The 234,612-nt window shown below is 42.2% G+C and overlaps 21 protein-coding genes and 1 long non-coding RNA gene across 39 annotated transcripts; 11 read left to right on the top strand and 11 right to left on the bottom strand.

Annotated features, from left to right (window-relative positions):
* Positions 1 to 253: 253 nt before the first annotated feature.
* Positions 254 to 6,046, top strand: radx (RPA1 related single stranded DNA binding protein). The gene is made up of 15 exons (XM_056407243.1): positions 254 to 1,435; positions 2,077 to 2,219; positions 2,333 to 2,525; positions 2,620 to 2,728; positions 2,861 to 2,961; positions 3,076 to 3,195; positions 3,284 to 3,379; positions 3,468 to 3,635; positions 4,131 to 4,282; positions 4,364 to 4,515; positions 4,655 to 4,702; positions 4,778 to 4,890; positions 4,959 to 5,192; positions 5,299 to 5,481; positions 5,586 to 6,046. The coding sequence occupies exons 1-15, from the start codon at positions 850 to 852 to the stop codon at positions 5,720 to 5,722; spliced, it is 2,535 nt and encodes an 844-aa protein (XP_056263218.1). The 5' UTR covers positions 254 to 849; the 3' UTR covers positions 5,723 to 6,046.
* Positions 6,047 to 6,333: 287 nt separating this feature from the next.
* Positions 6,334 to 45,287, bottom strand: npas2 (neuronal PAS domain protein 2). 10 transcript variants are annotated; one of them, XM_056444061.1, is made up of 25 exons: positions 45,005 to 45,287; positions 32,372 to 32,480; positions 31,237 to 31,430; positions 30,862 to 31,146; positions 23,322 to 23,502; positions 22,021 to 22,077; positions 21,122 to 21,276; positions 20,906 to 20,997; positions 20,530 to 20,619; positions 20,088 to 20,208; positions 18,719 to 18,832; positions 18,019 to 18,134; positions 16,909 to 16,991; positions 16,713 to 16,819; positions 16,460 to 16,607; positions 16,210 to 16,294; positions 15,991 to 16,117; positions 13,768 to 13,865; positions 13,591 to 13,677; positions 13,076 to 13,276; positions 12,551 to 12,739; positions 11,941 to 12,128; positions 11,551 to 11,643; positions 11,239 to 11,449; positions 6,334 to 10,010 (listed from the first exon to the last, which is right to left on the bottom strand). In XM_056444061.1, the coding sequence occupies exons 5-25, from the start codon at positions 23,375 to 23,377 to the stop codon at positions 9,819 to 9,821; spliced, it is 2,610 nt and encodes an 869-aa protein (XP_056300036.1). In that variant the 5' UTR covers positions 23,378 to 23,502; positions 30,862 to 31,146; positions 31,237 to 31,430; positions 32,372 to 32,480; positions 45,005 to 45,287; the 3' UTR covers positions 6,334 to 9,818. The 10 variants fall into 10 exon arrangements, with proteins under 10 accessions (XP_056300036.1, XP_056300077.1, XP_056300086.1 ...); XM_056444102.1 differs by having other exon boundaries at positions 11,941 to 12,125; XM_056444111.1 differs by having other exon boundaries at positions 12,551 to 12,700.
* Positions 45,288 to 47,795: 2,508 nt separating this feature from the next.
* On the top strand, positions 47,796 to 66,156 carry brwd3 (bromodomain and WD repeat domain containing 3). Of its 2 annotated transcripts, none has more exons than XM_056408354.1 (40): positions 47,796 to 49,725; positions 49,907 to 49,965; positions 50,070 to 50,099; positions 50,280 to 50,339; positions 51,455 to 51,605; positions 51,736 to 51,834; positions 51,962 to 52,122; positions 53,127 to 53,348; positions 53,471 to 53,571; positions 53,701 to 53,771; positions 54,304 to 54,404; positions 54,513 to 54,553; positions 54,638 to 54,742; positions 54,838 to 54,988; positions 55,084 to 55,218; positions 55,300 to 55,428; positions 55,675 to 55,900; positions 56,017 to 56,157; positions 56,260 to 56,437; positions 56,554 to 56,647; positions 56,794 to 56,973; positions 57,087 to 57,160; positions 57,249 to 57,453; positions 57,553 to 57,663; positions 57,747 to 57,854; positions 58,406 to 58,530; positions 58,621 to 58,703; positions 59,186 to 59,297; positions 59,460 to 59,521; positions 60,736 to 60,891; positions 61,001 to 61,121; positions 61,232 to 61,357; positions 61,461 to 61,533; positions 61,643 to 61,693; positions 61,783 to 61,926; positions 62,041 to 62,193; positions 62,307 to 62,476; positions 62,733 to 62,821; positions 62,935 to 63,069; positions 63,163 to 66,156. In XM_056408354.1, the coding sequence occupies exons 1-40, from the start codon at positions 49,692 to 49,694 to the stop codon at positions 64,083 to 64,085; spliced, it is 5,490 nt and encodes a 1,829-aa protein (XP_056264329.1). In that variant the 5' UTR covers positions 47,796 to 49,691; the 3' UTR covers positions 64,086 to 66,156. The 2 variants fall into 2 exon arrangements, with proteins under 2 accessions (XP_056264329.1, XP_056264323.1); XM_056408348.1 differs by having other exon boundaries at positions 56,257 to 56,437.
* Positions 66,157 to 67,090: 934 nt separating this feature from the next.
* Positions 67,091 to 71,189, bottom strand: LOC130191695 (terminal nucleotidyltransferase 5C-like). The gene is made up of 2 exons (XM_056411356.1): positions 70,256 to 71,189; positions 67,091 to 69,887 (listed from the first exon to the last, which is right to left on the bottom strand). The coding sequence occupies exons 1-2, from the start codon at positions 71,187 to 71,189 to the stop codon at positions 68,965 to 68,967; spliced, it is 1,857 nt and encodes a 618-aa protein (XP_056267331.1). The 3' UTR covers positions 67,091 to 68,964.
* Positions 71,190 to 74,542: 3,353 nt separating this feature from the next.
* chmp1b (charged multivesicular body protein 1B) lies at positions 74,543 to 78,039 on the top strand. The gene is made up of 8 exons (XM_056410621.1): positions 74,543 to 74,708; positions 75,352 to 75,449; positions 75,543 to 75,689; positions 76,337 to 76,405; positions 76,543 to 76,650; positions 76,742 to 76,785; positions 76,965 to 77,037; positions 77,289 to 78,039. Exons 1-8 carry the CDS (start codon positions 74,693 to 74,695, stop codon positions 77,331 to 77,333), a joined length of 600 nt encoding a protein of 199 aa, XP_056266596.1. The 5' UTR covers positions 74,543 to 74,692; the 3' UTR covers positions 77,334 to 78,039.
* Positions 78,040 to 80,659: 2,620 nt separating this feature from the next.
* On the top strand, positions 80,660 to 84,911 carry rraga (Ras-related GTP binding A). The gene is made up of 10 exons (XM_056443488.1): positions 80,660 to 80,800; positions 81,118 to 81,221; positions 82,134 to 82,233; positions 82,330 to 82,396; positions 82,483 to 82,705; positions 83,445 to 83,540; positions 83,618 to 83,740; positions 83,842 to 83,933; positions 84,030 to 84,145; positions 84,241 to 84,911. The coding sequence occupies exons 2-10, from the start codon at positions 81,195 to 81,197 to the stop codon at positions 84,342 to 84,344; spliced, it is 948 nt and encodes a 315-aa protein (XP_056299463.1). The 5' UTR covers positions 80,660 to 80,800; positions 81,118 to 81,194; the 3' UTR covers positions 84,345 to 84,911.
* Positions 84,912 to 89,294: 4,383 nt separating this feature from the next.
* On the bottom strand, positions 89,295 to 94,379 carry cnga2b (cyclic nucleotide gated channel subunit alpha 2b). Its single transcript, XM_056443489.1, has 6 exons — positions 93,524 to 94,379; positions 93,310 to 93,420; positions 91,943 to 92,116; positions 91,499 to 91,606; positions 91,299 to 91,405; positions 89,295 to 90,788 (listed from the first exon to the last, which is right to left on the bottom strand). The coding sequence occupies exons 1-6, from the start codon at positions 93,619 to 93,621 to the stop codon at positions 89,353 to 89,355; spliced, it is 2,034 nt and encodes a 677-aa protein (XP_056299464.1). The 5' UTR covers positions 93,622 to 94,379; the 3' UTR covers positions 89,295 to 89,352.
* LOC130212407 (uncharacterized) lies at positions 93,522 to 101,033 on the top strand. Its single transcript, XR_008835365.1, has 3 exons — positions 93,522 to 93,635; positions 95,512 to 95,736; positions 100,956 to 101,033. It is a non-coding gene; the product is annotated as an uncharacterized LOC130212407 (long non-coding RNA).
* pls3 (plastin 3 (T isoform)) lies at positions 98,323 to 111,610 on the bottom strand. The gene is made up of 16 exons (XM_056443487.1): positions 111,520 to 111,610; positions 106,542 to 106,649; positions 106,274 to 106,425; positions 103,649 to 103,778; positions 103,340 to 103,472; positions 102,576 to 102,657; positions 102,326 to 102,491; positions 102,085 to 102,227; positions 101,323 to 101,418; positions 101,036 to 101,231; positions 100,259 to 100,337; positions 100,031 to 100,148; positions 99,818 to 99,948; positions 99,101 to 99,224; positions 98,808 to 98,932; positions 98,323 to 98,699 (listed from the first exon to the last, which is right to left on the bottom strand). The coding sequence occupies exons 2-16, from the start codon at positions 106,600 to 106,602 to the stop codon at positions 98,567 to 98,569; spliced, it is 1,869 nt and encodes a 622-aa protein (XP_056299462.1). The 5' UTR covers positions 106,603 to 106,649; positions 111,520 to 111,610; the 3' UTR covers positions 98,323 to 98,566.
* Positions 111,611 to 116,197: 4,587 nt separating this feature from the next.
* Positions 116,198 to 138,951, top strand: LOC130191694 (transcriptional regulator ATRX-like; the record flags this gene model as incomplete). Its single annotated transcript, XM_056411355.1, has 34 exons — positions 116,198 to 116,345; positions 116,442 to 116,497; positions 117,716 to 117,744; positions 117,964 to 118,085; positions 118,227 to 118,343; positions 118,998 to 119,107; positions 119,946 to 120,013; positions 120,099 to 121,861; positions 122,263 to 122,338; positions 127,056 to 127,189; positions 127,357 to 127,527; positions 127,607 to 127,709; positions 127,924 to 128,023; positions 128,947 to 129,132; positions 129,314 to 129,458; positions 130,451 to 130,560; positions 130,764 to 130,907; positions 131,007 to 131,184; positions 131,295 to 131,432; positions 132,254 to 132,429; positions 132,526 to 132,643; positions 133,210 to 133,340; positions 133,435 to 133,505; positions 133,736 to 133,797; positions 133,882 to 134,035; positions 134,114 to 134,205; positions 134,309 to 134,414; positions 134,548 to 134,725; positions 135,057 to 135,248; positions 135,362 to 135,505; positions 135,638 to 135,703; positions 135,780 to 135,872; positions 138,461 to 138,586; positions 138,677 to 138,951. Coding segments are annotated over 34 exons (5,661 nt in total), but the record flags the coding sequence as incomplete, so codon positions are not given.
* A 331-nt stretch (positions 138,952 to 139,282) lies between these two features.
* Positions 139,283 to 144,632, bottom strand: ccdc61 (coiled-coil domain containing 61). The gene is made up of 13 exons (XM_056444623.1): positions 144,549 to 144,632; positions 143,364 to 143,521; positions 143,206 to 143,288; positions 142,567 to 142,727; positions 142,265 to 142,417; positions 141,972 to 142,179; positions 141,784 to 141,866; positions 141,445 to 141,665; positions 141,279 to 141,357; positions 140,978 to 141,175; positions 140,856 to 140,889; positions 140,454 to 140,517; positions 139,283 to 140,345 (listed from the first exon to the last, which is right to left on the bottom strand). The coding sequence occupies exons 2-13, from the start codon at positions 143,509 to 143,511 to the stop codon at positions 140,251 to 140,253; spliced, it is 1,527 nt and encodes a 508-aa protein (XP_056300598.1). The 5' UTR covers positions 143,512 to 143,521; positions 144,549 to 144,632; the 3' UTR covers positions 139,283 to 140,250.
* Positions 143,656 to 149,371, top strand: itpkca (inositol-trisphosphate 3-kinase Ca). Of its 3 annotated transcripts, none has more exons than XM_056444659.1 (7): positions 143,656 to 144,130; positions 145,790 to 145,889; positions 146,012 to 146,225; positions 146,851 to 147,055; positions 147,161 to 147,262; positions 147,357 to 147,428; positions 147,620 to 149,371. In XM_056444659.1, exons 2-7 carry the CDS (start codon positions 145,841 to 145,843, stop codon positions 147,824 to 147,826), a joined length of 849 nt encoding a protein of 282 aa, XP_056300634.1. In that variant the 5' UTR covers positions 143,656 to 144,130; positions 145,790 to 145,840; the 3' UTR covers positions 147,827 to 149,371. The 3 variants fall into 3 exon arrangements, with proteins under 3 accessions (XP_056300634.1, XP_056300650.1, XP_056300642.1); XM_056444675.1 differs by lacking the exon at positions 143,656 to 144,130 and adding an exon at positions 144,140 to 144,507; XM_056444667.1 differs by lacking the exon at positions 143,656 to 144,130 and adding an exon at positions 144,956 to 145,037.
* A 1,925-nt stretch (positions 149,372 to 151,296) lies between these two features.
* kcnk12l (potassium channel, subfamily K, member 12 like) lies at positions 151,297 to 152,736 on the top strand. 2 transcript variants are annotated; one of them, XM_056444649.1, is made up of 3 exons: positions 151,297 to 151,594; positions 151,729 to 152,289; positions 152,375 to 152,736. In XM_056444649.1, the coding sequence occupies exons 1-3, from the start codon at positions 151,297 to 151,299 to the stop codon at positions 152,734 to 152,736; spliced, it is 1,221 nt and encodes a 406-aa protein (XP_056300624.1). The 2 variants fall into 2 exon arrangements, with proteins under 2 accessions (XP_056300624.1, XP_056300618.1); XM_056444643.1 differs by having other exon boundaries at positions 151,729 to 152,317; positions 152,388 to 152,736.
* A 1,083-nt stretch (positions 152,737 to 153,819) lies between these two features.
* Positions 153,820 to 161,336, bottom strand: ppm1nb (protein phosphatase, Mg2+/Mn2+ dependent, 1Nb (putative)). The gene is made up of 6 exons (XM_056444634.1): positions 160,644 to 161,336; positions 158,632 to 159,203; positions 156,662 to 156,779; positions 155,343 to 155,457; positions 155,176 to 155,239; positions 153,820 to 155,070 (listed from the first exon to the last, which is right to left on the bottom strand). Exons 1-6 carry the CDS (start codon positions 161,047 to 161,049, stop codon positions 155,053 to 155,055), a joined length of 1,293 nt encoding a protein of 430 aa, XP_056300609.1. The 5' UTR covers positions 161,050 to 161,336; the 3' UTR covers positions 153,820 to 155,052.
* A 1,637-nt stretch (positions 161,337 to 162,973) lies between these two features.
* rtn2b (reticulon 2b) lies at positions 162,974 to 166,154 on the top strand. Its single transcript, XM_056411436.1, has 7 exons — positions 162,974 to 163,138; positions 164,423 to 164,630; positions 164,766 to 164,904; positions 165,020 to 165,089; positions 165,407 to 165,453; positions 165,639 to 165,697; positions 165,791 to 166,154. Exons 1-7 carry the CDS (start codon positions 163,126 to 163,128, stop codon positions 165,885 to 165,887), a joined length of 633 nt encoding a protein of 210 aa, XP_056267411.1. The 5' UTR covers positions 162,974 to 163,125; the 3' UTR covers positions 165,888 to 166,154.
* Positions 166,155 to 168,871: 2,717 nt separating this feature from the next.
* On the bottom strand, positions 168,872 to 191,976 carry nectin3b (nectin cell adhesion molecule 3b). Of its 3 annotated transcripts, none has more exons than XM_056411434.1 (8): positions 191,894 to 191,976; positions 186,678 to 187,025; positions 186,147 to 186,446; positions 184,710 to 184,827; positions 184,287 to 184,438; positions 173,449 to 173,593; positions 171,673 to 171,775; positions 168,872 to 171,287 (listed from the first exon to the last, which is right to left on the bottom strand). In XM_056411434.1, exons 1-8 carry the CDS (start codon positions 191,970 to 191,972, stop codon positions 171,114 to 171,116), a joined length of 1,419 nt encoding a protein of 472 aa, XP_056267409.1. In that variant the 5' UTR covers positions 191,973 to 191,976; the 3' UTR covers positions 168,872 to 171,113. The 3 variants fall into 3 exon arrangements, with proteins under 3 accessions (XP_056267409.1, XP_056267410.1, XP_056267408.1); XM_056411435.1 differs by lacking the exon at positions 168,872 to 171,287 and adding an exon at positions 171,294 to 171,388; XM_056411433.1 differs by lacking the exons at positions 168,872 to 171,287; positions 171,673 to 171,775; positions 173,449 to 173,593 and adding an exon at positions 179,848 to 181,039.
* A 5,725-nt stretch (positions 191,977 to 197,701) lies between these two features.
* LOC130191691 (odorant receptor 131-2-like) lies at positions 197,702 to 198,628 on the bottom strand. The gene has a single exon (XM_056411352.1). The coding sequence runs from the start codon at positions 198,626 to 198,628 to the stop codon at positions 197,702 to 197,704; it is 927 nt and encodes a 308-aa protein (XP_056267327.1).
* A 2,663-nt stretch (positions 198,629 to 201,291) lies between these two features.
* On the bottom strand, positions 201,292 to 208,464 carry ppme1 (protein phosphatase methylesterase 1). Of its 2 annotated transcripts, none has more exons than XM_056411685.1 (14): positions 208,216 to 208,464; positions 205,504 to 205,635; positions 205,199 to 205,283; positions 204,634 to 204,691; positions 204,144 to 204,195; positions 203,614 to 203,768; positions 203,335 to 203,425; positions 202,977 to 203,042; positions 202,746 to 202,878; positions 202,529 to 202,658; positions 202,308 to 202,352; positions 202,117 to 202,181; positions 201,866 to 201,933; positions 201,292 to 201,680 (listed from the first exon to the last, which is right to left on the bottom strand). In XM_056411685.1, exons 1-14 carry the CDS (start codon positions 208,299 to 208,301, stop codon positions 201,677 to 201,679), a joined length of 1,170 nt encoding a protein of 389 aa, XP_056267660.1. In that variant the 5' UTR covers positions 208,302 to 208,464; the 3' UTR covers positions 201,292 to 201,676. The 2 variants fall into 2 exon arrangements, with proteins under 2 accessions (XP_056267660.1, XP_056267661.1); XM_056411686.1 differs by having other exon boundaries at positions 205,199 to 205,291; positions 205,542 to 205,635; positions 208,216 to 208,462.
* A 3,828-nt stretch (positions 208,465 to 212,292) lies between these two features.
* On the top strand, positions 212,293 to 215,265 carry LOC130191873 (dicarboxylate carrier SLC25A8-like). The gene is made up of 7 exons (XM_056411593.1): positions 212,293 to 212,371; positions 212,865 to 213,040; positions 213,151 to 213,358; positions 213,451 to 213,648; positions 214,015 to 214,116; positions 214,226 to 214,406; positions 214,501 to 215,265. The coding sequence occupies exons 2-7, from the start codon at positions 212,915 to 212,917 to the stop codon at positions 214,613 to 214,615; spliced, it is 930 nt and encodes a 309-aa protein (XP_056267568.1). The 5' UTR covers positions 212,293 to 212,371; positions 212,865 to 212,914; the 3' UTR covers positions 214,616 to 215,265.
* A 90-nt stretch (positions 215,266 to 215,355) lies between these two features.
* Positions 215,356 to 218,130, top strand: LOC130191690 (mitochondrial uncoupling protein 2-like). Its single transcript, XM_056411351.1, has 4 exons — positions 215,356 to 217,181; positions 217,336 to 217,445; positions 217,547 to 217,727; positions 217,899 to 218,130. The coding sequence occupies exons 1-4, from the start codon at positions 217,021 to 217,023 to the stop codon at positions 218,011 to 218,013; spliced, it is 567 nt and encodes a 188-aa protein (XP_056267326.1). The 5' UTR covers positions 215,356 to 217,020; the 3' UTR covers positions 218,014 to 218,130.
* Positions 218,131 to 218,208: 78 nt separating this feature from the next.
* dnajb13 (DnaJ heat shock protein family (Hsp40) member B13) lies at positions 218,209 to 221,154 on the bottom strand. Its single transcript, XM_056411592.1, has 8 exons — positions 220,927 to 221,154; positions 220,728 to 220,831; positions 220,454 to 220,615; positions 220,224 to 220,372; positions 220,015 to 220,128; positions 218,754 to 218,867; positions 218,594 to 218,670; positions 218,209 to 218,365 (listed from the first exon to the last, which is right to left on the bottom strand). Exons 1-8 carry the CDS (start codon positions 220,992 to 220,994, stop codon positions 218,209 to 218,211), a joined length of 945 nt encoding a protein of 314 aa, XP_056267567.1. The 5' UTR covers positions 220,995 to 221,154.
* A 3,653-nt stretch (positions 221,155 to 224,807) lies between these two features.
* LOC130190552 (ras-related protein Rab-6A) lies at positions 224,808 to 232,475 on the bottom strand. 2 transcript variants are annotated; one of them, XM_056410021.1, is made up of 8 exons: positions 232,145 to 232,475; positions 229,790 to 229,848; positions 229,616 to 229,669; positions 228,857 to 228,962; positions 228,486 to 228,597; positions 227,446 to 227,539; positions 226,492 to 226,558; positions 224,808 to 226,208 (listed from the first exon to the last, which is right to left on the bottom strand). In XM_056410021.1, exons 1-8 carry the CDS (start codon positions 232,212 to 232,214, stop codon positions 226,144 to 226,146), a joined length of 627 nt encoding a protein of 208 aa, XP_056265996.1. In that variant the 5' UTR covers positions 232,215 to 232,475; the 3' UTR covers positions 224,808 to 226,143. The 2 variants fall into 2 exon arrangements, with proteins under 2 accessions (XP_056265996.1, XP_056265988.1); XM_056410013.1 differs by lacking the exon at positions 227,446 to 227,539 and adding an exon at positions 227,982 to 228,075 and having other exon boundaries at positions 232,145 to 232,469.
* Between the last annotated feature and the right edge of the window lie 2,137 nt (positions 232,476 to 234,612).

The raw sequence follows: 234,612 nt of genomic DNA, 5'->3' as shown, positions 1-234,612 counted from the left end.
TTTGCATCTAGACATATATTTATTATAATCATAGTATTCATCATTCAACTACAATGGATACTGAACACTAAATGAATCAGTAGTTAACAGTTAGAGGAAATTGTATCAAACTGTAAAAATACAATACAAATCATTGCATTAAAAGCTGTGTAGTTAAAAGCAATTTACAGTCGGTCCTTCAGTTTGCTCTTGTTACTCTGAGCTTTTGTTAAACATCAATATACCGTATGACCTTTACGATATGCAAGTTTTGTACAAATGCTGAAGGATTGAATGTGTTTGTTTTATCTTAAGATAAATAATACACTATTTAATAAAATACTGACAGAAGCCGTTTTTAGCAGAATGAGAACTTGTACTTTTAAGTATTTTTTCGGATAATACTCGCTCACGGTAATTTAAGCTTTTAATGTAAACGGTGTATAACTTTTATATTGTAAACAAATACCAATCCACTAAACTCCCTCGTCGCACTGATGACGTCAGCTACTGCTCAGCGCGGAATTTAAAACTATCGTGAGCTACTTCCTGTTTACATGAGCCAGCTAGTTTTTTAAGCTCAGACTGAAACACTCGGCATGTCACCTTTTATCCATATAAATACATTATTTTAACGTGGGGCCTCATTTCTTTCATTCCGCGCTTTTCTGCTGCAAATAGTGACGCAATCAAACAGCACCCGCGTAGTTTGTACAGTTACCCGGCGGTAACGGTTAATCCCTGAGCAGAACCGACGGATAGTGATCATTGTTTGGTAACGTGACGCGTTTATTCGACAGTCACTCTTGTATTCAAGTTCAGTCGCTCTCTGGTCGCTGACTTGATGACCTGACTAGCTTTCTGTCCATCATGGAGGACAGCTCTGCTTGTTCTTCGACGGTCGCCGCGCTTCCTCGCGCCTCTTTCCTCCAGCGGACGTTGGAGCGGTTGTCCTCCGCGCAGTGCCTCAGGGTGACCGCCGAGGGGGCGGCGGCGGCTCCCGTCGGCGTCGTGGCGCTCCAGCGGTACTTATCCGAGAAACCCGAGGGACTCGACAGCTACAGCTACGACATCACGGTCACCGACGGAGTCTGGCGGGCCAAGTGCCTCCTGCACCCGAGTTTAAATGGCCTGGTGCACTCGAACACCCTGCGGACCGGGGGCGACGTGGACATCACGCAGTGCTCCTACGTTTACGACGAGCGGGTCCTGGGACACGGTTACATCTGCGTGGAGGAGCTCCGGTGTGGCGCGGGGAGGTCTGCGCTCCTGTCCCGCGTGAAGGACGCGGGTTCGCTGCCCATGCTGGTGCGGCGGGGCGTGGAGGGTAGTGTGGCGCTGCGACGCGACGCTCCTCTTCAGGTGAGCCGCAAACATTACCTGTCTCTGTGGAACAACGACGACCCGGAGGGGGACATCTGGACCTCAGGGTGCTCATCTGACACGGTGCTGGACGGTGAGATACTCTGGCGGTCCTCCTGCGGCACACTGGCCTCTTTACATTTACACCACTGAGGCGGAAGTTGCTCCGAAACAGATTCATTATCACAACACGTGAGAGCAACGTGTCATATTGTGGCAATATTTTGAGGATCTAAAGTCGCAGTAATATGTTAATGCGAGACAATTGTGTGAATTTAAGAAGTGATGCATGGCTGCAACTAACAATTATTGTCATACATTTCTTGTTAATGTATGTATATGTGTCTCCTGGTAGCACAACAAATGAGTGAAAATGCTCATCACAGTTACCCAGAGCACAAAGTGATGCTTGTTTTGTCTGACCAACAGTAAAAACACATACATAATATATTTATGATAGGCACAACATCCCCAAATGTGAATGAAGAAACTTGAGAATGTTGGGCCTTTTTTATTTTTTTTACAGTGCCCACTATCCTAGTCTTACAATATGTAGTCTTACCATAAAAACAACATATATGTTGCCAAGAAAATGTCCACAAGAGCTGGCAAATGAGTTGCTCTATTGCTTCTGCTTACAAAATGTATGTACGATATGTTTTGCATGAAATTCGGCCACTAAATTGCAGAGAAAATCCTCAAGATGTGTTGTCTGCAATGTCTTCTTTCCAACAGTGTCCAAGGTTACTCTGCTGTGTAGTCTGGAGTCGTGCTTTAGAAAGACATGTACGCCTCTCCCTCTCCTGGTGAAGATATTACACAAGGCTAAATTACGGTATTATGGAAAGTTTGGGCTCAAGATCGATTATCCTTACCAGGTGAGTTTGAATTTGGAGCCGCAGTAATGAGATGTGATCAGGATCTCACGCCCGTATGTTCTGACGGAGCGCCGTCCAGCTTGTTTCTCACCTCCTCCGTTGCCATATTCCAGGCTTACTTTGAAGTGGCTGACCAGAGCGGGACAATGTCCCTTGTGCTTTGGAATGACCGTTGCCCAGAGTTTTACCAGAGTCTGAGCGTCGGCACCGTGTTGTACATCCAGAATTACACCTTGAAGCAGAGTTACTCCAACCGAACACGCCCGCAAATGGACCACCACAGAATGAAGAGTTTTAACTCTGTAGGTGTGTACAGGTGTATTGTTGGTTGTCTGAAAGGGCTGAACCACAGTATCCACCGCAGGCCTGAATGTCATATCTCCATTTGTGTTTTTTCAAGAGATCTGCCTGAACCCTCGGAACCTTGTTTCTCTCCTCACGGTGGTCTCCCCAAAGAGGGTACTGCCTCAGTGGAGGTTGCCCGAGGTTCGCTACCAATTCGTCACCAGGTAATGAATTGGCATCAAACTAAAGTTTAACGTTTGTCTATCATTATCTAACACCGTGCTGTTTGTTACGGTTTATGCACAAAAGACACTGATGACAGTCTTGGTCACACTCGTGCTTCATGTATCTCGCAGGTCAGAGTTGGAAAACGTATCGCACAATTCTGCATGCGATGTCATCGGTTTGGTGACATTTGTTGGCCGTGTTGAAAGAGTGAAGAATAAAAGCAACACGGGTAAAACATTTTCACATGTTATCCATCAACTTGAAATAATTTCTTTGAAGTAAAGTTGCCGATCTCCCTTTTTTTACATGTTGTTTACGTTCATTTACGTTCACCTTCTTTTAGGTCCAGAAAAACACTGGACGTATCGCTGGATCCACGCGGTGGACGGAACGTCTGCCCTTCCTTTTGTCCTGGAGGTTTTCTCCTCTTCCCAGCCAGAAGTCTTCAGCCGCATATGCCCGAGTAAGTCAACGGTGTCGGCTCAGATCCGACCGCTCTGCCGTACGCATTTTCATGAAGTCCGTTGCCTCCGCCGTCCTCTCTGCCTCAGTGACCTACCTGGTGTGCACTCAGATGAGAGTTCGCCATGTGGAAGGCTCGTTGCCCTACCTCACCAGCAGCTGCGAGACGGAGACGTTCATCACAGGTGAGCACAGCTGGAACAATAAGTAGCCGATAGTGCCGCATGTATGCGGTGACGGTATCGGCCACTGTGTCCTCTGTCTCCACAACAGGCCGCCACAAAGGTCAGCCGTATGTGAGCGACCCCGGAGTGAAACGCTTCATCCAGTGGACCAAAACTCTCGAGGACAACGTGGTCCTCCAGAAGACGGCCGTCGGCGGTCATTATTGCTACCCTCGGCCCCCTCGGGAATTCAGCCAGTCACTCGAAGATGCCGAGAGTGAGGAAAATAAACAAAGAATTGTTATTTTACTTTTTTTTTTAATACTAATTGTTTTTTTGTTATTAGAATAGACTAATTATCCCCATAATTATGTTTTTTTTTGTTAGAAAAATAAATCTAATTTCAGGGCATGAAAAGATAAACTCCCCCTCTGCAGTACTGAAGCATAATGTGATTCACTCTGTTCTCTTGTGGGAGGCAGGAGTAAAATAGAAACTGGGTCAGCATTTTCCTGCAGTTCTGCCAGCTCACTGTACAGTCCAAATAAATCATTTGCACTTGTGCACCTGCGCTCTGTATCTTAATGCGCGGTTGCCGGGAGCAATTCTTTCTCCATCTTTATTTGAGATTGTAAAAGCTCTATTCAAGCTGCCCGTGAGAAGACTGTTAATGAATAGATTACCTACTGATAGCCATGGGTTTGTCCTGTAAGGGTGATTATGGTATTCCGTACCATCTTTTGTTATGTTCAAACATCTGCCCCGTCTTCAGCTCAAGCTCCTCTGGTGGCTGCGTCGGACTTGAAGAAGGAGTTAGATACTCTGCACTATAGGGAACATAAAAAAGTTGCAATTCAAGGACACATCACAGCGGTGCGGTACATGAAGAGCTCACAAACCTCTCGAGGAACAGAAGAGAAAGAGGTAACAGACATTTCCCCCCAAGAGCAGGGCCTTTCTTCAAACTGGAAAAAAAAAGAATAACTAAGTCAAGATTTTCTGCAGGTGCGAGATGTTTCTACCGACGCGCGTGAACATGCGGTACCGGACACACACACGCGTCCCTCAGCAGCTGAGCAGACGCCGACGGCCAGTTCAACATCTGCCTCTCCTGAGAGAATCTCAGCCAATGGAAGGAAAAGAAGCAATCCAACGAGGTACGATCTGTCCTGACCGACCGATTTGTGAGCTTGATAGTGAATCAGTAATTGTGCTTTCGTGGCTAGACGGAGCACATCGAGAAGAGTTTTAATCCATTCATGAAATGTAAAATATCAACATGTTTTTGTTTTAAAGAAAAGACACCAAGTCCTCTTTGAATCGGGTCAACGCGGCGGCAAAAAGGTACCGACGGTCCTGCCGGTGTTCCTCAGCGATCCAGTTGAAGCCTCCTGAGCTCATTTGTTTCTGCGCCTACAGGAGACATAAAGATTCAGAGGAAGGACAGAAGCAAGAAGAAGAAGAAGAAGAGAGGGACTCTGCGTCCGAGGAGGCTCGGGCGGTGGAATGTCGCCAACAGATGCCAAATCCAGGTGTGTTACGGGAGCTGCAGCTCCACCGCGGAGGAGCAACGGGTTCTGATGCCGTTTGTTTCCACCAGACTCCGACGTCATGTCTTGGGAGAGCAGCAGTTGGCCGAAGCAACGACAAGAAGTGTCTGAACATCTGGTTCGAGGCGGTCTGTGCCGGGACAGCGTGTCTCGGAGGTTCACGTTTGAGGAAAAGAATGTCCTCCTGCAGCAGAGTAGCCTTCAACCGGCGCGCTGGACAGCCGAGCGAGACGCAGACATTCCTCCTGTGCTTTGTCCGGGATACTACCGAGTAACAATACTAGGTACCGTTTCATCGTGAGAATTCCTCTGATCACAAAAACATCCTTAGAAAACGACTTGTTTTCATGTTACGTAATGCCAATCTGCTTTGTTTGAACTCGTTGCCAGGCATCAACAAGCAGATGGCCGTCGACGCTGCTTATGTGCCCGTCCTGAGCTCCGACGAGCCCGGGGCCGTCGGCCTTCCTCAGGATCCCCACGGCAACACCATGCTGTCCTGCCTCTCGTCGGGCTTCCTCTGTCCGCTCCGCGACACCGCCAGCAACTGCGAGTCAACGCTTCCCGAGCCAGGTACGGCTCGCACTGGCGGGACGGGGAGGACCCGAGCGGCCTTCTCTTCCGTCGCTGACGCAGCGCCGCCAGAGCCAATGACAGCCCAGATGTTTGTCTTGCAGAGGAGCTCTTGGCGACGGCCGCTGAGCTGGAGGACACGCACGTCGTGTGCGTCTTGGACCTTTGCCATCTGGGTGGAGACGAGATGGAGGTCCTGATCAGCAAGGTGTACAGAGTGACGGAGGTTTCTCTCGATTAAAATCGGCAGCGGACATTAATCACGTCATTAAAACGTCTCTTTGGATAGAAAGGGCAAATATTTTAGACCGGATCTTAACTTGATACTGCACTAAATTCTGATTCCCCGTTCCATATGTACAGTACATGTTTCATCGTTTTTATAATCCTGCTTTTTAAGAGCGGAGGAAGGTAATGCTATCAATTAAAGAGTGAAATACATGAAACTGTTTATTTTACATCAGAAGTCCACTATGTATCAACTGCGGCTGACGGATTGCTTTGGCTACCAAATGGATGTCAGATTACGCTTCAAGTTCTAACTCCAACCAGCAAACCGTCCCTGTAGACTTTAAAAATACATATTTTGGAGAAGCTAATGGTGTGTTTGGATGGCTGACATCAGATGAATCGGTGTGAAAATGAATCCGCGGGAAGGTGTGACCGCGGCTCACATGCGCTGCCCTCTGCTGTGAGGAGTGTTGAAACCTTGTTGCACAATACTGTGGATCAGAGCTGCCGCCAAACCTTTACTACACTAAAGATGGCTTTTAGCAAGAAGAACAAAGTTGAGAAACATTCCCGCACATAAATAACTTTTTTTGTAAACATTTTGCGCAGAATACCAACACGTATGTTTAAAAATATTTATTTGCAAATATTTCACAATATCCACGTTGATTTATAAATAATTCTATGTATATCATAATATTTTAGAATGTAAACTTAATCTGTTAATTTCTTTTAAAACAATAACGATATTGTTGATGAATACAGAAAGAAAACACGCCGTACAAGTGACTGTGCAACACCAACTTGAAACGGGGGGGGGGGGGGGGGAAGCCTCAGCTCCTAATAAGACACTTCATTATCTGTTACAAAATTACTTTAATTTTAAAATCATTTCACATCCATAATCTTAGACATATAAAATAAACTATATATATATAGTCTCAATATTTTTTTACATTCTATGATACAATATATTCAATGTTTGTTTCTGCACTGAAGCTGCGCCGGGTTCTTTTTGTTCGCGTCCTGGCAAATGTCGAACAGAATTTGGACTCCACGCTTCCATTTAAGGTATCAGTCGCTATTTTACAAAACCAGAAAAGGACGAGTTAAATGTAAATCACATGCCGTCAAAAACAATGACAACGAAAAGCCCCATGAAGGAGGAACGCACTGTGAAATTGGATTTAAAAAGTAAACAGAAAAAAAGTGCGGCAAATACCGTTAGGGACTACAAGACGAACGGTTCCGGCAGAGCAGAGATTATTTACAATAACGTCTGAAGCAGTCCACGCTGGAAAAACCATCGTGCCTCCAAACATGTGGCGGTCACTGGGTGACTTGTCCACAGCAAAACAAATTCGGGCTTACTCCACATCTGGAGCAGAATGCATGAAGCATCTCAACATGAGTTTAATAATCCGTCTTTCCCGGGACCTCCTGTGCAAGGCAGCCGTACGGTGACCGCTGGAGACAAACCTGGACTGAACTGACTGATGAAATGAAACGACCTCAAGGGGAAGTGTTACTGCAACTGAAAGGTTGAAAACGGTAGTTTCCCAAAATTATCTTTAGGTGCATTTCAGTGATTGAACATAAATGGAGAAAAGAGGGAGAGTAAAAAAATGTAGTCGTTTATGGCACCTCTGAGTTGCTGGCTGAGCTGAACTTCACTCGCTAATCCACACGTGGCTGTATAGAAATAAAAATACACTTGACTGAGACGTCCCTCAACCGTCTGAAACGGATCTTGATGATGAACAATTGCACTTTTTCTTAAACGCTAAACCGCTAAAACCCTTTTAACTTAAAAAAAAGAAGATAAAATCCCCCTTTAGAGACCTTTTACTTGCCGTAAGGTTTCAGTCTTCGTTTAATCTTTTTTCATGAATAATTTCTCTGCACCACATTACCGCTGGACACACAGGGACAGTGCCGATAAACAGTTGGAGGAATGTTAGAACACTTTCATTAAAAAAATACTTTCATATAATTTACATGGTACAATGGCTTATTATACACCTCTATATATACACACATCGTACATCAGTCGTGAAACATTTTAAACATTATAAATTAACATTATTCTTTTTCAAATTGACATTGCACAAAGTGTGAAACGACGCTGCGCGTACATGTCGAGTGCTTGTCGTCCACGATGAACAGCACCGGCCCTGATGGGGTGAACCCGGACCCAGCGGTTCCGCTGAGCATCAGCACAAGTTCTGTAGTGAGACGTTCAGGACACACACCGGGTCACGATAAACAGAGTTGTGGGATCCAGGTACAAATTTCCAAGATTGATTTTGAAATGAGAATAATGAAGTCAGACTTTGTCGTCAGGTTGTAACTGATGAGAGATGCGAGCGCGCTGCTCGTGTTGGTCCAGCCTCACCATCAGTGCAGCGCTGCAATGGAACTGAAGTGTATATTTAAAATGACCGTTTTGCAGTTACAAGAAGCTTCATAGGAGAATCTCTCAACATTGAGCCGTTTTTGTTCCGATATTTCAATCAATAATACATGAGAGGCCTCTGTATTTTCAGGGGGAATAAAAACTTGCATTATTTTAGTTTTTACGACCATATTACACTGGAAGTGATGTGTTGTATTCTGGTAAATGAGCTCATTTAGTTACGATTAGAGCGTTGATTTCTCAGATGGTGGAATGGTAAATAAATAAATAAAGAATGACGAAAGGAAACAGGAATGGAGAATAAAACAGGGTAATACTGTTCAGATATCCAGGTAGCGGTCAGAATATCTCCTAAATCATTCCTCCAGGATATTTAAATGACCAAGATGAGCACTGTTGTGTTAATAAACTATTAACTCACGAAGATGTGACCGTTGAACAAATCAATTCAAATCTTTGAGTACAAAACTAGTTTCTTAATCCCATATATTGTTTCAAATATATACTGTACGAAATAAATAAACATGAAGTGATTTGGGGTTTCTGTAAATAGTTATAAACTACCATCAATATATAAAGGGTTCAAAAAGAGTTTGGAAAGGTTGCGAAAAAGCATCCGATATATATATTTGTAATTCATCCGTTACAAATCTAGACGTCATTTGTTTAATTTTGATGCGGAAAACAAAATGATGACCTATGAAAATATAACTTTGTTTTCCAAATAGACCTGAGCTGGATTTTTAAAGCCGTAATCGGGCACAGCGATCGAACCGCAGCGTGGGCGCACCGCACCGCGGTGAAAGGCACATTCCTCCCCCTCTGGCAGCTGCTTTAAGGACTCGTGCTGCACAGCTCATCCGGACCTCAGAGCTTTGCTGTCCTTTGTCAGTGAAAAGTGGTGCGACAGTCGTAGCGGCATCCCTCCTGCAGTCCCAGATTGAGGCTTTAAAAATCTAGATAGAACTTTCTAACAGTTGGAGCATATCCCCCCCCCCCCCCCCCCAGTGTAGAGTCGCGTTCCATTTCGGTCACCTCGCCGCCGCCTGTTCCACAATGAAGCCCCTCTCCAGCCACGTGCCGCGAATGTAGCTGCACGTAAAGGATTGTTTGGAGGTCAGAATGGGAGCGACGTTGGATGTCTGTCCGCTGAAATAAACATTGAAGTTGATCAAAAATCATCTTTGTTGAGATGAGCCGTTTATACTGGAGCAGGAGGGGGGGGGGGGTGATTGTCCCTGGGGAGGCGTGTTATCAGGGAGGAAAGTAGAACATTAATTCAGGGGCAAAAGTAAATATTCTACCTTGTTGTAGGGGGCGGGACAAAAGTGCAAACACTAAAAGGAAACTTTCAGATGAACCACTTCCACGTGACCGCGGTGTCTTATTGAGAGCTTTGATAATCCACTTCTTCCAGCAGTTTCACCGCTTGACGACTGATGGAGGCCGAGCCCCTCAGACTCTCCTCGGGTCCCGCAGATGACGTTCGGTCAGTGCAGCCTCTGCTTGTGGTTTTCCCTCCGGTGGCGTACTGGACCCGCTTCCTCTGAACGGGCAGCCAGACAGCGACTGAGGTCACTTTCAGGCATCTCCAGGGTAGAACTTGGCGTCGGGTTTCGCTTCCAAATGCCACAACGCACTGCCGACGACACGGCGGGAGATCTCGGCGCTCTAACACGGTACCGACGCGCTACCGAGTCAGCAGATTTCGGAAGTCTGTAACACTGCCAGTCTGGTTTTGGGAATGTTGGTATTGCCTTTGTTGCTGCTGCGCCTGCGGCAGCTGCTGCTGCTGGATGTATCCCACAGTGCTTTGCTGTGGGACGTTAGTGGTGTGTAGGAAGGCTGGAGTAGATCCACCGTGTAGAAGTCCTTGAGCCATCTGGAGACACAAAAGAAAACATGAGTCTTCCCTGAACTGTTCCCGTTTATGATAATAAGCAGTGTATGCACAACGGGAAGTTAAACATGTGAGTGGAGCACATTGGCCTAAACCTTCATCAGTATGACTTTACTTTGTTTCTAATACAAAAAATACAGCCCTTCATTTTGTAATTATTTTGAGCTTATAAAGTAAAATCACACATGAAGAGGGTAATTAGCAAAAAACTAAATGATTAAAACAAAAACAATGTCCAGATTTCAAAGAGGACACCAGGCAGGTTGAATTGAACAACAAGCACAGCTTTAATGTACCAACGCCAGCTCCAGAGAACAAGCCAGACAGAACCGGATGGGAAGAAGCCGGTTAAATAAACCCGGGGGAAAATAAATACAAACAAACTCGGGGGAATGGACCGAGGACCAGCAGTAACACGGACCGCCTGACATTGAACGAGGGAGCTCACACCGGGACAGCTCGTTAACGAGACACAGGTGGAACAAATCAGGGATAATCGCAAAGACGGGAAGGAAACCCAGAGTTGACGCGCGAGACTGAACTTGTGTTCAATTCAACAGGAACCGGTCGAAGCACGAAGCCAGGCCCACGACACCAACTGCGTGTCCTCCAAGAGTTAAGGAACGAACAGTTACAGCAGCGCAGTCGTATTTTCCTTTCACACATCAGCAGAGCAGGTTGTGCTGACGTGTGACTGGCTGCAGTTGTTATAATGCAGAATGAAGTGAAGGCAACTGCGAGGGGGGAAATAGGGCGCTCTTTAGAGGGAGAGCGAATCAAAGCCCCGATGCAGAGACGTGGTGTTGTCCTCAGGACACGGCAACATGCTCCTCGACGACCCATGACCGCACACAGAAGGAATATATCACATTTAATTCTCACAAGAAAGGTATGGAACATGGACTTGTGACTTGTGTGTGACAAAATAGTCTGGAGAAAATTATTAAGTGGCCTAATGGATTTTAGATTATATCAGAGCTTTTCTGCAAAGCCAAGGTTTTAGTGTGATTGAAAATAACACGGATCTCTGACGCAATTACGCAGTAGCTTGTTGCTGTGGTAACCAATAATTTAGGTGCAGTGCAATGCCTGAAATGATCACGAATCAGTTAAAATAGAGCCGTTGGTTATTAAACTGAGCTGCATTATGTAACTAGCCATCACATATGTAATTGTAGTAAAAAGTCTCGAAGTCAAAGGACAGTCGTACCTGAAAGAACTGCTGGGGCTGCTGGAGCTGCAGGGAGTGCTGAGAGGCCTGAGGCTGAGTCTGGTAGGCCGCCGGGGACTGGTTTGCGATGAAACTGTTGTGTGGGATCATTATGGGGGACGTGAAGACCGGGGAGGGGACGAGGACGGCGTTGCAGTTGACCTGTTGCATGGAGAATGACGGGGCGATGATCTGCTGCTCCAAGGTGTATCTGTTTGGAGGGCACAACGACGAATTTAGGCACATTACGAAATAGCACCGTGCAAACAGAAAGGTGTGTGTGTATGTGCGGTGTAATTAAACAGTTCTCACATGGTTTGGGAGATGCCCGTGGTGCACTGGGAAGGCTGCGAGGTGACACTGTTAGCGGGAACCAGCGCCTGCATCGGCTGGTTGAGGAGCATGCTGCAGGTATAAAAATCGGTCACTGAAAGAACTCAATCTGCATTGTGAAAATAACCCTTAAAGCAAGGTTTCAGAGAGCATTTTCCTCTTATCCAGAATATTATGGTAGTCCCACTTACAAAAACAAGGTGGTAACCAGTTGAATGAGGATGGTTTCCCTGCCAACGGCATCCGCTATTCATAAAGCTGACGGCATATCGATAATTTCCCCTTAATGTGTGCCGTACTGCCAACGTTATCTGTGGTTTTAAATGGCCGGATTTCACATGTCATAATGTGAAACACATCGTCTCTCACCGTAGTTGTCCATCTTGGTTGAACTCGCCGTCTGTGCGTCTTTGGTTCACATCCTGCAGAGACCTGGTGTTGGTCTGAGAGAACATCATGGGGTTGCTGTAGAACGGCATCGTGACGTTCGTGTTCGCCTGCACGGGCACGCTCACCGACTGAGCCGGCCCGCTCCGTGCAATCCTCTGCTGGACCTGCTGAAACAAAGGAAACACCCACACCGCATGGACAAACTAAAGATTAAGCAAATATCTGATGTGCAGATACTGCATGAAAATAAAAGAAAACGGGTGTATTTTTGATGTGATTATTACATTGCATCACCTGAAACATCAGGTTTCTGTGTCTTTGTTCTACAGTGCAAACAAACTCCAACTGCAAGCAGCATATGGCTGGCAAACTGAACACCCCCCGTTGTTGTTGTGATATTTATATCTTTAAATAACAGACTGACATTAACAGGCTGAATCCATAACCTCTCTCCTGTGGAGTCTGTCGTGAGCACTGAAGTCGGCTACCAGTCGTCAGCTACGACTAAAAGGTCCTTCAATTCAATATTTCTCTTCTTAACATTACAGGACAGATTGTTTTAGACGTCTATGTTTCTGTTGCTCTGTACCTGTGTTGAGGGTGAGCTGTTCGCTCTCAGGACTAAGTGAGGGGATGAATTGTGGGCCCCGCAGGACGATGGTTTAGAGTGGCCTGAGTGCTGCCTGGTCAACCCTCCCTGGTTCTGCTGGGAGGGTTGCTGCTGCTGCTGCTGCTGGGCCTGGCCAAAGTCATTTTGGATAGGCGGCTGTAACAACATCTTACACACACATAAACAGAAATATTATTCTATCCTTCATTTCCGTAAAAAAAATAAAAAAAAGTTTAATTTGAATTATAATTGGAAGTTTGATTCCAGAGGGATGTTTCTAGATTTTTTTTGGTTTATTATTAAAAGACAAATCCTATTTAGTTATTTTATTCGGTGTTTAAAATCACAGCAGTGTGTCTATTGCCGTAGCTGCATTTAGGTGAGATTACACTGGCAAACAATAATCTGTCACACGTAAATGTACGCTTGTGTCTTTTTCTTTAAGTCTAGATTAAAGTCTGCAGCTATCTTTATTTGTCTTGGATAGTTCTTCAGGACCGTTACCTGGAGATTAGCAAGTTGAAGCTTCTCCTTAATGTCGTGCAGCTCCTGCTGCTGCGTCTTAATGTCAGCTTGCAGAATGCGCGTCCTCTCCTCCAGCTGCTCCTTCAGCTGGTTCATTACACAGAGCTGGGGCTGCTGCAGCTCATCCATGGGCTGCTGCTGCTGCTGTTGTTGTTGCTGTTGCTGTTGTTGTTGCTGCTGCTGCAAAGACAGGATCCAAAAAAGCAACAGCCATAAGAAAAGTTCTCTTCTGTACTTCACTTTCCTCAGTCAACATAGCATATGAGCATGTCAGTTAGCACACGTCATATAAAGGCTTATTCGTGTGATTCTTCCCAACTGAAATTGGTTTTACAAGTCCAAAAGTGGCTGTCTTTCTCTTGTTATAACACATATGGCTTCAAAGGCACAGGCAACAGATGCAATGAACACAAAGCAGCACCAGTCAACAATAAGACATTGTAAGCAGAGAGGAGAGGAAGGCAACAGGCAGGAGAAGAAGGCGAAGCACCAACCATTGTGGAGTGCTTGCTGCAGGTGGGAGAAAGGGGGAGGCTCAGTTGGGGAACGAGGTCAAAGGAATTTTGTCTTTGTGCCAAATTCTACAGGGAAAATGACAACGTTTTACAATAAATCTTTGCAATTTGTGACATGATGTTGTGTCAACTTGTCTCTAAACCTTGTGAGCTGACCTTTGAACTGCTGGGTTGTAGTCTGGCAGAGGTCTTCTCTGTCCCAATGGAAGCAGACTGCCATGATGGCGTGCAGGCTTCTGTGTAGGAGTTAGGTGCTGCAAGACAGACAGGTCATCTCTAACCACACTTAGATCACAGTGGACTGAGGAGGTGTTCAGTTAGGTCCGTGGTTCTCAAAATGTGAGGCGTGGCCCTCTAGTGGGGCGCAGTGGTATTAGAGGTGGGGCTCAGGAGGGAATGCAGAAACACCTTTTATTGAGAACTTCACATACAAGTTCAAAGCACACAGACATAAAACTAAGTCATTAATGAATACATGTTGAAATGCCTGTACCTTCGTGGACATGTTTACGTTACGCCGTTAAAAGGTTACGCTTGCGCGATGACCAAGATTATTGGCGACTCGCTGATTATTGGCGTTTTGCCACAAGTCAATCTGTGAGATTGGCTTTTTTGCTGTTGCCCTTCAAAACAAAAGCTCAACATTGAGCATTAATTGAGAGTGGCCGTATCAAGCCTGCAACCCGGTTTAAAAAAGACTTGTAGTGTAAAGCAGGCGCATTGCAGCCACACATACTAATACAACTTGACACGCTTATCTGCACTCATTTTGTTTTGCCCAAGTTGCATGTTGTTGTTTTGAAAATGTATGCAGTTTGTCAAATAACAGCTACAGAATAACTGCAAACAAAGGCACGATACACCTAAAGTCTGTTGTGGGTTGTGAGTGGGATACAGTGCTTATCCAGGAAAGTTTGCTTGAATCCAGTAATATTCGTTTAAAGATTGGGCATAGATTGGACTCTTTGCTGTGAAGATGTACCAAAAAGCATGTGGTCTCTATTGAGGAAAACCAAACAATAGCCCCAGATTGCCCCGTCACTCTGTCTCTGACTCAAACCCACAAACTGGGATGCATTCAGTGGATGCTTTTTCATCCGAGCCTACGCAAAATAAATAAGCTGAGAGAAACCATCCACCAGCTCTTTTTCTGACAGACACAGTTATGAATTTGTCTTTGGAAATGGTGGAAGTGTTTTTCTATGTGTGGGAAGACGGCAGCAGCAGCAGCGATGTTAATGAAAAGCAACTGTAATGTGTCTGTTGCTGCCGCAGGAGGAGTGTGTTATTGGGGAGGGCTCTGTGATGGGGAGGAGTGTGTTATTGGGGAGGAGTCTGTTATTAGGGAGGAGTGTGTTATTGGGGAGGAGTCTGTGATGGGGAGGAGTGTGTTATTGGGGAGGGCTCTGTGATGGGGAGGAGTCTGTTATTGGGGAGGAGTGTGTTATTGGGGAGGAGTCTGTTATTGGGGAGGAGTGTGTGATGGGGAGGAGTGTGTTATTTGGGGAGGGGTCTGTGATGGGGAGGAGTGTGTGATGGGGGAGGAGTGTGTTATTGGGGAGGAGTCTGTATTTAGGGAGGAGTGTGTGATGGGGGAGGAGTGTGTTATTTGGAGAGGGGTCTGTGATGGGGAGGTGTGTTATTTATTGGGTAGGAGTCTGTTATTGGGAAGGGGTCTGTGAAGGGGGAGGAGTGTGTTATTGGGGAGGAGTCTGTTATTAGGGAGCAGTGTGTGATAGGGGAGCAGTCTGTTATTGGGGAGGGGTGTGTTATTGGGGAGGAGTGTGTTATTGGGGAGGAGTCTGTGATGGGGGGAGAGTCTGTTAAGGAGGAGTGTGTTCTGTGTGTTGGTCATAAACATGCAGATGGAAGTGAAATGTTTTCGACGGTGGGCAGAAGAGCAGCTGAAGTCAGAGGGAATGGAGGCTCAAAGGAACGGGCCATGCTAAAGGAAGCCTTGGAAACATTTCATCATCGGCGCAGCGTCACCCACATAAACACGAGGAGGATTTCTGCTGCTTAGTTACAGAACATTTGACCTCCAGAACAAAGTCCGCTCAGAACAACTGTCGGATTTGTCATTCTAAAATATATTCGAAAGATTATAAATTTGAAAAAGGATGATCTGTTATTACTCTTGACCCATTGACAGTCTGAGTGTTGTTTCTGATGCTGCAGTGATTCACAACAGAAGTCATTTCCTTTGCTGCCTGAGAAAATCTCCCTGTGTGCAATTTCTCCAAAGAAGAGAATCCCGTTCTTTCCGTTAAATTTAAATCACACCGCCGTTCCTTCAGCAATTCATGGGAGCAGGAGTTCAGTACATGTTGACCTGCTGTTGAGTGAGTTAGCCCTTTTAGAGAGAAGAGGATGACTCACATGCAGAGTCCGACATGGCCGTGTGGGAGGACTTCCGGGAGCTGTGGGACGATACCGAACGTGCGCCGCTGTTTCTATCCTGCGGAGGGTCCAGTGTGGAGCAGATGTCCAAGTACAGCTCCTGAGCCTGGAACACAGATGTTCAACACAGAGGGTCAGACCTGAAGATGAAATGAATAAACGCCACACACTGGACGTAAAAGGGAACATAACGCTCACCTTCACGGACGAGGGAGCGATCTCGGGTGGAGACGGCTCCTCCAAGCCAAACGCTCTCCTCCTCTCAGCTCGCACCTCAGCATAACTGACAAAACAGCACATGGAGAGAGTATGTGTGAGTGTATATCGAATTCAACATGAATCCAAACGGTATTTTAAGACGACCAATGCCTTGCACACGTCCCTAATCTCAGGACGCTGACACCATGTCTCCCTCTGCAGACGTACGAGGAGCAAAGACCAGGCTTACCTGACAACGCTGTGAGTGCAGACGATGAACTCGGGCTTGGAGTTCCACTGGTGGTAAGTGATGTAATAGTGAGTCTGCAACCAAATCCACTGCTGCCCTTTGGTCAGGAAGCGATAGTAGCAGGATTTACCCTTTCCAAATTGCATTACTGAGGAGAAAGAAAACTGAATGTAAACCTGGTGCACATATTTTCTGAGATGGGTTGGTGGATTTGGGGAAGGCGGTTGAAAACAGAGAAGCGACAGTTACTCACGCTGCTTATGACACTGAGCTATAAGCTCCAAGTCATCCACGTGATAGTAATCATAGCCAGAAGTTCCAAGAACTTCGAACGGTAAATATCCAATGATCGGTGACGCTCTGAAACACGAAAAGGAGACGATGAACATGCAAGAAAGACAAACTTTTGCGGAAAAAAGTGACGCTGCCAATTCATACAAATCGCTGACCTGTGATCTAAAAACAGGAACTTCCATTCAAGGCTGTGTCTGGATGTGAACTCATCACAGGGATCTTCCACATTACACAAATCCTAAACGAAAATAACAGTGTGTCACGATTGGGATTTTTCAGCAATGCAAGGAATTAGCAGTCTTATAATAATTTATTTTTGCCTAGGTCACTGAGATATTCTGATCCAGCTACTGGATCCAGCTCCTCTAATGTGAAGCAGGTAGAAGTCATTCATCACGTCTTGTCTTCAAATGGTCCACTTATCTGGTATGTTCATACATACCAGATAAGCACATGTTCACAAATACAATGTAGTCCATTTAAATAAAGAGGCGATCTAACCATTTTTTAAGGAGGAATGTAATTCCTACTGCTATGTTAGTATAATGTTTGTACTCAAAATGCACCTTATGTTGCTGCACCAAGGTCAAGCACTTGGCTTTAGTGCTGGACAATTGTTTACATTCAATCATGTTTGTTTAAAAGTAGTCTGTGGGAGTAAAATAACAATAAAAAAGATATCACGTGAAGAGTTAAAGAAACTGCAGATTAAAACCAGTATTTGCAGAAGATTTTTTTGAGGGAAAAATGTATTTATGAGTCGTATGGTGCAGACTACATGGTTACAGTCACTCCATCTGGCATCAGTTTTTTAAACATTTTGGAATAAGTAGAGGGGGAGAGTTGAACGCTGTCGCAAAGATCTTGTTCTTCTGGCGCTTTCTTTTCATGGAAGGCAGAAAAATGCACGAGTAAAAAAAGTAACAATAAAAACACCTGCCAGACTTGCATTTTTGGGGTTTGGAAGTTTAGAGCGGGTCGAGGTAAATGTTTAACTGTTACTGGGATATGTGACATTACCACAATCTCAGAACGGTTACAGGACTTTCATTTTCTTTAATAACTTGCGTCCAGATTTCAGCTCAGAGAGCCCCTCTGGCATCAGATGTATCCTAATGATGTCATCAGTTGGAAGGCACACATTGTGCAACAATAAATCTCCAGATAGTGAGAGTTTGCATGGACTAAAATGAATGATCCTTCACACAAAATCCCACCACCACTGACAGAAAGACACAAGTTTTGAATGTCCGGGCTGGTCTTACCTTTACAAACTGTGGCGTGACTAATCGTACAGTAGCAATGAGGCACACCTGCTCCTCTAGAGATGACTGAAGGCTTCTTGGTAACGCCAAATCCAGCCCGTTACAAGATGTAGGCACTATGTGAAAGAAGACGAGATACATGGAGAAAACAGTCGGCTGTGACATCTCAATTCCATCCCATGAAAAATGGCTTTTAAATTGCTTTTATATCTTTTCCCATTCAGTTGCTCTAAGCTACGACAAGGAACTTTAACTTTGCGTTTTAGGTGGTCCCTGTGGACAAAAGCGCTAGTGGTTCCAAGCACTGGGGTCCATTTAAGAGAAGGAGGAGGAGGAGGAGGAGGAGGAGACGCTGACGCTGCTGGGCGGGCAGCTCTTCACCTCCCGCCACAGCACCGGCTGCAGCTCGGTTTCTGGTGCACCTGCGTGACTTTACTTTGAATCGGACCAGGAGGCTCCGGTTACAAGCATAAAGAATAACTTATAGGAATAGCCAATCTTCTCACCGATGGTCTCATTTACTTATGCAGGTCATACATATAGGAGGCATCAGTCATCAGTATTAAGTCAAGACCGTTTCCCAACTAGTTAAAAGTTCTTCACAGTAACTTTCAGCAAAAGCAGATTAAGAAAATTGAGCTCAACTGCAATAAGTTACAGATTTGACTGAATCGGAAGTCTTGAAAATAAAAATCCTTACCATTGTTATGAAACTTGAAATCTCCCACAAACTTGACGTACTCATACACAGGCGGTTCCTTTGGGTCAATGTTACCTCTGGCCAGATGACAGCAAAATTCAATATGTGCCTCGCCTGAAAAACAGCAGATTTCATTTTCAAGGTTAACAATCTTTTCAGAATGCAGCATCTATATAACAAAGGGTCTCCCAATAGCTTCTTGATCATGTCTGTGCAATTAATGTGTAACCTTGTATTCAAAATACTTCAACAAATCTCATAATACATCATTTACGCTCTCAAATATTAAAACAACAAAGGGTTATGGCATATTGCTATGAGTTAAAGAAGCAGATTTATAGTTTGAACAAATGACAAATTAACTTTAGGTTTCAGTCGCTCTCCAATGTGAGCTCTCTGAAGAGGAATCAAAGGGTTGACCTCGACTTTATTCACCATGAAAGTGCAGAATTTGCGAGCAGCTACAGACGGGGCATTATTCCACAGAGGTTAAAAAATCCAAATAGTTTTCAGTGGAAAGGCCAATTGACCACTTGATGCCTTTTTTGTGTGTTATAAAAATATTCTTTTGACAAGATGTTAAAATCACATCGAAGCAGAAATGTGGCGATCATTTTGATGCAGGAAGGACAAAGGACGGACGTCTCTTTTGAGAAGGAGATGGCTCTAGACATGGCTCTGGGACAGTTTGCTGTATAGGCCGAGACACTCGCGACGCAGCATCTCTCTTTCTCAGAAAAGCCCAATAGTAAGACAGGATTAAGGTCAGGGTCTTGAGCCCCATATACTACACTGCTTTGGATTACCGTGCTAACATAACAGTGATTTAAAGTCTTAACTATGATACACATTACATCTATTGCATCTGTCCATCCTGGAGAGGGATCCTCCTCTGTTGCTCTCCTGAAGGTTTCTTCCCTTTTTTTCCCCCTGAAGGGTTATTTGGGAGTTTTTCCTGGTCCGATGTGAGGTTTTGGGGCAGGGATGTCTATGTGTACAGATTGTAAAGCACTCCGAGACAAATTTGTAATTTGTGAAATTGGGCTATACAAATAAACTGAATTGAATTGAATACTAAGCTCGCTCCTATTATTAGCGAAAGGGCTAATCATAGATCCTCACTAATCATCAATCCAATAAACTTTGGACCCCAATTCGGCAACCTGCTCTAAATTGAAAGAGTTTGAACTCTGAAAAGAGCTCGTCAGGAGTCGGGTATAGTTTAGACATAAGCCTTCGGACACAGATCTTTGACTATATATTTCGGTGAGAAACTGAACTTTTAACCTCCTGATATGAGAGACGACCAGACACAACGTGGTGTTAAGAGCCAGACGCGGGCGGAGAGGCCGTCCGGTAGGACACTCACTGTCAAGGAAGTCAGCAGCAGTGGGGTCAGTCATCAGCATGTGGGATGATAGCCGCTTATACACCTCCCCGTGTTCCCGCTCCGGAAGGAAATTCAAGATATTTTGGTCCACCATATCTGACTGGTGCAAAAGGACAGATGAACTTTAAGCATTTTAAAGTAGTTCCAGATACACTTAAAGCTTATGGCAGCTTTAACCCAGTACATGCAGTAATTTATGTTATTCATTTTCATTCATTTATTACCGTAAAGAAGTTGAAAGCCACAAACTAAAATCTCGACGTGGTTGTAAACGTGTTTTAGGAACGTCGAGGCAAATATAAAATGTCTACTTCCAACATGTCCTGGATCAGATCAGATGAATTGCAGATATACATTTATCAGAGCAGGTCTGTTTTGGGAAGAGAATAGAAGAGTCACTTATTTCAGCCTCTTCACTTACCGGTAAATGGCCAATGAGTGAAGACACGCTGTCAGATACGTATATGATGTTGCCATCTGTCGTTAGTGCCACCAGGAAACCATCGAGGGCCTGGAGGAAGAGGGAGAAAATTGGGCACTTTGATGATGAGGTCATAAGGTGCGAATGCATAAATGGAACATTGCGTCTTCCATTGTGACATATATTATCTGTGGTAGTTACATGCATTAATTACAACATGTGTTTTGTTCCCTATTTGCCTCTAAGTGCCTCCTCTACGACCACCACCACACTTTGAAGGGAGAGGGTTTCCCCTTTTGTTTTATTGACATCGTTCATCAACGTCAGAGCTTAATCGACTCGGACTGTTCCGCAAACACGTCCTCCTGAGCTTTACCTCCAGCATTAGCTGAGTGAACTCCTCATTACTAAGGAATGAGGGCTTCCAGTCCTGCCTCACATCGCACGTTTCGTTCTGCGCAGTGATGTCTGAAAAAGACAAGGCCGAGGGTTGAGTGCAGCAAACTGCCTGAGAAGAAGCGTATTATCGAGTAATTATGAAAGTGAATCAAGGCGTGTGGAATATAAATGGGAGTACATGCTATTTCCCTACCTTTCTGTTTCTGCAAGAAGTCAATAGTTCTCTGCAGTATGGTGGACTTGTCCATCTTGCGCGGATGGCCTTGACCCTGCAGCATGGTGCATAGCTCCTTGATGAGCACATTGAATTGGTCTCTTCTTTTCTTTTCCGATTTGTTCCGAGAAGCCCTACAGCGGCCAACACAAGAGAACAATTATGAATCAGTGACATCGCAGGTGGAAGCTCGGCCAATCAAGCACCTGCAGTTCGTGCTTTTTGTTTCCCGTTTAGACCGAGCGTTGCTTTTCCAAACAAAAGCTCGCCAAGACCGCAGGGACACGCTCCGTTCCAGACAGATGTCAAACGGGGAGAGAGAGCAACACAGAACTATGCGGTTCAATTTACACTGAACATTTTCATCTTGATTCCCTCTTTATTAGCTGTTGCTTTCAACCTGGTTGGAGCCAACATCAATATGTCAGTGTATTGTGAAGGCGGTCTCTTTTTAACCAACTCTGCAGCTGTCAAGCCTCTTTTCGCTGCCGGTTTCAGATTTATTAAAATCTCTCATTGATATCATTTTCGGCAGCGGGCAGCTGTTTACAGCAAACGCTCAAACAAAACCCACTGTGCGTTACCTTCTACACATTAGACAGCAGAACAACTGAGTTAGCAAGCTGAAGCATATTTTCCAAAGGAGTTGGAGGAATATCGGATATCCAACAGGTGGCCAAAAGCTTTCAAATGAGTGCTAATGCTAATGCTGCGCCATGAATCGGTTTACCTACGCAGCTTTAATAAGAGAAAATGTTAATCTCGTGAAATGAGGTGACTCTTTGAATACCGATCAATCTGGAGTTACAAATACTTTAGAACATTCTGGGAGATTCAAGGTTCATGGAATCAAGAATGTATTTCTTCGAGAAACATACCTTTTTGCTCTGTCTTTATCATCGTCATCCATTAAATCGTCCACGCCGCTGTTGGTGCTGAAAAACACAGGCGTGCAGGGTGAATGTAGATTGTTTGATGATTTCACATTGTCCTCAGATAATAGCTCGGCATATTTATTATACGTTGTTGAATCTTCCATAATAGGCCTTTTTCACAGCGGACGATTTGACTCGTCACAGTTGGAAAATGACATGTTACACTGACAGTGCCTCAGTCAGCCATGACAGTGTGACAGGGAACCAGCGTGCACCACACCAAAACCCCGAAACCGAAGCAGCTAAATGGAATTCAGCCATCGTTTCCTACCCGCACCTTTTGTGACAAAAAGTGACATGTCAAAATGCCTTCTGCGAAAACAGGCACATTCAGGAGGTTCATTGTGATCCCATATCTGCTCTTTGCTAACACATGACTCGAATAACCTGGTAACCCAGTTGGAGTGCCTTGTTTTTCTGCCGCATTTAACAGGTCACTGTGGCACGTAAACGTCCTCCTCTATATTTGGCCTGTGCACACTCAGGCTCACAGCCGTTGATACCGACGTGAAATATGGCAGCAATGTTTAACACGTGGAATCACATCTTGTGTTTTAGAGGACACCTGTTCTGTCAAAGAGCAGAGGGAGGGCTTTATCAGCAGCCCGTGTTATCTTTTTTACACATTCCTGCCCGTGAATATTTACTATCCGAGGCCAGAACTGCACGTGTGGACTTTAATATACTGTAACAAGTTAATCAATGGGAACAGACGCAACCATAAAGTCATAAAGCATTGAGCTATACGTATGTAAACAGTTTCCTCCAAGAAAAGACTTTAACCGGCCAGTATGTAAGTTGCCACAGATAAGCAGTTTCAAGGTGCGCCTCCAGGCTTCTGCTCCCGAACATGATTCTCTTTGTCGGGTTCAACACGGGTTCAAATTTGAGCTGTTGGAGCAAAGCTCCAGGCTGGATTATTTTAATCTAAATTAATGGGTGCTGTATGAATAATAAAGCTTCACCAAGGAAATGAATGTTGTATTTTAGAAGCTGTTAATAATTAACCAATAGTTAGACATGTACCAATTAATTCTGACAATCCATAAAGAAAACCGTTTAAAATGTTAGCTCAGGTTTATTTCCCCCTTCATGCGGCCTACCAATGCAACATCTTCATTGGGAATCGTTGAAAGGCGGAAGAACTATTTGCACAATATGTAATATGTACATGTAAAGGACTGTGTATGGAGCAGAAGAACAATAAAGAGGATAAAGTGAAGGTCATCTGTTGTAATACTCACTCCCATTCCCTGCGGGTGGATGGACAGGGACCCCCGAAGTCAGAAAGGTTGTCCATACTCACTCCCGTTCCCAGCCAGGCCCTTTCTGGAGTCTGCGAAATCCCATCCGCGCTGACCTCGTCTGAACACTCTTTTGGAAAAACCTAGCGCGGACCAGTTGCCCACCACCTCCTCGGGTCCACTAAAGAAACGCCAAAGACAGAGCCATTTTGTTAAAGATGAAAACTGTGTTTCATAAATTCGTACTGCAAGCAGAGATGAAAATACAGGAAGATCCACTATTCATCTGTAAAAGACAAATAATACAAAGGCCTGTCTTTTTCTTTTTACTATAAGTACTTATATTAATGTGTTCTTCAAAGTGACTGTTAAGAAAACAATGTAACGCTTCTACTTGGGTACAATGCTGCATCACTAGAGAAGTTTTCTTGCACAGAAGGAGCTCCCCTGACCTAGAAAAATGTCTGAGGCAGAAACCTCTTTTGATAACCCGGCATAAAACGAGAGTGCAGAACAGCCTTCACGTCCTCTGAACAAAGCTTAAACAACATGGAGCAGAGACTTCTATTATAAACCAAATAAGAACTCACACACCGGAGCCTCGGTCAGCTGCAATGACACAACACACGGCTGTGTTACAGATATTAATACAGTGTCTGCATATAGTCTTTATCTGGGTGAAGAACACACGACATCTCAGTCACCAAATATCCACCATCTGAACTCAGCCCAGAACTCCTTTCTACTTTTAACAGTCGTCTTTCCTGGAGGAAAACTAAACAATACTTTATTTGAGCCTGAATTAAACTACTCGTTCAATTAGTTTGTGGTCTGGCAATATTTTACATTATACAAGAATTCTGTCCAGGTTATTATGACAGCTGGTGGGTAATGTGAATTCAGGCAGTTGTCAGTGTTTTTGCTGGTTTGATTTTCTATGATTTCAAAACAAATGGAGACCCATTTACCTGAATAATTACTCCGAAAACACAAGTCTCAGTCTAAAAAACAAAGAGTACCCCCTTCCTGCACTTTATCCAACCGAGCCTGAGCTTACAGAGTCTGTTGGTAAAGACGTATATTATGATACCGACAAGATTAAAGACCTTCATCTTTATTTTCGGACACGGTTTAGACGAAGGTCTCAATATTCTTCTCTACTCCAACAGCATGAATGAACATACAACTGTGAATGTGGTGAACGATGATGGTGAATGCTCTTGCGTTTAGGTTACTCCTTTCTAGTCTCTCGACCACTCGAAGCGCCGTGCACGTCAACTTCCCCCCCGCAACCCTCTCAAAGATAAGCAGCTAATGGACGAGAGGATGTCCAGGTTTTATTGAGAGAGATAAAAAAACATTGCAGCTCAATACATTTCTTAAGTGGTGCAACACGGCAGACGAGGCAAGCCAGTGACCGCCAGCTGATGTGCAAATATTGGCCACTGTGAAGCTAAATGACCCAACGCTTCATCATGTCAAATCTCAAACCAGTTTACAGGTTTGTTCTGCTCACATGTTCACACCTACTACAGGGTCAGAGGAGGACTTTCTCCAGACGTCTCCTCACGCTCCGCTGCCACAAGGACAGATACAGGAGAACATTCCTGCCGACGGCTATGAGGCTCTATAACAGATCACCTCTTGCCAGATCATAGTGCAATAACTACAATAATAACTTAATATTTACACTATGTTGATCTGCACTTCACACATTCATTTGCACTGCACACATACACACACTTTGCATTTTGCACACTGTCTATATTTAATATTTTTGTATTTGATTTGTCATTGGTGTTGTGTATGCATGTGTGTTGTATATGTACATATATATATTTTGTTTTGTATTTTACTTTGTATACTTCTATATCTCTCATCCCTGTTTTTTATATTTTGTGTTTTGTTTTTTATTCTTGTGTGTTTGGTTTATTGGTGCTGCTACTGTTTTGACAAATTTCCCCTTGGGGATTAATAAAGTAGATATCTATCTATCTATGTTCCTGTTCATAAAGGAAGGAGCGCCACTGTTTCTGATCTGCTCGCAAACTCTCTCCTCTCCACTGCTTCATAGATAAAAATCCTTTATTTAGCAACATTATTTATAATTGGTTTGTTACACTGTCGTTCAAGCGCATCTGTCGATTAACATCTTCTTTGTTACAAATCAAATCAAATGGGTCGGATACAGCTATGGGTCTAAATAAATCAAACAGAAGGCACAAAGCCAGGAGGATTTCTTCAATAAATGATGTTCATATACAGCTTGCAATAGACATTTACTTTTGATTGACAGCATTTGTTTTTCCAATGCAGCAAGGGGCGTGAGTCTTAAACACAGGAGGCCCGGTTTCATATCCCGTCTCCTAGGTCAAGTCAGCAATCGAATCATTTTAAAGTGTCTTATATTGACTGGCCTTAACCATGCTGTTATTGTTCTAGAGTTGTCATGTCCCCAATCTTTACTCTTGTTGCCGAAACATATTGTTTTCAGGGGGGAAAGTTTTTATCTAGTTAAAGTTTTGTTTTTGTTTTGAGGATCAATGCAAATGTGTTAAATCCTAAAATTTAGATTGAGCTCTCCATGTCCTCGTTTCAGGGTGCCCCGCCTTCAGGCTCAGCTGGTTCAAAGGCGGCACAAACCAGTTCAATTGGAACACACCTTTCCATTAGAGTCTTAATTACTATAAACAAAGCAACATCTCCTCCTCTGCTTCTCTGTCCACACAAACACACGCACAAACCCATTAGACGAGAAAGCAGCAGGGAGAGACTCTGCACTCCAGGATGCTGAGCTGCCGACAAATACAGCTTTCAGTTAACGGGGCCCTTGAGATTGTAATGTTTCCCAAATTGATCGTGACATTTGTTTCATGATCAGCAAGAAAGAACATTTGTTACTGCTGAAGTAAACACAAAAACACCGCTGGCTGCGTGTGCTGTTCTCTCTCTCACTTAGGACCAAACTCCTGTTAAGAGATTACAGCGTCACAGCTTGAGCCGGAAACCTTCTGACTCCAATAAAGTCCCTGAAGTGTTGATACAGGAACTAGGTGTCAAACATTTGTCTGAGATGCATGTTGACGAAAGTAAAAAGCCAACTTAAAACAAATAAATGAATGACGACAATTCAATTGAATCTATTGTGAAAGTATTTGCCATTTTTGTGACATCATACGTGCCTTTATGCAGCTTTCACTCATCCATCTTCACACTCCAGCGCTGTGTATAATCAATCCTCACGTATCAGCCTGCATTCTTTTAATGTATTGAGGGCAAACCACACCTTACAAGGTTAACAGCGAAGGAACACCAGAGTCTAGTTACACTTGTGCCCTCGGGTATTTAAAGCCTCTAACCAGCAACCTCAACTCATGATACACGTCTGTCCACTGAGGTTCAAGTTTATTGCTCCGCTCTGTACATAAACAGGCTGTAAAAGGGATGGGGACTATTACTCTGACAATAAATGACTATTATTGCACATTACCAAAAAGGAAACGCAAAGTAAGACTGGAAGTGTTTCTACTTCTTCTTGAGAGGGTGTAGGTTTCATTTGAAAGTTTAATGGATGTAAAAGGTCCCCGCTGCCCTGAGCCTCACACCTCCCCTTACAGCTGTCATGATGTGTCACGGATGTCGCAGAGAGAGAGGACCCAAATGCCGACATATTCTGCAAAAACCAATATTTAATCTCAAACAACTAACAGGACGACAAACACGCAGACCAAACAGAACGAAGCCACACAGTGAATGAGACGAACAGGGTTTACATACACAGGCAGGCGGAGGTGATTGGACAACGGGGAACGAGACACAGGTGAACACAATGAGGGCGGGGCCAGCAATCACACAGAAGGAAACAATCAGGGCCAGGGCAGCCAATCACAGGGAGACAGACGACACAAGGACTTCAAAACAAGACACAAAACGAGACACAAACTCCAGATCATGACAACAGCTTGTTGTGGGGTACAATGTTCTCCCCGAGTTCATCTAGTTTAACTCTACCTACACGGTTTCCTGAGGCAAACAGCACTAGCACGCTGCAGATTAAAAAAAGTATCTGCCAGATTGTTCAGCGCTGTGCCGCCATCAGACACCGGACCTGCTCGCTGCTGAAGATCAAATCTGAAAAGCCCTTGTTCCCTCTTCAATTTGACTTATTTCCCATCGCATCCGTGTCCTGGTGCTGGTCTTTGAACAGAGCAGTTTCTCATCTTGTCATCAAGTCTTGTCACGCTGTCTGTCAGATCCTCATTGACAGAGCTCAGGTTATGATCATGATGGAGGTAATGGTGGATTGGCTATGGAGCACACTGGTTGTTTTTGATACCATCGGTAGCTTTACGGTGATGAAGGCTTGCCGAAGGGGCAGATGATGGATCTTGACAGAAGATATCGCCCTCAAACTGTCACAGACAAAACACCTGTTTGACATCAGTGATTGGGGAGTGGTCAGCAAGCTTATCAGCTTCAGCCCAAAAGTCGAGCAGCTGTAACATTACATGAGCATTACGTTCACATCTGACACGCAGATGCTCCTCGTAACACTTAGAATTGTTTTGGCGTAGATGATGTTTACTGGGCAATACATACAACAGTGCAGTTTATTTTTAACATATAATGCCCAACCTAAGAAAACCTACTTTACATATAATGATAATCGACAACTTACAAATTGGAAATAAGACTTGCACAATTACCTCCTATCTAGAAAGCTTGTTTATACAATATCTCTCATAATAATAAGCCTTTTCAGGCAATGTGGAAAATCAAGGAGCAGGATCGGTGCATGGCCATGCTGGATTTTTGCAAAAATTAGATGAAGCCCAATATTTTTTTTAAAACAGGCCTGTCCAGTTTATCAATTGGTTTTCTAGAAACCTTGTCACAATATATCAATATGGAAACCATATCAATATCATCCTCCCCTCAATGTTTAATCCCCAAACAAAAATGGTCATGATAGATGACTAACACAAGTGATATGTCACACGTTCAAACCCAGACAATATCACCAGCTCCAACATTTGCAGCTGTATCTAATGTATGGATATTTCAGAAGAGAAACTTTAAATGCCACAGGCCAGTTCTGATTATCAACACCGTAAAAAATGCAAAGCAGCACTTCAGACCAAGCAAATACGAATAAACAGTCCTGCTTTCAAAAGAGGCAAACTGTGTAAGTTGCAAATAATTGCTCCATTACCAAAACAATGATACACACTTATACACAATATACACATTCTGTACAAACACCAATCAAGTGCTCGACCCAACATGAGCATACTGGGGGAAAATGGGACTTCTATCCTCACTAATATTTTATTTGTGTTGACTGTATTTGGCCCTGTCCCTTCATGATGAATTCAAGAGCAACAATTCATAAAGCCATTAGTTGTTACTTCGGAAGTGATGGCAAAAAGTTTTCTCTTTGTAATACTACAATAAAGGACTTTTTCTAGGGCTGCCGGCAAAGATTTGTTTTATGCTCAATACTCATTTCCACCACCTCACACCCCAACTCAACACGAGGTGTAAAGTGGCGCTTTTGTGAGATTCTTTGAGGCTAAACTCAGTTTTACAGATTTGTAAATTAGACTATTCGATTCTTCGACAAAATCATACGTGTGTTTTTCGGAGGACAGCCCTAACTTCACGGGGTTTATAATGGTAATATTTCACCTGCTCACACACACATACACAGGACAATGGATCAGGTAAGAGCCTGCTGATGAGGGCCGGCTACCTGCAAGCGTTCTGAGAGCAAACCACAACTCCAGCTGGGGAGCTCACAGTGTTGTTGCTGCTCTTGTGCTGACAGATTAATTTAGGTTACTTGTTCATCCAGGGAGTAGTGACTGCGACAGTCTGGTCAGGGGGGAGTTGAAATTGCCTGACCACCTGCACCTGCATCTGGTTTCAAGCTGACAGCTCAAGCTGACAGGTAAACATTAACTGGGCCTGGACAAGCTTAGTGCAGTCACACCGGAAAAGTTGTTTTTTTGGCATGTATCAAGGTCTAATTTATCTTACATCTCATCAAATCTGTAGTCATATTTGTGTAGAATTAACTAATTTGCTCAATTTCCTCATGTTTTTTATGTTAAGATATTAAAATACATAACAGGTTATCTAAAAACTGATGTCCTCCCCCTCCAACATATATGTTATCACAAATATATCTGCTCGTCCTTCGAATACGTCAACATATTATAATTTTTTTTAGTTTTAATAATCATTTTGTGTTCTGTTGGGATTAATGGTGTCAAGTGATAAGGAAACAGGAAATAGTTCTCTTGGTTACACACGAAAGGAAAAACAGCAGGGAGGCCAATGAGTGCACCCGATGACCCTTTATCTCAGGACACATGGTCAATAAGTAATTCTGCCTCACTTCATCCCCAGGTCTTTATCAGAAAATCATGTTGACTGCAAAAGAGAAGCCCAAAGTGCCTCGAGAGCAAGAAAAGAGAGGGTTAGTCCGAGAAACGTGAACTCCAGTAGATGTAGAGCTGCCAGGTTGGGTAACATTAGCCTGAACTGCTGAGAAATTATTTAAGGATTTATTTCCCTGTGACATTCAACATTTTGCTATCTTACGTCTTACAACTAAGAACATGCATGTTCTGCATGAAGGTCCACCGGGGAGAGAAAAAAGGTTATTTCACCTTATAAGCAGGCACTTGATGCCAGTGAGCTGAGAACATGGAAGCGGCGTTCAAGAGCGCCGGATATTTGTAACGTTGCGAATTCAGACTCCTGCGTTTGACTGAGTACATCTTCAGCCTACGCAGTCTGGCTCTCGCAGACCATCTTTAAAAAGGGTGCAAATCATGCTGTCGACGCTTTCTGCCGCCTCTCCCTTCATGTGAAAAGAAGCCACTCGTGAACTTTGATTGTCACACAGACAGTGGGAGCGGGTGGAAGAGAAATATGACAACCTCTGTTTCTGCGCTCGCGCCGCAAAGCTGAACGCTTTAAATGAAATGTCACGTACCTTGAACGGGGGTCTCCAGCAGAAATAAAGCTCCACGCGCAACTTTGAGAAATCTGCTCATTGTATTTCAAACTAAAGCATCGCGACTGAGCGCAAACTTACGTCACCAGCGTCTGGCTGGCCGGGCGCGAGCGCTGAGCGCGTTAAATTGCATAACGCCTAAGTTAATAACGTGCTGTTATTATTTAGCCGGCTGAGGTGTCGGTGGCTTCGGCTGTCCTCGGTTATCAACAACGCACGAAAGAGAGAGGAACAACAACAACAACAACAGAAAGTCGTGGTGTTTGCTCGTTGCGGACTGAGTCCGTCTATTTGCTCCAGGCACTGTACTCCACATCCTCCGCTGGCAGCGACTTGTAAACAGGACCGAGTGGCTGAGAGCAGAGAAAGTAGGTCAGCTGGTAGCTCAATACTCGGCTAACGGCGGCAGCGGCATAAGCAGGCGGCTGTGCAACGCCACCGAAAAAGACCTGTAGTGACCAGGAGATGGGGGGGGGGTAATCTTTAACACGCGCTAAATGCATAATAGCTCCCCACCGCATGTCGTGCTGCAGTACGTGTTGCCTGTGATGCCACTTTGCCGTGGACGCATGACAAGAAGCCTGATCCATTAAAGGTCCTCATTCATCCGGATGGACCAGCCCGTTGTGAACTCGTGAAAGTAGAGGGACTAGTATGAAGGCAAATCACATGTGGAGGAGGAGGTGAGGCGGTGAGGAGCTATGGGGGAATGGTGTCTCCTCTCCTCCATGCCAGCAAGACGCAGAAGATTAGCCCGCCTGCCTGACCCTGTCCGTACAATTAGAAACCGTACATTTCAACCTGGAAGAGAAGAGAAACAATGTGTATACTGTATATATGACCATCAAATTCATAAGCAAAACAAGAAGCGGTGTGCTTTTTTGTTTTTACCCTCAATTACTTCCCACTTCCTATGGATGTTTCTGTTTTATAACTTCCTGGTTGCCTTTTCCCTCAGCTGAAGTCTCAAATGTGGGTCAGCAGGCTGCATGACTAATTTCATGGGCTCACGATGGACCGGCTCCAACGGTTTTGCTCCTCTCAAGTGATCAAATGGCCACAGATGCACAGCCGCCTGTTGACAACTTTTGAAACAACCACAAGTTTACAGTTAAGACAACCTGTCGACTGCATTTTGAGATAATAACTTTAAACAAACAACCCTGCCATAATTGATTGTCATAATCAATCAGTATATTAATTACATTACACAGTTAATATGTGCAATCTCCACAGTGTGTCAACAATTACCAGTCATTTATTGGATTAACAAGGCAGCGATTTACTACTGATTTTCAAAAGGGAGATGTCAATTACGCTTTTGTTAAATTAGATTGTGTGTTTTTACTGATAGAAGAAAAAAACCTGAACAGAAGCTATTTACAAGCCCAGTTGCTTCGCATGTGACCCTTTTTGCAGTTTGAAGTTTGGAAATCTACAGAAAAAAAGGGAATTTTTAATGAGGTGACTGCTGTGTAATTACTTTGACTTTTTCTTCTCCTTTTTTTACGCTAATGCCAGCATGAAAACATGACAACATTTACATTGGTGACAGGTTCAAGTGTTTAGAAGGTATAATGTTTTGCATACTCTCTCCTAGTTAAGAATTTCTGCATGATAACATTGGCTAATTAGCAATAAACATAACGTAGCCGACTACAGAGGCTAATGGGAGCGTTATTCCCCATGAAGGCATTTAGTCAGAAAATCACCAACGTCACTACAGATCATGCTGAGGAGAACACAAATGCCTATTCCAAACTTTAGGACTCATTAGGACTCGTTCACTGGGGACCAAATTGTCCGTCATCATGGCAATCTTATACATTAGTGGTCGCTGAGATATTTCAGTCTGGAAAAAAGCGGTGGACCGACTGACATTGACATTCATGGAACCACACATCTCTGTTATCGTAAGGATCCACCAGGACACTAGCTATTACGCTGTTTGTACATAATGATAATCTCACTTTCCCCCCCTCTGGCCTGTATTGACCTTACAAGACAAAGTTGTTGTAGCTCTTACTTTTACACTGCCCTCTTGAAGATAAGCTCACAGGGTGCTGTCCTTGACGTTTCATTTGCATCGGAGAGTTTCCCTATTCATAGATGGTCTTGGGATAAAAGCCCGTTGTCTGTGAATGACAAGATAATAGAAATCAGACATCAGAAAAACGCATGTTCCCAATTAGACAAATGGAGCTTCACATAATGGAGAGGGTGAGTTTTGGGTCATGGGTGGATGAGCTGCCACTTTGCACATTTTCTGCAAATAGTTTAATGATTAAAAATATGTCTCCTCTTCGAGCACATGCAATACAATATTAACTAGAATGGGCACTCGGTAGAGCGCATACCTTCGCATATCACAAGATTGGGCATTGAATTATGAACAATTTGGCATTAGTTGCATGCCAATTCGACAAAAATGTATCGTGCTATGGTAAAAAAAAAGATTTTGACCTTTCCATGACCTTGACCTTGACCTTTGACCCGATTGATCCCAAAATCTAATCAAATGGTCCCCGGATAATGACCAATCATCCCACCAAATTTCATGCCATTCAAGAAGATTTGACCTGTTCATGACCTTTGACCCGATTGATCCCAAAATCTAATCAACTGGTCCCCGGATAATAAACAATCATCCCACCAAATTCCATGCGATTCGGTTCAATACTTTTTGAGTTCTGCGAATAACACGCATACAAATAAATACATAAATGGCGATCAAAACATAACCTTCCGTATTTTCAATGCGAAGGTAATAACAAGCTGTGCAATGTAATATACAGAGAAGGTAATTACTGTGTGCACAGACACAAACATCTTTATCTCATGTTCCATATTTTTAGGTCACTGTGAATGTGTTTCACGGCTTTTAGCAACATTACTTTTAAACCAGAACAGTCTGTGGGTCTGGGATTTCGACATCAAAGCCTCTGCCAGTCCTCATTATTTGACATTCTAGGAATATAGTCTCTCCAGATGTCCTTGGACTTGAGACAAGAGCAATAGCAACGGTTCATTTGCAGACAACTTGCCTCAGTGGCCATCTTTGTGTCATGAGTCACACTTTCCCACAGTTGATTCAGACTGCAGCTGTTGTCGTAGTCCAGGTTTGTGATGACTAATCTGGCTTCTGATGTGGTACCAGTATGATGCCAGTTCGACCAGCTTGTGAGACATGGAGCCCCAGCAGCACAAGCCAGTCTGCCAATTATTGGTACGGCATCTTTTATTGAGGTGAGAGCACTTGACTCCCGGTGCTAACTCACTTCGGGAGCATGTTTCCACCGTCTCACCACTCCTCACCGTGGCAGCTCCCCAGCAGACACAGAGTTTGAGGACTCTCTTGGACACAGCCTATGACAACTGGTGCACTTAGTCCTGCACTTATAATATCATACATTAAAGTGATGGCTGATCAAGGAGGCTGTCTGCTGAACTCCTAACCAAGCAACCAAAATAATGATTCTTATGTGAAAGTAAAAGTAGACTGAAGCCAATATGTGTTCATCACATGGACATAACATCCTTATTCCACTGCGGCGTATGTGTTTGTGTTTAAACATGAAGCATGCGACAGTTCAGCCAGAGCGAACACAGCGAGGCCAACAGGCAACACCAAGCCCCCCCCCCCCCCATTCATTTCCTAACGCCCACCCTTTCTGTGTGGAGCTCCCACTGTGGGATCCCACTGGCTGTCCCAATTTCTCTCACGTCTGAAAGACGGGAAAGTCAGGTGGATGGCAATTTCCTCCCAAATGAGGAAATCAATTACATGTTGTGACTCATAGCAGACAAAGGCGCGATAGAAACTACTCTGTCAGCCAGTGCAGAAAACTAAAATATTCAATTCATTCATCAGCAGTGGTGCTGTCCTAGTGAATACACAGAGCGTGTGACTCCCCATGTGTTAGTAAGACTGCAACTAGTGTCAACGGTGTTACTATTAACACTTTATCTACTGGCAGCAGAAACTGTGTGTGTGTGGGGGGGGGGGGGGGGGGCGTGTCCTGGTTTGTGGCCTCATATAATAGCCATGCTTGCAGAGTTAAATGCTGCTGATGATAACTAAATAATAGCCATTATTAATATTTAAGGCAAGTTTGAATATTTTCCAGGGCTTTGTGTAGCAGAGGTCTCAGTTGTTGTTTGTGGTATTCTACTGGACCTCTACCAACATTTAGACAGATTTGAAACATACACTGTTTTAATAATGGTAAGCCCTGTTTACAGAGTTAACTGTTAATTAAGATTGATTTAGTCAATTATGTAAACATATTCTATGTGGACTATAATGGACCTCAATGGTTTATTGTTATCAAACATAGCAACGTATTTGTACATGAGCAGAACAGGAGAGACAGGAAGTACAATAATCAGGAAGAAGTCGCTCTCATAAAGAGATCCTTTGACGATACATTGACACACAATGCACATTTTAAAGTGTGTTAAGTTTCATCTAAAAAATAAAAAAATAAGTAGGACTTAAATATTCTCGAACTCTCGAAGAAAGTAAACTCGAGAGACGCAGTGGTTCTATTGGGTAATGGAAGGTAAGTCTGACCTTTAACACACAGAAATCATGCAACACAATGTCAATAAACTGTACGCCGCATACTTGTATTTCCCAACCTGTCTAGTCTGGGGTTGTTTTTCACCAAAGAATACCAAAATGACACAAGAAAAGGAAAACAACATACATCTTACACTTGAGGATTTTTTTACCCGTAGTAATTGTGCCACATTTGCATCTCCTCATCGTTTTTCGTTCCCTGTCAATTTTTTATCCTGCAAGCTCAGATAATGCAGACATAATGCTTGGCCTGCATGGAGGAAAATAATGTCCAATGTGTCCAGTACTTTCATAATAACCAAATAAATTAGTGACCTTTTGTGCTAATTAGCTAGTATGAGCACACTAACACACTAAAGATAGTACTTCTTTACACAAATGGCTTCATAGGTGTAAAAAATATATTTAATTTGGAAATCTGAAATGGTTAATTGATTACATTCTAAATTAACAAATTGTTTATAATTTAACCACTTGTGTGTATCGGGGGGGGGGCTATATTCTTTATGTCGTTGTTAGGGGGTCCTTCAGGGAACCAACCGCTTTAAAGTGATCTTTGCATAACTTAAAAATACATATTAATGCAGGGACAGCTGCCATTTGTTATATAACGTGACAAAGTCACCTAATTAAGGCTGTTTAATGAAATGACGTACACAACACTCGAGATCTGTATCATCTACTCAGTCATATGGTAGCTTACACACTGCATACACAAACCAATGAGGAGAAACGGTGCCAGCGCGATTATATAGAATAATTCTGAACTAAATATGCCAGCGACCAACACGTGTGAGACGTCGAAGATTCATAAAGATCTCCCACATTTTGCTGCATTATTCACCATCCGCCTACATGGAGATTAGTTCTTCTCTTTTATGTAGGTCATGCTATTGGATGATGAGATGACATTTCGTACTCATAAACATAAGCAGGCTCCACTACATAATACATGCTCAGTGTTTGGTGCTTTACCCCTGTGCCTCAGTCAAGACTGCTTCTGCCTTTACATCAGTGGAAAACTGGATTATTGTGATAATCACTCAGACACTAAGCCAAATTGCCTCGAGCTACATCTGTGATACTGGTATTGATGATGTCATCATGGCCCTCTGCTGAAGCACTGACTGTCATTAATTAGACTGTGGCACTGCTGTTCTCTCTCTGTTCCCATGGTAACAATGTGTGGTGTCTACTTTCCCCCAGCCAAGGCAGTTATGTCCAGTCATTTTCTTCAGGTCCAAGCGATTTTTTTAATGCACACCTCAGAAGCACATTTATTAGCCTGATTAATATTAATTAAGTAGCAGGCAACCTTTCTCGCTGTTTGCATTGATTCCTCATTATAACAACCTAAACCTTCTTAACATCTTGTACACAGCAGCGATACGCGGTTTACTGCTACCCAGTCGCCAGATAAAATGTTGGCATGTTTTGCGTTTCTGCAAGCCGGTGTTATGTCATATTGCCGCATTTCTGAATTCCAAAATGTTTCATACCAACATTTCTACATACGTGTATTTTAAAGTTAAAGTTATAACCGCTTGTGGGGCTTTTGATTAGTATGTTTAAGCAACAAAAGGACTGGGTTAAGTTTACTCGAAGAAAAGAGGTAAAGAAGAACATACTGTAATTCACAGTGTATCCTCATGTGTAGATGAGGTAAGATTAAAGTGTCAATAATAAGTACATAATAAAATCTATAACTGGGAAGACTAGTATTTCTAATGATAAATTACTTCTGTCTTCTCCCAGAGATATAAGAGCATCACGCCAACAGTACATGTTCTTCATGCAGCAACTAAAAGAAATCACTTTATAACTGGAGATGTCCCACATTTTCGACATAACCTTTCAGTTCAGTCTCTTCTCACTGCTGGCTGGTTTGGTGTTCTACAATGTTCAGGTCAAGAGCAGAGCAGGGGGGAAAAGAAATATCACCGAAGACTAGAGAATGTTTGGTATATCCTCCACTATAAAACAGCCAATGGAAAATGGCAAGCACTGGTCAGTGAAGACACCACAGCCCATCATGCTCCCCCTCAGCGCTGCACTGTCCATCTCCACCACACAGCAGCTCACACTAATGCTCCCCTGGGCCACAGCTGAACCCTCGCGCTCCAGGAGCTTTACCGACTGGACAACCTGCTGTGCACGAAGGGAAAAACAGATGCCCTTTTCCTCCTGCACTTAAGTAAACAACCTGAATCGTGGACTTGTATTTTCCGTGCTGAAATTCTAAGTCAAATAATCAATTTGTCAATCAAATAGTCAGAAATGTCATTTGGTGGCTATATAAGTATTTTTTCCATTTCACTATGGTTATCTGAAGACATCATTTTAGGTCTCTTTTTAAAATGTGATGGATATGATTGAAGACATTTAATAGACAACATTAGATTAGTGCAAGTGAATAATAACTTTATGTTAGTACATTATATTCATGTTTCCTATCCTTTTACTGGGTAATGCACCTTTTTATGTCTTTCACTGATTCTGTGATTACTTTCCATGTTTACCCAACAACGTTTGTCAGTGATTTTGCTGATACTTTACCCAAAGTGCCTCGAGGTTACACATTCACTGCACAGCACAGCCTCACTGTTGGTGGCCACATCCTTTCAATGAGAAAGCAGACCTTTAAAATAGATGTCCTTTTACCAGGCAGATTTAATTCTCAAATGTTCCCATAATTATATTCTTTCAACATTTCTAAATGAATCACCAAATTATTCCTGGCCTGTTATTGTATGCGGCCGCTCAGAAAAAAAGATGCAATTACCTCAGGCAGTGTGTGAGCAAATATGTGGATCACAATTCTAAGGCACAGGTGGAAAGGGCAATGCCGCCTTTCTTTGTACCGCTGTCTCGAACTCAGATCGTAGGTTACATCTTTTATTAAATTCCTGGCTCTGGAAGGGTGCTGATTCCTTTTATAATGCCTCAGAAAAACATTTAGATCTGATAACCAGAATGATATTATTCTTATGAATCCATCAGTGAGGGAGTGTTCCTAAAACTGCAACCAGCCAGTCAGAGTCCGTGTTTAACACAGACTCCAAAATAAACTCAAACAGCCTTCTGCAAGCAGTCCATGGAAAAAATTACCTTCAGTCTTTTCTATTTCTATTTCATTTTCCCTGTTATGAAATGTTGCCGTCCGTATTTCCAAAGCTCCCTCCTGAAGGCACAGAGACCGCTCACATTAAATTCTGGTTTATTTTTAAAGAAGAAAGCAGCTTGTAATAAGTGCATAATGCAAATGTTCGTCTCTTTGAAGAAAGGGTAGACAAAAAGCTGAATATTAAAGTACACTGTGACCAAATGTCCATTCTTTCTCATTGTATTCCACTGAAACCAAAGCACAGGACTGTAGATCTTTTTCATTCCCAGATTCAAACAGCTATACATTAATCTTTAATATATTTGTGAGGTAATTAACATTTTAATTGAACTGTAGGACACAATATCAAGCTGCGAATGGCCTCTTTTTGTTGAAGAAATTAGTTGATATTTAATCACAATGCCTGAATAAGAAAGTGGGTTAATAACGTCTGCATTTTTAATGACAAAAGACTGGATCATTAGTCGCTAGTTTTCCCATTTGCTGAGTAATGACACACTCAGTTAAAATGCTTCATGCCTGATTAAAGTTGCAAATTATAGCTAATTTGGATGTTTTATAAGACCTCACAATAACAGGGAAGCAGATTGGTGTAGTGAGTGTAGAAACTGTGCTTCACTGTGATAATGACTCACGATTCATTCAACCTGCTGAAGTGTCCTTGAGAAATCTCTTAAATCACTTCCAGCTCGACGAGTCCGTGTCCTCTGACCTCTCTGTGGATGCTGATCCAGGATTTCCCGACAGATTCCCGACACAAATTCCACTTTCTAGTCCTCTTATACGATACATATGTCAACAAAATGTTAAAAATATTAATGCTGCACAAGATGAGACGAGAGCATCCAGGTTGTAGTATCAGTATGCAGTGTTGAGGATAAAGTAGGAGCATGTAAATGTCAATTTAATCAGATGCAGTTATGCAATTAAATAACCAATCAAGATGGTGGTGATTAAAGGGGTTACAGATGATTATATTCTTTTTGTTTCAAATCTATGCCTATAGGTATATTAAATAAATAAATATATATGATCTCTGTTTCAATCTTAACTCAAGTAATATTGAAGAGGAATTTTTTTAATAAAAATAATCAGTGTTGAGTACTGTTGTGAGGTTTATTTTCAGCTTTATTGCCCAGTTTGTTAGAAAAGCAATCAAATGTAAGAAGCATTACTTTGCATTACCTGTAGTAGTCACATTACTACAGGGTGACCTATGACTTTTCTAAAGTAATCTTCCCACTGCTGTCTGTATGTCTTCACTAAATGTAATCATGTGGTGTGTGAGCCCAGTTTCACGAGCTATGGGCAGGTTTTGCTCCCTGCCATCACAGATTACAGATACTGAACATCGAGGAATGAGGAACTCCGCCAGGCAGTGCTCTTTCCATTTCAGCGTCAGGCCCGCCATGCTCGGTCGGTATGGTCATCTGCTGCGTCGTCTCCGCAAAGACAAACCGCATCGTAATGCCCATGCAGCCAACGCCCTGAGCTACATATCTGAATCACATCTAGGTCACCCACACATGTTGTGAAACCCTTTATTTTGTTCATCTGAAATACAAAGTGTGTCCACTCCCGACTTATGAAAGCGACCTTTTGCCAGGAGGGACAGATTCAAGCTCATGGGAATCAGCTATATCAAATAAACAGGGTCTCCCAAATAAAAGACTGTGCAGCAGACAGTGTAGCACTCAATTAGTAGCCGAATTAATTTCACATAATATTTCACGAACCTCATCTTTACTCCTTTTAATGTGGATCGCTACCTCAAAAGCCACCAGGAAAAATGTCGGCCACCTTTGTGAACTACTGCGGCACCTCTGAAAAGGTTTCACACATTACATTCAACTGTTTTTCTTTTTAGAAAGTCCCTCGTTTTCCACGACTAATATTAAAAAAAGGAAGCAAATTCACATCATGTGAAAAGTCTTGGGGCCTGTAGAAGGCATGTAAAAAAGAAAAGAGAAATAAAGCAGCTAAATGTCTTAATCATGCCCCGGTGGATCGGAGCCTGAAGCTACTGAGGACAATGACTGTGTGCTTTGGAGCAAGAGTTCAGCGACAGCAGCAAGGATGATGACGTCTGTGGAGGCAGTTATATAACTGGAGCTGAACATTTTGTCTGTCATAGTTACAAGGTTAAAGAGGGAGACATGAATACCAGCCACAGTCTCAAGAGTCATGTGCAACGCAGTTCCACCGGCCGAGTTCATCGAGGCTGACATCAGTCAGTGCAGCAGTATGAAGCAAAAGGAACGTCCATGTTTGATGTTATTCATCAGCATGTCGGCCTCTTCAGACACATGGCTCCTCTCAGGGCTTCAGCGCTCCTTACTGGTGATTCACCAACTATTTAATATTTAAAAAATGTATCACAAGGCATGTGAATCTTATCCATTATGAATCCTTCATTTTAACTTTAAGACGACAGGGCGACAGAGATGTTATCGACTTGAACAATTGCACAGGTTTGCTTCAACAACAGTGTTCTTAACCACAAAGTGTGGCATGTCCTTTAAAAATGCCCTGGCTTCAGAGGTTTAACCATTTGGATACAAAACAAAATACATTTTCAGAAACTTTGTCGAACATTGGACCAATTAGAGTATTGTTAAAAGGACCTTTGGACTTTACCTCCCACATGAAACCCACCACTGCTCATTAGCTATGCAGAAAGTGTATCAGCGAGTTCTTCAAAGCACAACAAGTAGCAGATGTACAGCAACAACATAAGAACAAATCATCCTCACAAGAAAAAGACAAATATCTCAACATAGAAAGACCGAAAGAGAAATGAGTCAGCAAATCAATAAGTCCCCGTTAACAGGAGTGTGTAGGCACTCAACATATTAATCATACATTCTGCTAATCTCACATCGGTGGTACACATTGCTGAATCAGACCAAGACTATCCACAACTATTTTGACAATCAATTAATCATGTAGGTAAATGATTAATAGGTAAGATGTGATGCTTTGTTTTTGTTTTTAAACACTTTCTTAAAATTAGGGAGATATCATTATTGAGAATTGGCTCGAAAAAAAGCAAAAGCGGACTGCGACTGTTGGAAGAGAACAACGCACAAACCATGGTGCCAGTTAGTGAGAAGTTAGTAACTCCAGTCAAAATAAATGAACTAAATGTTCCCTTACAATTGTGCAAAAGTATTCTCACACTTCAATTCCTTGGAAAACTCTGAAGTATCTTTAAGTGTTGGACAGAGGGCTTACCAAACAAACATCTTTGTGTTACAGGTTGTTAAGGTGCAATCTAAGAATCTAGGGAATCAATCTAGTCAAGATCAAGTCTGTTACAGTCAACTGTAAAAACTCGCCCACATATGCTCTAAGTACCAAACAGGAAGCAAGTACAAAGGCATCCACGTACAAGTAACGTGAGAGCTCCAATACAATACTGAACAAACTATTGCACTATTATGGAGGACAGAAAATGACTTAAGTATAAATAAATAAATAAATAAATGCATTAATAAATAAATAAATGCTTCAATAAATGTATAAATAAATATAGGAATAAATAAATAAATAAATACAGGAATAAATAAATAAATGCTTAAATAAATACAGAATATAAATTATACCTAAACAGTACATCATTAAATAAATATATTACTACATTTCTGTATTTCTTCATTTATTTATGTGTGTAATTATGTGCTTATATGCAAATGAGCTGGGATGGTCCAAACCTCTGTCTAAAGCATGATTGGTCACAGGAGTGTGATGCACCTGGTATGTTATGCTCTACTACTTCTGCCTTGCACATGTTGTTAGAGTTGGCACGCTCAGCTAACCGTTCGCAGAAGTTAGTCTAGACAGCTTTTTTTTACTTTTATCAATTCCAAGTACTCTGAGTAGCGACTTGTGTTCTTTTGGAGTTTGGAATTGGGAGTTTGGTCTTGGGAGTCCAGACTCCGGAGGACGGCCTTCTGCAATTGTCACCAGCTGTTCTTGCTCATGAGTTTAAATATTCACTGTAACGTAGTTTTATAGTCAAACAAAAAGGAAATGTTTCATTATCCTTTAAATACAATTATTGTGTATATATATATACACACAATTCAAAATAAAATAATCATTCATAGAATTGTATATATATTGAGTAAAAAATAAAAACATATGTATATATAGTGTTTATCTATATATTGTTTATAAATATATAGTTTATATATAAATATGTAGTGTATATAATAAATATGTCATATATACATACATATGTGTGTATATATATATATATATTTGTGTATGTATATACAGTATATAGAAATTTGTATATATATAGTGATATTACACATGTAATTACAAACAATTTGGTCAAAAGTAAAAAGACACCGCTATAGTTCAACGTTAAAGTTTAAATAAAATATTAAGTTCTAAATCTTAACCCTGTCAAACTGATTTAACGTTACCTGTGAATAAATAATAAAATATTTGTGCTCGTTAGATCTTCCAAAACCGAATATATCTCATGTTTAACTGCTACGAAGACATCAGAGCATTTTAAAATGTAAATTACATTACATTTTTATTTATCCTGTAGTCATTTTCTGTCCTCCATACACAATGACTCAACAGGTTTGAAACATATTTACATTACCAAAATCCAAGAGACATTTCTCTGACTTCCCCGCAGAAAATAGAGCAATAAGATACAATTCTCACAGAAAAAGGTATGACTGATGTTTAGGTACGGCTAAGTAATTTGCAACCTGTGATGTTAGTCAACCTGTTTCACTCCATTTCATGTGTGTTTGAGATGAATCGACGGGGTTGAACATTCAACGTTCATTCTATGTGGAGCGCCTCTGTTTTCTTAAAGAGACAGATGGCAGAAATTATCTCTTCGCTATTGCACAGACCTACACCATTTGTGCATGCCCAGTCACACTAAGCAGCTCCAGCAATATTCAGACTAGCCTTCAGTTTAAGCTTGCAGGACATGGCCCAGTAACCTACTTTCCCCACAACATGCTCTGTAACATCAGAGATGGGGTTGTGTGTCATTAGTTAACACAGTAGAGGAGACACCCAAATATATCGGGACAAGAATAAATGAAATGGCACCAAGAGGAAAGAATAAAGGGAGAAAGTGTCCGAAGAGATTGTGATACTATGGGATGAGCTAATTGTGAAGTGCTAAGCAAGTCATGGAGTTATTAATTATAACTACAAGGTAATAAGATTTAAATAATGACAAGCTGTCTCTTGAAAGATATAGATGGGATGTGTTGTATAACAATAATAATATTGTTTCCCCCCCCCCCACACACACACACTCCTCCCTCTGGGTCCATCCCATTATAATCCGTGTATCAGATGAACAGCACTTTAAACTGTATAACCCGACAACCTGATACCTTCAAACTATTGTTCTGAGTTTCTATGTTCACACAAACCACGAACACCCAAAGTGACACATCGTAACATCTAGTGCTGTGTTGCTGAGCCACTGACACAGTTGGTGTATTTTCACTCAACAAATCTAACAACTATGGTGATAAAAATATGACCATTGACCACTTAGAGATTGTGGACTTCTGCACTGTGTGCTGATTGATTGAATGTCTGTTTGTTTTTTGAAGAATTGGGTGTTGTATGTATCCTCAGTTTATGTATATGTGATGAAGACAACTTGAGCAAATGAGTACATTTGGATTGGTAAGAGAGAAATGATGTCTGCAGTTCAATGAATTTGCTTTATTGTCAAGCCTTTATTATTTTCACAAGTGAGCAATTCAGTGAGTGAAACATCTGTGTGCAGCCATAGCACCTAAAGGACGAAGACTGTCGTTGACTCCTGGTCTCTGTTTCTGCAGGGGCAGACTGTGTGCCGAAATGTAATACGCTCATTTATCTCACCCGCAGGGGGAATTAGAGTTGCTGTATTTTGTGAAGGGACCAGAAATTAGCTGAGACTGAGAGGACGGTAGAGCATTAGTCATGAGGCCCCAATGTTGAGGAGCATATGATGCGGTGAACTCCCCAGTTCAGTCAGTCATGGAACAGAGCATCTTGTCCCGCTCAGCTGTCAGCACACATCCTCATCACTACTCATGTCTGCTGGGCCGAGCTCGGCACTGACGCAGCAAGCCGGCAAAATGGCTCAAGCCTCAATGTGAGTATACTTGGATGAAGATGAGGAACACAAATTTGGACACTGACATTATTTGCACAAAGGGTTTTTTCAAATTCCTTTGGGGGGGGGGGGGGGGGTCAGGTCCCTCAACAAAGTGGCACAGTTGCCATCGACTTGGCATCAGTCTTTTCGTGGTAGATGTGAGCCTTGCCTTATCAAACTCTTTTCCAATCGCACAATGCAACATGTCCCACTTCTCTGCGTCCAAATAGCTTTTAAATATCTCTTCATACACAAATAAACCCTCAAATATGCCACTGACTCACAATTCTCTCTCCTCTGATCAATGTGTATGTCAGATGTAATAGTCATAGTGTGCCAGTGTCAGCCCCAAACCAACAGCTGGTCATCACATACAACATAACTTCATATTGGTTACAGTCTAACAGCACGTCATTCATAGGGTGCCTTCACACTGCTTCGGACTTTAGTACAAGAGAAACTGTCAATGTCTTCAAACGCACCACGACAGTGTCCCCTATGTAACACGTGTAAAACAGCCGTGTAGGTTCAGTCTTGGAGCTCAAACGTGAAAACGCACTGCCTCCATTTATCAGCTCGTGTTAAACGGACTGGATGTCGACCCGCTGATAGGAGGAATAAGTTTGAAGCGATGTTAAGCGAAATAAGATGAAAGACTCGGAGACAGACTCACGTAAAAAAAGACTTTCTTCACCCGTGTCACGTTCGCTGCCATTGAGTTGGCGTTAGATGTGTAACAGCCGTGACGTTGACAAGTAATTAAGAAACGGACCCGGTGGACGTAACGACGCACAGCTGCAAATTAACTTACCTTAATGACGAGGTAAAAGGGGCTCAGATGCAACCCAGCGGAAGCGTGCGCGGTGGGAAACGGGCACAAAAACAAAACAAAAAAACGACGTTTTATATTCCCCAAGGAAATGTGCCCAGAGATGAAGCTGCACCGGCGGTGTATTTGGGGACGCAGTCCGCGGAGGAGGAGATCCGGACCCAGCGCGCACACACCTCGACCTTTCTCGGACACAGCGCTGGTCCGAGCGAGCCCCGTCCACACGCGCCGATGAAAGCTGAATGGAGAGATGTTCCTGCAGCCACAGTCCGTCCACTCAGAGTCCCGCCCTCTGGACTATATACTGTAGTAAATAAAGTTTGTGTGTGTGTCTGCTGGTGGTGGGTGGGCTTTAGATAGAGATAGATAGATAGATATATACTTTATTAATCCCCAAGGGGAAATTTGTCGAGTCAGTAGCAGCAACACACAGACACCCTTTACAGTGAACAGATAGAATATGAATGCGATTGAATGCAGTCCAAAGAAACACATTTGGATTCTGAATGCCTGTTTATGCAAATCATCAACAGGTTATTAAAAGCTCTGCATACCGGAATTCCATATTTGTACAGTAAACCGTTGTGAGTCATGCCTTCTGCTCTCTGACTGAGTCATGTTTTCGAAAGCTATTATATAGCCGAAATTCACATATTGGTCGACATGGGTTGAGGCTGATTGAAGCAATATTGAACATGTCGGGTGAAAGCTGTTGTGAGATGAATTAGTCCTCTCGGGTCCACATAATGTGGAATATGCCTATATGAACTATTCATACACTGTCATATTCATTGAATGTATTTTAACTCTAATCTGTCCTTCTGTACACATTACATCTATTGCACCTGTCCATCCTGGAGAGGGATCCTCCTCTGTTGCTCTCCTGAAGGTTTCTTCCCTTTTTTCCCCCCCCTGAAGGGTTATTTGGGAGTTTTTCCTGATCCGATGCAAGGTTTTGGGGCAGGGATGTCTATGTGTACAGATTGTAAAGCACTCGAGACTAATTTGTGAAATTGGGCTATACAAATAAACTGAATTGAAATGAATAATAAGTCGGCAAACACTGGAGCGCCCGCCTTCTGTCGACCCGTGGAAATCAGCGCTGGGAGTACAGAGCCTTCTGAGGCCCGAGGCATGACTGTCTGTCAGAAGCTGCACTCAGGGAACCTGTTGGTGTCATGTATCAGATAGGCTTCTTACGTATCTTCAAATGGGTCCTCTGATCTTAAGATATGTTTATTAATATGGGATATAGTTGGGCACCCACAAGTGTCCTCTTTACAGATATGCACCCTTTATGATTATCCCACGCAGTTTCAATACCAAATACCAGCATAATGTGGTATTTTGAAATGGTATTAACCCCAAGAATTGCTTCAATCATACATGAACAAATAAATGACATACAACTTGACACTCATCACTGACCTGCTCTACTTAATATTCCGGTCTGCAGCTTCAGGATCATGTACATCATGTGGCATATATACTGTTGACCCGCTATCTCCCTCTAAAGTTCCCCATTCCCCCCTAAAAAAGACAAACATGGGACTTTGTGGGTTTCTTATGGTTAATAACTCAAGTTGCAATACCCAAACGTAAGTGTCTTACTTTTTCAGAAGATGTATAAGCAAAATGTAGGATAGACCGATGTAGACATATGGCTCTTATTGAACGTTATATGACATATCACATTACATATTATATAGCACATTAGTGCTGTAACTGGTCGAGGTCATAGAGCTAATTTTTACTTTATAAATTGGGTATATTGAGTGGTTTAATCCATATTGATGCCTTATAATTGATAAATTAATGTATTATGTTGTAGATACAAATATTAATCTGCAAAGTAACCACACTGTGACTGTGACATACATGTAGGGAAGTACAAACTAACACATTTCCCTTTCCCTCTGAAATGTAGTGTATGAAGTAGCATATAATGGTAATGTTCAAGTGCCCAAAACATGTAATAAACTAGAACGGGCACTCGGTAGAGCGCATACCTTCGCATATCACAAGATTGGCCATTGAATTATGAACATTTTGGCATTAGTTGCATGCCAATTGGACAAAAATGTATCTTGCTATGGTAAAAAAAAGATGTTGACCTTTCCATGACCTTGGACCCGATTGATCCCAAAATCTAATCAAATGGTCCCCGGATAATAACCAATCATCCCACCAAATCTCATGCGATTCGGTTCAATACTTTTTGAGTTTTGCGAATAACACGCATACAAATAAATAAATAAATACACGGCGATCAAAACATAACCTTCCGCATTTTCAATGCGAAGGTAATCACAGTAGTTGGTTGTAAATGTCAGCTTTCAGCATGTGAGCTTCCTCATGCCATTAACCTGAACTTTTTGTTTACATCCACCAACTGAAAAAGCTCACATCTCTCAGGATAAACACTTGACCACCATGAATATATCCCATTACAGGGAGGCTCACGCCTTGTTTCTTTGATTCCTCCATTGCTGCCACAAGGTGCAGTCAGTGGTGACCGACTTTGGTTCGTTGACATCCTACAAATACTTAATGGAATATCAAATGTGACGCCTGAATGGCAACTCCGACATGCTGTAATTTAGTAGACAGGTTAAATGCATTTGTTGTGTGTCAAGGCTTCAAAATAGCTGCACAGCTTTAAGGAACATGTATTGTCAATATGCAAAACAGGGATGTGAAACATAATACTGCATAACAAACGAAATACAAACAATAGTACTTTGGGATAGCAGCAGGAGGAATGTAAACAGCAGCAACAATGATCTGATTGATCTTGTATTTTGAGTTTTGTTTTATTATAGATATGTGCAGTCAAACTGTCCATCAACATTTCAAGCTTATAGACACAACACTAGAGGCTCAGTGTTTTTTTTCTGCAGGAAAACACTTTTGTTATCATTATACATTAAGAGACACAAAACGGTAAGTATCACACCATGCAAAAGTGTCTTGGAAATTAATACTAACCGTAGATTACCGAGATACAGATTTAATCACTCTCCGAGAATTAATTTCATGAAGAATGTTCTATCACGGTGGAAAGAATTCAAATTCAAAATTGATTGAGCAGAGGGCAAGATATTCAGACTTTTTGGTGTGCATCAATCTCCAAAAGTAATGGATCCTATACCCATGATGCAACTTCAGTGTTTTTAGCAAGACCCTGAGCAAGATTCTTTCACTACACAACTGTTTGCACAGGCTCAGTGATCCTGAAAATTGAGTGCCCTTTTACGATCAAAAGATATATCAATCTTTCACTGTTCAAAGAAGCAATTCGTTACATCTTAGCTTAAAAGTTCATGTACAGGTAACGGTTGTATGGCACGACTGAGACCTTCATCACAAAACATGTGAAACTTGCAAACTCAGACACGTAACAACAACACATCCAAGCTTGAACTACATAGATCCTATTTCGTATGACAAGCATAATCATCAAATCACACACACATAAAGTTCATATTGGGACAAAGTAAACATGTACTGCCCATGGTGAATGTGTATACAACAACAACAACTCACAAAATCAATAACAATCAATCTGCCCTGCAGTTGTAATGCCAGGAGGTGATGGACTTCACGTCCATCATGCGCTTCTTTTGTTGGCCAGTGGTAGAAATAGAGAAGATGATGCCTTTTTCAGTTTTTTCTTTGGGTGTCAGACAGAAAAGCATAAATCATGGGACATTTACCTTCAGCTTTCCAAATAACAAGTGACATTTTGTTGAGACTCAGACATGTTCTCATGATTTCTATGTTTTTATTTCAGCAAATCAATGCCTGTGAAAAAAAGTCAGTGTCAAAGTAGTTAATTTGATTGTTTTTAGTTGTTCTGTAGCATTACGTACATCAACATGACTAATTTGTTTTGAACTTTTCAAGTATAGAAAATAATAAGCATGGTTTCTGTTATAAATCTGTTTTGTCAAAACTACATCTGAAACTTTGACAATGAGCAAAAACACTAAAATGTTATTAGAATCATGAATGCACTGCACCATTTTCTTAGAATGCCAATTTTATCTAATCTAGAACATCCATAATTCCCCATTCATAATAATAAAGGCCCACTCTCCAAAATAAATCTACTGGAAATGTTGCAGCCCTCGTGTTGGTCAATTTGGACATTTATGATTCACAACTTTAGAATATACCTTTGCTTTGGTACTATTCAGGTCAAGGAGGCCTCTTCCAAAATTAAACCTAGATGTTATTTCTAGAGAGGTGGTATCTAAATACGTCCCTATTATCTGTTAAAAAATATCATCAAAATGTTTATTAGAAATATGGAAACCTATTTTACCTCACCTAAAAAAACATAAAGCATTCAAAATATAAAATATATTTCTGGCCATTAAATAAAGAAAGGCTGTTCTTAATTTCTTTTTCCTTAAATTGTTGGACAGAGAGTTGTGCATTAAAGCATATATTAATTTTGGATTAAAAAAAGAACTAACCAATATCACCCATTTTCACTGGAGGGCGCTAACACAAAGCACCAGGTGGTCAGGGAACAACTCGAGAAAGGAGGAGGCCATTCACAAGCCTGTTTTAGCTACACACACCTAGCTACTGTTAGCTAGCCGGCGGCTAACGAGCGAGCTAAAACACCAGTTCGTCTTCATGTCGCCCGTCTCATCAAGCGATGGCAAGAGAACGGTGTTCACGAACCGAAGCTGGTGAGTGCCGGGCGTCCATCTGGGTCGATACGAAACATATTGCATCCCCACAGTTTGCAGTTGTGCGCCTGCTAACGCGCTAAGTGACCAAAATGCAACCCGGAGCTAGCTAATGTTAGCCTTAGCTCGGCTCAGTAGCAACACAAGCTAATCCAGCTAACGCACTTCTGTTCCTTTTCAGAACTGTATTACCTCATCGCCAGGTTTCTACAGTCCGGGCCCTGTAAGAAGGCATCGCAGGTAACGATACACAATAAGACGTTGACTCGAATCGTTGGAAGAGAGTGGCCGTTGAATAAGTAGCCATTGGTCGCCGCTAACGCGCGCCGTGTGTCTGTTGTTAGGTTCTGATCGAGGAGCTGCAGGAGTATGAGGTAGGTTCAGCTGGACCTTTCTCTATTTATTGACATGGGTGGTTTCCGTATTGCTCATATCTTCCCGCTTTTCGGGCAACTATTCAATATATTCTTTTCTGGTGTCGGTTAAAGAAGCGTGTTGCCGAGCCGTGAACGGACTGCCAGTTTTGTCGCTAACCGCTTATCTTTTAACTTTAGTTGGTCCCTCAACGATGTAGTTGGGACGGAAAGAAATACAAACGGACCTTCCAAGACTGGGTGAGTTTGAATTGTCGTAATTAACCATTTAATCAAATGAAGCGCATAACCTTTACGTTAATCGACAATTATCTCTGAAGTGATGTTATTATTTTTCATTAAATTAACCACCCTGAAAAGACGCGGATGTTATATGTTTATGTTTATTTGAACACATTTAAACATTTACATTAGTACAGGCCCGTTGGTAAATAACTATATATAGGCTATGGTTTTGTGTGGGCTAGTAGGAGGGGAATAGAGACGAGGGAAGCGCGTGATTGGCTGAGCCAGATCCAGAGAGCCGCCAGTCGTCCGTCGGAGCCAATGAAATCACAGTTGTAATATTCGTCAGAGACGCTTGTTATTCGCTGTGAGCGTCTCTGCACCTCCTCCTTCTTTCCCTCTCCCTCCTTCGTCAATGTTTTTCAACTTCCTGCATTACAAAACCATGCGACAATTATGGGCAGGAAGAGAATACAATAAGTAAGGTAATTTTTGAGGAAGTTGATAGATTTATGTGTTTGATTTGCGTCATCGAATTTTCGAAACTTTGTGTTGCATAAAGCATGTCCGCTTATAGCGTGATTAACTAGAATTACAAGAAGTCTAAACGGTCTCGCATTGTGTATTTGAGGATGTTGGGTTCCAGTCTCATAAGTAATATAATTATAGGAAATAATTAACAATTTATTAACAAGAATCATTTGGGTTTGAACACCAAGAGAGTCGACATATAAGTGTTACATGTGAACCAACCAGAGGCTTAGTGAAGTGTAAAAACATTTTTTTAATTAAATGATGTTTAGCAGTCATGTACACAATTATAATTTATTTAAGGGAACTCAATGTGAGTTTTAAATGGAGCTAAACACATGAGTTGGTTTGGTCAACATATTTTACCATATTATCTCATTGATGATATTTTGGTGTAGATTTACATGTCCGCCGATGTGTACAAAGGGTAACAGATCTTTAAATTGGTCCTTGAAGACAAACAAAGTGTTTGTTGTAGCACTTTAAAAAAAGGAACAGATGATAATATTTTAGTGTTTGTTAATAAATGTGACTGATATATTGTATGTATCATTGTATTACTTGTTATTGTTATTAATTGCAGTCTGTGACTTCTGCAGGTGATTTTGAACCAGCACATTCCTGCAGACTATCTGCTCCGTGTTTGTCAGCGTGTCGGCCCGCTCATCGAGAAGGAGATCCCACCGAGTGTTCCTGGAGTTCAAACACTTCTGGGGCTTGGGAGACAGTCCTTGCTTCGTACTACCAAAAGTAAGCACTTCCCTCCTATCCACCATAGTTACTTAAGTTGTTTTTGTGTTGTTTGTTGGTTATAGAGCTGTATTAGTGATCATTCACTTTCCCCAAGATGCTTTTTTAATTCATTACCTGTGTACTTTAGGTTGTAGCCATAAAGTATGCAGTGGCTCAGCTGTTGCTGCACTTCACCGAGGCCGCCCACCAGAACCTCCAGTCATCAATGGAGATCCTCCCAGTGTTGGTGTGTGACACTTTTAATATATATATATATATATATATACACATAACATAAGCCCATAGACCAATGCCATTAAATCTGCTTTATTCTGTTGCTTCCACTCATCGTTGTCGTCTGTCTTCTTATCAAGTGGCCATCTTGGGTGCTCGCCAGGCCACAGGCACAGCTCGGTTCAACCAGGCCCTGCCGTCTTCCTCCTACCAACATATGAAGATACACAAACGTATCCTTGGCCACCTTTCTTCAGTCTACTGTGTAGCCTTTGACCGCACCGGCCGTAGGATTTTTACGGTGAGTGATGATTTATGCTTCAGATGATTATTCCAACAGAACTCTATTTGTAGATTTTCACCAGTTGTTGTGCTTCCATCTGCTGAGTCACTCTTTGGCAAACTATTTGCAGGATTGAAGTACGTAGGTAGAAAATTCTAGATCTTAAGTTCATATTTATCAGAAAACGCATTAATGGGACACATTCGTTTTTAGAATCGTTTTTCAGAAATACATTTCAGGTGGTTCTTCAGATTTGTGCATCGCTAGACAGGTGACACGGTTAGCCAACTAAAGGATGTTTGCGAACACAACATCTTTTCTTTTGTCTTTTACCCATTTACTATTTAAAGCACAACACCTCGGGGCTGCTGCTGTGTCCTTCTGCAATCTGAGGGGCTTAGCTGCGGTTAAGAACAGGCTCAGAGGAATAGAATATACACTTTTATTAATCCCCAAGGGGAAATTAGTTCTCTGCATTTAACCCATCCTTAGTTATTAAGGAGCAGTGGGCTGCAGTGATGCGCCCGGGAAGCAACTGGGGGTTCAGTGCCTTGCTCAAGGACACTTCGACTTGCAACTAATGGGGAGAGCGGGGATCGAACCCACAACCCTGCGGTTGCAGGACGGCCCTCTTACCCCACTGAGCTAAAGCCGCCCCGAACCAGAACTTGCTGGGGTTTAAAAAACGTGGCAGCATTATAATTTGGATCTGATAACTGTCAAAATGAGCACAGGTTCAGCCGAATTGTAGGCAGACCAGATTTATGATGATGTTTCCACATAAGGACCAACACACCGGGGAGATTTAGAGAAGCAATCTCTCATGGAAAGAATAAATATATCCCACTGGAATAGTTTGCAGTGTATGTTTTGTCAGATATAAACTAGTTTCACGATTCACTTTATTAAAACCATAACTCCTGCATGTAAACCGTTTAAGTGACGACGGATGCTCTTCAGATGGAGCAAGTTCCCGATGAAACAGTCTAAATTACTTATCCCCAATGTCCTATGTGATTTAGGGTTCTGATGACTGCCTGGTGAAAATCTGGGCCACAGATGACGGCCGTCTCCTGGCAACACTCCGCGGCCACTCAGCGGAGATCTGCGACATGGCCGTCAACCATGAGAACACCCTCATTGCCTCGGCAAGCTGCGACAAATCCATCAGAGTGTGGTGCCTGCGTACCTGTGCACCCATCACTGTTCTGCAGGCCCACGGGGCCTCCATCACATCCATGCAGGTGAGATTGGTGCATTTTAAATCAATAATGCAAACAAATCTGGGATTAAACTATGAGGTTTCCACTTCAGAAAAACTCCTTGCTTTTGACCAGCCAACACTCACTTTCTGTCCCTCTTTTAGTTTTGTCCTGCCATCAAAGGGACAACAAGGTACCTGGCCTCCACCGGGGCAGACGGCATGGTGTGTTTCTGGAAGTGGCACTCGCTCAGCATGAAATTCCAGTGAGTGATTTAAAGAGTTTTTAAAGCATTATTTTGTGTTGTTGTAGCTCTACCATTTCTAGCTCTATCAGATGTCAGTTTCAATAGAAACAAAATTCTAGCGGTTGTGTTTCTATTCTCTTTTCTCAGTGATCAACCCGTCAAGTTTGTTGAGCGGTCGCGTCCAGGAGTACAAGTCTCCACTTCCTCCTTTAGCAGTGGTAAGTTTTCCTGTCCGCTGGTAACTAAAGAATTAGTGCGTATTTTAATCTTTTTATTTGTAATCCTTTTTTTACCTTTGCATTGAAAATGCGTAAGGTTATGTTTTGATCGCCGTGTATTTATTTATTTATTTGTATGCGTGTTCCTCGCATGACAAAAAAAGTTTTTAACCGAATCGCATGAAATTTGGTGGGATGATTGGTTTATTATCCGGGGACCATTTGATTAGATTTTGGGATCAATCGGGTCAAAATCTTCTTTTTACCATAGCACGGTCAATTTGTATCCAATTGGCATGTAAATAATGCCAACATGTTCATAATTCAATGCCCAATCTTGTGATATGCGAAGGTATGCGCTCTACCGAGTGCCCATTCTAGTTTTTCATGAATGATTTCCTCTTTGCAAAATGGGAAATATTTCATAGTTCCGTTTTAATAACCTTACATATAAGTAGTGCTTCTTGATATAAGGATATTGTTGTAGACTGAATATATTCATGTCATTTAATTCTTTCTTTACTGTTAATAGGGGGTATGTTCATGGCCACGGGTGGCACTGACCATTTGATCAGAGTCTACTACCTTGGTGCTGAGACTCCTGTGAAGGTCTCTGAGATGGATGCACACACGGTAAGAACCAAAACACTGTGGCTGCATCCTTCTGGTTCCACTCTGTTCACCTTCATTGAAACAAGATCTGTCTGTAAACTGAATACATGTCTCCGCTTCCTGTTTCAGGATAAAGTTGTTGTCGTCCAGTTTAGCAATAACAGTGACAGGTGAGTGTGCTCGCTGAGATCATCGGCTTCAAACTGTTTTTTCCCGCTTGGTTTTCGAGCCTCTGACACTGTGTACGTGTCCAGCCTAAGGTTTGTGAGTGGCAGTCGCGACGGCACGGCCAGGATCTGGCGTTACCAGCAACAAGAGTGGAAGAGCGTCACTTTAGACATTGCTGCCAGGCTGCCTGGGTAAGAGAGTGAACAACATGACAGCGTTTGATTGTCCCTCACCTGTCTCTGGGAACCGCTTAGTGATTCATGCCTGATGGGATGTTTTCCTCCAGAACTACTGTCGCCAATGGGGACGATAAAACCAAGCTGGTGGTGACCATGGTGGCCTGGGACCGTGCAGACAGCACCGTCATCACGGCAGTGTCTAACTACCTGCTCAAAGTGTGGAGCACAACCACTGGACAGCTGCTGCATGTTTTATCCGTGAGTGGCTGAAGCTGTTTATCTTCTGCTGTGCAAAAATTTACGACATTTCTGTTTTATGAACTTCCGGCCACGCGATGCTCCTTCTGTTCAAGGGACACGATGACGAGGTGTTTGTGCTGGAGGCTCACCCATTCGACTCCCGCATCATGCTGTCTGCCGGCCATGATGGCAACATTTACATGTGGGACCTGACCAAAGGAGCCAAGATCCGCAACTTCTTCAACATGGTAGTTTATCAACAATGATCCCCCATCAGTAGTGTTCTCTCTATGCTAGCATCGAGTTCATACTTAAATGCTTGCTTCCAGATTGAAGGGCAGGGCCACAGTGCTATCTTTGACTGCAAGTTCTCCGCTGATGGGCAGCATTTTGCCTGCACTGACTCTCACGGCCATTTGCTCATCTTTGGCTTCGGCTGCAGCAGACCATACGAGAAGGTAAGGACACAAAGCGGTTCAAAAACATATTTAAGGTAAAGAAATCAGTTCAACATCACGTTGGATTTGAGGTTACACATACTGCTCTTGAATCATAAAATCTGAGTGTCAATGAGGATCTGAAATATTGTCGTCCTGACTCCTAATAACCATAAAGATGCTCTCTTGTCACTTCATCTGTGTCCTACTCTGCCTTGAAGAGGAAGGAGCTAGCCAGAGTTTATTCGTTCTCTTTCTTCTCTCCAGATTCCTGACCAGATGTTCTTCCACACGGACTACCGGCCTCTTATTCGTGACTCTAATAACTACGTGCTGGACGAGCAGACGCAGCAAGCCCCACACCTCATGCCTCCACCATTCCTGGTGGATATTGATGGAAATCCTCACCCTACTCACTACCAGCGCCTGGTGCCAGGAAGAGAGAACTGCAAGGAGGATCAGCTAGTACCCCAGCTCGGATACATGGCTAACAGTAAAACCTGCTTATTCATTACGCATACCACTCGGAATGCTTGCCTTGTAATTGCATAGTATGTATTGTAAGTAGAACTGTCAGTTTGACCCAAGATCGGCCTTTTTGCCGCGTAGGTGAAGGAGAGTTGGTTGAGCAGGTACTTGGCCAGCAAACGGCAGAAAACAGAGAAAGCCTGTTGGACGACCTCATCAGACAGTTGCAGAATGAGCAGGACGGGCGTCAGATCGCAGAGGAGCCGGCTCCAGACGTAGAAGGTGTGTTTCAGTGGGATTTTTTCCTGCCGTTTACTTCTATTGCCAAAACGGCATATTCGCCAAGTAAGGAATCGTCATAACAAACCGTTCTCCTTTCAGCAGGTGATGAAGCCGAGTTGGAGGTCTCCTCTCCGGCTGCTGAAACACACAGAAGTGGGCAGATGGGCGGGCTGTGGCAGATGCAGCATAATGCACTGCGGAGTCAAGTGGCCACCGAGAGGGACCTGCTGGCCTGGAGCCACCGAGTGATGGTCAATGAAGTGCCACGTGGCATATCCAGGTGAGCCAGAGATAATTAGAAGTAAGGACATTGCAGCAGGTCGGTTTTAGATTTTCAAACCAAAATGTTTTGTTGTCGTTGTTCATTTCACGATGGAAGTTATTATTTTTCGTCAGAGTTGTGGAGCAGTGCAGACGAGCCAAAGGTGACATGGAATGTTCTCTCTACAATGCCGAGAGGAGGAAGAAACCCGTAGCCTGCACACCAAAGGTATGCTGCGCTTCACTTCACAGTTGTGTCAGGATTAATACAACAACAAAAATACTACATATATATATATATATATATTTATGCATTCATATATGCCAATTAATTCCTGATCTTATTATATTCCGACGAACTTTCGCACTTTGTAGAGCGATCTGCAGACTTCGCGCCTGCGCTCACGGCGCTCCCTGCGACCGACCAAGAAAAAGCAGCAGCTCCACGCCTACGAGACCCGCTCGGCTCAAGTGCGCCGTGTTGGGACCAGGAGTCGAAATTCCAGCACCCGACGTAACTCTGCCAGCCAGTTGGACTCCGACAGTGATGGAAATGTACGCTCCGCCTTTCTGCCCTACGCTTCCAAACGAGACACGGCATCGTGGAGCGATGTCTGTTTACTAGCGCTCGTAATAGTCATGGAGCTTTTTTGTCTTTTTGTTGACAGGCAGCAGCGCAGGTGGAGCAAAGCGCAGCCTCCTCTGATGGTGAAGCTCAGTGGCAGAGCGAGAGCACCTCCAGGTAAATCTCCTGAACTGAGCAGTGTTTTCAAGATGTAGTTACAATCGCCTAACTAACCCCCCCCCCCCCACACTGCTTTCGTTCACAGCGGCTCCTCCAGTGAATATTCTGATTGGACTGCCGATGCTGGGATCAACCTGCAGCCACCAAAGAGAGCAACCAGGAGGCCTGCACAGCCCAAAGGTTACAGCAGCTCTGAGGAGGATGAGGAGGAAGAAGACGGTGATGGCAAGGCAAAGGAGGCCAAGAAGAGGGACAATGAGAAGAGGAAGAAGCCGAAGGAGACCAAACAGGTACGCGAGCAGCTCCTTTACTCACAGTGAGTATCTCCACCACACAGTACAGGAGACATTCTGGACGTTGAACATTTTGTTGTAATTGCACATACCTAGAAACCCACATCCTCTCTGGCTGGACTCGATGCAGAGGAGTGGCTTCCACCGTCATGGATAATGGAGACCGTCCCACACCGCTCTCCCTTTGTTCCTCAAATGGGAGACGAGGTAAGGAGTGTCACATTCGAATCAAACCGGAAAAAAATACATTGTATTACTTGTATTTTGATCATTACTCTCCTGTCCTCCAGCTCATCTACTTCAAACAAGGCCATCAGGCCTACGTCCGGGCCGTGCACAGGGCCAAGGCCTACAGCATCAACCCTCAGAAACAGCCGTGGAACCGACTCGACCTCAGGGTGAGGCACAGTTTTATTTAATGGGCAGTGTTGTGTCGAGGCCCTCGCATGCTCAATTAGACAAGCTGTTACGAAGAGTTTGCTAACAGTAGGCAATTTTCTGAAAGTCGTAATCTTATGGTCAGGCCCACTTTCCAGGTTCACAAATTGTCTGCTGAAATTCTTTCCTCCACAATCCTCTGTCGCACTTCCACCATTTGTTACAGGTGATCATAGTTCAACTCTGTATGAGTAAAGACTTGAACATATTTATATACAGCAGTCTTTTGGATTTCCTTAACACAACATGGTCCAACAAGTCACATATCACAATATGGCAGTATGTCAAATAAATTGGGCGGCGTCTGTTAGCATCAGTGGTCTTCCCCCATGCTACAGCATGGCTCTACTGATCAGTCAATCCACCACTTTGGTCCAGACTGAATGAACTACAACTATTGGATGAATTACCATGGGCTTAAGACATTCAGACATTCAGCTCAAACACAGATATTCAACAGTCCCAGTCGTCATCGTCTCACCGTTTGTGTATTTTCTTCTGACTCCTTCAGGACCAGGAATCTGTGAAGGTGGTTGGAATCAAATATGAAGTGGGACCTCCCACCCTCTGCTGCCTAAAACTGGCTTTCTTGGACCCAGTCTCGGGGAAGATGACCAATGAGTCTTTCTCATTAAAGTAAGTGTTCACATGCAGTATAAATGGTCCAAGAGAATAATTGTTGAAGCATGTGCATTTCATTTCATTTTTCATTCCCACACTCTAAAGGTACCATGACATGCCTGATGTCATAGATTTTCTGGTACTGCAGCAGTTTTACAACGAGGCTAAAGAGCACAACTGGCAGCCAGGTGAGTGTTTTGAAGTGATGTGTTTACCACTCATGATTTTTTACTCTTGATTACTTACTTATTATCAGGATATTTTCCAAAGTACACCGCTCGACATAAACACAAGAGACATGACATTTAACCAAACAGCAAAACCACACTGCAAACATTCAACACATCAGACATCACAAGTGCTGTAAATTCAGTCGCTTCTTTTAGTGTTCGACCCAGGTCCACTGAGGCCGACGTAGAACCCGAACTCTGATTTTATTAGTTTGATAGACTGAGGAATAAAACGGTTGTTTATCATGATCGATCCAGCCTGTGTGGCTCTAAAGCTTCTGTCTGATGGCAAACGCTGATTCTTTAAATAAAATGTCTGAGAGGGGTTTAATGTATTAAAACCAGCCAGGGACTACATTGTTTCAGGAGAAACGGATCGTTCGTTGTTGTTGATCGTGTCCTTCTCTTGTTTGATCCCGTCTTCGCCCTGCTCTCTTCAGGTATGAGGTTCCGCAGCATCATTGATGACGCCTGGTGGTTCGGCTCCGTGGAGGACCAGGAGCCTCTGCAGCCAGAGTACCCCGACAGCCTGTTTCAGTGCTTTGCAGTAAAGTGCGTGTGTGTTTCTTCAGAGTATCCACAGTGCTCTCAGTTGATGTTCTTTGCTGAGTTGATGTCACGGTTCATTCCAGTTAAATACAATAACCGACTGTAATCCTGCATACAGTGTGACTTCAGTGTTAACTATTGTCTTTTCCTTTCTTGTTTCATCAGGTGGGATAATGGAGAGCGGGAGAAAATGAGTCCCTGGGACATGGAGCCTATTCCTGAGGAAGGTCGGTGGTGTTTTTAATGTGATGAGTCCATTAAGTTATTAACCGATGCAATCTTTAATGTGATGGTTTGTTAGATTACAGCTGTGGTTCTCAAACGTTTTCTGTCGTGCAGAAGAAAAATGTTTGTGCCCCAACAAAATTGTAACTAAATTTCAATTTTTATTGAAATAACAACTTCTTGTGACTCCTGCAAATGTGCTTTTTCAAATAATAGAATAAAGAAAATTGCAATCACTTTTAATTGAACCAGATTACTCCATCAGACAAAAATAAAAAGTGCAATCACTTTGTTAGAGCAATGCAAATAAAGTTGTGCAAAAAAGAACTAATATTTGGCAAATAGCTTATTGTGGCTGCAATTAACATGTTTGGCATTGGATATTTTTTCAAGATAATAACAATAAGTGCAACCTGTGAAAAACAAAACAAGTTCAAATAATTGTCAGTTTTACACAAAATATTTTTTCAAAACAATAACGTGCAAAACAAAATTAGTCATCAAAATTAGCCATCAAGTCGCATCAGTATTGGTTCGAATTCACTCAGATTCTCAAAGGAATCAATATTCTCTTGATTAAATCTCCCGACCCACATCTTCAGCTTCTGTGACACCTGATCTGGTCTGCAGCGGAGGAAGCTGCAGAGTTGTCAGACATAAAACACAGGCTGGTCTCCCTCATCTGCAGCGCCTTTTCTTTTCCCTCCTGCTAAATGTCTCTTGGTTGTGCACACTACTGAGCTACATGTGAAGGAGCTCGGACGTCCTGTTAACGCCGTGAACATAACGTAAACATTCACACATACTTTTGTAATATGTGAAGTTCTCCGCTCTTCCCCCCGCGCCCCACCTGTAATACCTCGGCGCCTCACAGTTTGAGAACCACTGGATTACAGGCACAGTTTCCAAGTTTATACACGATTGTTCACCATACAAATACAAATAAACATACATACTGTATGATTTACCGTTACCATTCAAACTGGAAAATATATTAATGTCAACAATTAATTAAATTCTGATACATTGCTTTTCATAAACTGATTTAGAAGTTAACTCATCGGCAGGATTCTGGCTACATTATGGTTGTGAATCAGGGATTCAGAAAACATTTTAGAAGAATACAACTATTTTATTAGACTTGTGTGGCTATTGAATATATGTCATTTTAGTTTAGAGCAATTAACTAAATACTTTTTGTATCTGTCTCCATCAGCTGCGTTGCCTGAACAGGTCGGTGATGGCGTGGATGTGGCGGAGGAGGAGCTAACGGCTCTGCTCTACACGCCTCAGGAGGGAGAATGGGGCGATCACACACGAGATGACGACTGTGAGCGAGTCCTCCACGGCATCGATCAGCTTCTTACACTGGGTAGGCCACCAAAGGACGAGGACTGTTTGTTTGTTTGTTTGTTGGGGCGGGGGGGAGTCTGATCGTATACGTGGCGGCCATGTCTGATCTCGTTCCCGTTTGCCCACAGAGGTAGCAAAGGCATTCGCGTCACCGGTGAATCTGCGGGACTACCCTCTGTACTGCACGGCGGTGTCTTATCTCACTGACCTCGGCACCGTCCGCAAACGACTGGAGAACCGCTTCTACAGGTGAGCAGCGCCCATAAGCACCCACATTCCATCTTCACCGGAGATTCAAAGTGCGGATGCCAGCGCGTCGACATTTGAGCTCGAAGTGCAGATCTTCTCCTCTGCTGCAGGCGGATCTCTGCGTTGATGTGGGAGGTGCGCTACATCGAGCACAACGCCCGCACCTTCAACGAACCCCAGAGCCCCATTGTAGCGACGGCGAAGGTGGTGACGGATGTTCTCCTGCACTACATCGGGTAGGACATGTCATAGTTCATGTAACCGCCACCTCAAGGATTCTGGGTAACAATCGTGAATACTCCGACACTTGTGTCTGATGTTTGACTCTGTCTCCTTCAGCGACCAGAGTTGCACAGACATCTTGGATCTGTATCACAAACTGAAGTCTGAGGTCAGCAGTGAAGAAGCTGAGGTGAGAATTGTTGGTGCTGTTTTTTTAACTATATTATGGTAAAACATATGTTTTCATTAGATTAGTGTTTTTGATGCAAGTAGTTAATTGTACCTGTGTCCCTCTGCAGGCTGCGCTGGATGTGGACTCTGACACCCCGGGCACGTCTGCAGGACATTGGGTATGAGGGACCAGAGTCCGGTGTCACACCAGAGACTTGAATCATCGGCAGTAGCTCCAGTCTTAGTTATTTATTCTTCTCTCTGCCAGGGAGCCAACCCGGATTCCAAGAAGCGTGGTCTGGTTTTGGATGTGAAATTCTGGCACGGTCAATGCAAAGAGCTCGTGCGCCGAATGATTGTCTCGCCAGATTCCGAGCCGTTCAGGCGGTCGGTGGACCTCTTTGCGTATCCGGTAAAACAACTTTTAAATAACATGAGTAATGCATGCCGAAGGTGAATAATGAAATGCAGAAGTCAATTTACAATTAACCTCATTAACGTTTGTACTCCACCTTGTTTTGTGCAGGACTATAGAAACATCATCGACACTCCCATGGATCTGTCTACAGTGTCAGAGACGCTGGTAGCAGGGAATTATGAAAGCCCGATGCAGTTTGCCAAAGACGTCCGCCTCATTTTCATCAACTCCAAAGCATACACGCCGAACAAGAAATCACAGGTGAAGGAGCATCACTGGGATTGGGAAAAACGCTGCAACTACACGTGCGTGAAGTCTGACTAAGTGGTAGTCTGGTAGATTCACTCTTGACCTTCTTGTTTTTTTGTGTCTAGATCTACACTATGACCCTCAGCTTGTCGGCCTTCTTTGAAAAAAACATCATCTCCATCATCTCCGACCACAAATCGGCCATTCAGAATGAACGGCGGGCTCTCCAGAGACTCAGCTACAGGAACAGAATGCACAACGGTGGCAACTCCCCGCCCAACAGTCCCTCCCCCAGGTGATTATTGAGAAACCTGTCACTCGAAACTCCTTGTTATCAAATTATCTTTGTCATTCCGGTGTGCGCAGCGTGTCTGCTAAGAATATCTCAAATGTGCTGCTCTAAACTCGAGGCCTGTTTTATGCTTACCTTTCAGATTTAGAAAGTCTGGATATAAAAAAAAAGCTGTTTCAAAGCCTTACATTTAATCTGGTGAAAGCTGCAGGCACCCTGCTTTTCTATAACGCTGCTTCTTCTCCCTCCATATGTCCAGCCGTAAAGGGAAGCACAAGTCAGGGAAGGTGCCGAAGACCAAAAAATCACAGCCCTCAACGAAGATTCGTTCTCGGAGATCACATAAAGGTGAAACTTTGCTACTGTGGCTTAATGGGTTTCTAGGTGCCAGTGTATATGAATATATATTTTTCGGTTGTGCTCAAACATTCTGACTTATTGTCCGTCTGTTGTCGCTGTAGCTAAGCAAAGCAGCAGTGTAGCAGAGGAGGAAGACGTCCAGCCTTCTTCCCCAAGTTCAGGGATGAGCAGCGAGAGCGGAAAGCAAGGGCCGCTCCGGGCGACCCGCAGCCGAGCAACTCCAGTGAAGAAGTCAAGTACGACAAGAAATACTTTCTGTGTCTTTCATTTCAATGCGAGTTCAAAGTTGATGTGCCGAAATGAACCATCGTCCTCTTGTGTTGCTTCAGGGCGGCGTAACGTGCATCCGAATAACGGTCCCAGGCGACGCCGCGGCCGGAAGGCGCCGCCGTCTGACAACGAGGAGGAGGAGGAGGAGGAAGAAGAAGAGGAAGGAAAGGTGGAGGAGAAGGTGGACGATAAGGAGACGGCATCGGGATCGGGATCCAACAGCTCCTCGTCAGACTCGTCCTCCTCCTCGTCATCGTCCTCGTCTTCCTCGTCATCGTCGGACAGCGAGAACAGCTCTGAGTCCGAGATGGAGAAGTACGTGGAAGGGGGAGATCACGACTACAGCAAAGCGCCCTGCCTGACAGTAAGCCACTCGGCTAAGGGTAAGGTGGCAGCCTCAGGGAAAAGGAGACACAAAGGAGGAGAGGACGCGGCACAGAGACCTAAGAGAGCACGATTGCAGCTGCTGGTGGAAGAGGAAGAAGAGGAGGAGGATGAAGAAGATGAAGAGGAGCAGCAGCAGCAGGAGGAGGAGGAAGAAGGAGATGACGGAGAAGAAGAAGAAGAAGAGGAGGAGCAGCAGCAACCGGTCGATGTAGGACATGAAGAAAATGAGGGAGAGCTGGAAGAGGATGAAGAGGAGGTGAAGGTGAAGGAACAGGAGGGGGAAGAAGAAGAAGAGGATGAGGAGGAGGAAGAAGAGGGGGAGGAGGAGGAACCTGAGGAAGAGGACAACACTGATGGGATGCAGATGGGAGTTGCCGTGGCGACAGCAGCGGGCAGTCTGAGAGGCCGTGGCAAGTCTCTGCGGGTCAACACGCGCAACCAGGGCCGCAGGACAGTTCTGTACAGGGACGAGTCGGAGGACGATGGCCACGGGTCGAAGGAGGACCCCCTCAACCTGGGCATGTCCCGCTCAGGACGGGTACGCCGCATGACGGAGAAAGCCCGGGTCAGCCACCTCATGGGCTGGGGTCACTGACGCGGCGGCCCTTTTCACGCCTCAATTTTTAAAAACTGTTTAACATGCGTTAACACTTCAGGGATTTTTTTTCTTTCTTTTTGTACAAGTGTATATAAAATATATATATGATTTTGTTTCCTTCTTTTTATCCGACACTGCTTACGACTCTCAGACTGATGGTGCTCATGATGCGTTGCCTCGGAGTTTCCTTCCCTGGTCGACAAGCCACTGTTCAACACGGATAATCTCCAACTGGACTAACTCACCTCGGCCTTACTGAGGAGCTGGAGGAGCTTTGAAGAAGCGGCACTGCTCCTCTTCCTCCTCCCGTGAGTTTGAAGTCTCGTGCTAAACACTATACCCCTCTGTCTCCTCCTCCCGCCCCCCCCCCCTCCCATGTCACCAAAGAAAGATACAGAGATGCCAAAAAAACGGTGCTCATGTTTTATTTCTCTATTTCTTTGTGTGGAGTCATTTAAAGAAACTCTCCGTGCTGGCGGTCACTCGTGAAGTCACGACGAGCAGCATGCGACGTGTGCCGTGCCACCGCGAGGTCACTGACGTTAACTTTGGTACTTTCCTCATAACCACAAGCCTTAGTTTTCAGAGCTGATACCATTCATATCAACGTTATATCTTTTTGCTCCAGTCAAAAAAAAGTGTAGTTTGGGCACGAGCAATACTAGGAATGAGTGTCAGTAGAACACAGAACCTCAGTACCACAGCAACACTCCAGATACCACAGCCCTCGTCGCACAACTTGACGTCTTTGGCCTGTGAATGTTAGAGATGTCTCCCCCTGCTTCCCTCACTGTGATGTTGACTGTCTTTAGGCTCTGATTCAGTTTTTCAGTCAGAATTGGGTGTCTTTTTTTTCTTTTTTCTCTTTATAAAGGGTCAAATAGATTTTCTGGGGTAAAAAAGCCACTGCATCCCGTTTGTAGTTCTACTGTTGTAATCCCCGGTGGATCTGACCTGCACCCATTCATGGTTGCTTCCCTCCTCTTTCTGCACCCAGCATGTGCATAACGCCAGGTGTCCCCGGTGTCCTCTTCCACAGAAATATTTATTTTTTCATTGTATTATACGAAGGTTACTTTAACTATTTTTTACGTTAATAGTGATGCGGAAGAAGAAATATTTGCACATTTATCTTCTCCACGTGGCAGCTGAGTAATAAAGATAGTATAGAAAGAGAAGTGATTTTTTGTTTTATTATTTTTTTGTGTAAGAATGTTTAACTGTGCCAGCACACATTCATTCTTTTATTTGTTTTGGTTGTAACAATAAAACGGGATATAACTAAATATATTTCAAATAGTGTATCATGCGAAAGGACTCATCTAATTGGCAATGCGCGGTTTCTTTTGACCTCTCTCGCCATCTGTGGACGGATCGCTGTGTTTAGCTTCAGGTCGATCATCTCCACAGATTACTGCTTTCCCCTCCATGCTACAATCAAAATCACTGTGTGTTTGTTCTGCCTCGTTTTATCATGATGGATTTCTCGTTGTCGAATTTGAATTTTGTTTCTTGTAGAATTGCATAAAATTGGATCCTTGTTGTCGCACCAATGCCGTTTACGATGAAATTCGTGTGGTCGTTGGCTGGCAGATAATTAGAGCCGGCGTCCGGTCAGGAGGAACCGGGAACGCTGACTCACAAATAGTGAACACTGGGTGCTCTAATCCGAACACGCCTCCTCATCACTCTGTACGGTCGCTGACATCAGAGAGAGGAGGAGGTTCTGTTTATTTGTTATTTGTTATTTTGGGGTATCGGGGGGTGCTGAAGAGTTCGGTCAATGTAAGGTGCTGGTCGGCATCTCGGGTGCTGCTGGCAACGACATTGACTGAAGTCTTGAAATGATTCTGGTTGAGTGAGAAGACTATGATTTAATATTTTGGAATCTTATTTTCTTAAAGTAGATGGTTTTAGTGTCGCCTCGACGCATCATACTAGTTGATGACGGATACAACAGTAACATTCTACTGTAGGTGGATTAAGATTACGTGATTGTCTTTTATACGCAATAATTTGATTGTATGTTTCCTTTTTTCTTAATGAAATAAAAAAAAATTCAAAAGATCTTTAAATGAATTTGTTGGTTTTGGTGTTCCGTCTCAATTGTTTGTAGACGTCGTTCTTAAATGATTTCCTGAAGCTTCAAAAGCCGTTTACCCGCACTTAAACAGTCGTCTGTGGTCTTTTTATGACCGTATGGTCATGAACGATAAACCCAGAGTCCGGTGATGGACCGTCGTAAACCTCACTGGACCATTTGCAACTGCATTACCGCGCTGAGAGCCGAGTGAGTCAGACGAGGAACGAACGAGGTTGAGCTGTGACGCACCTGCTCTGCCACACCTAGAAACTGCAGAGGTGCTGGAGCATCATGGGAATTAAAATGGATCAATGCATGAAGCGGTAAAGGTCACTTGGAAGGGGGCAAAGCAATGTGCCATGTGGTATGGAGGACCACAAGATGACACTGATGTATAAATGAGGCAATGCGGTGAAGTTTGTGTTTTCCATGTCATCGGGATTAGCTCCAATAATCACAAAATTAGGATCTAGATTAGGATTACACGGTCTGTTTTTGTGCAGAAATGAAGCAACCAGTGATGCTGGTGATTTTCAGATAACTGGGTATTATCAGTGGAATACCCAAATAGCATGAATAGTCTATGTAACTCATTGACGAACTAAGATAAATATACCTATCGACCTTCAGATAGGCCGCTTTCGAAATCAGAGGATAGTTTTGCAAATGTCCCAAATTGTTGTACCGAACAAGATATTCTGACTGTTGTGAAATTGCCAAAAGGCCATTTTGGTTTTAAAGGGACTTCAAATGTAATCATTAAAATAAATGAATGATCCAAACCGTACTTTCTCAATCATCTTAGGTCGTGCACGTGCGTAACCACGGATAACGTTCACGCCAAGAGACTACAGCCGAAGGAAATTCAACCGGTGACACTGAATCTCAGACCAGCAATGGAAGACTCCAGACAAAGAGCGCTTGTGTTATATTTATTACCACAGTAATGCAACAATCTGAGCAACTAGACATCATAACAGGAATATTTTAATTTCTCTACAGGTGAAACAGTTCCGAACCGATACAACACACCCAACAGTCTGGGGATAGATACATCACTTCAAAGCTACACAGGGCACGACTGCACACAGTATTTTCAACGTCTTCAATATTTCGTTGGAGATTCACGAGCATGTCATCACCAAACACCATCATTACTCAACAGCTATGTGCATTAACATCGTGCTTCTGTCTCAGATTGAGTTAGAACAGCCCGCATACCTGTGCTTATTGTCTGTTTTTATAAATATGTATAGCTATGACATGTACGGTCTGCATGTACACAGTGAACACACAGGGACAGAGTCACTCGCTGCTGGAGGAACGATGGCAGAACATTCACGAGGTCCACTACCACAAACTACTGTCACCATGTAGTACACACAGGAAGTCGATTCCGCCCATTGGAGTTGAGGGGAAAACAGATTTTAAAATGCTCTCTGTTTTCAGCAGGAAACGAAAACAGCCAAAGTTGTCTTCATAAATCCATCAGGAGGTGAATCCGTGTGCTGCGTCTCTGGCATGGAATAAACAAACCCACGTGATGAAATGAAAAGTGAATTAAGCGAAACGTCCACAGCTCTTGGTTTATAACATCTCGCACTATGCCAACATGTTAAAATGCAAAAGCACGACTAAACACCTAAACATCTGCCACTGATCTACGGGGCTGTAGCAACATTATATGGGGAGGCTTTTCCCCCCCTTAAGCTTTTCTTTGCAGTGCAGTTAATAGCTGCATGAATAATAATAATATCGTAATAATAATAATGTTCAAAGAAAACATTAAATGCCTCAGAAACATTTGCCTTCCACTATGAGAGGGATTTTTTCCCACCAATGTTTAACTGTTTTTCAGAGATGTCTGTATTTCTGTTTCTTTCATTGATGTGACATTAAGCAACATTTTATACAATCTCTGTTGAGAGTTGCTGTGTCTGCACATGATGCCAGGCCACTGCCCATCAAATCAGATTAAACCACACCCACTCAGTCCATGATGAAGATGAAACTCTGAATAAACTCTGAATAAAGATGTCTTCCTGAGGTTCAGCCCCCTCTCACCGCCCCAAATTGTTTTTACACAGTCCCTAATTGAACCTACTTGGATCTCTTGTTTCTACCTTTGAAATAAGTTGTTTACATTCACAAATATAAAACCCACGGTAACATGGACACACCACAGGACATGTCTAATATCTGCCCTCAGTAAAGGGTGCCCTATTTCTATACAGTGAATACACAGGAATACTCACGTGCTGAAACTTACTCCACAGAGATGATTCACAAAACAGCTATATGAGGGTTTTAACCCTCAGAAACATTAAGGATGTATCATTAAATCAAACTTTTTCTGCCAACAGGTGTTCAATAGATTCTGTGTTCTTATTTTGAGAAGTGGATCTCCAGGCCTTCGAGAATTGTCACATTACAACAGTCTCCTCACACGAAACGATGACCAGCGTGTAGAGCCCTGCGAAGCTGAGGAGAAACAGCAGTCAACAAAGTCCCTCCACTTGAATGAAATCCTCTCTCCCAGCTCTCGGATAAGTGGGCTCCCGGCATTTCTTTCCTTTCCAAAAGTGTTCGTCTTGAAAGGGTGACATGCTTTGCCTCCAGACCCCTCTTTAGGCCTTTTTTTTTACTGATCTTTCATGTCATAAGCAGGAGGGGGTGAGGGGGTTCAAAGCATCAAAAAAACACTGCGCCCGTGGTTGCGTTATTTTTAAAACTTCCATTTGAGCGCCATGCTGAAAGCAGCCTGCATGCCTCCCCGTGGGCACGTCACTGGAGCTACACCAGGCCCGTCTGCATGTGGACGTGGAGCGGCGGGTAGGGGTGGTAGATGAGCAGCGGCTGGGCCTGTGAGATGAAGTAGCTGCTGTAGATTGGCTCCGTCACGTACGGCGCCGGCTGGTAGAAACAGGTGACGTTGGCCGTGTTGGGGATGGCGTTCTGCTCGCCCAGCACCCTCAGAGCCAGGACCGTGATCATGTTGAGCGTCTGTCTCCTCTCGTGTCCCATCAGACACACCGTGCTCTCGTCTATCACGCGCCGCAGGGTCATCAGGTAGTCGTACTTGCTCGTCTCCTCGTTGCCAAGGAAATGGCTCTGCACGTAGGCCTCGATCTTGCGCTGCTGCTCGCTCACATCGGGGAAGTCGATGAAGAAGCGGGAGCACATGTATCGCTCCAGGGACTTGATCTCTGTCTCACTGGCCGGCCGGAAGTTCCTCACCAGCAGGTCGCTGTATTTCAGCAGGCCCCCGCCTCGGATCTCCTCCGGGTTGCGCGTGGCGATGAGACGGTGGCGGAGGTGATCCATCGCCTGTTCGAAGTCTCCGAACATGCACTCCGCTTCCACGGTGATGGCGGGCCCCCCTTCTGCCCCCGCCCATGGGCTTGCCCCCCAGCTGTTGTGGACAGTGTCCGCCTGCTCTGCTGGCGGCTCATTGATCGGAGGCTGAGCGTGTGCCGCACGTGTTTGGCTTTGTGCTCGTGAATCCGGAGGCTTCTTCGAGTGTTTCGGCTTCACAGTTTGTTCCGCCGGTTGGTTGAAGCCGGTCCCGTCCGGAGGCGTGCTGGCTGGTTGGCATGCGAGGGCCGTCTCTGGCTTGGAGGATGCGAGATTTGAGCCATGAGCGTGAGCGCTGTCCACTGAAGGAGGCTGAAGGGGTTGGGTATGTCTATGGGTGGAAACAGCTGTGTGGTAAGATCTGATAATTCAGTCAGTAAAGACCATTTCTCAGGAGTACTGATCAACTTCCTTGACATTTTCCTTTGTAGTTTTGGTGAAGGGCAATAGTCCGGTCCAACGCCCTGTGAGATGCTGCAAGTTTTCTTCGCTGGAGGAAAGGAATATTCATGATGTGAATATTGTGGACTCGACGTATTTTCAGTGCTGCCGATCACTTTGAACTGAGTCATCTCCGCACAATGGACGTTTTCCTGTGGAGCTGCGGTTTCTGTTCGTTGGGAGGCTTGTGACGCAGACTGCTCTTCACTGCTCTGCGGCTTTAGATGCGTCATCAACGGATCCCTAACATCTGTGTGTAAAGTTTCAGGAGATGGGACTAAAGCATAACCACTGTGGAACTGTCCCTTCTCTTCTCCGTTGCCGTCACACAGCTCAAACACAATGTCTTCCTCTGAATGAACATCCTCTCTGCCATCTACTTGCTCCTGCTGTAAGGAGACGGTCTTGTGTTCTAACCCCTCCTGGACCTCCTGCTTTCCTTCCACATGCTGAACCGTTGCATGTGGAAGGCCTTTCTCAGGCACAGAAGCTGCTTCATTCGGGTCTGGAATTTGGCCGCCGGAGTCTTTTTCAACATCCGCTTTAACCTCCCGAGGAACGCTTTCTTTCTTGTCTTCCTCGCTGTCTCTTTGAGACAAATTCCGAGCATTCAATGCCAACTTTCCTCCCTGTTTCCGTTCAGTCTCCCAGTAAGACTCCAGCATACGGTCTAATATTATCTGGAAAGAGTCCACGCTGAACTCAAACTGTCTCCGAAGGGAGCTGATGAATCGGAGCCCCACGTGTTTAGCTCTGTTGTTAGAAAGCGAGATCAGACTCCATCGGTCGTGCTCATTGAAGACTTTCACCATCTTTCGCACGTAGGCCTCCTTCATCGTCAGGCAGGTGATCTTCCGTCTGTTAACCCCACAAGGTAGGAGGTCTCGTAGGCTGTCGAGCACCACCTCCTTTATCACTTGGAGGTCCTCCTGCCGAGGCAGCTCCACTCCAAAAATGATGTCTAGGTCTCGATAGCCAACGCACTTATCTCTCACCAGGATGTGGCTGGCAGTCGCGCCGTTCAGCCGTATATCTTTCACCTGGATGTCTCTTTCGATCAGCCGATCCTTCACCACGCGAATGAAGTCTTTCGCTCTCACCTGCAGTGTTGGGAAATTCCCTCGTCCGTGGATGGGGATTACCTCAGTCAAGACCTGGTCAAGAGCTTGGATTTGCTCGAGGGTCAAGTTGTGGAACCTCTTCTCTGCTTGATGCTCCATCATCCTCGCCTGCGAAACAGAGGTCTTACATATCACTTTGTGGCTCATGTGAGGAATAATGGCCAGTAGGACAACAGAGTATTTTATTTTTTAAAGCACTTTTCAAAAGGCAATGCACAGAAAGTGCACAGAAAGACTTTACTGTATCATCCCAGCACCTTGCTTTGGTCCTTTTGTTTCCTATGGGGTCTTATGTCAGAGGAGTTTGCACCCTTGTTATTCTCTGATTGTAGCTATGCAATGTGTTTATCAGCCAGATTTTTCAATATGCTCTAATTTACTTCAACATATAGCAAACCGACCTCTGAGCACTGAGTGATAATACCACCAGGTGGCAACAGCATCGTCACATTAAGTCAACTGAATGGCACAGTGAGTGCTTGAATATAAGATATCTTGATGCACTGTAACAATATACGTTTCCCATGTTGAACTTCTCTGTTTGCATGAGGTACAACGACAGGTTTATCTGTGACATACAAATAGGAATGTGCTCTCACATTTTTTTTCTGAGATCATGATTGAATTTTCCACAACAAGGTTGTCATGATAACAGATGTGTACTTCAAACAATTTAATGCAGACAGCAAATCTTGCAGATGTGCCTTGTTGAGCTGTGAATTAACAACTCAATAAACTGTGAGTTTTACGTGTCTGTTATTCACTGGCTGGCAGCTGCAGGGACAATCTGATGGATGGATCTATAAGGGACAGTCTGGACTTGTCTTTTTATATTGCACCTGTTTGTATGAGCTCTCTTCCTCTGAAGTATAGGAGTGCTAAATCTAAGTGTTTCATACAAAAAAAGGCATATAATCCTGTGGTTGAACAGTATAGGCTACTTAATGATTTGTATAAATATATTCCTGCTGTTATAATGGGACAATATTGTATTTATACCGGTGAAACGGGAAAAGGATACGTCATCGTTAATGTACACTGACTCACTGGATACTGAGGAAAATCTTCAGCCCATTGCTAGAAGGCTTTGAAGAACCTTCGTACCGTCAACCTTCATGACAATATTCGAGTTGATAAGTATCCTTGTGGTGTTTTGAAAGATGAACGCTCTCATCATCTCTTTTACTTCATGCAATGAAAAATACATTACTTGTTATCTAGTGTTTTGTATTATCTACTTTAATTGAGTTATGTGTTAAAAGGAGATCTAGTTTCTTTTAGTGAGGGAATTTATCTTGTTACTTTTTAGGTGGCGCTATTTTTCCTTTATTGCTGCTCCATCACACTAATGATTTTTTTTCAAATTCTGTAGGCTATTGTATAGGAAAGTAATCTTTAAATTCAAGGTAGGTGAATCAGCGCAATATCATAAAGCTTGTCAACAAATAAGAAGATGCACAAACTTTCAGGTCATCGTATCAACAGTACTTTAAATACCACTTAATATTATTATCTTCATCATTTTTTTTACCATCTTTAAATCAGAAATTCATACCAGGTGTGACAAAAGTATTATGTAGTGATACGAAATGATCGTCAATCTTTGTTACCTTCGCATTGAAAATGCGGAAGGTTATGTTTTGATCGCCGTGTATTTATTTATTTGTATGCGTGTTATTCGCATAACAAAAAAAGTTGTAAACCGAATCGCATGAAATTTGGTGGGATGATTGGTTATTATCCGGGGACCATTTGATTAGACTTTGGGATCGATCGGGTCAAAGGTCAAGGTCATGAAAAGGTCAACATCTTCTTTTTACCATAGCACGGTCAATTTATATCCAATTGGCATGCAACTAATGCCAACATGTTCATAATTCAATGCCCAATCTTGTGATATGCGAAGGTATGCGCTCTACCGAGTGCCCGTTCTAGTTATATATTGTTTTGTTATCTTTGATCAATTATTCCTACTTTATTTATTTATTTTCTGCATTTAAAAAAGAAGAAGTTTGAATCAAGATATAGGAGCATAACTGTGGCATTTAATACTTTATATTCATGATTAAGCCAGAGCTTAATATGAATATTTTGCAAACCTGGTCTGATGATGTACACTGCACCAACTTAGCTGTTGATTGCAGAGTGTGTGAACACCCTCAGCCTATGTTATTGAGAGGGGCCATCGGGTACATCAAGGCTGTGGCAGTGAGGACACTGGGAAGCACGACACACAGCAGCCTCTAGTGAATCTCAAGGGTTACATCAGCCCCAGTCCTGCAGCAGCACTGCTCCTCTACCACTTGGCTTCTTTGTAGATAAGACTATATGAGTCACACAGCACTGAATGAAACATAGTTGGCTCTCTAGCTGGATTATCTCCCTGTGCGCCAACAACCACACAAAATGCACCACTACAGGGGTCTTGTGCATGCATGGATTATAGCTTTTTTTAAAGACTATTATTCAACCTATAGATTGTCCTGATCTGGAGGGCACACACACATTGATGGACATGTCAAACACTTTTAACCAATAATATTGTGCCCATGCAGGCCACTTTTGTTCTTTGATGTCCAAACTCAAATATTGTCCATTGATCAACTAACTAAATCAACACATCACTGAAAATGAGCTCAGCATCTGTATTTTATGGTGCATTTATCCTCTCTAAAAGACATAGATGGAGGTCTCAAGTTCAACAGGCTCATATGTGGGGCAATTTACTGGAGGCAGATAATAACATCAACTGCGTGTGTCCACACAAATACACACACGTACAACAGACGCACAGTTTTAAGAACTCACCTGTGTTGCGATCAAATTAAAATGGAAAGTAAAGCCGAGGCAGAAACACAAGAAAAGCGAAAGAAACGGTGAGATATCCAACAGGTTTCCCGACCCCGACAGAAAGATTGGATGCTGAAGTTAACGCGGCAGAAGCACTGTTTCCATGGCAATCAGGCGTCACGAAATGTACGGTAAATCACGACTCTCGGTCTCCGCGTCTCACGACAACCGCTCAAGTTTCACCCCCAACGGGGCAGGCCGCCGCGAGACCGTGCGAAGTGACAATAGCACGTTGATAAAGTTTTACTTCATACCGGTGGAGCGCAGCGACGTGTCAGGTTGAGCGACCGGCGTGCTGTTGCGGGGTGAGCATCGCACCAGGCAGGGTGAGTCATCCTCTCTCGCCGCCTGATCCACACACCTAATCATCAGTCCGTTCACCGCCCACTGCTCCGCTGCTTCAGCGCCACACACACTTTCGTCATGTCCACTGAAAGAATAACACCACAAAACACAAACGTGTCACGTTTTAATGTTAACGGTTGTTGTTGTTGTTTTTTCTTCTTCTATTACATTCACATTTTGCGAGGAGGGGGGAGGCAGCTCCCTCGTGACGTCGGACGGAATACCGCCACCACGTGACACTGACGTCATTCGTATTTTGGTAAGACATCAGGAAGTACAGAAGAAAGCGAACCAACGAAGACCGAAACCCGACGGGCTGAAGTTTCACTGACAAGTTCGAGCTTTTTTTTGCGGACTGGCCGTCATTATTTCTTCGCCTAACTGTTGGACTCAATACAAGTCGCGTCAAAATGTCGCAATTGGAAAGTATCCTTTTAAAGCGGCGGTGCGACCGGGACGTCAGAGTGTAGCGTCAATACGGGGGGACGAGACGGAGAACAACAACATGACGAGGCTGGTGAGTTCTGTCCCTGACACAGAAACACCGAAAATACGGGAGGTGTTGGCCTGAAACATCTCCCGTATTTCCAGACTTCGTGAAATGGGACAGAGCTGGGCCGAAGGCCTCGTAGCTCCGAGACAAATGGCTGGAAATACCCGGATATACAATTCAACCGTGTAGTCAGTGTCACTTAACCCCCGAATACAAAAGTAAATAGCCAAGCTTTGACTTGCTCTAATATGTCATCTTGTTATGATTTAACAAAACATTAATACATTCTCAGGAAACTCAACAATATACCAGTTAACGCTACATCACTCTTTTGTCACTGCACCTCTACTCGGTCAAGAGTACAGTTTTTCCCAACATGTTTATTTTAAATGTCAGACGGAATGCCAGATATTGTATTGCTGTTTCAACAATTATTCGCAGGAACTAAGTTGAGATACATCCCACATTTTGAAGCTTAAAGCTATTTCCTCCTACAACCCAAACACATATTTTTTAGTTATCAAAGGTTGTTTGTTGTGTTTGTTTGGACTGTGTCTCCTTAACCTCATATCCTAGAACAACTCTTCAATTTAAAGTTCGCCGCCAAAGAACTCCAAAGAAATTCCAAGAAATGTGACAAAGAGGAAAAAACCGAGAAGGCTAAAATTAAGAAAGTAAGTGTCCCTCTTAGGCCGGTAATCAAGATAACTAAAGGCCAGAGAAGATTTTACTGTACTGCCATATTTATTTATTTGTACTGTCTCTAGGCCATCCAGAAGGGGAATATGGACGTGGCAAGGATCCATGCGGAAAACGCCATCCGACAGAAGACCCAGTCTTTGAACTACTTGAGGATGAGTGCTCGGTTAGAAGCCGTGGCAGCGAGGGTCCAAACTGCAGTTACAATGAACAAGGTAGGTTGAATACTGGGTCACTGCATCCTGCCGGAACACTTGAAGATCAGTGACAGGCTGAAGACCAAGGACATCCAGGAAGACCACACCCTCTCCACTCTACATACGTGGGGAGGAGGTGGAGAGGGTGGACAGCATCAAATTCCTGGGTCTCCACATTACTAAAAACCTTGCTTGGTCCCTGAACACATCACACTTGGTAAAGAAAGCCCAGCAGAGGTTCTTCTTTCTGAGGAGGCTAAAGCAAGCTGGCCTACCCGCTGAACTTCTGGTTAACTTCTACAGAAGTGTGATAGAAAGCATCCTCTGCCAGTGCTTCACTGTGTGGTACTCCAGCTGCACAGCCGACAACAAGAGGGACCTGCACACGGTGTATGCTGGCCGCCTCCAGAAGAAAGCCAGCAGCATCGACGAAGACATCACGCACCCAGGGCACTCTCTGTCTGTTCCACTGCCATCAGGAAGAAGATTCAGAATTATTAAAACCCAGCCTAACAGGCTGAGGAAGAGCTTTTTCCCCAGAGCGGTTTCCTCCATCAACCCCAGACCCAGCAACCCACCCAGCTCACAGTGCTGCGGGGGGACCAAAATACACATTTACACAACACTTGTTCACTTCTAAGCCATTGATCCCTGTGTTTTTTCAGGTCACAAAGTCTATGGCTGGAGTGGTGAAAAGCATGGACGCCACTCTGAAGTCTATGAATCTGGAAAAGGTCGTCATTTACACGCAAACATATATATTTTTTCATATTTCTTTTTAGCAATTGGAATGTAACTGTCACAGCAGTTGGTAAACAACCCCAAACTCCTCATAATAATAAAACAATCTCAATCCCTTCTTTCTTTTCAGATTTCCGGTATCATGGACAAATTTGAGCGCCAATTTGAAACTCTGGATGTTCAGACAGCCCACATGGAGGACACCATGAGCAGCACAACAACACTCACAACACCACAGGTACGTGTCTCCTCTACTCTTACATGCTTTCTTGTTGTTGTTTTCTATAAAGACAAACCCCTTAACTGGAAACATCATGTGTGTTTTTTAGAATCAAGTGGACTCATTGATGCACGAACTGGCTGATGAAGCAGGGTAACCTTCTTAATTTTTTGTGAAATGATGTGTAAATAGAGGATGTTATTGAAACAAAATAGATGGACATTGACAATAATGTTTCAGACGGTGTGTTATTCACTATGACGTGAGCAAACCTGTTGTTTGTAATCTAAAAATGAGGTTTAAATGTTGTTGTGTGTGTGCGTCATGTCTAGATTGGACCTGAACATGGAGCTCCCTCAGGGACAGACGGGATCAGTGGGTACCAGCGTGGCCTCTGCGGAGCAGGTACACATGCATACTTGATGTTAAAATTGTTCCACATCTGGCAAAGATACACTTTAAATATACATACAAAATCTCATAAACCAGGTGGCTTGTAGCAGTGTAAATTAAGGGTTTATCATATAGACTGAGTGAAAAAGAAATGTGATTACAGTAAAGACAAACAAGGTCAAACAATTCCCTTCAAATCAAAATAACCCTGATTCTTCTCTCATCTTCATCACTAATGCCAGTCTCTGCTCTCTTGTCCAAAGGATGAACTGTCTCAAAGGCTCGCCAAACTCCGAGACCAGATGTGAAGGACATCTGCATTGGACTCGCACCGTCCTGAATATTACTCCCACACTGCTTTTATTGAAATTGTGTCTTTTCTCCTCTTTACATCTCGCGTCTCTTTGTAGAGGAGCTATTGTATCATCGTTTTGTCCCGCGGACGCTAGCCCTCGTTGGCTGTATATTAATAATAACCTTTGGATTTTGTAAACTAACTGAGATTCTGGTTATTGAAAATGTATTTATTTCTTAAATATACATATTTACATGTGAGGACGCTCTAATGTAACTTTATTGTTTGATATGTATACTTAAGAACTTCATACATTTTGTTAAATTTATAGAGCGTGGCAGTTGTTATGTTATTCACAAGACAACATATTATAAAGGTTGAATAAGCTGATGGTTTTGGAGTATATAATGACATGGTATCTTAATACGTGCATGATTGGAGAAAACGTATATCTGCTTTTTCTCTTTGTTTCAGAGTGTGAAAGACTTTCCCCCTTACTGTTGAACTGACTCCTTGTTTAGATTTGTTGTATTTTATTTACAAGGAATATTTCAAGAAGATACCGGACTAATAGTCTGTTTATTCGGTCATCTTAAGCATATTCACTGATCATTTGGGAAGGGGTTACAGTATGGAGACTACATACTGTAAGTAAATAATAACATTTTATAATACTTTCATCTCGCTGCCTTTTTAATCATAAAGTAACATTTTTGTTCCATCTGTTGTGAAATTTACTTTTTTTAAATTTACTGTACTGGTTTTATGTTGAGGTTTTGGCTCATCCAGCTGTCGGGGGGGCGAACCGGAGACAAAGGATCTCATTTATCAACATTATGTAGGTGCCGATATTTGTAGAAAAAATATATGCCTATCTAATGAATATCCCCAGAGACAGAAATATAATGGCTGAGAATAAAACACATTCGTAGGAAATGTCAGAAATTCAATTTTAAAAGAAGAAGACAATTGCTGTTATATAAATGTGTAATACCATCATATAAAAGAGGACACCAAGTATTTCAGGTGTGTGTAAAGTGGCTCTCTTTGCTATATTATATAACCGTATTTCTAGCCATGTCATTGTTTCTCTCATTTGCTCATCAACTCAAAGAAGACAAGTGGTCCAAATCAGCTGCTCTCTGCCTTCTCCCCTTTGTCTCTTGCTGCTCTGTCCCTCTTGGTAATCATAGTTCGCTTCAAGAGGAAATCTTTTTATGTTCTCCACTGCATGCAGATGAGGTCAGTCAAATATTCCATCACTGTGAGCTGAGCTCTATTACAGCAATATATGTGTAAGAAAGACACATTTGGCTTCTCTGCAGCTGAAGAAGTGACAGGAAGGTTATGGTAATTGTTTATTGGAGTACATATTGGATGCAACATGTCTTTGTTTAGGGATAGTACACATAAAGTATGTGAATTTAAATGCTAATTTAAAGCAGATTGCGCTGACAAAAGCTATAGGAGGCTTGCCCGAACATGACGTCATGATTATTTACTCCCATCTAGTGTCTATTGTCGAGAACTGCAACACAAATGTACCACGTGTTGAGGAGAGACAGCGCGTGAGATTACTGACAGTGGTAAGCGGCACGTATCATTGTTTTTCATAATGAATAGGCAGGTCCACTGCTTTAATATGGTAATCACCATCAATCAGTCTCTTTCTTTTTTCATCATTTCTATTATCTTTTTATTGATGTGGAAAACCCCCTCTGCATCGCTTTTTTTATTGCATTTCTGTATTCTCGTTTTTCTTCATCTGTGTGTGTGTGTCGGTACAAAGGTCACATAGGAAAACATAGGAGAAATATGCACGTGTGTGTCGGTACAAATGAGGGTTGAGCCGGAAATACATAATCAAGTACGGGTCGTGTGTCTGTTCTACCACGTGTCCAGTCTCTGTCAACAACTTCACCGCAGTCCGCTTGTTGTATGGCAGACAGACAGCCGGACAGACGGAGAGGTCAAGAGAGACAGAGTGAACAAGGCTTACGGGGTTGTGAGAAAACGTCTTGTATTACAATACACCGATCGCTGTGCAGCATTGTATATCTGCTGCCTTGCGTAGACCGAGAATCATCCATCCCTCAACCTTCTTAAAACAAATGAGAGGTGGGTTATATTAATGTTATTTTTACATTTGTTAAAACTGTTATTTCATACAAAACATTCAAATCTTATTGTTTTTTTCTGAAAACACAATGACCATCTCGGCCTGGACTCCTCCCTCTTCTCCTCCTTCATCTCTGACGATTTAAAACCTGCCTGCATCACCTATGACCTCACAAGAGGGCGAGGCCTCCAGCTCAGTTGCTGGTTCTGTCTCTGATCGTCAGATAGCAGCTGTGGTTTACAACGTTCCGAGACGATGTTAAAACCAGCGTGCTACATTTGTCGAACAAGTTTTTGGGTAGATACTGGGAAGAGATCTGTTACTGGTGTCAGATTAATCAACCCAGTCAGAAACACCACGAGAAATAAAGAAGATATTAAGAAATATGACACCGCAGTTACATCAATAAAAAAAAAAGTGGTTTGATAAAATGTCAGTGGAAGTGTTTTCAATTACTGAAGAAAGGTAAATAAAAGAGGAGGGGGCCCAGAAGGGCGCAATCATCTGATACCTCTGGGCACTATGTGATAACTAGTGGTGCTATACGTGTCGGGAGAGGAAAAGTATTGATATTATCTGACTAATTCTAACATTTAGGCACAAACACTTGTCAGTTGGCCTTCTGCGGTGCCAGTGCCACTCGGAGGATCTCGGCCCTGCTGGCATTATGGTTCCTCCTTTTTTTTTCTTGAGGACTCTTATGCCAGCAACAAGGCGAAATTGGATAATGTGATCATATATAATGATAATTGCTGAAATATGACAAAAAGCTCAAAGTGTGTAAATTTCATAAAACATTCAGATTTTCAAGAATGTGAAGGCAGCCCTTTCAAATGCCTTGAATAGTTTATCACTATTGATAGTAGCAAATGCAGTATACATAGCAAATATGCATTAAAACATGCGTTTCCCTTCTTCAATCTTGCACTAAATGTACTAATAGTACTAAACCTATGATGACTCTTACAGGAGAATCAGACATAATGAATATTTACCCCTATGTGTTGCCTGTTAGGCAATTTTGACATTATGCTTCCAAAATGCTCTAACTGTGTCTAGTTTCATAACCTTAATTTAATATATATATATATATATATATATATATAACATCAATATTTAATTTGTGTGTAGTCTCGTTGTTGAACATGATCTGGTAATGCAGCACAAATCTGCCCATAAGACAAAACTCTGGGCATAAACCCCACCGATCCATCATGTGACTTTGGCGTAAACAGGAAGCAGCTGATCTAGACTTCACTCCTGCTTCTATCAAGTATTGAGTACAACTGTAGTCCTGAAAACAAAAAACAACTGGCCGTCTGAACTTGCTTGACTTTAAGTCACCGATCTACCCGTCAGGAGTAAGTAGACGACACACTGCTGAGGTTTAACTTAGCGAGCTAACCTTAGCCGTTCAGCTCGGCTAAGCTAAGCTAACACACACACACACGCACACACACACAAAGAGCTAGCTAACCTATATCTGGATACTTGTCCTGCTCGCTAACTTAGCATTAGCCTAATGTTTATCCTGGAACAGAGACCACAGTTTAAGTAAAGTTGTTGAACTGTTTTTATGTTCGTCTGTGTCTAATGAGCTCGTGACTGGATACCCGCGTTCAGAGGTGTCCCTTCGTCGTAATATCGACAGGTGAAACTACGTGTGTCTGTTCTGCAGCCGGAGGAGAGGAGAGCTGCTGCAGACGCTGACTAAAGTCATCTGAGAAATACTCGACATCGTGTCTGCCGAGGGGGATGTCAAGCACAGCAATGAAGAAAAAGGTGAAGCAGCTGATCGTAGCATCGAGTACTCCGTAGCGGTTCACGTACTGACGTACACCGTCGAGGTGGTTGTACTTTACTCGAGTACTTTCGTTTCATGCCTCCACTCCTTCTTCAATGCCTTGAAATGGCTCTAATGATGTATAATCACATCTTGATATGTCCTGTTTGCTATTTTTAGGAATTGGCCCAAAATACACATGTTGTACCGACATTGTATGAAAGGTCCCACTTCTATGCTGCACTTCCAGCAACATATATCCGTCCACTATTCTCTGAAATGACTGGTGATTAAACATCATCACACACTTATTCACAGACATTTTTAAGGCTGATTCTAAAAGTAAATTTAAATGATGGGATTTCGTGTTTCGCTCTCCAAATAATATTCCCGGCAGAGTGGAGAACCCGTTGAAGCACTTCAGGTCATTGTGTAATCGGATACAATCTTACAAAAACTATAAATGAACAATGTAATTAAGAAATGACATGACATGTACCATACATATAATCAGTTAATAGAATATGAGGCATTGTCAGGTATCACATTTCTCAACAGGAATTTAAATCAGGCCTATAAACTAGCTACAACATTGTAATGTTCTAAGATGTCAATGCACCACTAATCATACACTAAAAAATAACACTGACTCTTCGATTGCATAATAAGTACCGTTGCGTTTGATATTTCAAGTGCATGATGTTACCTGCAAGGTTAATTTACTAAAGTTAAAGTATAAATGTAGGACGTTTACATCCTATGAAGTGTTTTAACATTGCAATATTGCTTTTTTTAAAAATTTTTATTATTAAAGGTTCTAGATATTTCTTCCACCGCTGTTCCCTGAGAGTAGAGGAGAGACGAGACTTCATCTTCAGTGATGAGTGAATCGGTTGCATTTGTGCTTTCAGGTGTTACTGATGGGAAAGAGTGGGTCTGGAAAGACCAGTATGAGATCAATCATCTTTGCTAATTACATAGCTCGAGACACACGGCGCCTTGGAGCTACAAGTAAGAGTGCTTTAAACTAAAAAGATGTTGCATGATGCCACATATTCCTTTTGATATCATCCTCAAAATGATATGTACATCCTTTGTTGAATGTAGTTGACGTGGAGCACTCCCATGTACGGTTTCTTGGCAATCTGGTCCTAAACCTGTGGGACTGTGGAGGGTAAAGTACATTTGTTTTTGTTATTTGCCACTTTTTGGACCAACTTCTTCAGTGAAACGTTGCTCTGTGCTTCCTTTACCCACCAGACAGGACACGTTCATGGAGAACTACTTCACCAGCCAGAGGGACAACATCTTTAGAAATGTAGAGGTACTTATTTATATATTCGATGTTGAGAGCCGCGAGCTGGAGAAAGACATGCACTACTACCAGTCGTGTCTGGAGGCCATCCTGCAGAACTCCCCCGACGCCAAAATCTTCTGCCTCGTTCACAAAATGGATCTGGTGCAGGAGGACCAGAGAGATTTGGTGAGCGTAACATTTTGGAGGGTTGTCTTCAGCTCTGCTGTTTACCTGTTTGTTGATTTAACAGAAGCCCATAAACAAACACTTGACAGCCAAGTTCAGAGTCGCCACAAACTGCTTTCTTTGGCACATTTCTTTGGCTTTTGTCTGGTAAAATTTTGTGGCTGTGATTTTTTTATTAAAATTGACAATCACAAGACGGTATGAAAATAAGATGACCGTCAACCATTGTGTTGTAATTTGTTTTAGGGAACATCTGTATCAATAATTTTACAATTTATCACTTGGCTCTAATAAATAGTCCTGTTGAAATAATAGATAATTATAATAAATAAAATAATAACGGATGGCTAAATGAACAATATGACTGCTATTATATATTTTAAATAAGGTAAGCTGCTGAACAACAATGAAACCTGAGGTGATGGTAAACACAAAATAAAAAATATCAATGTAGCTACCAGTATTAATAATCATTTTATGAATGACATTTATATCTTTTTAAAAGACAAATGTCTATTATAAATCCGGACATTTTTCAATACCTTTAGATTGATTACAATGGAAACTTATATCTGTAATACTTGACATCACTTTATGGTCCTTGTTAATCCACGCATTTGATGACATTCATTAACTGCCCGAAAAAGGGCTCATATTTCCCTCCCCCACCCTCGATGGCATATTTGTTTTTGATGAATGAATGGATCTGATCATGTGACCGTCATAACTGTTTCAACAGATCTTCAAGGAGCGTGAAGAGGATCTGAAGAGACTGTCCAGACCTCTGGCTTGCACTTGCTTCAGGACATCAATCTGGGACGAGACCCTGTACAAGGTATTTGACCTCTTGTCTGTCCGGATGTCTGGGGATGAAGTTGACACCGTATGAAACATAAAAAAATGTCTTTGCAGGCTTGGTCTAGCATAGTGTACCAGCTCATCCCGAACGTCCAGCAGCTGGAAACCAACCTGAGAAACTTTGCGCAGATCATAGAGGCAGACGAAGTCCTTCTGTTTGAGCGAGCCACCTTCCTGGTGAGAGCGGCCCCCCTCCTCTGGTCTGGGGTCTGGGCAGGACATCTGGATCCAGCAATGAAAGTGTTTGTATTTGTTTCACCATGTTTTTGTAAATACAGGTGATCTCCCACTATCAGTGCAAAGAGCAGCGCGATGCTCACAGGTTCGAGAAGATCAGTAACATCATCAAACAGTTCAAACTCAGCTGTAGGTGAGTTCCCTCTGCAGAAACATCGGCGTCACACAACCCGTCGCCCACCAACGCTTTATGATGTTTCTGATTTTATTTATTTCTATCGTATTCCAGTAAACTCGCAGCCTCTTTCCAAAGCATGGAAGTGAGGAACTCCAACTTTGCGGCCTTCATTGACGTCTTCACCTCCAACACATATGTCATGGTCATCATGTCGGACCCCTCCATTCGTGAGTAGTGGCGATTTAACGTTTCTTCGCATTGAGTTTAGAAACCAAATCGGCATAATAAAAATCCAAGTCTCCTGTTTCTTCTTTTTTTTCAGCATCTGCGGCCACTCTCATCAATATCCGTAATGCTAGGAAACACTTTGAGAAGTTGGAGCGAGTAGATGGACCCAAGCACAGCTTGCACATGCGAATGCGCTAGCCGTGTATTTGTCCCCATGGAAACCATCAGCCAATCAGTCCACAGACCGCAGGCGGCGTGCTGCGGTCTTCCAGCTCCGACACACGAGCAGCCCTGCACTGTCTATTCTGTATCTTCTTATTCAATCACAGCTATTACAGGAAAAATCATATTTCCGTTTGGTCTGATTTCTACAGTGATCATAAGTACCTTGAACTTCGACATAGACTGTTGGAATATTTTCCCCATTTGTTCGACCCCATTAAAGTTAAATGAATAGTTGTGTTTACTATGAAGGGGACTTCCTTTGCTGTCACACCTTGTCTTATACAGTAGATTCATTCACTCCATGCAGTGAATCCCAGTGATCGGGCAACGTTGTCTCCAAATGATGAACAGCGGATACTGTTTGATTTTCAAATGCAGTTTGTGAGCTGTTACACTTTGAAAAGAATATATAGTTATATTCAGAAACATATGTGTTGTGTTTTTTCTTCTGCTTTTACCATACCTGCGTTTATGAGATTGGAGTGAGACACGGAGAAACTGTGATGTGGTGCTCTTCGCAATAAAACATCTTTGATGGGACGTGTGGAGTCTTCGCCAATCAGCGTTAAGATGTCGACAGCGTTTGGGGGCTTCGGGTTAGCTTGAATGTCAGCCCGCTACAGCTACTGCTGTAATGCTGCACGGTGTATCGATACTAACAAGGTACCCGTACGTTAACGATATGATTTTGCATATTTTTTGTATCAATACTTAATTTAAATAGCTCTCGATCAGAGCGCACGCGCTGCTCCGTGTCATGCTGTCTGCACGCATTGCGCTGCGCAGCGCTCTCACAGCGAGTGGCGTCAGGCGGCGGAGCTTTTGAGACCGTCTTCGGCTTTAAATTAATAAAAAAAGATGCTGGAAGTAAAATGTTTAAGTACTTTATCGACAATGCAGACAGTCTGTAAAGTTATATAACTCTACAATTGCTAATACTAATATTACTGCCATTTGTTAAAGGGGACATATTATGAAAATTCCACTTTGTTAGTGCTTCTATACGTTAATTTGGGTATCTGGCATGTCTCCCAACACAAAAACGCTGGGAAAAAAACAACTCACGCGGCTTGTGGTTCCTCTGTCAGAAACGATATGCTTGAGTGCGTCAAATGGGATCACCACCAACGTCTACGTAGATTTTGAAGCACGCCCATGAAGGGAGTCTGGCTACATGGCCTTGGACCGCCCCCCACCACAACTTTGCAGGTAAAGTTTATGTGAAAGTTGTGTTCATATTACAGACATGAGTCATCAAATAAGTCACAAGTCATCAAATACAACGATTTAATAAGTAAACAAGGTTTAAACGCTAATTAATGGAGGTAAAAACGTAACCCCCGCCCCTGCTTGGTCACTTACTGTTGTCAGATAACACTTTAGTTTACAGATGGAACTTTACTCATGTAGCATTTATATCTTTATGGCGTTCCCGTTACTTGCATTTACACAAACACTTTCACAAACAGTAACTTACATAAACATACTGTATTTGCTACATACTCATACATGCACAAACTATTCACGTACTCGAATCTCTAGCACCACGTATGCTCTCAAAACCGCTAACAAGACTGTGAGACCTTAGCCAATGTAAAAACAAACAAAATGTAGAAGTGACATTCAGAAACGTCCTGTTGAGCCCTAACTTCTCGAACTTGTTCGGGAGCCTCTTCTTGTTCAGGGTCTGACTCTGGTTCAAAACGATATGGTTGCACGACGCTATCTTCATCTGCAGTAGCCATATTTCTACAAAGGTAATGGCTAGCTGGGCAGGCAGCAGCTAGGCGAGCTGAGGAGAGGGGGGAGGGGGAGGAGCTGGCTCATTAGCATTTAAAGGAACAGGCACTCAAAACAGGTTAATCTGTGGGGAGGTGTTTTTGACAGGGTAAAAAGGGTGCTGTTTGAAATGATTCTTGTGGTATTTTGACCAAAATATGTTACAAACATTTCATTAAGACCCCAAGGAACCATATCAACTTGTGGAAAAATGGGCATACGATGGGTCCTTTAAGTGTTGAAAAAGTTGTTAAAAAGTGAAGCATACAGATATTTTATGTATTACTATTACATATGCATATACCAGTATCGTATTTATGGTATCATATCGTTTTTATGGTATCGAATTGTGCATATATTCTATGTATTTTGAAGCGATGTCACGAAGCCACCAGCTCTAACTGGTTCTGTGCTGTGACGTCGCTAGTGACGTCACGGAGCACCGAACCAGACTATATAAATAGAAGTGATTTCCAGCAGGCTGCACCACCCTTTCAATGTGAAACACAGAAGGGAGTGGGGGGATTTGTGAATCCTACAGAAGAGGGAGGGTGTAGGCAATTCACAGATCACCTTCTGTGGGATTTATGAATCCCACAGAAGGGGAGGGGGGGATAGAAACACACACATCTAAGTATGTATATTTATATATACATTCATATATATATATATATGAATATATACAATTATGTATGTACATATAAGTATATATGTACATGCATACATACATATACAGAGTCTATGTATATGCATGTACATATATACTTATATGTACATACATAATTGTATATATATAATATATTGTATATATATAATATAATATAATAAATTGTGTTGAGTATTTTCTGAACAGAAGAACATATCAGTACATATTTACTTCCTGTAAGGAGACTTCCTCCTTGGAGATCGTTCCTCTTGTTCCTTCACGTCCCATTCGGGTCTCTGGCCACGAGGCCTTCGGACACCAGTTGTCCTGTGCACATGACAGATGGTGGCCAGAGTTTGCGAGTGAGTGCAGCTGTTATTCATGGAGTCGACAGCAGTCTGGAACGTGTTCCAACAAATGGCTGAGTTAAGCTTGTTATATATATTTAATAATATAATTTAATTTTCTTTATTATCTGAATTAGCATTTAAGATTGTAAAAAAACATATCGCATTTAATATTCACGAGGAAAGAAATGATTGCGGTAGAAACATCTTTAGGTTTTATTTGGCAAGAGTTTAAGTGCTAATCTGCTTCACCAGGTCTGTGGCTGTGGTTTGATCAGATTTGATTGAAAGTTGAACGCGACTGAGCTGCTCCTGCTTTTAAGCAACATTAAGTCCACGGTGAGGGAAAATAGTAACGCAGCGATATCGAACGGAATACAACCAACATTGCTCTAACTTTGTCGGATAATAGTGTGTTCATGTGGTGCTCGGAGGAAGAGGAAGATGAAGAAAATACATCAAATTTTCACCACATGTAGAAGGTAATATGCACGGCAATTTAAATAACTGACTGACGCAAACACCGGCTATTTCTGCTGATGAGGAACCATGTGATTTGGTTAAAAACAGTTTGTCACTGGACTTTGAGCCCAACTGTCCTGTCAATACGCAAGCCTTGAATGGTCACGTCAGCTGAGAAAACATTCAGCACTGCTGACCCAATCTCATTGAACTGATAGCAGCTGGATTACATTCTGATAACACGTATAACTGGATTAACCAACACTTTGCTCTTAAATTACCATGATCTGCAATTCTTCAGCCAGTATGTATGTTATAGAATTGCACATTCTCTGATGTGATTGGTGGAAACTGTTTTCACTTCACCTCATTTCTGCTTTTAATTTAAATCCAAGTATTATTTTAGCCAAACTAATTGTTGGTGTCAACCAACCACAGTCCATATGTAACTATGTTTGCATGTTGTTTGTGATTTAAGGGTCAAAACATCACCAAGGCATCTCGGTTTGGACTGGGACAGCTTTGGTTGTAAAGTAAAATAATTTTTTTGTCTAGATTAAACACATTTAATACTTTCAACCACAATTAGCAATCTATTCATTTAAATATAACTGAAATACTGTTAATATATTTTATAATTATTCCATTTTCCTCATATATAGATCTCTTCACACGTTAACGGTGAATCTCAAGAAATCTCGCATTAAAGGTCACATTTAGGCCAAGCGCTTCCTTGTTCCGCCAACTAAACAGGTTTTGACATGTGAGCTTATCAAGAGCTGTCGCTACATGCCCTTAGTTTGATGTGGCAGCTTCATATACAGTATATATTCATGCTGTTTGACCAGCCGACGGCAGGTAACTGGAGATCTGTCCATGGCACTTGATCCCTGCACTCCTTTAGGGGCTGCAGGGGATAGGCACTCCCTCCCTCCTGCCCCTCTTTGAGAGCCAGAGGCATTGTTCCAGCAGTGCTTATCAACACTGCTCATGCGGTTGAGTTGTATCCTGGAATGCACACGGCCGGATAACTGGAAAATCCCCAGTCCCTTGCTGCTGAGATTGAGTCTACACAATATAAATGGGAGCAACTCACAGTGGCGCACTCATTCTAATGGAACACTGGCAAAGTACATTTTAAAGCAGCAAAACAACAATATCTGCACATTGCGAGGGAAACAAAATTATTGTCAATGCACGACCTCACAACAGCCAAAGTAGGAAATAAAATGTCAAAAGGTTGTTATGATAATCACCAAAGTAGACAAGATAACACAACATAAGGACACTGGAAAATAATTGTGTTTGTGTATGTGAAGTCAGCAAATCACCTTCGACCATCTCTCCTAGGACTTTTTCCCCAGGAGGAGCAGCGAGAGACGAGAGCACAATGTATAACATGGAGAGAGAACTGAATCCCTTCGCTGATGCAACCCAACACAGGATGTTTACAAGAGACCCAAAAACAAGAATAACCGGCAATTCCTAGAGCTTTTTAGTCAAAAATGCTTGATATTATTAATTTCTTGAATTAGCTTGATCCTGAGATATAACTTTAAAGCCATTTTTCCGACACTGGCTTTGGTACAGACAATAACTCAGACTGCATCGGCCTAGCAGTGTTTTCCAATTTCTTTTCATGTTTTATTGACATGCAGACATCTCTTTACACTCTAAACATGTGTCCAATCTAAAATCTCCCGAGTGTGACAGCTTTGCTGGGCTCTTGGTGTCCTCCATTTGCACATCACTCTGTTGCGTGAGCCCCATCTGGAGGCCCGGGGGCGGCTCCATTGACCTCCTCCGGCCCCATGTCATCGCTCGCGGCCGCGCCGCAGTCCGTGTGATTCTGTTGCCGCTCCAGCAGAGCGATGCGCTGCTTCAGCCGCTGCTGAGTGTGTTTGTACTCGCTCAGCAGGCGGGCAAAGCGAGTCTGAAGGGTGTCCAGGGACGACTCCAGCCTCTCCACCTTCTCCTCCGTGTCCTCTTTCTGCAGCCCGCCGCTCTCTGCGTTCTCATCGAGCAGGCCCTCCTTCAGCAGGATCTCCCGGCCCCTCTCCACCAGCACACTCTTAGCGTTCGGGTACTCGGTCACCGCTTCCATCAAGTCGTCCTTCGAGAGGCAGAAGAGATCCGAGTAACCCAAGCTGCGAATGTTGGCTGTCCGGCGGTTTCCCATTTTGCTCCCTTTTATGTTCAGGATGCTGATTTCCCCGAAGCAGCTGCCGGTGGTGAGGAGAGCGTACTGTGTGACCCCGTCTTCAGCCACCACAGCCAGCTTCCCCTCTTTAATGATGTACATCTCCTTCCCTATGTCCCCCTTTCTGCAGATGTAGTCCCCCGGACTGAAGACCTGGGGGTGGAGTTTGAGCACGAGCTCCACCAGCAGGCCGGCCTCACAGTCTTGAAAAATGCGTACTTTCTTCAGAGTCTCCAGGTGTACGTTAATTGCAATCTCAGCCCGCAGTTTGTTTGGCAAATTCTTTAGCACCTCCTTCTCGTCTACGGCTTTCTTGTTGGTCCAGAGATAGTCGAACCATTTAATGACGCGCGTCTCCAGTTCCTTGCTGACTTTGCGGAAGTGCATGTAGTGTTTGATGGCATCGATCCGAGCTTGAAACTCGGCCCGGGTGGCGTTCATGTTGGAAATCATGGAGCCAACATTTCCCACAATCGTGGCAAAGATAAGAACCCCAACGAGGAAGTCGAAGACCACAAACAGGTACTCCTCGTCCCGCACGGGTGCAGGCATCTCGCCAATCGTGGTGAGAGTAAGAGTGGACCAGTACAGACAGTAGACGTAACTCCGAGTCAAGGAGGAATACTCGGGTTTGGAGATGTTTGGGAACACCCAAGTGTCCGAGCCAAATCCCAGAGAGCTGGATATCGCGTAGTAGATGCAGGCGTTCCAGTGAATGATGACCAGGATGTAAAGCACCAGGTTGCCGATCCGGAAGATGTTGGGGTAGTTGGTGCGTGTCTCTGTGCGGTCAAAGAATTCAAACATGCGTGGAAATCGAAGCAGGCGGTTAAACCTGAGCTGTGGCGTGTGGATGCCGGTGGAGATGTACACCAGGTCCGTGGGCAGGATGGACACGACGTCCAGCTTGAACTGCAACGTTCGGACGTAGCTGTCTCTGAGCTTGGCGTGGTCCTTCACCAGCAAACCTTGTTCCAAGAACCCTGAGGACGAGAAGAATGGAGCACAAATTCAGCTGAGCTGTGCCCTCAACCTGCTGTTGTGTTTTATTTCTGCCTTTTGGCAACTTTCAGCTCATTGCTTTGGTTTTCCGTCTGAGACTCTCGGTAACACGGTTTCAAGCTGCTGTTTTTTTGTGAAACATCTCATGAACCTACATTTGAGGCTGTTATGTTCCCCGACGAAAGCCTAGGGGAGGCGGAGAGTAACCATGAATGTGGCGTTACCCTCGGGAGAATAACCCACAGGCAACAAAGGGATGAACAAAAGGTGGTTTTATTTACTGATGCGAAACAAGAACCGGACAGACCAAGAGTGGGACTCGCTGGGGAACACAGCATTTGGCAGTTAAAGAGCCAGATCCTGTCCCGCAGGAGTTGGTGGAGAACAAAGAGTAGTTCAAAGAAGAGTGAATATCAGAAGAGCAACTGTCACGTGGCCAGAAACTCAAACTCCAAACAAATTCTATTGTTGTGTATTCTCAAATCGATTACCTGTGCGAAGACGGACACAAGTGTCAATGATGTACACAAAGTCAGAGAGGTAGTCCAACACCAGCCAGCAGACGTAATTGCCCACTTGTAGCTTTTCAAAGCATGACCTGTGAATAGGACAATACAATAACACCTGTAAGTGGGCAGAACCCCCATTCACCACATCCACCACCAGCAGATCGCGACTGTGGAGTCATTACCTCGCGACAACCAGGAACCAGTTGTAGAGCACCGCTGTGGCGATAACAGATAACCAGCGGTAGTAGGCGTTATCGGATGGGGACACCACAAACAATTTCCACTTTTTCCTAAAAGCACGGAGAGATACACAAGAGTAGTTATAAGCTGACATTAATGAAGACATATTTTTGTCCTTATTTAGTGAAGCAAAACTGTTGAAACACAGTACAGTATATTGCAATCACATACACAGCAACTTCAAATGTCCCAGAGTTGAATCTACACCACTGAGTGCTTAACCGTTTTCTAAAATCTCTATTTAAACAGGATTTATTTTTGACCGAATGGACACTTTGAGGCCTCTGATGTTCTGAGGTTTCTTCTCTTCTGGTCATCCAGTGCTTCACGTGTATATCAAGATGCATAGTGATGGTTCAGGGTGACAGGCAGGCGGACGGGCATACCTAAAGATTCCTTTGGCATTGCCATCGGCATCTGGTTGCGTGTTGCTGATGCGGCTGGGGGCCTTTCGCAGCTCAGGGCCACGAAAGCGCTCCAGGAAGGAGTCCGGCCGCTCCTCCTCCTCCAGCAGGCTCCGGTGAGCCCATTCCCTCAGTCTCACCACCAGACTCACCAGCCTGACACACAGGGAACGTACAAAGCTCTCGTCACATTTGAATTGTCTATGAAAAGATAAGCATGACAGTGGCATGAGGTCGACGTCTCCATGGAGCTGCAGAACATATCCAGAAGCAGACGCAGTTTAACTTGATCACAGTCTCGGTCAGTACTAGGAATCACAAATAATTGAGCTAATGTATGTTTTAAATTACTCCACATTGCATGTTTTGAGCTGACGCTTTTATCCAAGGCAATTTACAATGTTCATATAAAATGTAATTAATCAGCTTTGAACATAAACATCTCAAATTGTTCTGGAAAAACATCCTCAAAGAAGAAATATGTATCTTGGCCTATCCAGGATATATATATATATAATTTTTAAAAACGACGTTTTACAATTTTTGAAATCTCAGAATCTCAGTCTTAAAATCTTTCTATAAAAAATGATCAGTCAAACAGATCAATACACTTCTCTGGAATTCTCTTTCATCACAACTGATTGGATCGTCTTGGTTTTCATCAAATGTTTGCACTTTTTTCTCAAGAATATAAAGAACATCAATATTTAATTTTACACAATGACAGAATAAGATGAAAACCATTTATCTGGTTTTATGCTTCGAGTACACAAAGTATTTCACCTGACCCCTTGTGACCCTTTAGTCATCAAGGTCTTCATGAGCTTGAATGCAGTACGTACTTTATTACATTACATTATTACATGTCATTTAGCAGACGCTTTTATCCAAAGCGACTTACAGTAAGTGCATTCAACCTAGAGTACAAACTAAGAACAACAAGAATACAGAAAGTAACATTTCCTCAGCATAGTCGAACTACAAAAGTACCATAATAAGAGCTATTTAAGTGCCACTGAAGTGCAAATCTGTGTTTTAATCCAGATATAGTCGGAAAAGGTGTGTTTTCAGTCTCCGGCGGAAGATGAAGAGACTTTCTGCTGTCCTGATGTCAGTGGGGAGCTCGTTCCACCACTGAGGAGCCAGGACAGCAAACAGTCTGGATTTCGAGTGATTAGCTCGAGGTGCAGGAGTCACAAGTCGGTTGGCTGTTGCCCAACGTGTGACCTTAAAAAGACTTGGAACCAAACTGTCTGTACACGTTGTCCTCTTTGCTACAAGACGAATACAATAACACATTTTTTTTAAATGCACAATAATGATTCACCTTCTCTGATCAGTCACTTTACCTTGAGAGGGCTCTGACCCTTTGAAATGAATTTCTGGAATCGCGTCCATGAGGGTCGAGAGCAGCGACTCTCTGCAGCTCCGAGGAAGTGTCATCACACACAGATGGCACCCTGGGGTGAAGACACACGGGCAAACACACATGTGGGCTTTCAATACTTTTTGTTTTGTTGCTTCTCTTAAACAAATACAAGGTGATCTAACGGCTGTCCACACCTGCTCCGAATGCTGTCGCTGCCGATCTCCTCCTCCAAGGTGGTCTTCACCGACAGGCTGTGTGGCGACCGCTCTCTCTCCGCCGCCTGGCCCGTCATCCTCAGACCTGCAGGTGTGGACAGACACTCATGTCACTCGTTTACTCTCTCTCTGCCGGCGCTGAGCGTGACTTCTCCTGGGTGACACTGTGGCAGCAGAAGAGAGTTGCTCTGTTGATGGTGCGTATGGCAGGTTACAGTCAGGGGACAGGGGGCGGTTGGGACTGTCTGCCACGCTTCCTCACCTGGCCTGTCACACAGCAGCCGGTTGCTGTGGTGAGTGAAGCAGCCACAAGAGGAACTGCACGATGCTGCGTTGTCTGAAACATTTTGTGATATGGTGGCGGTGCACCGAAAAGCCACACACAGACGCACACACGCCCCAAAAAATACGCAGGCAGTGATGGCTTTTCACCCTGTGCAGAGCCGACACATGATGAGGTGATTAGGTGACTGTTGCCATTGTTTGACTAATTGGTCGATCATTACCGAAAACAGAGAGACACACACACGCACACACAGACGGCCGAAAGCTCCGAGGCTCTGCGAGCCAATCAGCTGCTCTCCCTCAGGAGCGGCATCACTTAGGAAACCAGGGTGCTGATGACTGAGAGCGGTGTGTGTCACCGCTGTGCCATGAGGCAACTGGGTTCACTGTCTTTGAGACGAGCTACATGGATTACTGAACGTGAATCACTTCCCAATTATTTCATAGAGTTTCTTGGAGAAAGCATTGTAATGTCGGCGCTTGTTATACACTACCGTTCAAAAGTTTGGGATCACTTAGAAATGACTTTATTTTTCAAAGAAAAGCACTGTTTTTTCAATAAAGATAACATTAAATTAATCAGAAATACACTCTATACATTGTTAATGTGGTAAATGACTATTCAAACGTCTGGTTTCTAATGAAATATCTCCATAGGTGTATAGAGGCCCATTTCCATCAACTATCACTCCAGTGTTCTGATGGTACATTGTGTTTGCTAATCGCCTTAGAAGACTAATGGATGATTAGAAAACCCGTGCAATTATGTTAGCACAGCTGAAAACAGTTATGCTGGTGATATAAGCTATACAACTGGCCTTCCTTTGAGCTTGAAGTTTGTAGAACAAAATTAATACTTCAAATATTAATCATTATTTCTAACCTTGTCAATGTCTTGACTATATTTTATATTCATTTGATAAATAAAAGTGTGATTTTTCATGGAAGATACGAAATTGTCTGGGTGATCCCAAACTTTTGAACGGTAGTGTATATGATTGCTTATTTAACAACTGGCAAACAATTTAACATATACTGTGAATATTGTTGTCAATAATTAATGAAACATTGGCTTTTAATGGAGATTTTCTTTCAGAGAATTTCCTATTTAGTGTCAAATTACATATAGCTATAGGAAATTACCAGAATCTAACAGACCTGACAAATACATCTTTATCTTTTGATTTTTAATATGTAAACAATAAATTGACCAGCCATTGCATATACATATTATGTAACAGCGCTTTTAAATTAATATATTTGTTTTACGATCAACATTTTTTTTATTCAAACAGTATTAAATTAACTTGTATTTTCTCCAGAAAAGTTTTTATATTTGTCATTAAATTGCATTCTTAACAACTTAGCACCTGTGGACTATGAGAAAATAATAATATTATTAAAATAACATGGAAAACATCATGGAAAAGTCTAAAAATCCATCAGTTCACACACATCTTTATTCATACCTTTAGTTTCCTTAGTTTCAGTTACTCCAATGCCATCCTCATGATGACTTCAAACAGGCCCACCTGGAGCAGCTCCTCCATCCTCAGTGCCCACAGTGGATGATGCTGAGAGAAGAAAAATCAAACGTCATCCAACACTTCTTGAAAAACAATCACGAGTCCTGTTCTCGCAGCACCTTCTGCTTCTCTTTCTCTCTTCTTCTCTTCTTCAAGTGGTTCCCCCCAGAAGCACAAGCACGTAGTCCACCTGATGCTCAGATGCAGCAGCACACGCAGGATGTGCGCTGCAGGGCGGGGAAACCTTTGGATGGTTCAGAGCCCAGATGTCAGCTACAGACCGAGGAGTCCTCTGGGGAAACCTCCTGGCGGTGTCTTTCCTCTGCACGTCTCTGACACTGGAGAATAGCGAGATGCAGCACGAAGCAGGCAACTCAACAGGTGATTATCTCATTTGTTTTGTTTGGCGATCAGCTCGCTTCACAAATATATTGATAATATCGTAGAATATATTGATATATTGTGTGTTATGCTGTTTACTATATATCCACATATCCTCTATCTCTGTATTCATTATTTGTAGGGCATTTATATATTGGCATACTCCTGTGTATATTGTACTTATTATTTATTTGAGATATTGGCTTGCAGTTGTTGACAATAAGTACAAAACTGAATGGTGTACTTACATCACTTGATTATGTGCTACTTTTATACTCCTCCACTACATGTTGCACTCCAAGAGGGTACTTTATACTCTTCATTTGACAGATTTACTCCTCAAATAACACACAGCAATGTTAAAGGTTAAACCAGATGTTCACAATACTCCATCCACTACTGTTAGCGTAATATTTTCTGTGTAACTTAATTATGTACATCATATTTCCCTCAAAAGTTATTGATTATATTGTTCTGAACATTACATTTTTTTTCTTCATATGATTTTTAATTTGATAAAAGACTCGGACTGGTTGTTGTCTGATGTCTCGCCTCTTTTAAAACTAATTTTGTTGATAAAATACAAATGAATCCAAACTCTCTTTGCATCATCACACGCCACACAATGCAAATGGGGCTTGAAAAGACAGCTGATGAAGGCCACTGGGGGATGCCTCCTCATCACTCTGACAGAGCCTGACAGTCTCAGCTCTAATCAGATCCTCAGGAAAACCAGAGACTCACTGAGAAAGCCACCAGGGAGCGGAGCCCAGAGGACTTTACATCTGACTGAGATTCAGGCCAGTGAACAATAAAATACAGTCTGCCAACGCTCTCCAGTTGTACTGCGAGACTTGATGGACTGTGAAGAAAGAGCGACAATGAGTAACAACAAAATAGTATCATGCATTTCCTCTTGGGAAGCAGCGGAGAGGAAACACAACAATAAATGTCTGTGTATTACTTTCATGAGGCGCCATTTAAAACGGGTGCTGTGTTTTACGAGGGAAAAAAGGGAAGAATATAAAAGCACGAGGGCAGTTAACAGAAAGATTAGATAAGAGGAAGGAGAAGCAATAAAGGGGAAATTAAGTAAAAGATCAGATTAAAGTGATGTTGAGTTAGCGGATATCTTCCATCACATCGGCAAACGTCTTCAATGTATTAGACATGGATCACAAAAAGCAGACGACGCAGTTTGCGATGGAAAATTATTTTCTCTTTGCCAAAAAGGACTTCTCATTCATGTTGACATATTTGACATGAAACCTAATATTTAGCCTTAGAAACAGCACATTCTCCAGAGCATTGACTTCAAGTTGAGACAATGCTTATCTCAATCTCAAAAGAATGTAGAGACAAATATGTTGTTTATGGGTGTAACATGACTGTACTAGCCTGATATTGCACACTATGCAGGTTATTATACTTTTATCCACACATTTATGTTCAAATACAATATTTGACGCAGAAGAGAAATGTAGTATTGATAGGTGCATACACTTTCTCATCCAGGAATACATTGTATGTGGTAAATATATTTTTCAAGAAGATTTCACCATTAGACTGTTTTTGTAATTTGCTATCCTCTTCTATTGCTATCTGGTACATTGGGTTACTCGTGTGTTCCACTGTTTGTTCATGTCTTTCAGAAGAAAGGATGAGGGTAACTAGAGGCAGCTACTTTCCTGCCAGGAGGCTCCACCCACTCCCATTTAAGAGCATTAGGAACAGGTGTGGAACACCACACCTGGAGCTGATCTCCCTAACGAGGGACAATAAAGGACAATCAGGGCACCTGGATTAGATTTTGTAAAACAAACTTCCATGTGGAGGAGCACCCTTTTAGCACTATAAACACACATTTCTCTCAAGTACTTAAAGGAAATTGGCCTTTCTATAAACTTCAAAGATAAAACAAGCGTTTTCAACGTCATATTTATTGTTTACAAGCACAAAAAGGAGTAGACATGAACATGAGACCAAATACAATTTGGCCATCGTCATAGAATATCATGAAACTACCTGGAATGAAGTTATTATTTATATTTGGTAATGTTGGATAAAAAAGATAAAGGGAAAACCTGAAAGCGCGAGTAGAAGTCGTTTTTAAGACCAGAAGGCACAGCAGAAGCCAGGAGAGTCCAGTCCACCTGCTCCTCATCCAACGTAACAGATCAAAGACAACAGAAGTCCAAGACACACTAGACGCCCCAAACAAAACAAAACAGAATATACCTTGAGTAGTAATACCAAGAAACAAATAAGTACAAGGATACAGACAGCACGCCAGGCTGGTCATGCCTATAATATGAGCGTACGGCTTCTGTATACAGATATGTAAAAGTTTATGGTGCCAGTTATTATAGGACATGCTTTTACTTTATTAAGCAGAAGCAATGTTTGGGTGTGTTTTTTTATGTGTGTGCTCCACTTAAACATCCCGCCTCTTGCTTTATTCCTTTTTTTAATTAATTGTCTTACTTATAAGTATGGTATTCAGGAATGTGAGTAGTCAAGGATATTGTTTACGTATCAGTACGAGTACAAATATGTAAACAACATTGCCGCTGGAAATATGAATAATGAATATGTAGAGTAATACGTTGTCCACTGTAACACAAGACCCATTTCTTCAGATAATTTAGTATTGTGGATACACTTTAAATAGGAGGACATCACTCTTCAGTAAACGCCTCAAAAGAGACCGGGACGCAAGCAAATTCCACTTCCAAAAAAATCTTCATTTCTTCAGTTGGGGACATCTCTTCAAAAAAACTTGAATGGTCTGTGGGTAAGAACAAGTGTCACAATGATCCCAGCCAGTCTCTTAGACGCGCTTCATCCCCCGACCCATCAAGCAGGCGAAGACTGTCATGACCATTTTGTTCGTGACCTCCACAAGGTCTTCTGGGAGAGCGTAGACACGGGCTCCGATCTTCCGCGCCATAGAAACGGCGTACCTAGGGATGAAGGAGAGAATGACTCTTAGAGAAACGCATCACACACACAGTTACCAAAAGTAACGGCAGATGGTTGCTCCTCATTATTTTTGTCAAAGCAAATCTTACTTGGCGTTGTCCAGCTTATCTTCTTCGTTGAGGTTTCCGGTTTTTACCAGCTCGTAGTTGATGCTGCCGGGCTGGATGGCGTCTATCAGTTCCACTACGGCCAAACTGCTGCTGATCTCCTTGTCCTGATCACCACACGACACACAGATCAATAGTCGAACACAAGGCGTATCTTTGCAACAGTAAATATGTAACAAGTGCCTATTTTTTTCCATTTAGAACCTGTGAGATGGGGCCATGAACAAGCAAAGTTATTTTTCACAGAAATTTTGTCTGAGTAAAATTCGGTTTACCTTGAAGCTTGAAATCTTGGTTGATTTTCCAGCTTCTGCCAAAGTTTTGTTGACCCACTTCACGATAATGTCATCATTTACTTTCTGTCCATCACCCAGTCCCTCCAGTACATTCAACGTATATCTGAAAGCGTGGAGCAGCAGAACATTTGTTATATTATGAATATGAACTGATCTCCAGTTTAATTATTTTTCCACTGGTGCCCAAAGACTTTGGTAGGAACAGGCACCACTGGTATGACGGGGAGGTCACCAACTACTCACTTCATAGAATTATTGACAGTAAATATACAGTCACCAAAGTGACTCCGACGATGAAGTCGAAATGAGGCACAGTCAAACCGAAAGAACAATATGTTGTTTCGATGCAGCCTCATTTATCTGAACATCAATCCAAAGTCATGTACATGCACCCAAACATCGTCTTGATGAGTTGGTTTCCCCCCAGAGAAGCTCAGCAATTCCATGATAGTCATCGACGTGTACGGCTCCTGGTCCCAGACCAAATAGCTCAATTGTCATTAGTTCTTTATATATTTTGATACGTAAAACATACCACTGTCTTACTTGTTTTTATTCGTTGAAGTAATCAAATTGAAGATTAATTAGTTATTATTAGTACAAATGAAACTGATATACAGCAAAGAATCTATGATAATTGACAGGCTTTGAATGTATTTCTATTTCCGAAGTGATCCTGGTGCAGTTGTGATTCACCTTCTCATCAGCTGCCACACCAGAGCCAGAGTCAGGGTCGGGTTGCCATCGTTCAGGTCCTGCCCGCCGATGCCAACGAGGGAAAACTTGGCTGATTTGCCCAGCTCCACCGCATAGTTACAGTTCTCCAGCTAGAGGCATAAAAAGAATATTTAGGCAAAAACAAAACAAAAAGTTATCTTTGTTTAATAGAATAGAAACAATCTGAATCACCTTTTTCATGTTGGTTCCAAGTTTGGGGTAGGGCGGCTTGTTGACCTTGTTGTTCCAGTCCACAGGCACTTTAATCTTCTCGTAGAGTTGAAGGATGACCATGGCATCATGTAGGTCTCTAGAAATCAAGATGTTGTTAGATAATCTAAACATGTGAAAAAAGACGAGTCCTCGTCAGATACAGGAGAGAGCTCTTCCGTGTCTTTGAATGTCGTTTGTGGTACGTACCCATACAGATGATTGACATGTGGGTTCACTCCCAGAGAGTTCATCCAGTTTCTGAATGTCCTCTCTTCTCGTGTCTCACCTAGACAGCGGAGGATCATGGAATTTAATTTTTTTTGGTGAAATACTGGAAGTCTCAGTAAGTCAGTGTAGTTCTAAACACTGATATGCATTCACAACCCTCACCCACCATCCCACGCCTTCGCCTGTTTCCCGTTGCAACGTCATGTTTAAATGTATGTGCCGAGGTGTGTGTTTTCCTGCACTGTACTCCTATAGGAGCGTAGTCTGCGGGTTGTTCTTCTCTCCTCATGTTGTGCTGTAATCTTTCACCCTTTACGTCACTTCCGGGAGTGAACGCTGGCGCGTTTAGCTGCCGCTGCTCTCCGGTTGTCTTAACTGGAACTGTTTTAATGTGTTCTACGGCGAACTTGAGTGCCTTGAAAGGCGCCTTATAAAATAAATGTATTATTAAACGTGCTGCCTCATCACAAGCAAAACACATCTGGTGACTAGATTATCGTAAATATACGTTCTGCATACTTACCAATGTATCCAGGAGTGTTTAGGCACCACATTACACAAAATAAAATATGTTTCGATGCTAACAATGCGACTATCTGTTCAGAGCTGGTTCTGGCTGTGGCTTTGATCTCTCTGGTTGTTATTTGAGTATTTGGACCTTTTTTTTTCTTTCCAGTGGATCTCTATGGCAGAAGCCGACATGGGAAACTACACTACTACGCTCTAAACACCAGACCTGTAACTCTCCACGCTCACCTTCCAACAGTCCCCAGTTAATGTCCTCGTTCTCGGGTTTAGTCAGCGCTGGATATTTGTTGAACAGGTTTGCCACGAAGGCGAGGTTGAGTTTGGGGTTTCCGCTGACGACGTCAGCCGGGGTGACAAACTGTCGACAGCCGAGTCTGTCGGCCTGCTGGAGCATCGCCTCTGCCCTCTTCATGTCGTCTTTCTCCTGAACAACACACAGACCACATGCTCCGATTAGAGACCCCAGGCAGCTGCTACCATGTGGCGCCGATACTCAACTGTGTCAAAGTGCTCACGTTGAAGCCCCCCATGTTGATGTCTATGCGTGGCTCGGCCTCCTCGGTGCCTTTTGGAGAGATTTGATTCAGGAGGTGGAAATAGGCCCTCGAGTCCTGGAGAAGCAAACAAACAAAGACGATCAGCGTTCTACCAAAGAACAAACAAGACAATATGCTGAGTAACACAATCTTAATGAAGCTGTACTCCAGGTGAAGTACTGATAATCTTGATACTTTTAATGTGCACACTACTTTTTGTATTTTGTCTAATCACCTACTTAAAATCAAGTTATGGATATTCTTTGCGTTGGGCCAAATGTTCTGCATCTACATTAGTCTTCCTTTATAAACACTACACAGGCATATTAAAGAGTAAATACATACTGAATTAGACTGTAAACGGTTAAAATACTGTTGAACACTAGTTAGACCAGTGGGAACAAAAGCGAGGCATCTCAGAAAACTTTCTGCAAACAAATTTGTCAAGAATGAGATGGCATGAGAAATAAAAACACTTTGGTCACCTTGAATGCCTGTCTTGTTGATTTATAGTGTGGCCTGGCAACACCCAACAGTGTAATGACATTTTCAAAAAACAAACACTGCATATCAGACTATTAATGATCTGAACACCCATAATCAAAAGAATTAAAGACACATTTGACTGTTGCCCAGCAAAAGAAACTACCAATTCGATCCTAGTTCTTTTTAGCAGCAGAGACACCAGCGATGGTGGATGCAGTAACCAGGAAAGACCTCAATGTTAGGGAGTCAGCCCACCTTGATGTCTGAGCTGAAGTTGTTGATCTTCGGCTGGCCAGCATTTTCCAGGTGAAAGTTTGCCCAGCGCAACAGCAGTTCTTCTGGAGACAGCTTCATCAGGTCCTCCAGGGTTTCCCCGTCCCTCAGCAATGCAGCCAGCGCTGTCAAGAAGTGTTCATGATCAGTTAAGATACTTGACAACAGACCAGGAGGCTCAAATACACGTGAATGTGCTGGAGCCATCAACTGTGGCCTGTACCTTCATTTCTGCTGAGCTCGATGTCAGCGAACAGACCGATCTTGATGATCTGCCACAGCAGGCCCAGCACCAGATGGGGTTTCCCCTCTTTCAGGTCTAAAGCACCGATGTTGACCACATGGCAGCCGATGGCAGAAGCGGAGTTCAGGGCCAGGTTCAGATTCTCCTGCAAGGTGCAAAGCAGCCAACGTTAGAACATTCAAATAAAAGTAAGCTAATGGTAACCTGATATACGGTAGCTTCAACTGACTTGTATCGTAAACGGTGTCAGCTTCTTCTTGTTTATCGTCCTCTCATCGATAGTGTCTGGCACCGACAGGTTCACCATTTTGCTGTGCAGACGTACAAAAACAACCATTTTAGTAAGACATTTGATGCAGTATCCTTATTGTAAAGTAAGGCAGAGATAACAACCAAAATGTTCTTTGTTTGCGACACAAAATGTTCTTTGTTTGTGACACAAAATGTTCTTTGTTTGTGACACAAAATGTTCTTTGTTTGTGACCCCGTTAAGCGCCTTGGTGTCAAATGTTCATCCTAGCGGCCCAACAGTCAAACAGCTCTGAAATATGTTGTATGTTAACCTAAGCATGGCAAAGCTAAGATTTTAGCTGTCAAATGCCAACTGACTCTCAGCCTAATATGACCTCCATTTACAGCAGTGCTTGCAATTTTGATTAAGTTACTTGAGTGATAAAAGTATTTTTGCTTTTCAAATTACCCTGAACTGGCGATTGAACAAAAAACAACTCATATTTGGAACAATATGTAATCATTTCCGAATATTTAATGAATGTAGTCTTATTGTATTAGTACAAACAGCTGCTCTGCGAGGCAGAACGTTGGTATGGTCGATTGGTATCCCAATACAGGCTCATACGTCTCATTTCATCACCCAGAATGTGATCACAAGTGCAGTGACATGCGGGTATCTGCACTACATCACAGAAGGGTAGCTTGGTGAGGGAGGGACGAGTCGTGTCGCTGGCTTGAGGTGAAAACAGGAAGTCTCACCAGAGTACGATACCGTCCTCAACCGACGTGAAGAGGGAGTCTGTGTTGGGATCCATGGGCAGGACGTGTTGGCAGTCGGGGTCTTTTTCCAGCGCCGTGTTGATCCAGTTAGCAAATGCATATCGCTCCTCCTCTGGAGAGATGAACACAGACAGGCATCAACTAAAAGCAAAACACCAACAGGAGAACGAGACAGTATTGCTCATATCGAGACATTTACGGTGGTCACATTGTTAACTGGTAAATGGAGCATCAATAGCTGGAGGGCAAACAGAAAGAGAAGAAAGGGACGTTGTCCATTTGTCCTACCAGAGAATGAGTGTTGCGTGCCTTCGCTTGACTGCACAGACGTCCCTCCGATAGCCAGGATGCCCTCTTTTCTGTTGATGGCCTTGCGGAAGGATTTTGCTATTTCACTGCCCTTCAGCTCCTGGACAATCTAAAAAGAGCCCAAAGAATAATGAAAGACCAACTACCACGTGCCTCCTAAATGCTGCAGTATGGTTTCAGGCTGAAATTCATTAAATATTTAAGGGATGTTTATGTACGTTTTGATTTGAGGAGAAGACAATGGGTTGTAGAGGCTAACCAACTCGTTGCTTTGGCACACAATCATTAAAATAATTTTCCTCGGCTGTTTATTTGTTTAATTTATACCATGTTTGTAGAGTCAGTATCACATTACATTTTACAAGGAAATGATCATAAAATATTTTAATGCACTAACTTAATCATTGTCTGACGTACACGCCAGTGGCCACTTTATCATGTCGGATATTCAGGTCCAATCGGATGGCAGTAAACCCCGTTCTGCCATCAATTTCACCATTACGAAGCACAATGTCAGAAAGGTGAACATCTTTAATTTCATTACTGAGGTTTCAAGTTTCAAGTTTTTATTGTCACATCCCCTTTTATACAAGTATAATCGTTCGTGAAAATTCTTTATGCAAAAACACCCGACAGCAGTAGCAGACTAAAAAAAGAATAAGAATGAGAATAAACTATACAATATCCACACACAAAAAAGAAGAAAGTATTAACAATATATTTTCATAGTTAAAGATTGTGTTGTACTGGACTTTATTCAGAGGTGCTTCGACTTTTTTTGTATTTCAGAAAAAAACTCTCAATACAATGCAGTCCAGCACAACATTAGCATTCACTATGACCTCACATATATCTTTTAAATAACACCTCAATGACAACTTACAAAATAATAATGTGAATTTCTTTATTGACATAAGACTTTATGGCCGAATAGCTGTATAAGACTGCATTCGATTTTACAGGTAAGAGTCACCATTGACTGCAAGCAAAATCAAAACCACATCAATCACACGGATTCTGGTGACTTGATTTGTAACGCGTCTCACAAATCACTCAGGATGGATTTTTCGGTATAGATTGGACTAATAATCAATAATGAAAAAACTCTTTAGTTGCAGCCATACTTGTATAAACCTGCTCTCCTTTTACTGTTGTTCACATCACGTGTTGTCGTGTCGAGCTCCTGTTCGCCTCGATGACAAACAGCTGGCATGAAGAAGTAAAGCCAACCTGCCAGCTAAAAGGCTAAAAAGATAAGATGAACATCTGGACGAGTAACTGAGTTTTAAACTCCGGAAATGGTCTGAAAAAACCTGAAATTAATATGAAAGGTCCAGGAATACTTTGGGTCAAAGGGTTCATAAAATCTGATGTTGTGTTGTGCATTTAAGTACACTGCACGGATTTAAAGTGAGACTGTGCAGTCACCCCTTGTCTAGTATTACAGTGTGTGTGTGTGCCAGTATACCATCAACAGCTATCAGCTGATGTCATCCTCCACACTAACACCACCCTCAGGCTTGTCCCCACATTAAACGATTACCTCTAAACATTAAATCAGTCTCAACAACAACAACAACTAATGGGACCATATAAAGCTCGGTGGTGCATACTGTATAGAGCTCATGACAAATCTGCTCTCAAAATACATATTTTATGGTATTGTATGCGTTACTTCCTGGACATGAAGTTATCGCTGCTTCATCAGTGACCTCAGCCTCACAGGCGGAGACCACAATGAGCTATTCAGTCCGACTGAGACGGACCACAGCACACTTTACCACAAATACGCTGGAGGTCAAAGGGTGCCAGCTTGCATTTTTGTGGCCCCTCTGGGTAGAAGAGGTAACCATAATAAGACAATCATGACCTTAAAAAGACTAAGGATTTCCATTTAATTCTGCAATTTAGCTAAAAGCTATTTTATTTAGCTAAACATTCAGTTATAGGAGCAATAGGCAGGATATCTACATCAATTTGTAATTAGTATTTTTTACTTTGACGTAGTTTGCAAAAGGACAGACAAAATTTACTAGAAAACCTCCTTTGTTGAAACGGTTACTTTGATTTTGGAAAGTAACCAGAGAAAGTGTCCACATGTTTTTTTTCAAACAAATGATTAAACTTTTTCTTTGTACATTTATTTGGCAGGTTTTATTTAATGCTTTTCCTGAAATGTTTCAATCCTGATTTCTGCATGTAATGGACCTTGTTTATTTGTTTGACAAAAATGTCAAATGTGATTTGATCCATTATTATTATTTCAGAAATGCAGCCTCTGTGAATGACTGCCATCTCTAAATGACTGCTCAGTCATCACGGCTGAAACTAAATACTGGAACTCAGACCACTTTGCCGACCTCACTTCTGCATTCCCTGAGAGTGTGTGTGTGTGTGTGTGTGTGTGTGTGTGTGGCTTGTAGAGGCATTTCATCTGTCTGGAGCTGCTCAAAGTAGCTTTACGTAGAGGCCCCGCCCAGCAGGGCGAGGTGCTTTTAGGCAGAACAGAAAACAAAGACCAACTCAGTCAGGAACACTTGGAACAGAAAGTTAAAACTTGTCAAGACCGGCAGCTCAAACTGCTCCGAGCTCCGCTTAACGTACCGAAAGAAACTCGTCGAAGCTGATCCGATTGTCCTTGTTGCGATCTAGTTTCTGGATGATCTCTCGGACCTTGTATCCAGGCAGGGGACGGCCGGCTTCTTTAAGGAGTTCATGGAGCTCATAATCAACGATATATCCATTTTTGTCCAGATCTACAGAAAACACAAAAAGACACATGAGACACTTGGACATGTGGTACAACTAGGGCTAGAAGACGGCATAATAATAATAATATTATTATATTCATGGTAACATTGCTTTTACTCACCAATTTTCTCAAACATCTCTTTCATCTCCTCCATCTCCTCTTTTGTTATTTTTCCAGTCATGTTTCTTCTGTGATTGACCCGAGGTGGTCAGTCAGAGAAAGGTGAGACTGCGAAGAGGAAAAGTGAACAGTAGACATGACAGACCCATCAAGACTGCTCACTGCGCTCTCAGATCACCAAACACACACAACTTTTCTGCCTCTTTGCCAACTTTCCTCCAGGCAGAAGCAGAGTCGCTCCCCATCTTCTGTCGGGTCTAAAAAGCTTTACAATAGTTGGTTTCTCATGTCCACATCTACGGTTCTCTTTGGTTTCCAATTTCAGCTCTTTTCCTTTTCCAAGCATGTCTCTCTCCCATAATCAAAGTAATTCCTGTTCCATTGTATAGCAACGGGCCCATGCTGTAAAACAAATGCTGGAGAAGCTGAGACTACTGCACTCTTTTGAGGATTTTACACAACACTCAGACCGTCTACTACAACAGCCTGTTCTCCAAATCCTCGGAAAACTTTTTTACAATAATCTCTTGCTTTTATTTGCCCTTTCATTGGCTTTACAAAGCAGACTTCAATCATTTTATTTGAATGTAAAAATACTGTTTCATACCAACTGAACTAGATGTGAGGAAAAGTGATGGAGAGCTCTCAGTTTTATGCAACAATACAACATCTGGAATATTTGTGAGGTTCGAGGGCGGCTTCTCTTAAAACCCTGATAGGCTGTTTTAACACAACACTATTTGGGGGTATATCTTTTACATTTTAGCAGAGATCAGTGTTTTCACCCAGCAGAAAGGTTCTTTAAGTGTGTAAATACTCTCATCACATGAGCCAGCGAGACTCAGCCTCGGTTATTTTGCTTTTCTAAAAAACAGTGTTCCCAAACTCCTGAGAGGAAAAAAACTTCCGTCTGAAAATAAGGAATTCCTCTGAGGACCTCCTTCCCGTTCTGCAGTGGCAGAGGAATGCACGAGGCCCGGGCGGATCGAGCTTCGCTTACAGAGGTGAGCAGGGTGTGCTGCCTCGCTTTCCAAGGCAAAACTGGCATGGCGGCATTCCTCTCCAACACAAACGTTCAGAAAACAAAGATGGCGATTATAATGCGGTGGACCAAGTATCCCAGATTTTTCCAGAGAGAAAAGTGTTCCCGTTTCCTGGTTTAAAGATACAGATTGTTTTATATATAGTTTCTTAGTCAGGGCAAAGACATTTCTGGCTGACACGGTACTACACGTGGAAAACAAAATAAAAATAGTTAATTGCTATGATAGCTTTCCGTTATACACTCAAGTGACATTCATTTAGATAATCGCACTACAGTTCCAGTTTTCTGTAGTTCAGATTAAATTCCCGCTAAATTTTTGTAACTTTTTTTTAATGTACGCCTGAATTGTTGAATTTCTTTGAGGCGGTCTCAGCCCATCAAGTCTTCCGGTGTCCACAGCAGCCAACCACAGGCTCCCATTTAAGCAGACAAACAATGAACAAAGGTCCAGTAGCCGTGCATCCTCTGCGATGAATGAACCTATTAATAGAATTCATGAACGATGATTCAACAGTCGCCGTGTGGTCTCCGAGATGTGACTCAGTTGCAACCGTACCCTATTAAAACATACCAACGTGATAAAATAACACTTTGCCCAACACAAACTATTATGAGTTTTCCACCAAAGTTACTCAGATGAAATGTTTTCATGGTTTACTGGTTAGAGGGAAGAACAAGGCCCGACTTGTCCCTTTAAATCAGCACCAACTCCAACAGAGAAGCCTTTAAATGCCACTCCATGAGTCAGAGAAAAGGGTGTTTTTCTTCTCCAAAATAATACTAAATCGGGGCAAGCACCAACTCCGGACTAAACGACTCGGAAAATGACGACGCCAGTGTTGCTATATTTAACTTTCCTCCAAAAGGAGGTGAAACGTGGTTGCTGAAGTCAGCGCGGCTACAATAAGGGTGGACACACATTCCCTCGCCTTGCCAGCCCGTGTCACACTCTGGACAGAGGGAGAGTGAAAACAGAAGAGGGGTTAAGTACATGGAGCAAGGGCACAGATGGCAGCCGACAAATGTGAGAGGAAGAATAGAGGGTTTGTAACCACCATCACAAACACGGGCAAGAAATCCAACCCGACGCTAGAAAAACAGTTCAGAGCGACAGGCTCCGAAGACAGTTGCTGCCTTCGACAGCTGAGCCGTGCGCCCGGAGGAAAGACGGCGTTCCTGCGCTCTTCAACACGGCAGCGGCCTCGCAAACGGAGCGGCTCATGTCGGCCTGAAAAGCATATCAATACGACTGATGGAGTTCGATCACATTATTGACCCAACGGCCCACAGGTCATCCAGGTCATGTGATGTCTCGCCGCAAAACAAGAGCAACTGGACTCGTGTTTAAGACTTCTCACCACTCCTCCGACGAGGCGCTCTCGATTCTCTCGCTCTTGTTTAACAGCGAGATTTCTCTCCAAGCGCCAGCTTGAATTGCCGGGCCACAAGGCGCACATTGCCACCGTTTGCGGCCACCTCTGCAGGGTCTTGCAGTCGATTGAACTGCAAAGGGCTGCTCCCGGATGGCGGAGTTAAATGTGTCGAGCCGACACACCCCGCCTCGTCAGCGCTTCATCCACAGCTACATGGGAAATGTGAGGCACACAAATAGATTGGCCACCCTTTCCCCCGGCTCGTGTGGTCAGGTTCATATGCTCACACACCCGACACAGCAAGAACATTTGGACTGAGTCACAATCACCCGCAGATGCGAGTCAAACTGACTCATAAACACCAACAGTCTGCCGCAGCTGCTCTTTCTTTCCTTATCAGGTTGTGTTGATAAGAGAAGCTCGGCCGCCCTGACAGGTAAGGGAGAAGGTGACGACAACCAATGCTCCGTCTGTGTGGAGTTTACACAACCGACAATCACGCACGGCTGCAAGCAAACCGCCCTGTTGTGGGTCTCGCGGTGACATAGGGCGAGGGCGGAGGGTGAATCATCAAGCAAATATTCAAATGAAATGGTCCCTCGACAGTAGCCCTGGCCGTGAGCAGCTAATCATTTCAACTCACTTCGCCCAAAAAGGAAAGGTTAAAGCAGTGAAGGACGCCGCAGGGATAAGAGGCCCGAGCGAGCAAAGGTGTACACACAGAACGCCTGCGAATCTTCACTTGGGAATGTCAGCAGACAGGCTCGCGAGGTGCCGCTGAATCCGTTGGGTTGGGCTGTGAATGCTGCAGGTAATGAGCCACACCCACAAGTGTTTGCAAGTACTCAACAAAAGCACCGTAAAGCTTTATCCTTTAAATGATCGTGATAATGAGATAGTACACGGCACAGCCGCTGTGGAACACTCCACTTCCCTGACGCAAACATGACGCGTGCACTTCGGCAAGTTACGGCAGCTACCAGGCACACACACGCACACGCACTTTTGGATGATTCATCCATCACTATCACTATGTGTATGTATACATGCTGATTTAGATGAAAGACTTCTTTACATTTTTTAAAGCACAAAGTAACACATTTAAGGGATTGTAGGCAGAGAGCGCCCATTGGAATAAGATTGAAAAGCTAAATAACCTCAATAACTAATCAAATAAATAAAAAGCTGAAGAAAAAACAATTGCCGATAATAAACTGTTGTGAAAACAAGTGAAGGCACCCCTTTAAAGTCCTGATAATGCAGAAAGTGGGGCAACTTGTTCATTCTCAGGTGACAGGGTGTGTCGCGGTGGAAGCTAAATACAAGCACCCTCCCTCCTCCTTTCCCCTGTCTGTCTGGTTTGTCTTTACAGAGATAACAAGACACCTAATGACTGGACTGAACACACCAACAGTTGGTGATCTAATGGGATTCTACAGCATGAATAAGGGGAACTCGTATAGTACACATACCACATACACTCATTCATGGGCAATTTCATCACACCAATCAGGTTAAGGACAGGCACAGTTTAAAAGACCTACAGCTCTTTCTTCTTGGCAGAGGAAATGAAAACAAACAAAAAATTCCCCACTACTGACAGGATAAACAATACTTTATTATCTGTCCTGATAACAATAGATGTCATACCTTTGTATTAAACAATTAAACACAAGTAAAACAAGACTGCAACAGCAGTGAGGCAAGAAAAAAAAGGCCCACTTATGGAGGGCATGTACTCACAACACAGACACAATATTTATCAAGTTAAAATGTGGGTCATCCCGACACTATCAGACAGCCTTGTGTTCAAGGCTGTACGAACAGTGATACACAATTGGGATCCCAGATGTACATGTGCTGCAGCCCCAGATGGCTCGACAGGAACACTCTGGTAAATCACTCAAGAGCAGTAAACAAGTTCACACTGTTTCACTTGGACACGAAAATAAAAGACCAATAAAGACCATGTCAAAAGACCAAGTCTTTTGGAGGATAGATTAAACCAACTCATGGACAGTGAAATGTGGCACTGACGGAAAGGTTCTGTTCAGGAAAGATTCAGAAAGACTCGCATGAATTAAAACATTTCGTAGACACGTGCCTGCCTCAAACAGCGAGCAACATACGTTTAACAAAGACAAAACGTCATCAAAAGAACAGCGAGGTTACACACAAGTGACCCGAGCTTTACGCCCAGGGGACGAGTTACCTCATGTTGCCCAAGTTCTCCCTTTAATAACAAAGTTATTTGCTTCGTCTCAAAGCCGTCCGGGTCACACTATATCTGAGTATCTCTCGGACCTCTGCGGCGCCCAGAGGATGCACCGGGATGAATAGGCTACAGTGAAGGTGTAGCTAAAGCTAGGCGGATAGCGACACAGACGCAAGTTTAACGGGCAGGAAACTCTCTCAACTCCATCCCTCTCCACGCAGGACACCGGACACCACCGAGAGGAAACGGCCAGAAGAGGAGAACATTTTCACAAACGCGACCGAGACTAACTCAAACTAGATAAGTAGTTGTTGGGCTAGAAGTTGCCAGGAAATTGGTACTCACTGTCGGTGCGCCTGAAATGTCCAGACAGCGTCCCGTGTGCAGACCTGCCTCCTCCACGTACAGACAAAAGTAGACAGCGGGTGGAATGTTGGCCCCGCCCTGTCGGTGGCGTCACCGACAGACGTCCATATCCGGCCTGGGAAGTATTGTCTGCAAAAAGCTAACATTAAATAATACATATGCTTAAGATAAAGATGTTTTAAAAATTAATTCCATTTCATAATAAAAACACGTTTAAAAAAAAAGAGATTAACAGATGAGGACAGAACAGTGTCTGTTTCTTCAATTTAAAATCAATTACGTTTGTTTCCAGGGAATACTTTACCTTGTTTCATCTGAGTGGATTTATGTTGATTTAAAGGGATGATTCTGGATATTACTTATTTGAATGTATTGAAACTACCTCCAGTTTTAACAGATGATGCTTAAAGGTAACCTAGATGGCATCAGATAAAGGTAAATATGTGGCCCTGGAACCATAATTCAACATCAAATATCCTGTAGAATGGAGGGTGTCGGACTTTGTTATGGGTTTCCGATGTTATTTTTGGGGATCAGCAATTTATAGATAATATATGCAAACGGACATATTTATTCCAATATCTTCAAGTCACGTTATATCCTGGATGGATAGATTGTGCTGTGACCTGGAGTTTATGTTGTTTTCTTTCTTTTAGCTTAGGGCAAAGTATTTTTTTAATGAAGCTTATTTTTAAGCATTAACATACGTATATTAAATGTATTTATCTTTTGACATTGACCCAGGAGTATATTATATTTTTAGTCAGCTGAATCTCGACAAACCGACCACAGATGTGATGCTTAAACTACTAACTTCTCGCCTGAAAACATCCTAAAATTACATTCCGTGACTCAACAACAGTAGTATTTAGAAAAAGTCAACATTCAGTTTTTTCTTCTTCTCCTCCGTCCTGTTGCTGGTGCGAAATGCATTCGCCGAAATGCATTAATTTGACAAACATTCTGTGCAATTCACGGCACAATTCCAACAGAATCGGTTATTTGTCTCTCACCATTGATATATTCTTTTATTCGTGGTCCAACAGAATGGGAGGGTCTATTTTAAAGGTGAAGCGACACTTAGCTTGAGCAAAAAGGTTCATTAACAACAAAGTCAATTATTACAAATCTGCGGTGAACACAGTGATTCGAAGCAGCAAAGTGATTCTCACCAAAGTTGCACAAGTAAATTTTGTAAAAACTTTTTTGGACTGTTTGTAGAATGAGATGGCAGCTGGAAGGAAGCAGCTCCTGGAGAGGATCTGGATCAGTCTCTTGTTGAAAGTGCTCGACCGGTAGGACCCTGTTCTCCACCACCACCTCTAATGGTTCCAACATGGTTCCCAATTATGAGATGCCCTTGTCCTCTAATAATTTCCTTTTTGATGTGTGATATCTCAAATGTTTCATTGATCTTTTTAGGCCAACATGTACCTGACAATACTCTTTGAGTCGGACCTCTTTTTGTTGCAAAAATAAAAACACAAATGTACCTTGTAGTTATTTTCAATATGGTTCTTTATTTTGTTATCATCGGTGCCTTTTTAGTGTTGGTAAATTCTCTATGATCATTTTGAAATAAGCACCCGCAGTGTTATACAAATGATAATAATGATATTAATTAATTAAATTCCCAGTTTCCCCCTTATATTAAAGTCACATGTTGTTCCCTTGCACCTACACCTATGTATAATGTTAGATACATTATCTTCTGTTCTGGTACACAATCAGTAAAGATAACAATTGTTTATGAGTTCATTTGAATAAAATTGGGAGCAATCATACGGCACGTTGCTGGCCGTTTCTCCATTTTATTTATATTAACAGTATATCATAGTTAACAGAAATAACAGTAATGCCTTTGAGTTAAATGTAAATCCAAAAGTGAGAATATTTGTTGAATATAAAGTGTCATACATTGTCAGATATTTTCATTATATAAGAAATCTGATACAATATAAATAAAGACATATTTAGAAGGTTTGTTGAACAAGGTATTTAATAGTGCTACTCAGTAAATAAACAGTATAAACACTGTACATACAGTGTACATGAACATACTGTATTCTGTGACAGATTAAATGCATTGAAGCTTTTAGACGGATTATTTCTCATTCAGCCTGGCGTCAGTCTCCTTTTTGATTTCTTGTCAGCAGATGATGCAAATAGCGGATGACAGCTTCCTGTGTGTGTGAGGAGCTTCCCGAACCCATCAGCACAGAAGAAGCAGATGGGAACAAACTAACAAACCTCTGTGTGCTGGTGGGGACGGGACCCTCCTCGCCCTCTCGGCTGGCGGGTGATGTCGGGGCGGAGGGGCAGGGAGGACCTTACTCACTGGGTCTCGGACTCTCTGGGGTGCTGAGAGGGGTTCAGAGTTCTGCTGGGGGTCTGGGGCGTCGTGTTAGTTGATGTCCACCCTCAGCTTCCCCAAGAGTAAGACCAAAGAGGAGTCCTGCCTGTGAGACACAAACACAAGAGATGAATACTTTTTAACTCAACTACACAGCCTTTACATTATTGTGTTGAATCTGACCTCCAATGATGGAATTGTATGACTGATACTTCTGTAGTCTTGGAGAGAGATTACTTACTCTGCCCACTGAAAGACTGAAATCCGTTTGCTTTTAAAATTAAGAGTGTAGTAGCTAGAATTGTGGGGTAATAAATTATTGATATCTAGAGATCCATCAATGATATTTCCTTTAAATGTAACCAAGAGGGCAAGTGCTTAAAGCTTTAAATAGATATATGTTATTAGTAGGGTCTGAAGACATGGGAAACCGCTAGAACTTTGCTGGAATATATAAATCTATTTGTCAATGTCATTTGTAACACATGTTGAAAAACTCGCCTCTTAATACTGATTTTATAAGAATGGTGGAGGATTTGAAGAAGCCATAATGACAAGAGCAGTCAGTGAAATAGGGTCCTTGAAATATGAGGCACAGAGTAAGATGCTGAGAGCTGAATTTACAGGGACAATGATACACAAGTACAAGTTAGACTAAATAATATCCCATTAAAGAACCAGTGTGTATGACTTGTATGACTTCTATGACTCTTGGAATATATGGAATATACTATTCATTATTATGTGTAAATATTTTTTGTCAAAGATGCAAAAACCTAAAGCAGCTAAATTAAGACTTCCCCAAATAAAAATCGCTGAAGTTGACCGTCTTCTGCTGGACAGAAAATGTAGCCGATTTAGGCTCTTTCAGAGGGCTGGATGACAGTCAATCCTACACACTGCACCTTTTAACTGACATGCAGGTGTTGTTTACATTTTTGTGAGGGGGAGAGAAACAATGAGAGTCTTCAGGATACATTTTATTCAACGCACATTAACACTAGACCTCGTTAAAACTATAAGCACAATGCAAGGGATCATAAAAAGGTATTTACTACCAGGAGTTTAATGAATAAATATAAAATATAAAAATGTATGTAATTAATAATCTCCCCTCAGGGGCAGCAGGTGGCGGTAATGAGACAGTGTAGGTCACGCGTGTGAAAAGAAGAAGAAGAAAAAGACCATTATGGTCTATAGTTTTGCTTTTGCTAGTGATGAGATTGTGACTGCAGATTAAGCGCCACGATTTTTCTGGAATATCTTAATATCATGAAAGTATAAGGACTTGAACGACCTCGTTTGTTCACGTGCTTCGCGATATGTCTGCAGCGACACTGAGGTAAAACCTGCGGACTGAAACGCGCTCTTCTGAGTCAACAGCGAGCTAACATAGGTAGCTGTAGCAGCTAGCAGCTAGGTTACCTGGTACCGTAGATAACAATAACTATTTATGAGTTGACCCAACTTGTTGCTACCCTCTGACGCAACATGTCGAGTCGTTACGGTCAGGTGAATTAGAAAAACGAATATTTATTTCGAGATAACGTTCACGTTAACGCTAGCATGTTTTTGGCGTAGCTGTTGCTAGCTAGCTACATTACACGCTATAGCTAAACTCTGTAACTTCGGGTCAGTTTAACGTAACCCAGCATAGACATGCGGTCATGTAGCCAGCTCGGTGCACCGACCTAACTTAAATAAATGCAGTCAAATACAGACATTCGTTGAGTGAAGGCTATACTGTCTATCTTTCAGGCCATCTTTTAGCTGCGCTTTGGCGGTGCGTTTAAAGGCGTCATCCAAGTGGGTGTTTCGAGGACCCCGGTGTGGTCTTTTCAAATCAGTAATTTCAAAAGTTTTATAATTAGTAAAACCCTCAAAAGTTAAAACTCCTCCTGAACTCACATTACCCAAGTTTACTCTACCAGTTGTGATCTTTCACTTCAACACATAATGTATTGCAGCAACACGAATGCACAGTAAGATGAACTGCTGCGAGCTTTAGAGTTCAGCTTTTCCTGCGATGTAGGTGGAAAGCTGCATTGCTTGTGTCATTCTGCCCCTTCTCTGGAAATCTGAAACGTAATACTAATGAAACATGATAGTCTCTTAACATATTCCTTGACTACTGGATGTATATATTGGGCTAAAAGTTGAGATGTAGATGTTGTGTGAGACTTAAGTTAAAGTCAAATAGTATATGGGATGTTAAGCGGTTGATTTCACCAAATTCACTTCATACGAACTGATTATTAATCCGCTTTTAAGAAACAATTTTATTAACCAGCGAGCCACTTCTAACTGACACATTTACATAAACATGTTTTTTTTCTTGACTGTAGCACCACTCCAAGCAAGCTGAATGTATTGGTCAACAAGCTGCATGAGTACTTGGCTCATTCTACTGTTGAGGACAGCAATGGATCACCAACCTCAGAGAATGCAGAGGGTACCGTTTATTTGTTGTTTTTACTCTAATCATGAGTAATTGAAAGTCATCTTTGTATAATCTCCATATTTACATGCTTTACATGTATCATTACAGGTCTGCCAAACAGAAGATGTTCTTTGGGGAACTCTACAGGTCATGCTGAGACAGTGGTAACTGAACATTCTTGATGTTTTTATATATACCTCAAGTTTTGTATTTCGGTGGTGCCACCATTGGGCCAGTAATCTTAAAATGGATCCAGCACAAAATATGGTCACTCTCAGAAATGTACACAAATATAAAGCTGTTTATAAAAAAATGTGTAATCGTTTCTTTTCATTATGATCACATTTGTTATTTAGAACCAACACTTTGGAAAAACAATTAACGCCCGACTTAAAGCAAAGAGCGTTTGTCACATAATGCATCAAATACGGTTTGTGATAAGTAGATGAAGCCCACATGCTAAACTTGCATTAGAAAAGTGGCTAATAATGTTTGTTTATGAAATTGCAATTCACTCTTAAACAAGAAAATAAAACTTATTTTTTGTTTAAAAGTCTATTTCCACATTAATAACCATGTGAAGATATACAACTCATGACCAGGTACACATTGCAGTTACCAAATGCGATTACATTTGCACTGCCATAAATGGACAATAACACTATATTTTGAGTTTCATAATATGTACCTGAATGCAAAAATATGTAGGATATTACTGCAGACAATCTTATGTGGTCATACTATTTTCAGCAAATTGATTTTCTGTAGCTGGTCAGACCAGCTGACTATTCTGGTCAAGTTACTGCATCGTTGCTAGGTGGATTCACAAATATAATTATTAGCCATACAGAATATGAATATTAAGAGAAAATAAGAAATGTCAGCACTATGACAAACCTGTACTCCTGCCATGTTCTCGAAAGGCGCCTATGTTTAAAGGAGTAAAAAAAATATATTTTTAAATAGTGTGTTTCCTGCAATAAAGATGAATGAATAACTTTGGATTTATCAATTCAAAGGTGTTTCACTTTAGTGTTGAATTATTGTCTGAATACAGTGAGTAGTACTGTTATTATTGAACACAACTATAACATTGAATGGGAATCACATTTGAGATCAAGATGACATGCCAAATAATACAAGATTGTGACAGTAAAAATAAATTCTTAATTTTTGGCTGGTATAAAACCAGTGGACACTGCTCATGACACAGGGAGTTAAAGTAATCGTAGTCGTCATAGTTTCTTAGAATGAAATTGTTTTCATAAACCAAGTACTAGATGCTGAATGAGCTTGTCACTTAGATATTTTATTTATCTTTTTTCTCTATTTTCTTAGATTTCTAACTGAACACTAAACTAATAATATGCTCTTCTTTGTAGGCAGGAGTTGATACCAAATACTCAAGGAGGTGAGTCAGTATTTCATATTCAACCTGCAAAGCATAGATATGTAATAAATGCTCAAATAGTTAATGCAGATCTTTGCTGAAAATACTGTATGTTGAGCTAAATTAAATGCAATGTATTGCAATTAGGAGGCATGCCATTTGGGCTCGAACCAAGTTGTTACTCAGGGACTCTTGCGAAGCTCTTTGACTTAGACTTTTTCTGTTTCACTTGTATATCAGAAAACCATCTATTGTCATAAAACACTCTGGACTGGATGAATCTGGGGACTCCGATGCAAGTGAGGATATGGATTTACCAGTTAATTCAAATGGTCTCATTGACGTCACTAGATTACCAAAAGGTAGGTCTTAACTTTTTCCCATTATAGTTTCCTTATTTGTGCTGCCTCATAACTTTTCTGGAGTGCAAATAATAATAAACATTGCATGTGTGATAATGATGGAATATCTTTGATATATTGGTGATATGTTTTGTTACCCAGGCACTGTACTGGTGAGGCCGGAACCTGTTGATAATGGAAGAGATGACTTCAGGGGTCCCGAGTTTCGGAGCCGGAAATCAGGCGTACTGCGGAAAGAGTTTTCCAGGAGACGTGGAGGTCAGTCACTTCTAGTTGTTGTTGTTACAACATTGCACATCACTTCATGTACTGAAACAGAAAGAAGGCACTTGCTGAAGTTACTCATGCATTGATCGCTTGTGGACAAAAGACACTCGGACTGAAAAAAACTCCAGACGCAAGATCAAAATTCCTGTAACTTTGTGTCGCAATATGGCGTGGTCATTGTTAAAAAGATTCTACTCGACACAGTGTGTGAAATCAATAATCAGGTAATTTATTCTTGCAAGAAGGAGCCGAATTGAAACCGCATGCATGTTATGTGTAAAGTTGCTGTTCAGAGGAGTGTCTCAAAGTTTCTATCTTTTTATACACTGTAATAAAGAATTCATAACAAGGAATGGGAAACGTTCTTATTTTCTTTAGAGACAGGTGTTGATATGGAGACTTTTTTTGTCGGGGCTGCCGGGGCGGGCACTTCCTTGAAGGGAGGTATGCAAGGTCATGGCTATACTGATACAGTTACTGAGACACAACCATTTTTTGTCTTCACTTATACAATAATCATTATTTCAATGTGAGAGAGAGAGAGAGAGAGAGAGAGAGATCACTGGATACTCAACTTTGCCATTATAATAATATTTAGACATGTAACCATTTTTTCACGAATGACAATGTGTCCTTTTTTTACAGGAGTGGAACACATGGGAATCGTCAGTTGCACTGCATGTGGCCGACAAGTAAACCATTACCAGAAGGATTCCTTCTTTCGACATCCAGTTCTGAAAGTACTTATTTGCAAGGTGAGTCTGCTTTAAAAAAAAATCCTGAATGTTTTGTAAAGTGTCAGTAGACACGTTTTTTGCTTAAGCATATTATGAAGTACATTTTTATATCAGTGTTATGGCTATAGAATAATGACGCCATCGATATTGAGATTGGTTTCTTATCAGCCTTGATTTCCCTTTTGCATTTCTTCTTTTTCAATCTTTGCTTTAAATAAAATGCACATATGACTTATAAAGTTAATTAAATTATATGAAGAAGGCTCCATAGTCGGCACCAAGACTAAATGGTTGGTGGTGGTGTTCAATGAGCCTGAACTGAAACCGCTGTCTCTGAATATGCCACAATCGCAATCTCGACCAGTGGCCCCCCACACTTTAGCCTTATTTCCCACAGTAATGCAGTGTGTATAAGATAGATGAAGGTAAATAAAAACAAGGGAAGAGGAATTTTCCATTTCTGCATAAAAAATAAAATCATGATACCTCAGCGCTGTAGAATTTGGACGTGCAGTTTAAGCAATTATATTGAATCTAAATATTGATATGCAAACTAAAGTCAATGTCCTTCTCAGTCATTGTTATTTCCTATATTTAAATGGTTAATACATATGTATACTGAGCAGTCTGTCAACAACCCAACTGTTTGACATGCTTAGACAGTTTTGTGAGAAGTAAGATTAAATGTTGCCAAAATATTTCTGTATTTGAAGGTAATTGAAAATGGCCATGAAGCTATATTTCTTATTGAATTGAAAGTACATTTGTTTTGTTAATGAGAACAATCTCCATGTTTCATATATATTTTTGACCACGCTCTCTGTAACTCTTCAATTTAATGTTTTTATTTCGTCAGTCTTGCTACAAGTATTATTCAAGTGATGACATCAGTAAGGATGGAGATGGAATGGACGAGCAATGCCGGTAGGATTTGTTCCAAATAATATTTTCTTACTTTGTGCTAAACTTATATCAAGTGTTTTATTGTCTTTATTCTTCACTCATGCAGATGGTGTGCTGAAGGAGGCAACTTGATCTGCTGTGACTTCTGTAGTAATGCCTTCTGCAAGAAGTGTATTCTCAGAAATTTGGGAAGGAAGGAGCTGTCTGGCATCTTGGAAAGCAAATGGTACTGCTATGTGTGCAGCCCAGAGACCCTGTTTGACCTGGTGATGGCCTGTGACAATGTGCTTGAGAACATGGAGCATCTGTGGTATCAGCAGCGCAGGAAGAACCGAGTAGAGCCGGAGAAATCTGACCTCTACGCCATGTTGCCACACCTGCCACAAAACATTCCCCTGGATAAATGGGATCACACTGGAATGGACGGTAGTGTGGTATTCAACTATAACACGCTGCAGATTTCCAAGGATGTTACCAAAAAGGCCAAACATTTAGTGGACTCCACAAACATCTTAAACCGGACATTTGTCAACTTCATTCATTCTGTTACGGCAAACAAACAAGCACCTGCTGTTCGCAATCTGTACCTGAACTCTTTTTTGTCAGTAGTTAAAGGCCTGCGGAAATCCCTCGCAGCACTCGAGGATAGCCTGAAGGAAGAATTCAGCGACTTGGATGTAATGAGCTGTTGGGAAAAGTTCTTTAGTGAGGACTTTAATGCACAACCTGGAACAGACGCAGAGCCAGATACCCCCGATAAAAGGTGCTTGAGTGACTTGCAGAAATTGGCAGCTGAACATTTGGAGGATTATGATTCGGACTCCAAAGGCTTCGTGGCTGGGAGGACCGTACATGCCTGCCCTGGGGAAAACTTGGATTTAGATTCACACGGAGCGAGACAGAGGGCACAGAAGATTGGCCTGAAGCCTTCCACAAGTGGGGTCAACATGACTAAAAAACTAGTCGTAAAACTTACACCTGTACCAATGGAGCAGGAGCCGTCCCCTGATGCCCCAGAGAAGGACATCCACGTGAACGATAAGTCAGAGGGAAAGGATGTGTCGGACTCTGAAGAGACCGATGTTGACGGCAAGATGAGTAATGACAACTCGATTGCATCTCTACACGCAGAAGAAGAACAAGGCAATAGACGCTCTCCTCGTATAAAGACGACGCCTTTGCGTCGACCGAGTGACGTCAAGGCCAAAACGTCTTCGGCAGCAGACAGTGACAGCGACTCTGACCCGGAGGAGACCTGCAGCTCGGCACCAGCCAAAAACACTGAAGAACAAAGTGAGAACAGAGCAAGAGACGACTCTGACTCCGATGAAGTCCCTGCAGCTCTGCTTGAGCGAGCAGCTATAACGCAAAGCTCTGATGAACCCCAGAGTGACGAGAACGGAGGAAAAGCCTCAACTAAGGTGACCAAGAAATGTCTCTTTTGGCTCACTAAGAACACCCCAATCTCACCGGAGAAGATGCGCCGCAAACGCAAAATGCTGGACCGTTCCCCCGAGTCTGACTCGAGTAACAGAAGTGTAAAATCGCGAAGGGGCAGTGGGACAGATTCCTCTTGTGATCAAAATTCACAGAAGAAAATACAACACTTGAATACGCTGAGGCCAATCGGGAAGTCTCACCTCGTCAAACGAGAGGATGAAGGCGTGGCTAGAACCCAGGGTAGGATACAGGCCGGAAAGTCTAAGGCTAAATCTCACCAGAACGCAATGGAGTCGTCATCGTCTGATGATGACGAGGATGATGAAGATGACACTGAGGACTCTGAGAGTGAAGGAAGTGATCAGAAGATGAAGCCAATCACTGAAGATGTGCCCTTAATGGGAGTAGCAGTATTCCACCAATCATCGGGTGAGTCATTATGAGTCGGTTGCTGTAGGTTGCCTGGTGGGAAGCTGAATGGCTCATGTTGGTTAAAATCCACCTATAAGCAGAAATGTGTGATTGTATCACCAATATTATTTGTAAAACGTGCACTGAGTTCCCGATCGCTCTTTTGATGCTGAGCAAAGCTCTTGGCAGACACGCGTGATGTTAAATGTTTTTTTAAAGATCATTGTTTACAATTATTGCTGTAAAGTGGCTGCAATTAAAGTTATTAATTTCACCTGTGCTTTTCATGATTGGCCAAGTGAACATGTCTCTTGGCTTGTGGGTGAAATGCAGCTTTCTGTTCACCCGTTCTTGGATCACAGGCGTTATCGTTCTGCTCAAACAAGTCATTTATTTTGTTACATTTTTTTTGTTGGTAGAAGACGAGGAGCACTCTGGGCCCTCGTGGGCAGCAGCAGCAGAAGACGAAGAAGATGATGAAGATCCAGAAAATAGGTATGGTTCAAAAAGCCCGGAAGTAGAATTAGTAAAAAAACCGAGATGTGGAAAAAAGGCAATGAAACCAAAACTCTGTGCAAAATCAAGCAGCACTTGTGTCTTTATGACTCGGTTGCGGTCTAATCAATCGAGGCCAAAACGTAGCTGCAGCAGAGGCCCGTCAATCAAATACACACCTTAAAGGTACGCTGTGGAGCAGATGGCCCACGTTATGAGACACTGACTGAATTGTCCTAGAACAGACTTTTGAACGATAAGCAACATACTCTGCTTGCCTACATGTTTTTAGTTTTAGTGTGCAATCCAGTATACATGTAAATGCTAGCGATGCATTTCACTGAAATAATGTATTATTTGTATTGGATCGTATACCATACATGTATATAGATATATTTTATTTCCCTGATATAATATGCTGAAACCAAAGGACAACCTTGCAGTTGACCCACTTTGCCTTTCCAGAGGTCTGAGCATACCTTTGAACAATGAATGAAAGTTATTTCAGCTTTACATGATCAACCTGTGTTCAATGACAGTATTATAACAAACAGTTTGACTTATTATAGAATGCATGAAGAACTGTTGTCCTCCATTGAGCAGCACTGTTCACTTTACAGGTGAAGTACAGGGTTTGTAACATGCCTGTCAGATTCTCTGTCCACATTTACATTTCAAGAATGAAGTTACAAAGTATTTCTTTCAATCAACCAAAAGTTTTACACATGTATACAACTTTTATGCTTCACCTTTAAAACTATATTTTTGAAGATATGTTTTTATAATTTAGTTATTGTCTGATAACTAGATTTCTCCATAGTTATAATAAAAGGGCAAATGTATTGTTTAAGATATCTGATACTATGTACCAGGCTCTGTAAATGCAACGTAGCTTTATGTTATCCAGCTTTTGAGTTCTTTGAAGCACAAAAGTCAAATTTCCGTCCTTTTCCCTTTTTATTTTTGGACACAGAATATATTGAGGGATTATTTGACAACACATGCCTTGAGCTTTTACTTACACCTGCCTTTTCATGATTGGGTTTGCATTTGATGACAGTGTTTATACATTATTTCAGATTTATTACTTTGTTTTGAAAACGATGATAATGACCTTCTGTAACACTCAGGATTTGTTTTCGGGTTTCACAAACTGTTCAACTGCCACACTAAATTTGTAAGCAGAGAAAATGTTTCTGGTAATAAACACCCAAAGCCTCACCCAAACACATCAACATTTGTTACATTTTCTTTCCACTGAATTCAAGTTATATAATATACAATACATGGTAGACACCAACGGCCAGTTGCCGTTGAAACATCTTGAAGTGCATTTCAATAGAGATTCCTTCCTTGATTATTAAATGGTGCTTTGCTGTAGTTTATTTAGGGCACTAATATCAAGGCTCTGGTATTTACACATGGTTACCATGATGAATGATACAATGTGTTGTGACTTAATACTCCTGGTATGTAGTGTCGTTTCAAAATACTTACTTGCTCTAGGGTCGGGATATTCTTAAACATCAAATATCAGTCCTCCTGGGATGCTGGCATTCCCACAATCCCACCTGATGTAGTTCAGAGCAGACTGTACGGCAGGATGCCACTAACTGGAGGCCTGGAGTGCTCATTTGTACTGTTGAGTTATTTCCGAGCGTCCATCTGACACATCCGGTGTATCACTGGCTTCATTGCCAAGGGTCTCAAAAAAAAGTTAGATACATGAAAATCAGGTACTGTTCCCCAAAATTATATAAATGACCAGATGATGATTATAGTCCCATTAAAAAAAAAAAAAAAAAAAAAAAAAAAATTTTATTTGGGCTGTGATGGGTTGAGTTGCTGTTCAGCTTTCCTGTCAATCAGTTGTATTTATTGGTATCATATTTCTGCTACTAGTCCCTTTCCATACTTGTGCAGCACTGATCTGAGGTTGCATCTTTATCTTTTAGTGTTAGAATATTTGACATGCAGATACATCTAGTAAGAGTGCTGTTTGAGTTTGGGAATGTGCACTTTTGCATATGTGAAATACGCTTTAGTAGTGATAAGGGACTCTTTCCAAAAGACGTTTGTACGTTTTCTGTCACTGATGGTGCTGCTTTCACACTCGTGGAGGCGTGGCTATCTCAAATTACAAACACATATTTTTAAACTGCTTCACCTCAACTAGTATTTAGCCATGCACTCAGGCTGTTTTATCTGCTGAGGTTTTGAGATATTTTAGATTTCTGTCCCTCCCCCAGCACAATGAAGTGGATGGAATGTTGTTATTGCTGCTCAAAGACTGAGGGACAGCACAGGGTTTGTGTGGATGTTTTGGCGTCAACATTGAAGGTCATGTGACGTATTCTATCCAAGAGAGGCTCTTCCTCATGCACAACGACACAAAAGAGGCAGTCGTAAAAACTATGAACAAGATCTATTGTCATATGCATTCAGAAATGGCTTTTATTTCCATGTGGCCGTTCATGTGAGGTTTGGTTGGCCTGAGCTCTAATTGGTATAAATGGGCACCATCAAGAAATATTGGTCATCCTCAAAGCTCTGAGAAATGACATTTGAAAATATTTTTCCAAAGGCAATATTTAATCAAAGTAATTGAGTTGTCGTGATAACACTCATTGGATGCTTTTACCACTGACATAGTTCAGAGGATCCATTCAGTGCACCTTTATTTTATCACTAGCTTTATTGTCTGTTGGGGGTCTCAAGTGAAGTTATAAACATGAGACCTAGGTGCTGATTCCCTTTATAATCTCAATCACCAGATTATTATCATATTCTAAATATTTGGGCTGTGATGTGCAGCTGCTGCTCATCTTTCCTGTCGATCAACGGTATCGATTGAAGCCGTTCATCAAAACCCGCACCAGTTTTTTTGTATGTTTTACCCCACTTTCTATACACATAATATACATTACTGCTGACTATTTTCTAAAGTATACTGTAGCTTTTAAAATGATTAATATTTTTTTTGCGCACTTAAGTTTAAACCTTGCTTGACGGGTGAACCGGCTGTTGGAACCGGCTGTTGCGTTTTCCTCCAATAACAATTTGTGTTAATAAACCTTCCGGGCCGGTGCTTTAAAATGTCAATAGGAACGTTTTATATCTGAGAATTGAGAGTATGCAAAAAGCACATATTCACATTGTGCCTTTAATGACATCCATGTTTGTTTCTCATGTTTTCTCCAGGTTGGATTTTCTGACAGCACAGCAGTGAATGCCGTGCTGTTAGGCAACAATGACTTAAATCTGGGATATCGTAGCCTCCTATTGGCACCCGTTTTTTTCTATTTTCTTCAAGTCTGTTTTCAACCGGAGTGATAGCACAACTTTATCGTTAGAAAAATAGTCAGCTGAAATGTAAAGTTTACATTGTTCATAGTTAGTGGGCTAAAACGTAATGTGTTATTACATTGAAAACCACACTGCATGCAAATACTAATGGCGATAATGCCCAAATCATATATGTTGATTTTCTTCAGTGTTTTCTGTTTCGTCCTATTTCCCAGTTGAAGCATGTCAAATGAGATCCGAGGCATTGGCCGGTTACTGCTGCTTTCATCTGGCATTGCTATACTGCAATACGTCTTTTACTCTAAACTCTCACACTACATTGGATTTAACATCCGTATTGTCCCGTTTCCGGTGACCTGCATGGACAACCGCACTTTGAGATCAGGATCAGACCCCCGCGCGTAATGCAGGTTGCTTGTCGAGAAGTTGATCAGAGTTGATGAACTCGAGCCAGACGCATGTGAGCTGTGTGACTCTCCGTTATCTTGTGTAATTAATTACATGTCGGCTTCGTGTTTGGAAATGCGTGTTGAACACATGTAGATGTAGAATGGGTTAAAGAGGGTAACGCATCGTACGTACTAATACGTATTCAAAACACAATATGGTATTGAAACCATACACTTTTTAAAATTAGAAAACATGAACTGCATCAGATTATGTGCATCATTTCCTCATTTCATAAAAACTTTATTCTCCACTGGAGTAAAAGGGTTGTAATTAGTTTCATTCTGAGTAAATATTTATGTATAGACTTTGTTAGTAGTTCTGTGTTTGTGTCTCACATGTCTTTATATCAACAATAATTGTCTGGTTGCCTTCCAGTCCGTTTTCATTCAAACCGCCTGTAGCTCTTTAACGCCAGAGTCACGATTAAATGAACAAATGATCAATGCATCTTTTTTTTTTTTACATGGAAAAATAAATTGAGAAGTGTTTGTTAGACTCGAGCAAGCGAAAAACATTGTAGGAAATAAAACTGTCCCTCTTTCCCAAAGGCCAATGAAATTGTATGTCTTTTTTTTCTTTTTCTGTGAAGAATACTTGTAATAAATTCTTTCTTTTAAAAACGACTCTGTATCATTTTTCTTTTTTCCCCTGGCATTATTTTAAATGCATGTCTTCCAGTGTTGTGCCAGTTCACTTAAAAAAAAATTTAAACTTTAAATTGACACATCAGTTCAAGACTATTATTGACACATAATGTGGATTGAACTAACGGGGGACTAAGCGAAGATATCTGAATAGATTTATAATAAATTTATCAGCTGAAATAAATTTATGTTCAAGTCCAGCTGTAATAATATTTGATTGTGATTTAGCCTTAAAATATAACTAATGAGCTGGAGACATTGTTTCTGATCATGAAATGAACTTCAGGTACCTTTTCCTTCTTTTCCACTTTTGAAAGAATCGCTAAGAAAATGCTATTGGCCCAAATCAAAGCCAACTACTCCTCGGGCGACGATATCTCTTCGGATGAGGAGACGCAGGAGGAGGAGACGGTCAAAGAAGGAAATGAAGACGAGGAAACGGATGAGAATGGTAAGTTTTTATTTTATTTTTTTAAGTGGCATATATCTAGCTTTCCATTATTAGCTTTTTGAATTTTTTTTATTCTTCTAAAACTATTGTAGAATTTGATATTTGCATTTTATAGCCAAAGTTGTGGCTAGTTGAACATTTGAAATGATGCAATATATCTGCTGCAGGGGAAGAATTGACTTCAGAATCCTCTGACACCACGTCTAATGAGACCAAATCCAGGCACCATCTTCTCCGCCTCAAACTAACCTTAGAGGAGGTAACGCCAAGCAACGAGCCAGAGAGCATTGCAGCGAAGCCGAAGAGCAAGCGGAGAGCCAGCAGAAAACACCTGAGCTGTAAGGACACGTCCAAGAGTTGAAGCTTCAACTGTCTTGACCTACTTTGCTCTAACGTCTGATTTCCATATCTGTCAAGCTGAGAGTGAAAGTGAGGAGGAAAAGTCTGAGTCGGAGGATCTTGGGATGAGCGAGGAGTTGAGTCAGTCAGAGGATGAGGCCGGTGGAAACAAACTCAAAAGGTACATTCATTTCAGCTGCCGTCGATGTCAAACACTATATCCCGAGTAAAGTGGGGTAACGAGGTCAGCAGACTGACTCTGGGACGTCTGTTATGCAGCAATATCTGAATTCTGCTGATATTAAACTGAAAGACTTCCTTTGGATGACACACACACACTTCAGTATGTTTAATATGTACTTAGTTTGATTTAATTTCTTATTCTCTCCGTTTAGCTCCAAATTATCCAGTAAAGTGAAGGAGGCCCCCCGTAGTCACGAGCAGAAGAAAGCTGTAGTGCCCTGCATTTGGTTGTCTGACACCAACAGTGAAAAGGTATTGTGTGATGTCATAACCCAGTGGGTTATGACTGCTTTGATCTGTAGCTGTTGCATTACATTACATGTCATTTAGCGACTCACAATAATTGCATTCAACCATAACTACAAACTCAGAACATCAAGAACTAGAATGGGCACTCGGTAGAGCGCATACCTTCTCATATCATAAGATTGGGCATTGAATTATGAACATATTGGCATTAGTTGCATGCCAATTGGACAAATGTATCGTGCTATGGTAAAAAAAAGATGTTGACCTTTGACCCGATTGATCCCAAAATCTAATCAAATGGTCCCGGGATAATAACCAATCATCCCACCAAATTTCATGCGATTCAAGAAGATTTTGACCTGTTCCTGACCTTTGACCTTGAACTTTGACCCGATCGATCCCAAAATCTAATCAACTGGTCCCCGGATAATAACCAATCATCCCACCAAATTTCATGCGATTCGGTTCAATACTTTTTGAGTTTTGCGAATAACACGCATACAAATAAATAAATAAATACACGCCGATCAAAACATAACCTTCCGCATTTTCAATGCGAAGGTAATAAAGGAAAGACAATGAGTAATACCATGAGTAAGTGCCACAGAAGTGCTCATCGGTTTTTATTCAAAGTACAGTCGGAAAATATGTGTTTTTAGTTTCTGGCGGAAGATGTAGAGGCTTCCTGCTGTCCTGATGTCAGTGGGGACCTCGTTCCACCAATGGAGCCAGGACAGCAAACGGTCTTGATTTTGTCGCGTGATTAGCTCGAAGTGACGGAGTCTCAAGTCGATTGGTTGTTGCCGAGCAGAGTGAACGGTCTGGGGTGTAAGCTTGACCATGTTCACCTCTGATACTGAAACGTGTGAGTTACCTCTGATGTCTAATGGTCATACTGCTTGGTGGATCTTGCTGCTTTTGAGCAGAGTGATAAAGAGGATGCCGGTGAGGAGAACAGCGACGGGAAAGGCACTCCTAAAAGACGCAAGAAGATCCGCAAAATCATTGACGACGAGAATCTCCGCACTGAGACCCAGGAAGCCGTCCGAGAGGAGCAGGAGAGATGCCAACGTCTGGCAAGCAGGGAGCAACAGATGGAGGACAGGAGAGAGGTACTGTCCACACAGCAGGTCGAACAGACCATTGAACTATGACCGATGGATATTTACTGTCATTTAAAACATTTCTGCTACAGGACCTGATCGTTAGATCATGTATCCCTGTTGATCAATGACAGTGATTGGGGTTTTCTAGAAGGGACCAAACAGACAAAATGCTGACTTTGTGTTCCAGAGTATTGTTATCGAGGATGAGCTGAGTCAAATAGTGTGCCCCATCACCACCAAGCTGATCCTGGATCAGGATGAGCTGACCAAAAAGCCTCTTGTGCAGGTGCACAGAAACCTGGTGACGTGGCTGAAGCCTCACCAGGTGGACGGTGAGTGTGTGCTCTCTTTTCAATCCCACTGAGGAGGACATGGTTTACTTTTATGCTCAGGCATGTTAAGATAGATGGATAGATAGATATATACTTTATTAATCCCCAAGGGGAAATTTGTCATAGCAGTAGCAGCACCAATAAACTAAACACACAAGAATAAAATATAAAATATAAAACAAAATATAAAAAACAGGGATGAAAGATATAGATATATACAAGAAGTATACAAAGTAAAATATAAATGTATATATACAACATATATGCATACACAATACTAATGACAAATTCAATTAAATATAAAAATATTAAATATAGACAGTGTGCAAAATGCAAAGTGTGTGTATGTGTGTAGTGTAAATGAAAATGAAATGTGTATGTGTGTAGTGTAAGTAAATGAAATGTGTGAAGTTCAGATCAACATAGTGTAAATATTACGATCTGGCAAGAGGTGATCTGTTGTAGAGCCTCATAGCCGTCGGCAGGAATGTTCTCCTGTATCTGTCCTTGTGGCAGCGGAGCGTGAGGAGACGTCTGGAGAAAGTACTCCTCTGTCCCTGTAGGAGGTGGTGGAGAGGGTGGTCCGGGTTGTCCAATATGGACAGCAGTTTCTTCAACGTCCTCCTCTCCACCACCTGTTCCAGGTGCTCCAGCTTGCAGCCGATGATGGAGCCAGCCTTCCTAACCAGTTTGTTAAGACGGCTGGTGTCACCGGCTCCGAAGCTGCTCCCCCAGCAACGTCAATAAACGGCATTAGTTGATACAGTCGAGTCTGAATGCACAAATATCTCAGAACCGCTGGTTACCGATCAGTTCCCAAAACTCAACTGGTTTACCTGATTTCCATTGCAAACCCGTTCGTCCGTAATAGGTGTGAAATGTAGCTTTAATGCTGATTTGCATTGCCGTCTATTTGCATATTTTCGCAGTTGAGTCTCATTTTTGTGCTCTGACAAAACTTAACTTGCCACGTTGTCTTTATTCTCTGACAGGCGTCCAGTTTATTTGGGACTGTTGCTGTGAGTCTGTGAAGAAGGCCAACTCTTCCATTGGAACGGGCTGCATATTGGCTCACTGCATGGGCCTGGGAAAGACTCTGCAGGTGAAGTCAGAGACTCTTTCAATGCTCTCATTCGCGGAACAAATTAATACACCAAACATTTTCAAATCATTTTAGATATTGCTCGTCACCTTTAAAATAAATTAGTATTTTTTATTGCTTGCTCATCCCATAATGTCACCCACTATGCTTTAATGAATGTGGCCTATTGACTGCTTCATATTCACACCTGTGTTATTTTATAGGTGGTAACTTTCCTCCACACGGTGCTGCTGTCAGAGAACCTGAAATTCCGAACGGCCCTGGTCGTATGTCCGCTTAACACCATCCTCAACTGGGACGGCGAGTTCAAGAAATGGCAAAGCAACATGCAACAGGATCAAGTGAAAGTATGCAGAAACACAAATGGGCGATACTTAATTCTGTGCCTCCGATGCTTTATGCCTCCCAGCTGGTGGTTAATGTTCAGACGCACAAATATGTTTCAGGTCACAGAACTGGCCACAGTAAAGAATTTGAGGGAACGCATCCGGGCTCTGCAGAGGTGGCGGAGAGAAGGAGGTGTGATGATTATGGGATACGAGATGTACCGCAACATGTCGCTGGCCCAGACAATCAAGGATCCGGAGTGCAAGAAGGATTTAAAGAGCCTACTGGTGAATCCAGGTACACTAACTGTGTCACGGCATGATATTATCACAATGGTTTGTGTGCCATTGCTTCGCTGATTGAAACGGTTCTGATCGGTTTCCTCTCGTGTGTTCTCGGTCCTTCAGGTCCAGACTTTGTGGTGTGTGACGAGGGGCACATCCTGCGCAACGAAAGATCCAACATCTCCAAATCTATGAATGCCATCAGGACCCAGCGGAGAGTGGTGCTCACTGGCACACCCCTCCAAAACAACCTGAATGAGTGTAAGTCTGCACCACTGCATCATATTATTTAATATTACCATGAGATCACACTTTGTTTACAAGGATGTTGAAGAACAAAAGTATATATATATATCGATATATAGATACTCAAACTAAACTGCAAACTTAGTGTAGGCATTATATTTTGACACTCAAACTCTTATTGATTAGAGGTTCAGGAAAAATTGGTTCATGTAAGAATAGAGATTCTTCTTCTATAAGATTATGAATCTCTCCAAATATCTATGTATTTCTTTTGACAAAAGAAACATTGCTTTGATAGACGGTGGCTCTGTATACGTACACCGAGTCAAAGTCGTGTCAAGTATTGGTGTGTGCTGTGTTGAAAAAAGTGTTATTTTGTATACAATTAATTTGATTGATCGGCATTTTGAAAAGTTTCTGAGAAATAAAAAGACAGATAACCTCGGCCGAACAATTTTATTGATGTAACGGCACTTTTATTTTCTTTATAATTTTAATTATATTAAATATAAATAAAAAGCAATAATATATACAATATGAAATAATGTTGAAATGTGTTTACTCTGGCTTTTTAGCATTCATAAATGTTAGATTTTGTATTCGGTGTACTTTTGTGTGTTTAATTATAGCAACCAGTTGATATTACTTAGAAAAACAGAAACACGATATTCGGACACACACTTTAATCTGCTTTTATTCCATAATGTTCCACACCTCTCTCATTAGATTCTGAAATTAGAAACCCTTTGTATAAATAGAGAATTTATTTGGTACCGACTTGTGATATCAGAAGATTCACACCTTTAATACTGGTCCATCTCGTCTTGCTCCTACAGACCACTGCATGGTCAATTTCATCAAGAGGAATCTTTTGGGCTCGCTGAGCGAGTTCAGGAACCGCTTCATCAACCCCATACAGAACGGCCAGTGTGCCGACTCCACGTCGAGAGACGTCCGGATCATGAAGAAGCGAGCACATGTGCTTCATGCAATGTTGGTTGGATGTGTGCAGGTAAACGCACAACTGCCCGCAGCGCACTCCGTATGCACACCCGCAGCGTGCGTTAGTAGTTCAGCTCTCACAGCACTGTGTCCGTCTCGTCCCCAGAGAAGAGATTACTCCGAGTTGACTCAGTTTCTGCCTCCCAAACACGAGTACGTGCTGGAGGTGAGGGTTACCCCACACCAGTACAGGCTGTACCGCTACTACCTGGACCACGTCGCCGGTAAGAATCTCTCTTCACATGTTTTACTCAAAGGAATGTAGATGTAATCATTTCACGTGCACTAAAAAGCACAAAGAGAAGCTCTGATAACAACGCACAAGATGGTAAGTGACTTAATTCTCTGCTCGGGTAGATATTACCCACTGTGGGACAAATAAAGGAATATCATATCATATCATATATTACTCCACTATATCTCTAAATAGCAAATCGTTGTTGGTGCTGTAATAATGCTCTGAATCCTGTAAAGAAAACCTTTAAGACGATATGATCCATTGTATATTATTTTTAATTGTCATGAATACATAATTATTTTATTGAAGTTTCTATAATATAAAGATATAGTGTCCTGTAGAACCCAAGTCTGGCAGAGAGACATTTTACTAACAACTTATCCAACTCAGTCACACTCAACTCACTAAATGATCAAAAGCTGAGGTGTGAATGATCATCATCGTCATCCGCTGACGAGTAAAGGAAATAAACTTCAGTAATGGTGTTGTACCCAAGATCTTTGTTTTCGCAGATTTCCGTCCATCTGAAGTACACATGTTTGTTTTGTCCAGGTGTGGGCTCCCTGACGAACACAGCCAGGGGGAGGATTGGAGCAAACCTGTTCAAGGACTTTCAGGTGCTCAGCCGGATTTGGACTCATCCCTGGTGCCTTCAGCTCAACTATATCGACAAAGAGAACAAGGTTCGCTGCATGATTGAATCCTTGTTGATATATTCTGAGTCGATGTTTAGTGTTTTCATATTTGAATCAACACTTAACTTGATTTTCACGACAGAGCCATGTTAAAAAGAGGAAGACAATGAAAGCAGCAGCTCTGCAGAGAAATGAAACCACTGCAGCTGAGAGGTACGACTCGCTATGATCGATAATCAGACTGCTTTCACAAATTATCATCACCGCATTTGTTTCTCATGAAATTTTCTGCACATCTAGTTGTTTTTTAAAAATAGAAGAAAAAAAGAAGTACAAGTACTTTCTGGAGCCACTCTGATTCCCTTCAACTGCAGTTCTCAACCTTGTTTTTTGACATATATTTTAATCATCGTCTCTCTATTCACTTCCTTTGCCTGATGTAGAAGACTGAGTTGGAATAACAATGACGGCAGTGCAGTCATGATTGGCGCTGCAGCAGCGGGAGGTATTGAAACTACATTTCTCACTCAAAGTCCAACCCTGAGGTTTGACCTCTAAAGTAGTTTGTCCCGTGTCTGATTCTGCGTAGGAGAGAGAGCATCCATGAGCGTGACGTCTCAGAGTCCGGAGCGCTGGTTCAAGAACCTGCTGTCTGAGGAGGACGCCAACATCATGGAGCACTCGGGGAAGATGGTGCTCCTGTTTGAGATCCTCAGAATGGCTGAAGACTTGGACGAAAAAGTGTACGATTCTTTTCTAATCTAAAGCAAAGACGCCGGCTCGTTCTCACATCTAACCAAATACATGTTGTGCATTTTTAGGCTTGTGTTTAGTCAGTCATTGATCTCATTGAACCTGATTGAGGATTTCCTCAAGGCTTCTCACCAAGCCAGAGACTCATCGTCTTTAAAAGGTATTGTGTTTATGGCAAAGAAAATATTAATTAATATATTAATATTAAATGTCCTCCTCGATGCTGCTTCACTTCTGATTTTTGTGCTTTATCGTTCTGACAGCGCGCAGCTGGATTAAAAACGTGGATTACTATCGTCTGGATGGCTCCACCAATGCTATGTTGAGGAAGAAATGGGCAGATGAGTTCAATAATGTCTCCAATGTTCGGTACACATTCTCTGACTTATATTTCAATCTTTCTACATTGATTTGATTGATTAGACCGGACAGAATATTTCTAAGTGTCACGACGCAGGTTGTCTTCTGATATTCTTCTGTATTTGATTGTTCTTTATTTTAGCGGCCGATTGTTTCTCATCTCAACGAGAGCCGGCTCACTCGGCATCAACCTGGTTGCAGCCAACAGGGTCATCATCTTCGATGCCTCGTGGAATCCCTCAAATGACATGCAGAGCATTTACAGAGTGTACCGCTTCGGTCAACTGAATCAGGTGTTTGTTTACCGCTTCTTGGCCCAGGTGAGCTCATCTTCATTCATATCTCTTTACAGTCTGTTGGGCCCAGGAACAAGTGTTGCCATTAAAACAGAATTTAATGTTTGCGTTCTGTGTTTTGGGGACAAAGCTTACAATGTATATACCGTAAAACCAGAATACGATTAAGTGATAGAATGGGAACAAACACTTTGTTTGGCTACATCAATTTATGTGGATTTAGTTCTGTCTTTCCACCAATCTTTGCTCTTATTCATCAGAAATAGTGGATAGTTCTTTTGACGGCAGTAGAACATGGTGTAATGTGCATAAATCTTTCAGTCCTGCTTATCACTGCAATCGTTTCCTTCTCCAGGGCACCATGGAGGAGAAGATCTACGATCGTCAGGTGACCAAGCAGTCTTTGGCCAATCGGGTGGTGGATCAGCAGCAGATCGAGAGGCACTACACCTTTTTTGAACTGACTGAACTTTACACATTTGAGCCAGACATGCTGGACAACCCGAACTCCAAGAAAAGCAAAAGATCCATCTCTGTTATGCCAAAGGTGACTTTATTTTCAGGTCTTTTGGATGCCATGTAAATATTTTAGCAGCTGTCTGACAGGCGTACAGAAGGAATTTCCAGTATAAAAATGACGTCTCTGTGTCTGCTTCAAAGGATATTATCTTGGCACGGCTATTACAGACGTGTAAAGACCAGATCGTGGCTTTCCATGAGCACGAGTCTCTGTTGGACCATAAACAAGAGGAGGAGCTCAGTGAGGCAGAGCGGAAAGATGCCTGGGCCGAGTACGAGGCCGAGGTAAAGAGCCGTTTGCTGCAAAGCATGTATTATGATGAGCAGGGCTGTGTCTCGTGAAACTGCACGCACTGGACTTTAAAGAGTTTAACGTTACGCCTCTCTGTGCTGACTTTATAAATATGTGTCTTTCAGTCTTCCAACCTTCTAGCAGGCTTGCACCAGAAAACCTTGGATACAAAGACCAATGAAGAGCTATTGGTATACGTATATGTAATTAAAAGATCTTAGAACTGTTGATGTTTTATACATGGATTACATAACAGTGTCTCTGCAGGAATTGCTGAACAAGAGCAGAAGAGATGTGTCGGTGGCCTTCGAGGCGATGCAGACGATGTCTCACCCTGTCGAGGTCCTCAGAGCAAAAGTGGTGAGTGACGTTAACGTGGTGACGGGGGAGATGGCAAATATAAAATGAGGCTAGTTTTAGCAGAAATGAAGTCAACTTGCAAAAGGAAATTAAATAATGTATCAGTAAACTGTATGAACACATGAGAACATTGCTTTGATGATTTTGATGGCTCACAATATAAACCTAATGCTAGCAGAGATCTGTTCAGAGGGTCTCTATTATGGTTTTAGGATTTAGGAAGGCCTTCGGAGCATGACTGCTACCGCTAGTGGTACTGCTAGCGCACTGTGTCAGCCGTATAGCAGCCCTTCTGTTTGCAGAAGGGCTGCTGGAGCCTGCTGGAAATCACTTCTAGTATAGACTCTGGTTCGCTGCTCCGTGACGTCACTGGCGACGTCACGGAACCAGAACACAGACATACGTCAGAGACAATGGAATGGAATTCTCAGGCCAGGTTACTGATGCTAAAAACACTAGCGCGCGATTAGCATCCGCGAGCTAAACGGCGCTAGCCATAACCGTCTTTTCTTTAACTACTTCACACTTAATAACTATCAGAATATAGCACCGCCAAAGCAAGCGAACATAACATTAATATATATATGGCGCTTGTGTACGCTTCTCATCTGTAAATGACCCCCGTCGTCGTCGTCGTCACCATTTTCACCCCTCATGAGTTTGCAGGTATGTGAACACCAACATGTTTCAAGTGTTTGTGTCGGTCGGTCCCGCCCCCCTGAAGCTGTAAACCTAGGGGAAACACTGTATATATATATATACAGGCACGTGCACAGACATTTTGGGGGGCAGGTGCTCAAACCAAAAAAAAGGGCACCCATCGCCAAAATGATTTTTCCAAGTTAAGGAGTTGGTTGCTAGCAACACTTGAAACACATTGTGTCGTGAGAAGACATGAGAGTTGAACAAAATGACATGTTTTCTATTAACAATTACAATATATTTTCATTTTAAGATATATACTTTATTAATCCCCAAGGGGAAATTAGTTCTCTGCATTTAACCCATCCTTAGTTATTCAGGAGCAGTGGGCTGCAGTGATGCGCCCGGGAAGCAACTGGGGGTTCAGTGCCTTGCTCAAGGACACTTCAACTTGTAACTAATGGGGAGAGCGGGGATCGAACCGACAACCTTGGGGTTGCAGGACGACCCCCTTACCCCACTGAGCTACAGCCGCCCCAACAAATATACAAAATAATAGGAGCCAAAAATGCCATATAATAATCAACGTACTAACCTCGACCGTTCTGTCATGCCGGGAAATATCAAACTTCTGTAAAAACGTTATACGGCCTCAATCTGATATTTCCCAGCATGACATCACTCTTGGTTAGTAAGAAGCTTTTACAAGTGTTGTTTTTTCTTGCGTTTACTCTTTTCACCCTCTGCAATTACTCATACAAGATTGATCTTTGTAAAACTGGAACAGACAAAACAAAGAGAAACATACCACATAAAACAATGTGGCACATGGATAGCACGACACCGAGAGCTATTGTTAGCATAGTGTAGCTGCTCTGTTCTAGCTGTGAATTATTGTGACATTTATAAAATGAATTAATAAATTCAACATACTATCGAAATTGTCTAAATGGCATTTATTAAACAGAGCTCTCTCTCTCTCTATCTATCTATCTATTTCTATCTCTCTCTGTCTCTCAAACATGACGTCAGTAAGCAGCTGGACTAGGCTTTGAAATCACGGATTTCGGGAATTTTTGTTTGTTTATTTTTTTTAGGAAACGTCGGACCAGTTGTGACGTAATATTTTCAGTTGTGGTTAATTTATCACCAAACAACGTCAGGGGACAAACACCGTCATGACTCATGACCTGTGTGTCTGCTGCTGCGGGTCAGAGGAGAAGGAGGTGCACCCGTTTGGTGGAGGAGGAGGAGGGAGGGGCGCGGCGGGGGCGCAGCTGGGGCTCGTGAGCATGTCGGGGCGAAATTCTCACAAGAACTCCAATAAATGCCCCGACAGATATCCAAACACATTTGGGAGGACTTGATGACAGAGACTATTTTTTATTCTTAAATACTTATTTTAAAAAGTGTCTCCAGCAAAAAGGGCACTTTTCTCATCCAGGGCAAAAGGGCTGGTGCTTGAGCACCACTAGGGCTCTATCTGTGCACGTGCCTGTATATATACATATACATATATATAGATTTATAACAGCTGAGTGTTTGTCAAGGCTCAGGAATCCCTTGCAGGTGTTTGAGTTAATTAGACAATTCAAGTGATTTGTTTAATATTTGAGTTTTTAAAATAAATCATAATAAAAAGCAAAGAATAAAAAAAAAGCTTTGCATTATTTGATTGATTTGAATCCAGAATGCATGTTTTTTTTTTTTTTTTTTTTTACAAAAAAAAAAGAAAAATCAAGACATTATTCTAATTTTCTGAGACAGTCCTGTATACATATACATATATATACGTATATATATATGTATATATATAGATATAATATTTGGGTAGGTATTGTTTTAAGTTGCTGTGAAGCTGAGTTGCGATGTTTCTGAAAATGAAATCCCCCCTGGGGGATACTTATGTATATCTTATCCTTTCTAACCATGTATTAATGTTTCAGCGACAACAGCATCCTCAGCTGCCCGAGGACGCGGTTAGGGACAAAGCTGGGACTTTCTGGTTGGATGAGAAGGAGCAGAAACGTAGAGAGGCCTTCTATCGAGGCAATCTTGCACAGCAACAAGCAGTAAGTAATTTTTACGTATGTGTGTGTGTGAAATTATGTGCACATGTATGTACAAATAGACACTCATGTTTCAATCGAATCTCTCCACAGCTCACGCTCGCCATTCAGGACATACTGAAGAATCGGAGGACCAGTCTGCTGTGACCCAGCCCGGACAGACGCGAGCCACACTGGACCTGAGAAGGGAATGTACGCCATTCCACTGAGGCGCAACAACAACACACTATTATGTTTCTTTCCTGATAGTAATGTAATGCACTGCACATGATTAAGTTGTATTTCTATAGAGTTTGTTGCTTTGTTCCAAAAAACATTGTGTTCCTACAATTGTCATAAAATACTTGGTTATTTAAAAAGTGTGTCCATGTTTGTCCACCAGCAGCAGGCCATGAAAGTTAGCAGATATTGTTGATATGGTAGAAGTGATTATATCTGTTCACAGTTTATTCACTTTTTATTTGAAGAATTTCTTCCTCTAAAATCTAATTAATATTGAGTGCATATGTAGCTTAAATGTTGTGATCTCCCCCCGTGATTGCTCGTAGGCGCGTTGCAGCTGTTCAGTCACCGAGTCGGTCCCCTGAGAGTTGGGCCCCGTGCCTGTATGTTTGTTCATTAATGCCAGCGAGCCAGCTGGTTCCCCTAAAGCTCCACTTCACCTGACACTTGAGCAAAGGATACAAACAAAAAACAAGATAATTTTTTATAAATTATATTTTCAGGTTTAAAAGGCATTAGACTGGATAAAATGTGAGTAAGTCTTTGTGCACATACAGCAGTTCATAGAAAATGTGGCAGTTTCCCTAACAACAAAGTGTTCATACATGCACGGTCAACATGAATGTGTATGGATCTGTCTACAAATATCTTAGTCCGTACACTTTTTTTCGAAGTATTACCGTAAACAAATGTCATCCAAGATTAACATATTTTGTGATGTAGTTTGGGATATGAGCTCAAAAGGGAAATTGGATCTACTTTGGTTCGAATTGTTAAAAAAGTAAAATTTTCATGTAATTACAACATAGATTATAAATGTAGACTAACGCTGGAATGATATTTAACCACCAAATGATGACATGCAGTCAGATCATTCAGGGTTCAGGAGCATATTTTAACATGCACTGGACAGAAGAGGTCCAACTCAGGTTTTAAAGTCTATCTTTGACATGTTGATCACTTTCACACCCGTTGACATTTCAGTTTAAATAGTTGCTCGACTTAAATGTGTTCATGAAGGAAGAGATGATGCACATTACTCGCAGGGGGAAAAAAACGCCACAGAGTTGGAAGGAAAACATCAACAGGCGAGTAAAGGGTGAACAAATATTTACTGACTGAGGAACTGCCAAATCTTCTATCCATGTGAACTAGTTAAGATGGTTTGGCAAGGTGTAAAAAAATATATATATTTACAATCCAGAAATAGTCTTTCACAGAGATGGCTTTAGTTTCCTGAAGTGCTGGAAGTTCAACCCGCCAGGAGTCTTAGTCTCTAACATGAACACTTATCCAGCCGTAACCCATCGCTTAGGCTTGAAGCTCAATGTGTTCCTCCAGTCTGCACATCATGAACATTGAAAAATAAACGTTGGTCTGAGCTTCTAGCTGTGCAGTTGTCGGGTAACATGGAGGGACTTGAGCGGCGGGCTGGGCGGTGGTTGTTAGTGTCCTGTATCCAGGTCCCTCATGTACTCCTGAAGTGCCAGCAGCCTGGCATCGATCTCGGACAGCTCGGCACCGGCATCCATGGAGCTCTCTGGGTTCGGAGACATAAAATGATGAGAACATGTCGAGTTGCGGCGAGCTCGTTTTCAACTCTAATCATCTTATTGCTGCAGAACTTGAGGCAACTTGGATCAGTTACCTTTGTCTTTCCCTCTGAGTGTTGGAGTACTGCATAACGGTTTCCTCGAAAGGCCTCCTCGAGACTAGAAACACAAGTTGCACATTAACGACAGCAAATCCCATGAAGAGCCCACAACCGTCCGTGAATGGATGTTAAGATGGAAATCGAATGATAGTGGAACAGCTGTTCTCATTGAAATCAGCACAGCAGGACGACCCTTTGCCATCGCAAGGAATATCGACTGTTGGTGGGCGACCTCACTGGTCAGTGCAAATAACACAGCAGTCAGTTCCATGTTGGTTCTACTCGTTTCTATGGATCTTATGAACGAGTTGTGTAAACGAAGCTTTGTATATGCAGCCTGCGCCATGGAGCACCATTACTCTGAGCCAGAGTTACAGGAAGGACCAGGATACTCACCGCATTGGGTCCATTGGAAGTCGGTTTTCTTCCCCTATAAATCACAGAAAAACAGACGTTAAAAAAATAACTAGCTAACGCAACAGAGACTCCACAACACTACTTGGACGTCATCACACCACCTGAAACGATTTTTGTGCATTTCATCCATATCCGCTAACGAGCTTTCAGAGGAGTTCCTGCTCCCTCGCCGCTCCACGGATAAATTCCGGCCTCTGCTGCCGGACCGGACCGTCTGAGGATAGGCCTCTCGGGAACGTGAGCGCCCCCTCTCAGGGACGACGGGCGACATCACCAGGTCCCTCCGTACCTTCCTCTGTCTGACACAAAAAAAACAGGATTCAAACTGTTGTTCCAAGCAGCGACAACATCAGAGACCGGCGCTGTCAAAGATGGCAAAAGGAAAAAATAATATAGACCAACTTTTTGACATCTGCCTCTTTCAGTCTGTGCTGCCTGTCCTGGATGTAAGCGGTCGGGTCGAAGCGTTGCACCTGGGACCCTGCGAGATAGTAGGTTAGCGTATTTAGATTTAAACACATCATCGCCTCCTAATGAGAGGTACCGGGCAGCACCACAGTGCCAGTACCGGTGGGGGAAGGTGACGGCCGAGGTATGCGAGCGCGTGGTCCTGAGGAGTCCGACCGTCGTCCTCTTTCCTCCGACCTTTGACCTCTGTCATCCATCCGTTCTCTGGATCCTGAGCGAGCCCTGACCGTCCCGTAACCAGACCTCCTCTCGCGGGAGACCGAGCGATAGATTTCCCCATCGAGCCGAGAACAGGCGTGACCAGACACAGGAGTCACTCTGCTGCAGACGCACAAGGAGGGAGACAATATCCAGATGTCACGTTTTTACTCCACGTCGGAAGTGAATGAAATAGAAGAGAGAGAAAGCCACGACATAGTACATGCTTAGAATGCCTAACCCTCTCCGTAGTAACGCCAGTTCACTGGTGAGACTCTTGACCCGAACGCGGAGAGCGCACTCCGATGCCGTCAGGTCATCGAACTGGGCGGGGAATTGAAAAAAAAAAGTTAAAACCAGCTGAACAACAGAGGAAATGTTAGAAATCTTATTTTAGCTGACGACTTCGGAGCAGCATAAGAGGCCCACCTGCTCCAATAGGAGTCGCTGCTCCTGGCATCTCTTGCCCGCTGAGCGTTGACTTTTGGCCCTCTCCTTGACGAGCTGCTCCTCCAGCGCCCTCACCACATCCCTGGCCCTCCAGTCCTCTGGTCCCGGTGCGGGCCCCCCTCCACCGCTCTGCAGTCGCTCCAGAACCTTAGCCATGGCATCCTTTTGTTCTTTCGCCAGAGCCAGTCTGAAAACAGTAGGCGACATTATAAAAAAGAAAGAAAGAAAAAAATGTCCTGTGTTTCAGAAAGATGAAACGAAAGGCAACCTACTCTGCTCGGAGCCGTTGGATTTCTAGTTCTGCAGATTTGTTGATGCCGTGAGAGGAGACGGTGCTGAGCTCAGCCTTAAGAGCTCGGACTTCCTTCTGCAGGGCAGCCGGGTCAGGCTTACCCACGTAAGGCAGGGGTAAGGGGTAGTGTATCCTACAAAGTCCACAATAGTCAGCAGATCATGGGCGATTACCGCAGACATAACCGAAATACTGAGAAACAAAAATCTGTCAAAAACAAGGCACCGCCAAACTAAATCATTTTTAATATGTTACCATGTAAGTTGCAACAGAGACACGAACCTGTCAAACTCCACGGTGTATATGAGGATTAGGTATCTTTTGGCAGTGAGAACAGACGACTGCTGATGGCCATGAGGGCGACTAACCACTCCTGCTTTTCTGTTGCGGAGCAGCTCCAGGTCAGCGTAGGTCAAGAGGTCAAGTGTAACGGAATCACTCATCTGCAGAAAAAGCTCAAGTTAACGATCCAACATTAGAAATAAAAAACTGACCTGCCATGAACTTTGAAAAAGTAAAAAAGATTAGAAGTGTTTTAATGATGGGGGGGTCTCCTGTTTTATATGTACTGTGACATGCCTGATCCTTACATGTGCAGCAATATAATATGTTTTTACAAATTAAAAGACACACACACACTTCTAAAAGTGCCCAAATTTCCAATAGTTTCTAGTTTTCCCCCGGCTCTTTCCTTTTGGCCCCGGTTCCTAAACATTTATGAAAAGCAGCGAGGGAATAAGACAGCTCGGGATAACTGTAAATTTTTCCGCTCAGCTGGAAACATTAAACTGGAATGAACCTCGCCTCAGCTCACACAGCCTCAAGCCAATGTGTGTCTGTTCATATCTTTGTCTTCACGTTGCATTTGGGCCACCTCAGCTTTTTGTTTATCATTCCATACGGGTGCACTTTCAAACATACCTTTCTGACAGCTGATTCTAACATGCTGCAGAAAATGGGGAACTGCTTGAAGTTGCCAGTTTTGCGGGTGAGGTCCTCAATGTCTGAAAATAAAAAAATATTTTGAGTGAGATTACTTGTGCCTGTTTTGACATTCAATCTGTATGTATGCTACTCACATGCTGGATCAAAGTCCCCTCTCCATTGATCCGCTGTCAACGAATCAGAGATTTCCACTATCAGCAAACCTTTGTCCACCTCCATCTTAACAGAAAACTCCACTCCTCGAAATACAATATCCTCCATCAACTCAGAGCCTTCCTCCATCACTCCAGGTCTGTGAAGGAGATGTGAATTATCCTCATGAATTAGGAGTGAAGACAACTCTTTCCTGTGAATTCCTTGAATAATACATGCAGTTTTTCAGAATTGTATGTCTACATGTGGGTTCAATGGCCTGAGAAAGAAAAAAAAGACACCACATTATCATCAAATCCGATGCATGTGCTTGTCTACTAACAATAGTTTCCTATCGTGTTATATTTGAACTTAAATTAGATTGATTTACATTCACTTTGACTTGATGTTCTACTTTGTTTCATACAATAACCTAGTAAACCATGACAGATACAATACAGCACATACAGAAAATGCACGTATGTTATCTTGATTTAGCTGTAGATGGATACTTTATTAAAAAGGTGCGCTCACTAACTGGCGCAGTTATTTATAACATATCCAGATCCTCCCTCTGGCTCGATCACATTCCACCTGCCTCACCTCTCGGTCCGTCCTAATCGATACACACCGCGAGGGGCGCTAGCGAGCCGACACAGTCCCTTTCAAAAGGTGTCATCATTTTGTATTGGAGGAAAATAAAGTTCTGTATGGTCGGTCACATCGTCCGCGGAGGACTCAGCAAATACCATAAGACATGTTTTACGAGGTAAGCGATTGATTGGCTTCTCTTCTGTCGCGTCGCAATGCAGTCAGAGTTCGCGCTTGACATCGCTAACTTTCTCCCGGAGAGAAAGCGACTCGCACGAAATCGGCAACCCTCATCTTTCACCGTCACGTCTCACGCACAGAGAACACGGAGGAGGCGCCGTCACTGCCTTCCGGGCTGGTCCAGGGTCGGTTCTTAATAAACGTGTTATTGGGCTCTTCTGAAACGTCGTGAACTGACGCTGCGATCGGTCGGCTATAGCAAGAGGTCGCGTCTTCGCTCTCGCTAGCTGCGGCTAGCTAGCGTTAGCAGTGGCCGATGCCGGTGGTTGACTTGAGTCGCAGCTCGCGGACCGAGCCGCTCCCTGCCGGTAGTCGGTGAGCGAACAATAACCAACACAAAAACACCTGAACGTTACCTTTGGTCGCAGCAATGAGGGGAGCTGTCAACACATGACGCCAGCGACTCGTTGGAAACGCATCGCGGTGCGTGGACTGGCTGGTCAGCCGCTCGGCGTGTGGAGACAGTTCAACTAAAGCCGGGACGAGACTACCGTGGAGCCACCGCGGCACCCTGGAGACATGAGCGGTTCAACAACCGGGAACCGTTAAATTCTTCTTCTGCGCTCCGCTGTGACGACGCTGCTCTTCTTCTTCGGCTCGGAGGCTCGACGGCCGTCCGATGAGCCGCTGCCCTCCACAGGCAGCGCGTCGACACGACCTTCACACCGTAACACTGAACACGAGTGGCGGTATCAGATGCAGTAGAACTATAACCATCTATATGCTCTGATACAAATACAGAAGAATCATCAGATTTCGATACTGAAAAGTGGAACATAAACTTGATATCACAAATAAAAGTACTCATGCAGAACATTCGATGATAACATTTCTTGCATTAATTTGTGAGCATCATTTGACTTTTACACACTGCTTTCTACATGTTTTGAGAGTTTCATCTCTAACAGTGCATCACATCTTATGAAGTCATCGCCTGTTGTGTATACGTAATCTACAAAGTAACTGTCGTAGTTCAAGTTGTAAAAAATATACAATTGAGCAAAACAATATTTTCCTCCAGAATGTGGTAGAGTAGAAGTACTGAAAGTAAAACACATGGACCTTTTTTTAAATTGTAGTGTACTTACTTTACACCATTGCAAATTAATACACATTGAATTTAGTGTAAAATAGTTGGATTAAAACAATAGACTTTACATCAGATATGATTTATAATAGTACACAGATTGTCCTCCAATCACCAAATCAGTTGATATACATTTGTCGGCGCCACATTTTCAACATAATGGCAAAACTTGGAACCAACTTCCATGTTGACATGTTCAGCCTGCCATTGTCGAGTTAAGTGTTTAATAGCAGAAAACTAGCACTCGCTGTAAATGTTTGATGAACCTCGTGCACTAGACCAGAGCCGACCCTGTCCTCTCTTCACTCATGGTCTTGGTTAAGGGCGGTTTCCATGGAGACGTTGATCACCCATATTGCAAAAAGTCGAGTGAATGAGTCTGAAGTCTGCTGCTTGTCAGTAAAGATGCAGAAATAACCCAGGCAGCAGAGGAATGTGACCTGGAGTGTGTCTGTGTGTGTGCGTGTGCGCTAAAGAATGACTGACGGAGGTGTTCTGGTCTTCACACAGAGCTCCGCATGGAAGAAACACTAAAGTTGTGGGACTTCAACTCGCCTACCAATGACTCCCAAGAAACCTGAGCAGTGGCTGCAAGTGGTCGGACATGCAGGTTTGTTTATCTGGTCTAACTTGTCTTTCAATTTGCTCCCAAACGGGTCTAATTTTAGTCTGAAACGTAGCCACAATGTAAGTGATGAAATGAAGATGGTTTGTCTTCTGTTCCTTTTCCAGGGAGCTTTCACGTTGGGGATTACGGCACCCTGCTGAAGAGATTTTGTGAGGGGGAGCAACAGTGCTACCTCCGGCTGATGGAGGATGTTTTGAGGCCCTTTGTTCCCACCTACCACGGTGTGGTGCAGCGGGACGAGCAGAATTACAACATAATGGATAACTTGTTGACCCATTTCAACAGACCTGCCATCATGGACTGCAAGATGGGGAGCCGGTAAGTCTTGGTTTGTTGTGACCGAGCAGTTGAGCTTTATTTCAGCAAATTGGAAGGAGGAAACTTATAGTGCAGCAGTGATTCTTAAAAAGGCCTCATAATTATTTATATATATCCAGAAAAACTATAGAGCCCGAAATAACACAATTATAAAACACCCATAAATCACAAGAAGCTTCATTTAGTATTATTTAGTTGTCAAACGTCATGGAAACTAATAGGTTATTTCCAAATGAGCACCTGTCCCCTGTAATTCCTCCTCGCTGTGGCCGGAGTCGTTATGTGTCGGTCCGTCCCATTCTTGTGAACGTGATATTGGCGAAAGAGAATTTCTTCAAATTTGGCACAGACATCCACCTCACGGATGAATTGATTAGAATGTGATGGTCAGGGGTCACAGTGACCTAAAAAATTATGTTAACACAGCTCAAGTATTTATATGCTGGTTACATTTCAAACAAATGTCAAATAGGATAAAACGATAAAGTGCCATTTTAAACTCAAACTCGACTGGTTGGCAGATGCGTATAAACCGTGAGGCGACGATTCTAGTTTCACAGCTATAATCTTTTAATCCAATTACACATTTTCGGTGAGAATAACCGTGAGGCTCTGCCCTTCACAGCACGTACCTCGAGGGAGAGCTGCTGGTGGCCAGGGAGCGGCCCCAGCCCCGTAAAGACATGTTTGAGAAGATGGTGGCTGTGGACCCGGAGGCCCCAACGGACCAGGAGCGAGCCCAGCAGGCGGTGCTGAAAACCAGGTACATGCAGTGGAGGGAGACGCTGAGCTCCACAACATCTCTGGGTTTCCGCATCGAAGGATTCAGGGTAAGCTCCAAAGTTCATCAAACGGATGCCATTTGTTTTTTTGCAGCAATACATGTCTAGTAGCTTCGCATTGAGCGTTAATTTGCTGAAACGTTTCCTTTGCAGAAGTCAAATGAAGAATGTCACACAAACTTCAAAAGGACCAAAAGCAGAGAGCAAGTGGTGGAAGCACTGGACAACTTTGTTGATTCCAATAAGCACATTGTGGTGAGTGTGACCTTCACTGACTTTCATCCACTCGTTGTATCGCATTAGTTTTCTTCTCCTTTCTTTGTAACTCTTGTGTCTTTCCCTTTTTCAGTGGGGATATCTGAGACGGTTGAAAAAACTGCGGCAGATCTTGGAGGCATCAGACTTCTTCAGAACACATGAGGTCAGACTGGGATTTTTTTTTAAAGGTTTTGTAAATATTTTGAACAGGATTTAGTAAATGTTAGGGAAATAAACTCGTTCCAAAAGAGCTACCGTGGAATTTGGTGGTGCCCTGTTTTAGATGGCTGGTGCTGATCATATAGCGCATTGATCCAGTGGCGGGACCTTTTCCTAACCGCTGTATCCCTGCAGGTTGTGGGCAGTTCCTTACTGTTTCTACATGACTGGACAGGCAGAACAGGAGTCTGGATGATTGACTTTGGAAAGACGGAGGCGTTACCGGCACACCTCACCCTGGACCACCGCACTCCCTGGGTAGATGGCAATCGAGAAGATGGCTACCTGTGGGGTCTGGACAACCTCATTGATATACTGACCAACATGATGCCCCTGACCTGAACTCCTCTCTATTCATGTGGACGTTCACTCTTAACCTTTCCTTACCCTTGACCACTCGTAAGTGAGTGACTGCAGATGTACTGGCTTCTGAAATGGTTGAGTTGGGAGAATTAACTGGGTCCAGAATGAGGGTGAGCGAAAGGAAGATGTGATTACAAAAGTAAATACTTTCCAGAACAGATTTTCTTTCAGCAAATTACAATTACAACATTGGTCAAAAGATCATTGGTGATTTATTTAAATCTCAACTTGAGCCTTGTAAAGTTGACCACTGAAAGACCTTCACTCACCTGTGCTGCCAATTTCCAGCCTCAGCAGGAGACGCCGTCCCAGCTGTTTTAAAATGACACTACTCATTATTTTCGGGAAAACATTGCACAAGCAATTATAAGACAAAGATATGGCTGGCCCATCTGGTTTGGGAAGATCTTAAATGTCACACGTGTCATTAAAATGGTGCTAAAACGACTTATTTCCTGCATTTAAAAAAAAGGCACACTGTCGCATTAAGGGGGATTTATTGGCAGAAATGGAATATAATACCATCACTTAAAAATAAGAATCTTTTTTGTTTGTTGTTACCTTACAATGAGCCGTTTATATCTTCATACCGGTCCTCTACACGCCGTGGACACCTACAGTAGCCCAGAGCGGACAAACCAAACACTGAGTCTAGATCACCAGCGTTTCACCGCCAGGTCCTCCACACGAGACCTTTCATTAATTTGTTCGCCTCATTACTATGATCATTAGTTGTTTTTTATACATTAGGATTGGGAAACAGTTTTACCACTTGCACTTGAGTGCATATCAATGTTATGTGGCGGTTTCCTAGAGTCTACACATATTGTTAATAGTTGAGAACAATAGCAGTAACGGTGTTTCTTGTGAGGTTTCATTTTTGAATTAAACCTAATATTATTTTCAGGCTTGGCCTTTTCCTTTTTTAATTTTCTCCACTTCCAGACCGATAATATCTCAAACTAACGGACGACCTGCCCAAACCTTTGTTTATGGAGCCCTGAAGACTTTGGAAATGGTGAACAGTAGAGCTGTTAAGCATCCACATGGTACTTTGTGATTAGAGCTCAGAGCACTGTTGTGCCTGGGCCAGAGCCTCACAGGGCCGCAGCCTCACAGGGCCAGAGCCTCACAGGGCCGCAGCCTCACAGGGCCGCAGCCTCACAGGGCCACAGACACTTAGACTTTGCATCTTCACGTCAAATTGAAGGCTTAAATGTAGCAATAGAAGTTTAGTCTTATTTGATGGATTGTTTTTCAATGAGTAATATTAACACAATATTTCTACTCTTTTTTTTTTTCATGTTTAACTTTGAGCAATCAATAAAGTTTGTGCTACTCATCAGTTTATTGCCATATGGAATTTTACAAATTTGAATAAACGCTCCTTTTTTCTCCTTCCTGCGGCTGACCCCAGGTCTCTGTGGTGCTCTTGGTGACTCATGGAAAACTGTTGTTTTAATCCTCCTATGGGGTATGAAGGTTGATGTTTGATGTTTTGGTTAATAAATATTGTAGAATGTGTGTGTGTGTTTTACATAAACCAAGTTACGCTCACCTCTTTACAACGTGATTTTGCATCGTATTATTTATTTTTTGGTTATTTTTAAATTCCAATAATACTCTTGAGAAAGTAATGCTTTGATGGATTGATGCAGCTATCGGCACTTACTGATGTACTTATATACATTTAGCAATTACAATATATGTAAGGGACAGATACGCAGTACTGTAGAGCTGAGCAGATCCAAATAGTAATCACAGTCTAAAGTTCAACACCTGATGCAGGGCTGACTGGGGAGATGAAGGCAGATGTGCTCTCTGTCTACCGCACCTGTCTGCTTCTGTCATCCAGCCATCAGACGGCAGGCAGAGGGAACCCTAACCCTTACCTGAGATCAAAGGGATGAGCAGACAGAGAAAGCGAGTCATGCTCTACAAATCCTCCCACACAGTCTGCAGCAACAACAAAAAGCCCTGTGAGAGGAGGCTGCCCAACACAACCACAATCTGACCCGATGGCAACAGAACACATCCCACTGGAGCCCTTAGAGTCGAGTGCCTTGCACAAGGGTACAGCTTGAGCTGTGGTGAAGGTGGAGCGGGAAGCTCTGCTCTTTTATTTCACTTCCATATATCCTGCTGGACTTGCGAGCTTCTGGTTTACGTGTTACTTGTTTAATGTTTAGGGACACTGGAAAACATTAGAACCGAGGTTCTGAGCAGGACTTGAGACGACTTGGTCAACGCTGGATACAACTGCGTGATTAATAGACCGATAATGTGAAGCAAAGCCGTGCGTCCCTTGTAGCACGGTGAAGTCAAATTAAGGCGTGATGAAGGCTCGAAAAAGGGGAAGAGTGTTTTCAAAGTGAAGAGGCTGACTGCACCAATCAGTGTGTGCTCAAAGGCAGAGGGGGTGGGCAGGGGATGATGATGTCAGTGTGTGACAGATGAAACATCAGCCACCCTCTCAGTTTGCACAAAACACTCAAGAGGCTTTGTCTCGCTGGTCATTGTTGATCAGATCCATGGAACGAGCAAAGCAGACCGACTCCGACGCTGCCGTCTCCAAAACCAGGTACCATGTGTGTGTTTTTGTCTGTTTTTTTCACTTTACAATTTGAACTAGTTCTTCTGTGAGTAAATGCCATATTATAAACTGCTACCGACAAAATCTCTTCATGAATTCAGTGTTTTCTTAAAATATATACATTCAGATTTATCTGAGTGTCAGATTTTTGTGGTTCAACTATATTTGTATTGCGAAAGGGAACAAAAACATAAAGAGTTGTGCAGAATAGAATGATTATACAATATGTATATTGTACTTATTCCCATTATATATTACTGCTGTCAGGCTGCACAACAAACTGCAGTAGATCGCTGTAGATGCTGGCAAACTCAACACTTTACTCAGCACTTTACTTTGTTTTCCCCTTGTATATTTAGTTTCCTCTGTATATTTAGTATTTTAGTTTTAGTATTTAGTATTTAGTATTGTTATTGTGTTTGGTGTTTTATTTTATTAATGCTCTAAGATGCACCTGCTGCTGTGATCCTGAAATTTCCCGACTGTGGGACTAATAAAGGGTTATCTTATCTTATCTTATCTTATATTTTATTTCTTCTTTCTTACAGACTATTCTCTTCCGATGCATATTTTTCCTCCAACGTTACATTTAAAAAAAAAAGACTAATTTCTCCAAGAGATGTGCAGACTTGTAGCAGCAATTTCAGAGCTAAATGCATTTCTGTATGTGTAGACCCGACGTGCTCTGTATAGCCAGCGCATGTCTGCTGTGTGGCGGGTGATGCGCGTCACACACACTGCGAGTGTGTGACCTGGCAGCACCGGCGGAGGTGGTGCATGTTGTCACAGTGTGTCTGTGCTGCTGCTCATGGCCCAGAGGAGGGCTGCGGGGGGCTGCTGCTGCCCCAGGGCGCCCATGAATGAAGACAATGCCCGTTTCTGCCTGCTGGCTGGACTCATCCTGCTCTACTTGTTGTGTGGAGCGGCCATCTTCTCAGCCCTGGAGCACCCCTTTGAGCTGCGTGCCCGCCGCCTCTGGAAACAGCAGCTGGACAACTTTACCCAGAGATACAGGGTCAACCTGGGGGCCTTGCACACGCTGCTGCGGCAGTACGAGGAGGCGAACGGAGCTGGGATCCGAGTGGACGCGCTGAGGCCCCGCTGGGACTTTGCGGGAGCTTTCTACTTCGTGGGCACAGTGGTCTCCACGATTGGTAATCCTTGAAGCTTTTGTTTTCTAAGATGCCGACGCAAAAGTTCTTAAATAATTCGTACGAGGTACCAACTTGTACTGTTTGTCACCCTTGACCTTGACCTTTTCACTTTTTATTTTGTTTGTCTTCTCTAGGCTTTGGCATGACCACACCGGCGACCATAGCTGGAAAGATATTCTTAATCTTCTATGGTCTCATGGGCTGTGCTGCCACCATTCTCTTCTTTAACCTCTTCCTGGAGAGGATCATCACAATGTTAGCTTACATCATGCGCTGGTGTCACGAGCGTCGGCTCCGGTGTGCTGGAGTCGGGGTGGTGTCGAGCAGGGAAGAGTCCTCCGGCGAGGAGGACAGCCTGGAAGACTGGAAGCCATCCGTCTATTATGTCATGCTGATCCTGTGTGTGGCCTCGGTGGTGATTGCATGCAGCGCCTCCACCCTGTACAGCCCCATGGAGAACTGGAGCTACGTGGACTCCCTCTACTTCTGTTTTGTGGCCTTCAGCACCATCGGCTTCGGGGACCTGGTGAGCAGTCAGAGACAGCAGTATGAGTCTCAGGAGGCCTACCGACTTGGGAACTGCATTTTCATCTTAATGGGGGTGTGTTGTATCTATTCACTCTTCAATGTCATTTCTATTATCATCAAGCAAACTCTGACCTGGATTGTGGGTAAACTGGTGTGCTCGGGGCGTTATCCGTCCTGCTCCTGCTCTCGACCCGGGTGCCGGTGGTTCTGCTGCCCCTGTCTCAAGAAAAAAAACAACAACCGCACATCCACTTGCTCACCTCAGACAAAAACGCTTCAAACGCAACACCGTGCAGCCCATCTCATCCCGCTGTCCCGCAGGAAGACCCTGCTACGCGGACGGCTCAGTGGAGACGGTGTGTGACAGTGAGACGGATGCAGGTGCAGTCGCTGACGGGGTCTTTGCAGGCCGCCGTCTATCAGGAGAGATGATCTCGGTCAATGAGTTCACGATGTCCAACAAGGTGTCTCTGGCACTGCTCCAGAAGCAGTTGAGCGAAACAGCTCATCAGGGTCCGCGGCAAAGCTACAGACATCAGAATGGATTCTCTGGGGGTGTGGGGGCCTTGGCCATTATGAATAATCGCCTACAGGAAACCAGTGTGGATAGGTAGCACACATGAGATGTTGTTCTTGTGTACGCTGCTCAGGGCTCTCTATAATGGAGCCCACATCAAACCTTTTTCCTGGTCGATTGATTAAGAGAAAGCTAATAATTTATCCTCAGTGTGACAAAACCAAATTCTGTGAACAGAATATTTACCCTCCAATTTGCAACTTGAGCAATTTCAATGGAAGTCGATGCAGATAGTAGCAGACTTCCAGCGAGGCTTCTGGACATCCAATAGTTCATTACATTTTCTTCCGTATCGAGAAACGAGAAAGAGAGAGGACAAAGACTGAATACAATCGAAAGACTTTAACATCACTGTGAGGAGGGGTCTGATGTCCTGAAGTGATTGGCTCATTCAAAAGCAATCAGATGGAAGAAGCCGTAAAGGACCTCTTAGAGGGGACTGCTGATTTAAGAGTGCCGCACATGTCCTCTGAGCTCCTCATAAATGTGGTTGTATGTGAGGTGGTAGTCACTATTAGAGAACATACAGACGCAAACACAATATCTTCAGTCTCCTCTTAGATAACTAGCTGCGTATACTGCATGAAACATTTTAAATGTGATTTGTATTGAAACAGAGATTGTCAAACGCATTGCAGCAGCTTACAAACACTGAAAAAGAGACACTTTGATTTGTTGATTAAAGTCACCCATTTTGTTTCATCAATGCGTGTCATTGAAATTCCTAGTAATCATGAAATAGCGCTGAGATCCAGTGTTTTCAAGAGAGCACATCTAATCAAACGAGGCCCGTAGAGGACGTCCTTAAGTCAAAAGTGCTTCTAGTCGCAGGATCACGAGAGCAGAGAGCAAGATTCAGACTCTCCTCTGCTAGCTGGAGGAGATCCTTTACTATGCAAACACAACTACATTTTAATAATTTTTGTGTGATTCTGTATCATTTGCATTTGTTCAACAGTGCGTGGGATGATGATTGTGGGGAGAAAAGCTTCCTCCTCAGCGACAAAATCTTCCATCTTCCTCTCGTGGTCACGCTTGATGAATTGTCTTAATTGTTCATTTGGCAACGAGAGAAGTTGTTATTTAGGGAGTTATTGTGGGTAAAGAATACAGCAAGAAGTCAATTAAATATTCTTTATTTAGGTTCAAAACTCTTAATAGGTTATGTCTATACACAGAAAAATACTCACTGAAATGATAAAACAATCTTTTATATAATCTATATAACATAACGACCCACCCTGAAACTGACCCGTTTTGATGCTGTTTGTTTTATCTTTACTATATAAAAGATGAATAAGGCAGCACAGAACATAGCATCAGACTTACGGGAAAAACACATTTTACATACACTTTATTGAATGGAATGGTAATATGAATCTAGAAAGTATTCCAAAAACTATAGGCATATAACTTATTCACGTAAAATAGATTTCGATCAGTCAGAAAATAAAGATTTAAGGGTATTTGGACAGTTTTTGACACTTTTAGTTTCAAAATAAGTTCACAATCCAACTTTGACATGCTGTATATATGTTTTTCATAATAATCTATCAAATCATTTGAACAAATACCTCATAACATATCACGTAACGTCACTCGAGCAAAGTGGATCTAATTCTACAAATTCTCTTTTCAAAGAAGGTTTAGATATTGTGTGAAGTTTATTTTTTCTTGACTAAGTGTGTCTACTTACAATTCAAATAGCAGAATGAAACATATTATTCGTGTTTATTTGCCTGTCACTTTTTGCCATTGCTAAATTTGTACATCAGCTGCCCAGCGCTAGTGCTGTTAGCACTCTGTGTTAGCGCTCCGTGTTAGCGCTCCCTGTTAGCGCTCCCTGTTAGCGCTCCCTGTTAGCGCTCCCTGTTAGCGCTCCCTGTTGAAGCAAATGGAGATTTCTAAGCAGTACGTTAGCTTTTGGCTAGCACTAACCCATTATTCCTTTCCTCTTTAAAATACAACTCTACATACACTTTCTCATTTATTATTTCATCCAAAGACAATGTACTATTTCACAGCGGGTTGTTATTCAGTTTTACAGTCATTTGAAATTATCATCTGTATTTCTGTTAACTGAATATGAGGCAGAGGGTTGTTGCTGGATTGTGTCTCTGAGTAAGTTTTACAAAATGTCCTTGTACAAATATAAAATGTATCAGGCTTTATTAGATCTATTTTGCATTGTACTTGTTACGACAAGATGTTGTTTGCTAGTATGATGTAAACAAACACCCCTGTGGTCTGTTCAACATCTCCCTTTTTGTCAAAGTGCACACATGAAGAAAACAGTTTTAATAATGATATTAATTACAGTCCTTCATGGATCTTTGGAGACCAGCCCAGCTTCTCAAGAGCCTCCCAGGCCCTGGAAATGGAGAAAATAATGGTGAATATACTCTCCATGTTGAAGGAAATAACATGTTATTTACCTTCTAATGGTTGGAATGGGACAGCTTGTAGTTTTACTCACATTTGGTAGTGTGGGCTTGTGGGTCTCTCTTTGTTGATAGTAAGCTGAAATAATGCAGTTCCTTCTGCAACACACAAGTAACTTGGTGTAACTTCACAATACAGGGAACACACGCACGCACACACACACACGCACACACACACACACACACGTGTTGTCTCTCTTACTTGCTCTGTATGCCTCCACCTGGTGGCAATCCAGGGATGTCGGTGGATGCGAGGACTGTGAGGACAGACAGCAGGTCAGGTTCCTCCTCTCGGATGGAAAGTTCATCATAAATCTCTGTCAGATATTAAAACAAAGATATAGAAAGAAAAACATGTAAGCATACTGGGAAGTTCCTGGAAACTATTTAAAGTTTTTAAATAGTCCTACAGTCTTAAATAATACGCCTTGCAGTTTTTCTGTGTTTTCAACAGTCAAACAAATCAACTAGAAAAGTCCAAAACCACCAATGCCTTTGAATGTGTCTCAATAATTTCAGCCCTCAGTCTATTGGTGCTTGCTGTAGACATACTTCTTTAAAAATGGACCACACACAAATATAGTTTCATTTTCATAAATCTTCCAAAAAAGCTTGGTATTTTCGATTAATACAGCTTTGGTGTTGGAGTGAGCATTTGCCACGTTTGACAGTATTCTGTACGTGGGTTCTTACTAGTTCTCATGTTCATGGGCATGAAGGAGAGAATGTCACCAGTGTGGCTAATTTATATGTTTTTGCGCAATCGTGGAGAACGATGGCAGAGAGGAATAATTTCTGGCTACACAGACAATGCTTGTTGTCAGTAGACAGTAGGATCGAATTAACATTGTATAGGATTTGTTGTCAACAAGAAACATAGAATATCATATCCCTTTCCTGTATAGGGTTACACAAGAGCATTAGTAAAAGAGAGGCTTTGACAGGGTTGGTATCAATCAACTATCGGCCTGATGAAGGACAAGTCTCTGAGGTCAAGGTATTATATTTCTGAGGTTCTGATGTTGCCAGTGGATATCCAGGCCAAGACATCCTTTACCATGCGCTGCTCGATGTCGACAGTCACAATTAGCAACTTGAGATGCCAGAGTGGAGTTGTACGACCAGATTGTAACTAGGCAGTTTACAAGCTCATTTAAACCTGTAAAAGCGATAGCTGCTGGGTTCCTAGACGGCATTTCGGCCATCATGTTCCACCTCTTTTGCTCTCCATGCGGACTGTTTACATGCATTTAAGCAAAGTCTACTGAAACGTGATTGGTCAAGACTAGAACGTATCCAACACCAACATTCTGACCCGTTGCCTACAGAATCTGCAAATGAATGCAGAATCTGTTCATCGAGATTACTTTAGTTCGAGGCGAAATTGAACCACGACAGAAGAGTGCTTGAACTGGAAATCTCAAGAAAACTGAAAACAACATCAAATCGTGCGTGACAGTAAGTACCAGATGACAGTGCATCGCCTGCAGTGTCCCTTGTATGTCGATATTGCTCACACACCTGCTACTTTGGACTCCAGCAGGTCCTCCAGTTCGGCCTCCTGGTGTAATGCCTCTGCTGACATCTGGGGGGCTCCAGGGAAGCACAGCAGGATGATGCTGATGTTGTCCAGGCTGCCCTGTGGAGCAAAGTGATCTCAGCAGAGGTGAGTAATGATGGCTGACCTCACGAATGTCAACATCTGATACATTACAGCATCTTGGGTTGTCGTTTGAGAGATAAATCATTTTAACCTCGAAGTCACCTCACAGGTGCATCGGAGCAGTAAAATGTAAACGGAGCGTGGAAGAAGCGGTGACATTTTGAGGTCATCGAGCACACCACAGCTGAAGAAGCCCTGTTACATAACAGAGTGACATGATGGACATGACGGCCAAACAGAGGCGCAGCAGGGATGTTAGCATGTGCACATGTCGTCCATGCTTATCCTGATGTGTTTATACAAGGAAATACAACATAAACAATTCACACAATTTGTTTTATTCATCCCCTAGGGCCTAGAGGTTTTGTGAATCCTGGTTTCCAATAAATAATTTGGTTTATCGAGGGAATTAGCTTCACTTACTGAAGATATGTATCAATTAAATCATGAGCACAACGTAACACTGAAAAGCTTAAGTGACCTTGACAAAGCTAAGTCACTTATTCTACAGATTAGTTACTGTATGGTGAACAATGTCCTTCACTGAACACCCTGAAATCAAGCAGTTATAATATCAGGGGAAGTGGCTGTTGTCAAATAATTATTCTCCCTCACTGGTCTGAATTTATTCATAATTTTTAATGACGGTATGACAAGCAATTGTATTTTCTTGAACATCATTCAATCTTCTCTTCTGCCCTGTCAGAGTGGCTGAAATGAGTCTTCATAGGAACACAGAATAATCCCATCTCACCTCTGACACCCATTTAACGTGCTATCTCACCCTATTATACACATTGAACAGCACCCATGGTCTAAATGCGTCTGCGCCAAAACTCAACCAGAGGTCAGAGCTGCTTTTTTATCTGGTTCACTTCCATATGGGCATGGACATGTTTAAAGGGGCTATAATCAATATTTTTCACACTGGCTGTGAAAGTGGTCGCTCAGAGTGACAACCCCACAGGGAATTTTATTTTAGAGCATTTTAGTATCTTTCAGCTAATAGTTTTGTGCACGCAACTTTATTATTTTAAATCTTTCTCATTGCTGATATTTGTGTATTTTTCAGATGCTCCCTGCCTTGCGCCAAACGACTTTGTAGGATATTCTTTGGGTTGCTAGAAACCCAAGTGCAAATGAATCCAAATGTTGCTACATTGCTGAATGAGTAAATAAGCTACTGTTATTTCAGTGTTAAATGGCAGATTTCACCAATCAAAAGACCTAAATCTCACCATATTACAGAGATTATCACCAGGTAAACGTTAACCCTTTTATCTTCATGAACACTTCATTTGCATAAAGTATATATAACTAAAATACCAGGACAACAAGTCTTCAGAGCATTTTTACACACAAGACAAATGAGAAGAATGAGTAGATTCCCCTGTGGTCCGCCACACTTAATTTACTCGTATTACACATTTAAAGCTGTTTGATAAGAAAGTTAGACACAAGAAAAAGGTTTGACTGAAGTTTTTTGAAAGCCTGAATGAAAGTCATGTCGAAGACTGATCGCGATCTATTTGGTGAGTGTGTGCTAAACTGTTGCTTAGTTACCTTCCATCAAGCTTTAATCTTTTCTCAAAAAACTGGAATGACCTCGGCAGCTTTCAAATTGAGCCAAACCGACTCAACACAGTCACAGTTTACCAGATTATGTTATTACATAACATCCACTGCCCATAACAAATTACATAACATAGTTTTATGCTTGTATTTCTTTTTGTGTTATTACATCCTAGATTATTTGACAGTTAAACTACCTAACATGTAGAAATGCAATGAAAAGGTGAAGTTAACATGCACCGGCTGTTGGTCCGACCTTGTAGAGGCAGAGGTCGATGACCTGGGTGCAGACATCCCTCAGGTCAGTGCAGACACTCAGCCGGTTGTGGATGAAGGCGCACAGGTCCTCGTTGCTGATGGTGTCCCACACCCCGTCACAGGCGAGCACCAGGAACTCATCTGCCGGCGAGCGCTCCACCACACACACCTCTGGCTCTGGCGACACCATCTGCTGGGTGGCCGTTCGGTTCTCTGCTCCCTTGTAGCTGAAATCCCCCAGACCGCGGGACACTGCCAGGGAGCCGTTGATCCGCTGGATGGACACGGAGCCGCCGGCACTTTCAATGCGCTCTTTCTCCAGAGGACAGTAGGGCTTGTGGTCTTCGGTGGAGAAGCACACCCGGCTAGAGCGGCACAGCATGGCCCTCGAGTCGCCACAGTTGGCGAAGTAGATGTAATACGGCGAGATGAGGGCGGCCACCACGGTGGTCCCGCCCCTCTCCCAGCCTTCTCGACGTGCCACAGAGTGCAGGTGCTTGTCTGTCTGCAGGAAGCCCTCGGTGAGGGCTCCTTTCACCCGTTCGGGGTCATCCTCTGGCCCCATCCCACCTGTTTGCACACACAGATATCATGTTGGAATACTTCCGGCATACCATGACAGAACCTTCTATGGCCAAGTATATTTTCAACACTGGACAATAACGTTAAACAATCAACACAGTGCAAGAATGGAAACATATTAAATGTACAGAACAATATAAAAATAGAAAATTAAGTGCACAGACTAACAGGTAACAGTACTTTAAACAGTAAGTGTATTTAAAGTGAAGAATTAAGTGATGTGCAGCGGAGTGACCGGAAGGAAATGGTCTTGGGGATGACAGTTAGTCAGTCAGTGGGGGACCCGGGCTCTGTTCATGAGGGTCAGTGGGGGACCCGGGCTCTGGCTCTGTTCATGAGGGTCAGTGGGGGACCCGGGCTCTGTTCATGAGGGCCAGTAGGGGACCCGGGCTCTGGCTCTGTTCATGAGGGTCAGTGGGGGACCCGGGCTCTGTTCATGAGGGTCAGTGGGGGACCCGGGCTCTGTTCATGAGGGTCAGTGGGGGACCTGGGCTCTGTTCATGAGGGTCAGTGGGGGACCCGGGCTCTGTTCATGAGGGCCAGTAGGGGACCCGGGCTCTGTTCACGAGGGCCAGTAGGGGACCCGGGCTCTGTTCATGAGGGTCAGTGGGGGACCCGGGCTCTGTTCATGAGGGTCAGTGGGGGACCCGGGCTCTGTTCATGAGACCGACTGCTGACGCAAAGAAACTGTTGGTCTGGCGTGAGGTCCTGGTCCTGATGGACCGCAGCCTCCTGCCAGAGGGATGGGACTCAAACAGTCTGTGTCCAGGGCGAGAGCGGTCGGCCACAATCTTGCTCGCTTCAGGGTTCTTGATGGAGGAGCAGAAGATGGACTCGATGATGGCGGTGTAGAAGTACACCGGCATCATCTTTGGCAGGTTGAATGACTTCAGCTGCCTCAGGAAGAACCTCCTCTGCTGCGCCTTCTAAGTGATGGAGCTGATGTTCAGCTCCCGTTTGAGGTCCAGGGTTATCATGGAGTCCAGGAAGCGGAAAGACTCCACAGCGTTGACGGGGGAGTCGCACAGGAAGATGGGGGTGGGTGGGGCTGCGCTCTTCCTGAACTCCACAACCATCGAGCTCTCAGGTGTTCAGACAGCACCGAACTCATCCCCATCAGAGATGAGTCCAATGAGGGTGGTGTCATCTGAAAATGTCAGGAGCTTGATGGACTGGTGACTGAAGGTGCAGCAGGTGGTGTAGAGGGAGAAGAGCAGAGGGGAAAGAACCGGTGCTGACACAACAATGCGATGAGGACCGATAACAAGGGAACATCATCTCTCTTCCACTGTCACTATGAGCCTTTTCTTCAGGATCAGACTAAAAACAAAGGTGAGCATCTTTGCAATCTCAAAAGAGAACAACACTCGACACCACTGATGACATCTTTTATATTCATTCATGCATTTTCAGTTGTAAATTGTTCACCTGTGGCTAGGACCCGACCCAGGAGGTGCCGCGAGCAGTACTGTGCCACCGTGCTGCCAGCATGACCATCGAACACAGCGAAGAAGCTCCAGTCGGCCAGCTCTCCGCCCAGCTGCGGCACGCAGTTGTGGAAGTCCTCCATGTGGGCCCTCCAGCCCTGCATGCTCCCCAGGGCATAGGTCAGGCCCCAGCGGGCGCAGCCCTCCTCGGTGAGCTTGTCCAGGACTGGCCGGTCCAGGTAGGGGCTCGGAATGACCTCCTCCCCCTCGCCGTCCGCTGGCTGCTCTCCCTCGGCTGCTCCTCCGCGGCCCCCTTTGAAGAAAGAGCTGACCCTCTTCTCTGTCTCTTTCACCAGCTGCCGCATAAACCCAGGCATCTCCACGCTGCCCTTCCTGGATGTCCTCATGGCTTTTACTCCCAGCTGATGTGAGTGGAATCTTCTGTTATCCCCTCCTCGGCGTTTGTGGCCGGGGACGAATGGCTGAGGCGGGCCTGATGCCTGTGCAGTGTCTGCTCCAGGGCTTAGAGCATGGCCGCCTGAGCTGAGAGATGCTCTCAGTGCTGACGGCTCAGCCCCCTCTCTCTGCTCATCTCCCGCCTCTCCTCTCTCCTCTCTGGAGACCTCAGTGATCAGTGCTCTCTCATCCACTCATCCTTCCTCTCCTTCTTGCTCTCTCCTCTGTGCTGCTGTGATTTCACCCTCTTCCTCACTTGTTCATCGCTCTTCCTTCTTTTACCAGCTCTCCCCTTGTTATTTTCCCTGCCTCCTCTGTGATTGGCTGGCTATTTATGCGCACCAATCCCTGATCGCTTGCTGGGACTGTCACGTTAGAGCTCACCCTCTCTCATCGTCCTCCTCTCTAAAGCTCTGCCCCTCCCACATGTTCGGTAATCTGAACGTGTGATCGGTTGGGATTATGGGATGCAACCGCAGTGGATTACAGGACTGTCAGCCCTTTAGCACCCCGTGCGTTACTGATGGTGGAAAGAATAGACACAGGGGACAGAAGGTTTATTGTCAGAGGTTTATGCACACAGTTGATCCCTTTAAACAGAGATTTCCCTTATATACATGAAACATGGTGACAGTGCACGTATTGCACCTCTGCAGAGATCAATTACAGATCGTCAATTAAAACAGAAATCAGAACTGCATTGATTATTTAATTAAATGTCAGATTTGACTTGTATTATGATTAATTAGTATCATTATAATTAGTTATATTCTCACTTTAATAAGGTTATGACAGATTTTTTTTGGCCTCGAATAATAATAATAACCATTAACATAAGCTTTAGACATTATAACATTTTGCCCTTCGATATCAAATATATCTATAGTGTATAATTCTCTTGGGAATTTTTAATAATCTTAAACAAAGTAGTTGCTAACATGTGTTTAAATGAGATGTGTACTATGTAGAAGAGGGTCTAGTCTAGTGTACATTAGTCATACAGTTTTCAGTGTCAATGTTATACATTCTATACAAGTGTTTTATTGTTTTATACTTTTTACTTAAACTGTCAGTTGGGTTGCATGTTAAAAGAGCTTTAATTTGTCTCACACTTTTACATATGCAGCCTCAATCAATGACATCTGGGAAAAATAGGAACGCTATACAGACCAGTTGCATTGTATTTAAGGTTATTTATTGTTCAAAGCGTGCAACAGATTTTTAATTCAATGTCCTCTTTATTTTTATCATGAAAATTCATTAAATTATAGGATATGGTTTGTAATAGACATGAACGCTCAGACACCATTCAGAGGAATTTACACCTTCAGAGAATATCATTGCCTCTGATCGTCCTCATGTTTTATTAATTTCTTATTTCTATTTTCTTTTATTATTTGTAAACTTTGTTATTGCTAAATGAATGAAGTAACAGATGGATTCATGATATGACTTAAAGCCTCTTTTTTTACATTTGAATTTTTAAAAGTTTTTGTCATATCTGCTTAATATATATATATATCAATAAATATGTACTGTATGTAAATATATATATATATATACACATAAATATATAAAGATAAATAAATAAATATATATAAATACATATATAAATATATATAAATTAATATATTATTTATGTATACATTAATTAATATTAATATATTTATATATATTAAGCAGACATGACAAAACGTTATTTATATTTATTATATTTTGAATATATTTCTAGCCCCACCATACACACACTCTTTTGAAATCAAAATTCCACCCCAGCTAAGGGACTTGCATGCTGATGTCTCAGGTTCCCAATTTGAGTGCGTATGTGTGTGTGTGTGTGTGTGTGTGTGTGTGTGTGGAGAGAGAGAGGTAGAGAGAATCCAAACGGGGGTATCCAATACAGGATAAAATTAGGCCAGCCAGGACATGTATTGCTGACAGAGCTGGGGTGGCCAAAAAAAGCCTGGCGTGCGAGCCAGCAGTGGAAGCACAAGGAAGGGAGGAAAGCAAGCAGGATCGTCGCTGAAATGGCCACCAAACGTAAGAAAATAAACGGTGACAGCTTCCAGTAAAGTGAAGAAGAGCAGACAGGCAGGCGGTCAGAGTCCAGCTGTCAGACGTAGGAGGAACTTATCATTTATTTTGTTCCCCTCTGCATGGCAGGTGTTCATTCAGAGAGAATGACGAGTCAAATACTGAGTCCTGCACGTCTTTCATTTTGAGGACAGATGGGACTCAACTAAATGAGACCCTATTGCTGAGTGAATGTTGTTTGTTTATTTCATTCTTTAAGGTCCACATTTCCCCAGACCAATAGAAGATTGACAAGTTATTTAACATCTTTTTTTCTTCTAAGTCTATTTTTTAGGTTAGATGTTACTTTAGTTAACAGGATTAGAATCAGAGTGAGGTTATGCCATGCTTGGAATATGCCGGCATAAGTGTTTCTGTTTCTGCCTCCTGTCCAAATTTATTAATAAGAAAACCTGAAAAAAGTTCACCGATACCTTTCGTTAGAAACCTGGATTGCTGGTTTTGTGTGTGTGCATGAATCAGTTGCTTGTAAATTGTCTTTTGAGATACAAATTGTTCTTGTTAGTGTGTGTGGCCATGTTTATGTGTCAGATTGCTAACAGTTTTATTTATTTAGAAAATTACCTTAGGAGGCTAAATTAATGTTTTGAAGATCTAATGTCAGACTGTGCATAGTATTATTTATATGCGTTATCACACTATCATGCAAATGCATATTTTTCTCCTGAAATTTTAAAAGAAAAGAACACAAATATGCTAAGAGATGTGTGTCATGTTTCTGTCAACACCGGCAGATTGTTTTTGTAATAAACAGAAGAAGACAGGAGAGGATCTGGGTCATTTGGATCAGTTGTTAGAATCAAACACACTCTGCTCTTTTAATGGGCGTCACTTTTGACAGAATTTTGGAAAACTGATATGAATCTTCCTTACCATCAGGCATCCTTATAGGAACTGCAATTTAATTTCTCTCCACCCTTCTTTCATCTATCCTAATGATACCACAATGATGAGTTATCAACTGGCTATAGTGATTATGACTAGATGGAAAAAAGAAAAGAAGAAACAAAACAGGAAAGAAAACACTGTCATAATAGTTGTCACCAAAATAAAAACAAAAGCATCTGATCGATTTCTATATTTATAAAAAAATAAATAGAAAGTACCGTATCTAACCGATCAAGGCCTTCGTGAGTACGGAGGAGACGGGTCAACTAATCATGCATTCATTATAATTCATCTCTTCTGTTTTTAACGTGTGTGTGTGTGTGTGTGTGTCTCCTTGAGTAGTTGTGGATCTGGTGTACTGGCGTAAAACGACAAAGACCGGTGTGGTGTTCACGGGGCTGGTGGTCAGTCTGGCCAGTCTGTTCCAGCTCAGCACCATCACCGTGCTCTCCCACCTCTGTCTGGGTGTCATGTGCGTCACCTTCACCCTCCGGCTTTACTATAAACTCCTGGAGCTGCTGCGCTGGAACCCCGGGGTCCATCCATTCCAGTGAGTCCGTCAGTGTTGATCTACTTTTTCCACCTCCAAGCCCTCGTGCTGCTCTTCAGGAGTTGATACGCCATCATGTTGCACCTGTGGATACATGCATCACCTCAGAATGTGCGTTCGCGTCTCTTTCTCCAGGTCGTATCTGGATCACGACAGCTCTCTGACAGATAAGGACACGGTGATGCTGGTGGAGGAGGTGGTGCTGCTCATCGCATTTGCCGTCACAGAGATCAAACGGCTGCTTTTCATCGAAAGCATGATCGACTCAATTAAGGTCAGAGTGTGACGTGTTTGCAGCTCCACAGCGAGGTTGTTGACTGTGGGATCGATGGTACAAGAGACACATTTGTTGACAGTATTATTATGCTATTATTTTTTTGCCCTCCCAGTTTGTGGGGCTCCTGTATCTGCTGTCCTATGTCGGCGTCGTAACCAGCGGACTGACTCTGGTGATAACTGGTGAGTTCTTCCTTCAAAAATAGCTCATGAGTGTTTTCTAATCTGCCAGCTCTATGATTAAAGTCTAGAGATACACAAAAACGACTGTGGGAAAGATCACGGACCGGTTTAAAGAGTCTTTGACCAGAGAGAACAAGTCTCCTGTTTCACAGTAAAAAAAAAGAAAAAGTGTCCAATCACTCGCCCTGACCTCATCCCTAAAGAGCCATCCAGACATGTTGTACACCAAACATTTCAATGGAAAATAAACATACTTCATGAATGTATATGAACCTGCATCGTAGAACTGAATTAATTCCTTTGTCTTTGTTTAACAGCCGTGATCGTCGCTTTCTCTCTTCCTCTGTTGTACAAGAAGCAGCAGGTGAGCGTTTCTTCTTCTTCTTACACTCAGATTCCTTCATTGAACTGCAACATCTACTCCAGCAGAAAATAATAATAAACTATTAACATAATATTATAATAATGACTGTGAAAATGACTTGCTGAATAGAAGTTGGACACAGAAATGCTTTGAATGCACCGACCTGTCTGTCATTTTGGAAACAGATGCGGATACGGAGGATGGTTAGAGCCGTCAAAGCTTTGGTGAAGAGGATCACAGACCTGTAAGTGACCTGCTCTGCGAGTCCTGTCCTCTGATGTGCTCATGCAAACACAATATGAACCTCTTTTGTTGCGATACCGCTGTGTCGTTGCAGGTGCCTCGGTCTGTACGCGTCAGTGAGGCCTTCTCCCGCAGCTGCACCGACACTTGCGTCCGCAACTGCCTTGAAACAGAAAGCCAAGTCAAAGTAATTTGTTGGTAGCTTGTTGAAAGCACCCGGGATTTGGAATATGTTGGAATTGTACCTCCTGTGTTGGGCCGCTTCGAGGGGCAGCTCATTTCCATTTCTCCACCATGATGTTTGTTTATGGGAGCAAGACTTAATTGATCCGGACAGCCGAAACAAAGCTGCCATCCCCCCACGGAGGAGGAGTGGAAATGTACGAGGAGACTTTTCTTTTTAGGAACCGAGATGCTTTCTGTGGGAATGCGTTTAATAAAACTAGTTCACACAGTCATCTCCTCCAAGCAGGGACAGAAGCAGTGTTTTTTTAAGCAGGTCTATTTTTACATAACAGCGGGCGCCATGTTCCCGTTAAGCTGCAGAATTATTCATAAAGAAGCAGTAAACATTATTGTCGCTCTTATTATGTAGCATCATACATCGTTAGCTGGTGAGAATAACCGTCATGAACACCGCCTACTACTAATTAACATAAAAGGTTTTGCGCTCGCTACATTGAAGTATTAGCAAAAGCTTTTTCGGAGGCAACACCGTATAAGTTTCAAAATAAGCAAAACAATGAGTACATGGTCCTCTGCTCATTGTATTTGGTGAGGTTCAAACATCGACTTCCTCTTGATTCGTGATTACAAAGTGAAGCACATCTTAACAAGCAAAAGAAACTCCAACTGATGTATGGCACCAAACAGAAAATATCATTTTACTTTACAAAGCAGACAAGTTTATTTTTGCTCTCATATTTAAAATTCTGCCGGTTGAAGCCAGCTGTGAGCACAATATTAATTATACTCTCTGTTTGTGTCTGCCTCATAAATAATTCCAACCCTCACCACAGACTCCTCATTATGAGCAACAGAATACGCGAAGGAGCTCAAACTCCGAGCGCTTTGAACACATTTAACATGAATCACCTGCAAAGTGCAGCAGACAGAACCGCCGGCCAACTGACGAGTCTAACTGTGTTCTCCACCAACACCTGAGGGACATTCGTGGTTCTGTAGCGGCCGAGTGCTCCACTGTGTTCACCCATCAGTCGCTAACTTCGTCTGACTTTTGGTGCCGAGCAGGTCGTGTTCGGTGGGTTTTTAAAAAACAGATGCAGTGGAAAATATGAAGAAAGAAATGCAAAAAACTGTATCGCTGATGTGAACGTGTGAGTCAGGTGATAATTATCTGTGTCTTCGTCACTACGAGCAATCCCTCTTACATAGCAGTAGTCATGGAATCCATTTTTAATGTATAAACAATATCGATAGTTGCCGCTTTAAGCTTGCCAGAAAGTTTGTTTCTTGGATTTCTCAAATTACCCTTGGATCAAAAAGAACAAATATTAAACCTTCACCTCATCTCAGCTGCATGATTGTGTGAACCAGTTGCAATGTAACCTGCATTCAGAGGACATTTCAGTGGATAAAACTACAATCTCTATTGACCATGTACCATTTGTAAAATATGTATCGTCAGACAAAAAGCCAGTTACTTAAATAAATGGATCGAGGCACAAAAATGGGTCAATCGGCTTGTCTTGTCTCACTTCCAAAAAACAAACCATCACATAAAGCGGCATCACAACATGCAGCCGACAGCTTGTGAGGAGAAAAATACTCGAGTGGAGGTCACTTGAAAATGCTAAATTATTTTAGGAAGCCATAACATTGCATAGGCCTACTTGGACTCTTCTGCATGTATTGCAGTTTACGGCATTTCATGGAAATGTTCTCACCTTGAAGATATTATTAATCATATAGCATCAAGAAAATTACATTTGAGTCAAGAACCTTCCTCTATGGTATTTAGTGTAAATCCCTAGTGAAACGATTTCATCCTTCATATGTTAATACAACTGGTCGCTGGCACAACTCCATGTCCACATTTTCCAAACAACCAAGAATGTGGTCTTCGCTAGTTTCAAAAAAAAAAAAACCAAGTCATCAATATAAAATTACACAAAACACCTCACGAAGGAAAATCTAATTTTCTCTTAAATGCAACACGGTTGAAATATCTTTAAAAATCTTTGTAAAAAAATCATTGTTAAAATGTAAGTATTTGAATGAGTTAATTGGACAAAGTTTGAGCCGTTAATGTAACTCCAGACACGCAGTTGCACTTGGCAGCTTGCTGTGCGTTACGCGGACAGTCAAACAGATTTCTCCCTCCACACTATAACTGATGAATTGTCACTCAGTGACATCATTAAAACTTTAACCAACATAAGGTTGGGAAGATGACGCGTTTCAACAATGGGTGACCTATTCTTTTATTACCCGTTGTCCTTTTCTGACCGCCTCATGGTTTTATCTGCCAAACCGAAAGCAGTTATTTCAATGCAGACGTCTGGCTGGCCGCTCAGGTGAACGTTGGTAACCATGTGGTGCTCTCTAGTGGTCGGCGTTAGACCTTGAAACGCAGCTGCACTCACATGTCCTGAACTGAAGTTAGTTACGGTCATTTCTCATCGGCCCAGGTTGAAGCATCCTTCAAAGAGGGCTTTGGTAACTTCAGTATGTAATGAAACAATAGAAAGGGTCAGTACACCTCAGCTATTGAAAGAAAAAACACATCTAATCATTTTTGCTATGATTTGACCACACCACTTAAGAACCGTTTTCATTAGAACTATTTCTTTGATAGAAAGTAGTCTTGAAGGTCCTTCGATAGTCTTCTTGCTACTCTTAGAAGTCAAATAATGTATTTTTGTAATTTGGGTGAACCTATGCAACAGCTGATATCACTTAACAGAAATGTGAAATTGGCATCTTTTGTTTTTTAGGTTTATGTCACTTAATAAACCAGTAAAATGTGAAGCAAAAATACAAGTGTAATCATGATTAGAAAGATGTTTAAAGTGAGGCATGACGGGCCTTAGCTTACATATGTTACGTTATGGTTGTCACTTTAATTTTTTATTGTCATTTCCTATTGTTCTTGTTCCTATTATTGCTCTCAAATAAAAGGTTATTTAATAAAAATAAAGATTCATGAGCTTGGTAAATCTTAATCACTCATCTGTTACTTGTGTAACTTTATTAATAATGATGTCAAAGTTCTTTTTCACAGCAGGTGTTTGACTTTTAGTCGGAGAAGCACAGGTGTCCCTTACAATAAACATGTTGTGTTCACGTGTACCAGTTAGACATGTTAGTGAGAACCATACACGCACAAAGTGAAGCAGCTATCATTATTGTGTTATTTACACCTGTGCTAAGCCTATTGTGACGAGTCAATGTCCTCTTGAAAAGGACATATTGCTCCGTCTAAAACAGAAAAGGAAAAACAACCATTCAACTTCATAAACCGGAGGTTTAAATGTTCACAGAAGACCGCAGAGGTTTGTTTAAAGAGAGACATTTGATAAAGTGGGTAAAATGCCACCCAGGATGAATTGTCTGATTCAAAACTGAAATATTATTCCCAGTCAGAGATTTTAGAACTGCTTGCTGACAGTTATGTTTCTCAATAAACACGCAGTCCAGTGTGGCAAACGTCAACTAGTCAGTGTGGATTGATACTTGGATTTACAACAACAACAAAAAAACTTAGTGTAGGATCCAACTGACTTAATATCGGCACTGTTCTAAAATCTAGCCGCATGCCATTAATCTTATATAGTTAAGTTCTCGTGGACAGAGAGAAAACACAGGGTCATACACACACAGAAGATTAATGTCCACACATGTACGTATACACACACGATACATACATATGAATACATACAGTCCGATACACTCACCACCAGGTGTTGCACTGACATGTTTGTCCACTAGGTGCTGCTCTTGAAAGTGTCTGCGACACCCCTTCATGAGACGATGGAGAAACCCACAGATCACTGACTGATCTAAAGAAATAGATGAATCCTGGCACGTTATTCATGTTAAAACCATCAACACATTGCCCTCAAATAGAAACACTGCATCATCTACAACAAACGTGTCCTGGTGAGACAAACAGGTTTCCTCTCCGTTGTGAAAATCACGGTGGAGTCAATGTGACCTTGAGATGAATTTACCTCAGAAATCCGCCACACGTCAATTCAAACTCTCCCTCTCAAGTTTTCAAGGACTTCTTTTGTTTCTGCACGTCGTGACTCAGAGCTTCCATCTCTCAGTCCGCTTACTTTCGGGGGGCTATTTGAACGCCTTCATCTAGCTCATCCGAGTGAGAACAGATGGTGATTTTTAATGTACTGTTGTCACAGCATCACGTCAATGGTCCAAATGTTATGCATTTAAAAGAAAATGCATTTTAATTCATGAATCAAAGATGACAGCACTGAAGATATGTTAAAACTACAGCTACTACTATATAGAGTGCGACACATTTTACAGGAGTATGTAGTACATAATCCCCTTCAATTTAAAACTCTCCGCCAAAAAATGCTCTTAATACTTTACACAGTAACGTCTCAGATTACAGTTTCCCTGATTAGTAGAAGGTTATGACTACGTAATGACTATAACACAGGGGCTATATTTACACATTTACAAATCTACCATTTCTGCTGCCAAAAAGCCTCATGTCACAACACTACAACAGCAAATCACACTGGGACAGAAACACCTTAATTAATCCCTTCATGGTCTGTGTTGCAGTCGGTACATTTGGTCTCAGTGGACCGGCAGTTTGGATCTGCAGCGTCTTGGTCTCGTGACGAGCCGGAGAACAGAGTCTCCGCTTTATACTTTGTGGTAATGAAAATGAAAAAGGGAAACTGTGTTTGAATACGGAGGATATCTATGACCCCCAGTTATTTGATCTACTCATGTATAGTATATAGTGCACACGCCGTTTAGAGATCCAATGCGATTTCTAAAGCATCATATTGGTATCCCGAGTGATATCAAACACTAATAAACACAGGATATCAGTAAACAGAAGAGGAAAAAGAACTAAAGGAATAGTTCAACTCTGAGAACTGCACTTATTCCCTTTTAGAAGATCAATACCTTTCTCATGTGTCCAGTAAATATGAATCTAGCGCCAGAAGGCAATCTGCTTAGTTTAGCACAGCGCATAGAGGCCGAGGGGAACGACCAGCCTGCTCCATCCAAATGTCAAACGAACATTAAACTCCTCAAGAGAAAAAAAAAGTGAACGATATGAAATTTAAAAAAGTAATGAAAACGTGAGAGAGAGACGTGGTCCTCTGACGCCGCCGGCCCCGTCGTCCTGTGGGTTGACGACCCAGTGAATCAGGTGCAGCCTCAGACGGCGAGTGTGTTCGGCATGTCTGTCAAACGTAGTGTTCACGATGGTTGATGTACACCCGGTCCGTCCCACTCTGATGACACACCCACTGCAGGTGGGACTGCTGCTGGGTGGGGCTCCGTGTGGACGGTGGTCCTGGCCTCGTTGTGCGTGGCTGCTGCCCGTCGGTCAGCTCGTGCCTGCGGTCGGCCATGCGCGTCTGTTGGTTTCATGACACAACATTTAAAAAAAAAAAAATCTTTGTATCTCTCGTCAGCGCATTAGAGTCCCGTTAACGGAAAAAGTTATTTCTGGGCGAGACTAGAAAAAAAAAGTTCAAGCTAATGAAAGGTCAAGTTGAGCCGAGGACACAGATTAAAGATTGAAACCATCCTGCATATTAAATGAGAACAGCCATTAGGCCTCCTGGTTAATAAGCACAGATGATGACATCAGTCAGTATGTAGGTTCATTCTGCTTCCTGTTGTGACTCAGCACTCAACATTAGCTCACCAAGTGTTAATCTTTGTGGTGAAGTACATAATGATTCAGATGAAATATAGACTGACATATCAAAGTGGTTATGTAAATATGGTGAGGTTCACCTGACAGAGCCAGGCCACTTGTGATGCGTGGACACCCAGGGGAACGGCAGGAACTCTCTCAGAGTAGGGAGGAGGCGGCTTGTGTGTCGGAGGAAGGTCAATCCTTTAGGAAGAAAAAAAAAAAAGAGCGAAAAAGAAAAATATTTTATTTCTCCACAACACTGACAACTAAAAGAGCAAAACTAAGTAAAGAAGCAGCATAAAACAACTCGTTACGTACCATTTGTAATTTATAGAAGGGCTGCTCGGAGGACCACCTTTTGACTCTAATGCTGCTTTCTGAAGTCTGAGCAAATCACCCCGATGATGCAATAGAGACGTCATCAGGGTGATTTGGGTATTTACAGAAACTCTGCGAACTGAATGGGAGGTGTGGACGTTTCTCATTTATTGCAATCCCTCTCCACTAACTTGGCCATACTTAAATGATGTCATGACAGCCATTGATTCTCTCACACTGTATATCACTTGATGCTGCTCTTCTCTTTAAGAATTGGGATGAGAAGCGGAGAGAGATTCAGAGCAGTGAAACGCTGTCCTGCTGCGTGTGATGGAGGAGAGGGTTGAGGCCTGCGTCCAAGCCACGGTCACACTTGAGATGCTAAGTTTGTAGTGGCATTGACCACAGAGCAACGGCAGCGTCCTGTAGTGGCGGTGTGGTGACGCAGGGCCCACACCCACGCACAAAGGATTCCCCCCCCTTAATTCATGTGCTTTTCTGCCAGTCAGCAGTGTCTGAAGGTGGCCCGTTATCACCGTCACATAAGCAGTGAGGGACACGCCGTCACTTAACTTGGGGTGTTCAGTTTTATGGAGGACAATATGTTTAGAGTAAAGCAGCAAGGCAAGAGCATGTCATTGACGAGTCGGAAAATTACTTTTATTTGAGAAAATATGAGATTGCAATGGTTGATGAGACGAAATTGAAATGAATTTGAGCTGAAACAATAATTCATGTATGGAAATGTTTTGATTACAACTTTTCGCTCTGTACTTTTTCATTTTAAGCTGCAAAATGATATCAAATCGGTTTCAGTCCTTTTTTCATACACAATTGACTTATACGCAATTGCCCTGAAGTTTGTATTTTGCGGAGGAATTAGCACCTGGAGTTAAATGCGTCAGGAACAACATTTATTCAGCGGTCATCTTGCTTCCTTGAGACATGCGTGATGAGTGCAGCCGTGTTTCCCTGCGGTGAGCTTGCTCAATGACACGCTAACCGGGATGGATTGAGGGGATCAACCTGCAACCTTGCAGATATGGCCCACAGGTTCATAATAATGATTTGCATGGAGTAGTTGGTTGATGAGCAATATTGGATAAATGAAGTCATTTCTTTTTGCTATACATGCTAGATAGAAGCAATGGCAATCAGTTATAAAGACAATAGAGACACACAAAACTAAGTACACACACACACACACACAGCATTTAATGTCAGCCACAAGACACAGTGTCACCCAGCTCCTTCTGTAAATAATTCAACCTCAAAGTTATTCTTCTCACAAGATCTTACATGAGCGCTGGTGCACTGTGAAAACGGACTGAACAAAATAGGACCCAGGCTTTCTGCCGAGACAGCAATTATGTGCCACCCCTCAACCTTGTCCTGCAGCCTTCCTGCTCCGGGGCGTGCACCGCTGCAGCGCTCGCCACGCGAGTAAGGAGCAACTCCCTGAACCCTCCGACGGGCTTCAGTCAGCCTCACAAGGCATCATGTCAATCATTAACCAACAAACACGTTCCGCAGCGTGAATGATCCGTCACACTTACACTTTGTCAGTGAAGGATGGGGGCGGGGCCTTGCGAGCGGTGAGGATTACGATGACGAAGACAGCGATGAGGACGAGAACCAGGACTGCGCCCATCACGGCTCCGGCCACAACGATGGAGTTTGACCTCTCTGCTTGAGACTGGTCTTTGAGAGAAGAGAAAGAGAGAGAGAGAGACTTTCAGAAGAACATTAACACAGGAATACAAACATGAGGAAGTGCAAGAGAAAAGTCACATTGAAACTTGGGATATTTATTATAAGATACACAACTCAACCTATGCAGCCTAGAGGCAACGGGAGTGACAGCAACATCAGCAGATGACAGGTCGTTCTGAGTGACTGTCACCATCCGCAGGCAAGGGGAGTGAAAGCTCCTGCAAGTTTGACACTTACCTCCTGTACATGGCATCGGAGGCTGGCAATTAAACATTTCAAACGTGCACCATGTAAGAGATTTGGTAACGCGAGCACAGTTTGTTCTGAAGGGTACAAACTGCTCCGAGTGTCGTCTCTTATCTTCTCTCCTCAAGGACTGTGTTCTTTGTTAGGCCGCTCTGGAGAGGGAAGGCGAGGGCTCTTAACCGGCGTGACATTTCTTGGAGAATTGTAAAGGGAGTCAGCGATACAGATGCCAAAAGCAAAAGGGACCTTTAAAAGCCTCTGAGCTGCACCTTGAAACTCTATTACTCAGTAATCTATTACTTCACATGGTCACCACCCTCAGTCCATCCATGTCTCTACATCGTCCTTCCTCTGTCTCTTGTGCATGTCAAGTTCTAGTTGCTTTTGTAATGTCTGCTCAATTCCCTTTGCTTGACCATATGCTGGCATACGCTCTATGTTGTCCACTGAGAGGATTAGGATTACACACGATTAAGATGCATTAAACTCAGAGCAGCACGTTTTGGCCAATCAGCAGTAATGTGTTAAACTGTGAAACTGAAGGAGCTGGAGGACAAAAGGTGACACGGTTGGGAGGGAGGGGGAACGCATTGTGTAATGGTCAATTCCAGTGTTGAGCTCGGAGAAAAATCAATAACGTGCCGAGACGAGAATCTTAAAGAACAGTTGTGATGCAGATTGAACAAGCCGGGGCCCTGGATGCCATTTCTTCATCCTTTCCCCCTCCCCCGTCATGCTTGTCCTCCAACAGTTAACCATTAGATTACCTTTGATGGCTGCTGAACTATGACAAGAGCCTCGAGTTGATCAAAAAGCCTTTGAGAAAAGCAGTTTACTGCCTGGTGACAGACATTTTCACTGGCATTCATGTGACAAAGGTTACAAACTGCCCACAATGCATCAGGTGCCATAAATAGCTCACAAGTTGTCTCCATATTTTATTTGGGACAATATAAGGCATGACTTCGTTCATGCAGGTTTTTTAAAAAACCGTTTCAATATTTCATTGGTTCAAATAGCATCCCTTCTGGAGTGGCTTGGATTAGTGGTGGATCAACTGTCCCCATACTGGGATCTGGCTACAGTGCAAGGCTCGCCTACTTCAGCACTTTATTCATCTCACACACACCATAAATGTGGAGCCAGGAGAAGTGCATGCTGGTGCTCGTCGAGGTCAGCGTAGCAGACCTGCTCATTATGAACTAGAATGGGCACTCGGTAGAGCGCATACCTTCGCATATCACAAGATTGGGCATTGAATTATGAACACGTTGGCATTAGTTGCATGCCAATTGGATAAAAATTGACCGTGCTATGGTAAAAAGAAGATTTTGACCTATCCACGACCTTGACCTTTGACCCGATTGATCCCAAAATCTAATCAAATGGTCCCCGGATAATAACCAATCATCCCGCCAAATTTAATGCGATTCAAGTGGATGTTGACCTTTTCATGACCTTGACCTTTGACCCGATCGATCCCAAAATCTAATCAAATGCTCCCCGGATAATAACCAATCATCCCACCAAATTTCATGCGATTCGGTTTAAAACTTCTTTTGTTATGCGATTAACACGCATACAAATAAATGGCGATCAAAACATAACCTTCCGCATTTTCAATGCGAAGGTAATAAAACAGAGCACACCTTAGTGGCATAAGAGGGAGTGAAGGAGTGATAGTGATGGCAAGATACCCCGCCCCCCCCCCAATGTTAAAACCGTAACAGCCGGCAGCAGTGTCAAGGGTCATGCTATTGCCCAGACAACAGACCCCACAGGGAGCAGATGCTGGTGTAATAGCAGAGGGGGCGGGGAGGGGGAGGGGGTGTTGGTTCAGAGCACTCGGTGGTCGTCTCCGACTTCCATCTCAATATTTTCAGCTCATGGTGACAATTTGAACCAGCCTCTGTCGGGGAGTTAATATCAAAGTGTCTCTTCCACTGCATCCCTCGACGCTGCCGGAGACGTTTGCGCGCTCCTTTGTGTGTTGTGAAAAGTATCCTTGGAAACTGTTGTCACAGGCAGAAAGCAAACCCACTGATCTTCCACACTAGTGTCTCTAACAAACTCTAGCTTTGCCGGCTGACATAATTACTGGACTGAGCCGCTTGCCTTTTGTGAAGCGCCCCCATTCAGGCCGAGCATGCCCCGTGTCAAGGTCAATGACAACAACCACTGTGACCATGATGCGATCTACAGAAGCCAGAGGTCAGCAGAAAGAAAATGACTTTCAGGGAGATTGTGCTCTGGAGGACCTGGAGTCCAAGCTCGACAGTGTCAAGGTCACATCAACCTATGCCCTTTTAGCCAGAGGAGCTCTGTGGTGCAGCAGGGGAAATGGGCAATTTTCAATTCCAGCAGCTAATTCTCTCTTTCCTGCTCTGCCCTACACAGCAGTAGTTTAACTCAGCCCCCTGCATCCCTCTGCTTTCTGTGGACAGGTAGCGCTTGCAGGAAGACAGCCTCCATCAGCAGCTCCAGATGAGCTTGTTGCCATGGGGACAGTCAATGGGCTGGTGAGTGGGGACTTTGGGCCAGATCTAAACACTCGGCGTTTAAAAGACACAGGGGGAGCGAGTTCACAAAGGAGACGAGCTGTAGGGGAGAGCGAGGGCCTTTGTCTTGAAACAAAGCAAACTAGGACTGGTGAAGAGGTCAGAGGGAGAGCAGAGGAAGTGGGTCTCCTCACTCCAGAAGTATTTGATAAAGAGAAGGAAGTGAGGAAAGATGATTTTGAATTACATCATGCAATTCCCACATGTGCACATCGGGTTGGATGGGGGGGGATATGCAGCATTAGGGAGCTAGAGATGATGTCATTTATAGAAGCACAAAGAGGCTGAGACTGAGCAGTCAAGCTCAAAAACCTCCAGAGAATCATTTGCAAGTGCTAAGGTGCTTTATTGATCTAAAGTATCTCAAAAAGATTGACAAAATAATGCTCCACTGTTGTCCCTGACAATTTTTTTTTTCTCTTTAGATATACAAAACAAAACCACAAGGTGCTTTTCATTGACAATGTGAGACTGAAGGTAATTATCCACCCCTGCTGTGGAACAACAGTGAATCTACAGAAACCAAAATCCCTGACAGAAAACTGCAGTCGAGTCTAATTTTTACATAAAAAAATGCATTCCAGCTTTCTGTGTTAATGCCTCCAGGTTTGCAAATTCTATGCCATTAACTGGACTGGTGACTGGGGCAGAACAGTGAATATGGCACCACAGAGTCCTCCTAACACATAAGCAGAACACAAAAAGGGCAACAAAATAAATCACAGCAACAAAGTTCTTAAATCCACAAGTAAACGATAAGAAAACACTTACATTTCTTCTAGGTATCTAAGGCACTAGTTGTACTTCTCAACCCATAGTAAAAGGACATTTATCAAGGTAAAGATATTGACTGATCTTTATACAAATACATGTCACAGTACAAAATAACTTCATTTATCCAGGGGAGGGCTGAAAACTCACACGTCAAACATAAATAGTAAATCGATTAGTGGAATTTCCTTCTTAGTGCTTAGAAGCAAACATAAGAAGGGGTTAAGCTGCTGTACTTCCTGTTATTATCTGCATTTATGCGAGCGGAAAGGCATCATTAAAATCAGCAGCACAGCCACCCCCAAAACCGTTGAATTCATTCATCTAAATTAAGTTGTGGTTCACAAATTGCCAACTGTACATTTGATTTTGGCCACTCCCATAAAAATGAAGGTCAGTTCTCCCCCCCCCCCCTAAAAAAAAGAAATCTCACTTATGAACACATTTTTCCTTCGACAACTTACATGATAATAATGCAGCCAGTTGAGATTCTCTCAGACTTCACACCAACACAAAGAAGGTGGATGGAAATCGTGTTTGAGGACCTCATGACATGGAAACATTGCTTTAAAGACATTTTACCGCAGCATCACTCGACAGAAACATTGTTGGAGTAACTTTGGGTGATCCGCACTGTAAACGTTTCATCATGGGAACTACCTTCTACCAAAGAAAGTGTCTTTTATTTAGATTACCAAATGTGTTTGGCAACAGATAGGAAAGTGAGGAATTATAGTAAAGTAATTAGAGTCAACTAAAACTTATTAGAACAGAAAGCTTCTGTCCATGGGAATAAATTACTTCTGGTGCACTGCACGGCGTTTGAATTGAGTTTCAACGTGAAGTGCAGTATGCGGGTCATCTCTGCTCGCAAGTTACATTGACGCATTATCAAATCTCCCTATGAGAATTGCAGTCTATTCACCACATAACATTCACAACCTGACAAATAATTAGTGAACGTTCACCAATTCCCATTTTGACAACTGTTACTGTATTATATTAAAGTGGCCGTTAGCATCTTTTCACTTCTATGTCAGGCTACAAGACTCTGTATACAACAGTGATACGTTAGTCATTTATATAAGCTTATAATCAGTTGTTAGCAAGTCAACAATACTTATGTGAGACTGTCATCATATTTATACATACAAGTTAAACAAATATTTGGCATCTTGCAGCAAATATTGTAGAAGTGACTATACTACTAAAGTTGGCACGCATTCACAAACACTAGTGCGCATGAAAGACATTGTTGAATCTCCTCCATGCCGTCTGGTAAATAAGTGCATGTGCCAAAAATATTTTTAACCGTGACATTGATCAAGTACAACTGAAATGCATCTTTAAATCTATAATGGCTTTATCTAAGTCGACACCTGAACTACTGAGGCTCCGCAGCCCAATGACACGGACATCTAAAACACTTTCTCCTCACAGGACTTGGGATGCCTGCGGCGCGGGAGAGTCTCGACAGCAACACATGTGGCTGGCTACAAATGAATAAACCAAACTGGAAATTTATTTTCGAAAAAGAAAATTCATAGGGCGTATTATTGTATGGTTACTTAACGGATAACTTTAAAAGAACGTTAAAGAAAATATAGTTTGTCCCATCTGGCAAGTAAGCACTGTACAGCAAATCCATCATAGATGACCCGATTTGTCTTTATGCGTGTTTGACTAATAATACTGCTAGTAATAATAAATGCATCATTTACAAAAACACCACCTAGTGAAGATGATTAGTGTGCAGCTGCACACATGGATGAGCAACAATAAGCCCATAAATGCCGCTGATTGTGTCAGTCATGTTTTTCTACAGATTACTCAGTGTAGTGAGATTAGTCCGTCGGTGTTATTTGTTGTCGGGGGTGCTGGCCCCGCTGCTGAATGACTTCTTTGTGCTAGAAAATACTTTGAGACTGTGAGGCTAGCGTAGCGTATGGTGCCTGCCATACTGTAGCCTGCTCTCAACAATACCCCTGCTGATGGCGCTCTTCAATTTCCAAGAGGCCTGGGTTGGTGCCAGAGTGCAAACTCTCAAACACATCCATTACCATCTGGTAGATAGCAGGAGATAATGTTGGCGGCCAAATCAAGAAGACAACCAGCGATAAACACTTCCCAAATTCAATCACACACACACAAATGTAAAATTTAAAAAAGGCATATTACTCAAGCTTATCTAAACTTGCTGAATTGTGTAATCTCAAGGCTTGCCTGATGCATCCAGTCCGTTGTTGCGGTGGACTGTATCTCGTCCATGCACACTTCCCCGCTTGCCCTCCTGAGGATATACAGTAGAAAGGCTCTTGAGGTTCACACTCCAAGCCATCAGTTCTAAAAAGGACATCGGTGGTCAAGTCCTCCGGCTCACAAGTCTCCCATCCTGGTAACTTACATAATGGGTCGACATTTCTGGTAGAAAACAAATGATGCGGTCGTCCATTACAAAGTGTAGCAAAAAGGCAGTGCAATATATTTGACGTCTATACGACTACATCAGTGTTGAGAAGTCATCACTTATGAAGTTATTCAGATTTCTCATTGGGATGATTTTTTTTAAAATTATCCTATAAGCCTGTGTTCTACTGAGTTTTAGAAAAAAGGACCTGTGAGCCTTTACATTTCATGACTTTCAGTCATGGGTTCTTTACCATTTTTTAACATCAGCCATTTATATTCAGAGGTCTTCTAAAATAATGAGTGGAAGCAATATAAACACATGACACATAGCCCGAGTAAGCAGATTTTGTGAGAAAAAAAAAGACGAAGGAAAGAAAACCCCTCCTTTTTCAACAACCGTATGTGGTCTGCTAGCCCCCAGGGCTTCAACTCAACTGAAAGACAGAAGTAAATACGTTGGCAGTCCATGTAGTAAGGCAGAGGCCGCACATACATCATGATTTCTAGTGAAAGTGACAAGCCGTCTTCTGTGGGCACGGAGACGTTGCCCGTCAGAGTGGTTGTGCAGTTCAGTCTGTCGAGTCCACAGTCTGCCCACATCAAGAACAGAAACATTATGGTTCAAGTGTCGACCAGGTAACTCAAAAAAACAACAACTAGAGAATTGAGATGAGTAGAAGTGTGCATGTGTGAACAGAAATATGTGCTTCTTCCCAATTAAACTCATGAAACCTTGGGATTTCCGTTGTTTCACTGCTCCTGCAGGACCGAGTAGCTCGTCAAACGTACCACTCCCTACGCGAGATGACAGAGCCGTCTGTGTGAGCGACATAATCCCCCTCAGGCCCACTATCGTAGCAGCCATCTGACAGGTAGGGGGGGCCGTTTCTCTGTGGTTTCGGTGAATGAGGGGTTTTGGCACATCTGGCTTGCCGTGGACTAGAATACTGCGCGTGTTCCCGTCGGGGATCCTGCCGATTGCCGAGATGACTGCTCTCCCTCATTGCCCTAGTGTAGCCATTAGAGGGATACTCTTCTCCGTTGTAGTTGCTATGGTGACGGCGGTTATGCTCCCGTTTGAGCTGGCGGTCGCCCCACTCCTCTCGGTCGTGGTCCTGATGGTGCGAGCTGCTTCCAGCTTTAGTCGGGTGGAGCTCATGCTGCGTGGGGGCTTTCTGGAGGTCACTGGGCCCCAGATACTGCTTGGTGTAGTAGTTCCCGTGGAAGGTTTGCTGTTTCCGTAGGTAACACACGCCAACCAGAGACAGCAGCAGGAGCAGAAACAAGGCCCCACCCACTGCCCCACCCACTATGGAACCTAGATTACTCTCAGGTAGGGCTTCACGCGTGGGGGAGCTGCGAAGAACATGCCCCTTATCATCGACTAAGGTGGAGGAGGCAGAGCCAGTTAGGACGGGAGCAGTAATGGTGGAAGGCATGGTGGGAGGATCTAATGGAGGGAAGGAGGGTGAGAGGGGAATAGAGGGTGGAGGGGAGAGATGAAGAGACAGAAAAGCAGAAAATGTCAATGCCAACTACATCAGCATTTTACTAAGTAGGGATAACTACCATCAACTAAAGTACCACACATACTAAACTAAGCAGCACATGGTCGCAGCAGCCAGTTCCTCAGAGCAGAGTGGGCGCATGCATCGATTATCAAACAATGATTGTTCAGTAAAGCATAAACACCTATTTGGTAAAATGGGCTGACAATTAGCATATTAGGAACATTGCATATCTCGGGGAAAGTTAATCCGATCTACTTTACATTGGGCAGGTGTATTCTCTACTTTTAGGTCGTATGTCAGTTTCACAAACGGTTTCTTTTCAGTCAACTCTACAGTGATGTTGCATTTACCTCCAGTGTTAGCTTTGTGCACACGGTTAATAGTATCGTTTGTTTTTGTGGTTTAAAAATAAAATCATTTTGATGAACACATCAGCAGCTTTAAAAATAGCAGGGTGACTCAGCATTGCTAGCTCCTAAACTAAAGAAATGCACCTTTACATTTAGGAGGAGTGCAGTCAGCTCAACAGAGTTTTACTCCATCAGCTTTCATGTTCTCTTCCGGGAGCTTCCACTCCTTTTGAGCTTATGGCTACCTAACGTTAAAGCTTTGGATATCAGGCCAACATTGGCAGCGGTGTACAGATCAAAAAGTGGCTGATGGTACGCCACGATGCTTCAGCTGCAATTGCCGACCGGTTCCACTGGCAAATACCGCATCCTTATTGTAGGCGTCGCTTGTTAGTGGTTGGCCAGTGTCGGACAGAAAGCCTTTCCTTGGATTGTGTGGGGCCACAAGACTCCATCCATATGAGCCACATGCATTTGCATCGAGATTGATTTTCTGGCATTTTGAATAGTGTCTAAATCAGATTTGGCTCCAACTTGGTCAAGAACATCTCTGAAACAAGCCAGACAATTATTTTGTAGTTATTTTATTTTGTATGTTTTCTGCCATTGTTTTGCTATCGTGGACACTCAAAGTAAACTCAAGTGCTGTAGGCAAGGAAGATATTCAAGAAAATGTTCTATATTGTGGTACTTACTGTATTGATGTTACACACTTGATGTTTTAGTGACGTGACACATTTGGTGCCATTTGGCCAATAGGTGGCGCTATAGAAGCATAACGAGTGAAAGGAAGGATTCTGTCTGTTTAGGCATGTACAGTATGTAGGATCGCCCTTCACGCTTCTTATGTGCAAGCAGCAGTTGTGGATGTGCAGGCGCTCCGAATGGGCACGGCACTAGATAAAATAAAGAGCAAAATACAAGACACACTATAGTAGCATCTAGTATTCTCCCAAGATAAATCTCTCCGATAGTCGTTACAGAGCTGAAATGACAACAAGCAATCACTCCCCACGCGTATAGTACAGAGGCTGCAAACAGCAGCTAGGCGCTCACCTCCCAGCTCTTACTGACGCTTTGTTAATGTACACGTTTGTTTATTTTTAACTTGCATTTTAGGAGAGTATTCTATTTGTGGCATCCCATATTTTAGGCTTGAAGGTGACTTTACCTCACCCAGTTAGGTTTATATCAATTCAAATGTATTGTAGTAGCATCGGCCAAGAATCTGTTTGACCACCACTTCCAATAAATTAATGAGCGCAGCTTTTAGTAAAGGTGAGTAATGTATTTCTTGGCGGACACGATTTTGGCTGTTTCACCAAGTCCCTTAAACTTCCTGATTTCTGCAAAAGTGAGTAAATAATTAAAATTGAAAAATCACAAATAATTTTTGCTGAAACCCTTTAAACATGATCAGAGGGTCACAATATACAGTTATAGGAAATAAGACTGACAAAAAAAAGATAATTGGATTAAATAACATTTCTATATTTACACACCAATTATTGGGTGATCAAAAGACTAAATGCATGTGCACTTCTATGCAATCCAGTAAAATAGTTGTGATTAATATAACCTTTGTGAAAGTCAGTCTTGCCAATGCAGTTGTTTATTCAGGTATTAGGTTGAACACAACACATAACTGCCTCATCAATGACCAGTGGGTTAAATGAAAAACTATTTCAAAATGTTTTAAAATCACAGTATTATTACTACATTTAGAGAGCAAATGTGTGACTGATGCCAAATAAGTTCCTGCAATTTCCTGACTATGTTGTGATAGCATTTTTAAAGTGAATGAAAAAAATATTTTGTATTTTATTAGAACAGCAAAGTTAAAATTTACTGGATGAGGGTGATGCCCCCAAATCAATAGCCATCATCAGAAGGAACTAAAGTAATGGAAAGAATTTGAGTCTAAAAGCTGTAATGCTGATGCAAAATTGTTCTGCCATTATAAAGTCGGTGCCAGGCAAGCCAGATGTGAGGAAAAGATTCACATCTGAGAGACGACACGAACCCAAAGACTTGTAGTCACTAAGTATGTGAATTGTACAACTCCATGCTGAGGCAGTGAACCGACGCATGCAAGAAGACCAACAGCAACACATACAACGAAGGGTACACCAACATGTGTGAGCTTGCGCACACCCGTACAAGTCCTCTCAAAGGAAAATGAAATATGAATGATAAATAATAAATAGGAGTTGAAAAGATATAGTTAATGTTTTATGAATCTGGAACATCATCTCACAGTAAGGCTGCAGGCTTTTGCTTCTTACTGCATGACACATGCAGAAAGAAAAGAAACGCAGAATAGGAAGCGAGAGAGATGTAAAAGATGATCACATCATAATCAGAACTTCATTCAGCGAGAGAGCTTCCACATACAAGACAGATTTTGTGAAACCAGAGGAGCATGCTCATCATACACAAAAGAGCCATACTTAGAAGCCAAGCCAAGAAGACAGCGCAGGGGCAGTGCTATGTGGTCTAAAGAGGCCTTAAATATGTGCAGCTGTTGGCCCAGAAACTTCCCTTTTGAACATCTGGAGACCTAACGTTAATCAAGACTAATCGGCATGCAATTAAAATTAAATTTTAAAAGATCAAATTTCATCAGTGCCAACACAGTTTGCCATGAGTGAACGCTTGGAAGACTGTCAGTATGTACAGAATGGGTGAGAGTGATAGTGTCACATTTCAGCTTGAAGGACAATGTCCCAGGCTGTGATACGCTCTATGCCGTGTGTGTATGTGTGTGTGTGAGCAAGCACAACACTTCCTATGGGAAGAGAAGGCAATAGGAGTCAGCTGTGTATCCTCCGCTCACCTTGTATGAGAATGCGCACATCCTGACTGCGGAGGTTGATCTCATTGGCAACCTCACACCTGTAAACTCCAGAGTCGTTCCGCTGGAGGGGACGCAGGAAGAGCAAAGTGCTGTTCATTATTTCCACCCCTTCTTGCATTTCACTGTCCAATCTATGATGCACAAGAGACACAAATATTTAGAAACACAGAAGACACACCTACAACAACCATCTGGTGACATATTTGGACACATGAAAAATAATGACTTGAATAATTTAATATATAAAGAATTGAGATATTTCAAAATATCTTAAAAGAAAAGCCAATGTTAGTCTTCAATTTGTCCTATAATTAATGTCATTATTATTATTATTATTATGAGAAAAGCATGTGGCCTCAATAAAAAAAGAGAGGAAAGTATCGTACAAACAGATACACACACCTGATCCATCTGAAGTGATTAGGCGGTGGGTTTGCATTGGCTTTGCACGTCATTTGAACGTGTTCCCGACCAATATACCAGTCTCCATCATAGCCCACAACAGAGATATCAGGAGCAACTAAAGAGAAAGGGTAAAACAATATTTGAAATTAATACAAACTAGCCACAAAACCTGAAGAAAAAAAAACTGTTCAACTGAAAAGACAGACTATTTAACATTTCTTTTAACTGACACTTTTATCCAAAGTGACATATATTCGTAAACACATCTACAGGAGGCAATTCGGGGTCGAGTGTCTTGCTTAAGGACACATCGACATGGACTGGCGGATCCGGGGATGGAACCGCCGATCCTCTGATTGAAGGTCAGACGTGCTCTCCACTGACTGTCACCACATTTCTGCGTGCCGTTTAACCATAACAAGATACCTGGCATAATGTATTAATAGTTCTGGCTGAAGCGCTGTGCATCAGCAAACATGCTCGATGACCATTTGCCAGGTTTGTGTAGAATGGAGTCCGAGGTCAATCAAAGCCACGAGACATGAGCCTGTGCCCTCCAAATATGCATGTTCATCATCTATAACATCTAAAACATTGTACAGTGTACAGATAAGTAAACAGTAATGACTTGCATGTTATGATATTTTTCAACATTTCAAACCAAATCAACACTGTTCCCCAAGTAGGGTCAGTTATGTTTTTTTATTTATAGGAATCTACCAAATGCTTGTCATTCCCATTTTTCTGTATTGCGGCGTTATTAATTGAATTAGCATAAATCTGAACAATATTTTTAAGGAGCTAATTTTACTCCTTTCACCAGTCTATTGGCAGCTGCTACGCAGACACCCATTAGAGCCCCACCTAGCACAGATTTCTGCTTGAACATCTAGGAGGGCTTACTGACATTTGATTTTGAAAAAGATAGATCAAGGAAAAGACCAAGGACAGCCTTTCTTAAACGATCATTAATACCTGTAGGGAGCTTGCATGGATTGTCCTTGAATTAATCCGTAAATTCAGCGGTTTTCAAAAATGTATTATTGTTGAAGTGCTTTATATGAATCAAACAAACACTGCCAAGGCCCAGCAGCATCAACTGAATGCTGTTGGAAATCAAATACCTTTAGATGATCTGCCTTTACTTTCTGCTAAATACAGTGTTTGACTGTTCAAGGAAAGTAAAAGTAAGCAAGGAAATGACTTCTATACTTGCCCCCTTTGAATTGACAGAATGGAGCCTCCTCCTGGACATAAAAACATCACTCCATTTGACAGCGTAGACTCTACTGCACCCTTCAATATACTCACTTTAAGCCATAATAATACATAAGAAAAGCCTTACGGCAGGAAAGAATCACTATCATATTTACTATAAGGCCCTCTTTAAGATGTTAACATGATACCCCAAATAGCCACTCATAAGGCACCCACACTGCACATTGAGTTGGTAGGGGATCCTGAAGTCACTCTGCAGGGCCGGGTGGCGGACAACACAGGTGAGTGCGTGGCCCTGGACATGACGTGTTGGCTGCCAAAGGTAGCTCACTTGTGTGCTGGTTGTGCCGTTGGCTTCGTCAAATAGCTGCACTTCTGACTGTCCAAAAAGGTTGGACTCCCAGGACACCTCAGCAGGGGGCCGGGCTCGCTCAGCAATACAAGTGGCCACCACGGTGTCATTGCCACCGTCGATCAAAGCAGATGAACCTGCAGATATGTAGACTTTCGGCTCCACTGCGATGCAGACGGCGAGCAAGGATTGGAAGTAACAAATAAATTTTTAAAAAGTTGGAAAATTAGAAGACAGTCCATAACACAAATACTTGGAGCAGCAGCAAATATTCACATTTGACAGTTTGACAATTATTCAATATTTAATCAACTCCATAGTTAAGTGATCAATCTTTTTAGCTGTACTTGACATTACAAAACGGGTCACACAGAAGAGCACACTGCACGACTTACCAAGTACATTGACGGTCGTGGAGTCCTGAGTGTTTCCAAGAGGAAACGTGGCAACCTTACAGGTATAGATGCCGACATCAGCGTAGCCCACGTTTCCCAAGACAATGGTGGCGTCATGCGAGGAGGGCGAGCGAAAATACAAGCGGTGGATATACTCTGGAGGGATGGAGATGCCATACTGAGGGTTGTAGACGGCGACGGTGACGGAGCCTGATGGCAGACGGCGCTCCCAGGAACTCTGAGTAAGAGTAAGGTTTGAACCCACTTCCACCTTGCACTGGAGCGTCACATTCTTCCCCAGCACAGCATTCACCCTCTCAGGCACCACCACCTGACTGGCACACACGCCTACCAGAGGGGACACACAAAACACGACTTTAACCATCATGTTCATTTGCAAACAGCTGTGGATACTCGAGCACCGTTGAGCAGAACAGTTGGAAGCCAAAAGCATTACCGCTAGACCTTTGTTTAAACTTCTTTCAATGTATTAATGTAATTACCTTCGCAGAATGCGGAAGGTTATGTTTTGATCGCTGTGTATTTATTTATTTGTATGCGTGTTATTCGCATAACTCAAAAAGTATTAAACCGAATCGCATGAAATTTGGTGGGATGATTGGTTATTATCCGGGGACCATTTGATTAGATTTTGGGATCGATCGGGTCAAAGGTCAAGGTCATGAAAAGGTACCAAAGAAGTGACTGCGGCGAAGGTATGCGCTCTACCGAGTGCCCGTTCTAGTTGTTGATATGTGGTTATCTAGATCCTCTCCTTCCAAAAAGGACACATTTTGCAATTTTTTTAACTTACTGCTGAATATTGACAGTTTGCAAATATTGTGATAAATATTTGTATGTTTCTTTGCTTTTATTCTAAAAGTAATTTCTTTGAGTTCTGGAGAGGTTAAACATAACACTTAAAAAAAAAAGTCCCTTTTGGCTCCCATAACGTCTTTTTTGAACATTTAAAGACTAAATGATTAATGATTACTCTAAAAAAGAAATATGACGCATATCATTGCTTGTAAATTATATGGCAGACAATTCACTTTTGTGGTTGATTTAGCTTTATTCTACTCAATGGTACACTTTACATTTTCAATAAAAAATAAAAAAAGTCAATCTAAGACAGAGTAAATCATCAAGACCGCATCAGTGAGCGAGAAGAGTATCGTCAGGGTTACGCCTGACGTCAGACTCGTTAAAACAAAGTTCAGTACCGTCTGACATCTGCGGGTATCAGACCAGAATCAAAGCTTGATACGACCACAGCAGGCGTTGGGCTTTTCAACAAATAACACACAGCTGACAGTGATCTATTGATGAATTTGTTTCATCTATAGCTTTACTTCTTCCCACCGGAATTAAAAAAGGCAAGTCGTCTGTATCTCCTTTGTCCAAATATAACTACCCCACGCACTCACAATTCTGACCGGCAATTGTCAGAAATGTGGCATTTTTAAAAAGCCGAGAGCTGAACGTCGTGTTGGAGGAAAGTCAAAAGGGAGATGAAGAGAACAGACTGAGACCGGCAGAAAGAAGAAAAAAAAGGAGATGTGCAAACACGACAATGACATCATCGATGAGGGAAGAAAAAGAGGGCTTTGAGTGAGGAGGGGCAACATCAAGTATAAAATCAAACGAGGGAATGTATCACGACTATTACAGTGAACAAAAAAATAGAGGCATTACCTTACTGGTTTAGAAAAGACAATATAGCAGTGCTGGACTGCAAACGCCCTCAACCATATCACTAATTGCAAAAGGCTGCCAGCAGGAAGATATCATAAATCATAACCTTCTGCTCTGCTTGGCAACCGACTCCAAATATTCGATTATTGTTTGGTCAAAAACGGCTCTGTCTCTGGCCAATCTCCCTCTAAAAAGGAAATTTCTTCAAATATTAGTCCTTTATAAGGACCCCCCCAAATGTTTAGTTTTGTTATGTTCTGGGATAATAATAAAAAAGGTTAAACACTGTACGTATTTGGCTTTAATACATCAATGTTTTCCCTTGTCTAATTGTCATGTTGGTAGGTTATGGATTAATTACAAGGTTAGTCATTAGGGACTGCAAATAATGAAAAAAGACAATTCCGATGGTGTGACCAATTACAGTGAGACTTGTCAAATTGAAAGATATTTAAAAAAAATAATAATTCATGAAATGGGAATACAATCTGAATTATTTTCCGCAACCCTGTTGTAGAATGACACTTTTTTTGCATTGGTCGACATCGGACATTTCCTCCCTCTGTGCTTCCAATTTAAGTGACGGGGACAACATCACAGTCCTCATTCTGTGCAAAGATGCATTCCAAATTTAGCTGAGACTAAAAATAGAGTTTGGCAGTCTGTTAGATCAAGAGGGTATGACAGTTGCAGTCATTTCTAGTGCAGAGTTTCCCCCATTTCACAGTGTTACTGGCCAATGTTTCACAGAAAAACACTAAGAGGGTTGTTTTGCCCGGCAGCTGGATTCTCGAGACAACATGAGATCACACATTACCCAAAAATCGTAGAGAACAGAAAGAGGGGACTAGTCATTCAAAACAACAAATGTCACCCCCCGAAGCGGTTAGCTGAAATAGCATCAGTTATATCAGAACTGGATCGTAGTTATTCAGTGAAAAAGGATCAAAGACCAGCACTGAAGGCTTTTCCCAGTTTTGCTCTTCTCCCGACTTGCTTCAGGAAGAGTTTAATCGACAGATGATTCAATCACCTGCCACATTCGGGAAGGGCAATCCCATTTCCATAAAGGTTTCTGATGGTGGCTTCTCAGATGGTTGTGGAACAATCCATCTGGCCAGTTCAAGTTACGAAGGAGGGTAGTCTGTACTTAAGACTGCAACTTTGAATGATAACCTCAAGTGTACTGTTCCCCATCATGGCTATTGACAGCAAGAAGGGGGAGATTTTTTTTAATGGCTATCCTTTAATCCAAAAGGACGAGCCAAGCTTCCTACAGTGAAGAGATTTCATTTCTTCCCTGGGGGGGGGGGTCACTGGTGCTCGTTCTCACTTTAGTCAATATTACCTTCACACGCACCACTTTATGTGGAAGCAAGTGGATTAATATGTGTGTCTTGCCAGAGGGCAGTGAGTTTTGTTAAAAGTGGAAATCAGAACATAAATGGAGTTGGAAGCGGCACAGCCAGCTGTGCAGAGCAGGACAGAAAGGGGTTTAACGGTAGTTTGACAGTGTGGCTTATCAAGATTTGGAATCAACTTTTTGCACACATTTTTTTAGAATGACTTGATCCAGCTGCCCTAAAAGCACATCTGCCCAGTGGTAAAGAAATACACATTCCTAGCCGACTGCAGTAACGCAAAAGTGTAGGAACACTAAACACTTTCTACGACAGGAAAAATGCAAAAATAGCTGTATGGCATCACAAAACTCCACTAAGCACAAAGAAACGTAAAACTCATTTTACTCCCAAAATGTCAAAATTTAACGGGCGTTACAAGTATTTAATGGAATCGTCTTGAACATGTTTTTTTAGGCCTAAAATCTAAATATATTGTGCTTTTTATTTTAAAGAAAGGCACACGGTCAAACTACTCATTTGAAATGTACTGCCAACTTAAACAACCACTACACTAGTGTACATAATTATTATTATTATATTAGACAAATGGCAGGCTTCACGGCGTGTAGTGGCTAGCACTGTCGCCTCACAGCAAGAGGGCCGTGGGTTCAATTCCCGGTCGGGGCGGTCCTTCTGTGTGGAGTTTGCATGTTCTCCCCGTGGCAGCGTGGGTTCCCTCCGGGTTCTCCGGCTTCCTCCCACAGTCAAAAGACATGCAGTCAGGTTAATTGATCTCTAAGTTGCCCATAGGTGTGAATGTGAGAGTGAATCGTTGTATGTCTCTATGTGTGCCCTGAGATGGACTGGCGGCCTGACCACGGTGTCCCCTGCCTTCGCCCTATGTCAGCTCCAGGCCCCGCGACCCGGATGAGGATGAAGCGGTATTGAAAATGGATGGATAGACAAATGGCAACTTTAAAGGAAGTAAACCCATTTAGGAATGGACTTTATAACCTTGGTGATAACATGACAGACCATGCAATACATTACGTATGCGAGAGAGGGTCTGGGTCATTCTGCTCGTGTCTCACGTCAAGTCTTTAGCAAGAGTTAAAGATCCGACTCTTAGTTGAGTCCCAGGATAGTAGCCCAGAGCCTCCCCTCTCTGCACACTGTCCAGTTGCTTAAGTTACAAGGGAAGACCACTACAACATAAAACAGTGCAACTATCTTGACATATGCAATATAGTCACTTATTTTTCATGAGTTAGGAGTAAAAGTTACTGCTCTCTACAGGGATTTTTCAATGCAGTGTTAGTAGTTTCTTTTCTTACCTTAAGCTAAAGCAAGACAAATATGGTGAGAGAAGCACTCATTGGCGGGTCATCGTAGGCAGGACACTGAACTATTGAATTATTTTGGCTGGTTTATTGCATCACACATACATATTCCATTGGTTACTTTTAGACGCATAAAAGCTAACTTGAGAGTAGATCTGAGGACAGTGAGAAGACAGATTTGGAGCATAGCTGTTGTCTCCTTTCTTCTTCTTTTGACAGCAGCACCACAGCACTGTGCACAAAGTTGGCTCGTTTCAGGGCTGAGTTAGTAGATTGTTCGTCCCTTAATTAAACCTCAATGAGCTCCACTGCATGCACATGGTGGCTGACCCTCATCCTCAGTCTGGGAGGTGCTGACATTCAGCATTGTCTTCTCAGATGACACGAATGTCAGTTCATCAACATTTGGCAAAAGCAGCTGGCGTGACACATAACATAGCACCGTGTTACTCAAATAACAAAGGTTTCTGAAGTTAATATGGCTGCCAGTGAATCCGCAATGACCCCAAGGGTAGGTTGGGTAACGGAATAGATCCATTAATATCATTGCTTGTTTCCCTCGGTGGTTTCTATGGTCGCACCATCACCCGCGGCGGTGGCTGCGGGCTAGCTGAACAAGTAACCAACTTCCCTGAGGTCTTTCAATGGCACCTGCTTAACTTGCTTCCCTGGCAACTTGAAAAAAAGGACCCGCACTTGAAACACACGGTCCAAGCTCGTTTAGCCGACTCGTTTGCTGAGATTTATGCACGATGCGCGAGACATTCGGCTCTTTCACAAAACTTCTGTGTAACGTTTGGAGAACAAGTACAACTGCCGTGCTAAATTCCCGACTCACCTGTAATGCTGCACAAAAGGTGGAATAACGCAAGCTTGCCCTGCTGTCCGAGGTAACTCCGCTGGTGAGACGGTAACATTTTCACAAACAGTGCGGTCTCTGCTCCCGGACCCAGGCGTCGGCTGCCCGCCAATTTAACGGTATGTGTTGAACAGTGGAACCTCCTCAGCAACAACTCCGAACGGCAAGTGGACTGTACCATCTACTCAGCATGGAGCGGGGGGGGGCCGGTAGCTCACCTGACTATGGAAAGTAACCGCTCATTTGTCGAGATTCTACAGCAACATCCCCCTGGAGGAATGATCCATTGCAATACGCATTACGTCACCTCTGTTGATAACCGACATACATTGATTGCTCAAACCAATTTATTCTTCGGCGTCTTTGACAGTAATTTACCAAATAATACATATCGGCTATATAGCTTCACCGATGTCATAAAGTCGATCCGTTTTGTTGGTTTCAGTCAGTCTGCAGTAGGTCTTTACATTATTGAACAGATTCCATTTCCAATTAAGTAAGGTAACAAGTTAGAGCAGTTAAACACAACCATTTAATCAAGAGGAACACTTTTTTTGAGCAAATGCAATTTAAAAAGCATCGTTTCATTTGAGAACTATTGAACTTTGAAGTTAGAAACATCTTCTTTATTGATTGATTGGTGGTCCAACCCATTGACATCGTCCAACCACGGTGTGTTATGGTCCAACCAGAGACGACGTGTAGACCACACCATTTTTTCTTCTTTTGAGATAGTTCAAAACATATTTTTCACCACTTCTAAGACTCCAGCGTTCTCACAATTGGGTTCATCATACATTTTGGGTGTTCTGTACTGTTTTCCTGTGACACAGAAACAATTAGCAAGCATTCTTACTTGAGTGCATTATGCATACACCATAATTAGATAAAATGGGCCCTTATCAACTCTGAGTGACCTTTCGAAAAGATGTCTCCCATTGATGTTAGCTGCGTCTCATTCAGTGTTGCAAGTTGCAGGGCCCTGGTGGTACATTGATGGTTCACTCTATTGCCTCTGGGACACTATGAACTGAGCCATTGTTTATGTTTTTACTTCCACCGGGCTTTGTTCTTCTTAGAAGTAAATGTCTGCAGTAAAAAGATCAGTCTGTAGTTATTAATTTGATAATTGTGATTTGAAATGAACTACAAATACATTATCATAAGAAGATGCACAGGTGGAATGAAAAAAAGACCTGAGAGTTTGTCAAATAAAGTTATCAAACATTTAGATTAAATATAGCTGTATATGCATTGCATGTAAAAGAAAGGAAAGAATACACTTCCTGAAATATGCTACAAGAGATTAAATTAAAAGAAGAAAGAAGAAAACTATATAAAAACAAGGATTACAATACCATATATTTGCACTGCTTTCATGCGCTGTATCGTGTACTCTTTCAAGAAAAGTTGTTTTGGATCCACACCTCAAAACTTTTTATTGTATATATTTTAGGATGTTTTACATATGTTATGTAAAGTGTCTTTGATTACCTTGAAAAGCACTATATAAATTAAATTTATTATTATTATTTCTTCTTCTTCTTCTTCTTCTTCTTATTATTATTATTATTATTATTATTATTATTATTATAGTTCAATATAAACCATGAAAGGAAATAGTTAAGGGGGGAATTGTTAAGATATTTAAATACAAATACCTATCTGAAGATTATTGCTAATGAATATGTTGATAACTCAATTCCCAATCATATAACCAATATCCATTCATCTGAGGAGGGGCGCCCTGCGGGGTATGATAATGTGTAAAGCTCCCCCTTCTGCTGACAGAAAGCTAACCAGGTCAGTGCTTTAATTTGAGTCTCAGTGCTGTCTTGTGAAGAGCCACGAGGGATACAATTACTCTCCCACAATCCCATTCATCTGCAACTCTATAGCGCAAAGTATGTGTGTGCGAGTGTGCACCTGAGCATGTCTTCTTCTTTTCTTTTGAAAAAATCTATCTCGAAGTGGGTGAAATGAGTGCATTGAATATTACCATTGTTCTTAAATTCTGTCAGAATATTTGGCTTTGCGTGCAATGCATCAACATGAAAGCTATATGTTGCTGTGGCAAAGAATGTATGATGAAAGAGAGAGAGAGAGCGAGAGAAGTGCAGACAAAGTGAATGTCTAATTCAATTTAAGAGTTTCTTCTCAAATCACAGCCATATTGCAATTTATTCATTATAAAGTTTCCCACAACACTTCCTTTGGGAGCAGCAGACTTTCCTATTTTACATGATTTAGCTGATGATGACCCACACTTTTATAGTATTTGCACTTTGTTTCTTATTTACTTTTTCTTTCACCAGTAGCTTTTAAACAAAATTAAACTTCGATTTTTCTCTAAAATTGCTAGATCTCGCCAAATCAACAAACACAGTCAAATGATCTGTAAACATTAGAGTTCTAAGTCTTGACTTTAGGGCTAATGGGCAAAACAACAGGAACACTTCTGCAATCCATTGCATTCATTTAACAATGTCATAGGATATGGAGTTATATAGACATTTCTATATCGGGGTGTACAAGTCAATCACCTTCATGTATACAGCATGAGGAACAGAGCAGAACAAAGGGAAGTGACTTGACTGAGTTCTTCTCTGATACACTCAAGAAAACATCACATTCTTGACACAATCAATACTTCTTTAACTCAACTATATTTTGCAGGCTACTGCACTAGTTTGCATGATGCTGTTTATGGATCATTGGTAATTAAACTTAATCCACTTTGCAAAGTTTTTAAAAAACTCTTTAAAAAGCCGGTTTTGTCAGTGTCAATACTTTTTTCCACGTGTAGCCCCAAACTACACAATACACATTACTGAAAAGGAGTGTCAAAATAATTCTTTGGGCTTTTCCTTTAGATCACATCTCAGTTATTAAGCAAAGACAGCGATACGCTTTCTGTACCGTCCCTTGTTCTTGTAGTTGGCTCACACATAAATGTCTTTTCTGGATGCACTCCCTGTGAGCACAGTATGGAAACGACCACAAGTGGTTGGAGTGACTTGTGTGTGTGTGTGTGACTAAAAGTAAAAACTGAGGCTGTGTTAATTAAACTAGCTTTTGTGAAACTAAAGCCACAGAATCCACTTTCTCGGTTCAAGACATGAAGAATTGTGTGATCATGATAACAACCTTTCTCTTCTGCTCTTGCTCTAAACTAAAGCTGCTCTCCGTCACCAGGTACTTTCTCTCTCTGGAATGTTTTTCAACCCTTCAAGTGCTTTTTCACGAAGGCCAGAGAGGTATTGAGGGGGCTTCAGGATTGTGGCGGAGTAAAGATCGGTTAAATTAGTCCACCTCCCGCCCAGACGCTTCTTTTATTCTATGGGTCTGCACCTCCCTCCCTGTTTGCCCACATAAATTGGTCTCTCTCTGCTTTCTGTCTCTTTCCTTTCTCCTACACAACCATCCATCTGGACTATGAGAAAGAGGAGGGAACAGGAATTTCAGTAATAATATCACAAGTTGGTCTACTGAAATGCCTATTTTTTTTTTACAGTGCTCAGGCTCTATATGTTTACATTTTTAAGATTAAAGTAAAAAAGCTGCAGTTACAGCCCCAGTTGGCTGTTGAACTATTTACAATCCAAAAGTGACATCTGCTGGTTGAATGAATGAACTCTTTACATGCACGTTCAGACTTTATGTCACGCTTTTAAGATTTCAAGGAACGTCTCTGCTGTCAATGTGTTGTACAAGATGAAACGTTTAAATTTTTTCAAAAACATAGGTAATTGTTTTGGCAAATGAAGATAGTGAGACAGGATTCAGATTCCTGGCAACCAGCGGGGAGACGTTTATTGCTTGCTCAAGAATACAATTCTTTACACAACAAGTTCAACATTTCTAGTCTGAAACAAGTCTGAATTATATACCTCCCTTCACGTTAATTTTCCAACAATCATATATATATATATATATATATATATATACAGTCAGGTCCATACATATTTGGCTCTGTACACCACCTCAATGGATTTTGAATGAAACAATCACAATGTGCTTTAAGAGCAGACTTTCATCTTTAATGTGAGGGTCTTTACATCCACATCAGGTGAACGGTGTAGGAATTTCAACATTTTAATACTTGGTTGCAAATCCTTTGGAGTCAATGACAGCCTGAAGTCTGGAACCCAGAGACATCACCAGACGCTGGGTTTTATCCCTGGTGATGCTCTGCCAGGCCTCTACTGCCACCGTCTTCACTTCCTGATGCTTCTTGGGGCATTTTCTCTTCTGTTTTGTCTTTAGCAAGTGAAATGCAGCTCAATTGGATTTCAGGTCAGGTGATTGACTTGGCCATTGCAGGACATTCAACTTCTTTGCCTTAAAAAGCTCTTGATTGTTTCATTTATAATCCATTGAGGTGGTGTACAGAGCCCAAATGATGAAAATTGTGTCAATGTCCAAATATGTATGGACCTAACTGTATATACATATACATATATATATACATACATATACAGGACTGTCTCAGAAAATTAGAATATTGTGATAAAGTTCTTTATTTTCTGTAATGCAATTAAAAAAACAAAAATGTCATGCATTCTGGATTCATTACAAATCAACTGAAATATTGCAAGCCTTTTATTCTTTTAATATTGCTGATTATGGCTTACAGCTTAAGAAAACTCAAATATCCTATCTCTAAATATTAGAATATCATGAAAAAGTATACTAGTAGGGTATTAAACAAATCACTTGAATCGTCTAATTAACTCGAAACACCTGGAAACACATTTTCAAATGTTTGATTTTGTTTTGCTGTTATAAATCTTTTTTTTAACTTGGTCTGAGGAAATATTCAAATTTTATGAGATAGGATTTTAGAGTTTTCTTAAGCTGTAAGCCATAATCAGCAATATTAAAAGAATAAAAGGCGTGCAATATTTCAGTTGATTTGTAATGAATCCAGAATGCATGACATTTTTGTTTTTTTAATTGCATTACAGAAAATAAAGAACTTTATCACAATATTCTAATTTTCTGAGACAGTCCTGTATATACATATATATACATATCAAAATACATATATAAATATATATATTTGAATATATTTATATATACATATATGAATATATATGTATATATATACAAATATATTGTGTCATTATGCGTCATAACAGCCTCATTGTTTCTTGAAAAAAGATTGAGTGGCAGTCAATTCTTTAAGAAATCATAAACATTTGTCTCTTTAGATGATTTGGTCATCATTTCTGGAAGTTATTTACATAAATGTATTTATATATAAACATACAATGTACATGTCGTGGAGGGGTGGAGGGGGACTGTGAATCTCCTCTTTATTTAACACAACAATGTGTAATTATTTATTACAGCGACCAAATCTCTTTCAGCTTCTTAGTATGTACACATGTGATTAATGTGTTTTATTAATACAACTTTCAGTCAAAAGGGAGTACTGATGGTGAACATGACTTGTTTGCAATATGTAATGCTCTTAATGAGAACATTTTTTAAAAAGCTGCTGCACTTCATTTCTTTGTAATCAGTAAATCCAACCACAAAAATACATACGGTTCATAGACATGGTTTTAGCTCTTTGAGAAATGAACAGCTCTATATTGCAGTGTGTTTACTTAAATATATTAGATTAGAGAGAAGGGTTTTAACCACACTAATCTGACAAGATACAATTCATCATACACTTTGTCAATCACACAAAAACACATACTTGCTTACTACATATATCATTTGACATTTCTACACATTACAAAACAAAAAAACACAACAAAATGATTGTATTTGAAATCAAGACTTGGGAAATGTCTTGACTGGGGGTTTGAGGCCAAAAGTGAAATAGTATATGAAGACATGTCTGAAAGTGCGATCCCTGAGGCCATATATGAGTGGGCTCAAACACTTCGGGAAAATGATAAGAGTTAAAAAGAGAACGTACTGAATTGTAATGGCCAAAGACAGATTCTTGTTCAACATGCTGGTGGAGTTTATCATATTAAAGAGAGTAGAGGTGAGACACAGGCATAACTGAATCAGATGCAAAAGCATCGTCTTATGTGGCTTACTGGAGTTACGGACAGTGGACGAGGCTGACTTCACAGTAATCATCACAGCAATGTATGTGTAGATGGCAACCATGCACACTATTACGAAAAAAGCAATGGTGAAGTCCCTATTTATAGTTGAATACATTTGCAGCTGGAAGATGTGTCTGTGGCAGCTCCTTCGCACAGTGAAGCCCGATTTCTCCAGACTGATAAATAAAAAGAGCAGCGCGAACGAGTCTAAAGAGGCAACTGTCCACATAACAGCAATGGCCACTTTTGTCAACCTGGTGGTGAACATATTGGCGTGCCTCAGAGGAAAACAAACGGCAACGTACCTCTCGACAGACATCACAGCGAGGTTGAGGGGTGATATTTTAACAGTGATGCGTACGACCACTGTGATCATAAGACAAACAAAGCTGATCATTCTGATCAAGGTCACGGCAAAGATGTACAGCAACATTATCCCAAAGAGCTGCAGAGACTCAGTGAGGAGCAGATGACCAAACAGCATATAGCGGGGAGACTCCAGGAGGAGAGGCTTGCTCAGCAAGGCATACAGCATGACAGCGTTTACATAGAGAAAGAGAAAACATGGCAGCATAGACAGCAGAACTTTGAATGATGTCTGAAACCGCATGACCTGGATAACTTCTGTTGTGTTATTCATGACCACGTCGGCATCATGCAGCGTCTGTAAAGGCACGGCACATAATCACATCTCATGGAGTCGTGATCCACATTAGAGGAATCTTAAATCCTGGTCAGGTTGATTGTGTTAAATCATATCTTAAATAAGCATGTTGGTCTGAAAGCAAAGCCACAATTTCAGTCAGTAAACAATATAGACAGCATCCCAATAAATGAAAACATTTCAGAAATGCATATAAACATATGAAGTTGACAAACAGATGGAGACACGCGACTCACATTTTACTGATCTGGACTTCATTTGACATTAAAAGTCTGTGGAACACATCTCAAGAATGAATCAACCTCCACTACATCATGTCGGTTTTATAAGTAATCTTCGTCATGACATCATCAACTGTGTCAGTTTAACCAATCAAAGCTCTGCTTTGGTTATGCTTTTTTTTTAAGGAGTTTGAAAAGTTGTGAAAAAGTGCAGTTTGGCAAAATCCCTAGATATTCACCCAGGGGTTGACTACATGCAGAGCTACTGCATTAACTACAAATAAATGCATTAAAAACATTATTTTGCATTTAATCAGTCTGAATTGTGTATACTTTAACAGTGAACACTAAATAAGCCACATGAATAACACAAAGTCAAACAAACCAAATAACAAAGTGATGTGAGATTGGGGTATTGAAAAATATATGCATGAACACAATACAAGGACTAGAAAAACAATCAAACACAAATCTTCTTTACTTCAATTTTATCGCACCATTTCTATAAAATTATCTTTAAAATTGCATATGGCCACAGGTTGGAAATTGCATTAAAAGTACCTTTCATACCGACTCTTTACCTTCAGCCTTTTGATGAAGGTAAAGCTGGAAATATCAGCCTGCAAACATTTTTGTACATTTATTATATGATGAAAATGTTTTAATAAAATGGCAAATTCAGTTGGCCTGTAGGTAGTGGCCAAGTCCTAAACCGAAATGCATTTAGGTCTAAACACAACATATAGTGGCCCCAGATGGATTAAGGGTATCACTCAAATGTTTATGTTTGTGTCACATTTCCTTGCGTGTTGTCCCCGAGTGCTCATGTTCCCAGGTCTTCTTTAATCACTACAACACATTTGATAATACGCTCTGGTCTGTTATAGTAATTGCACCGCTGATCAATTCCTTGTCATGTGTGTACTTCAGTACCACATCAAAGTGGATAGCTACTCCATGTTTATGAGGCTAGAGTTGTGCAATTCACACATTTGAGTTTAGTTTAATTGTGATGCCTCTTTATTGCAGATTATCATTTGTTGCATTAAAAATATGTTTTTTAGACCCAGCAACTAGTTTCTAGTGATTACCTGGCCTCATTAACACACAATGTTGCAACGTGACAATGTAGTTTCTAGTATACAGGAAGAAAATACAGATTTTTATTATTGACATTGTCTGTGGCACTGTACTGAATTATTTCAATGTTTTATCTTGTCGGCCACTAGTAAATGCTGCCCTTTTCTGCTTTAACTTTATCCCCATACATGCTTTTAAGACCTTGCTGAAAATGTTTAGAGTACAGATTATTCATGAGGCCCCAAATCATGCCACCAAAATACTTCTGTTCAGAACAACATGCCAGCTTTGTTTACAGACTCATAATGATCTCAGTGACTGCAAGTCTTTGGAGGACAGTCATTAATAATTCAAATATTTGTTTTGCACATAATTGCAATAAATCGGTGGGTGTTGATCCATGGAGGGGGAATTAAATCCTGCCTTTTAGTCCCTGGAGTGAATCAGGCACAATGAAGAAAAACATGTCAGCTTCTTATTAGAGAACCCTTTAAAACTTTGTTTTCCACTTTTCTTTCAGCTGCTTCGTGACATTTTGTTTACCACATGCAGGAGAATAAGTCTTATGAGAGCAAAAATAAATCCTTTATACAAAGTGCAGGTTTTTAATGTTGGTTAAAGTGTTGAGAAAATCATTATAAAACACATTTTATTAAGTTAATGAACTCAAAATAAGTGGACTCAGGTGTGCAGCATCATTCTTTACAACACTCATGGTTATTACATGTTCATTTAAACACTCCATCTTGAAAAGCATATTCATAAAATGTTCTTATTTATTATTATTAACCATAACACCGACACATATTTTAGATTATTGTGTAGCGCAAGAGGCTTTCCTTAATCTGGCAAACTGTTTGCGACCTCCAGGCCAAAGAACCCGATGCAGAACAACAAGCAGTCAGTCTGGTCATGTGGAAACGGTTCAATGGAGAGGAATTCAAATGTAGACTGGACATCAGAATTTCATTCAAAAATATTTTATGTAAAACAAACACCTAAACCATAAAGTGGCAGAGCAATAAAGACTAACGGTGGGGTAGATCTTCCCTGATTGCTGAAACCAGACTCTGGTGTCAGCTGCGACCAGCTTTCAAGTAGTACTTGAATGCTGCTTTCTGAACAGCAGTGAGTGAAAGGAAACTGTGATTCATCTTCCAACACATTAAAACATTTCTAATGTAAAGTCGGATTTGGGAGTTTAAATGTGTGTTATAATATTTGGGTGCACATGATGGAAAACTAGAATATACTCCTAATAGAGTTCTCTCTATGTTGGTCACTTAAACTAAATAATTAATGTGTCTTGCTGCATGTCATTTTAAAATAACTCCCACATTTAAAATGATCACAATATCTTTTTATTACATTTACCAAATATACAAGCATGGGTGACATTTTAGCTCCATCAATCTTATATCATTAATTTTATTCAAACATTACAAACACATATGATGCAATCACTCAAAATCAAAAAAAATCAAACAAGGAGCCAATTACTTAAAAAATATATATATGTAAAGGAGAAATCAAATCCCAGTGTTTTGAAATAGAAATAAGGCAAAGCCCAAAAGCAAATTATCTACATTACGAAAGCAAAAAAATAAAAGAATGTGGTTTGCTGTATTTTCCTTAATTCGCTTTTTAATTGTACAAGAATGTGAATGAATCTTGAAATATTTCCTCTATGGTCGCTGGCTTAATACAGACTGAAAACTGGAAATTAGCTGTGGAGAGAGTATTCCAAAATTATTAAACGAATTTGTTTTAATTATATTATAAATACACAGTACATTTCTGTCAATCTAAATGTTCATCCAATAATTACATTTTCACTGTTAGAATCTTATGATTCTATTTAAAATGGTTATCATTATGTTACATATAATCAGTAAGTTAGAAGTTTACTTACCACAGGTATCCTTCCTTAAAGTCAGTGAATTTGTGTCGGACCATAAATGTTGCTAGAGCATCTGCTACCTAGCAACAGATGACAGAATCTGTATCAAACAGCTGAACATACACAATACAACTTCTAAACTGAAATCAAGAAGTGACAGTAAAACAAAAAATCTCTCTAAGTGTGCATGAGGTCTGGCATATCAACAAACATACAGCAATTTAGAAAGAGTCACAGGACATGTTTGGGGAAACAGCCATTACTTTTTCAGGTGCGTCCTCATGGACAGCATGACCACACTGAGGGAGGACCTGCAGCTGAAACTTCCCTGTGGACAAACAGTCAGATTGTGGATACATGTGAGGTGGATCTGTTCTACTGTATGACAACCAAAATAATGGAGGAAAAAGAAGAAATGGAAAATCAGCAGAAAATGTTGATTTGTGCTTCTTACCTTGCATCTGTCCGATAGTAAGGTCTTTGTCAAGCCTGTCCACCCCTGTACAATGGATCAAGTCAGGGGTGAAATTGTGCAGTGAATGGCAAAATTGCTTGGAAGAAGAATGGTTTGTATTCATCCAAACTAGTGTGGCTGCCATGAAACTCCATTTAAACTGCCAACCAAACACTTTTGTACCAGCTAATAATTTAGGGAGAAACCGTGAAAGATCTCACCTGCGAGCAGAAGCAGTTTTGGCACGGGGCAGGTGAGAAAGAGAGCAGACAGGCCTCTGAACCAGCCATCCCAGTATTTTTCCGTATTTGACAGCTCTACTCGCCAGGTGAAAATACTTTCCTTTTTTATCTGTATGGAAGGAATCAACGCTTTAGGTACGTTCCAACCTCTCACATACACGTTACGGTAAGACAACAAGTTAAAGACAAGAAAAACCTCTTGGTCATCCTCCTTCATTCTTTTCTTGTTGGACTCTTCCTCCAGCTCTTCACCCACTTCCTCTTCCTCTTCTATTATACCTTCAATGTTGTTCGACACAGCTGGACGACGGCTGGGGGATTCCTCACATCTGGGAATATCAGAAGAGACCAAATGAACATTTGAGGACATAGAACTTGTAAAACCATGCAGGACTCAGCCTACAGATGGAAGACAGAGGAGACGTACTTCTTCACCTGGCCTCCCATTGACACTCTTGCCGACTCCATGTTTCGGATCTGGCCACTCTTCACACTGAAAGAAAAAGGTGAAGACATTTCTTAGACACTTGTTAAACTATTACTAGTCAAATGAAACGAGCTAGATGGCATGCAAACTTGAACATCTAAATTCCATGAATGGAGGCAATTAAAATTGGACAATTAAAAGACGTTGTGTCCAAGCCGACGGTTGTCCAACAGTGAAATGCTTACAACAAGGCTTTCAAAAGCACTGTTTGTTGACATTAACCAAATTACAGATACGTTTAATTTGGTCCAATCCTACATCCAAGATGCGACAGTATCACCAACTGTTTCAGGATTACCTCCACTCAATGGCATTCTCCAGAGATTTAAATGTCTTTGGGCGACTTCTGAGGAAATTCTGCATACTGTTCAAAGCATCCATTGCAGTACCTGAGTGCAATTAACAAAACATAAAGTGTCATTAATACATCGAGTAATACTATACTGAGCTATTTTCATATGAACAATTATTGTATAAATTCACTGATAATTTAAAGTAGTAAAATCAACCTGTTATTTGGTCAACTCAGTCATACATTGCAACATATCTATTGTACTTTATTCGAGCAAGTACTTACCTTCTACCACGTCAATGACACAGAGGCCAAGCAGGGATGGAATATGATTGGCAGCGGCTGTGTGAACTGCAATGGCCCCACCCATGCTGTGTCCAATAACCATGATCGGAGGTGGGTTCTCTCCATAGAGCACCTCCACCACTTTGCCAATGTCCCTTTTGGTAGAATAAAAATGTTAAAAAGCATTAGTGTTTCTGAGAGTACAGTCTAAAAACTCAGTGTATTTAACAATCAATTATTTTATTTCTATTTTAAAACACATTCATCAACAAGTCATTAATGCAAATGTAAACCACCAGTAGAGCACAACAAAGTCTCAAATCACTCTCTCCCTCCTAGGACACGTGAGAGCACATCCCTGCCTCTAGCTGGGAAACTAGAAAACAGAGCTGACAGAGCGTGACTTGATCCTCCTGACTGGCCCAATCTGCAGATGATTGACGCCCCCTCTGACTTCCCATTATTTTCTGTGATTCAAGGCAAAGCTTTTCTTCAGAGTGTGCGGTTCACTTGCGCACACAACAACTTACTTTGCCATCGTGTCCGCAGACAGATCATCAGGGTTTTTCACCTTGGTGTCGCCTGCAGGTAATGAGAGAATTTCATTTCACTATTTATCCACCGAAGGACACACATATGCAAATAATCTATGTTAAGAGTTTCCGCATTCCCCTGCCACGGGTCAAAACTTTATTATCAGAAGCGTCCTGTTTTTTTGTTGTAGTATGTACTTTTGACTAATCACGGCAGGTTTTAGTTATACACAGGTAAACGGTCCATGGAGAGCACAACATAGGCAGAATGCATTGGCCAAAATACAATCTCAGAACCCTACCGGCTATCGACGGACAATATATTAGCTTTTTATTGGTTCACAATTAGCTTGTAAACTTGCTATTGGTTTGATAGGGGTTATAATACTACTTCAAACTGACAAATCTCCATCAAGATCTTAATTTTCTAAACAATAAATAAAATGTCTCCTTACTAATCTTATCTAATTTGACAACACATATTTACCATGAGCTCGAAGGTCCATCGCCACCACCCTGCAGTTGATCCTGCTAAATATGACAGCCTGCCAAAACACATACAGGAACCATTGAAATCTAATAGTATACAGCATAACATGCTAAAACTAGAATGGGCACTCGGTAGAGCGCATACCTTCGCATATCACAAGATTGGGCATTGAATTATGAACATGTTGGCATTAGTTGCATGCCAATTGGATACAAATTGACCGTGCTATGGTAAAAAGAAGATGTTGACATTTTCATGACCTTGACCTTTGACCCGATCGATCCCAAAATCTAATCAAATGGTCCCCGGATAATAACCAATCATCCCACCAAATTTCATGCGATTCGGTTTAATACTTTTTTAGTTATGCGAGTAACACGCATACGAATAAATAAATAAATAAATAAATACACGGCGATCAAAACATAACCTTCCGCATTTTCAATGCGAAGGTAATAAAAGGACAGCTCCATAACTATTCCATAACATGTTGGTTTTTAAACATATGATTGATATAGCAGTTATGAGGTTATAGAGTTCCTGTTGTAGTTATTGTGCTCACAGTAAACACTGCCCAGGAGAGTGCAGAGTGTCCTCCTCCATGAAGAAGAAGCAGCACGGGACCGTGGGCACCGCTGCAGTAAACTCTGAAAATGTTCAAGGTGGTCAAGGAAAACGATACCAGAGCTGTGGAAGTTACACAATAAGTAGATGCTGCTGAAAAGAGAAACAACATTGATTGTATAAACTGCTTAGTTGAAGTGATATGGCACACTGGTATAAAGAAGTATATATCTGAAATGACCTAGTTGGTTTTTGAATGCTCTGGGTGATTGCCGCATCGAAGTTTCAATAATTGATGCTTACTTTTTTTTTAGACAAACACAAGCAGTAGTGAAGGATATATCTTTGCCATTTTCATTTTCCACCTCAACATATTCCATGGTTTCAAAGTACTGACTCCAGGACAGGGGGGAGAAATCTCTCTTTCGTCCAGGTCTGTATGGAAAAAATAGGAGTATTAAAACACACAGCGCAATACATCTTTGAATGTTAGATGAAGAAACCATAATTCACTGCTTCATTTATTACATCTTCACCTCAGGCTTCAAGCATCCACACATATAACTGAGTGTGTTTATTGATCTGGTTGCTGGCTATTTATTTGACTGGTAGACAGAGACTGATGACTTTTTAATGGTTCAACTTCATGTTTTAGGGTTTTGCGTGTTGGTGTGGTTTCAGTTTTTTTGCACACACTCAGGAGAGCTTGGACACGGATTCATTCACATCCCTGTCCAGGTGTGTAAGAGATGTACATTTCTAATAACCATTTCTAACAAAAGCAAAACCATGCTCATACAACTAGTGTATGGTTATGTTATAAAGTCATAAACAGCCCTTATAAAAAGGAAGTGGACTGGAAACTGGAGGTGGCCCAAACCCTGCAGCTGGACCTATTCACAATCACATGTAACTTAACTTATCTTTGGAGACTTCTTCCCCGTTTAAGATGAATTTCTTCAGACCGAAGCTTTTTGTGTGTCTCAAACGCTCACTCTTACCCTGACGTATCTAACGCTAAACTAATCTTAGTTGAGATCAATGGGTACTGCCTGATTGAACTGTGTGTGTATACACACATGTATGTATGTGTATATATATATATACATACATATATACACACATATATATATAAACATACATATATATATACACACATATATATATATATATAAACATACATACATATATACACACATATATATATAAACATACATATATACACACATATATATAAACATATTCTCTCTGGCTCTCTTCGAAGGCGGTCGCATTTTCTCTCCCTCTCCTCCCCATGACCTTCCCTTCCCTGCTTGGCTTCTCTCGTCATGTCTTGTCTTGTTTTATACTTGAGAGACTCTCTCCTCATCGCTCTTCGAACTAAAAACCATGGACCGATCAACTGATCATCTGATCAACTGGTCTCTCAACGCAATTGACACCGTCTTCTCGGCGAAGCTTGGGTTGGGAACCTGCCCGTCCTGCCGGGCGTTGCAGCTGGTTACACGATGGGCGTGTCGTGTGCCTAGCAGCCCTTTCCGTGGAGGCGTAGATGACATCTACCTATTCGAACTATGATTACAGGATTTCTGCTGTTTGGATTTGGCGTTGCCCTGGTTTATCGGAAAATTAAGGAAGCGGTGACAGCCGTTAAAAGCCCCTAAGGCTGCCCGACGAAATTGGATCGATTTGAAAAATGGGAGGAAAGTGGTGGAATAGTAGGTGCGCAAATTGGATGTAGCTGCTGGAAGACCAAACAATCCCAATCTGATCTGCTTTCGGCTCCCTCAACCAGAACGGGCCTTGGCCAAGGCCGTTACTGGAACAACAACAACAACAACTCTCCTGAAGACCTCTGAAGTGAGAATCTCTCATTCCCTTCCCCCGATCCACAGACACCTGTGGTTGTTTTCTCCCAGGACCTTTCAAGGCTATCTCCATGGCAACGACCATCTTGCGGACTGAGAACTCTGTCTGTTGTGGCCTGGGGGAGGACGACATACCTGAACACGCACACGAACTTTCAATAATACTGATTTGCATTCACTACCCCCCTCCCCCCATCCCACGCCTTCGCCTGCTTTTTACCCCCAGTGTGACCGGACGGGGCTGTGGCTGGCGCTGCTGTGATGGCGCGGACCGGCTGGCTGCTTGTCGGTGCTGGTTACCTTCTGCCCCAATGGATGGGCTTAGATCACCCAGTTGTTGGATTACCTCCCTCCCCTTCCTACTCGTTGCAAGTCATGTCTAAAATGTATGTGCTTATGTGCTAAGGTGTTTTTTTCCTGCTCCCACACTGTACCCCTCTCGGGGCATAGTCGGGGGGTTGGTGTTTTTTCTCGCCTTCTTCCCTCATGTTATGCTGTAATCTTTCATCCACCCTTTCTTGTAATTTCGATGCTTTTGTACCTGTACTCTGGCAAACGACAAATAAATATATCAATCAATCAATCAAAACATACATACATATAAACATACATACATATATATACACACATATATATATACACATACATATATATACACACATATATATAAACATACATATATATATATACACACATATATATATATTATATACACACATATATATATATACACACATATATATATATACATATATATAAATACATATATATATATATATATATAAATACATATATATAAATACATATATATATATAAATACATATATATAAATATAAATGCATATATATAAATACATATAAATATATATATATATAAATACATATACATAAATACATATATATATAAATACATATATAAATATATATATCGTTTTCATCAGAAGCGTTTTCCGCATGTGTTGGTCAAATCTCTGGTGGCAGTAGCAGCGTTAGCTAGCTAATGTTAACTAACGCTGTTCTTTAAAAAGCTGTAACGATACGAGTCCAACGGAACAGAGAGCTCCTGGTTTGATGGTGTATAGTAAACATAACGACGATAGACGGGCAGCAGCGCTGACAGATGCTGTTAAGTCGCCAGATAACTCACCCCATTTTCATTTTGGAGCTGGACTGGAAGCCCCCTGCCATCGGAGGTCTGGGGGGTAACAGGTTTAAATGCAACTGTTTCTCCATGTTGTCGAAAGCGGGGTCGGTCTCCGTCAGGAACTGTTTAATGCGACCTTCCCTCTCTTTCGCAGCATATGATTTGTTTTCCTGAAACCTCCACCGACGCTAGCCAGGCATTGGATAGATGTCAGCTAAAGCTAGGGTATCGTTTCTCTGACAGGCTAACGGTTAGCCTCCTTTTCTTCTTCTGCTGCTGGGATTATTTTGGTCGGCCTCTTCTTCTACGGTCTCTTTTTGTAGTAGTTTAGCACGGAACGTGTAAAGCATTACTGCCACCTATTGACTACGAATCCCCCTATAACGCATCAGTGGTTCACACGATCATATTGGACATTGGGAAAGATTGTATAATAGGAACAAATGCCTCGTTTTTCATACTTTATTTGACCAAATAACTTTTTTGTATTTTCTGCACTTGCCCAAACTGACAGAAGTGAGAACATTTCAAGAAATAAAAACTACAAATATGTTTTTTCAACAGTTGCTGTAATTTCCCCCACATTACTGGAAAGTTACGACATACAAACAGGAGCACATTTTAGGATAATGTGATATCCTCTATCTCACATTAGCCTAATATTGAACACAAGGTGGCACCAGTACACACTTTGCCCATTTAACTGAGCCATATGAGGAGCAAAGGTCAGGATATATTGTCCCAGCACTAATTTTGTTTTTTTAAATTGTGTCTCACACAAGTCCATCAACTTTATCATATTGTACCAACAGATAACCCTTAGAAGTGGCTTGTTAATGTGTGGATAAAACAAATGTAAGCAGTCTTCCCTGTTGGTGACTTCACGAGGAATATCTAAATTACTAATACTAATAATAATGGTAATGAAACGGTGTGTTGCATGCCATGGTTATGATCACACAGAACTGCATATGAATGAATTCTATAGTTGCAGTTTAAGTCCTGTAATGTGACACTGTTATTCAATGGGAGACACTTGAGTTACTTGTTAATTCAGTTACATAAAAAGTGTGTTGAGACAGCTGATCGTCTAAAGTAATAGAGTTGCTAATTTGATTGTGAGAGGCACAAGCGAGGACACAAATAGGTGAAAGTGAATAAGCTAGTTAAACATTGGAACAAAGAGGCCTTCAAAGATCATGAGGAGGACTGAGGTGATAATCCTCTCCATTGATCGGCACCGACACAATGCAGAAGCGGGGCGACTTTGAGGTTACACCCTCTCAGCTGGGTGTCAGACAAAAGCTATTTGAGTTATTTTTCTTTCATGCTATTCTGTAGTTATTGTGTTGTTGAAGTGTTATTTAAAATATAATTCAAGCTCTAAGTGATGTGAACTAAAGTTTCCATTGTTGCTACCAAGATGCTCATTACAAACAAATAGCAACTTGTGAAGAACATTTATTGAATATTCAGCTCAATGCATTAGTTTGTTATAGAGCCTTTCTGTCCAACCATCTGAGTGGATGGTTATTCCAGTTATGGCCAACAGAGTGCACGTATATGTGGAGGATGTGACCCATATTGTTCCACGTGGACCACATTCAGATGGCAGATCATGTGTGTTCTCTGACAGTAAAAACATTTCATGGACAGGTGCTTGAAAGCCCTTTTACTTTGACTTAAGCCATGGTTGTTAGTGGACAAAATTAGGGGGTGATGCAATCCTTTTTTTCATAAAAATATTTTTAGTGAGATGTTTTTTATAATATTTGTATTAGCCTTGATTTGGATTACATCAACGTTTTTATAATGATGCAAATCTAACTTTGTTTTGGTGTAATATACAATTTACTTCTTGAAAGCTTAAGGATAGACAACTATAGAAACATTCTACACTGACAGACTATAGATGTGTATCAGGCCCTGACGCCCTGTTGCTTATCCTGATTGTTAGGCTAAATTAGATTTGTTTATTACTAAACATAGGGCAATCACATCTGAATAATTTATATTCAGTAGAATATCTTGAAACTTTCAAGGTTGGAATGTATTGAATTATCTAGGACCCCCAATGTGTAGATCCTTTGTCTTTTTTCTATAAGCTTACACAAGAACAATGGTAGTAAAATCTACGTATGAACAATTAGCAAACAGCTGAGTTGTTCCTGGTCCTGCCATTTGTTGTCTCATATCTTCACATGTGCTTTGAAATACTGCATGTCAAAATGTATTTTAAAAGTTTTTGATGAAGTTGATTGAAAACCCCGAAAGCATAAAGATGGTACAAATGGATGGGATTTGGTAACAAGTAATAATTATACACAACTAATTAGGATTAAAAGCAACACTTTATTTCAAAGACATTAAATTAAAGTCTTGCTGGTTCAGGTTATTTCCTTTAATCCCTACTAATTAGTTGGTAGGACAGAAGTTGGCTCTGTGAATGAGGAAAACAAGCAATATCATCCACCACTAACCTTGCAGTGACGCAGTGGCTGCCTTTATTTATAGTGTAATGGTGTTTATTTATAGTGTAATGGAGATTAGCTGTTTCACAGCACTGTTTCAAAGTTCGTGGTATTTAAAGTTCAAGCGAACAGAGTGGTCACGGGACTCTGCCTGCTCAGTTTAATTCTCAGAGAGTGTAGGCGAGGTCACTGTAAACTGGTTAAAGCCGGACCAGCAACTTGTTTACTGGTCTGACAGGACAGCTTAAAGGTTGTGTTCTGTGTAAACTGCATTTAGGGTCAAGAAAGCAGATGTTAAAAGCCCCTCACCTCCTCTTCTTAACCAGTATTGAGATTAACTATATCCCATAATTGCCTTGCAAATTGGATAATTAAAGAAAAAAATAATGAGTGCCTTTAATCTCTTTGTCCAAACAATGTATTTACACGTTTTCGTTCTATATTTCACTCACTTCAGGAATTTCTACTGTATGTTTCATTTAAGAAGAACACTATTACTAATAATTGAAATAAGAACTATATATAATGAAAATAATTTGACCTCTACACATTAAAGTCTTAACATTATTGAGACACATGCAGCATTAAGGTAGTCAGGTTAAGCATCAGTAAACGGGGAACAAACGGTATGCATATCACAGTGTGAAGAAATAGTCGGGAGGTTTTGGCACATGAAGCAGCAGGTGAAACATTAGATCAGAGGAGACAGTTTTGCACAGTCAACCCTATGACGTAAGCTGGAGCCTGAAATAAAGCTTCCATGGAAAGTCACATGTGTGGAGACATGCACACGCAGCACTCCAACACCCGCCTCACAAAGTGTCTGCCCTTTCTAACCCTTTCTTTGAAACATCTCGTCCTCTCATTGCGAGATGTCTGCTCGCCTGGACAGATGCTAATGGCTAGAATGATGACATACAGATGCAGAGTGCATCCACCCACCCTCGTTCCCCGTATGGATTGGCTGAGGAGCATGGCTGTTCCTTTGCCTGGAACATTTTGTTACTTTATTATTTGCAGGGAGGAGGGACGAGGGCATTCCTAAATCTCCTCAACTAGTCTTTTATTACGCGCGGGGCACTGACTCCAAGGAAAGGAAGTAGGACAAAAGTTATCCACTATAGAGCTCTTGTCAGCTAGTGAAATGCCCCATGAAAGCATTTAGGGAATTCAGACCGGCCTCTCTGTCTGATTGGCCACTTATATCAACCAATAGAAACATGAGATATGTTCCTTGATGTCACTGGAGTAATATGAGCTGCTATCTACACATTTTATGTAGTGTTAAATACACTTTAAGGTCTGGGTTTAAAGCTGATAAATACATTCCAAATATTTTCACGTTTAAAAAATAAATGTGAAAATATTCTCAATGAAATATGTGCTTGTAGTGTATGAGTCCATGCCAGGACGCCTCGATGACACTGTTAGGAACAGATCAACAAGTGCTCAGATATCCGTCTGTGTCCCGCAGGCTGGTAAACATGAGATATACATAACAGGTGGGAAAAACTGGTCATGCTTTCCAGCAGTCATGTGCAAAAGGTGCTTATATAATCAGCAGCGTCTGCTTATCCTGCAACACAAATCACACAGCATGGGACGAGGACACAGGAGGGACTAACTGCCGAAAGGACTGTATATTCTTTCTCTGTGCTGGATTATAACTTTCCTGGAAAACTATCTCGGTAAACTCTCACACAGTAATTCTTAAACAATTACTTTCATGACCAATGAAAAATACCAATGGAAAAAAGAGCTTGAACTCAAAAATGTTTTGTGTCTCTGCTTCAGTTACACTGTATTACTCAGCTATCATAAGGATACAGCTGTTAATGAAATATGTGAAACCAACAATACAAATTCTCCTAGGATGACCAGTAAATGATAAATGTTTGTTTTTGAAGTGAGTGGCGGTATGCTGAGTGACTCCCCTCAAACAGCGGTTATGGCCCAAAGCATTTCCATAACAGAAACGCCTCCAAATTCCAGAGTACTCAAAGAAACTTGAAGCTTACGGGCATGAACAATGTTTAGCATGAAGATATATTTTTGTACACGCAAGTACAATCATGTTTTTACCACAGTTAATGTAGGTATGTGGATGTTGTGAGATTCTGTGTGTGTCTGTCTTGAGCTGAGTGATGACTTCCTTTTACGTGTGTTGTTTGATATACACAGGGCTCCCGGGGGAAGTGCAGATTTTTCGATTCATCAACCTAGACGTAGAAATGGTTGGCATCAAGCCCAAAGACGCGGTGCCCTCTGCGGCGGTGAAGTTCTTCGGTGCTGGCGCGGCGGGCTGCATTGCTGACCTCATCACCTTTCCATTGGATACCGCAAAAGTCAGACTACAGGTTAGAAGCAGGAGACACAGTTTAACTTCAGATTGTGCCCCAAATGTGTTTTTATAAAGACTTGTCTTAACCTGCTGTTAGCATTCATTGAATGTAATGTTTCTGTCCAGCTTCAGGGAGAGTCTCAGAATCTTAAAGGGGCCAGTGCATTGAAGTATCGGGGAGTGTTTGGCACCATCACCACCATGGTGCGCACAGAGGGGCCCAGGAGTCTGTACAACGGACTAGTGGCAGGACTCCAAAGGCAGATGAGCTTTGCCTCGGTACGAATTGGCCTTTACGACTCCATGAAGCAATTCTACACTCGAGGCACTGAGAGTGAGTTGCACAACCTGAGTATCATTGTGTCGTATAGGAACCAGGTGGCTTCTTTACCATTGCTTCATTGTGACTAAAACACTGCTGCGCAGGTGCTGGGATTGTTACTCGGCTGTTGGCGGCATGTACCACAGGAGCCATGGCCGTGGCTTTTGCACAACCAACAGATGTGGTGAAGGTGCGTTTCCAAGCCCAGGTGCGCTTGGCTAATGGTGGGAGGAGATACAACAGCACCATGGAGGCCTACAAGACGATTGCCCGAGATGAGGGAGTACGGGGACTTTGGAAAGGTGCTTGTCATGTTACATTAAATATATATTTATATAAAAAAGCGATTGACTGCAAAGGATTTGCAACCAAGTATTAAAATGTTGAAATTCCTACACCGTTCACCTGATGTGGATGTAAAGACCCTCACATTAAAGATGAAAGTCTGCTCTTAAAGCACATTGTGATTGTTTCATTCAAAATCCATTGAGGTGGTGTACAGAGCCAATATGATGAAAATTGTGTCAATGTCCAAATATGTATGGACCTGACTGTATATGTATATATATATACATATATATATGTATATATATATATGTATATATATATAAATATATATTTCCTATCATGGTATTATAACCGTCCACCTTTTTTTCTTTTTTTTTAAGGTTGTTTGCCCAACATCACCCGTAATGCCATCGTAAACTGCACAGAGCTGGTGACCTATGACATGATCAAAGAACTCATCCTGAAGTATGACCTAATGACAGGTGCGGTGTTAAAGCAAAGACAATATTGCAGAAACTGAAAATATGATTTAAATTTCTTATGCATCCAAATACTGTTGAAGCATTTGATTCAGCTTCTTTTCTCCTGTAGACAACCTGCCGTGCCACTTCACTGCTGCCTTTAGTGCCGGCTTCTGCACAACAATAGTGGCTTCCCCTGTGGATGTCGTCAAAACGCGGTTCATGAATTCGCCAGACGGCAAGTACAAGAGCTCCATCAGCTGTGCTCTCACCATGTTGAGGAAGGAAGGACCCACCGCCTTCTATAAAGGGTAAACACGCGCATATGAGCAGTGAACCACACCACAATAATGCAGCAACCTTTTTGTGACACTTCCTTACTTTCCTTTTCCTTTTCTCCTTTAGGTTCACGCCTTCTTTCCTACGACTGGGGTCGTGGAACATTGTGATGTTTGTGACATATGAACAAATTAAAAGAGGTATGACCAAAGGACAACAGCACTGGGAGTCACCGTTTTGACCTCCGCTTGTCAGACTCTTTCTTTAGATGCGACCGCACAGACACATTGGCCTCACCTTCACCGGGATGCTGAGGTGACCCAGGGTTGGAAAAAGATGTGAGGAAGACTCGTGGCAGCGAGATGAAGCTCTTCGACTTCCCAAATAAACAGACTCTGAGGGCATCGTTGCAATACCAGAATGATTTAGGGATTTAAGTATGAAGAGACGTTTTGTGCTTTTAAAAATGATTATTCAGGAGTGTAGGACGGATGTGAAAATGTATTTGCACAGGGTTACTGTATGTTTGATCTCTCTTCCACATACTTTATACAGGCTACTAACACCTTGTTCAGCTTTGAAGATGGACGTTTACAAGAATGAACTGTGAGATAATGTGAAGAATGTTACTGTGTAAATGTATTTGTTATTCAGATTAGGATTTCCATGACACATATAGTCTTGCACAGACTAAACAGTGACCATTTCTATGTTCCTGATGTTGCTTTCCGTGTTATGGTTTACAATGTTTACCATTGTTTGTATATGCGATCAGGGTAAATCAATGTGCTGCTCATTGTAAATAGCATGATTTATTGCTGGTCGATGAGTTGTTAATATGTTACAAACAGTAACAAATGATGCTAAAATGAATAAATAAAGTGCCATTTTTTTCCTAGGGATTTACTGTAAGTGGGACACTATTCAGTATTTTCAAAATCTTCAAGGCAAATGAGTCTACACAGGGTGTATTTCACATATTATAATTTTAAATCATCCAGTAAGAGAAATTGCTATCAAATGATCACAATTCAATTGATATTTAATGAACAATATAATGATTTGGAAAAGACAATAGACAGCCAAACATGGCCTCAAATCATGTCTTTGTCAAGCAAATATGAATTCATTTCCAGAACTATGCTTCTCCATAACCCAAGTAATAAACATACCAGCAGCTTAACATGTTTAGAAGAGCTGCATATTGAACTGACTTATATCTTCTTATCATTAGTAGTAGGCTATTTCAGATTGGAGGAGTGTTTGTGTTCACAACACAAAAGATAGTCTGACAAAAGATTCACTCAACTCAACTTTTCAGTAGAAGGTGCCCCGAAAGCAGAGTTGTGAAATAAGATAACTTCTGACTAATATCTTAGAGAGTACACGCTGCATTGCTTTATATAGCCCCATACATCAGTCATTGCAGTAAGAGGTTGTGTTTCACATCCTTAAAAAAAGAGGCTGTGAAGAGAGAAAGGGCCTGAACATAAGGATCACATTTAGTGGTTGCAGTTCAATGCGTTCTTGGAGAATCAGCATGACACAGCATTTAATTTATCTCTGCTGCCTGTACTATAATCTCATGTACAGACCTTCACACGGATAACTGTCGTAACGAAACTTCTATTAGCGAGTTAGAGAATCTAATTTTGCAATGCAACGCTTTATTTTCCTGAAACATTCAACTCTCAATACATTGAGCCTGGTGTATAAATCACAATATGCTTTTTACGGTTTGTTGTGACGTCGCCGTCGGTCCGAGGACACAATAAAGAGGACGCTTGATTGTGAAGTCAAGGGGACGAAGATTAAATATCTTTCAAGCACATACAGAATCAGGCACACACAACCGGAGGCTGTTCGTCACACAGGCATGTTTACAGTCTTCCAGCAGGCAGACCATAAAGATGTAGTGGGAGTGGGGCCCATCCAGCAACACATGCTATGATGTAACAAGAACAGGGAAGTATTTAAAGAGGCGTTTTTCTTCGCCACACCACTGCATCCTGGCCATTCAACGATTCATTGGGCTATTGTCACCTAGAGAGGCATGTTAACTCCTACAACTGAAGTAACGGTATAAGTGTGTATTATGTGCACATTGATACTATTGTTGTACACCTTCGATGCAGTTGTTTTTTAACCTTATTTCTGTGTTTTTTTTCAGGATTTGGACGATGATTTTAAGGCTCATCACTTCTGAAAAATCTTCTATGGAAAAACAAGGAAACCAAATGATAGCTGGGACAAAGTTCAGCCAGAGATATGCCTTTAGAGAATCCTGAATGGTTCTTTCCTAAACTGCCCCATTAAAGGTAAGAATTCATAACCAAAACTCACACTTTAAATAAAAAAAGTGCAATGTGTTTTGAGCTCATGTGGGCCCAGCATGTCCCTGTCTGCACAGTATGTACTGAACAGCTGTGTTTCATTTAGCATCACTGAAACTGTTTCTTTTGGATGTTTCTTTTGCTTAACGGAGGTGTTGAATAAGCCACACAATAGATCAGGGCACTTTTCCATTCATTACATTGGGATGAATTGGGGTCTATCTTTTTCAGATTTTGCAGGAGCGTCTTGTCCTGTCTACATTACTAATCGGCCACTCTTCAATCCATTTATTGATCAAAATAATTCTGTAAGATGGTTGGATTTGGACCTGCTGTGAAGTTTGTAGGAGCAGGAGCTGCAGGCTGCATCGCTGACCTACTCACCTTTCCCCTGGACACGGCCAAAGTGAGGCTTCAGGTAAACAAGCTTGTTGCAAATATCAAAGTTATTTCCCATCGACACATCACATTTCGGTATTGAATGTGCACGTACGTATGTGATTATTCTGTATGGAACAGTGCCCCATCCTGTCTTATCCTCATCTATTATGACTTCTGATCTTGCACAGATACAAGGAGAGCTATTAAAGCATCTCCTTTCATTTTTTTAAACAAACCTTTTTCATCATCACGCAGGTACAGCTCCAAACATTGCACGAAATGCAATTGTCAACTGCACTGAGCTGGTGACATACGACTTGTTCAAGGATACACTCCTTAAGTCCACTCCCCTGACAGGTAAAACAATGGCTGCAGATGGATATATGATGGAGAGGCACGCCATTACGTCCCGGTGGTCTTCTCTTTTCGAGCAGTAACGTTCATCTTTTGCTCCACAGATAATCTGCCCTGCCACTTTGCATCAGCCTTTGGGGCTGGGCTGTGCACAACAGTGACTGCGTCTCCGGTGGATGTGGTCAAGACAAGATATATGAACGCTGCTCTTGGCCAGTACAGCAGTGTCCTCAATTGTGCTGCTGCCATGATGACCAAAGAGGGGCCGCTGGCCTTTTATAAAGGGTAAGCATTGACTGGGTGGACAATATTGAGAGGATTGATGAGGATATAAATCAAACATTTATAAAGTAGGGTGAAGAGAGAACAGGGTTGTAAATCAAATGTACAAAACAGCTGTTAATATGAACGAGTGGCAATTGATCATTTTGTTTTTCTGTTTTTTCCCCGCTTGAGGTTCATGCCATCTTTCCTACGCCTGGGCTCGTGGAACGTGGTGATGTTTGTGACATACGAGCAGCTGAAACGAGCCATAATGGCAGCGAATCACAACTTCACAGCAATACCGTAACCATTACTTTCTGTGAGAAAGCGGATGTTGTTTACACATTTATTTACATTTTGTTGCCTCCTTGTGTATATTTCAACTCTAAATGTAAAAGTTATCCAAACTGTGTTGATAAGTCTCTCTCTCGCTCTCTCTCTCTCACATGACCACATTATCGATAAGTCACAGGATAGCAACGCATGTATTTCAATTTGTTGACTATTTAAAAGTGAGAGCGTGTTTGATCAGATACTTTCTGTCGGCGGAGAGCTTCTTGGGAAACTGGATGTCAAAAGTAATGATGAGGTTTCCCCTCCGTTCAGGATCCTGGGACAGCGGCATTCCCTCTCCAGTCACCACTTTGTGGTAGGAAGGGCTGAAACAATCAGAGATAGGAAAACGGTAATTGATGAACATGCACAAACCTAAAACAATTATTTATCAAGAAATGTCTTCGTAATATCAGTGCACTGTTTATATAAAGGGCTTCAATTTCTTATGATCAGCTCTCTCTATTTTGATCTTTATGTTTAAATCAGCTTTGAGAGTGTCAAATTAATAGGATGACAACACATGAATTTCAGTTATATAGCATTCCACTTACTGCACGATGTCATTGACGGGAATACTGATGAGCCTGCCATCTAGTGTCTGCACATCCACAGAGAACCCAATCAAGGCCTGTGGGAAAGGTTCAGTGTTGTTCGGCTTAAACCACATCTTTAAGACCAATAATGAATCTGCCTTCCGTTAACACCACTTACCATCTGCAGAGTGATTTGGGCCTTGTAGATGAGGTCATTGTGTTGACGTACAAATAGGGAATGACTCGTCTGTCGCACGATGAATACAATATCTCCGGGGATGCAGTTTGGTCCCTAAAAACAAGTCACTAATTACAACGTGGGTTGTATTCATATAAGCATGTGTGAGCACCTTGAACGAGATCAGCCGAGGCATTGCATCAGACATAGTGGAAACTAGAACGGGCACTCGGTAGAGCGCATACCTTCGCATATCACAAGATTGGGCATTGAATTATGAACATGTTGGCATAAATTGCCAATTGGATAGAAATTGACTGTGCTATGGTAAAAAGAAGATTTTGACCTTTTCATGACCTTGACCTTGACCTTTGACCCGATCGATCCCAAAATCGAATCAATTGGTCCCCGGATAATAACCAATCATCCCACCAAATTTCATGCGATTCGGTTGAAAACTATTTTTGTTACGCGAATAACACGCATACAAATAAATAAATAAATAAATACACGGCGATCAAAACATAACCTTCCGCATTATCAATGTGAAGGTAATTATAACCCCTTAAAACGATTATTTTCTTAGCTGTTCATATTTAAGCATTATTTTCGGTTATCTTCCCCTAATAAATATATCCAGTCTTGCATTCTGTGGTCAACAGCTAGGCAGGTTTCCAGTCATGTTTCATCAACATAATCACTTATTCACTAAAGATAATTACAAAAAACATTGAGAATTGCTAAAAAACACATTCAGTATTAAGCAAATTAGTACCCACTTTATGATTCATCCCATACCATCTCAAAGCTATGGTGGTATATAAAGAAGTCCGATTCGCTGAGAAATACCACAGAAATCAGCTCTAAAGTGTTTGATAAATCAGCACCAGGGACAGCGCTGCAAGCAAGAACTCAGACCTTAACACACTTTCTTCAAAGAAAGGTTGCATTAGTCAAATCAATAGAGGAACCATGCAGACGATGACCCCAGCCTTACTGCTTTTATCCAAAATAACACATCCTCGCCTCAACCAGAACAACTTGAGCTAACCTGAACCAAACTAGTGAAACCATTACAAATCACTCTTTCTCAACCCTTTCTTCTGACCGTTCTCACAAAGGCAGCCATTGCTGAGTGGAGAAGAATAACTAGTATAACAGGTAACATCCCCATGAAAGTATTACAGCATATAGTTATCAGTGACCATTATTACAGCTGTTTTAAAAATCAATAGGAAATGGTGATGTATTGTTCTTTTACCTGATCTCCCTCTTTAGGGAAAATGATTCTTGTGCCTTCTTTCCATCCAGGCTTCACATTTATAGCCAGGATCTTGTCTTTGATACCAGACGTGTGTCCATCCTCATTCATAACCTGGTAAACAAATCAGACAAAAAAGAAAGGAACAAAATGAATGAATAAGCTGTGGGATGTAAGAAAATAGTCATCTCAAGTACAATAGCTCTTACCCTGTGAGATATCTTAATGTGTTTTGAGCATCCGTGGAAGAGATCATCCAGGGACAAATGAAGGTCTCTCTCAATTTGAGGACCTTGTGTCTTCACCGCTCCTGGTTGCAGGCCGCCGAACTGAAGCGGTGTATCGTTTGTTAAGAAGTCTGGGAAAGAATACTCTTTAGTTAAGATAATTAGCACGTCATTTGAATAAGCACCTTCAGCGTACGGCCCGTTTCTCTCACCTGCAAACGGGTTGTCGCCTCCAAAAAAATCTCTGAATGTTTTCTCTGGCTTCCCATGGTAGACATACTTAGATGACCAGGCTCCACTGCTGCCGAACTCAGGTGGGATACCACCTGTCAGGCCATCCTCACCAAACTTGTCATAGGTTGCTTTTTTACGAGCTGTCACAGAGAACACAGGTTATTGTTGGAGACTCGCAAGTCTCCATGTTGTGAACACCGGTTAAAAGACTTTTCCAGACCAGGTCGACCCTCCCTGTTGGAGGCTACTCACGGTCGCTCAACACGTCGTAGGCTTCACCCAGTTGACAGAATGTCTCGGTGCTTCCAGTTTCTCTGTTGCTGCTCGGATGAAACTTCAATGCAAGACGTCGATATCTAGTTTTGTAAAAGAGGAAAACTGGCAGTAAACACAAACGTTTTAGTGAACGTGTGACCTATTTTATATCGGTGGTTAGTTTTATAAAACGTACGCCTTTTTTATATCTGCGTCTGTGGCGTTTCGGTTTATATCCAGCGTCTTGTAGTAATCGCCAACCATGATGGAGGTACAATCTCGAAACTAACTAGGTTAACAAATTAAAGCAAAGTTCAATGTGTCCCGACGCAACGGCAGTCTTAAAATAACCAGACTCGACAAGCGTAGCCGCAAGTGTTTGGTCTCCATGGTAACAGCATGATACTCTCCCGGGGGTTGGACACATGAGCGTACTTGGGATTGTCAGAGCGAGTGAAGAGGGATGTTGTTGTTTGGTGTTACTTGCCTGTGGAGAGGAGTCTATGTCCGAGAGAGACCGAGTATAATGTTTAACGGGGTTGACTGTTGTTTAGTAGCCTGTGTATTGCCCCCGAATAAACGGAAATAAGCAAGACAACGGCTCGTAGCTTATTTTCAGGTTTTTGGTTTTTGAGCTTTAGTATGTAGTATAGCTCCACCAAAGGGTGCGCGATTGATGCGGGCCAGATTACCCGAGGACATCACCAGCAGGACAGTTGTATAACACTTGATGTTTCCATATTTGATGTAAAATCTCTATTTTTTTTTTATAGCTGCTCTGTTTCAAAATTTATAATGTGGAGACGAAGCACAGCAGGTCCATCAATATTTACACAACAAGTCCATCAATTAACTTCCAAATTGACAGCTTTGTTTGCCCCCGTGATTTTAAATGTCTGAATCAAGTGGAGTGGAAGAGAGAGCATTCCGTGACCTTAATTGACTTTTTCCCTTTTTTTGAGCAACAGTGTGCACGGACTGGACTGAAGTGGTAACACAGGGGGAGCAGGTCATTCCTGCTAAACTCGCTATGCTAGGCAGTTGTATGATATGGATGGCCATGCCCACGTGAGGCACATCGTCCATCGCCAGGGGATTCATCGCTGCAAAAATACTACCTAGTGGTAACGCGGCTGGGAAGCTCACAGACCCCGCTACGGCAGAGGGACGGACCGGGCATGCACGAGCCAGAGCGGAGGCGTTTAGCTGTGACGTCGGCGGCCCGCTTACAGGCAGGAGGAGGCGGGCGGCGGCCGGAGGCGCTTATGTCAATCAGCGTGAGACACCACGCAAGGGCAAAGGCAAACACCAAGTATCGCCCATGGCGGAAGCGGAGGGGCCCCACGCCCGTGCCGACAGTGGGGGGAGTGGTGATTTGCAGGCACGGCATCAGCGACAGCCCTTTAAGACCTTTTTTTTCTGACACGGCGGCGCGGAGTGTAGTTCTGCGTCGAGGCGAGGGAGCCGCTGTGGAGAGAGTGGTCCGCGGTTGACGACGGACGCGCTTCTATATTCGCATACATACGCGCGGCGCCTATGTGTTTGTGCAGGCAAAAAAATAAACGACGGTTAACGCCTCCGCGTTTCCTCCCTGTGCACACTGCAGCGCAGCCAGCGACACGGGGACTGTCGAGCTCGCTGTCAGGGGCGGCGCCCCGCCGCCTTTTCAGCCGCAAACTTACGCCCCAGAGAACGAGGTTCGGACAGGGGCTCGTGTTCACGCCGAGCTCCTGGAACGCGGTGGCCAGCTCGGGCTTCGCTGACGCGGAGGCTTTCCGCACCTACTACTCAGCAGCGCAGCGGGGCGGGGTTCAGTGCCGGATCACGCACGCCTGGCTGGGCTTTTATCCGCCACGACGCACACAGAGAATATTGGCGGATACGGGCGGATCCGCCCTGCATCCCGCCCCGTTCCTGACCCAGGGTCGCAACAATATTACCTTTATAATGAACTCAAGAGAAGGACATACAAATGAAGATAATGTGTCTCCTAAATTCGTTGTCGCCTATCTGTGCTCGAGGTTTCCTTCATCTCTTTTTCTCTTTTTTCAGAAATTACTTTTAAAAAATTTATACAAAAATTAATCCTGAGATCAATAGAAAATAAATACTAATTATCATGTGCATTTTATCAATTCGAATCGATAGTTAATTGGGAAATATGGCGAATTAAATTAATATTGTTTATGTATTGCCATTTCAACAAACCCGTATGTGTCCTTGTTTCCCCCGCTGTAAGGGATGGCTTGAGCTCTATTATTGTTGGATCATAACATCTTTCCCTTTTGGCTGTAAACACTTCCTTCACTGCAGCCGTCTGCAGGAAGGCGGAGCTCCTCCTTGGGGCACTGATCTGTGTCAAGCGTGTGGTGGCGTCAGTCAGGTGTCAGGTCTGTGGCATGACCTCTACTGGTGGCATAACATCTTTACCTAAACACTTCTTTCCCTGTTGGTTTCTTTAACTTGTGGAAGGCATCTTGAGTTTTGTTAAAGCAGACCCTGTGCTGATATCAATATTGGGATCAGAAGCTAAAAACATAACCAAAAAAAAGGCCTTCAAATAGAAACTGTGTAAATCCAGTCAATTAATCTGGTCTTATTTATGTTGTTATTAAGCATAATCGATAAATTATCTAGAGACCTCGCAAGTATTACGCTAAATATTGAGAACTGGATTGAGATGAATCTGACTCTGATCCAACATTTCTATCTGCTAATAATAAATAATAAAGCCTCATATATGTATTTCGTTTGGTGTCAGCATTGATACTGTTGCCACCAAAAATGAAGAGGTATCCGAAGTTCTTTCATCAAAAGCATCAAAAAGACCACTCTGGAAAAAAATGAATGACCCAGCTTTCTGTTTGAAAAATGTCATTGAAAGATTTAATCGCCATCAAGCAAGTAAAGCACACCGTCATGTTGTAACAACAAATGCATTGGAGAAAACAACCGCTCACCCTCAACTAAGTGCAATGGATAAAACACAGCAGGAGGCATGGCACTGTCAAAATAAAAGTATTTTTATTTAACCCTCCTATTACCTTTGGGGTCAATTTAACCCCATTCGATGTTTAACGTCTCTAAAAAAATGATAGACATAATTTGGTTTGCTTCATATTTCATGACATTTCCTAATTTATTGGGGACAACTGGGAAAACATCAAATTCACATGATATGTTTTCAATGTCCTGCACACAACTTGTACCCATCGGTGTTCTTTGGGGTCAATTTGACCCCAGGCTGTTTTTCACTGTGTAAAACAAAAATACGAACTTTTTTATTTATTTAAAGGGCTATTTAGGGGGTCAACAAACAAACAGAAAGTACCTGACACTTAAACTTGGGAAACAATATTAATTCTAATCATTTTCTGTTGGTTTTAATTGCTGGGGTCAAATTGACCGCAAGGGTAAAAGATGTTAGTAAATTTGAAGGTAACAGGAGGGTTAAAATTATCTAATTTCTTTTGTCACTACCAACTGGTAAACGTTTTTATATATATATATTTAGATTGGATATATAATATACTGTGACTGTATATTAGCAGAACGTTTCTTATTAAATAATTGTAATATTTATTATTAGTGTCCCTACCTGAGACCAAACCTACGCCCTTGCTCTCGCGGGGACATGCATTCATTGCTGGAACACGATTGGTCATATTCTTGCAACTCTTCCGAGATTAGGGATCCACACCGTTGAATAAAAACCCAAAACATATTCGATTTCTGTATTTAAGTTATACAAATACAACGCAGTTCTGGTTTAGTGTTTGCTTATTGTTGTAAGGTCGCAGCAGATGAGTAAATACTGTTCAGCCTCTTAAGTCACATTTAAACTTAGTCTTTACACCTGCGTGGAAGCTGCTGTAGAAAACGTGTTGGATTTATTTATTATTTGTATGTAGTTTCCACTACATAATACAAAGTGAACCTTTACTTTCAAGTGATGGGCTGAAGATTTACAGCTCAAGATCCCTGTAATACTCTGAGTATTTAACCTTTGATTTATAATTTAGATTTTAAAAGATGTAAAGCTTAAGGACGTCAATAAGACATTGATGAATTCCAGCAGAAGTGACAAGTGTATTTTTATTTTTTCATTTAAAAGCATTCCAGACAGAAACGTTAGGGGCTACTATGCTATACAAATCAGATTCTCCTCCATATAAATTCACACAAAAATTGCACTGGATCATCAGTAAAATCTAATTGCCCGTTAAGAGAACACAACAGGCTCTCTGCTCCTTCTGCTAAAAGGTGTTCCAGATGGATTCATATTATATTAGCGATTCAGGACGTGCACCCAAAGATGTAGACATTAACAGCCAAAAAAAAAAAAAGGAGTATGAACCCAATTGAAATAAATATTACAAGTCATTGTGGATTAAATACGCATGTAGAATAATCACTAACAAAAGATCAATACCAACAAATTAACAAAAAAACAACCATTAAAGTGTTCAAACATACCAAACTTAACTATATAAACCCAAAGCTGAGGAGGTCCTCCAACAGCCATATATCTCCATATCTAATGTTTAGTGGGTTTTATGATTATGACATAATATATGAGAACATCCTTCTCAAACACCATCTTCAAAGAAAGTTTTAATCTATGATATCTGTAGTCTTTAGAAAATAATTAACCTATTAAAATAAAAAGGTAATCGAAAATGGAAGCCACGGTAAATATAACCGATAATCAACGTGTGGGATGAGGAGAAGGGTGGTGATGTGGTCGTGATAGTGTGGCTCTTGCAGTAGGTGTCATGTGTTTGTGCTGGTCTCAGACCGTGCGGTGATGTGTGACGGTGTTTACTTGTCATGTCTTGCTGGTGCATGTTGGGAGAACTGTGACTGCAGGTCCAGGCACCACGAAGCACACTGCTTTTAAAAGATGCTCCAATTGATTCACTTGAACACAACGTTGCAACCTTTCCACTAATTATTCCAGACATTTCAAAGACAGAACATATTTGTGTATGAATCCTGCAACAGTGGAAATTATGTTTACTGACAAGTGCGCACAACTCCCACATTGTGCGTATTAAGCTTAACGCAATATTGAACTCTTAGAATAATCTCACTCTTGAAACACATTTGTCTCCAGTTTGTCATCTTTAGATAACAGCACTGTGACTTCTGTTTCAAATGACAGCCAACAGCCGTGAATAGAGTTTTATCATCTGTGTGTTACAGTGCAAATATTCACTGTGAGTGATTCATGACTTCTAGAGAGCCGTTTCAGAGCAATTTTGTCCCAATGTCAAGTATAACGGATGTAGTGTCTGAGCTCTTTCAGGCGGGGGAACAGAAATGGGTGCAGTGAAAGGTACAGATACAGAAAGAACAACTGGGTTTGATTAAAAAGCCAGGAGAGAAATATCAAGCATGACATAAACTGGCATTAGCAGGAACAGCTTGCATCGTTGACGGGTTGCTCTGGTGGCTTCTCCAGCTGTATGGTGATCACTGAAGGGTTAAGAGTTAAGGAACGGCACAGAAAAGGAAAATGCGACTCTTAAATGTACACAAGAGGTTGTTAGAACCAACCTCAACTCCACAACTGCTTTACAGCACATTATGTGCCCCGACTAGACAAATACATCTGCAGGGTCACGTGTGTTGAACAGCAACGGTGAGCGGTCCCACTGCTGCAGGAGATTTGACCCCATGACGCGACGTAAAAGAGCGATGATGAGACCCCCCCCCCCCCTCTCTGTCATGACACTGTGTACATATACACAAAGGATACTGTCCTCTTTACTCTTGTCCTGTGTGCTATCCATGCCAGGGAGGGCTGCTGCAACACGCCGGAACAGCTGGAGGGAAAGAGAACCAGATGTAGTCCGTCAGAGAAGGAAATATACTTCATACTTAAATCACGACAGAAGCACAGGAACACATCGAGAGAGCACTGTGTGTACATTCCCATGACATGATTTGGCATACGGTTCGTTTGACGCTCGCACGGAGGAAGACAGCCACCGGAGCTTTCTCCAAAGTTGATTTGAATTTAGCAGCATGTTTATGAACCACTGCACAGCAGGAGTGTCTTGAATAGAGGGTGTAACTGTGCCTCACTGAGACCTTCAATCGATAAAGCGTGGCAGACTTGAAGTGCTTGATGGATCCAAATGGTTCCTTAAAACAGGGACAGTGTTGAATGCATGGTGATGCTCAACATGCCACACGAAGGAGCATAACATAGGACCAGACTTTAGACACATGCAACAACAACTGCTAATGTGCTAATCCGTGTCGGGGCAAAGGTCGTTTTCACATTAGATGCACCGTAGCAGGCAAACACAGGTTTAATTTATCAAATTAATAATGGACCCATTCTTTTTATTTTTAGCACATCACAGACATTCCAGCCTGTAGGTCCAACTGAATGGACCAGGGTGGAGATAAAGATGATCAATTACACTGTGTTGACCCTGCAAAGACCTGCCACATGTGAAAAGGGCCCATTGGTTTTCAAGCACTGACCCACCTCGAGGGCCATATGATCAAAAGGTGGCAATACACATCGTTGCTTCTCGTAGGTGAGAGAGCTTGACAACAAATCCACACACGTCACTTGCAAACAAAGGATGCCAAATATTAAAGCACACCTTTACGCACACATGCCTATGTCAAATATAAGCCAATCAGAAGAGCGCATGAGCACTATGAACACACACACACAATGCGGCACACGCTCTACCTGTTTGACATTGTAGCCTGTCTTTGCACTCGTTTCAATAAACAGAACATTCATCTCTTTCGCTCTCTGCTCTCCCTCCTCTGTGGTTATCTGTCTGCGATGAGCCACGAGTAATCGGCCACAACACACAAACACCAACAGGGACACGCACACGTCCGCCACAGACAACAAAGACGGGGGGGGGGGGGGGGAAGAGAATACAGACTGTGATTACATTGAAGTGGACCAACAAGCTGTGCCCCTTCCCGATGCTACTGCCATCTGAGCTCGAGACCAAAAGTTGTCCAGTCTAAAGTAAAACCTCCGGCTGTTCAATGTCCCGCAACAGGGGCAGATGGCTTTATTTACATCGGAGGGTAAATAGATATTTTAGAAGATCTAAATTATTTTAAGATGACTCTTTAAGATCTTCATAAAAAAAAGAAGCAATTCCCCCAACATTTGACCTCTGGCTGTGGCAGGCGAACTTCGTAGGTGGAGCACAGGTGGCAGCATTCGCAGCAGGACGACAGAGCACGGATCACACACATTCTTACCTGCTTTACGTTGTAGCCCGCTTTCGCACTAGTCTCAATAAATATTACATTTAGTTCTTTGGCTTTCCTCTCACCCTCTTCAATAGATACTTGCCTGCGGTAGATAAGGGGGTTAAGAGATTCACAGCGAAAGACATTGTACAACTTACTTCATTAGATGGATAGATCAAGTGGATCACACAGTAAACACTTTCAGAGCAAAAATATCAAACATCTCAGCTGGCAACTATCAATATATCTATGCGCTTGATCTGTTAAAGATTAGATAAGCAATTCTTCAGACAATGGGGGTTGAAAGAAAGAGAAAGAGGGTATATCGTATTCTAAAAAGTCAATGAGAGCTTTGACATCTACAAAAGGGCAGAGATAACTTGCTCTGCCTCAGTAAAGGGCGGAGGAACTCTGTATTGATAGGCAAGCAGCAACAATCAATGACTTCATTAGTGAGCTCTTAATGGAGAAGACCCACTTACACAGAAGCAGGAGGAAGGAAGGACAGATTACCTTTTGTCTGCAAGGTCTGTCTTGTTTCCCACCAACATGATAATGACATCACTTCCTCTCTCCGTTCTCACATCATCAATCCATTTAGTTGTTTGCTGGAAGGAGTTGACATCTGAAAGAGAGAAGAAGGAGAAACGGGAAGCGGGGCATCAGTGTTCAGGAGGTGAAAAGCCGCAGCTGTGAAAACGGGCAACTTTGTGACAGGAAGGAAGAAGAGTTCACATCTTAACCAAGCATGATGATTTATTACAATTAAAAATAAATAAATAATTTATCAGCAGAAGCAAGCGTTCAAGTGGATCTGAACACTCATGAACGTTAAAGAAGGCAAGAGTGGCATCATCACCAGAGTGCACAGGTGATCCACCTACTTGTGATGTCATACACGACGACAGCAGCAGCAGAGTCTCGGATGTAGCTCGGGATGAGGCTACGAAACCGCTCCTGCCCCGCCGTGTCCCACAACTGCAACCGGATCTGTGGGGCAGGGAGGGGATGGGAGGAAACACAAAAGAAGAGAAAAACAAAAACAAAATGGATGAAAATAAAGCAAGAACAAAAAATGGAGGTAAGTTACAAAAAGCAAATTGAAAAGAAAAACTGAATAAAGTTAGACGAATGGGAAACGATAAGGGGAGTTCTAAGAGAACGTACTGCATGCAGGTAGTGAATGACCACCAGCAAGAGCAAGCTGTCTGGGCCTGGGGGGGAGGGGGTAAATAATCATCCTTCACTTGTAGTCAACCCTCCTCTCTTGATCAAGTAAGGTGTTTCATTTCAAAACAGGAATGAAGACAATAGATGAGGGGTACAAAGGAGAGGAAGAAAACTTGTGTTGAGGGGAGAAGCACACATAGAAAGGGACGGCCCGGGGGGCACGGCCTCCGACTCAGACTTGGGAGGCAGTACAAATACTGTGTGTGCGTGTCAGAGAGAACATGAAAGAATTATTGAGGAAAGAAAAGCGCAACATAAAATAATGTCAGAAATCAGCCTCCGAGTCTCCCTTGATATAACTTGCACTGAAACGCTGCAGCCACGAAGAGAATATTCCCAATCTGGACGAAGACAAGAACATCCAACAACCAATGACGGATTAACCACGCCTTGTCAAAAAAAATGAAACTTACTGTTCGGTCTTCAAGGTACATTGTTTTCGACAGGAAATCTATTCCTATTGTGGCCTGAAAATGGGTGACAAGTAGTTTAATATACAGAACCTTATGCAATCCAGTCATGTTTGATTTTAGAATATTATGGACATCATCAAATGTGATTAAATCCGGTGGATGTATTCGTCTCACTTGGTAAGTGTTGTCGAAGCTGTCATACATGAACCTGGTGATCAGCGACGTCTTTCCAACTAAAAAACAAACAGAAACAAAGTGCGGTTAGTGCCATGATCATACTTCTACTTCAGTTTTGTTTGTTAACAAGTTCTTATTCAACATAACCAAATACATATCGCTATCATGAGTCTAGGGCTGCAACTAACTTATCGTTGATTAATCCATTTTTTTCAGATTGTTTCCTCTATAAAATGTCAACAAATAGTAAAATGCCATTTACACTGTGGCCGAGCCCAAGGCAAAGTCTACTTATTGATATATAAAAAAAAAAAAGCTATACATTTAAAAATCCCCAAATATTCAGTTTGTAACAATAGAACACAGAAATGCAGCGTTGTCACTTATAATGGACTGAAGCTGGAAGCAGCGCATCATGCAACTGTCGTTAAATCTATGCTCCAAGTGTTGTACATTCAAAAGGTGTGACGCAGTTATCTGTAGAATTTGGAGGATTAGGAAATGTCAAGAGACACGTCCAGTTGTGAACCAGGCGCCCCGTGTATTTCCCTTCTTGAATGTGTTCCCCTGCTGTGCTCAGCCCTGCACTGACATGTACATGATTTGTGGTGCTCCACGTCTCTGCTCTAAACATGTTACCTGTAAAATGGTTTATTCCATAACACATTATTACACATCCATTATTACTCATACGGATGCTTTGAGCACTCGACTCCCCGGCCTGCTTCACCGTGCTCGTGTTACATTATCAGTTACACTTTGAGTCCGGTGATGATGACATGGCCAAAGCCAACACAGCTGTTTACAAGGAGCCCCAGCTGATCACACACGGCGACACAAACACAGTCGGGCTTTCCTGATGGGAGCGGAGAGTCATATTACAGGAAACAATACCGTGAACAAATAATCACTGGCAGAGCACACATTGTCAGCATGTTACACATCCGTATCCCGTTTCCACACTCGGGATGTGCCAATCACTATCAAGCCTTATTTGGCAGATTGGATAATGTCAGGCAATAAGTGATGGATCACTATAAGGTACAGTTCCTTCATGCACTAGATACAATTCCACTTTTATTTCTATTCAAACTTTCACAGCGGGTCACCAACGTGCTTAAGCCGCACAACAGTGAATGGCTTCATTTTCAGGGCTGCACGCTGCAATATGACCTTCTGCAATATCCAAATGGTCAAAATCCCATGTCAAATGACATATTGTCATGGTACAGATCACAGCAAAAATAATACCATAATCATTTGCATGTGTCTTTCAATGAAAGGAGGATGTAAACAAGTATGATCCCGTCTCTTATCGCACAAAAATGCGACATCATGCAGTGCAGTACACTGATTTTACATGTGGAATGAGACGGTATCATATTAATGCTTTGCATCAGCAGATACCTCAAGTTGATCCATTATCCTCTGTATCTGGAGTGAAGTGGGATCTGGGCAAACTAATGCAACAAGCAGCCCTACATGCAGCTTACACTGTGAGCTTTGTGTTGGCATGCAAAACAGTAACACACAGCTGTGGGAGAAGCAGAAAGCCTGCAAGGCGTTGCACTACACAATTAACAAGCCCACACCTTTACCTCTGTTAACAGACACATGATTGTTAAGTATGGCTACACTCCCTGCCCCACTCGTTCTCCTCGAGTACAAACACACCCTGTGTTCGGCTTAGCTGGGAAAGGGGGGACATGAGTCGGGAGAGGGCAGGAATGCTACTGGACAGGTTTGAGAATTGGGATGCATCTATTTCCTGCAGAAGAGCCCCCAGCACAGATATCTGACCGTTTCATGTACAGCCTTTTTCTGAACACAGCTGTACAGTCGGTATGTAACGTGGGTGTACCTGCAGCCTCCACTTGAGTATTACGAAGAGAAAATACAACCGGTGTTAATGTATATTTAAGTACTTCCAATTCTACTTTACGTTACTATATTATACACTAGTGTACTTTATCTTAAATGACACTAGTAGCTTTCTACTAACGTTAGCGGACTCTACCTCCGTGATAATAAACTATCCATCTATCTGTCTCAACCCAGCTCGCCACGGAAGTTAGCCAACAAGGAAACACACCGTTTACCCAGACGTGACGTATCATGTCAGGGAGAAGATGCAGTGCGTCTCCATGAAGTGGACACGCGTCCAGTTACAGGTCAAAGTGTCTCAGCGCTACAACAAGTGTGGCGTCACGCGGCTAGTGTTAGCTCAGCTAATCGCCGAAGCCATCAAACTCTGGTGTTAGTCAGCTCACTGGACTTAGCGTTAACTCTCCCGCAGAGCATCACACCGGCTCGACATCCGGGCAACTTTATTCACGTGTACGCAGCACTTACCGCTCTGTTCCCCGAGAAACACCAATTTAAATTTCCTTAAAGGGTTCCCGAAGTCCCCGGCCGCAGACATGACTGGATGAAACTGACGGTACTTGTTGGGAGCTCTCCAGCTAACCAGCTAATGTCCGATATCAAAGCTCTGGGCTCGGTTCCGGTTCACCGGTTCGACAGCCCTCAACACGGCCCGCCTGGGGTGGTTTCGTGCTCTACAATCCTTCCTCTAAGCTCACATACACTTCTTGATAACTCCCTAACTACTGCGGACAAGTTCGCATTCCTGTCAGTGCTCTGGCATGTCTGGACCTCTATCTAGCCACCCTGGGCTACCCTTCTTCTGTTTCTTCTTCTTTTTAAATGTTTAGGCGGATGGCATCCAGTGAACGGTGCATTTCCGCCACCTACTGTTGTGGAGTGTGGACCAGAGTACCCTATCCCCTTACAAAACCAAACCCAACAAAATACCCACAAAACAAAATCAATAAAACAAACAAAACAAAAGGGAGATTCAAAAATGTCAGTGCTTTAAATTCTATTGCTTAATCCTGTTTCTTTCAAATATTGTAATACCTGTCCTGCCCCCAATTTGAACGCATCTGTTAGATCTAGTTCCTCCACTCCCAGCTTCCTCTTCAACATGTGTCGCTCAAGTGTGTATTTCTGACAATGACAAATTATATGTTCTACAGATTCTGGTACTTGACAGTGCTCACATAGTCCTGTTGGGTGTTTATTTACTAGATGCATTGTTTTGTTCAGCCTTGTGTGCCCAATCCTCAGTCTGGTTGCTATGTGTTCTTCTACGGTGCTTCTTCTAGCTGGCCTCCCTTTGCCAACTTCCCTCTGCACAGCATACAGATGTCTTCCTGTTCCCCCTACATCCCAACTATGCTGCCATTTTCTGTTTCTTCTTCTTCTGCTTCTTCTCCTTCTTCTTCACACGCAAAGTTCACACTGTTAGTTAGTCCGCCATATTGTTATGCTGCCCTCTTCTGGTGGAGGAAACACATCGTGACAGACAGGGTGTAGCCATGCGGAGAAGCGACTTCCTGAGTAATGTAACGCTGACGGACAAGGATTGACTAATAGAGCGCCTCTGTTTCCTCAGCGGGACGCGTCGTGGTCCAACAGAAGGCGAAAGGCCCAACCGAGAGAAGCTGCCTGAATGGAGAGTGTCATGTCGTGGTTTGCCCGCCAGAGGGCGGACTCACCCCACCGCCTATGTCTCACCGAACAAGCAACTTATGATGATTATCTCGCTCATCTTTGGTCCCATGAGACGGAAATTACATTCTAAAAATTGTTAGTATAATTTTTGCATCAGTATTTCACATGGAGTTCATACCACAGCCATGTTGGTCTTATATTTCCTCTTAGTACTGAAATTCATCAATTTACTAATTTACATTAAGCCCCCCCACTCCCCCAGTTGTAGCTTGTTACTGACTTGATTTGACATTTAATTTACTTATAATGTATGTGCATTACTTTTGTAGGCTAACAATTATATATATATATATATATATACAGGACTGTCTCAGAAAATTAGAATATTGTGATGAAGTTCTTTATTTTCTGTAATGCAATTAAATAAACAAAAATGTCATGCCTTCTGGATTCATTACAAATCAACTGAAATATTGCAAGCCTTTTATTCTGATTTATTGCTGATTATGGCTTACAGCTTAAGAAAACTCAAATATCCTATCTCTAAATATTAGAATATCATGAAAAAGTATACTAGTAGGGTATTAAACAAATCACTTGAATTGTCTAATTAACTCGAAACACCTGCAAGGGTTTCCTGAGCCTTGACAAACACTCAGCTGTTATAAATCTTTTTTTTACTTGGTCTGAGGAAATATTAAAATGTTATGAGATAGGATTTTAGAGTTTTCTTAAGCTGTAAGCCATAATCAGCAATATTAAAAGAATAAAAGGCTTGCAATATTTCAGTTGATTTGTAATGAATCCAGAATGCATGACATTTTTGTTTTTTTAATTGCATTACAGAAAATAAAGAACTTTATCACAATATTCTAATTTTCTGAGACAGTCCTGTATATAGGCCTAACACGAGTCAGGAATGCTTATGTTTGGACACAAACTCACCTAAGAATACAAGGCAAACATCTTGCAGGTTGTTTTCAGTTCAGGGAAGACTTTTCAGAGACGTCAGTGAAACGTGCACATGTCTTATATTTGGGAGGTTGGCTGGTAATCTGTCAACATCAAGCCAACTGGCTTAATCATCTATGTGAACGAAATAAGATCCCAGTTGTGTGTAGCATCATAGGTTTGAAAGGGAAGGTTCTGTCAGACACGTTTTAAAATTGACATCTGTAATGTTTACAGGACTCAATGCAGCTTCCCATATAATTTCTTATGACCTCCAGTTCACCGGACAGCTGCTGTCTCGAAGGTCGAAGGCCTGTGGCAACTTGCAAGGGGACTTTATTCCTCTGCTTCAT

The sequence above is a fragment of the Pseudoliparis swirei genome, chromosome 3 (genome assembly GCF_029220125.1).
Source record: "Pseudoliparis swirei isolate HS2019 ecotype Mariana Trench chromosome 3, NWPU_hadal_v1, whole genome shotgun sequence".
Taxonomy (NCBI): domain Eukaryota; kingdom Metazoa; phylum Chordata; class Actinopteri; order Perciformes; family Liparidae; genus Pseudoliparis; species Pseudoliparis swirei.
Note: the sequence above shows the minus strand (reverse complement) of the source record. Positions and strands in the feature narration are given on the sequence as shown.

Excerpts from the sequence above, each read along its gene's own strand:
- dnajb13 (XM_056411592.1), bottom strand. The coding sequence starts at position 220,994 with ATGGTTGGCGATTACTACAAGACGCTGGATATAAACCGAAACGCCACA. Across the intron at positions 220,129-220,223 it reads ACATTAAGATATCTCACAGG|GTTATGAATGAGGATGGACA; the intron begins GTAAGAGCTATT and ends TTTGTTTACCAG. Across the intron at positions 218,671-218,753 it reads CCCAAATCACTCTGCAGATG|GCCTTGATTGGGTTCTCTGT; the intron begins GTAAGTGGTGTT and ends CCTTTCCCACAG.
- ppme1 (XM_056411685.1), bottom strand. The coding sequence starts at position 208,301 with ATGGAGAAACAGTTGCATTTAAACCTGTTACCCCCCAGACCTCCGATG. Across the intron at positions 203,043-203,334 it reads GAGAATGCCATTGAGTGGAG|TGTGAAGAGTGGCCAGATCC; the intron begins GTAATCCTGAAA and ends TTTTTCTTTCAG. Across the intron at positions 202,879-202,976 it reads ATGGGAGGCCAGGTGAAGAA|ATGTGAGGAATCCCCCAGCC; the intron begins GTACGTCTCCTC and ends TGATATTCCCAG.
- rraga (XM_056443488.1), top strand. The coding sequence starts at position 81,195 with ATGTCAAGCACAGCAATGAAGAAAAAG. Across the intron at positions 82,706-83,444 it reads AGGAGGACCAGAGAGATTTG|ATCTTCAAGGAGCGTGAAGA; the intron begins GTGAGCGTAACA and ends CTGTTTCAACAG. Across the intron at positions 84,146-84,240 it reads CATGTCGGACCCCTCCATTC|CATCTGCGGCCACTCTCATC; the intron begins GTGAGTAGTGGC and ends CTTTTTTTTCAG.
- itpkca (XM_056444659.1), top strand. The coding sequence starts at position 145,841 with ATGACTCCCAAGAAACCTGAGCAGTGGCTGCAAGTGGTCGGACATGCA. Across the intron at positions 147,263-147,356 it reads ATTCCAATAAGCACATTGTG|TGGGGATATCTGAGACGGTT; the intron begins GTGAGTGTGACC and ends TCCCTTTTTCAG. Across the intron at positions 147,429-147,619 it reads ACTTCTTCAGAACACATGAG|GTTGTGGGCAGTTCCTTACT; the intron begins GTCAGACTGGGA and ends GTATCCCTGCAG.
- LOC130191691 (XM_056411352.1), bottom strand. The coding sequence starts at position 198,628 with ATGAATAACACAACAGAAGTTATCCAGGTCATGCGGTTTCAGACATCA.
- rtn2b (XM_056411436.1), top strand. Across the intron at positions 164,905-165,019 it reads GCATGATCGACTCAATTAAG|TTTGTGGGGCTCCTGTATCT; the intron begins GTCAGAGTGTGA and ends TTGCCCTCCCAG. Across the intron at positions 165,698-165,790 it reads GTGAAGAGGATCACAGACCT|GTGCCTCGGTCTGTACGCGT; the intron begins GTAAGTGACCTG and ends GTGTCGTTGCAG.
- LOC130190552 (XM_056410021.1), bottom strand. The coding sequence starts at position 232,214 with ATGTCTGCGGCCGGGGACTTCGGGAACCCTTTAAGGAAATTTAAATTG. Across the intron at positions 229,849-232,144 it reads GTTTCTCGGGGAACAGAGCG|TTGGAAAGACGTCGCTGATC; the intron begins GTAAGTGCTGCG and ends TTTGTTTTTTAG. Across the intron at positions 229,670-229,789 it reads GCTTCGACAACACTTACCAA|GCCACAATAGGAATAGATTT; the intron begins GTGAGACGAATA and ends ACCCATTTTCAG.
- brwd3 (XM_056408348.1), top strand. The coding sequence starts at position 49,692 with ATGGCAAGAGAACGGTGTTCACGAACCGAAGCTG. Across the intron at positions 51,835-51,961 it reads TGGAGATCCTCCCAGTGTTG|TGGCCATCTTGGGTGCTCGC; the intron begins GTGTGTGACACT and ends CTTCTTATCAAG. Across the intron at positions 57,664-57,746 it reads TTCCTCAAATGGGAGACGAG|CTCATCTACTTCAAACAAGG; the intron begins GTAAGGAGTGTC and ends CCTGTCCTCCAG.
- LOC130191690 (XM_056411351.1), top strand. The coding sequence starts at position 217,021 with ATGGTTGGATTTGGACCTGCTGTGAAGTTTGTAGGAGCAGGAGCTGCA. Across the intron at positions 217,446-217,546 it reads TAAGTCCACTCCCCTGACAG|ATAATCTGCCCTGCCACTTT; the intron begins GTAAAACAATGG and ends TTTGCTCCACAG. Across the intron at positions 217,728-217,898 it reads CCGCTGGCCTTTTATAAAGG|GTTCATGCCATCTTTCCTAC; the intron begins GTAAGCATTGAC and ends TCCCCGCTTGAG.
- chmp1b (XM_056410621.1), top strand. Across the intron at positions 75,450-75,542 it reads AGAAGGCTAAAATTAAGAAA|GCCATCCAGAAGGGGAATAT; the intron begins GTAAGTGTCCCT and ends TACTGTCTCTAG. Across the intron at positions 76,406-76,542 it reads AGTCTATGAATCTGGAAAAG|ATTTCCGGTATCATGGACAA; the intron begins GTCGTCATTTAC and ends CTTTCTTTTCAG.
- nectin3b (XM_056411433.1), bottom strand. The coding sequence starts at position 191,972 with ATGTTACCGTCTCACCAGCGGAGTTACCTCGGACAGCAGGGCAAGCTT. Across the intron at positions 187,026-191,893 it reads CCTTTTGTGCAGCATTACAG|GCGTGTGTGCCAGTCAGGTG; the intron begins GTGAGTCGGGAA and ends CCCCTCTGGTAG. Across the intron at positions 186,447-186,677 it reads CACGACCGTCAATGTACTTG|TGGAGCCGAAAGTCTACATA; the intron begins GTAAGTCGTGCA and ends TCTGCATCGCAG.
- kcnk12l (XM_056444643.1), top strand. The coding sequence starts at position 151,297 with ATGAATGAAGACAATGCCCGTTTCTGCCTGCTGGCTGGACTCATCCTG. Across the intron at positions 151,595-151,728 it reads CACAGTGGTCTCCACGATTG|GCTTTGGCATGACCACACCG; the intron begins GTAATCCTTGAA and ends TGTCTTCTCTAG. Across the intron at positions 152,318-152,387 it reads TGCTCCTGCTCTCGACCCGG|ACAAAAACGCTTCAAACGCA; the intron begins GTGCCGGTGGTT and ends TGCTCACCTCAG.
- pls3 (XM_056443487.1), bottom strand. The coding sequence starts at position 106,602 with ATGACTGGAAAAATAACAAAAGAGGAGATGGAGGAGATGAAAGAGATG. Across the intron at positions 99,949-100,030 it reads TTGGAACCAACATGAAAAAG|CTGGAGAACTGTAACTATGC; the intron begins GTGATTCAGATT and ends TTATGCCTCTAG. Across the intron at positions 98,700-98,807 it reads GATAAGCTGGACAACGCCAA|GTACGCCGTTTCTATGGCGC; the intron begins GTAAGATTTGCT and ends CTTCATCCCTAG.
- ppm1nb (XM_056444634.1), bottom strand. The coding sequence starts at position 161,049 with ATGAGGACATCCAGGAAGGGCAGCGTGGAGATGCCTGGGTTTATGCGG. Across the intron at positions 155,458-156,661 it reads GCTGGAGTCCAAAGTAGCAG|AGATTTATGATGAACTTTCC; the intron begins GTGTGTGAGCAA and ends AATATCTGACAG. Across the intron at positions 155,240-155,342 it reads GGTGGAGGCATACAGAGCAA|AAGGAACTGCATTATTTCAG; the intron begins GTAAGAGAGACA and ends TGTGTGTTGCAG.
- radx (XM_056407243.1), top strand. The coding sequence starts at position 850 with ATGGAGGACAGCTCTGCTTGTTCTTCGACGGTCGCCGCGCTTCCTCGC. Across the intron at positions 2,526-2,619 it reads GAAGAGTTTTAACTCTGTAG|AGATCTGCCTGAACCCTCGG; the intron begins GTGTGTACAGGT and ends TGTTTTTTCAAG. Across the intron at positions 4,891-4,958 it reads CCAACAGATGCCAAATCCAG|ACTCCGACGTCATGTCTTGG; the intron begins GTGTGTTACGGG and ends TGTTTCCACCAG.
- ccdc61 (XM_056444623.1), bottom strand. The coding sequence starts at position 143,511 with ATGGAGGAAGGCTCTGAGTTGATGGAGGATATTGTATTTCGAGGAGTG. Across the intron at positions 142,180-142,264 it reads ATCCAACGGCTCCGAGCAGA|ACTGGCTCTGGCGAAAGAAC; the intron begins GTAGGTTGCCTT and ends TACTGTTTTCAG. Across the intron at positions 140,346-140,453 it reads ACTCAGAGGGAAAGACAAAG|AGAGCTCCATGGATGCCGGT; the intron begins GTAACTGATCCA and ends CTCCGAACCCAG.
- LOC130191873 (XM_056411593.1), top strand. The coding sequence starts at position 212,915 with ATGGTTGGCATCAAGCCCAAAGACGCGGTGCCCTCTGCGGCGGTGAAG. Across the intron at positions 213,041-213,150 it reads CCGCAAAAGTCAGACTACAG|CTTCAGGGAGAGTCTCAGAA; the intron begins GTTAGAAGCAGG and ends GTTTCTGTCCAG. Across the intron at positions 214,407-214,500 it reads CCCACCGCCTTCTATAAAGG|GTTCACGCCTTCTTTCCTAC; the intron begins GTAAACACGCGC and ends TTTCTCCTTTAG.
- LOC130191695 (XM_056411356.1), bottom strand. The coding sequence starts at position 71,189 with ATGATGGAGCATCAAGCAGAGAAGAGGTTCCACAACTTGACCCTCGAG. Across the intron at positions 69,888-70,255 it reads GAAGGGACAGTTCCACAGTG|GATCTTACCACACAGCTGTT; the intron begins GTTATGCTTTAG and ends ACTGAATTATCA.
- npas2 (XM_056444061.1), bottom strand. The coding sequence starts at position 23,377 with ATGGACAACCTTTCTGACTTCGGGGGTCCCTGTCCATCCACCCGCAGG. Across the intron at positions 13,866-15,990 it reads GGCCATGTCGGACTCTGCAT|CACCTAACTCCTACACAGAA; the intron begins GTGAGTCATCCT and ends TCTGTCTTGCAG. Across the intron at positions 13,277-13,590 it reads GCAGCAAGCACTCCACAATG|CAGCAGCAACAACAACAGCA; the intron begins GTTGGTGCTTCG and ends CTGTCTTTGCAG.
- cnga2b (XM_056443489.1), bottom strand. The coding sequence starts at position 93,621 with ATGACGGGCCAGGCGGCGGAGAGAGAGCGGTCGCCACACAGCCTGTCG. Across the intron at positions 93,421-93,523 it reads AGCGACAGCATTCGGAGCAG|GGTGCCATCTGTGTGTGATG; the intron begins GTGTGGACAGCC and ends TCTTCACCCCAG. Across the intron at positions 91,607-91,942 it reads AATGCCAAAGGAATCTTTAG|GAAAAAGTGGAAATTGTTTG; the intron begins GTATGCCCGTCC and ends CCGTGCTTTTAG.